At 42.4% G+C, this 288,358-nt stretch overlaps 2 protein-coding genes across 11 annotated transcripts in view; one reads left to right on the top strand and one right to left on the bottom strand.

Moving 5' to 3' along the window:
* Positions 1-94,379: 94,379 nt before the first annotated feature.
* Positions 94,380-220,165, top strand: LOC138753742 (regulator of G-protein signaling 6). 8 transcript variants are annotated; one of them, XM_069917097.1, is made up of 16 exons: positions 94,400-94,499; positions 159,925-159,975; positions 164,652-164,758; positions 167,611-167,662; positions 179,178-179,242; positions 179,399-179,475; positions 183,159-183,240; positions 183,925-183,999; positions 194,195-194,293; positions 202,792-202,853; positions 204,628-204,738; positions 205,010-205,135; positions 208,970-209,156; positions 212,896-212,985; positions 214,168-214,221; positions 219,396-220,165. In XM_069917097.1, the coding sequence occupies exons 1-16, from the start codon at positions 94,421-94,423 to the stop codon at positions 219,444-219,446; spliced, it is 1,368 nt and encodes a 455-aa protein (XP_069773198.1). In that variant the 5' UTR covers positions 94,400-94,420; the 3' UTR covers positions 219,447-220,165. The 8 variants fall into 8 exon arrangements, with proteins under 8 accessions (XP_069773197.1, XP_069773198.1, XP_069773199.1 ...); XM_069917096.1 differs by lacking the exon at positions 214,168-214,221 and having other exon boundaries at positions 94,380-94,499; XM_069917098.1 differs by lacking the exon at positions 204,628-204,738 and having other exon boundaries at positions 94,403-94,499.
* Positions 220,166-282,433: 62,268 nt separating this feature from the next.
* Positions 282,434-288,358, bottom strand: part of LOC138752381 (fibulin-7-like) — a 78,650-nt gene continuing 72,725 nt past the window's right edge. For 2 of the 3 annotated variants that reach the window (XM_069915265.1, XM_069915264.1), the window contains one exon: positions 282,434-284,564. In XM_069915265.1, coding sequence (XP_069771366.1) covers positions 284,204-284,564 — 361 coding nt within the window. In that variant the 3' untranslated portion in view covers positions 282,434-284,203. Of the gene's footprint in view, positions 284,565-287,840; positions 288,275-288,358 lie in introns of those variants that run through there. The other variant, XM_069915266.1, reaches the window with a different exon arrangement.

A 288,358-nucleotide genomic window follows, 5' to 3' on the forward strand; every position in this document is an offset into this window, starting at 1 on the left:
ATGGTTTGAGTTCAAATGGTCCTGGATCATGGTGCCTGGTGCACAACAATTGTTCCTGATCCCATGTACACCCTGTGACTGTGGGTTTCAACTGGGTGATGTGTTTTTTATGCTGCATCCAAAACGTGCTGGCAGCAGGTTAATTGGCGTGCATAAATTTCACCTAGATGGAGGCAAGTGGATAAAAATAGAATTTAAGGAGTGTTGATGGCCACGTGCGAGAGAGAATGGATACAAGGAAATCGAGAGGAATGATGAGATTGCTCTGCTAGGAGCCAGCATGGTTTAAGCAAGCTGAATAGCCTCCTTCTGCCCCATAAGAAGTAAGTCAATAAAATTCATTCCATGGTTTCGAATTAATGCATCTGTATGAAGCTTGAGAACTACATTCACTTCTTTGCCACACATTTCAAGATCAAAAGCAGATATTTTAAATGTAATTTACCACACTGAGTTGGCACAGGTGATTTTCATTCAAATACTTATCCCTTTATTGCTTCTCATCATTTCAACTAATTCCACTGATGCACCATCAATCACTCAGGAGACTATTGTGCAGAAAACAGTAGCTTTAATTCAAGAGAACATGGCATAGCCCAACCGTTCAGTTGTCCTGCACTAATGTGAACCTCACTTGGATTAAGAGGCCGGAGAATTGTGTGTATTAAGATGACAGCTTTATTGAAGTGGGGCTGTGGAGGGACAATGAAGGCAAGGGGGTTCCGGTCAGTTCAGGTCATCAGTGCATGGAACAATATATGTGTGTTGATACATAGTGTTTCTTTAGATTGAGCCACAAGAATTGAAATTAGAGATGATAAATATTAATGAGTGAGAAGGATGATTTTAATAAGTGTATGTTTCTTCCAGAAACAGGAGGGCACGGTAAGCTCAATACTCTTGCAGTGCCAGTGACCTGGGTCGATTAGACACTGCCTGTTAAGGAGTTGATACATTTTCCCCATGTCTGTGTGGGTTTCCACCGGGTGCTCCAGTTTCCTCCCACCCTTCAAAATACATGAAGATTGTAGGTTTGGGCGGCATGAGCACGTGGTCTATGTAAGTCAAAATGTTTAGAAGATTTAAGATCCTATTGCCCAGTCATAATGCCGATTGTTCCATACTAGAAATAGCTTTACCTCTCCTCCCCTAAATTCCACTAAGTACAAGCCAAAAGTTGTCAAACTCCTCAGATAATGAACCTTCCATTCCTTCTGAACCTCCTCTGAACCCTCTCCAACATCAGCTCATCTTTTCTTAAATGAGGAGCCCACAACTCCTCATGATACTCACCACTGCCTCTTGAAATTAATCCCATCATTGCGTTTTCCTTCTTCACCAGAGGCTCAACCTACAAGTTTACCTTCAGACTATCCTGCACAAGGACTCCCAGGTCCCTTCAATAAGAAAATAGACGGCCCTTTATTTATTTAACTAAAGTCCATGTCCATACAACTTTCGACACTGTACTTCATTTGCCACTTTTCTGCCCATTCTACTAATCTGTATAATCCATTCTGCAGCCTCCCTGTTCCCTCTACACTACCTGCTCATCCATCCACTTTCATATCATCTATTCTGCTGCCTCCCTGTTCCCTCCACACTACCTGCTCATCCATCCACTTTCATATCATCTATTCTGCAGCCTCCCTGTTCCCTCCACACTACCTGCTCATCCATCCACTTTCATATCACCTGCAAGATTGACCACAAAGCTATTCAGTCCATAATTTAAATAATTGATATGCAATATCAAAAAAGTAGCCCCAACACCGACCCCTGTGGAACACCGTGAGCAACTCACAGCCAACCAGAATATGATCCCTGTATTCTGACTCTCTCCATCTATGCTGCTCTGCCGACTTCCCTTCTAGAACCCCCTACCCATCAACTTTGGCCAATTTCCTCTCTCAGTCCACTAAAAACTGACATATCTGACTTTAATTTCTCCTTGTTAAATCTTAAATTCAAACTCAATCATATTGTTATCATTTCGCCCTTATGGTTGCTTTACTCAAAGTTCTCTTATCAACACTGGTGCATTATACAATACCCAGTCTGGTAGAACTGATCCTCTAGTGGGCTCATCAACAAGCTGCTTTAAAAAGCTATCTCGTATGCATTCTACAAATTGTCTCTCTTGAGATCCAGTCCCAACCTAGTTTTCCCAATCTACTTGCATATTTAAATCACCCATGACTACCATAACATTCCCCTTCTGACATGTTTTCTCTTTGCTGTTGTAATTTGTTGTCCATCTTTTGCCCAATGTTTGGAGGGTTGTATATAACTGTCAATAGGGTCTTTTTATCCTTGCCATTTCTTAACTCAGTCCACAATGATTCCATATATTCTGAACCTATGTACCTCTTTCCAATGATTCTGTTATTCCTTACCAAAAGGGCCACACCACCTCCTCTGCTTACATGCCTATTCTTTCGAATCACCGTGTATCCTTAGTCATTCAGCTCCCAATGACATCCATCCTTAGCCACGACTCTGACGGCCACAACATCATACCTGCTAATCTGTATCCGAACTACAAGGTCATCTACTTTATTTCTTATGCTATAAGTATTTAAATGCATTTAGCCCTGTATTTGTAACTTTTTTTTTTGACTAGGTATCCCTATTGCATTGCAACACATCCCAATGGCTGCAATTTTTCCCTATCTGCCTGTCGTTCCGCACAAACTCCTTAACAGCTGTCCCTACAGTGCACTGACCTCCTCCCCCCACCTCCCTTCTTCTGTCTCTTCACTTTGGTTCCTAACCCGCCCCTGCGATCATATCAGAGGTTTGGAAGTGGAGTCTCTGTGGCTGCGGGGGGCTGCAACACCACTAATCATGGACTGTGTCTCTGAAGGGACTCTCTTTTGCTTCTCTTTCTCCTATTGTTTGGGGTACTGGGCAATGCTCATAGTGTTTCGTTGATTCCTTTCTCAGACAAAAGTTGAAGTGTATCATCTATATAGCATTTTTAATGTTGCGAGATCATAAAATGATCTTTTAAAACTCTGAACCTTTGAAGGTATTGAGGCAGAGAGATTTTCTACTTTAATCGCCTAGTCAGTCAGCAGATGGGCAACTAATTTTTACAGCATGATGGGAAGAAACGGCCAATGGCTCTTCGTACATTCCTATAAAGGTCTTAACCATATAACATAACCATATAACATATAACAGTTTACAGCACGGCAATAGGCCATTTCGGCCTCTTATTAATGTTTTATTGCGATAAAATGAAAACCTAGCAGCCACTAATTAGCATTTGCTTCTACCTGAGCAGCCTGCAGCCATAAATATATCCTCTAAAGCAGGGGTGTCAAACTCAAATTCAGAGGGCCAAAATTAAAAACTTGGACTAAGTCGTGGGCCAAACTAAATATTTATTGAAAATTTTTAACAACATCTGCATGTTTTCTCTTCTTTCAACATATGTAATGTTAAACTTTTTCTTATTAAAATAAATGTTTAATAATAGTTTTGGTTAAATTCTTTCCAGAAGAAGCATTAACAAATGAGAAATAAAATATTCAATAAATAATATTTCTCTATAGCCTTTAAGCTCCTTTTAAATGTATTTTTTTTCACAAGCCAACAAGTTAAAAAAAATAACAACTTGCTTCATTGAAAATCCAATCTTTCAACTATGAACAGTCCAAAGTTAACCAAAGAAAATATGAATCCAAGCTTACACTGTGATTTACTCTGATGCACCTGGGTCTAAATCAGATACTTGGAATCTCTTCTTAGATGCAAGTTCATCAAACTCTGGGGTCAGAGTCTGCCTCCCACCTGTGTTGAAAGGTCCTGTTTTCTGTCTTTCGTTTGGCCATTTTTTGTAAGGGGTTTATTACATGTGAGTTGGGCGACAGGTCACAGATACTAATGAAAGTAAAGAGAGGAGGTGGGGGCGATTAGCGGGCTGACGGGCCAATGCATTTGCAAAGCATTCTGGGATTTGTAGTATTAGCTGTGCATGCGCTCTACTGGCGCGGCGGCCAGCGGGCCAGCTCTAATACATATTTGATATGATCTTGTGTGCCAAATATAATTATATCACGGGCCAAATTTGGCCCGCGGGCCTGAGTTTGACATGTGTGCTCTAAAGCATCGAAGCATTCAAAATAGATTACAGTCAGACTATTTGGGAAGTGCTTACGATGTTGTTGCATTGCATCTGTGACGCATTCCAAAGTGTGACAAAGCTGTGCTCGCTTTGAATGGTACACAAGAGAAAGTTTTTCACTGTATCTCAGTACATGTGACAATTTTAATTCCTTAAAAAATCAGTGAGATCAAAATTTGTTGTTGATTATGTGCAATGTAGGGAAGGAACAAAATTTTGGAAGCTGAGATCAACATGCCAATGTTACTGAGTAAGAACTTGTTGGCTATGCTGATGCAACCACTACACTGGCCGCACTCCTACCACCTTGATGCAGGGGGCAACCACTGGGAGGCTGGCCCCACCTGCTGGTTGTCAATCACCGGCCCGTATAAACACTCGAGCTGGCCCCTTTGGGAGCAGTCAGATACATGGAGCCAGGAGTAAACCCTCTCAACCTGTGGAGGGAACAGGGTGCCCCTATGTGTGAATGCTAGGCAGCGCCATTACTCTGCTGTCACTTCCCCCCACACCGACGATGTCACTTCTGGCCCGGCTGTTGAATCACACCACTTCCGTGTATTCATCATGGGTGCTGCCATCTTTCACCGCCAAATGTCCGCCCACACTGATGACGCCACTCTGGCTAGATCGCCAGACCGCGCCGACTCCATGTCCGTCTCTTGGGCACCGCCATCATGGGCCAGCCGACCCCTATCCACCCTGAATCCAACTCGTCTGGCTCACCAACCAGATGATGTGGTCAACACGTTTGCGTACAAAACCGTCGCACCCCACCCTCCTGAAGACACCCACTGGCCGCTACTCGCCATAACCGCTGGAGAATAGCAACTTGGACCCTGAGACGGTACTAGCGTCCACCACGCTGCCAGAGAATATTCCCACAAACTCACACGCTCAATGATGGATATCACTGTCAAGGGAAAGGTAACAAAATGCCTGTTTGATACCGGTAGTCCTGAGAGCTTTGTGCACCTGTTTGTGGTCCATACACAGAAACTCAAAGTATACCCAGTGAACTTCGCTATCGCTTTCACATCCCAGGACCACTCCATCACGACACTAGGGTGCTGCTCTGTGAACTTGACAGTGGGAGGGGAGACATACCAAGGGTTTAAGCTACTGGTCATTCCCAAGCTTTCTGCCCTGGTTATCCTGGGACTAGATTTCCAGTGTCACCTCCACAGCCTCATTCTTACCTTTGGTGGCCCACTCCCCCGACTCACTATCCACATCGACTGCCCCAAGTTCATCTGCGGGCTCTCCACCCTATGGGTACCCCTTCCATTCCTCTTCAACTACCTGACGCTGGACTGCAAGCCTATAGCTGCCAAGAGTAGGCACTACTGTGCAGCTGACTGGACCTTGATCAAGGCCGAGGTGAGATGGCTTCTGGCGAAAGAAGTTATAGAGCACAGCACCAGCCCCTGGAGAGCCCAGGTTCTTGACATAAATGGGGACAGCAATCTGAGGATGGTCATCAACTATAGTCAGACCATCAACCAGTACGCCCATCTGGATGCCTACCCACTGCCACGCATCACCGACATGGTTAACAAGATAGCCCAGTACTGGGTTTTCTCCACGACTGACCTGAAGTTGGCCTACCATCAGCTCCCTATCCATGCTTGGGATAAACCTTATACTGCCTTTGAGGCAGACACATGCTTCCACCAATTCCGCTGGGTCCCATTTGGGGTCCCAAATGGAGTCTCCGTGTTTCATTGGAAGATGGACCTTATGGTAGACTGGCACAACATAAGAGTGACCTTCCCGTTCCTGGACAATGTCACCATCTTCTGCCATGACCAGCAGGACCATGATGCCAACCTGAAGAGATTTCTCCGGACGGCAGAGGCACTAAACCTCACCTATAACAAGGAGAAGTGTGTAGTACCACATGCCTCGCCATCCTGGGGTGCATTGTGGAACATGGTGTCATTGGTCCCGACTCCAAACGCATGTGTCCCCTGCTTCTCAGACAAGTTCTGCCCATTGGCCCAAGCCACTACCTTTCCTCGCTCTGCTGAGGTGCAAGTGGCCTCCGCCCTCATCAGACAGGCCATCGCCAATGCCAAGATGCATGCCGTGGATGAGGCCACCCCATTTCAGGTGGAGTGCGATGCCTCTGACATTGCCATTGCTGTCACCCTCAACAAAGGTGGCAGACCCTGGTCTTTTTCTCCAGAACCCTCCATGGTTCAGAGCCCAAGCACTCCGCCATCAAAAAGGAGGCCCAGGCAATCATGGAAGGAGTCTGCCACTAGCATCACTACCTGGCAAGCAGGAAGTTTATCCTTCTCACCAACCAGTGCACAGTGGCATTCATGTTCAGCACCACCCATAAGGGCAAGATCAAGAACGACAAGATCTTGCACTGGAGAGTCGAGTTGGCCATATTCAGCTTCGACATCCAGTATAGGCCGGAGAAGCTCAATGACTCCCCCAATTCTCTGTCCCGGAGCTGTGCCACTGAGCAGTTCAAACAGCTTCAAGCGCTGCATGACATCCTTTACACCCAGGCATCACGCGCTTGTACACTTTATAAAGTCCTGGAACCTCCCTTTCACCAACCAAGAAGTCCGAACCATGACTTGGGCAGGCGACAGGGAGGGGGAAAGACAGCAGCGTGACTCTGGCAGGTGAGGGGGGGAAGATGGCAGCACGGCTCGGGCAGGTGGGCTTAAAGGGACCGAAATCAAAATTATTCTGAAATCCAGAAGATTCTGAAAAACGGCAGGTGTCCAGATAAAAGGTTAGGCACCTGTACTGTTACATCCAATATCCTGGAAAATCTGTTGGTCTAGCAACCTGCAAATGTCAGATTTTTGCAAATTTTTAACAGTACTTTCCTTCATAAGTTTTTATTTATTGCCATTCTTGGTAATGTGTTAAATTTCTCTGATATTGTTTTGATTTCTAGTTTGAAAGATCACATTTTGTTTTTGGCCATAGTGTTTCATGTGGACTCAGTTAGCCACAGATTGACTTTGATGTTTGCTGCCGACTTTTGCTGTGCTGTAGAATTTCTATCAGCTGGAACATGATAATTAACAGCAACAAAGATGCACTGTATAATATTTACGGTCTCCCTATCACAGGAAACTACAAGCACTTCTCCCTAAAACTCTCACCAGCAAGGCAAGTGATAAATGTTCTCTTTCATCCATGATATTTTTTCTCTCTCAGATTGTAATGAATGTTTAGAACTCTTTTGTTCACAGGGCAGTGGAGTCAGGGACTTTAAGTTTATTTAAGTCTAAGTTTGATTGGTTCTTGATAAAGTAAGGAGGTACTGGTTGGCCCGCCCCTGATACTGTAACTCGTCCCTCTCCAGGATTCCTAATAAAGGTGGTATCACCCAATCTCCCTCCCTCACTACTGCATGTAAGATGTGGCTGTATGTTTATAGTGATTAAAGCCTATTAATCTCGACTTCTGGTCTGTCAGGTTTAATTTATTGCGCTACAGAATGGTTACTGGGGAAGATGGTAATGTGGAGGGTTAATGTTATAGCCATGACATTGAATGGCAGAGCAAGTTTGAAGTAAAAGTGGCCTCGTCCTGCTTCTAATTATGTCCTTCATATCAGCAAGGGAGTGTAAAAGCTCTTGGGAGCTGAGATTACTGGAGAGTGGGTGCTTAAAATGAATGAAAATAATTTTTAAAAGGAAAACAATGTAAATTGTGATGTTTCAAAAGTTTTTTTTCCTTCCTTAGTTAATGCGTTTAATGGCATAGGCTCATACCAGATATGTAATTGACATGAATGAACCACTTACTAGATGCTTCGGCACCAAAGAATAATTGTTGCACCCCTGTTCAGGAATACATCAGGTGGCAGGGAGGTCTAGAGCTATTTTTCATGCCACTGGTACTGCTTGTAAATCGTGTTTTGCTCTTACACTTGAGACCGAGAAATTGGTCAGTCCACTCCTCAGACTATTGAAGAACCACGTTGGCAAGTCGGAAGGACATTCAAACCCAATAATCACTTGATCTTTAATTGCATATATTTAAATAAAAAGAGTCAAAGGCCTTTTGTCCATTTGCTAATTTTGATCCTCAACATAAACAGATTGCTGTAGTGGCTCTGATATTGGCTTCAGCTCTGATGCCTGGTTCTGGTCTGAGTCCCTAAACCCAACTTTACCTCAGAACATCCCTTTGTGTCTGTCTGCTGATTTTCCATTTTTATAAATTCAAACAGTTGAATTGAATTTCAAATGATATGGGGCAGAAAATGACCAAGGACAGTGAAAGCCAGTGAAAACAGCCAAGAGGCTCATCAGTGGAAGTGAGGAGAGAATGCAGTGATGCCTGAAGGAAGTGTAGACATAGAAAAATAAGTTTCTTGTCTCCTTCTGTTACAGTTTTATTTACCATATTTTGTTCTGCAAGGGATTCTTTGTCAATTCAAAACAATTTGTTTCCAACAGCTATCAAGCTCTTGAACGTCCCCTTGTTGCACTAACCACTCTGACACCATAAAAGGCCTGTCTGCACTATTGTAAAGACACTTTTTTGCACGAGAACAACTGTAAATATTTATCACCCATCTATTTTTTGTACATATTGTCTCTTTTTAATTCAATTATGTATGCTATTGTGGTTGTAATAAAGTGCTTGTTCATTTGCAGCAAGTAAGAATCTCTGTGCATGTTTGTGCTGCTTTGAGGCAGGTTGGGTTCCTGTCATCTTCAGTCCATTTCACCTCCCCCTACTATCCCTACAACAATATGCCTATTGCCGGCCTCATTGACAGGGTGAGGTGAAATGTTAACTTGAGAAACAACACATCATATCCCTCCAGGGGAGCCTTAAACCTACAACCTATGAATATAGTTTTTTCAAGCTTTAGATAACCTGCCCTCCCTCCCCCTACTACCCCCCCCCCCCTACTGAGCCTACCAATATCTGGTCCCACCAGTTTCATATCTTCTTTACCTATAACTAGATTTTTATCCTTTTTCTTTTCTTTCACTCTTAACTTTTCTTCCATTGCCTCTTCCTAGAGGCCCCTTGCCCCTCTCCCTTTTCATTAATCTCGATAAAGGCAAGAAATGTTAACCAACCGCTTCCCCATTTGTGTGCTTTCTCACCCACTGAGTTCCTCCAGCAATTCTGTTTGCCCAAGATTCCAGCATCTGCAGTCTTTCTAAAATCCACCTGTTTTTTTCAAGGTTAAAATGATCTCTCATCCTCATTAGTGGTAGAGAACGTTGAGTTGGTTGTAACTATTGAAATGATTTGCTTCAATCAAGCAAACTCAAGTTACACTTTCTGTTTTCCTTCCATTCATTTTACTCCAACAACTGTAAAGGCAATTTTAGTGGATGTTTGATTCTAATCAGTCCAAATTGCACCGCTGGCTGGTTTATGTTCAGTTGTCACAGCGAGATGGGACAAAGTTGTCATTTAAGAGAACTCCTCGGTTGTACTTATTCCTTTCTTCTGTTCTTTGGGTTTAATTCTGTGCGGATGAGCTAAGGAGCCTTTTGTTTCCACTGTTTCATTTAAACAAATCCACACTGATCATCTCCAACAGGTAGCATAAATTGCAAGTACAATATTTGCTCTCAGACCATTTTGTATCTGTATCAATGTTGAGATTGCTTTTTAAAGGATTTGAAATGCATATCTGACTGTGACAAAAACCGGAGATGTCAAATTATTTCTGGAGTCAATGCATTTTGATGAGAGATTACTGCTACGAGCTGAACTCAAGGATCTTGTCTGGGAAAGTTGAGTCCAATTTCAAAAATTGGTGCACCTGTCTGAAAAGGTTTGAGTGGAAAAACTCGTATCAACTTGTATCAGAAAAATGACAAACATCTCTAGCAAATTTCACTGTGGTACTGTTTAAAATACAGGGTTTTGAACATGTCCATTCTTGTTGGTTTATTGTATTCATTTTGACAACTAGCCCTTTGGCCCACAGAATATGTGCCAATAATCTATCACCTATTTACACTAACCCCGTTCTGTTCCCACTGTTATTCTCTTGACATTCACTGAACTCCCCCTCGCTCCTCCCCCTTCCATCCGACATGTAATTTACACTGCCTGACTAACCTACCAACCTGTCTGCCATTGGGATATGGGAGTAAAGCAGAACATCTGAGGGGGGAAGCAGGAGCAAGTGCAGAATCCACGCAGACAACACCAGGGGTCAGGGCTGCATCCGAATCATTGAAGCTGTGAGGGAGAACTCCACTAGCTGTCCTGCTCTGCTGCCCCAGTGGCACAGAGTCAGAGTATGACAGCATGGAAACAGACCCTCCTGCCAAACTTGTCCACGCTGATCAAGTTATCGCCTTGAAGCAACTCTAGGCTGCCAAAAAGTCGGTGGCCTCTTGAGTGATTGTTGTGTTCAGAATAGGTTTGACGTGCTCGAAGAGAATCAAGGCAGGATGCATGTTATCAACAAACAGTGGTCTTTATTTATGCTCAGGGGAATTCACAAAAAGGCACACACTCACACAGACTAATCCAGAATAATACACAAATAACTCCACATCAGGTGCAAATAAATTGCTGCTAAGTATTCCCAACTCCCAATTGGGAACGCAAGGGTTAATGCACAATACCCACCACCCTTCTCGAACTCTAGCAATCTCAGCACACAAATTAATTACAACTAACAAGTTATTCAAATGAACCTGGTCTCCAGCATTGCCCACAGTCAAGATCCAGGACAGGCCCATTGCATTTGGTCCTCTGGAGCTGCCTGTAGCCCGCAGCCTGGCTTTCAATGATGGTCTCCAAGCAACAGCAAAAACGGAGAAACCAGAGAAACTCTACATGCTACTTTTTCAATGCAGGGTCTGGCCACATGACCTGTGAGGGCCAAATGTGTGTCAGCCTTATCTGTGGGCAGATTGGCACCTGGAGGAACAAATCACATGTCAACTGCAAGGGCCAATCACACATCACAGGTGGGTAAGGTGATTTCAAACTAGGTTCCAGCCAGAGGGGCTACATGACCCTCTGCAATCCACATTAGAGTGATGCATTGTGGGTATCTGGCTGTGTAAGCTGCAGCAAGAGTACTGGTGACAACTCCTCTGATGGTACCTTGTCAAGCTGGTAACAAGGACAATATGTCTGTATTCCACTTCCATTTCCTCCTTCCAGGACAGTGCTTCAACAATGCTAGTTGTTCTTGGAAGGAGGGTTGCTCATCTGCGGCAACATTTGCAAATCTGTCAGCAGGCTTTTTTTTCTTGCCTAAATTGCATGAAAGCATTCTGTACTTCTGCCAGACCACCTAGAAACTGACGACCACCTGTACAATAGGAAATAGGTGCTGAGCTCTTTGCTAAGTTGGTGATGGATGCCTTTGTGCTTGATTTTACCTGCAGGCTTTCTGACTGGTTTCCAAAATGCTGTCCATTTCATTTCATTTCCTCCCTGGCAGAGTTCACACACAGCCTGACCTTCTATTGAACTGGCACCAGTATGCTTGTTGAAGGCTACCCTGGTTGTAAATGCACACATGACCAGTCTAACTGCCTCACTGGTCGTCGTCGTGGCTATCCCTCGAGGTCCAGGATGATATACTTCGTTCCATTTTCCACAGAGTGAAGATAACCTGTGCGGGTAATTGTTTAACGAGTACTTGATGTGAAGCACAATACTTCACAATTCAACCTACTAATTCCACGACAATTGGAGATGATGGATTTGTTGCAGCCTTCATCTGCCTTTGCAGCCGTTGAGTTTGAAGTAACTTTGTCCGCCTGTTCTACTGTTGGTGTCTTGGTTGGATTGTTCTTTGTCACGGACCTCACCCTCATCATGGGTGACCCTACCAGGAGCATAGCTCCAGACGGCATCACTCTCGAGATCTTAGGACCACACAAGCTTCTCCACCACGACAAGGTGACAATTCATGGAGAAGTGTCCAAAGTGTAACTAGCACATACATGAGTCCAAGGTCTGGTTTACCCAAGAATGGAGTTTTTAACAGATGCTAGTGAGTCCAAACTTCATTATTTTCTTATAAATTGGCCATACAAATGCATATGAAAAATTATGTTCTCTACGTGATGTTGGAAATCAGCCACAATGCTGTCTCCGCACCTGCTTCACAGCACCTGTTTGACAGCGAGTTTTGCATCAATAAAGCAATATTTCCCATGGACAATCACAGTAACTTTTCGGTTTTGTGTTTCATCTTGAGATTGCAATAATGATGATGTGTGAGTATATGCAACTCAGCTTCATTACAAAATGTTTTAGTAAGTTTTTAGTAAGAATTTTGATTGTGTCAAAGGCTGCAGGAATTCTGAATGTTGTACATCATTTTGAATCATTATGAATCATTTTTGCATACAACTGAGAACAATAGGGTTTGCATTCAAGTTTTGATGTACTTTGCAAAGCTGCAATTGTGGATCCAGTTTTCAAATATTGCAGTTTAATATAAATAAGGACCTTGAACAATCAAATGACAATTTCACTGATTGCTGTTATTCCCACTGCTTTCCAATTGTTTTCCAATTAAGACTTTGATTTTTGGGATTTGTCTGAAGGCCCCAATCATCTCACTGCCACTAGATCACTGTCAGTGATCTCTGACAGAACTAATACAGGTACAGCACCTCATATCTGGAGTTCCAAAAACCAAAAAGATCCAAAACTGAACATTTTTTTAGTGCCAACATGGTGTCACAAGTGGGGGAAAAAAATTCAACACCTGACTTGCCCATGTGGGGCTCTGACACTCTCTTGGCATTGGTTTGATTACAAAAACAGTTAAAAAAAAACCCCCGAAATCTTTGCTTCTGGCTGGGAAGATGCCAAACGGAGCTGGGCCTAAGTCTTCAGCATCGGCTGTGGCCAGAGTCGGTGATGGCTACTCTATCTTCAACTTCAGTTGCAGTTCTGTCTGCATCAAAGAAGTCACCCGGGATCCCAGGGAATTGTAGTCAGGGACTGGCTGCGGTGGCTGGGAGGTGTCGGGGACCAGCAGCGGAGATCAAGTTCTTTTTTGGTACGTAATAAACATTATTTCATGTGAATTTTCCACTTGTGCCATCATGTCATCATTGTTGTTGTTTAACCGCTGATACAAATATCCTGCTGATGATCTCGGAGGATCTTTCCTCGACCCAACACACCAATGGCATCGTGAAGACAGCATGACAGTGCCTCTACTTCCTCAGGAGTTTGTGGAGGTTTGTTATGACACCAGAAACCCTGGCAAATTTCTACAAATGGGTGTTGGAAAGTGCATTGACTGGCTGCATTGTGGTCTGCATTGGGAACACCAATACCCCTGAGTGTAAATCCCTCCAAGAGGTGATGGACACAGTCCACGGCATCACAGGCAAAATGCTCCCCACTACTGAGAATGCTGCAGTCAGAGGGCAGCAGCAATCATCAAGGATCCACGCCACCCAGCACATTCTCTGTTCTCGCTGTTGCCATCAGAAAAGAGGTCGAGGTGCCACAAGACTCACACCACCAGGTTCAGGAACAGCTGCTACCCCTCCATCATCAGACTCCTCAACAACTAACTCAATCAGGGACTCATTTAAGGACTCTTACTTGTGCACTTAATTGATTTTCTTTTATTCTCTCTGTATTGCACAGATTGTTGGTTTACATTCATTATCTGTTTACAGTTCTTTTATTTATTTACATGTTCACAATTTTTTGCATTACCAATTAGTGGTAATTCTGCCGCACCTGCAGGAAAAAGGAATCTCAGGGTTGTATGTGATGTCAGGTATCTACTCTGACAATAAATCTGAAATCTGCTGCTACTGTGCTGTTTTTGGGGGTTTTTTCTTCCAAAAACTGAAATAAAAACTAAAAAACTGAACAACGTTATGGTCCCAAGCATTTCAGATATGGGGTGCTTGTTGGTGATTTGTATAATATATTTGTGGTTCATTGGCACACAAATAATCATTCACAAACTTGGTCTTTGCTATCAGATTGAGTGATTAATTGACATTGCAGTGAGCTATTTCCAGAATAATTTTAGCGCATAATATCATAAACAGGGAAATTGTTCTGTTGAGGTTGCACAAGTAGAAGGGATCCCCATTAGTAATGGTTCTCAGGTAAATTGATAATATTTTTAACCAACATAAGAGGGTGAGAACTTACAAGATACAAGACGATGAGAAACTCCTTTACACAGAGCATCATTAAAATCTGGAATTTGCTGGTGGAAAATCAGTCAGTGCGTTCAGAAGAGAATACGAGAGAGAATGACTTGCAGAGTTGCAGGAGGGTGGGACTGATGGAACTGTTCTCTTCAGGGTTAGTATGCAATTGTTGGGATGAATAACTGCTTTCTGTGCTTTTCCAATTGTAGATTCTCAAAGCAGTCAGATTTAACTTGTATAGGATAACATCATTAGTATAGCGATTAGTGCAACATTATTCCAGCGCCAGTGACATGGGTTTGAATCTTGCGCTTCTGTAGGGAGATTGTATTTTCTCCCGATGGTTTTTTTCCAGGTTGTTCTGATTTCCTCCCACTGTTCAAAATGCATGAGGTTGGTAGAATAATTGGGCTGCACGAGAATCAATGGGGGGGAATGGGCTGTTAAAATTTATATGTACGTATAGATAAATATGCATAACTAATATTGCTAAAGTAACAATTGAAAGAGATCTGATTTGGTTCAGTTGTGGTCTTTTATTTTGATGACTGTGAGTCTGATTTTTAAAATAAGACTTTCTGCAATAAATCGATATATGATTTCAGATTAATCACTGCATTATTTGTACAATAAATTTATTTTACATTTCAAATTGAAACAAGATCTGATATAAGGTTCAGTGACTCTCAAGGCTAAGTTAAATGTGGAACCATCAGATAACCCAGTAGCTCTATGACCACGACATAAAAGCCACTGACTTGTTTCTACCCTTTATTCTATGCATATACATTATTAAATCATTAATAGTGTTAACTTTGCTCATACAGTGTTCCCCAATTTCACATAATGAAATATTATAGCATGTTCTGCTTTGCTCAATTGGAACCACTTGATTGCCTTTAAAGGTCGAAGATGGAAAACAACTACAATGAAGTATGTGCCACTTCTGCCAATACCATCGTACGGTAAAATGGCTGAGAATGTCAGAGAGATGAGTCAAGGGAGAAAACTTGCATATAAAGAAATCTTTCATAAACCCAGATTGCATGCAACTGTTTTACTTTGTAAAGGTTTTGAAAATAATGAGAAAGGGTAAATTAATCCTGAAACTGCCTTGATTTGATAATCTCTTCAATTCCACTTTCCATTCCATTTCGCTAAATTTTTTTAATATTCCAATTGTGAGTGAATTCTGGTTCCAGCTTACTTTTTACAATTGCTTTTCTTAAAAGGAAGTTCCAAATATTTGAGTTTTAAAATCATATTACAAGCTGTAAGACATTTATTGTTAGTTAATTCTTTTATTAATATTTAAAATTAAAATAGAGCTATATAAAACTCAGTATGCGTGGCATGTGCACCCTACATGTTTCCAAACATGATGTGGCCTATTGCACAGATCTTTCACAATGGTTCCTCTTCCTTTCAACTTATCCTCAAGAAATCTACCCAAATAACAATTAATTGCCTCATCTCCTAAAGGTTGTCACAGATGCAAGTTTACAAGAGAGATGTATTTTTTATGAGGCAGAAATAGATGCTGATGCTCCAAACATGATTTTACTCTGGCTACGCTGTTCTGAAGACTTAGTGACACGGACGTTGTTAACACAGACGAGGACAGACTGAAACTCCTTTTCTCACGCGTCGGTCCTCTGGTCTTCCCAATTATCCACGATGCAGAATCGTATGTGGAGGCCATGAGTATCGTAAAGGCCTAGTACCGCAGAAAGGTAAATGATGTCTACGCAAGGCACTGCCTGCTCACTTGAGGCAGTGACCTGGCGAATCAAGCGTTGAGTACCTACAGGCCCTCCAGGTCCTTTGCAGGGTGTGCAATTGCAAAGCCGTGTCGGCCACCTAGAATGCAGAGGATCTCATTCCGGGACGCAGCATCTGCTCTGGATACATAAGGCAGAGACTCCTAGAGCATCAGGTATTTGACCTGGTTGAACTAACAGAGACGTGGAGGTGGCCCTTCAAAACTCGGACAACTACTCAGCTGCTTCGTGGGCACCACCATCTTGGGATGGGTGATCAAGCGACTGGTCGCAGGCATCATCGCACTCCTCTAGTGACCTGACCTAGGCCACTGTGACAGATATTCGCCCCAAATGCTACTTCTTTGGGCAGGGCAAGCTCCCGAGGAAATGCTGCCCTGTCAAGGAGATGGTATGCTCTAGGTGCAGGAAAAGAGGATATTACACAAAGGGCTGCCAGTCTAAACAGCCCGCGAAACCTAGTAGTGCTGCATGTGGACAGTCACGACCCCGGACAGCACAATTAGCACCATTTTAGTGGGCCAGCGACTCCATGGAGGCTGCCATCCTGGACCGTGCAGTCAGCACCATCTTCTCGAGCTTGCAGCACTGTGGGGAAACAATGAAGGCAGCCAGTTGGGGCTAAGCACCCGAGCAACTTGGGCCCTCCTCAGATTTGGACAGAGAGTCTACACTGTCCTTCATCACCCTGGACCAAGGCAGACCACACGAACTCGCCAAATCTATGATGGACGTCCAGGTGAATGGGCATGTAATGAACTGTTTATTTGAGAGAGGGACTACAGTAAGTTTCAATTCACCCCAATCCACTAAGTGCCTATACCTTGAAGTATGGCCAGTCAGCCATAAGATCTCATTCGTGTCCGATCCCATACGACACACGTCCACAAGTCCTGTGTAGTAACTTTGACCATTAAAGGCAGAGTCTCCAAACACTTCAGGCTCCTCATCATGCCGCAGCTCTGTGTCCCCTTGCTGCTAGGGCTGGACTTCCAGCGCCAACTTAAGAGCATTACATTGGAGTTCGACGGGCCCCATCCCCCTCTTCACCGTCTGCAAAGAACAGTTCCTAGACTGCCCTCTACAGATGACCTGCGGGCTCTTGACCCTCAGGGTCACCCCTCCACTGCTGTTTGCGAGCCTCACACCTGACTGCAAGCCTGCAGCCACCAGAAGCAGGCGATACTGCACCACAGACAAAGCTTTTATCAAGTCAGGTTCAGCAGTTGTTGGGCAAGGGCATCATTGAGGCCAGGAATAGCCCCTGGAGGCCCCAAGTGGTTGTAGTGAAAAATGGGAAAAGGCACAGAATGGTCATAGATTATAACCAGACCTTCAACCACTACGCACAACTTGATGTGTACCCCCTTCCCTGCATATCTGATATCTAATGACACCCTTCGCCAACATCATTGGGTTGTGTTTTTCCCAGCAGCAGATGAACTGCATGGTGAACCATTATAGACTGCAGGCCACTTTTCCTTACCGCATGCACCCTCTACTGGAGCTGCCCCTCCCCCACACCCTCAGAGCCTCAAAGAGATGCCTAAATTTCTTGTCATGCTATGCTCAATGGGTCCCCAAATGTGCGGACAAGGCTCACCCATTGTTCAAAGCCACCTCTTTTCCCCTGTCGGCAGAGGTCCCCGCAGCTTTTGGCCGTTTCAAGGACAACATCGCCAAGGCGGCAATGCATACTATAGATGAGTCCACGCTATTCCATGCGGAGAGCAATGCATCTGACTTTACCCTGGCTGCCACGCTCAACCAAGCGGGCAGACCTGTTGCCACCTTTTCACGTACCCTCCAAGGCCCTGAAATCTGCCATTTCTCAGTCGAAAAAGAGGCCAAAGCTATCATGGAGGCAGTATTCTACTGGAAGCACTACCTCGCTGGCAAACAATTCGCCCTCCTCACAGACCAGCGGGTAGTTGCCTTCATGTTCAACAACAAGCAGAGGGGCAACATCAAGAATGATAAAATCCTCAGGTGAAGAATCAAACTGTCCACCAATAAATATGACATCCTATATCGGCCTGGCAAACCTAACGATCTCAGACACCCCTATACCATGGGATTTGTGCCAATGTCCAAATGGACAGACCTTCCATAACAACCTCTGCCACCCTGGAGTGACTGTGCTTTCATTTTGTTAAAGCCCGGAACCTACCGTGCTCCACTGAGGAAGTCAGGACAATGACTAAAAACTGCCAGATCTGCACTGAGTGCAAACTACACTTCTACCACCCTGACAAGGTGCACCTGATCAAAGCTACTTGCCCCTTCGAGCGCCTGAGCATCAACTTCAAGGGGCCTCTCCCTTTCTTGCATCAGAACATGTACTTCCTCACCATCATTGATGAATTTTCACGCTTCCCTTTCGCCGTCCCCTGACCGAACATGACCATAATCTACAGTCATCAAGGCCCTCTGCAATGTCTTCACAGCGACCGGGAGACCTCATTTATGAATGATGAGCTGCAGCAGTACCTGCTGGCCAAGGGCATCGCCATGAGCAGGACCACCGGCTACAACCCCAGGGGGAATGGGCAGGTAGAAAGGGAGAATGCCATAGTCTGGAAAACCATCCTCCTGGCACTGAGTTCACGGGGCCTCCCTGTCTCCCACTGGCAAGAGGTCCTCCCAGATACACTCCACTCGATATGGTTGTTTTGATGTAAGGCCACTAACAATACGCCTCACCAACGCATGTTTCCCTTCCCTAGGAGGTCTGCGTCAGAGACAGTGCTGCCCATCTGGTTGACCTCCCCAGGACCAGTTCTGCTCCAGAAACATGCCAGGCAATCTTAGTCTGATCTGCTGGTCAAGAGGGTCCACCTCCTTCACACAAGCCCCCAGTACGTCTATGTGGCCTTCCCTGATGGGCGCAAGAATACAGTCTCAATCCGAGATTTGGTAACCAGTCTGACCACTATCAGCTACCAACAGACACTCTCCCCCACTATGACCTTGAGGGTCCCAGAACCTGCTGCTGACCACATCCTTCCCCTGAAAACTGTTGTTACCCATAATGCACCAGCACCACACTCCTTTATCCCTTCACCTGTCCTTTCCCCCTGATAAACTGTATCCGGTGACAATAGAATGATTCCACCCCCCCCCCCCCCCGCCCCCCACCTAGGCTATTCAGGGCACCCCAGCCATTACTATGTTGTTCGCAGTGGCAGAGGAGACCCCTCCCTGACTGACTTAACCTGTAAATATGTCTATATATTTGCTTTGTCTTTTTTTTTTACCCCGCAGGACTCTTCATAAAAAGGAGGGGTGAATGTGGTAAACCACAGTAATGCTGTGTTTGGCTACTACTGGCTGGACATGCCTCCCGAGATCGATCCTACCCACAACTCCTTGCTTGCTCTCCATTCATTCTGCCATGATCAGTCGATGAGGCTGGCTTCTGCTCCAGTCCATAATCAATAAAAGCCTATGTGTTTTACAACCTCAGTCTTTTGTGGTAATTAATGGTGCATCAGTTACCCTGTTGAGAGGTGTTGGATAATGGATAGCCTGCGTGCAACGGTTATTTATTCAGAGAAGATTTTGTAATCCTGAATTTTATATTTCATTTAATATTAACTCTTCTCTTTCCTCCCAAAACAGAAGCAACCAAACAAACAGATGGCTCTGTGATTAATAAATTTTTTTGGAGGATACAGCTGCAGAACTGATATTTTTATTTGAACATTTGAGGTGCTGATGAGAATGACTGTACAAGCATCCATTACCTTAAAATACACTTTGTTTAGAATCCATGAAAGGAGATGGATGGGTGAATTTTTTTTCCAAAAATATATGTTATTCATAACACTTGCAATTATACAATGCAAGATGGTCTGTTATTAACTTGCATCTCCGAATTAATGAGAGGACACTGGAGGATGAGGTATTCTAACCTGAAATACACATAGAATTCTGTTAAGTGATGTTCTTCATTGCTGATCCTGTCTTGGCTTGGGCAAACATGTTAAAGTGTAAGGGTACAGAGGGCTTTGAGAAGACGATTATTTTCTTCTGTCCGCCTGAAATTCAAAAGCAATTTTCTGATCTGAATAAAATCCTGAGTGTCCCCTACTGATATTCTTAATGTACACCGAGAAGCATGTGAAATAAAGCCCCTGATCATGGAAACTGCCGATAACCTAAACCCTAATCCTGCTGTTCAAGTGCTGAAGAGTCCTGCAGCACAGAGAAAAGGCCCTTCACCCCAGCCTGGCAATGCTGGCTCAGCTATTCTCATTTGCCTGCATTTTGCGGCTCCTATCTACCTTCTACCCTTTTTCCGAAGTTTCAACAAAAACAGGAGCCCATGCGAGTGGAAAGAAGTTCAGAAATCAGTAGCTGGTGAGCTAGATGCAAAGTCATCCTGATTCTTGACTAGTCACACAATGAAGTTGCAATGTTTGGTATATGCATGGATATTTATGATCACTCATTAACTACTGGATCAGGTTCAATGGCCAGGTGAATTGCTGTCTCTTGATGCTTGCTTATTTGTTGATTTGATTTTGATGTTTTGTTTTCAATTCAGACAATTTAAATGTGGATGCCAGGGAGTGCTGGGCATGTTGGATTTTACAAATTTAAAAAATACTTGAAACCGTGGTGTGTAAATATGTGGACACTTCTGCAAATCCTCCTTGTGCTGAATTTTTAAAAATGGGCCAATAGCTGAAGAATTAAATGACTCAAATGTAATATCATCACTCCCCTCAATCATACCTGGGCCCTCTGCGATCATTTCCAAGCTAAAAGCAATTGACAGATGTTAAGATATTTGAGGTTCTTGCCTCTTTAGCCCCACTTGGAATTCCTCCCTTTAGCCAAGCATCCAGATTGAGGGCTGAAAATTGCACTAACAGCCACTTCCTTCCAGCTGATATTTGCCAAAGGGATCTTCTAATGGCTGGGATGTGAGTTTTCAGGTCTGCATCCACTTCCAGTTCTCGCAGTGTTAGAATTTAACACAGGTAACATAAACAAGCATATTGTTCTCGCTGCTTTCGAATCCAGACTCTCAATCTGTACTAGAGTGACATTGAACACCTCTGCTCAAAACATGACAAGTGGCAGGTTGAGAGTCACACTCCAGTCTATGCTGCAAGACAGGAAGAGAGAAAATTAGTGGTCGGGGGGGGGGGGGGGGGGGAGATTCCCCTTGCTAAACAATTCATATCAAGCTGAAGAGCAAGCGGGTGTTTCCTGGCTGGCAAAAGACATGAAATAGAACATCTTTTAAAACTGTGTGGAAAACATATTGGTGATGCATAAAACATTGATGATGTAATTTAAAATATGGATTCTTTTTGGTAGAACTGAATGCTAGATAATTCAGAAATTTGAGTGTCCTAAAATCTGTGATTGAATTTGCTGAGAAATGGGTTTTGTGTTGGCCTTCTGGTGAAAGTGTGTACCTTGAGAATAAATCTGAAATCTAAATTGAAAGATATGAGATTGGTGAGATGGTGGGGAGGGAGATCAGACTTGGTGGCAGAAGATTGGCTCTCAACGTTGGTATAACTGTGGGGGGATGAAGGAGTTTGAGATGGTAAGTGGGAGATTGCCACTTAGCGTTGATATAGAGAAGTGAGGAATTAGGATTGGAGATGGGAGATTAAGTTAGAATTTTTGACTGTGTGGATGGGAGATCAAGGTCAGATGTGAAAGATGACAACCGTTGGTATGGTTAGAGGGGTGAGAAAGAGATTGTGACCAAGGTTTGGAAACTGGCATAGCGTTGATAGGGAGGAAATTAGTTCAGGAGAGGCATGGCTTCAGGAGCAGGGCCAACACTGTTGCGGTCACATACTTCATCGGGAGCGGTGCTGGCTGCCGCTGATGACGTGAGCGATGTGAACATGTATTTGTGAAAATAGATCTAGTACATGCTTACTATTAGATTCAAGCTGAGCCTTCATATGTGGTGAAGCCGGTAGGAATTACCCCTTTTGGCAGGATTGAGTTACTGCGAATGCCATTCAGTCTACAGAATGCAGCTCAGACATCCCAGTCTCGATTTTGTGATGGTTTGCATTGACAATATTTTGGTTACAAGTGTGGGTGAAGAGGAGCACAAGCGCCACCTTATCTCATAGTTTCAGAGGCTCGATGAGCTTGGCACTGTGGTCAATCCCTCTAAATGTGTTTTTGATGCTGTTGATGCAACATGGATTTTTGCCCAATTAATCGAAAGTGCAAGAGATTTGAAAATTTCCTACACCTGTTACATTTTGCCAGTTGTGACATTTTTTTAGGCATGATGAATTTTTATCGCCAATTCCTGCCAAATGCTGCAGCATCTCTTTTACCCCTTACCGAACTACTAAAAGGATCCGATGTCTGTGTCCAAAAGACCATTAGCATTTGGAGATGATGCTGTGCATGTGCTTTCAACGGTGTGAAAACTGCTCATGAGAATGCCACAATACTTGTACATCAAAAGCCTAAAGCCTTGCTCTCCCTTAGCACAGTTGCATCTGTCAGTGCTGTGGGAACAGAGTTAGAACGAGTCCGTGGGCAATTGGAACCTCTGGCGTTTTTTTCAGCCAAGCTGTCACCAGATAAGGCAAAGTGTAGTACGTTTGGTCAAGAACTCTTGGCTGTCTATCTCGCAGTGAAACATTTCTGCTTTTTGTTGGAAGGTCGTCCTTTCACCATTTATACACACCACCAGCCTCTTGTGCATGCTGCAAGTACCAGCACACATATCTTCTCACCCAGGGAGATTCGACTCTTGGACTTCATCCTAAAATTTTCATTGGACATATGACACATTAGAGGAAAAGTGAATGACGTGACTGACTCACTGTCTAGGCACGACATTGATGCCTTATATATAACTACTGCCGTCGATTTCACTGCCATAGCTCATGCACAGGACACCGATTCTGATCTCATCCAGTATCGCTGGATCAACTCTGGTCTCCATCTTCAAGGTATGACCCTGGATGAATTGGGTGAAGAGTTAGTCTGCGATTTTTCCATAGGAAGTCCTAGGCCTTTTGTCCTGGTGGCTCTGAGGCAGGAGATTTTTGTATCTCTTCACCATCTATCACATCCTGGTAGAAGAGCATCAATCAAACTAGTTACAGAACGTTTTACCTAGCTTCATGTTAAATGGGATGTTGGATTATGGGCAAGGATCTGCTTGCCGTATCATCGCTTTAAAGTATCCAGATGTATGAAATCCAACCTGGGCGATTTTGTTGTTCAGGATTCCTATTTCTAGCACTTGCGCCTAGACTTGGTAGGCTCGCTTCTGCTATCCTGGGCATTAACATATCTGCTCACATGTGAAGACCAGACTACCATTCCTATCATTGATATCTCTGTGGAGATGGTTGCTAGGGCTTTTGTGGATCACTGGTGTTCCAGTTACTATTACAATTGATCGAACATCTCAGTTCAAGTCGGCATTTTTCTGAGCTCTCACTGATCTTCTGGGCAATACCTATATTTGCATTATGGCTTACCCTCCACAGGCCACTGGCCTCATTGAGCATTTCCATCAGCAGTAGAGAGCAGCATTAATGGCAGGTGATGATGCATTTACATGGAGTGAACATTTTCCCATGGTTCTCCTTGGATTGTGTACTGCTGTTAAGGCAGATCTTGGATGTTGAGCGGCAGAGCTAGTATATGGCACGACGTTAACCTTGCCATGCGAGTTTATGAATCCGAGTCCAAGCACAACTCTCTATGATCTGTTGTGTAAAATTGATTATCTTCAGGAAAACATGACATTACTCCAACCTTCTCGGTGCCACTCACCCTCCTCTCCACTGCATAGGAACATAGGAAGTAGGAACAGGAGTAGGCCAAAAATGGCCCATCAAGCCTGCTCCGCCATTCAATACGATCATGGCTGATCTAATTTATGACCTAACTCCACCTACCTGCCTTCTCCCCATATCCCCTAATTCCTCTATCATGTAAAAATTTATCTAACCGAATTTTAAATATGTTTAATGAGGCAGCCTCAACCACTTCCCTAGTTAGAGAATTCCAAACATTCACTACTCTCTGGGAAAAACTATTTTTCCTCATCTCTGTCCTAAATCTACTCCCCCGAATCTTGAGTCCTACATCTATCCTATCCACACCCTTCATAATCCTATATGTTTCTATAAGATCTCCTCTCATTCTTCTGAACTCGAGCGAATACAACCTAGACGATTTAATCTTTCATCATAAGTCAACCCCTTCATCCCAGGGATCAACCTAGTAAACCTCCTCTGGACCGTCTCCAAAGCCAGAATATCCTTCCTCAAATATGGAGACCAGAACTGGACACAGTACTCCAGGTGCAGTCTCACCAGTACCTTATACAGTTGCAACATTACCTCCCTAATCCTGAATTCAATTCCTCTAGCGATGAAGGCCAACATTCCATTTGCCTTCTTAATAACCTGCTGCACCTGCAACCTAACTTTTTGCAATTCATGCACAAGCCCTCCCAAGTCCCTCTGCACAACAGCATGCTGTAGTTTTTCACCCTTTAAATAATATTCAGCTCTTTAATTTTTCTTGCCAAAGTGGATAACCTCACACTTACTAACATTGTACTCCATCTGCCAGACCTTTGTCCACTCATCCAGCTTAACTATATCCCTCTGCAGACTCTCCACATCCTCATTACAATTTGATCTTCCACTCAATTTGGTGTCATCCGCAAACTTGGCTACACCACATTTTGTCCCCTCCTCTAAGTCATCAATCTAAATGATGAACAGTTGTGGGCCTAACACTGACTCCTGCGGCACCCCACTTACCACTCTCTGCCAACCTGAAAAACTCCCATTTATCCTGACTCTCTGCCTCCTGTCAGACAACCAATTTTCAATCAAGGCCAATATACTTCCCCGGACTCCACTCTCCTGTAACTTACTGAGCAGTCTCTTGTGCAGCACCTTATCAAACGCTTTCTGGAAATCCAAATATACAACATCAACCTGTTCTCCTCTATCCACCGCATCCATTATATCCTCAAAGAATCCTAACAAGTTTGTCAAACAAGATCTTCCCTTTCTAAAACCATGCTGCGTCTGCCTGATTGAACTCTTACGTTCCAAAAGTTTCACTATTTCATCTTTAATGACGGCTTCAAGCATTTTTCCAACTACAGACGTCAAGCGAATTGGCCGATAATTTCCAGTCTTCTGCCTACATCCCTTCTTAAAAAGTGGCATGACATTTGCTGTCTTCCAGTCTGCTGGGACCTGCCCAGAATCCAAGGAATTTTGGTATATGACCACCAATGCATGAACTATAACTTCTACCATTTCCTTCAGAACCCTTGGATGCATATCATCAGGACCAGGTGATTTGTCTGGCTTTCGTCCCATTAGTTTCTTCATCACTACTTCCTTTGTAACAACTATTTTATCAATGCCCTCCCCAACTTTCGTATCCTTAACTCCGCACTTGGGCATGCTGGACGGGTCTTCTACTGTGAAGACTGACACAAAATATTTGTTTAATGCCTCGGCCATTTCCTCATTTTTTGCTACCAGTTTTCTTTTCTCATCCTCCAAGGGTCCTATGTTAACTCTGGCCACTCTCTTCCGTTTTAAATATTTATAACATTTTTTGCTTTCTGTTTTTATATTTTGTGCCAATTTACTTTCATAATCCTTTTTCCCATTTCTTATTACCCGCTTTGTAACCCCTTGTTGTCTCTTAAAGTTTTCCCAATCTTCCAGTTTCCCACTGCTCTTTGCAGCTTTGTACACCTGGGCCTTCAATTTTATACTCTCCTTTATTTCCTTTGTTAACCATGGTTGATTTTTCCCTCCCTTGCTGCCCTTTTTCCTGACCAGAATATATTTTTGTTGAGCATTACAAAATATTTCTTTGAAAATCTTCCACTGTTCCTCAACTGTTTCATCAATTAGCCTGTGCTCCCAGTCCACTCTGCCCAATTCCTCCCTCATCCTATGGTAGTTACCCCTGTTTAAGCATAATATATTAGTTTTAAATCTAACTATTTCCCCTTCCATCTGAATGAGATATTCAATCATACTATGATCGTTATTTCCCAGATGGTGTCTGACTATTACATCATTTACTCTACCTATCTCATTGCACAACACTAGATCCAGGAGAGCATTTTCTCTTGTGGGTTCCTTAACATGCTGCTCAAGAAAGCTAGAGCGGATGCATTCTATGAAGTCCTCTTCCAGACTCCCGCGACCAACTTGATTTTCCCAATCTATGTGCAAGTTAAAGTCCCCCATGACTACTGCTGTATCATTATTACATGCCTCAATTATCTCTCTATTTATTTCCTATGCCACTAAACTATTGTTATTTGGTAGGCGATAGATAACACCCACCAATAATTTTTTCACCTTGTTATTCTTTATCTTAACCCAAATGAACTCAACATTATGCTCTTTAGATCTTATATCATTCCTCACTACTGCCTGGAGCTCATCTCTGATTAAGAGTGCAACTCCACCTCCCTTACCATCCTGTCTATCTCTTTGCACCACCTGATACCCTTGAAAGTTTAATTCCCATTTAGGGTCACTGTGTAGCCAAGTTTCCGTGATGGCTACCAAATCATAGGCATGGGTACCGATTTGCGCCTCAAGTTCACTAACCTTATTTCTAATACTGCGGGCATTCAGATAAAGTGCCCTTATGCTCTTTGTCCTTTTAATATCTAGTGACTTCTGTAACCTTTTCTTTTGATTTTTCTGGCCACTATTTTTCTTTGTAATTTTCTTAAGACTATCATTGACCCGAAAACTCACTGCACCATCTGATTTTTTACTTTCTCCTCCAAACATTACTTTTCCTATTTTACTTTTCCTGGCCATTACTTTATCTTCCCTACCCTTTTCCCTATCACTCTGCTTCCCATACCCCTGCCAAATTAGTTTAAACCTTGCCCCACTGCTGTACCAAATATTCTTTCTTTGGCTTGGCTTCGCGGACGAAGATTTATGGAGGGGGTAAAAGTCCACGTCAGCTGCAGGCTCGTTTGTGGCTGACAAGTCCGATGCGGGACAGGCAGACACGGTTGCAGCGGCTGCAGGGGAAAATTGGTTGGTTGGGGTTGGGTGTTGGGTTTTTCCTCCTTTGCCTTTTGTCAGTGAGGTGGGCTCTGCGGTCTTCTTCAAAGGAGGTTGCTGCCCGCCAAACTGTGAGGCGCCAAGATGCACGGTTTGAGGCGTTATCAGCCCACTGGCGGTGGTCAATGTGGCAGGCACCAAGAGATTTCTTTAGGCAGTCCTTGTACCTTTTCTTTGGTGCACCTCTGTCACGGTGGCCAGTGGAGAGCTCGCCATATAACACGATCTTGGGAAGGCGATGGTCCTCCATTCTGGAGACGTGACCCATCCAGCGCAGCTGGATCTTCAGCAGCGTGGACTCGATGCTGTCGACCTCTGCCATCTCGAGTACTTCGACGTTAGGGATGAAAGCGCTCCAATGGATGTTGAGGATGGAGCGGAGACAACACTGGTGGAAGCGTTCTAGGAGCCGTAGGTGATGCCGGTAGAGGACCCATGATTCGGAGCCGAACAGGAGTGTGGGTATGACAACGGCTCTGTATACGCTTATCTTTGTGAGGTTTTTCAGTTGGTTGTTTTTCCAGACTCTTTTGTGTAGTCTTCCAAAGGCGCTATTTGCCTTGGCGAGTCTGTTGTCTATCTCATTGTCGATCCTTGCATCTGATGAAATGGTGCAGCCGAGATAGGTAAACTGGTTGACCGTTTTGAGTTTTGTGTGCCCGATGGAGATGTGGGGAGGCTGGTAGTCATGGTGGGGAGCTGGCTGATGGAGGACCTCAGTTTTCTTCAGGCTGACAAGCGTCGCATCACCCTCATCAGTGTCTATGCTCCAACCCTCCAGGCGGAACCAGCAGAAAAGGACAAGTTCTACACCGACCTGTACCAAATATACTTGCCAAAATATTGACACCTTTTGGATTTAGGTTCAACCCGTCCCTCTTGTAAAGATCATGCCTTCCCCAAAAGAGATCCCAATGATCCAAGAAGCCAAATCCTTGCCTTGTACACCAGCACCTCAGCCACACGTTCATTTTCCTTATCCTTACATTCTTTTCATCACTTGCATTTGGAACAGATAGTAATCCCGAGATCACCACCCTAGCGTTCCTCCTCCCTTTTCTTGTCAATGTTGTTTGTACCCACATGTACCAAGACATCAGGCTGCTCTCCCTCTCCTCTCAGAATATTTTGGACCTGATTTGTGATATCTCGTACCCTTGCACCAGGGAGGCAGCACACCATGCGGGTATACTTATCTGGCTCACAGAACCTCCTGTCTGTACCCCTGACAATGGAGTCCCCAATAACTACTGCATTGCTCCTTATCCTTTTGCACCACTCTGCCAGGCTCATTGCCATTGACCTGGTGCCCGTGGCCATCTTCTGTCAGGTCATCTCCCTCAACAGAATCCAACACAACATAACTGTTGCTGAGTGGGATAGTCACTGGTGTGCTCTCCATTTTTCTCGCTTTTTTCTTTCCCCCCTGACAGTTTCCCACTTACCTGACACGGGTTCTGGAGTATTTATCGCCCTGAAAGTTGAGTCGATTAACTCCTCACTCTCCCTTACAAGCCGCAGGTCATCAATCTGCAACTCCATATCCCTAATTCACTCCCTTAGCAACTGCATCTCGGTACACCTGGCGCAGATGTGGCCATTTGGGAGGGTGGAGGCCACCCATTGTTCCCACATCTGACACCCAGTACAGAGCACTAATCCTATTGGCATGACTCTTAATACAAAGGCAAATAACTCAGCTTACCTTTTCTCCTTGCCTGCTTTCGCTGAAGCCTGATAAGCCAAAGCCAGGAAGTCTCACTCCTTCACTGCTCCACTCACTCACTGAGCCACTCCTCGCTGGCCGCTCACTCCCCTTTCACTTCTTTTATTGGCCCCTTGACCAATTAACCCTGTCACTTTCAGCAAGCTGATTCACAGCCCGACTCTCTCCAAGCTCCTCCTCTGACTCCCAGCCGAACCAATTAGGTTGGAGTAATCTCATGTTTTCCTGAAGATGATCAACTTTACAAAATGGATCATAGAGAGTTGTGCTTGGACTCGGTGAGGTCCCCACAGTCAGGCCGGTGAGGAGAGGGGCGGGGAGGTGGGGTGAGTGCAGGGTCCAGGCTGGGCAAGACCAGCAGGGAGGGAGGCAAACAGAAGGGAAATTTGGGGAATGCCAAGCAAGTGCAAAGAGTGTACAAACTCGACCACTGGGGGATGGAGATCGGGGCCTCTGTGAACTTTGGCACCAGAGTTGATGTTGCCTGTTGCTGGGGGTCATGGTGCAGTCAGAGGAGGTGACCCGAGGTGCCCGGAGGGGCAGAGTTGTGGCCCGGTTCGGAGGACCTGGGGATGCATGTCCAGGATTACTGGGGCCTCGATAGGGAGATGCTGTGGCTTCGACCTCGAGAGACGGTGAACTGTGAGGTAGTTTCCCTTTTTTAAAAAAACCTGGTGAATAAATTTAACGTCCAGAGTCTAGCAGATGCCAGGAAACTTGGCCTTGATGGCGCTGCGGTAGTGGCCTGCTTCAGCCTCTTTGGATCGGGTGAACGGTCTCTAGTGGACATTTTAACACCTAAAAACATATTTCAACCTATCTATCTCTTCTGTAACCATGGCTCAGCCTCTGAGAATCAATGTATTGTGGCACTGTTTTTTTTAATATACATTTTTAAGTAGTAATTGGAAATGTATGATATTTTGTGATATTTCACTGACCTGTGGGTAGTCTGACTATAAGAAATATAAAAGGCGCTTAAGCAATTTTGGCCCGTGGCGAATCAGTCTGCCTTGCAGCAGGCAAAAAGGGATTTCATGTAATAGGACACTGTTTTATTACTATGACGGTAAATTGAATCTTGAATCTTGATCTTGAATGATTTATCATGGTATACTCATGTGGCTGTTCACAAACCACTTCAGCCCATTTACAATGGCCCTTTTTGTGATGCCACCCAAAGACTTTTGTGATTGACAGGAATGGAAAACCTGATATGGTTTCCATTGACAGGTTGAAGCTGGCCAATATCGACGGTCTGCATCAGAGTCGGAGGACCAGTCGTACCCTTGCCAGCTGGACCATGCATTGTCTGTCTTACTCTATCGTACAAGGTCGGGCCGAACTGTCAGCCCTCTGGACTGCTACATAGTGGAACAGTTCCAATTAGTTGCCTCCTTATATGGCTTGGAGGCTGAGTGAGGTGGGGGGGAGAGGATGCTGTCGTGATCGCGTACTTACCTTTATTGGGAGCAGTGCTGGCCGCCGCTGATGATGTAGATGATGTGATGAGTGGGAGTAGTAGCGCGCATGCACGGGTGTGTTAAGCGTCAGTGTGCGGGTGATGCATCTCAGGTGCAGGAGGAGAGTGAAAGTGGCAGGATCATGCGTTTGGCAGTAAGCCAATGAGGAGGTCAGAGGAGTTTGGTTGGGTGGTGGTTGGGGAGTTGAATGTTGTATCGAGTGAATAATAAAAAGAAAGTCGACTTCATGGTGTGCTGAGAAAAACGAGTGAGTGTATTCTTTATTTGCTTGTAAGCTGTGGTAAATTTGTACCATTACAATACTCTGTCAAGTTGGACAATGACATTTACAACAGGGGTGGGAGACATTACAGTTTTCTGGAGGTGGCCTGGTGATTGAGGATAATTCTCTTACGTGGCACGTGTTCTCATCCTGTTGGAACAGAGTCAGTCTAGCCCCCAGGTTCTTCTGATCACTTCACTGATCCTGTCTTTAAAGGCAGCTCGGGTCATTCACACTGAACCAAGAAATGCCAGGTCAGTGCAACCTTTTTACATAAGCAAGCCAACTTCCTGGAGCAAAAGGAGGTGGGACCTGTAGCATTACAATATCGGTGTCCTGCGTAATGTAGCATTACAGCACCGGCAACCTGCGTAAACCCTTTTAGACAGAAGCTGTTGTGAAACACATCGGCTCTGATACTACCTACCTTGGTAGTATCAGACATGGAATGAAAATGACACCCCCCCCCTGCCAATCCCACCTTCCCACCTTCATTGTGTTTATACAGGTAGGTGAAGTGGTTAAAAGGCAGTTAATTCCTGTCTTTTAACGACTGTGTAAAAAGAGCTACAGAGATGTGGGAAGACACTGCAGCATCCAGTGGAAACCCACGTGATCACCCGAAGAACATGCAAACTCCGCACAGATGGCACCGAGGCCCAAGTTGAACCTGGGCCACCGGAGCTGCGTGGCACTCAATTTTTCAGCAACATGATGCCATCCTTCCCAGGCTGGGACAACGGGGTACGTCCTTCTCCAGAGCTGCAAAACATCTATTGTATCAGGAGTGACATCATGTATGCTTGCAAAAAAAATTGACCTGCTGGAGGAACGCAGCATGTTGTGCAGCATCAAAGGGACAAAATGAGTGTTGATGTTTCAGGTAGGTACCTTCATCACGATGGAGCTTCCCCATATATAAATAAAAATCCCATGAACATCATGAGGGGGAATCAATGTAAGGAACTTTCAAATTAAAGTTTCCCAGTGACATAAAATGATGCAGTTGTTATCAAATTTCATTCAGAAGGAACCTTTCTTTTGTCCACATTATTAGGCAAAGCCTTTCCAAGGTTTAAGGCTGTTCAGTAGTATTAGAATCCCATATGACTGGGAAGTTAAACCGGTCGAGGGAAAAAGATTCTGGCCCTGATGCAATAGAGGAACTGAGGTAGTTTTTTTTATGGTTGATTATTTGTGCAGGCAAGGCCTTATATGATCTGAGTAAACAGCCCACAGTGACTGCAGTGGTGAGTCAGCCCAGTTAACTGAAGCAGTGAGACACGTCCTGTCACTTACATGGCAACACTGATGTCATAGAAATTGTGCCCACCTATTGAAATTGAGGGGATGTGGTTGATTGGAGAAGCAATGAACGCAAGTAAAAACCTTCCTAAATATAAAGGGCTCATGAGATGCACCTGAGCCACAGCAGGATCTTTATCCCTTTCCTGTTCAGTATCAGGGGAGTCAGTCAAATTTTAACGCCCTCTCTTTGTTCCATTTATTCAGGTATCACCGTGACTCATTCGTACTTCAAAATATCACACTGTAGTCGGTTATCCTATCAAAGGAAAGGAGCTATGGCAATATAAAAAAATAAATTAAAATATAATATGGACTGTCCCTGTTGCCCTGAGGTTATATTTGTTGACCTGGTATTTGCTAAATAGCTTTGACTTTAATCACTGGGTTAATTCCTGCAGTATCACGGTGAATTGCTTCTTGACCATCTGCGGTCTGATTTAAAGAATGAGTTTCCACCCCCTTAGCAGAGAAACTGACAGGTGAGGAAGATCATTCCAGCTCTTCCCTCCCATACACAAATGCCAGATAAGAGAACATAGCCAGCAGGCAGGGTCAGGAGGAGGCCTGCACCGATCTTCAAGGTTGGTGCTGAACTTGAACTTAGCCCACTTCAACTCCAGTACCTTGGAATCCAAAGTTCTATGGTTAACCTTGAATATACTCCAGAACTGAGCATCCATAGCACCATGTGAGGGAAAAATCCAGATCCACTGGCTACTGTGCTACTGTTAAGGACATAGTGTTAGGACAATATCAGCTGATACATCCATGGCTCCATGTTCACTGACTTCTTCCTATTAAATATTTGTATTGAGTTTAACATTTAAACTTGCATACAAAATTTTAAGGAAAACGCTTAACAAATCACCAATATGTATATAAGTACAAAAATTAAAAAATGGATGGAGCTATATTAGACAGTTCCTTAATCTACACGAGAAACAAGTTATTGAATTAATCTATGATAATCACGTTAAACCCATATTTGCCAAATTAATCCAAATAAAAAATTGATAACTATATAACAATTACAGCACAGAAACAGGCATCTCGGCCCTTCTAGTCCACCCCAAACCAAGAACTCTCCTCTAGTCCCACCCTGCCCATAACCGTCAATTCCCCTCACATCCATATACCTCTCCAATTTTTCCTTAAATGACAAAATTGACCCCGCTGCCATGACTTCTCCCGGAGGCTTATTCCACACAGCCATGAGTGAAGAAGTTCCCCTCATGTTACTTCTAAACTTTTGCCTCTTAACTCATGACCTCTTGTTTCAATCCCTCCTACCCTCAGGGGTAAAAGCCTATCTGCATCAACTCTATCTATCCCCCTCAAAATACCTCTATCAAACCCCCCCCTCAACCTTATACGCTCTAAGGAATAAAGACCTAATCTGTTTAATCTTTCTTTGTAATCTAGATTCTGAAACCCAGGTAAGATTTTTGTAAATCTTCTCTGCACTCTCTCTCCCTTGTTGATATCCTTCCTATAATTCGGTGACCAGAACTGCACATAGTACTCTAAATTTGGCCTCACCAATGCCTTGAACAGTCTCAACATCACTTCTCAACTCCTGTATTCTATGCATTAATTGATAAAGGCCAGCATGCTAAAAGCCTTCTTCACCACCCTATCCATATGAGATTCTACTTTCAGGGAACGATGAACCATTATTCCTAGGTCTTTCTGCTCCACTGCATTCCTCAATGCCATCCCATATGTCCTGTTTTGAAAAAAATTTTAAAAGCTGAAAAAAAACTAAATCTAATCGATCCACTCCCTCTAATCAAGGTAACATTTGCAAAGAAAATGGAAATTATGGATTGGATAGTGACCTCTAGACATTGGACAGAGAATCTCCGGAACATTCAAAATTCTTACTCTTTTCGATCATGTTGGTATTCTATGATTGGGCTCCACAACTTTTCAAATTGAAATTTTCCATCTTTCATGTTGTACCTCATTTTCTCCAAGCTTAAATAGGACATTACATCATGGAACCACTGCGTATGTGTAGGTGAAGAGTCATCTTTCCATTTCAATAAAATTGTTCATCTGGCTATCAGCATGGTAAAGGCTAAAACATTCTCCTGAATTGCAGACTTCTTTTACGATATGACATGCATTGTCTCTGGTGCATGCCAATGTTCTACAAGCATTGGTGCCTCTTACTGTCATCATTAACAGGAAGGGTATAAATTATTCAAAGTTTAGTTGATCGTGTATACTTACTGAGAAATGTAAATTGACTGTGAATCAGGAAGGCTATGAATTGAGCTCAGTGTGAATCAAGAAGGATGCTAATTACGTTGCAAGTTAATTAGATGGGGTGCAATTCAGGAAGGGTATATATTAGGCTGCATGTGAATCGGAGAGGTGTGAACCAGAAGAGATGTGAATAGGCTTTGATGTAGTTTTAGTGTAACTTAGGAGAGGCCAGAATCAGGATGGGCATGAATTGGGCTGGGTTTTAATTGGGTGTGAAAGTGGTTGTGTGGGATTTCACCTGGACTTCTATGAGGATGTGTGTGAATCTAGAAGGCTGTGAAATAGATGAAGTGTAAATCAGGTAGATAGGTCCTGTAGTGGATTTAACATTACATCCAAAATTATAAGTTTCTTGGCTTTGCTTTTTTTTTTGTTGGTTTCCTCACAACCTCCAAATCTGACTGGTGAAGAAGGTACACTGTTGGGACCCAGGTTCGCCATAGAATGCAATAGGCCATATCTGTCTTCTGATCCTAGTACTTTTCTGTTTGGGTTTTCATGTAAATAATCAGATGTAGCGGATCACCCTCACAATTAGCAAACCGGTGCCAGCAGCTACAGGTATGTCCGCAGCCACTGGCAGCTAGGGAGATGCTCAGAGCAGGCCAAAGCTGCAGCCCGGAAGTTGACGTCACTTCCGCCCCGCTGGGGTGCTGAGGACTTTGGGGCCGGGTGGGCCTTTTAAGAAAGTGATTTGAAGCCAGTAAAGTAGTTACTCTGGAGCTCTGCAGTCTCAGCATGTCTCTTTCGGTTTAGCGGTTTACCAGCCACACAGGCATGACAAGTCTGACTGAGAGAAAGTACAGTTTGTTGACAGGCTAAAGGATTACATTGGCTATTAATTCTAAAGTGTGCTCAGGAATGGATGCTTCAGCCGAGACTTTGACAGTGATTTAAACGCCCTGTCTCGATTTGTAAATCCTGGAACCCCTGCCATTTTAACAAATCAACTAGTCCTGTCACCTTTAGAATTGTGAATCTTCCAGTTTCTCAGAATTATGTAACCCGAAAAGTACAGACCAGAAATCATTCATTCTCTACCCAAGCCTTTGTGTTTGTTCCTTTGTGCTCCTCAGCATTGGGTTTCCTGAGAATGGAAACTTCTTCGTTTGTTGGCCACCTTCAAAAATGTGTCACTTGACAGACCCTCTTGTAGTAAAAAGGCCCCAGTTAGTTTAGAAGAGTTACGGAGCAAACAATGAGAGGATGGAAGGAGTCAGGTTGCATCATGGAGAGGAATGATCAGTCAGTGTTTCGGGTCCTGACTAGCATCTGCAATTCTTGTGTTTCTTTCGAAAGGTTACGTAGTTATCAACCTTCTCTTGTGCTGTTGCATCTTTGTTTGTAATATGGAAACCAGAACTGTTCACTGTATGGCGAATGGTTTAAAGTTCTATATGTTAGATGCAACTTATCTTTATTTGGATACTGTCTGTAGAAATGTCCACCACTGATCTGTTGCATTATTTTATTGTTTTGTTCACTGCGTTGCTTCTGCCAATATATATCCTGAGGCACCTTTGTACTGTTTTCCAATAAACTGTTTTTTTCCAAGGAGTCCTTCACCTTCCTCATCCTCCTACCATGAAATGTCATATTTAATACTTCTGCAGTTTACAAGACCAGTCTGAAAGTCTGATAGCATATGGGTTAAGGTCCTCGGGTATCTTTGCATGAGGACCTGATTGTTGCCTTCATGAAGGGAAAACCAGAGGTATGCAATCCAGTGACCACTGAGGGATCAGAGGAGGAGAGAGAGTGATTAAATTTAAGATCTTGGCAGTCACTATCCTGGATGATCTTTCCTGGCCCCAACACACTAATGATATTGTGAAGAAAGCACGTCAGTGTCTCTGCTTCCTCTGGAGTTTGTTGAGGTGTGTATGATATCAGAAACCCTGGCAAATTTCTACAGAGTATGGTAGAAACTGTGCATCACGGACTGGTATGGGGACTGTGATGGAGATATTTTTGGGAGATAAATTGATAAAATTAGAGTAGGCTACACACTTTAAAACAGATCTTATTTTAAATACTGAAGAATTCATATTCGGTGACTTTATAGAAACTATGGAGAATACTATGCACATATCACAAGTAGGTGCTAATTGAAATGATGTCATGAAATGAATGGATGGAGTCAGGTTGTCTGTGTTGGACATTTTTGCAAGGCTTCTGATCTCTCTGCAAAGTGTTCACTCATTGAGAGGTTTGTTTACCATTGTTTGCTGGAGAAGGAGGGGGTTTTTGCAAGTGAGAGAGAGAAGGACATGTGGCTGGCAGTTGGAATCTCAGAGAGAGGGAGAGAATGAACAGTGTCAGCCAGAAGAAGCTGGTTGAAACTGAAACAGAAGCTCCAGAGTGGCAGATGGCTGGAAGTGCTATCTGTCTGATGTTTCTCTTGAAATAAGTGGAACAGGAAAAAACTCTGTGGTAGCCTGAAAGAAAGAGGTTATCATCTGGAGAACCCTGATGGGGCAAGTTTCATCAGCAAGACATTGAGGTGACTAATGGTTGTACCTCAGTTGTGGAAATCCTGGAACAACACATCTCTCTATGCAAACCCTACAAGAACCTTCCTGAGCAGTAACATTTACCTTTTGAACACCAAAGCCTGGTGAACTTTATACATGTTAAATTCTGTGCACAGTATAAGAATTGCCTGCAACCAGAGGACTTGGAAGAATGAGAAATGAGATTGAACTGTGAACCAAAGAACTTTTCTTAAATTTACATACACATCACATACACGTCCACTTAGAATTAGAAGGGGGTTAAGTTGGGTAGTTAAGTTAATAGAGATAAGTTAAGGTATGATTCTGATTTTATGTTTAAAGATAATTAAAAACAACTTTTGTTTAAGTAACCATTTGTCATGGTGAATATCTATTGCTGCTGGGTTTTGGGGTCCTTTAGGCTCGTACAGAACATAAAGCCCTCCAAAAAACTAGTGGACACAGCCCAGGACATCAGATTCAGATTTCAAATTTATTGTCAGAGTCCATACATGATATCACATACAACCCTGAGATTCTTTTTTTCCTGCAGATGCGGCAGAATTACCACTAATTGGTTGTGCAAACAAAAACTGTAAATGGTGTAAACATGTAAACAAAGAACTATAAACAGATAACAATGTAAAAAAATGTGCAATACAAAGAGAACAATAAGACAATGAATAAAGTTCACAAGTAAGAGTCCTTAAATGAGTCCCTGATTGAGTTTGTCATTGGGGAGACTGATGGTGGAGGGGTAGCAGCTGTTCCTGAACCTGGTGGTGTGTGTCTTGTGGCACCTATACCTCTTTCCTGATGGCAGCAGCGAGAACAGAGCGTGTGCTAGATGGTGCGGGTCCTTGATTATTCCTGCCACCCTCCGACAGCAGCATTCCCTGTAGATGCTCTCAATAGAGGGGAGAGTTTTGCAACTTAATTGGATAAAATCCAAGTTTTTTTTAAATTAGATTTCACCTTCTAATTTATGATATCTAATAAATGATAAATGGTTTAATGTTAACTAATAATTGATGTGATTGTGATAATGGGCTTATTTTCAAATACATTGTACAATTTACATATACATCAATTCTTACTTGCTTCAGCTGAATAGGTACTTCGTAAAGAAATAAAATACAGTGGCCTACATTAAATTAAAAATAGATAATAGAGAAAAGATTGTTAGAAAATAAGTACCGGTAAGTATTTGACACTAATACTCAAGTGAACACTTTCTCAAAAATCATGAAAATGGATAAAATTCTTGGGAGAATGATGTTGTTTAGACAGGAAATTATAGTTGTAGAATCAGACAGCCAAGGAACAGACCTTTTGGCCCATCGAGTCTGAGCTCACTGATGACATTTTATTCATCTCATATTCCCATCAACATCCTCCAGAGTAAACAAAGTGGAGCTTGTGGGGCTTAATGGGTTAGGCAACACCCGTGGCAAGAAATGAGCAGTCAACATTTCAGAACAGGATACTTGATATGTTTCTCCAATGTGGACATCCTTGGCTTTTATGACGTTGAAGGCAGAATGTGTTGTTAGTCATTCCTGTCTCAATTTTGCTTCTGTCCTGATATATTTAAATATTAATTTATTTTTGACAATCCATCTATCATTGTTTACAGAACCCTCCTCTGTAAGGGTTATCAATTTTGTCATGTTTATAGAAAGTGGAGCACAAATGCATCAGAGGCATGCACGTAATTCAAACAAAAAATCCCAATTGTGAAAGAACTGAATGGCATTTTACTTTTCCTTTTCAAGGCTTGAACTGTAGAATAAGGTTAATTGCTTTGCTTGGAGTATCATCCAAATTGTTGCCGTGGAGACAGCAATTTCTAATTCAAGACACTAAACATTTACAAAATCTAATACTGTCAAATTTTAATGCATACATTTTTCAGCCCAGTTTTAAGTCACATTATATGAAGTTCAAAGTTCATTATTTTTAATGACCAGAATTTAACTCTAGCTGTAGTCAGATTTTAAAAATTTAATGATTTCAATAATTCCAAATTAATTCTGACCAAAATTTCATTTAAAATGGTCAATTTACTAACCCATGTAATCTTTAAAGCATTAATTTGTGACTACTTTAGAAAAGCTAATGCAGTAAAATCCTTGTTTCCAGAATTCAAGCCACTGGCAGCCTCAAGTAACCAGCAAAGATTTTGCGGAAAATAAGTAGGGAACAAATACAAAAGTTTAAAATTGGCTCTCCCAGTAGTCAGTTCACCAATCCACGCAACACACAATCTCAAGCAACTGACAAATGCACTTATCCGGCACCCCCTAGGTGCTGGATCCAGTGGTTTTAATGTATTAGAGGATTTCTTAAATCATAAACAGTTAAAATAGTCAATGTTGCACGTTATTATAAAACTTCTGAAAGTTATGGCAGTGTTATCTTCAGTTGCCTTTGCATATATTTGAAACCCATGTTGAAAATATTTAAGGAAAGTGAGTGAGCCTAAACAAGCCAAGACAAAATTCTTTGGAAAGCTCCAACATCAGAATTAAATATTATAATTTTTGACCATTGTGTTTCTGCCATTCCAGCTGTTTCAGTCACAATAAATCCCACCAGCATGTTTAACAGAAATACAAATCATTATATGTTCCATACATTTTAAAACAAAATCCTAAATCCCCAAATAATCATTACTAAATATCATGATCGCTTCAATCAACTTAGAAACAATGAACGCCATAATGATTATGAACTAAGGAAATGCCAAATCTTTGTGGTATTTACAACCCCGTGGAATAGTCGGTTTAAATCTGTGCGGAACTGCAACAGGAATTAAAACCATTTCAGAAATCATTTGTATTTGTAATAAAGAAATGATTAACAATTTTTTGTCGAAAATACATTTATCAAAGAGTCAAAATATTATAAAAGTGAAAAAGAGTTTCACTCCGACATCTTTCATTCATCAATTTGTATACCTCCTCAGTCATTGTCCCATAATGCTCCTCTGTGTCTGGTGTTTCACTTCAGACAGTGTTTACTTGTGACTCAAGTGCCAGTATTTATTGCCCTTCAGAAGGTGGTGGTGAACTGATGTCCTTAACTTCAGTCATTCTGATAAAGTTCCTAGGATTGTTGGGTGACTTCCAAGATTTCGAGCCTGTGACAGTTTCCTTCCAAGTCACGATGGAATATACCTAGAAATAAATAGCGGTCTGTCTTACCTTTCTTGAAGGTGGAGCTTGTGGATTTGGGAATGCTTTTGGAATATCTTTGGCTAGTAAAGGCAGTACATTACATATATATCATTGATACAACGCCTAGGGTGCACTGGTGGTGCGGGGAGTTCACGTAAAGTGCTTTGGATGGAGAGCTGATCAAGTGGGCTTTGTGATCTTGAATGGTGTCAAGCTTCATCCTGGCAAATGGCTTCTGGTTTGTCCCTTCAAGATTGTTATAAATAATACACAACATGTAATAACACATAAAATTCATCAACTTTTCCATGCCATATAGGCATACAAAGAGGTGTCACTGGCATGGTTCCCTGCAACAATGTGAGAAAGAGAAGCAAATGAGAATCCCTTCAGAGATGCCCCAGTAGTTGTGGAAAGATTTGGGGTATTATATAAATCACTTGCCACAAGGTAGTTAGCCTTTGATCTGACACCCACTTACAGAATGATTCCCTTGCAGAGGATCATGAAGTCAGCGGAAAAGATCATTGGTGGGAGGGGGGAGGGCTCTCTTCCTACCACAAGAGACATCAACAACACTCAATGCAGGCAAAAGGAAATAAACATTGTGAAGGACTTTACACACCCATCATGTAAACTGTTCTCCCTTCTGCCATCTCATGGGAGGTACCATAGCACTTGGGTCCTTAAGTCCAGATTGGGCAACAGTTCCCCCCCCCCCCCCCAGCTCATCAGACTCCTGAATTCCCAGAAAGATATGTGAATAGAGGACTGTGGTACTGGGAACTTTATACGTCTTAATATTTAATATTTTCTTTGTTTAACTTCTATTTATGTAAATATCTTTTGTTGTCTCATCTTTAGCGTGCATGCATGTATGAATGATAAATAAAGGTGACTTGACAATACCTTCTGGCTCTACACACAGATTTCCCCCAATGTTTCTCTTTCCTGCTGTTATCAGACTCTTGAATGAACCTCTTGGTCAAAGATGTTCACCTACACCGTTTCACACTACTTTCTCCTGTATCCTGCACCTTGTTCCAGCAAGACTATACTCTGCACTTTTTGATTTATGGTGGCACTATAAGCTGCCCTCTTATTATTGTTGTACCTAAGTTTGGGTTGACTTGCCTGCAAAACAATTCTCCTACTGTATTATTTCTGCTTGCCCTCCCTTTCCCCTCCAGTTTTGTCCCCTTTCCCATCCACCCCAATCCAGTCCACTCCACTACCCATTCTCATCCTCCTCCTCTTTGTTTCTATCTCCCTCCAACCCCATCTCCCCACTATAATCTCCTGCTCTCTCTCTCCTTGCCTCCCCTCTCATGATACCACCTTTCTCTTCTTATCAGATTCCAGTACTGATGTCCTTTGTCTTCGAATCACCCCCTCCACCCTGTATGACTCATTTTTCTCCACCTGACCCATTTTGTCTCTTCTCTCTCCCTTTGTCTGGCATCTAACAACCTACTGACTCTTGCTGACATGTTTCACCAATACCACATGGGCCTTTGTCCCACCTCCAACCTGTCCTCTTTATACATCTCCAGCATCGCTAAAGGGTTTCAGCCAAAAACATCAACAATTCTTTGTATCCTATTGATGCAGCTTGAAGAGTTGAGTTCTTCCAGAAAATTGTGTGAAACTTCTCATTCTATTTTGGTAAATACGACAATTGAATTTATATTGTCCCTAATGCACCTTATTCTTCTTAAGTTATTCTTTTACCCTTAAATCTACTGATAAATGGCCTGAAGATTAACTTTACTTCTGTTCTCTAGCAATATTTTATGACCCATTTTTATCTTCCTAATTTCCTTTTAAAGTATCTGCCTTAATTTTTTTATACTCTTGAGACCATTTCAATCTCTTTGCCCTCCAACTCTGTACAACAAGTTGTGTTTAATGTACTGCAGCTGAATGGGCAAATCTTTATCTCTGACTATAAAATTTGATGACTTATAAACGAATCTCTTATTCAAAGTCTGTTTTACTCAATACAGATGTTGAGTCTTTCCAAACTCCCCCTTGAACAAATAAAAAATAGAGATTCAAAATTTGCCTTTTATTTTTAAGTAACACTGAAAATGTTAAGAGATTCATAGTTAATTTCATTATTGTAACACCAAGGTGAGAATGAAATAATCTGAGCAGGCCTGATTAAACTTATGAGCCCATTAAACCATTTTGTGTGTGTGTGTGTGTGTGTGTGTGTGTGTGTGTGTGTGTGTGTGTGTGTGTGTGTGTGTGTGTGTGTGTGTGTGTGTGTGTGTGTGTGTGATTAGTTTTGTCCTTTTGTCAAAATTAAGAAAGCAAATGTACTCTTTCAAAGTTATGTTTTGGAAATAATAACTGGTTTGGAGTTGCTAAATAAATATCTGCTTCATAAGATCATGCAAAAGGGGCCAACCTCAACTCAGCCAGTGGGTTTGCTCTAAACTTTTAATCACATTGTCTTTCTAGTCTGTTTGACTAGCTTTTAGATGTTCAAAGACATTGAAATAGAGTTCTGGTCAAGAGCTACAGCTTCACTTTAAAGTGGAGCATGAAATGCAGGAATATGCATTTATTTTTAATTTAAAATATTTTAAAATTTAGACATACAACACGGTAACAGGCCATTATGGGCCACAAGCTCGTGATGTCCAATTACACCCAATTAACCTACAACCCGCGGTATGCTTCGAACGGTGGGAGGAAACTGGAGCCCCCTTGGGGAAACCCATGCAGACACGGGGAGAACATACAAACTCCTTACCGACAGTGCCAGATTTGAACCCCACTCCCGATCGCTGGCTCTGTAACAGTGTTGCGCTGACCACTGTGTCGCCCTTAATATTATCAGAACTTCCTCAGAACAAACAAAAATGTATTTGCCCTGTGCTGAACAAAGTCAGCAAGGACTAGACCAGTGGTCAGTTCTGTGGAATGTTGATTCTCCTTCCTTTATTTGAGCATCCATTTGATATCATTTCTATCGGGATTGGTCTTCTACTTCAAAGCTTCATAGATTCCTTTTATTGTCATTTAATAATAGAAAAAAAAAATACATGATATACTTCAATTTTTCAAGGGGCTGGAGTATAAAAATGGGTCCCCTTATTTAAGGAAAAATACGTTATCATGAGAAGGATGGTCCCGGCTGTTTTACGTTTGCTTCTTTGCTTCATTGGGGTTGAGGAGATTGAGAGATTCAGGATTCCTTTTATTATCATGAAATAATATAAAAATCCTTTTGCCTGCTGTAAGGCAAACAAAGAGTCTCCATTAGCATTGCCCAGTGCCCCTTACAGTGAAGAGAAATCTGCTCTTATATGGTGCATTTATTGATTTGTGGACCCACGCAACAGCTTAACGTTCTCAGAATGCTCTCCTGAATGCAAAAGGCTCAACGTCAATGAGGTTATTCGGGTTAAGAGTTAATTCTATCTGGAGCCTGATTTTGGCTCCTAGATTTCAGTGCAGAATTATGTACCTTTATTTTTAAGCAGTCCTTCCATGAAGCTCCACAATTGAATAATTTATCACGATCAAACAGTGAATTGTCACAAGAAATTAGAATGCACATAGGGAATGAAGATTAATAATAAATTTTCCAGAAGATATATAATTAATTTAATTTAAGAGATCTAAGCAGGCACTGCCATGCTGGTAATAAGAGAGTGCTAGACCAGGGGTGTCAAACTCAAATTCACAGAGGGCCAAAATTAAAAACTTGGACTAAGTCGTGGACCAAACTAAATATTTATTGAAAATTTTCAACAACATCTGCATGTTTTCTCTTCTTTCAAGATATGTAATGTTAAACTTTTTCTTATTAAAATAAATGTTTAATAATAGTTTTGGTTAAACTCTTTGCAGAAGAAGCATTAACAAATGAGAAATAAAATATTCAATAAATAATATTTCTCTATAGCCTTTAAGCTCCTTTTAAATATATTTTTTTCCACAAGCCAACAAGTAAAAAAAATAACAACCTGCTTCAATGACAAACAGGTTTGTCTTTTAAAATGATGAACATATAGTCTCCCTCCCACCTGTGTTGAAAGGTCCTGTTTTCTGTCTTTGGTTTGGCCATTTTTCGTAAGGGGTTTATTACACATGAGTTCGTCGACAGGTCACAGATGCTAATGAAAGTAAAGAGAGGAGGTGGGGGCAATTAACGGGCTGACGGGCCGGCGCCAATGCATTTGCAAAGCATTCTGGGATTTGTAGTATTAGCTGTGCATGCGCTATACTGGCGCGGCGGCCAGCGGGCCAGCTCTAATACATATTTGATATGATCTTGCGGGCCAAATATAATTATATCACGGGCCAAATTTGTGTGTGCTAGACTTGCTAGACTTGTTGCAAGTGCTGCTGTTTGGAAGTTATATTAAATTAAGACTCCAACTGCTCTCCAAGGCAAATGTAAGTGAATACAGCAGTGGTTCAAAGAAAGTGGGCATATCTTGTCAAGTAGGATTACTGCAAAGGTTGAAGAGCTTTATGCTCTACCAGTCCATGAATCTATGAATAAAGTTGATGTATATCCCTTAACGAATACCAATCAAATCTGTTATGTAATTGTTACTTTTGAGGGTCCTGTCTGTGCGCAAATTAGTGATGAAGTTTTCTGAATTACAACAGTGATAGCTTAACTGCAGAGCAATGGGTGACAAAAATATCAAGGTTGTGAGAGGTGCCATATAGAAGAAAGTCTTTCTCTTTTAATAAAACAAAAAATAACTGGATCAGATTGAATAATTCTACCAGGTGTACTACATATTTAAAGGCATCATGGGAGGACACAGGAAAGTGGTAGATCAGGTGTGATTATATCAAATGGAAGAGTAGCTTCGGAGAACTGAATGGCCTCTTCTTGCTCCTATTTACCCAAAAAGATAAATCTTTTGAATGAAGGCTGCAAATTGGCTGCTTAGGGTCCAAAGGATTGTTAACCCTCCATAAAAGTCATGGACCTCTGATCCACATCATATACCATTTATTGTTAGTGCCATCGGGTAAGTCTGGGTAGTTTTGAAAGCTTTTCCATACACTTTGACTCCTCGTGTTTGTATGGTGTCATATCACAAGGGTCAGCGGAATTATTCTATCTGCAGACTGAGTGGTTTGTTTTACATCCTGTTTTAACTTTTCTCTTAATATTTATTGGAAAAGTTCAGTTAAAGAGTGCTTGTCCTTTTCCTTGAACCTGCAACTCTGCCTTGCAGCCCCAAAGTTTAGATCAGTTAAAAGGTATATTTTTACACTTTAACCAACTTCTGTTTAGTTGAGTTAAGGTTTTCTAAGGCTTTCTGCTAACCTGCTCGCTTTTTCGTTCCCCTCCCCTTTCCTGTCTTTCTTCTCCATCCCTTTCCCCTTCTACCCACCCAGCCGTCCCTCCTCCTCCTTATTGCTGCAGTCCCCTTCCTCCCTTCTCCACCTATCATCTCCTGCCTTTGGCACTCCACCTTCCCCCATCCACCCCTCCCCCCTTTCTGTTCCGCCACCTTCTGACATTCTCTTATACCTTGATGAAGGGCTCAAGCCCGAACATCGGTTCTGCATTCTTACCTTAGCTACATAAAGGACACTGTTTGACCTGCCGAACTTCTCCAGCATTTGTGTTGGTTATTGACTCAGTTCTTTGGGTCTCATACGTCAACCTCTTTATATTGCTTTAAGTAACATTGTTCAGCCACATTATAATTAGCCTTAATTAATTTGGATACAACAGTTTTTTGTTGGTGTAAGATCAGGTTCACCCTTGCTCAATGTGCAGCCACACTTGCTTGGCTGTTGTGTGACATCACCATTTGAAGGCAGAATGTTCTGTGTGAGTTCTGGCTGACATCACCAATCGCAGGTAATAAAGCATGTCGTAAAGTGGAGGAGGCCATGTTATGAGAGGTTGACAGTTGTGAATATTATTTATCCCTTGCTGTTGGAATTTTCAGTTGGTTTTTTCATTGTTTAACAGGTTTGAAAATGCTCAAATGGGGGCACTTTAGATCCATGTGTAAACACTGCCATCAACATACAGTACCACTCCGATTATCCGAAGTGGTCAGGACCGGGCCTATTTCGGATAAATGTTTTTTTTTTCCAGGGAACCGGTCTTTTTAAAAAAAACAGCTTAGTAGCAATTGCAAATCACTTGTAATGGTGTTTTAAACAATGACAAATAACAATGGAAGGCTTTTAAAGCATTAAAATAATGTTTTATTCTCACTAAAAAAAAACTGCTGGTCACTGTCGATCACCGACACCTCCCCACCGAGGCCCCGCTCCTGCCCTGGAGCTTGAGGTCTTCTGTGCTACTGATGAGAGCCCGAGGTCCTCTACCGCTGCCGTCGGGAGCCCAGCATTGCCGGTCAGTTTGGCTCCAAAAAAGTGTCAGATAGATGAGGATTTCAGAGAATCCGATTTCAGATCATTGGAGTTGGACTGTATGTGATGCACTGTCAATAACTCCAAAAGGCAAGAAGTTATGTGAAACTGAGAGACTTTTATTCACAATAGAATAGAGGCACGTCCATGCTAGTCGACTGTCCTGAACTGGGGATGGTGCTGTGGAACAGTCACCTTTATTCAGGAGTATGTGGGAGGAGCTACAGGTACCAGTCAGCCAATGGGTGTTCCCAGACAGTTAAATATACACACACATTCGCCCCTTGTTTTTAAAAAGAGACTGGCGGGGTGAAGTAATTAGGGGTATCACAAATTAAGTTGTTTGAGTGGTCTGATCTGCTGCTGTGACCATCGTAGTACTGGCTGCAGCTGCGGTGCAGCTCTTGGGTCCTGGACAGTCTGTATGTAGTTGCCGGCATCTATTTGTAGATGCGTGGTGATGAATCTGGAATGCCAACTGTTGGGGCTGGGGTAACACACCATGGCCCTAGTGCATCATGGGTGACAATAAGTGAAGAGGATGCGGAATGATCGGTAATAGTTTTAGGGACCAAGGAGGGTGCCAGGTCCCTAACAGAGACTGTGTCCTTGTGCCGTCAGGATACCCCACATAGGTGTATTGGGGGTTGGCATGGAGGAGATGACCCTTTCACCCAGTGGGTCAGACTTATGGCTCATCATGTGCTTCCGGAGTAGGACCGGCCCTGGGGACATCAGCCAGGCTGGTATCATGGTCCCTGTTGCAGGCTTCCGAGGGAAGGAAAACATTCATGTGGAGTAGCATTGGTAGTGATCTGATTGAGTGGAATGCCTCAGGGAGGACATCTTGCCAGTGGGAAACTAGAAGGCCCCTAGACCTCAGGGCTAGGAAGATGGCTTTCTAGACAGATGGCATTCTCCCTTTCCACCTGCCCGTTCCCTCAGTGGTTGTAGCTGGTGGTTCTGCTCGTGACGACGTCTCTGGCCAGCAGGTATTGGCGCAGCTCATCACTCATATGTCAGGGGAACCCAAACAGGGTGAAAAGACTGTGTAGGGCCTTGATGGCTGTGTCAGCAGTCATGTCTGGGCAGGGGATGGCAAACAGAAAATGTGAGTACTCGTCAATGATGTTGAGGAACTCCACGTTGCAGTCAGAGGAGGGGAGGGGTCCTTTGAAATCGATGCTCAGGTGTTCAAAGAGGCAGGTAGCCTTTACCAGCTGATCGATAGAAGTGCACTCCGCGCAAACCTGGCAGTTTCTAGTCATAGTCCTGATCTCCTCAATGGAGTAAGGTAGGTTTCGGACTTTGATAAAGTTGAAGAACCTGGTGACTCCAGGGTGGCAGAGGTCATTGTGGAAGGTGTGCAATTGGTCTATTTGTGAGCTGGCACATGGTCCATGGGATAGATCATCTGGGGACTCATTGAATTTCCCGGGCCAGTACAAGATATCATAATTGTGGGTGGAAAGTTCAATTCTCAACCTCAGTATCTTATCGTTTTTGATTTTACTTCACTGCTGGTCAGTCAGCAAGGCAAATTTTTTGCTGGCTTGGTAGTGTCTCCAGTGCCATCCCACCTTGACAATGGCTTGGGCCTCCTTCTCAACAGAGGAGTGTCGAATTTCAGGGCCTTTGAGGGTTGGAGTAAATGGGTCTTTTTCAGAATGGCAGGATGTGACGAGTGGAGTGCCTCAGGGATCGGTGTTGGGTCCTCAGTTGTTTGTAATTTATGTTAATGATTTGGATGAGGGGATTATAAATAACATGAGCAAATTTGCAGATGACGCTAAACTGGGTGGCGGTGTGGGGTGTGAGGAGGATGTAAGGAAAATGCAGAGGGACTTGGACAGGCTGGAGGAGTGGGCGGCTAAATGGAAAATGAATTTCAATGTGAACAAATGTGAGGTTATTCATTTTGGGGGAAGTAATAGGAAAGCTGAGTATTATTTAAATGGAGACAAGCTAGGGAGTGGGGAAGTGCAAATGGATCTGGGTGTACTTGTTCACCGGTCACTGATCACATTGTGATTTATCACAAGGGAGTAGCACTGTACCTTGTGAGGGTGGATGAAAGTCTCCATGCTCCCACTATCGAACAGGCATGCAGGTTCAGAAAGCTGTGAAGAAGGCAAATGGAATGTTGGCTTTCATAAAGAGGGGATTGGAGTATAGGAACAGAGACGCCCTTCTGCAGTTATACAGGGCCCTGGTGAGACCCCACCTGGAGTATTGCGTCCAGTTCTGGTCTCCAAACTTGAGGAAGGACATACTAGTTATAGAGGGTGTGCAGCGCAGATTTACAAGGTTAGTTCCAGGGATGGCAGGGTTGTCATATTCAGCAAGGCTAGAAAAACTGGACTTGTATCCATTGGAGTTTAGAAGGATGAGGGGGGACATGATTGAGGTATACAAAATCATCAGGGGGATAGACAAGGTGAAGTCTGATTACTTGTTCCCAATGATGGGGGAGACGAGGACTAGAGGGCATAGTTTAAGAATACAGGGTAGGCCCTTTAGGACAGAGATGAGAAAGCATTTTTTTACCCAGAGAAGTGTGAATCTGTCGAATGCTCTGCCACAGAGGGTGGTAGAGGTGGATTCGCTGACTATGTTCAAAAGAGAGTTAGATAAGACTCTTGTGGGTAACGGAGTTAAGGGTTATGGGGATAAGGCTGGAAAGGGGTACTGATGGTAATGATCAGCCATGATCTAAAATGGCGGTGCTGGCCCGATGGGCCAAATGGCCTACTCCAGCTCCTATTGTCTATTGTCTATTGTCTATTGTCTATTGAAAAGAAGGTGACAGGTCTGCCTGCCTGGTTAAGTGTGGCAGCCAGGGTGAAGTCAGATGCAACACTCTCCACCTGGAATGGGGTGGATTCATCCACGGTACGCATCTTGGCCTTGGCAATGTCTACCTTGATGCAGCTGAAAGCTGCATGAACCTCTGATGTCAGGGGAAAGGAGGTAGATTTGATGAGGGGGCAGGCCTTGTCCACTTAATTGGGGACCCGCTGGGCATAGTAGGAGAAGAAGCCCAGGCACCTTTCAAGGTTTTGTGGCTGTGGGTGAGTGGGGTTCCAAAAGCGGACACATGAGATCGTGGTCAGGGCCAATGACTCTGTTCTCCATGACGCAGCCAAGGATGCCAAGGCGGGTTGTGTGAAATATGCATTTATCCTTATTTTATGTGAGGTTAAGGAGTTTGGGGGTCTGGAGAAATTTTTGGAGATTGGCATCATGATCCTGCAAGTCATGGCCACAAATGGTGATGTTGTCTAGATATGGGAATGTGGCCTGCAGCTCATACTGGTCTACCATTCAGTCTATCTCCTGCTGGAAGACCAAGACCCCATTGGTGATGCTGAAGGGAACCCTCAAGACATGGTAGGGGTGGCCATCCTCCTCGAAACCAGTATATAGGAAGACCTCCAGGCGGATGGGGAGCTGGTGATATGATGAATTTAGGTTGATGGTGGAGAAAACCCAATATTGCACAATTTGGCTTACCATATTGGATATGCGTGGAAGAGATTATGCACCCAGCTGCATGTATCTGTAAATAATATGACTGAGGTCAATGACTATTCTGTTTCTCCCTATTCTTCACCGCCACCATTTGGGCTTTACAAGGGCTGGTGCTGGCTTCAGTGATCCACTTATTGAGTAGCCACTGCATCCGGACCTAATAAAGGCCCTGTACCCGGCACTTTACTGCCAACTTTTGGTGGCAATGGGTTTGCAGTCAGGGGTGAGGTTAGCAAACAGCGGTGGAGTGGTGATTTTGAGAGTTGAGCACAGATCGTGCACAGTGGACGATAGTTGGATTATTGCCTGGGAACAGTGGAGGAAGAGGCCAGGGGGTAGTTGCTGGTGGAGTGCAGTGGGTGGTTTAAAAATTGCTGGTTACAGATAGTGATGGGGGGGTGGTGGGGCCCATCGTATTCCATCGTCACACTTTTAAGGTGGCATTGAAAGTACACCCCAGTAACATGGCAGCGCATATAACCATATAACCGTTTACAGCACGGAAACAGGCCATGTCGGCCCTTCAAGTCTGTACCGGTTCACTTGAACAACTCCACTTATTTATAACTGAAGGAGTTCTGAGGGTTTTCAGACTGAGGTGGGTTAGGAAGGAGCAAGATCATGGAAGTATTTATACTAAAAACAAAATCAAGATGTTGAATTTCCACTCGTTCTTAAGATTGGGATCATGGGTGAGCAGGACTTCAATGAGTGAAGCATAGTTTGCTTGAACTTCAGGCACGGAGAAGGCAGAATATGGGAGATGGCTGATATTCATTACCTGCTGCCAGAGGAGGAAGTGAAATCAGATACAATCATTACATTTAAGACTTCTCAAATATGAATTCACCATTTACTTTGGTTATAGCTGAGACATCACCAAAAGTTTAAAGTCTTTGTAGTCTATGCCCCACAAGGTCAGGGTCACTACACAGTAGCTGCGAACATCAGCCATATGGGACTTCAAGGCCAAGGAAACTTACTGGCCTTATCACAAGGGAGTAGCACTGTACCTTGTGAGGGTGGATGAAAGTCTCCATGCTCCCACTATCGAACAGGCAGCTCATCACATGGCTGTTTGCCTGGATGTCCGTCATTGATATGGTGAGTTACCTTGATCCAGCATGATGGAGGCCAATGTCAGGATGCTGTCTGTAGATACAATGGAGTGTTTGTGTGTTCTGTTGCAAGATGGCGCCACCCAAGCTTGTGGCCCACACAAGACGCTGCTGGGTTGGGGTTACTTTGACTTATACACCTTCACATAATGCCCTTTTTTCCCATAGTTAGAGCAAACTGTGTCTTTTGCTAGTCAGCATTTTCTTGCGTGCTTGTTTAGGCTGCAGAAGTAGCACATTGGGTGCTCGCAAAGTACAGCGGCCATGGTCGGATCGCTGGTGGCACGTGGCGGTGGTAGCACATCCCATGATGGCAGCACCCATGGAAACCATGAGGCAGCCATGTTGTCAGCCGAGCAGGCTTCCATATTCTGGAGGGCCACCTCTAGCATGCCTGCCAGTTCCACCGACCTCCGGTAGCTGAGCTCACCTTGCTCCAGCAGTCTCTGATGGATGTCATTGTTCCTGATGCCTGCGACATACGTGTCTCTGATCAGGTCCTCCTTGTTCTCCATGGCCGTCGCAGCTTTGCAGTCACAGGCCCATCCGAGTGCTCACAGGGGCCAACGCTTGATTCCTTGGGTAGCTGTTTTCTGGTGACCAGGAAGTGTCTCTTGTCGACCTTGTTTACCTTTCTCAGGTACTGATCTTTCAGTACCTCCGGGTACGACGTGGCATCCCTGATCACTGAGTATACCAGGGCCCGTACCAGGAGTGCAGTCGCTGCAGCTTGCCATTCTCTGATCGAACGATGGCAGATGATGCCTGCAGAAACGCTTTGAAGTAGCTCGGCTAGAGTTCGAAGTTGGTGGAAGCTTCAGGCGATTCAGGGTCAATTTCCAACTTCTCTAGTTTAGGATCTGCTCCACTGTCAAAATTTATTGTGAATAAAATCAATGCACCATCAATAACTCCAAAAGACTGAAAGTTATGTAAAACTGATAGGCTTTTATTCACACAAGAATGGAGGCACGTCCATGCTGGTTGACTGTCCTGAACTGGGGAGGGGGCTGTGGAACAGTCACCTTTATTCAGGAGTCTGTGGGAGGAGCCACAGGTACAGTCGGCCAATGGGGGTGCCCAGACAGTGAAACATACAGACAGTGGTTTACCACAAAATGTATTCACTGCCCCCTTTCTCGGGAGTCTTGCAGTGGTGTAATTGTGAGTGCCTGAAATAAAAACACGCTGCACCATTATTTTTACTCCCAATCCTGAAATGGCAAGCCTGATTGACAGAATGCAATTTGGATATTATAATGTTATCGCTTAATCTGTAAATTGGTTTCCGACACGTGAGGTTAGAATGATGAGATGGACCATTTTGAATGTCACTTTAAATGCACCTCGACTTTGCAGAAATATGCTTGTGTTTTGATTTCAAATGTCATGACACTAATAAATATTCAGACAGAGCTATCAAAGGTTTACGAATAACGTTTTATGACACTTCATCTGCTCATCAGACATTGCCTCCCTAATTCAGTTGAATCCTGGTATACTATAGACATAACCTTGAATTGCTTTGGATTTTTATTAGAACTTAAATGGTTGACTTTGCTCTTTTGCTTGCAATGAAGGCAGAAGGTACAGGAAATGATAAGGAGTTTATTGTCATATATATTGTAAATGTACATATACATGTAATTTCTTATTTGCTGCAGCCAAACAGATGCATGGAACAAAACTATAATAGTCAATTTAATTGAGTTCAAAAGATAAATAAATACATAGGATAGACTGCTGTCGGAGCAGTCCATGGTGAGTGTGCAAAGGGGAGGTTCAAGAGTCTGATGGGTGTTGGAAAGAAACTATTCTTGAACATAGAGGTGCTGGTATCTGCCATCTGAAGGTAGCAGTGAGAAGAGGTTGGCACCAGGGTGATGGGGTGGGGTCCTTTATGATGTTATCTACCTTCTTGAGACAATGCCTCACACAGAATAATTGTGTTGCTTGCACCATCAAGGAAGCAGAACCACAATAAGTATATTTAAGACATTTTTGCATAGTAGAGGTACTAATAGTTATTGGGAAAAGGCATGAAAGTAGAACCCACACTCATATCAGCCATGATCATATTAATGAGCAGAACAGGCTCATTGGTCCAACTGGCCGACTCCTATTTCATATGTTCTAACACCCGATAGGAGAAGAAGGAGTGGTGCTTTGCCATAATGGGATAAAGGGAGATGCAACTTAGAACAGGACACATACTTAAAGGTAAAGATAAAGGTTTCATTATTATCATGTAATACTACATTTAGAATATAACATACATGAAATTATTTAACTTTGTCTACCGTAAGGCAGAGAGAGAGAGAGAGAGAGAGAGAGAGAGAGAGAGAGTCAAGACTTTGTCCAGTGCCCCTCACAGAAACCTACAGCAGTCTCCCCCCCCCACCCCCCTGTCAAGTACTGATCAATTTTGAGCCTGCTTAGCTTGCAAGATCAGACCACCTAGAAACACAAGGTTCAGCAGTAGTGCTGTCTTATCCTAAAAGTTGAGGGCCATATATGGCCACCTTATAGTGCAGGGGTCACCAAAACGGTGCCCGCGAGCACCTGGTCGCCCGCAGGGACCACATGAGTACCTGTTCTAAAAATGGCACTAGTTACCAATGAGCTCTGTCTAAAATTTTATTTAATTGTGTTGCTATTCCTTCTGAGAGACCGGCAGTGCGTCGGGCGTGCAGGAGACCGGCAGTGCGAGTCGGGCCAGCAAGGGGACGGGGGGGGGGGGGTAGATCGGCAGTGTGAGTCGGGCCAATAAGGGGAGGGGTGGGGGAGATCGGCAGCACGAGTCGGACCACGAAGGGGGGAGACCAGCAGAGCAAGTTGGGCCACGAGGGGGGGGGAACCGGCAACACGAGTCAGCCCAGGGGGTGGGGGGAGATGGCAGCGCAGCTGGAAGGGGGTGTGGGTGGATACGGCAGCACAATTCGGGTGGGTTTAAATCTGGCTTTCCGAAATCCAGAAAATCCAAAATTCGCAACACACTGTCCCCCAAGGGTTCCGGATAAAGGATTGTGTACATGTATATTCAAAAAAATTAAAAATAAAAATGTTTAATATACACGAACTCTGATTTAGTCTGGTTCAAAGGTCAGAATTGTGCGCATGACAACCCTCAGCGTTTGCTGAATAAGCTAGCGGGCGCTGCAAAGATGACGAGCTAAATGCAGTTTCTACTCCCAAAAACATGGCAGAAAAAAAGAAAGAAAACTTATCATTTTCACAGTGAATGGGAGGAAGAGTTCTTTTTTACTACTGTGAAAGAAAACTGTGCTTGTCTCATTTGCGGGGCGATTGTGGTGACGGCAAAGCGGCACAATGTGGAGAGACACTTCAGTACGTGTCACAAAAGCTACCATGCTAACTACCGACCGGGCAGCGCACTACAGGCAGAAAAAGCCCGCGACTTAAAGGCAGCTCTGGGCAAACAGCAGTTTTTCTTCATGAGGCCGGTGAAAAACTCCTGAAAAACAACCGAAGCCTCATTCAGAGTGACACATTTTTTGATAAAGAAGAAGAAGACATTTTCAGACGGGGAGGTTTTCAAAGAAGCAATGATGAAAATTGCAAACACTGTGTTTAAAGACGAGAAGAATGAAGCCGATGTCATATCCACTCTCTCTGATGTCCAACTGGGGACAAGTACGATGGTTAGAAGAGTTTTGGCTATGTCCGGAAACTTGGTACATGCTCAGCAGCTATGAAGGTTGCCAGCCTGTTTGGTTCAACCTATCTCTGTGAATCAGCCTTTTCTGACATGAACTTCAAGAACAAACACAGAACACACCTCACTGATGCACATCTACAAGACTCACTCGAGAGTTGCAGTGTCAAGTTACATCCCAGATTACAGTGCACTGGCGAGCAGCATTCAATGCCAGGCTTCCCACTCACGGATACAAAAAAACAGATACCAGATGTTGTCAGTGGCCACATGGCAATGCCATATTAAAGTTAAATTCTGTTGGAGTTGATAAATTACCCATCTTTTAATGTTTATTTTTACTGACTCCAACAAATTCAAATATTGAAAAATTGTGACAAATGTGTTTGTAAAGTGTGACAGATATGATGATTTTGTTAAAAATGCTGCAGATTTGGTGATTAGTACAAAATGTGATAAGATTTATTTAAAAATCTGAAAGATTTGATTTTTGTTAGATCTTACATAATTGATAACTTGTACAAACATGGTACATAGTTCATGATTTATTAAAAATTGTTAGAGTTAGTGGCTAGTGAAATGGGACATGACAATTTCCTATGAAGTGTTGCAAAAGTGATCATTTAAAAATGAAACAATTGCAGAGATTAATAGAAATAAAATGTTGCATTTTGAAAGGTATCGGTTTCTTACCTTATATAATCATATAACCATTTACAGCTCAGAAACAGGCCAGTTCAGCCCAACGAATCCATGCCAAACATCTTCTTCCACCCAGTCCCACTGACCTGCATTTGGCCCATAACCCTCCACACCTCTCCCGTCCATATACCTATCCAACCTTTCCTAGAATATTGACATCGATCTTGCTTCTACCACCACTGCCGGAAGTTCATTCCACACCCCCACCACCCTCTGTATGAAGGAATTCCCCCTTATGTTTCCCTTAAACTTTTACTCCCCCACTCTCAGTGGGCAAAGCCTGTCCACATTGACTCCAATCATCCCCCTTAAAACTTTGAATACCTCTATCAAATCACCCCTCAACCTTCTACGCTCCAGGGAATAAAGTCCCAGCCTGCTCAACCGTTCCCTGTAACTCAAACTCTGAAATCCCGGCAACATTCTCGTAAACCTCCTCTGCACTCTCTCTCTATACTGTTTATATCCTTTCTGTTATTCAGCCACCATAACTGCACACAATATTCTAAATTTGGCCTCACCAGTGCCTTATTCAATATCAACATGACATCCCAACTCCTGTACTCAATACTCTAATCAATGCAGGCCAATGTACCAAAATCTTTCTTCACCACCCTATCTACATGTGACTCCACTTTCAGGGAATTATGTACCATGACTCCTAAATCCCTTTGTTCCACTGCACTCCTCAATTGTCTACCATTTAACGTGTATGTCCTATTTTGATTAGTCCGACCAAAATATAGCATTTATCAGGATTAAATTCCATCTGCCATCATTCAGCCCACTCTTCTAACTGTCCTAAATCACCCTGTAAGCTTTGATAATCTTCCTCACTGTCCACACCGCCAAGCTTTGTATCATCTGCAAATTTACTCATCCACTTTGCCAACCTAACATCCAGATTGTTAATATCTACCTTGTTAAATCATTGTTAATAATTATTGTGAGGAATCATTAACATGATCAGTGTCTTCACATAGATGAATATTATTAATCATTAATAATAATATATAATTAAAGGTAAAATGTGCAACTTTGTTATTTCAGAAGTCTGTACTAAACTGATCGCCCTTCATATTACTCAGTACCCTTGAAGTAGCTCACAGTTTCAAAAAGGTTGGTGACCCCTGTTATAGTGAATTATCCAAGATTAAATACTTTTCTGGACTAAAAACATTATTTGTAAGTATTGCCAGTAACTATTTCAGAAACACTAGAAAAAACAATTCACAGCAGGTCAGGAAACATTTGTCATGAGAAATAGAATTAATGTTTCAGCTTAGTTATCTTTCATCTGATGTTGGAAAAATTGGAGAAAAACATGCTTCAACTTTTATATTTTCTTTCTGAAAGATGTTTAATCTGAAAAATTTCTCTCTTTCTCTCTCTCTCTCTCTCTCTCTCTCTCTCTCTCTCTCTCTCTCTCTTCCCCCCCACCCCCTCCAGTTTCATTCACAGTTATATTTTTTTACATAGAACTTGTGTGATTTTTTTCCATTCTGAAGTGTCTCCCTCTCTCCGGGAATGGCCAAATACACAAGAACAAACAAACAAACCTCCAAATGTCTGTATCACTCCATGTGTTTAGACAGAATTCCAGGAGTGTGGTAATTAAGGAGGTGGGACTTGCAACACCGCTGTGGCGACGTTGACCTTAATGTCTGACAACATGTACAGCCCCACTGTGGTGATGTCAAATGTGACGTGAATCGCGTGCCATCGATACATGTTATTCATTAGCCTATTGTTCACAGAATGCCTGCAGTTCAATTTAGGCTGCAGGCATTCTGCGAAATTTACTAGGGACCAAGGAGGTAAAATATCGGAATGGGAGTGAGTCTTTATTCCCATTCTGATCTTTTTACACAGACTGCATTCCAGGAAAATTGCAATAATTTCCTGGAACGCAGCAGTTGTATATTAAAAAAATTAATGTCTCCCACCTCCTTAATTGTCCATGAAGCCCATGTTCTCTTCCTTTGTTCCTTTGTCAATAAATTGGTGACCCAAAGACCCTTCTTTGTTAACACCATGAACAGCTTCAGTTAGCCAAACCTTTGCTCTTTTTGGAAACTACTGCCAGATCTTCATGCTTACTTCTCTTAAGTACGTGTTTCCAAAATCCATCATCCATCAGGATAAGGCACCCAATTAGCTCCAATATGGATCATAAATTATGTCCTTTGTGAGTTTGACAGTGGAAAATTGTTCCTCTTCATTCCTTCCATCCTTTGACATAGAGCCTCTCCAACCTGGCATTGTGCAAAGATAGCCCAGCTATCTTTAAAAATGACTTGTTGTCCATCTTGCTGTTTGTCTTTGGAGTTGTATCCTTGGCTTTTACTTGATCTACATAGCCATTTCTGAACCTTATTCATAGACAAGCAATCGATACTAACATGCACTTCAATATTGCTTTACCCCACCCACCAATAGCTGACTGTGATATTGAACATTAAAGAGCATGAGTGGGCCCAGAAGGTTAGCTGACCCTGCCATTATGGCTACTCTGAACTTAGCCTTAGCACTACTTTCCTGTCTATTCTTCACATTGGTGAGACAAATTTGGAGTACTGTGTACGGTTTTGGTCACCAAATTATAGGAAAGATATAAACAAAATAAAGAGAGTGCAGAGAAGGTTCATGAGAATGTTGACAGGATTTCAACGTTTGAGTTACAGGGAAAGGTTTTTCTCTGGAGCGTAGAAGATTGAGAGGGGACTTGATAGAGGTGTTTAAGATTTTAAAAGGGACAGACAGAGTAAATGTGGATAGGCTTTATCAATTAAGAGTGGGGGAGATTCTAACTAGAGGGCATGGTTTAAGATTGAAGGGGGAAAATTATAAGGGGTACATGAGGGGAAATTTCTTTATGCAAAGGGTGGTAGGGATGTGGAATGAGCTTCCAGAAGACGTGGTCGAGGTGGGATCATTGGTTACATTTAAGGAAAGACTGGATAGTTACATGGAGAGGAGAGGACTGGAGGGCTATGGACCGGGTGCTGGTCAGTGGGACTAGGAGGGTGGGGATTTGTTACAGCATGGACTAGTAGGGCCGAACTGGCCTGTTCTGTGCTGTAAGTGGTTATATGGTTATATGGTTAAACCTACACCCCCAAGTAAAGTCTATCTGCTTCAGACTTGAAAATATATGGTCACAGCCTCCTCAGCTTTTTGTTTACATGTGTATGTTGTGTACAGTTTTGTTTTGCACAACCAAGAAGTGGTAATTCTGCCTGGCCCGCAGGGAAAAAGAATCTTAGGGTTATATGTGATATCGTGTATGTACTCTGACAATAAATCTGAAATCTTTGGGTAGAAAATTTCACTGAGAGAAGAAATTCTACTTCATTCTTTTCTGAAATAGATGACCCCTTTTCCTGAAGCTATGCCCACTAGTTTTACGTCCCACCACAATGGGAAACATCCTTGCAATTCTTCTTTGCATTTTGCATAAAATGTTTCGATGAAGGCCCCAGGTTTATAATATTAGTTACCCTTTACTTCCTATATATTGTATGACCTACTGAATTTCTCCAGCACATTTATGCATATCATTTTGTATGTTTCAAAGAGGTCATGGCTCATTCTCATTAAACCCTGGTCTAACCTATTCAACCTGGGAATGCCTCATCTCAGAAATTGATTGTCTGAACCTTTTCTGAAATGCATTCAATGCAAGTAGGCTGCCAGTCCAAACACCACTAAGTCCTACAGGTATCCTTTATAGTTGTAGAAAGATATCCCAACATTTGCACATCATTTGAGCAAGAGGATAGATACCACGGTAATCAATACAGGTGAATGGCCCTCATTCATTGAGGAGGGTCCTTGTATATCTTATAAAAAAAGACAAAGCCGATCTATCTAATTACCACCCTATCATCAACAAACCCATGTCATGATTGCACTTACTCATCCATAACCCATTCACCCATGCCCATTTGGGTTTAATCAAGACTAATTGGCTTCTGGTCATATTCCAGATGGTGCAAACTTGGATTAACTGAATTTCAGAGGTGACAAGGTGGGGGTGATTACCTTTACATTAAGGCACCATTGGACCAATGTGGCATCAAGGGTCTCTGATAAAATTGAAATCAGTGGATATCACCCAGTGGTTGAGGACATACCTCACACAAAGGAAGATGGTTGTGATCATTGGAAGCCATCACCTCAGACCCAGGATATCTACATGGGAGTTCCTGAGGCCATTGTTCTGGCCCTACCTTCAGCAGCTGATTTATCACTGATCTGGGAAACAGTGAACTACTCATTTGTAGCATCCTGTGTCCATAATACCATCTTGCTATTCATGTCATGACCCAATAAGTGCTGTGTGCCACCTGTCCTTTGTAGAGAAGAGCATGTAGCTTCTGGAATGAAGGTTGTGTTGAACTGGGTCTACACAATCTTCTGGAAGAGATTGAAGATGGTCTGTCATGCTTCTGTTCTCCTGTATTTGACCAGGCAGCTGTATAGCCACCTTGCTGTGGGGCCATATCAACTTTAGCAGAACAGTTTCCCAGTCATGGAATTTATTTGAGTTGTCATGGATCATGGACCTTCCATCCAGCATGTTCCCACATCAGGTTTCTGCCACCTCCTTACAGACCTGACGTATCTCCTTGGGACACACAGCTGCAGGCTGGAGTCCAAAAAGGATTGGGTGACTGCATCTGTCCGCAGGGTGATCCTGAGCTATCACTTTAACTCTCCATTCTCCAGCCACTCTGATGTCTTTCTCATTCGCCTCCTATCTTGTCAGTAAATTCCAATGTTACAAAAGTCTGGAAGGGCCCTTCATCCTCCGTCTGGACATGTTGAAGTCCTCTGTGCTTAAAGTTAAAGTTAACATTTCCAGGTGAACACATCTTTCCATCCCAATAAGGTTGTCTTTTACATTTTCTGTCTCTGGCAATTTATAAAGCAATTGTTAATTTGACAACTTTGCACCCAATCATAGACATTCTGTCCGTTCGCTGCACTGTTTCCATTTCTAGTTCTAATGATGGGCATAAGACCTAAAATATTGACTTTTTTTTAATTTTTGAGATGCTGCCTGGCATAGATGGGGACATTTCTTCTATTCTACAATAGTTCAAAGTTCATATTTATCACCACTAACACTGAGATTCTTTTTCCTTAAGGCCAGGCAGAATTTCTATTTGTTATTATGCAAAAAACTGTACTCGAGAAAAGATGCATGTACAAAAGAGAAAAATGTAAACTGTGCAATATAGAGAAAAATAAATATTTCAGTAATAAATAATCCATAATGTAAGAGTCCTTAAATGAGTGAGTTTGTTGTTGAGTCTGATAGCGGAGGGGTAGCAACTATTCCTGAACCTAGTGGTACGAGTCTTGTGACACCTGTACCTTTTTCCCAAAGGCAACAGCGAGAACTGAGCATGTACTGGGTGGTGTGGATCCTTGATGATTGCTTGCTCTCTGATCGCTGCTTTCCATGTTGCTTTTCAAAGTAGTGGGGAGAGAGGTTTGCCTGTGATGTACTGGGCTGTGTCCATGGCTTTTTGCAGGTCTTTCCACTCAGAGGTATTGATGCCCCGCAGCCGGTCAGCACACATCTCATCTGTAGAAGCTTTCGATTCAGATTTATTGTCGGAGTACCTACATGACATCGCATATAACTCTGACACCTTTTCCCTGTGGGTGAGGCAGAATTGCCACTTATTGGTAGTGCAAAATAAACTGTACATGATGTATGCATGTAAACAAACTGCAATGCAGAGAAGAGAGAAAAAAACAATAAAGGACAGAAGTAAGAGTCCCTGATTGAATTTATTGTTGAGAAGTCTGATGGTGGAGGGATAGTAGCTGTTCCTGAACCTAGTGTTACAAGTGTTGTGGCACCTAGACATCTTTCCTGATGATAGCAGAGAGAACAGAGCATGTGCTGGATGATGTGGATCCTTGATGATTGCTGCTGCTCTCTGATGGCAGCGTTCCTTGTAGATATTTTCGATGGTGGTGAAGGTTTTGCCTGTGATATCATAGCCTGTGTGCACTACTACCTTTTTGCAGGGCTTTGCATTCGGTGTATTGGTGTCCCCATACCAGACAATGTTGCAGCACACATCTGTAGAAATTTGCCATGGTTTCTGATACCAAACCTCCACAAACTCCTGAGGAAATAGAGGTGCTGATGTGCTTTCTTCATGATGCCATTAGTGTGTTGGGTCCAGGAAAGTTCCTCACTGAAGGTGAGGAAATTCAGGATCCAATTATTAAGTGGGATGTTGAATCCCAGGTCTAGGAGTTTGCTGATCAGTTTGAGGGGATGATGGTGTTAAAAGCCGAACTGTAGTTGATAAAGAGCATCCTGGTGTATGCATCTTTGCTGCCCTTGTGTTCCATGGCTTCGTATAGAGCTAGTGTGATGACCTCTGCTGTAGAAGTGTTGCTACAATAGGTGAGTTGGAATGGATCAATGTCGCCACTCAGACAGGAGCTGATGTGCTTCAACACTAGACTTTACAAAACACTGGCACTGGTTGATAGTCTGTCCAGGAAAGATCATCTGAGATAGTGACTTCCAAGAACTTAAATTTGCTCAGCCTCTCCTCCTCTGATCCCCCAATGATCACTGGATCGTATACCTCTGGTTTTCCCTTCCTGAATTAACAATCAGCTCCTTAGTTTTGGTGACATTGAGTGCACCATTCATCCAAGTTTTCAATCTCCCTCCTGTATGCTGATTCTTCGCCTTCCTACTGTGGTATCATTGGAAAATTTGTAGTTGGTGTTATTGTTGAACTGAACCATACAATTGTAGGTGTAAAGTGAGTAGGCCAGAGGGCTAAGATGGAGATTGTTGAGGAGATGCTTTTACCAATCCTCACAGATTGAGGTCCAGAAGTGAGGAAATTACACAGTGGGCATTGAGTCCCAGGAGTTTGCTTATCAGTTTTGAGGGGATGGTGGTGTCAAATGCTGAAGTGTAGTCGCTAAAGAGCATCCTGATGAATGCATCTTTGCTGTCCAGGTGTTCTTGGGCTTTGTGTAGAGCCAGTGAGATGGCATCCATTGAACACTTGTTGTTAGGATAGGCAAACTGGAACATATCCATGACGCCGCTCAGACAGGAATTGATATGCTTCAACACCAGCCTTTAGAGACACTTCATTAGTGTTGATGTGAGTGCTATTGGTTGATAATCATTAAGGCAGGTTAGTAAGCTCTTTTTGGGCACTAGTATGATTGACACTGGTTTGAAACAGGTGGGTACCACACCCTGCCAGAGTGAGATGATGAAGATAATGAATACATTGGCAAATTGGTCAGCATAGATTTTCAGTACTTGGCCACATACTGTGTCTGGACTGGATGCTTTTCATGTTTCAACTCTTTTAAAATATTATTCATTCTGTTTACATGCTAATTTTTTGCCTCAATCATATATGTTGTAGAATCTGCTTCTTCCTTTTTTATTATGCATTTTAACATACTGAGTTACATCCTTCTCATCACTACAGAAAATTTTTGCTAATTACCTTAAATGCACATTCTCTGGTCAAAGGAATCACTTTCTCTGAATTTATTCCTTCAAGCCCTTTCTAAATTATATACACTTCCATTAACATCCCCCTAGATTCTTGTTTCTCTTGTAACTTCTCCCTGCAGTCTTAACAAGGCCTTCGTGGAACAGACAATATACCTGCTGCCTCACTGCTCCAGTAACATGGATTCAATCCTGACCTCTGGAGCTGACTGCCTGAACATTACACCATCTCCCTTTGACCTTTTGATCTTTTTTCCTGGTTGTTCAGGTTTCCCCCCTGTAGTGTGCGTCCAAAGAACCAAAGACTTGTTGATCCAAACCAATGCTTTTATTAACTAAAAGTCTGGAGCATATCACAAGTAGGTCGACCAGTCCAGAATGACCTGGTCTGGCTAGGAGCAATCCTTTAAGACCAGCTAGTAGGTGTGGCTACACGCTCAGCCAATCACAGTCATCCTATACTACATTCTGTACATATGTACATATATATCTGTACTTTCACACCCCCACATCCTAAAGACACGTGGATTGTTAGGCAAATCGGCCATTATAAATTGGCCCAAACATGAATGTGATGTGGAATCTCAAGATATATCAGGAGGCTTAAAATTGGATAAGTCTAACTGGGTGCTTGATATCAATGCAGACTTGTTGGGCTGAAGGGCTTGTTTCCATGCTGTATAACTCCATGGCATAATTCTAGATTTGCACTGATTTTATAAAGGATATAAAGTATTTACAAAACAAAGATCGCTCATCATTTTTAAAACTGCTTTATTGATTGATCTTATCATCTTCAAATGTGTGTTCATGGAGATCTACAGGTCTCCAACCATCTTTTTGAAATCACTGAATAAATTAACACTGTCTCTCCTCATTCTAACACACTTCACACTTCTCTGCTTTAAAATTTCCCCTCCCATAAGCTTGCCATTGTAGCAGTCTGAGTGTTTCATTCTTGCATCTGTAACTATGGTTATCCTGTTTTTAAGCTTGTTTAACATGCCCAGGTTTAGGTCATTGATCTACAGCCAGAAGAGGTCCGATCAGATTACTATTTGAATGGCAATAGATTAAGAGATGGAGAAGTGCAGAGAGACCTAGGGGTACTTGTACACCAGTCTCTGAAGGCGAGCATGCAGGTACAGCAGGCGGTTAAAAAGGCAAATGGTATGTTGGCCTTCATATCAAGAGGGTTTGAGTATAGGAACAAGGATACCTTACTGCAGCTGTACAGGGCCTTGGTGAGACCCCACCTGGAGTATTGTGTGCAGTTTTGGTCACCTTATCTAAGGAAGGATGTTCTTGCAATGGAGGGAGTGCAGAGGCGATTCACCAGGCTGATACCTGGAATGGCAGGAATGACTTATGAGGAAAGATTGCGCAAATTGGGATTGTACTCGCTGGAGTTTAGAAGATTGAGAGGGGATCTCATAGAGATCTATAAAATTCTGGCAGGACTGGACAGAATGGATGCAGATGGGATGTTTCCAATGATGGTAAAATCCAGAACCCGGGGCCATGGTTTGAGGATAATAGGCAAACCATTTAGGACCGAGATGAGGAGGAATTTCTTTACCCAGAGGGTGGTGAATCTGTGGAATTCATTGCCACAGAAGGCAGTAGAGGCAAGTTCATTAAATATATTTAAGAGGGAATTAGATATATTTCTTCAGTATAAGGGTATTAAAGGTTACGGAGAGAAGGTGGGGACGGGGTACTGAACTTTAAGATCAGCCATGATCTCGTTGAATGGCGGAGCAGGCTCGAAGGGTCGAATGGCCTACTCCTGCTCCTATCTTCTATGTTTCTATGTTTCTATGATCTTAGCACTAATGCCTAGAGACCACTGTGTGCCGATCCCTGTTCCTTGTTACACCTCGTCAGCCGACAGAAGAGATTAAACCATGATGTAAATGAGCAGTCAATGCTTTTGCCAGTCTGCTGAACGTGTTCCAGTTACATGTGTTTACTCATTAAAAATTCAATGATTAGGCTTGAAAAATAATGGGAGGAGGGAGAAGAGAGTGTGTCCAGGGTGTGTTGGTTCCTTGGGTATGTTGGCTGCCTTTCCTAGGCAGTGGGAGGTGTAGATGGGATCCATGGAGGGGTGGGCATTCACTACCAATCTTGAGCAAAGCAGCTGTGATTCACCCAATAAGTATGCTTTCAATGGTGCACCTGTAGAAGTTGTTGAGAAACAATGGGGTCTTTGGATATAATTTTCCATTTCATTTTTGTTGAACTTGCTCTGCATCTACTGCAGGGCCAACAAGTATTAATGAAAGGTGAAGCCCAAAACCAGTGTATAATGATAGTGATCATGGTTGCATGGCCACTAGCAATGCTTTACTGTTTGATTAGACTTGGCTGCCAGCAGGGGGATGACACATACAGAGCAAGACATACAGTATGCTGGATCTGTAATGGAGACTTGCAGCCTCATGGTATGCCTCATGTGCTGTTTACAACAACTTTAAAGTAAATAAAATTTTCCTTCATCCATGTGTTGTCTTAAGAACTCACATGTACAAATACAAGATGAAACATGGTGTCAGCTGTGGGATGAAGGAAATTAAAAGGAAATACTTTAAAAGGTAAAAATTTAAAGTCAGCAACTGATGAGTGAAGAGAAACTAACAAAGTGAAAAATGGAAGGATTACATCCACCAGCGAAACTTCAGCTGACAGGTAATGTGGCTGAAAATTGAAACAGATTTAAACAGCACTTTGGATTGTATTTAATGGCAGTCGGAGCTGACGAGAAAAGTGATAAAGTGAAAGCATCAGTTTTCTTACATGCCATGGGTGATGAAGCTCTGGAGGTGTATAATAACTTTACATTTGCTGCTGAAGGAGACAAAATGAAACTGGAAAAAAAAATAATGGAACAATTTGAGGCAAACTGCATACTTAAATGTAACATGATATTTGAGAGGCATAGATTTTTCACGTGTACAAAAAATGGAAGAAAGTATTGATCAGTATGTGACTGAATTGAGAAGCAGCAGTAAAACATGTGAATTTGGTGGACTGACATAGGTTCATGCAGTTGATGAAAGGGAGATAAAGTAATTCTATGTAGATGTTGTGACTGAAAACAAGAAATAAAACAGAGACTGGATGTTGAGATTAAAAGTCAATGACATATACATTTCAGTTAAATTGGATACTGGAGCACAAATTAATGTGATATTAGAAATTGATTTTAAGAAGATTAGACTGAGACCAAAGATGTATGGAACAAAAATGAAGGAGACAGGATATTCAGGTACCGATATACCAGTGCAAGGAGAATGTATATCAAAGTGAAACACAAGGACAAAGAGCATATGCTAGCATTCATCATGGTACCAAAGGATGTTCAGGCCATATGAGGTTTAACAGCCTGTGAGAAACTGAACCTGATAAAAAGAGTCCTCGTTATGGAAAGCGAAGGAGAGACAGTCTATGATGAACTCATGAAGGAGTACAATGACCTATTTCAGGGTCTAGGCTGCCTTCCAGGAGAACACACGATCAGAGTGGATAAATGTGTGCCACCGATAATACAACCATGCAGAAAAGTTCCATTTGCACATCAAAAGAAATTAAAGGGAGAGTTGGACAGGATGGAAAGCCTGAACATGATTCAGAAGATAGATGAGCCAACAGAATGGGTGAGTTCACTTGTCGTTGTGGACAAAAAGAATGAAAAGCTTAGAATTTGTCTGGATCCAAGTAGTCTAAACAGAGCATTAAAGAGAGAACACTTTAAGCTTCTGATGCATGAAGAAATCATGTCACAGTTTGCAAATGCAAAGTTTTTCAGCAAGTTAGATGCATCATCAGGACTTTAGCTGTTGAAGTTGGATGAAGCATGTTCAAGAATGTACACATTCAAACATGGTGTGGCAAGCGAGATCTTCACAGACAATGGACCCCAGTTTTGCAATTTAAAGTTCCGACAGTTTGTCAAAGATTGGTACTTTGTACACTTCACATCAAGTACTCATTTTCCAGTCCAATGGTCTAGTGGAAAAATCAGTATAGACAGTGGAAAGACTGATGAACAAGGCAAAAGACAATGGAACAATCTTCTACCAGAGCAAGTTAGTATACCACACAACACTTATGGGATATAGGCTAAGATCAAACCTACCCATTCAGGAGAACCTCCTAAAAACAAAAGATGGGGAGAAAGTGAGGAAATTCAAAGAAGAACGGAAAGAAAAGCAAAAGTATTACTTTGACAGAAGAACAAAAAAGCTACCGGAGCTCTACACTGGTGACCAAGTAAGGCTAAAAGACAAAACAAACTTATGGACTCAAAAGAAAACTATCCTTGGTGAAATCCAACCAAGATCATACACCATTCAGACAAATGAAGATGCTGTTCTGTGAAAAAATCATCGAGACCGTCAAATGGGATCAGCCACAGTAGATGGAAAGACAGATACTGTTGAATAACCTGAATACACAGCTGAGAAGGCATCGTCTGAGGCAACAACTCAGATTCAAGGACAATCAATCAGGGGATCATCAAGACCCGTGAATCCTCCTAAGAGTCTCATTGAGCAAATTTAAAGACTCCTGTTATAGAATGAATTAGTGCTATCTTATTCGCTCTTCATGTTTTAGTGTATGTAAATGTGAACACACAAAATTTTTTTAAATGTTAATAACGTTGATAATAATGTAAATATAAGTTCTTGGTGTTAAAGTTAAAATTGCAGAGTTATACAAAGAAAACGTGTTAGTTAAAAGTAAGCTACTTTTGTTTTAAGAAAGGGAGAAGTAATTATAGTGATCATGGTTGTAAGGCATCTACCAATGCCTTACTGTTTGATTAGACTGGCTGCAAGCAGGGGGCTGATACACAATATGCAGATCTGTAATGGAGGCTTGCAGCCTCAAGGCCTGCCTCATGTGCTGTTTACAACAATTTTAAAGTAAATAACCTTTTCCTTCATGCATGTTATCTTAAGAACTCACACATACGAATACAAGATGAAACACAGTGGTTCTCAACCTTTTCTCTCCACTCGCATACCACCTCACATAATTCCTTACTTTGGTATGTGAGAAGTGGTGGGGGGTGGGGGGGGGGGGGAGTTGAGAATCATTGCCCAAAACTGAGGACAGTATTTGAATAGGATTCGATCAGAGATTTGTAAGATTACAACACAAATGTTCATTTTTATTTCCTTTTTCCAGCATTCATAATATTTTATGCCATATAGAATGAGTTAGTTTTCTTCTGACTGCCGGCACATTGTCATATAATTTCTCCTTCTCTGCTCTGTGCGGTAATTTTTCAGGTTGTTTTGTGAAACAGGACCAATTAGAATGTTTCCTCATGCATGGAACACAATTGTATTGTGAGGAAAAAGTGTTGCATTTATTTTGCAGACTGTTAATGGGAAAACCCAATCAACAGTCCTCATACACTTATTCAACCAGCACAAACCAAGGGAAATAAAAAGGCTAATCCATGCCCAGTTAACAATTATTTATCTTCAGCAAACCAGTTTAAAAGGCTCCTGCAATCATTCAAAACAGCCCAGAAAGAGTGAAAATCAAATACAGGTCATTGCTCGTGAAACTGCTAAAAGTCATGGAGACTTAAATCATGAAAATAGGCCCTTCCGCTCCCCGATTCCACACCAAGCATCATCCTCACAGTTACACTTACATTAATCCCATTTTTTATTCTTCCCACATACCCATCAACTCCAACAGATTCTACTCACATTTGGGGAAATTTGCAGCAACTAAAATTATCCTCCAACCTCTTTGAGGTCTAGGAAGAAATTGGAGCACCCAGAGGAAGCACCTGTCATCACAGAGAGAGCATGCAAACTCCACCCAGACAGCACTGGAAATCAAAGTTAAACCTGGATGATTGGCACTGTGAGGCAAGTGTGTGCCCCATCCCACTGTTATTATTGAAGGGGCTAGAATTATTCTGTTCCCTTGCTCTGTACCAACTAATCTCTCTTTGCAACTCTGTATAATTATACTGTGTCTGACTTCTTGTACAATGTATGAGATGTCTACTGGTCTGTTCTCAAAAAAACTTCTATTTCCTCATCCTCATTCTCCCATTTCTACACATGCCACAGGGGTGGTGAGTATTAAAGTAGCAACATTAAACATGAAATGGACATCGATGACACAATGTAAAATCTTCTGAACAGTTTTCATGTACTTTAACTTGCTGGATATGAGATGAATGAACCTATGGAAAAGTTTTTAGCAGGCTTTATAAATGACTTAATAGGATTGAAACTATGAATATAAAGTCTCAAACAGTTTTTTTTTGTCTTGTATATAATTTACTGTGAATTAAGTTTATTTTTGGGAAAAAAAAATCTACCCATTGATGCTGCCTGACTTGTTGACTTTCTCCAGTAATCCTTTGTTTTTTATGCAGCTGCTGTTCTCCGGGAAATCATCCCCAATTATCGGAACGCGGACTACGTAAAAAGATCGGAACAGAAATGAGGGACTCGTTCCTGTTCCAAAATTTTACATCCTAGACCCCTGGTAAATTTTCCAGAGTGCCTGCAGTCTATAATTAGCTGCAGACATTCCGGAAACAATGAGCTAATGAATGGGACATATTTGCAAGTCCCGCCTCTTTAATTACTGAACCTTGGTATGCTGTCTAAACTTGCGTAAGGAAACAGAGATTTCAAGTTTTGGTCATTCATGTGTGAGCAGCCACTCTGGAAGGTTGGAAGACATTTTTGAATGAAAAAAAATGTAAATTCTATGTAAACAAAACCCCATAATTGTCCACTCAAGATTCCAGCATCGGCAGCCTTTGAGTTTCTCCACTCATCACCTTCCATTCTCATCAAATTCCATGATCTGTTGCACTTTGTTATCTCTCAGCCTCTGCTACAGTCTCCACCCTTCCTTTCCCCTCCAGGCCCTGCCAGTCTATGAACCCCTCCTTCCTTTCCCCTCTTTGCATTGGCTATCTGATCTTAACATGCTCAATACTGAGGCTGGACATTTGACCGGAAATGTCGGTGACCATCTCTCTCCCTCCGCACATGCTGCCCGACACGCTGAGTTCCTCCAGCAGTTTGTTCTTTGCAAAAGCAAAGAATGGTTCCATGTAAATATTTAGATTAACAAAGGCTTTCAAGTAGCTACCATTTCTGGTTTCATCAGTTGTCAACAAGGGTTTTTAGACTGCAGGCATGTAACAGCACAATCAATGACATCTGCCGATACATGGCATCTAAACAAGGAAAGTGCAGAAGTCTTTAGTCAATTCCAGCATCGCGATTTATCCTGCAGAACTTTTCAGTCTAAATCGCACCGCAAAACTCATCTCATGAATTCGACGTCCAGCTGATGGATGACTCACGCCACATTGCTCCACATAAAAGCACTGGGACTAACGGACACAGGAACTTAAAGGGTACAGTGTAAACAACCACAAGATGAGTAATTATGTTGTTAGTTAAACTTTTCACAGATATTTCCAACATTGCTGTCTAAATATCGCTAATGCTGGCTTTTTCAGCCTCATTATGATGACGGAAGATCGTTCATATTCCTGTCAGCATGTTGACAGGGCTGAGGATGAAATACCACAGTGACACACACCTATCAGCAAGATGGTCAAGGAGCTTGACAGTCAGTGGGAACTCTTGAATTGGAACCCTGTAGCTCCTTTGAAAGCCTCCAGCATTCAGAGAGCTGATCTCTAAATGTTTCCTGCTTTGGTAGCCTCCAGCTACAATCGGATGACATGACGATCCGCTTCCTTTTATTTGTTGGATGCAACTTCAAGTCCAGCTCAAGCACGTGGCCCTGAAAGAAATGGATTTCAACCAATATTCGGCAGGTGTGAATTGGTGGCTCAAAACACCCATCAAGGCACAAACAGGGAATAAATATGGTTGGCAGTGGCAGATGTAAATGTTACATTGGGTTGAAATGCGTTATTGCACTGAAGAATAAATGCTTTGAAAGGTTCTGCAACATCACCAACTCGTGTGAATCCTTGGGTGTCACCACTCAACATGGAGGAGTATCCAGGATGGCGCTGAGCACCGTAAGGCTCACAGGGGCCATGCATAAGCAACAAAGGGACTGTGCCACATTCCAATCCACCCACCCCCTCAGGATCTATCCTTGGCATCCATTGAGAATCAACTACCTAGCAACCAACAGACCAGAGTTGAAGCAAGTTGCGCTCCTCCACAGAATTCAGCCTGAGGAGAGGGTGGCGGTGGAAACTTCAGTTTACATTTTGACCATTTTTCCTACTTTGGGACTTTTCCTCACCTTTAATTCTCTAAGTAAAGACCCTTTCTGTTCAGTGCCGTCATGTTTGCTGATCATTCCAAGTATAATTATCTGAGCTGCAACCAGAATCCTGTGGTATCAGCAGATACTGTGAGTGAATATTTGCACAAATTATCGTGAGTGCTGCAATTGTTTTTTTAGAGACATAGCATGGTAACAGGCCCTTCTGGCACACACGCCCATGCTGCCCAAATGCACCAATTAACCTGTGCATTTATTTGTATAAGTGAATGCTGTCCTGCAATGTTTGTATGTGTGTTATGTCTGTGTTTTGCGCTGAGGACCGAAGCATCATTGGGTTGTACTTGTGCAATCAGATGACAATAAACTTGATTTGATCTGAAGGGGTGACCTTTTATTCTCTAGCTAGGTTCTCTCATCCTAGATTCTGGCACTACCAGAAACATCTTCTCCACGTCCACTCGATAAACTCGTTTCAATATTCATAATGTTTCAATGGGGTTCTCCTCTCATCGTAAACTCCAGCGAGTATAGCCCAAGACCCGTCAAACGCTTCTCATACGTTAACCGTCTCATCCCTGGGATCATTGTCATAAATATCCTCTGAACTCACTCCAATGCCAGCACAATTTTCCTAGTTATGAGGCCCAAAACTGCTCACAACTGTGGTCTAACCAATGTCTTGAACAGCTTCAGCATTACATTCTTCCAATTATATTTTATTACTCCTGAACTGAATGCTAACATTGTATTTGTCTATTAACTCAACATACAAGTTAATCTTTATGGTATCCTGCAAAGGGAATCCCAAGTTCCTTTGGACCTCTGCTTTCTGAATTCTCTCCCCATTTAAAAATAGTCGACTTCTTTATTCTTTCTGCCTAAGTGTATGACCATATGCAGTATTAAACCTGTTACTCTTTTGCCCATTCTCCTGACCTATCCAAGTCCCTCTGCAGACTCCTTGCTTCCTCAACACTCCCACCCCTCCACCTATCTTCATATTAGCCACAAACCTGGCCACAAAGCTATCAACTCTATCTAAATCATTAATACACAGCATAAATATCATGAATCACTAACAGCCAGCAGAAAAAAAGCCTCCATTATTCCCACCCTTTGGCCTCTGCCAGTCAGCCAATCTTTGAACCATGCAAGTACCTTTCTTATAATACTATGGGTTCCTATCTTGTTTGCCAGGTTCTTATGCAGCACCTTGTCAAAGGCCTTTTTAAAATCCAAGTAAACACTATCCATTGACTCTCCTTCCTCAGTCCTGCTAGTTACTTCCTCAAAGCACTCCAACAGATTTGTCGGGCAGGATCTCCAATGAAGGAAATCATGCTAAATTCACCCTACTCTATCTTGTGCTTTCAATGACCCAAAACTTCATCCCTGAAAATGGACTCTCGAAACTTGCCAACCTTCTGAAGTTAGGCTAAATGTGTGTGATTTCAAACCCACCAATATCACTGGCTCTCAACCTCCCTCTGACGCTGCCTCGGGACGTTTAGGGAAAATGAAAACAGAACGTGATGGAAACAGTCAGCAGGGTAAGGCAACAAATGAGTCAAGAGAAGCAGAGTTAATACTTCAGGTTAAAGACTCTTGGAAAGAATTAATGTTGAGACATTCTTCCCTCATGTAAACTGAAGAGTGTTCTGAGATTAATAATTAATTACTCAGGCCACTGCATCTTTTATTGAACTGTGACTGATGCCATGAATATTTTCCCTTGTCCTTGTCATTCCTTCCCCACTCCCTCTGCAATTTTAAATTGTTGCTATTTTGCTTCTCAATTCTGATACCAGGACTTCCGTCTGAAGCATTAACTCTGTTTCTGATCCTATGAATGTTCCCTTACCTGCTGAGTGCTTCCAGTATGTTCTCATTTGTTTTTCAGCATCTGCAGTTTTTGTCTTTCACTTTGGGAGTTTGGAATGCATATTAAGTGCTGGCTTTGTCATAACCAAGGATGAAAATCATTGAAGAGAAATGCAAATGGGCAGAAGAATATGGATGCATTTCCCATGAGCAAGTTTTAGCTTACTTAACACGTTATACCTGGTACAGTGAGAAGGACAGTGGTCGAACAGATTTCCACTGATGTTCAAACAGTGATTTAAAGAGCAGTTTTAATTAAAATAAAAATCAATTAGTCCCAAGCAAGGGCAACATGATAGCAGTGTTGTGGGATTCATTCAGGAGCCTGACAGCTCAGGGGAAAACTGTCATTAAGCCTACTGGTGTGCACCAATTAATCGTCAATTCTGCTTTATGCCCTAAAATTGTGTTCAGACCACAAATTAGGAGTTTGAGTGCCTGGATGGGTACAATGGAAAGTGGAAGACCAAGGTGCCCTTGGTAAATAGAACAGGGCAACAAGCTAGTGCGTAAACCATGGAAAGGTGGTCCGAGACGGATTCAATTTGTTCTGAGTTCAATCACTCAGCAGTGGAGGATATGTCCCATACATTTGGAATGTTTATCATTTTTGTTCTGTTCCAGAATTTTGTTGTTACCGATCTGTAGTCATGTAATTATTCTCATTCAGAGTTTTTGCTCAAAGCTGTCAGTAGTAGGCTGTTATCAAACAATATAGTATCAAAATCAAAAAAAAACCCTCCAACTGCCTGAAATCTGAAACAAAATCAGGAATTGCTGGACATGCTCAGCTGCTTGTCAGAATATTGGCTTGGCCTGAACCTGTTTCTCTTTGCACAGATGCCACTAGTGAGTGTTTGCAGCATTCCCTGCTTCTGTTAAGCATTAAACATTTAAACCTCAGTTGCTACCTCTTCAGCTTCGGGATTAGAGATTCTGGTGATATATCACTGCATTCTGTGCTCTACCACCATTTCATTATGTCTGCTTTTTCTTTCATTCAATATTTCTAAAGACTTGCTTTTCATTTAATGAAACTCAAGTGTACAGAACAGATTGGAAACCCTTATCATGATGTTTTAAGTTTCTTTTCAGAGCCCCAGTTCTGCACCATATATTTTCCTTCAAACTGTTTTCAGCTCCTCTGTGTGAAATGTAACCATCAGATGGAAAATTGAATAGGCGGGGAAATCCTGGAGATGCTAAAAGTGTTGGCTTGAGGGCTGACAAAAATTGGGCCTTGGAATTCAGTTCTCAAACTAGCCTGTTGTGGACACAAGGCTGCTGACCTGATACAGCTCCCAATAGGGCAGGCAAAATCCATGGAAGGCAATAGATGGTCAATGTTCCAGAAGTAGAAAAAACCATGAGAGGTTGGAGGAAGAATCAGGCAGAATCCAGAAATGGTGTGAAATAGTCAATGTTTTGTTTCAGGTCCTTGTGTTTCCCTGGAAGTCAGGGCACAAAATGTTTCCTAATGAAGTGTTCTGGCCTGAATTGTCAGCTACCTATTGTCTTCCATAGATGCTGCCTGACCTGCTGAGTTCCTCCAGCTTCTTGTATGGTGTTTTGGAGCATCTGCAGTCTCTCACCTACCTAAGAAACAACGATACTTGCTTTCTGACTACAATGAATACTCCCAACTGATTACCAAAGACCTGGCCTTCATCTGGGATGGGGATCGCAGCATGGACTTTCTCTCATTGCTCTTTCATTTGAGAGCTTTTGTTTTTGAAATGCAGATAGATAAGCTTGATCCACTGTTAATTGTCAACTGACTCTAAATGACCCAAATTAAGCATAAAGAAAGAAACAGAAGGTTCACAAAGAAAGAAATAGGGTCACATTAGAATCAAATTAGAATCAGGAAGAGGGGGAAGGAAGATTGAATTGAGACATAGTTATTACAAAAAGGTAAAAAAGACAAACAATTATTACTAAATGTATGCCAGTTTTTTTAAAAATCCCCACAGTTTCTGAAAACCTTGACTGTCACTCAAGGCAGATAAATTGCATAATTAAAAAAAAGATCCATGCATGAATACGTGGCACAGAAAATTTTCCAGCGCGTTTAATTGGCAATTAATGGACAAATGCTACAAGTTTGTGTAAGTTGCAAAGGTTAAGAGGAAGACATTAGAATTGGAAATAGATGAAAAAGATGTGTGTTTTGGAGCCACAGGAAGTTGACTCTAATTGGAGAACTCATTTAGAGAGGTAGTGGGGCCACTATGAGATGAAAGAATCTTTTCTATATGATCCTATGATTGTAGGCCTGCTGGTGTATGGTTGAAGTACAGCACTCTATAATGAATTGAGTGGAGAGAGACTTGGCTATGATCATTAAGGTTGTTGCTCCATTAACCAGGATGGAGTTAAACGTCCGGTTTCCTTGTGATAACGTTGATTTGAGATTCTCCACAGAACAAGATAAAGCCACAGCAGTCTGTCATCTTGTAGGAGTTTATGCAAGTTTAACAGTGATATTACAGATATCCTGTCTTTCTTGTAAAGAGGACTCGGCTGAATGATTAACATTAAGCTAGATGTCTTGTTGCTCCAAGTTAATCTCATGTAAGGTAAAGAAGTGTGGGTTTCATGCTTTAACAAAAAGTTGGTAGCTCTCTACGATGGCCCATATTTGGCAACAGTATTTTGAACCCTCCTGTTTCCTCTGTGCATTTTATTTCCTTGGTCTCCATGTTATTTTTTAAAAACAATCATTCATGCATAATTCTTTGGGATTTATTGTCCATCCCTAAATGCCCAGAACCGAAGAACCCATTGAGTCACCCACATAAGTGGGTCTGGAGTCACTTCTGACCTGGACAGGGTAAGGATAGCAATTTCATTCCCTATAGGATAAATGTCGAGAGAATCCAGCAGTTTCTCAGTTACTGCGATGGAATTACAGATTTATCTAAATGCTTGAATTTAAATTCCCCTCCCACCATGCTGGAACTTAGATCAGTATTCCAGGCTGCTGGATGCAAAGCCGACAACAACCACCATGTTAACCTATCCAATCCCTTTAGGTGATGCAAAACCATATGAGATGGAGAAGATGAGATAAGCACCAGAAATTCTATTAAAATGTTTACAAATATCCATGTGTCTTGGAATGGCGTGAGGTGGACCTGTGTTTGCTGCATCTCACATTATTTGAATTCCTTCTCCTTCAGTGTCTCACTGTTGAAGGAGGGAGAAGATGCAGTAACTGAAAGAATACCAGTTCCCCTTACAGAAGAAAAGGAAATCACCCAGTATGCGAGATGCGCCCATTTTGAGGATGTGGAATAGCAACAACACATCAACCAGAATTGCTGCAGTAAAGGGCTAAAGTGGGGCAATCAAATATAAAAAAGGAAATGGGAAAAGGATCTTTGAAATCTGCAGAATTGACGATGGGATTCTATGTAGAAATTTCTTTCTATGATGGTTGTGTTTTACAGAGCTCAAGTCACTATGTGTGTGGCATTTTTGCTGCAAGTTTTGAGTCACACATTAAAATGTGTCAGGTGCAGGTTGTAAAATTAAGTCAGAAATGAGGGTATTAATCACCATGTTATGTGCTCAGTTGATGATTGTCTGGACTGTGCAACTTCATTGTCTGACCCATACACAGCACATCACGTTTGAAGAGCAGGAGGAAGCCTACTCTATTTATGTCCTCTCATCAAGCTGATGCATAATAATTTAAACTAGTAAGCAGAAACAGGAAGAAGAGAGTATCTGGTGGCTAGTTTGTGTTTCCCTGGAAGTCAGGGCACAAAATGTTTCCTAATGAAGTGTTCTGGCCTGAATTGTCAGCTACCTATTGTCAAGGGAGAGGCAGGTTTCAAGGCTATGATGAGGAGAGCTTGCCTCCAAAGGTTTCTGGGAACAGCATTGCCGTTTCCACAGATTCAAGTAACAGTGTATCCACCAAGCTTGCATTCAGTTCAATTTGTCACTTAGCGTCAGGCAGAGCTCCAGCCACAGGTCCACATCTGGTGCATTTGGCACCCGGTTAAAAGTTTTGCGGTGATTCCCGAGTTTTTAAGTCTCTGGTTTGCCCAGTCAGTGCTTGTGAAAGATCTAAACTATAAACAGAACATGCTGAGCAGTTCAGGCCACATAGGTGAAGAGAGGAACACTATGGCTCAGTTCCATGAAGACTGGGAAAAATTTGAAAATAAAGTGTGTTTTACGATGCATAAAAAGAGGATGGTTGAAGGAAACATCAAGGACAAAGAGAAGGTTTATGATAGGATGGAGACTGAATAGAAATAGAAGTATTATTGGTGCTGACTGAGAGATTGATGAAGGCCAGAGCTTCCATCACTTTCACCATTCAGCACCCCTCATGATGAAAGTAAGATCATAGATGACATGGAAGGTGACTGCAGACAAGACGAAGTTGGATAGCGGGGTTGGCTGTGTTGTGGACACTAGGATGTTACAGAGTGATTTGGACAAGTTAGATGAGTGGGCCAAGACGTGGCAGATGCAATATAATGTGGATAAATGCGAGGCTAGCCACTTTGGAGGTAAGAACAGGAAAGAGGACTATTATCTAAATGGTATCTGTTTAGGAAAAGGGGAGATGCAGAGAGACTTGGGTGTTGCTGTGCATCAGTCATTGCAGGTGCAGCAGGCGGAGAGGAAGGCAAATGCTATGTTGCCATTCATAGTGAGAGGATTTGAATACAGGAGTACAAAGATCCTGCTACAGCTGTACAGGCCTTGATGAGACCACACCTGGAGTACTGCATGCAGTTTTAGTCTTCTTATCTGAGGAAGGACACCCTCGCCATGGAGGGGGTGCAGAGAGGATTTACTAGACTGATACAGGGATGGAAGGTTGGATAGACTAGGCTTGTATTCTCTGGAATTTAGAAGATTGAGGGGGGATCTTATAGAAGCATATAAAATTCTTAATGGATTAGACAGACTAGATGCAGGTAGGCTGTTTCCAATGCTAGGAAAAACCAGAACCAGGGGTCACAGTTTAAGCCAGTGAAGAGGAAGAGGGTCTTGGCATATTTTTAAACAATTAAAGGTGGATATAATCTTTTTGCAGAAAACACATCTTACCAAATTGGAACATGATAAATTACACAGAGGATGGTTGGGACAAATAATAACAATCTCCTTTGGTTCAAAGTTAAGGGGGTGGCTAATTAATAAATATACACCAGTGTTAATAGAAGATACCTTGATTGATTAATCCGGAAGGTATGTAATGGCACACTATAAATTTTGGAGAAGCATGGCCATATATGAATATTTATGCCCCGAATTACAATGATGAAGCCTTTATGAAGGACATCTTAAAAACAGCAAAGAGAAGATAAAATGTATTAGTTGGAGGAGATTTTAATTTTTGCTTGGACCCAATACTAGGTAAATTGGCAAGAACAATAATGAGGGTAAAAGCCACAATTTAATATATGAAAGATCTAAATTTTATCGATGTGAGGATGAAATTAATTCCACAGAGAAAGACTACTCTCTTTACTCAAGGGTGCATGATTCACATACAAGGATTGACTTATTTTTAAAGTTTTCCCAGTTAAAAAGTAGAGTGATAAAAGCAATACATAATGAGAGGCTTCTATCAGACCACGCACCATTAATATTAAACATAATAATAATGGAAAAGCAAGACAATGCATACAGATGGCATCTCAATACTTCTACAAATTTATAAAGAGATAGACAGAAATATTTTGTGAAACAAATCTGCCATCTACTAATAATAGTTTTCTGATATGGGACGCACTTAAAGCGTATTTAACGGAACAAATTATATCCTATACGAAGACTCTTAAGAGGGAACATGGCAGAAGTTAACAGTTTGGAAAAGGATATTAATGAATTAGAAAAAAAAAATCAAAGAGCAGGACTACAAGAAGAATACAGATTACTGGAGAATAAAAAGCTTAAGATATAATAAAATACAAACATATAGGACAGAAAAAGGTATATTAATAACTAAACAACAAAACACTGTTGGTGAATGGGCGCACAAAGTTTTAGCTTGGCAGATTAAAACAGAGAAATCATCAAGAATGATAAATGCTATAAAAACAAACAGACACTCTAGTATATAAGTAAAAAGAAATTAATGACACTTTTAGACAATATTACATGAAATTATACAAATTAGAATTACTAGGAGATGAGAACAAAATGGAAGAATTTTTGCTGAATGTCGAACTTCCAAGGCTGGATGTCCTGGACTAAGTTGTGGAAACACAGACCTTCCCAGAGTCATTCTCAACTGAAATTATTACAGTAGCCACTTTCAGGTGCATTTGCAGAAGCAGATGCAGAGCTTTGGAATTGTCGTTCAGGTGGCAGCCCTGAAAGCGCTGTCCTGTTCACCTGAAAGGGACAGCTGCACGGGAGGTGCCTTGGAGCACTCTCTGGCTCCTGTCCACTGTAGCTGTGCTCCTGCTTACTGACATGACATAATTTGAAGTGCAATGAAGGAGAAGCAGAAGGAACACAGGATTATAAAGAGGACTCGGAGCAGGCAAGAGAAAGACTGATGATGGTTTCAGCCTTTCTCAGTGTTCAGAACGAGATACGTCAAATCCTTGCCAATACCCTAACTGCACACTGTATTTCCAAATTCGCACCAAGTGTCTCAGATTGACAACATCACTTGGACGTTATCAGCCAACCTCTTAGCAGCCTCTTTCAGGCAGCTGCATTCAGGTGCCTAGGGGGACTTCAGTGCTCTGGCGATTATCCCTCCCGGAGGAGGGATAGAAAGTGCACCTCGGAGGTGCCTCCTACTCTTTCAGGTGGGTACCCCAAGAGCTGCATAGGGATGGAATATGCGACTCTACATCAGGGTATTCTAGCCACCTGAAAGAGCCTAGTGTTACCAAAAAAGAATAGGGACCCACAAAAAACTGTCATATGCACCAATATCCCGTTAAATGCTGATTATAAGCATTGGCAATACTTGCCAAAACTGATAAATACAAATCACACAGGATTTGTTAAAGCAAGACATTCCTCAAATAGTCTAGGAAGATTATTTAATATTAAGTTCATAGTATGACAAAGGTATAAGATATATTAAGGACTATTACACAAAATGAACTCATGTCCTTTTAACAATTAAAACACAAATGGGACCTTCTGTTTTTTCCAGCTTAAGTTATTCTTAGAGAAAGACGGGGACTAACGTTGACCCCACCTGAAAGTAGTGAAACTGAACAAATGGTCTGGAAGGGGAATACACCCAAATTTATAATTATTATACTCTCCAGAGCAAAAGTGCAAAACCAGGGTTGCAGAGGTCAAGAGAAAGATGGGTGTGGTGATTTCAGAAAGAAGCTGGTCAAATTGGTGTAAGGACAGCATGACATCAATTATAAATGCAAGATGTGGACTGGTTCAGTATAATTTTTTACACCATATATATCTTACCCCATGAAAATTACACAGATCAAAAACCAAAATTTCAGAGATGTATTTCAGATGTGGGACTGAGACAGGAACTTTTCTACATGCTATGTGGTCATGTGTGCAAGTGAAGCCATTTTGGCAAGAACTCACAGAAAAATTAACCAGGATAACAGGAATGGCCTTCATGGGTGACCCGGGGCCATATCTATTAGGTAATTTCATGGAAATAAGTGACAAATTGACCAAATATCAAATCTCATTTATAAAAATAACACTGGCTGTAGCGAAAAAATGTATCACAATCACTTAGAAGTCCAATTCCCCTCTACTCTTAGCACGACGGACTGTGTAAATGAACAGCATATGGAAAAAAAATCACATGTAACTTAAGGAATAAATATGACACTTTTGTAAACGTCTGGCAGCCATACCTGGACCACATAGGTGCCCAGATTCAGTAATAAAAAGGAACAAAAAAGGGTGTAAAAGTGACTATTATATAAATAAAAACATAGTTTCCCCAACTATATATACTTAAAGTATATATAAACTTTAGTTGCCCATTCAGAGCCAGCTCTTCAGCGCTTGACGTCCTGCTTTGCGGAAACTGCCAAAATGTTTGGCCTGGAAGTCAGCCTGAAGAAAACTGAGGTTCTCCATCAGCCAGCTCCCCACCATGACTACCAGCCCCCCCCACATCTCCATCGGGCACACAAAACTCAAAACGGTCAACCAGTTTACCTATCTCGGCTGCACCATTTCATCAGATGCAAGGATCGACAATGAGATAGACAACAGACTCGCCAAGGCAAATAGCGCCTTTGGAAGACTACACAAAAGAGTCTGGAAAAACAACCAACTGAAAAACCTCACAAAGATAAGCGTATACAGAGCCGTTGTCATACCCACACTCCTGTTCGGCTCCGAATCATGGGTCCTCTACCGGCACCACCTACGGCTCCTAGAACGCTTCCACCAGCGTTGTCTCCGCTCCATCCTCAACATCGATTGGAGCGCTTTAATCCCTAACGTCGAAGTACTCGAGATGGCAGAGGTCGATAGCATCGAGTCCACGCTGCTGAAGATCCAGCTGCGCTGGATGGGTCACGTCTCCAGAATGGAGGACCATCGCCTTCCCAAGATCGTGTTATATGGCGAGCTCTCCACTGGCCACCGTGACAGAGGTGCACCAAAGAAAAGGTACAAGGACTGCCTAAAGAAATCTCTTGGTGCCTGCCACATTGACCACCGCCAATGGGCTGATAACGCCTCAAACCGTGCATCTTGGCGCCTCACAGTTTGGCGGGCAGCAACCTCCTTTGAAGAAGACCGCAGAGCCCACCTCTCTGTCAAAAGACAAAGGAGGAAAAACCCAACATCCAACCCCAACCAACCAATTTTCCCTTGCAACCGTGTCTGCCTGTCCCGCATCGGACTTGTCAGCCACAAACGAGCCTGCAGCTGACGTGGACTTTTTACCCCCTCCATAAATCTTCGTCCGCGAAGCCAAGCCAAAGAAAAAAAATATAAACTCTGACGGTGAATGGATCTGTATGAATGAAGTGGGGGGGGGGGAGGGAGGGACTGTTTCTTTTTGTTTGTTGTGTTTGTGAGAAAAAGTTTAATATATTGTATATTTAAAATGTCACTATGTATAATATTTGAAAAAAAAATTAAAAAAAAAAAGGATTATCTATTTAAGACAGTGATGACGGGTAGGCAATGTTATTTCTCAGAATCATGTCTTTTAACTCTCTTCTTCAAAAGACAGAACATGCAGAGTCTTTAGATATTTTAAAGGTTGAGAATGATCAAACTGTGATGAGAAAATAAGCAAAAGCTTATTATGGTTAGACGGGATGTGGAGCTGAGGTTACAGTCAGAGTAAATGAGATCTTATGATACAGGTGGGTCAGGCATGAGTGGTTGAATGGCTTGCTCTTGCCTCTAATTTGTTGGTTCATATGTTTGTAGAACAAAATAATGAACGAGCAGTGAATCCCCAAGGCAGCAAGTTACTGGCTTTATTTAGTAAGATCACTTCTAATTTGCCTCTCCTCCACTCCATTCCCTTGTGGCCCGGCTGACAGCAATCTGTGTCAAATAAACTGACTGACTGAAGGTTCTGGACATCTTTAGATCTCTTTCCCAGTAATCCATGTGAAAGTAAAGGTTTGGAATTTCAATTGTCCTGATTAACAGCTCCACAAAATATTGTGTTTATCAAGTACCTACACAAGATGACAAATTCTTTACATACTGGCTGTTTCTTGAGTATCTTATGTTTTCTACATGGAACTTGCATTTTTTTTTCCATTCTGAAGTGTCTCCCTACCTTCCGGGAGGGGCTGTTCACACAGGATCGACCAAAACTCCAAATGTCTATATCACACCGTTCATTTAGACAGAATACCGGAAGTACAGTAATTAAGGAGGCGGGACTTGCAACACCGCTGCGGCGATGTCAGATGAACATAGGACGCACAGCGCTACTGTGGCGACATCGAGTGAGATCTGAATCGCATATCATCGATATATATAATATTCATTAGCCTGTTGTTCATGGAGTGCCAGCAGTTAACTTGAGACAGCAGGCTTTCCGGGAAATTTACTAGGGGTTGAGGAGGTAAAATATTGGAAGGGGAATGACTCCTTATTCCCTTTCCAATCTTTTTACACAGACTACAATTTGGGAAAATGGCAATAATTTCCTGGAATGCAGCAGTGGTGTAAAAAGCATATTTTTAATTATTGGATGCTTCAGTTTGTTTTATTTTACAAATGCACTTGAAGTTGATTGTGAATATTTTCTCCAGCAAATTGTCAAAGGTATTCCCAAATATAACTCTATTGATTAAAAATACTGATTTTCGAAGCCGAGTTGATCGAAGGAAGAAAGGCTTTCACTTTTGCAGAACCTTTTGCGATTCTAGGTCATCCTGAAGTGCTTTTACAATGATAATTCGATCATTTGTATTTTATGACATTGCACCTTGACCAGAATATCAGGATGACATTTCAATTCAATTTCAGAATAGTCCCATGGTTCCTTTCACATCCTCAGTTTAATGTCTAATTTTAAAAAAAACGCAGTACAGTAATCCCTATGCCCTATACTGAAGGTTAGACGAATGCATTCAAAACCTTAGAGGGATTTGAACCTCTAACCTGCTTGCACTAAAGTGAAGGTGTTATCCACTAAGCCATGAAATAGTTGGGAATAAAAGCATCAGAATAACAAAGATCATAACCTAAAATTATACATTGAGCAAAATATATGGCTTATCAATATTCATGCACCACAGAACGGGTCCTTTTGGCCCATCTAATCCATGCCAATCTCATGATTGTCTACAATGTCTTTTAAATGTCTTTTAATAATTGTATTAATATATGCCCTTGCTACCTCTTCAAGTAGCTCATTCCAAATATTCATCATCCTCTGCCTTACCTCTGAGATCTCCTTTAAATTTCTTCTATCTCAACTTAATTCTGCGCCGTCTCTGGCCTGCCTGCCCTGTGTAAAAAAAAATCTTATTTTCTATCTTATCTATGTCCTTCATAATTTTATAAAGCATTATAATGTCACCACTCACCTTCCTATACTCCAGTGAGAGCAAACCCAGCCTATCCAATCTCTACATCCCTCCATTCTAGACAACGTCCTGACTGAATCTCTTCTGCCCTCTCCCTATTGCAGCCACATCCTTCCTGTAGTGTGGTGCATACAATTCTCTGACTGCAGTGCAATCAACTGCAACATGATGTTCCAACTCTTGTACTCAGTGCCTCAACCAATGAAGGCAACATACCAAAAGCCTTTTTCTCTACCCTATTCACCTGTGTCAGAGTGAGCTATGGATTTGCACTCCATTCATTACTTTTCTTAGGTCCCTGCTATTTACTCTATAAGTCCCAATAGAAATTGACCTGCCAAAGGAGATAAGAATAGGAGTCTGCAAGATTGCCTACCTCATAATTGTCTGTAAAAAAAATCTGCCCAACTTCCCAGCTGATCTATAGCCTGTTGCTTCTTTAAAAATCTCTTGTCAAGAGATAAAGACAGCCATAGAAAGAGGGAGAAAGAGGTAAAGGCAGATGGAGAAAAAGAGGGAGAAAGACAGACAAGCAGAGAGAAGGGGGAGAAAGGCAGGAAGCGAGAGAGGGGAAGATAGAGGCAGGCAGGGAACGGGAGATAGAGGCAGATTGGCACTGAGGGAGGGATGGAGAAGCAGGGTAAGGTAGAGAGGGGAGATTAGAGAGGGGCAGATATGGAGAGAAAGGGGAAGAGAGGAAGCTAAGGAGAGGGAAAGGTTGATTAGGCAGCAACAGAGGGAAAAAAATATAGAGACAGGAGAAAGGCAGAGAGAGTTTGAGGGAAACGAGAGCAAGACAGGCAGACAGAGGGTATGTAGGTGGAGAGAGAGGGATAGAGAAAGAGGCAAGCAGAGAAAGGAAGGAGATAAAAATCAGAGAAAGGAGGGAGATAAAGGGGGCATAGAGAGAAGATGCATAGTGAAAGAGAGAATGATTTAGAGAACAAGAAAGAATGAGGCAGACAGGGAAAGAGGCACACAGAAATAGAGAGAAAGAGAGACAGGCAAGAAAGAGGATAGTAAGAGATAGAAGCAGATATAGAGGGAGGTTAGAGGCAGGCAGACAGAATCAAGGGGAGAGAGATGCAACTGGAGGAAAGAGACAGGCAGGCAGATGTAGAGAAGGGTGTGAAAGAACAAGAAAAACAGGCAGAGAGAGAGAGAGAGATATGATTGAAAGGCAACAGAAATTATTTTTCTCCGTTTATGAGGTCTTGTTTCCAGGCTACTAAATGGATGAATCAGGGATTAGTGTGGAAGATATTGTGAGTTCATTAATTATAATCATTTGTAGACAAGCATCTAAGAAAAGTCCCATGGAAGGTGGATTGCCAGAAAAACAAAACTTGTTGATAATCTATTTCAGCACTCCTCTGTGGGGTCCAACTGCCCAGTCCAAGTCCCGTTGGCTCTGTACAGGCTTTAAGCAGCATGTTAAAGGAGCTGACAGTGGTTCTATTTAAAATCCTGCAACCTCGGAGTCTAGACCCAAGATGATGTCACCTATGTTTGGTAGACTGCAGGCAAGCAGGGCACCAAAAAATGGGGAGACCACCTCACTCCCTCCCCCCCCCTGCCCCTCACCACTCATTTGAGAAGGAGAAGCAGATGACCCACGGGACGGTGACCACGGCGGTGGACTAGTGAGCGGGGGTCTATGTCTGAGAAACACACATGCAGTGGGCTGTTAGCGACTCGAGGTGAGGAACCCACACTGGCTGCTGGAGATTGCGGTCAAAGGATTGACACCAGGCTGTGGATTGCTGGAGACTGGCTTGAGAGTGGTTGAAGAGGTACCAGGTATCAGAACTGGGATGAGAAAGGGTGCCAAGGGTTCATAATCGGAGGTTTGGATCTAGAGTTCGGGTTGTCTGTGGTTTTGACTGGAGTCTGTGTGGCTGCAGAGGCTGTGGGAGCGCTAGAGGTGAATCCACGGACACGGTGACTCTAAGGGTCTTTTGCTTCTCTTTTTCTGACTTTAAGAGACACCCAGCACTTTCTGCTGGTGGTGAATCTATCTATTAAAGGGCATTTTGTGTAATATTACCCTGATTTTATCACATGACAATAAAGGAATCTTAAATCTTGGAAAGAAATACAACCTCCGCCTAGCTTAGATGTCACTCCAGCCCACAGAATCTTGTGACACTTAGCACCTCCTGAAGTAACCAAGTAAGCCACTTGGTTCGAAGCAGTTCACAGGTTTCAGAAATAAGAATATCAGAAGAATCAAGGCTCAAGATACTCTGGGATTGAAAGAGTTGCCCAACTATCACATCCAAATTCCCCTCTGCTTGGTAAAACACTTCAGAGGAGAGTTTTGCTTGGATTACCTACTGAGTTTAGTTTTACAAACACTCTGCAGTTTCACACTCCATAAAAATTCCTTTGATATCAAGACCAGTCATTTACAATTGGTCCTTGAATTAATGATTCAAGCCCTGGTAGGACTCAAAATGGGATAAATTGAGATTATGATGAGTGAGGTAGCCCGGTCGACTCCTTTCATCACTCGCAGATGATTGGTTGTGGGCTGGTTGGTTGGTGATTGGACAATTGCTGCATCACGGTGTCTTTTTATTGTTGTTTCATCTCTGTAAATGGTAGTGGTTTGCAAAACCAATGACCACATTTTGATGCCCACGATTGATCTTGAACTTCATGGCTTGCACATCTGTTGCTTGGCCAGCTACAAATCAACTATGTTGTTGTTGGTCTGGAGACACACTTAGAGTAGCAGATGTAATGAAGGTGGATTTCCTTCCCCAAAGGGGATTAGTAAACTAGTTGGTGTTTTCATGGCTGCAGTGAAGTTACTCCACAAGGCCTTGACTGACAATCGGGAGAAGTGAAATCAAATTCTATCATGGTAGCTGCAGAGTTTAAATTTAGTTCACATCAGTGACTGTATTATCTTTGAAACCCATCTTGTTCCCAAATGTCCTTTAGAAGAGAAAATCTGCAATGCTTACCAAGTCTGGCCTGCTTATAACTCTTTATGTTTCACCCTACTCCATATGATTGATGCAATGTGTCTTTTGGACTTGGTACAAGCAAGCCACTTGGCTTTACCATTAGCACTGCATCCGAAGAGAGAGACCAGAAGGTCCTGATGATAGCTCATCACCATTTTGTCAAGGGCAATTAGGGATGAGCAATAAATGCTGGCCTTGCTGGTGACATCCAGGTCCAATAAAACTGATGGTTTCATGACCACTGATGCTGCTATTATCTATTTCAATGTAATGAATTCAAATATTGATAGCCCAGTTTCTGTGCTGTAATGAACTATTACCTCTGGGTAATAGTGCAGGTCAATGGATTGCTATGGGGCTTTTGACCATATTTTGGACTTCATGTGTTTTTTTAAATATTTTTTTATTTTTCACACTGTGAACTATATCAACCAAAATATATACAAACATTTATTAAATATACACAGTGGCATTTTCTCCCTTTTTCCCACCCCCCCTACCCTCCCACCCTCCTCCAAAACCAATAAACATTCAACATATACAATACAATAAAACCATTAAACAATGTCTTCACACAATGAAAATAAACAAGAAAAATGTGTCATCTACTTTTACACACTGGATCAAGTCGTTTTGTCTTCTTATCATTTTAGGGGGTGGAGGTCTGCGGTAGGCCCTCTCTGTTGTGTTCCATGTATGGTTCCCAAATTTGTTCAAATAATGTGACTTTATTTTTTTAATTATATGTTATTTTTCCAATGGAATACATTTATTCATTTCCATGTACCATTGCTGTACTCTCAGGCTCTCTTCCATTTTCCAAGTTGACGCTTCGTGTGTTTGATGATTGTTGCTCCTCGGCCGTAATGAAAAGCAGCGTGCGCTAACGTGGTTGAAAATCATGCGAAAGAGCAGTGGAATGTCTGCTAGGTGATTTGACCAAGCCAAAAGTGTACAAGAAGACAAATTCATAGCAGGAGTTTAAGATCATGGGCATCTGATTGCAACCTCAAATCCCTATTCATATTCCCATCAGTCACGCTTGGGGTTGAGAGGAGAAATGCACCAGCAATGGCAGCCTCCAGTATATCCCCCAGCAATTTGCTTTTAGAAACTTTCACTTCATTGTCCTTTGGGAATAAAAGGGGAGAAAAGTGCAGAGGGTGTAATAAAACTGCAGTGATATAAATGCTGCAAAAAAATGCTACACGAGTCCAGGTATCAGTGACGTACCCAGGACTTCCAAAAGCAGTGATGCTCTTGAATATTAATAGTTCAGGACAGCAGTACTGATCTATATCGCCTTTGAAAGCAGGAAATGGAGCTTAGCCCACAGTGTACCTGGTCCTTCTGTTTCCTGAGAACTATCACTCTCTTCATAGACTGCAACATCTGTACTGCAATGTTGAAAATGAAGAGCCAAGTATGAACAGTTCACCGTATTCAAAAATGAATGGAAAGCCAAAGGAGTGAAAATCATACCTGGCCTGGTATTAAAAATCTGTGCTGACTAGCCTACCAACATCTTCACAGATATCTTGAACATCTTACTCTGGCAGGGCATGATACTCACCAATTTCAAAAAGGCGTCAATCGTACCGGTGCCCAAGAAGAGTGTGATAACTTGCCTTAATGACCAGTACCATTCAGAGTAATCATTTGCATATGTCACGAAGTTCATTAACTCCATCAACAACAACAAACAGTCACGCTACAGAGGTGGAAAATCTTATGATCTGGTGCGAGAGTAACAACCTGAGTCTCAACGTGGACAAGATGAAGGAGATGATCGTGGACTTCAGCAGAAAAACCACCCTCCACTACACATCAACAATTCGGTAGTGGAAAGAGTAGAGAGCACCAAGTTCCTCGGAGTCCATTTAAGGAGTGACTTATCCTGGATATAAAACATCTCCTCACTTGTGAGAAAGACACAACAGCTACTGCATTTCCTGAGAAGACTAAGGCGTCAAGACTACTGACCACCATCTTGTCAACCTTCTACAGGAGCTCTACTGAGAGTGTCCTAGTCATCTGCATCACAGTGTGGTAAGATTGTTGTAGAGCATTGGATCAGAGGTCAATCTACAGGACCATAAGAGCAGCAGAGAGGATCACTGGGTCACCCTGCCCCCTATCGACATGATCTACTGTGATGTCTGAAGAGGACATGCATTTGAATGGCAAAGAACGCTGGATGGGTTAAAAGCCGTAATTCTACAGCTGTGTCTTATAGTCTAAAACAAAGATTTTTTTCTCAGAACTTCCACATATATTACAAAAAAAGGTTAACTTGAAACTTGAAAACATTGAACTCATGACTGCTGGTCCCTCAGAGCTATGCTCCAACCTGGGAGGTCACTCATAACTCAATGAAACCACAAAGGATGGCCAAGGTAAACACATTTGAGCTACCTCGTAAGGACCAATGGAGACAGGGGTTAAAGATTGCTCAGGGCATCGAATGGCACAAAGAGCATAAAGAGAACCTTTTTCAGAAACCTCATTGGGTGACAGACTCCTCTGAGTAGACCCACTCCACCCAGATCTTCCTAGTATGGATTCTCCCAGCCAGTGCTTGGGACCAAAAAGATCATTTGCGCTTATATTTATGAGGGGGAGGGGTGAATTTCAAAAGGACTCCTGCTGAACACCTCTCCTGTCCTCTTGTCAAGCCAAGCCTTGCTGATGGGAAACTGCTGGGTAGTTATCGAATTCTTCACGATGAGGTGCCAAACGGACACCTGAAATTTGTTGCGACATCCTCCAGTATCTCCAGAAAAGTGTGAAATGGTCATTAAGTGAGAAATTCAAGGTAGAAAATTACAAGTCTGCTGTAAGTTTAACAACAGATCTTCCAGCAGAGAGAAGATGATAAATGCTCTGTAATAACTATGCCAGTAAGCAGACTTTCAGATCTGACTATCAGAAGGTGCAGTGAAATTCTTGGTTGAGCAGTAAATGACACCAGGCCTGGACATAGGAGCTCAAGTAGGCTTTTCAGCCATTACTCAAAAATTCTGGAGAAAAACACCATGTCACCCAGTATTCATAGGAAGGAAAAGGTAACCAATATTTTGGGCCTGAGCTCTTCAGCCTCCCAGTAGTGTGGGCAAGAATATCTATGCAAAAGTTCTATTTTTTTCATGGTGTGATCAGAGTTCATGGGATATTTTCATCTCAATAATATTCACCCACCTTAGCTCTATATCCCTATAATCCTGCTCAACTGAAATTATTTAGCGGTTGCTATCCAGATATGTGGTTAAGATACAGATAGCCAGCAGGTTAGCCTCTCTAAAATGTGAAGCAATTGAATGTTTTGGGCATGGACAACTCTGCAGTCCAACCATCAGCAATAACCATGCATTTATTCTATAACAAGCCAGATGCTCTCATTTATTAGAACAGCTTTTGCTGAAGTAGCTACCTGTTTAGAAAATGGAAGGATTGTCATTATGCAGTGAAAAAAAAACAATGGAAGGATATTTGGAACACTGTTTAACTATGACTTTTTGCTGAATGACTAAGTGAACTGCTCTCATAGACCATCTGAGACTTTACTACTTATTAAATAATATATTTATTTTCATATTTGTATATTTGTCCTGCATATATATTGCTTGTCTGCATGTGTGTAATGTCTGGTTGTGTGTTTGCTTGTTTTGTATCAAGGACTGGAGATCACTTTCATCAGGTTGAACTTGTGTAATCAGATAATAAATGAACTTGAAGCCTTGCATTGTTGTTCAAAAGATGATCTGACCAAACTGCCAAAATCTAATCAATCATACATATTGTATAATGTTTACACATGACAGGATCATAGTGAGGTGGCATTGCACCCTTAATATTGCATGAACATGATTCACCTTGTCCACCACTAAGCAACACTTCACTGAGGCAATCATATACATGCATTCACTATGCTATCTTCTCAGCTGATAGGAACTGAACTGGTACTCCCCTAGTTATTTGTTTTGTAGTTGTATGGCTGCTTCCAAGGAGAGTTTTCTCAGTTTACAATGTATGTTTTACTAAATATTTCTCTACCTCTCTCAGTCTTTCTCACAAGGAGGTTAGTTCTGCCACTGCAAAAGACTTAGCTGCAGCAACTAGTCATCCATGATTATAACCACCACTGTAGCTCAATCTAAAGTAAAGAAGACACAGAGTATGGTGATGCTAGGATGGGAATTTTCAATGGTTTTTTTTGGAGTTTAACTCTCTGAGTTCAAATAAGCATTTGGCAAAAAGCAGGATGAAACATCTCATCTTATTTTGTCCTTATTGGGAATGATGCCACAGGTTGTTGGTGTCCCCTTTACTCAGCCAACCAATCCTCCATAACCCGCACATCTGTCCTGGCACCCTCCATCCCCACACACATCAAATGGCAAGATTCCCCTTGTTCTCAGCATCCATCCCACCAGCCTCCACATCCAATGTATCATCCTTCATCATTTTTGCCACCTACTATGTGATCCCACCACCAGACACATCTTCCCTGCTCCTGCCCTAGCCACCTTCTGCAGGGACCACTCCCCCCATGACTCCCTCATCCACTCCTCCCTTTTCACCAGTCGTCCCCTTGGCACCTACCCCTTATGACCATTGGAGGTGCTGAACTTGCACCCACACCTCCCCCCTTACCACCATTCAGGGCCCCAAATAGTTTTTACAAGTGAAGCAACACTTCACTTGTGAATCTGCAAGGCTCATCTATTGCATCTGAGGTGGTCTACTCTACATCGGAGAGACTGGATGCAGACTAAGGGATCGTTTCAGGGAGCACCTCGGCTCTGTCTGCTGCAATAGTGGGTACCTCCCAGTGGCCACCCATTTCAATTCCCCACCTCCATGGTCTCATGCACTGCCAGACTGAGACCATGCGCAAATTGAAGGAGCAACAACCAGATGGCATTAACATCGACCTCTGTGGTTTCCATTAGCCCACCTTCCCACCCCCTATCTATTTCTGTCTCCTTTCCTCTAGCTCCAGCTCTCTTTCTGCCCATTCCTCTATGTCTCCTTTTCCTCAGCTCTGCATTCACAGTGCCAATCCCCCCACCCACCTCTCCCAATCAATTTTCACCTTTCCTCTCTCCTGTCCTTGAATCCCTATCCATTTAACACCTGTGGCTGTTGGTCTGCACTTGTCCCATTGCCCTTTCTTTCCTTCTCCACAGCTTTTTAATTCAGGTCCTTTCTTCTCCTCAGCTTTTTAATTCAGGTGCCTGCCTCCTTTTTACCCATACCTTGAAAATGGCTCAGACCCAAAATGCCAGTTATATATCTTTCCCTCCTCTTGATGTTGCAGACCTGCTGAATTCCTCCAGCATTTATGCACTTCTAGTATCTCAGACTCCGATGTGTTTTTGTGCTCCACTACACAAAACTCAAAACGGTCAACCAGTTTACCTATCTCGGCTGCACCATTTCATCAGATGCAAGGATCGACAATGAGATAGACAACAGACTCGCCAAGGCAAATAGCGCCTTTGGAAGACTACACAAAAGAGTCTGGAAAAACAACCAACTGAAAAACCTCACAAAGATAAGCGTATACAGAGCCGTTGTCATACCCACACTCCTGTTCGGCTCCGAATCATGGGTCCTCTACCGGCACCACCTACGGCTCCTAGAACGCTTCCACCAGCGTTGTCTCCACTCCATCCTCAACATCGATTGGAGCGCTTACACCCCTAACGTCGAAGTACTCGAGATGGCAGAGGTCGACAGCATCGAGTCCACGCTGCTGAAGATCCAGCTGCGCTGGATGGGTCATGTCTCCAGAATGGAGGACCATCGCCTTCCCAAGATCGTGTTATATGGCGAGCTCTCCACTGGCCACCGTGACAGAGGTGCACCAAAGAAAAGGTACAAGGACTGCCTAAAGAAATCTCTTGGTGCCTGCCACATTGACCACCGCCAGTGGGCTGATAACGCCTCAAACCGTGCATCTTGGCGCCTCACAGTTTGGCGGGCAGCAACCTCCTTTGAAGAAGACCGCAGAGCCCACCTCACTGACAAAAGGCAAAGGAGGAAAAACCCAACACCCAACCCCAACCAACCAATTTTCCCTTGCAACCGCTGCAATCGTGTCTGCCTGTCCCGCATCGGACTTGTCAGCCACAAACGAGCCTGCAGCTGACGTGGACTTTTTACCCCCTCCATAAATCTTCATCCGCGAAGCCAAGCCAAAGAAGGAGAAGACATGGAGTCATAATGCCTGAAGGTGAATTTTACTTCCCCAGGAATCTAAAGGGTCTTGAAATCATCATAAACTGTTATATATGGTTATATGGTTATGTGACACACCTTGTCTCATAATCATAGCCAGCCAAGGTGGAGGATGAGTGAAGGGATGGAACTGTTTAGAAGTTGAGAGAGAGAGAATAAAAGAGAAAGTCATGGGAAGTAGTAGTGAAGGAAAGAGGGGAATTGGAGGGGAGAGGATGTGAGAACAATGATGTGATCAAGAGGAGCTGTATTTGTGCATGCGTATATATATATTTAATGAAACACGAAGTCTGCCATGGTTGTAGTAAAAACACAAGCATGCTGAATGAACACTAGATCTCACAGCATCCATAGGGGATAAAATATATAAACAATGTTTCAGGCTTGAGGCCTTCATCAATGTGTGTGCAAAAATTGGAAACAAATAGAAAATGTTTGTAAGTGTGGGTGTGTGTGTATGAGTGCGTGTGGTTGTATGGGTGTGTATGTGAGTGTGTGTGTGTAGTTTGTGTGTGTATGTGTGTATGGGTGTGTGTATGGGTGCGAGTGGTTGTATGTGGGTGGGTGTGTGTGTGTATGGGTGTGTATGTGTGTGTGTGTAGTTGTATGTGTGTGTGAGTGTACACATGTGCACGCATGGGGGGTTTTGCATATTTCCCCCTGGGGGCTCTAGTTTCTCCCCATATTTCAAGCAGATGCAGATTGCTCAGACAATTGGCCACTGTAAATGGCTACTGCTGTGCAGGTGATTGATGGAATTTGGGGGTAGTTGATTCAAATAGGATTCAAATAAAATGGCATAAGGTCAGTGTCATAGGGTACTTGATGGTAGCCATTGATTTGATGGGGTAAATGTCTACAGACACTGTGATCGTAGTAAAAACACACAGAAACACTTGAGGAACTCAGCAGGTCTCACAGTGTCCATAAGAGATAAAGATATATAACTGACGTTTCAGGCCTGAGCCCTTCTTCGAGGTAGAAGTAAAAAGCAAGCAGATGTCTGAATATATTTAGTGGGCATTGTCCTGCTCCTTGATTCAACTACCTCCCTCAGTCTCCTTCCCAGCTAGAGTGAGAAGCTCAAAGTACCAAAGTAAGCTTGACAGCAGCAGGCAGAGTGATCTTTGGTAACAGCTGATATCGATGTTCGCATGTCCTGCTTGTATGGCTTATGTCCTCCTGGCATCAATTAACTGAAAGAGAATTAACCAGCAATCTTTCTCTTTCTCCAACAGATAGAAACTATTATCACACAGATGCAGGATGACAAAGCAGGTGGTGTTCCTATTCGAACAGTGAAGAGCTTTCTGTCAAAGATTCCCAGTGTCATCACAGGTAAGTTGACTTTCCCAGATTTCCATAAAGCTGATGCAGCTGTTCCCTCACTGCAAACACACAATTTGATGAGATAACATGAAAGTTTATTTTCATACACCAGAGTACAATGAACAGATGCACTGATATCCTACCTTCCTGCAGCCACACGGGGGCATAAAATGCATCAGTTACAATAGTATAAATCACCACAATATGGAATAACATGCAAATGGAAATTTTTAAAAACTGTTGATTCTGGACATGGGAAGTAAAAGCTGAAAATGCTGGAAACATTCAGCAGGACAGACAGCATCTGAGAGCAAGTAGTCGTTCTGTTTCAGGCAGAAGACTTGTCCTCAGAACTGGAAAAGGGGTGAAACAAGTTTGTGAGAACTTGAAGAGAAGCTCGGGGATAGAATGCCGCTGATCTTCGTAAGAGGGAGCAGCAAGGGTTGGAATCTTCTCTGTAACTTAAAAGTAACTCTCCCTGAGAGATCGCTGGCGCTGTAAAGGCATTGCGCTAGCCACTACGCCAACTGGCGGCATGGCTGGCATAGCAGTTAGCGCAATGCCTTTACTGCGCCAGCGATCGGGACCAGGGTTCGAATTTTGTACTGTCTGTAACGAGTTTGTACATTCTCCCCATGTCTGCGTGGGTTTTCTCCAGGGGCTCTGGTTTCCTCCCACCCTTCAAAACGTAGCAGGGGGTGGAGGTCAATTAGGTGTAATTGGACATCATTGGCTCGTGGGCTGAAATGGTCTATTACTGCTCTGTATGTCTAAATTTAAAATGTAAAATTTATCTCCACAGATGGCATCTGACCTGCTGAATATTCTAGCATTTTTAACTTTTATTAACATGTTAAACCTGGATATATTTCCTTTCAAGTTATGCAGTATCTTTCTAACTATATACAAACTATAAATATTTATATTTAAACTAAGATGTTCAGAATACTATTCAACCGGCATCCTAGAATTATTACATATACATGCAGGAATATGACATCCATTGTCTTATCAATGTTCCAACAGTGTTGACGGTCTGCACTGTATAACTAAACTCTTTCCACCTATTGGACTGTCACTTATCATTAACAAATACCTGATTAAAGCTGATTGGTTCTCTGATATCCAGTGCTGTTGCCAGGAATTCACCCCTAATACAGGAGTCAACATTTACTCTATTATCCTATCTGTGCATTCAAAATGACTGGCACTTTCACCCAAATGAAACATCAGTAACAGCACTTCATTTTATGAGATACTAATGAGGGAGATGACAGGCATTTTGAAAATTTGAACACGATAACATGTAAAACACACACAGCTCTGATATAATGAATCAGAAGGTAAGACAATATCAGTGCTTTCAATCGGATTGTAAATATAATTATCTAGATTCATAGCATTGTTCCTTGATGCTGCTTACATTAAACTGAATCTGAAAATCTTTCAATTTGTGTGGTTCCATTTACTTTTTGGCAGGCCATTTGAGAAACATTTGTTTCTTTCATCCAGGTACTTAAATATTTAAGGGTAATTTTGTTAAATAATACATAAGTAGTGGTCAGCTTTAGGCTAGAACCAGGTTCACACCTTGTCCAATATTACTTATGTTGAAGATGGATGGAAGAATTAATTGTACCTCCAAATGTTTACCCTTGAGGTTCTTACATCAAAGTGCAGCAAGTTTGATTGTTCTACATGGAATAAATGAAATACTAATTTTTCAATTCTGGAATCTGGGTTAAATATAATGTACGGCAGTGGTTTTCAAACTTTTTCTTTCCACTCACATACCACTTTAAGTATTCTTTATGCCATAGGTTCTCTGTGATTAGTCAGGGATTGCTTAAGGTCGTATGTGAGTGGCAAAAAGTTGGAAAAACCACTGTTTTAATCGTGCCTAATTGACTTGTTATGTGCACGGTTTCATAACCCCAAAGGAAATGGGCCAATGACAACTTTTCTCAAGCAAAATATTTCCGTTACAATTGGATTTAGAGCAGTGATTCTCAACTTTCCCTTCCCACTCACATACCACCTTAAGTAATCCCTTACTAATCACAGAGGACCGATGGCATAGGGATTACTTAAAGTGGGATATGAGTGGAAAGAAAAAAATTGAAAACCACTGATTTTGAGTTTTAAATTATAAAGATGGTTCTGTCTGCTCTCTTGAAATATCATCTATTTTGCACCAACTGCAACTGTGAACTCTTAATGAAACATCCTTTTATATTTATTATCTCTTCTGTCCGATGGCATATTGTGGTAATTTAAGTCACACTATTCTCAATGATGTATTGTACATACCTGAGTTTCTGCAACAAATAAGTATGTTGGTACATCTGTAAATTCAAGTGCATGAAAATAAACTCTCATATTCAGTAAAGCAGAAGCCAAAGCACAACGTGTCCAAGTACTCCAGCCAGTGTGGAACTGGTGCAATTGGGAACTGTTGTCTGCTCTGGGCGAACTGCACTAGACTGCATCAATAGACCAGAATATTTTACATTCCACCATTGACATCAATCAAGTGAATATGTAAAATAAAATATTTATTTATCAAGGATATTTATTTATCAAAGATATGCATTCAATATTCATATGGGAAATAAAAGGAGAATTAGATGGGCTCTGTGACAAATTAGAATTTCCTGATAATGTTCAGAAAGTAGTCAAAGCAACACATACATATTTCTTGGTTTTATGTGTGCTTTAACGAGATTTACTGAATCCATCATGTGCAGCAATGGTAAAAGGCCAATTTGTCAGCTTTAAGGCTGACTACAACTTTATCATATGCACCCTTTTAAATCAACTCTTTGTGGAAATATTGATGTATCTTTTCTTTCATTCAAATCATGGACGATTGGGTCAAAAATAGAAGGCAGTAATTGAAACATATTGTTTAGGTGATGGATTGTAAAATTATGCAGAAGAATTGTTGTTTGCAAGATCACATTAATAATTTAAGAATATATAAAGTGCATTTGAATGGCTTTTTAGATTAGAAAATTGTGACGTTATTCAAAAAAGTCTACGCTGTGGAAAAAATACACTATTTATGATTTGGACTGATTGCATTTTTCACGTATAATGCACATGATGCGCTGATTAAATGTTACATTTTCAGCTTTCTCATTGAGCTATTGGGCTGTTCATTGTTAAGTACACGTTGAATTCTGCATTAGGATTATTAAATACTTCTCATGTACAAGGTTCAGTTGAACTGCAGGTTTTCTATCTTTCTCAGTTAATCAAATATTATTTATTTATTTATCTTTATACAATTTATGTACCTGTAAATAAAATATATGTGTATTTATATAATATATATTGTATAAAATAAAATATTAAAATAATATTATCAATTCTATCTCAGCGACCATTGAGAAACATAATTGGACAACTAAGCGTGCTGTACATTTCTGCGAAACCCAGTACGGCTTATCTGTGCCTGTGGTTTGTGAAGACTGTTTGCCTTCAATTTGTAGAGTCATATAGCATGGAAACAGGCCCTTCAGCCCAATTTGTCAATGCTAGCTAAGTTGCTCATCTGAGCCAATTACATTTGATTGTATTTGGCCCATACCTTTCCAATCCATGGGCCTGTCCATATGTCTTTTTGTATCCTCCTCTACCACTTTCTCTGGCTGCTCTTTCTATATACAGTATACAACACTGAGTGAAAAAGTTGTCACACAGGTTGCTTTTAAATCTCTTACCTTTCACTTTAAGCCTACGGCCTTTAGGTTTGGACTTTCCAACCCTAAGGAAAATACTACAACTATTCACTTTATCTATAATTTTGTATATTCCTGTGGTCACACCTGAATCTCCTACACTCCAGGGAAAACAGTCCCAGCTAAGCCTGCCTCTCCTTATAGCTCATACCCTCCTGCCCCAGAAACATCCTCATGAATCTTTTTTGCACTCTTTTCCAGTTTGATGACATCCTTAAACAAGAGTGACCAGAGCTACGTACGGTATTCCAAATATGGTCTTACCACGATCTTGTACAGTTCTAACAAGACCTCAGCTCCTGTACTCAGCGCCCTTACTGATGGAGTTAAGAATGCCAATAACCTTCTTCACTGTCCTTACTGTCTATGTCATTACTTTTGGGAAACTATGTTCCACTACCCCTAGGTCCCTTTGTTGTATAACACTCAGAAAATCCTTATCATTCACTGTTTATGTCTTTCCCTGGTTAAAGTCCCAAAATATAACACTTCAAACTTATCTCAATAAAAATCCATCCTCCATTCTTCAGCTCTCTGACTCACTAGATCAAGATCCCATTATGATCTTAGATAACCATCTTCATTGACCACTACTCCACCAATAACAACACCAGAATCAGTTCTGGCTTGAGACTGCTGGCACCTTTAATGCTGTCAGACATCTCTTCAGCTGATTACTTCTCCTGTCAAAAGTGAACTCTTCTCATCTATTGTGATTGGATACAAACCAGAGAAGTCTTCCCTGCACATATCATTTTTTTTGTTCTTAAGATGGAACAACATTGGTAGTGGCATAGTGGATGACTTAGGCCATTTCAGGGAGGGTTAAAAGTCAGAGAAGATGTGGAAAAGGTGTCACATGTGGGCAAGACAAGGGATGACAAGGTCCTTCCCCCTGCCCCCTGATTCTTTAGTGAAGCTGAGGAATCTTTACAGCAGTATTTCAGTGTTCATGTTTGTTTCTCTGGTGTTAGCCTATAGTTCACTGAATGTATTGAATTCCTTTTTACGACTCAGTGATTTGATTAGATCTGACGTAAAAGCTGTGACCTGGTTACAAGGTGAGGAGGCCACCAGAGTACATTGCTATCATTTCCATAAAAACTCTGGCGTGCACATAGTACTGGTTGTGAGTTTGCTAATGTAGGATTCAAAATGCAACTCACTTATTTCCTTCTGTTCCATTCCTGAGGCATAGTTCCAAAGACTATTTCCATGAGCAACACTTGCTCCTGTCCAAGCTCATCACCTCAAAGTCTTTGAGTATGAATTGAAGAAAACATGTCAGCGCCTCTACCTCCTCGGGAGTTTGCCGAGGTTTGCATATATGGGGGTTGGAGGGTTATGGGCGAAGAGTGGGAGGGGGGAACTAGTGGAGTTGTCCAAGTGAACCGGTGCGGACTCAAAGGGCCGATATGGCCTGTTTCTGCGCTGTAAACTGTTATATGATTATATGGTTATAGCTGGCAAAAGAGGGTTGTCAATAATAATTGCTGTTGTAAATGTCAAAGAACTGAAGGTGGCCATAACTTGAAACAAAAGCAATATTGGAAACGCTCAGCAGGCCAGGCAGCATCTGTAAAAAGAGAAACTGAGTTATTGTTTTGAAGGTTGGAGATTCTATCAGAAATGGGAAAGAGAGAAAAGAAGTTAGTTTTAAGTTGCAGAGAAGGACGTTAGGCACTGTTCCATCTAAGCTGCGCAAGTCCGTGTGCACACGCGCTTTGCAACCACCGCACAAAGGAAATTAATGTGCGCTCAAAAGGTTAGTTACCTAAAATAATGTCGTAATTAATAATTATACTTATTGAAAAGAATTCCTTGGCTAACTGTTTCTGTTAACTAGTTAGTTGGTTAAACAAGTAATTAATCATTCTTGTATAATATTAAAACATGCCAAAACTTTTCAATCAGCTATGAGAGATAGGCTGTGCCAAAATTATCTTTAAACAGTTTCAAGCTTACATTTGCACGAGAATTCAGTGCGCACATGCTTTTGTCACAGGAAAAAAAATTGCAGACCATAAGATTTCTGCGCACACTGACTACTAAAAATTAGAGGGAACATTAACATTAGGGTGGGGAAGGGGTTGGGAAATAGATGAGACAAAAGGAATGCCTTGATGGGATAGGCCAGGATTGCAGTAGGGATAAGCTGTTGATGAAGTCATCTGCTGCATTGGTAACTGAGTGAAGTGAAAGAGACTAGAAAAAATGTAAAGGCACTAATATTGCTGGGCATCTCTGACCTCATTGGCCTTTATTATCAGGGACTTGTGCTAGCTGAAGCAAGAGAACAGTCTGTCAGGCAACACCCTGTATTCTCCATTAATATCCTCATGCAGGGTTTTGACCCAAACATCGACAATTCCTTTCCCTCCACAGATGCTGCCTGACTCACATCTTCCCCTCTCTCCCCTCTTTACCTTTCAAAGGCAACCCCTCCCTCTATGATTCCCTTGCCCACTCATCGCCCTTCCCACTAATCGCCCCCTTGGTACCTTCCTCTGTGACCACAGGACGTGCCACACTTGCTCCCACACCTCCTCCTTCACCATCATTTGGGGCCCCAAACAGTCCTTTTAAGTGAAGCAACACTTCACTTGTGAATCTGATGGGGTCATCTACTACATCAGGAGCTCCCGTTGTGGCCTTCTCTACTTTGGAGAGACTGGGAGATTGCTACCTTCACTCTGTCCACAACAAGGTCAGGGATCTCCCAATGGCACAGCAATATCAATGTTGTGCCCCACTCTCACTCTGATGCATCTGTCCATGGCCTCATGCACTGCCAAACCAAAACCAGCCATAAATTGGAGGAGCAGAACCTAATATTCCATCTGGGTTCTCTCCAGCATCGACTTTTTTGGTTTCTGTAAGACCATTCCCCATTTTCCCTCTCTTCCCTATCCCTCTATCTCATTCTCTAACCCTTTCCCTTTCCATTCACAGACCTATCCCCACCTCTCCATGTCTGCTGTCATGCCCCCTCTCCCTTATGCACCTCCTGACTGGGGGCCTGTGCTCCTCTTCTGCCCCTCCCCTCGACCGTTTTATTCAGGCATCTGTCCACATTTACTCATACCTTGATGAAGAGCTCAGGCCCGAAACTTTGGTTATGTATCCTTATCTTTGCTATATAAAGTACTGTTTGACCTGCTGAGTTTCTCCAGCATTTGTATTTTTACTTGACTTACAGCAGTTTGTTGCTTTTGCTTTTGCCATAATATACCTGGTGTATAGTGTGGCCATTCCAAAGGAGGACACGGTCATAGGTTACAATATATATTAATATATGTACACGCACATACACATACATACATATGACAGTGTGTTTGCCTTTGTTGATTTTGCAATACCATTTCATTTAAAGATTTTATATTTATACCGGTATATAGTAACCAATGACTATGTCCTCCTTTGGAATGGCCACCAGTTTATCAAAATGAATTGGGCCTTTGACTTAATGTATCAAGAAAGTGCAATATATTTGGGTGGCATGGTTCACATATTGGAATTTTCCAAATCAAGTCTCTTGGGTGGGACTTGACACTACAATCTTCTGACTCAAAGGAAAAGAATTGCAATCTACTGAGATAGCTCTATACATCCATTATGTTGTCATTTGAAAGCAAAGTTAACTGGAGCAGGAATGTAAATTTGATTCATGGATTATGCCATAATATAGATGGTTATTTTCCTTTGGTTCGTGTATTTTATTGTCTAATGTTGAAGACAATTGCATGTGTTATTTCATTCGGCCTGAGAAATAGTTAACTGTAAAAATAAGCTGGCAAAACAACTGCGTGGGGATTTAAGGCTGAAAAAAAAAATCTTTGGATACCAGAGGGCTCATATTTGTTACATATCAGCAGTTGGGATTGAACAGTAGAAATGTGAGAATGTTATATCGAAAAAGAAAGAGAGGGAGATGAAGATTTAAAGGACTTCTGCTAATTAGAGCTTTTCTCCTGAAAACTGATAAACCTTGAAGTTCTTGAATTATAGCCAGATTAAATGGAATTGCAGTGCCCTTGAGCAAAAACCTTTGTTATTTAGTTTCTGAGAAAAGGGCAAAGGGTCATCAATACAAATGGAAGAAAGCATCTTTTCCAGCCAATTAATTTAAGCTGTGTACTTATGATGGTACAAGAGAGCGCAAAGGTGAAAAAAGAGACATTTATCCATTGTAGGGTCTAAATGCCACCAATCTTTCAATCAAGTTAAAATTTCAAACCTGTTAATGATATTGACTGCCAAAGTTCGTTCATTAATTAATTCATCCTCTCTCTGTCTGTCTCTCTCTTAAACACACTCATTCAGTCACACATTAAAAGTGGCACCACTGACAGTGGAAAGCATAAATAGCGTGGTGAGAGGGAACTGGACTTTTCAGAATCAGGTTTATTGTCACAAACGTGTCACAAAATTGGTTGTTTTGCAGAAGCAGTATTGTGCATTACAGGTTCAAAATTTCTTTCAATTATGGTTCTGTAAATACAATATTTAAAAATAAATAATTTATGCAAAATAGAGAAAAATGTGAGGTGGTGTCTACGGATTCATTGTCCACTCAGAAATCTGATGTCAGATGGAAATAATCTGTGTGCATCTTCAGGCTCCTATACCTCTTTCCTGATGGTAGCAGTGAGAAGAGGGCGTGACCTGAGTGGTGAGGGTCCTTGAGGACTCAAGCTGCTTTATTGAGGAACCATGTCTTGAAGATGTCCTTAATGGAGTGAAGACTAATACCCATTTACAGCCCTCTGTAGTCTTTTCCTGTTCTGTGCATTGGCACCTCCATTCCAGACAATGATGCAACCAGTCAGAATGCTCTCCACGGTACACCTGTAGAAATTTGAAAGTCTTTCATGACGTACCAAATCTCAAGCGCCTAACAAAATAAAGCCGTTGGTGAGCCTTCTTCATGATTGCATCGACATGATGGCACCAGGATAAATCAGTGAGGAGGAGATGTTGTTACCGATCCACTTGGACTGTGGTCTTCTGACGAGGAAGACCAAATGCAGAGGGAGGTGCAGAGGCCCAGGTTTTTGAACCTTGCTGACCAGTACTGAGGTGATGATGGTATTAAAAGCTGAGGTGTAGTCTGTAAGTACTGCTGTTGTCCAGGTGATCCAAGGCAGAGTGGAGAGCCAGTGAGATGGCATCTGCTGTGGACCAATTGAGATGATAGGCAAATTGCAGTGAGTCCAGATCTTTACTTAGCTACAAATTAATTCTGGCCATCAACAACCTCTCAAACCATTTCATCCCAGTAGATGTGAGAGCTACTGGGCAATAGTCATTGATGTAGCTCACTCTGCTCTGCTTGGGCACCAGAATGATTGATGCCCTTTTGAAGCAGGTGGGAACATCTGACTGCAGCAGTGAGAGAGTGAAAAATGTCCATGAACATTCCCTTCCCTTCCCACAGCTTTTGATTGGGGTACTCACAGTGTGTGCACTTAGGCACACACTCATCCATGCAGGTCCTGACGAAGTCGATGACAGCCGTGGCATATTCATTGAAGTTTGAATATGTCCAGTCCATATTCCAGGCTAGGAGAGCAGAACTGGGACATAACTCTTACGTTTATGCATCATGGTAAATTGATGATGACACAAACGCTGCCACCTCTGCCTTTACCTGATGCCGGTGTCTGGTCCACACGGTGGAAGGTAAAGCCCTCAGACTGTAGCGCTGTGTTCGCACTACTCTTGTTCAACCACATCTCTGAAAAAAACATATCGCACAGCGATCCCTGATGTCCTTCTGCTGCTGTAATCTGGCTCAGAGTTTGTCTAGTTTATTTATTAAAGGCTATGCGATAGCCAGGAAGATGGTAGGGAGTGGAGGCCCCAGGGCCTGATGTTTTAGTTTAACCTGCTGCCCTCCTCTGTATCCGTGTAATCAGATCTGAAAGAGATTCTTTGCTTTTGACCTCTGTGCCCTCCACAGAAGATTCACTGGCTATCTATTCATAGGTGCTAACCTTTAAAGAACAACATAAAGAGGACACGAGGAAGGATGAAAATAAAGCAGGGAAGTATGAAAGCTTGCAAGCTGAGGTGATGAGGATAAGATTTTTAGAAAGAAAGATGCAGAGAGAACCATAGAGTTTTAGAAACATGAAGATAAAGAGGGGGAAGAATACCAAAAAAAAAACTGATACGAAGCCATTGGAAGAAAACGATTTCAATTCTATCTGAAAAACTGCACAAGAAACAATTGCCACCTCTTCCTCCGCTGAAGAGTTGTTTACTGCTGCCGAGGAAATAAACATATCAGTTGAAGTGTTTGATGTGCCTTAATCTCCATCGCAATTTTTATTGCTTTTAAATTTAGATTCTCTAATCATAATAGAACTGTAATATTCAGCCTAAGTGACATGCTGATGTATGATAATAACTTGATGCCCCATTAAAACGTGGCAGTTCATCTCACAATCGAACACCATGCTTCAAAGTCATGACCTTGGACGATTATATCAATTTTATCATAAGCTCCCTCTGTTGCATTGAAAGGCTGTTCCACAGAAGAGTGTTTTGTTGAGTGTTACCATGGGAATTGTGCAGCCTACCATGCTGTTATCGAATCGGGGACATATACTCCCATCCAAACAACTTTAATGAACATAGTTTGCATTAGTGTGATTTGTGGAAGAGATTCTTTCTTTCTTCTTCTTTCTTTCTTTGGCTTGGCTTCGGGGACGAAGATTTACGGAGGGGGTAAAAAGTCCACGTCAGCTGCAGGCTCGTTTGTGGCTGACAAGTCCGATGCGGGACAGGCAGACACGATTGCAGCGGTTGCAGGGGAAAATTGGAAGAGATAACCTAATAACAAATCACACACAGAGTGTACTTTTGTCAAATATCTTAGAAAGTTGAATATTCCCGCACCTGGAGGTAGCAGATAGCATCTCTAAGTGTGTGTGTGATGAATCTGCACCCTTTCATACTGTAACTGTCGTTAGCTTACAAGGTATTGTAGGCATAAAAGGCTACAGTCCAAGAGCTGATAAATGGGATTAGTAGAGATGGGTACTGGATGGTTGACATGAACATTGTGGGCTGAAGAGCCTGTTTTCTGTACTGTTTGCCAGGGCAGGGTATCAAAAGGATGGGGTATTTTCCACTAGGCAGCAGAATGGCTGCTTGAACATGTCACAGATCTTCTCTGTCAGTCTGTGTGAGGAATCACAGCATTCATTGTTCACAGCAAGTTGGCCATGGGCCTAAGAACATAAGAAAGTAGGCCATTCTGAGCCTTGAGCCCACTCAGCCATTAAACAAGAGCATCCCTGATCTTCAACCTCAAACACTCTTCCGATCGATTCCTTTAACATCCAGAAGCCTATCGTTCTCAGTTCTCACTCCAATCAAATTCTGAGTTTTCTTCCAGGGTAGAGAATTCCATAGATTCAATACCTTTTCAATGAATGGCCTATCCCTAGTTTTGAAGCTATTGTCACTTGGACCCCTTAACCAGGGGAAACATCCTTCTACATTGTGGTGATACAACCACTGATCATTTCCACAGCAGCGCTCACATGCATCTCACTGACGAGCTTTCTAAATATTGCTATCCATTTCAATTCGGCCAAATTTAATCCTTCTAAACTCAGGAAAATAGAGTCCTCGGCTTCTCAACCTCCCATCTAGTGACAGACTGCAACCAGCCCAGAAGCTGGCCTGATCAATCTTCACTGAGCTCCCTCAGTAGTATTCCAAAATTCTTCACCATGGACCAGGTGTGTTCACATCAGTTTATAAATATGATGCAACATCTTTACCCTTGGCTCATATCCTCTTGCAATTAAATCCTTCATGCTTACTTTGCACCTGAATAATAGTTTTTAATAACTTGTATATATGCATGAGTTGCGCACTAGAGACCAAGTAGTTAGTGTACAGCAAGTTTCACGCTTTTGCCACCTGTCATTTGTTCTGTGAGATCAACTACAGGTGACACTGCTGGAGATAGGACTGAACATTGAACTGCATAATTAGTCACACACATCTGAATACTGAGGGAGCAAAATCTTTTCTGCTTCTGGTATCTGTTTGAGCTGATAGGTGAGTGCAGTAATTGGCCACTTGGGCCACAGTACTCACCAAGCTGGCTCCTCGTTCTGCCTGCTCTCAGGCAAGGTGGGTGGGGGCTGGTGATATATTTGTGGCTTTCTTTACGCAATGCTGGGCATCGCACTGGGACATGCAGCAGAAATCTCCAAATTGCAAAGCATAGAAATACATGGCCACGGAGACCTCAGTGAACACTAGCAAGGTGCTCTTTGTGTGGCTCTACAAATGGTTACTGTCTGAAATGTATCTTTATCTTTGCTATACTGTATAGATAACGCCTCAAACCGTGCATCTTGGCGCCTCACAGTTTGGCGGGCAGCAACCTCCTTTGAAGAAGACCGCAGAGCCCACCTCACTGACAAAAGGCAAAGGAGGAAAAACCCAACACCCAACCCCAACCAACCAATTTTCCCCTGCAACCGCTGCAACCGTGTCTGCCTGTCCCGCATCGGACTTGTCAGCCACAAACGAGCCTGCAGCTGACGTGGACATTACCCCTCCATAAATCTTCATCCGCGAAGCCAAGCCAAAGAAAAAGAACTGTATAGTGCACTGTTTGACCTGATGAGTTTCTCCAGTTTTGTACAGTATTTTTACTTCAATCCCATTGTCTGCAGACTTTGGTGTTTTATGCAATCGTTTCTGTCGCTCAGTGTGCCACATGTTACTGATGCTCCACAAAATAATTGAGATTGAGATCTGCATTAGAGCCCCGTAAACTATTTACTCAAAGGTTGCTTGTGAATGCGTAATATAAGTCTCAAGGTATCATGATAATAATGTTGACTTAAATATTTTGTACTTGGTACAAATATCGTACAGTGCAACACAAAAAAACAGGCCCATGGCCCATGCTGTATGCGCCAAGCACAATGCCAATTAAGCTAAATCTCTGCTGCTTGCACGTAATCCAAATCCCTCCATTCCCTCCATCTTCATGTGTCTACCTAACAGCCTCATAAAAGCTACAATCGATCCTGTTTCTGCCCCTATTCCTGGCAGCCTGTTCCAGCCACCTACCATGTTCTATGTAAAAAAGCTTTTCCACACAATTCCTTTAAACTTTCCCCTCTTCACCCTCATCACATTCCTTCCTGCACATGACATTTTCGCCCTGCAAGAAAGATTCTATCAGGTCACCCCTCGTCTTCGACACTCCAAACAAAAGAATACAATGTTGTCCAACCTCTCCTTAATGCTCCTACCCTTAAATCCAAGCAGCATCCTAGTAAATCTCCACTGTACCCTTTCCAAAGCCTCCACATGTTGCTTGTAATGGAGCATAGATTTGAATTTTTATGAATAAACAATATTTTAAAACCTGTTTTGGTCTGATGTATCAGACTTTGTCCTTGCTGAGATTTGATAAGGAGAATCTCTGTTGTATTCCCAAGTAGTTATAGACTCCTGCTGGGAAGCTTTCTTTTCTGTTTCATTCATCCCCTTTTGAGGAACCTGTGCCCTCTTCCAAGGGCCCTTGCTAATTAATTATCTGGTTACAGCCAAAAATATTGCTGTTTATTCTTTCTGACACCATTTCTCTTTCTCTTTTCCTTCTCTTTCCCCTGCTCTCCCCTCGCTATGCCTGTCAGCCACGTCTTCCTTCCTCTAGCTCCCCATCCCTTCTCTTCCTTTCTCTTATTGGACCACATTTTCCTTGGCCTTCTCCTCTTCCTCCTCTCACCTCCTAGCTTCTTTCTTTTTTCCCCACTTCTTCCCCCTCCTACCTATATTCACCTATCACCTGCACCTCCCCTCCCTCCAGGATTCTGCCCCTTTCTTGCTATTCCTGATGAAGGGATGTGGCCTAAAAATGTCAACTATCTATCTCCATCCATGGATGCTGCCTGACCTGCTGAGTTCCTCCAGCATTCTGTGTGTTGCCCATAATAATTGTAGAGGTGTAGAAGTCAAGACAAGGTCCTTCTGCAGGTGGCTCACTTGGAAATTTTAAAAAAGGGGGCCAACGCCAGGCATTGGTTAAAAGAAAACAATGCTCAGCAAATCACACTGAGCACAGTGAAAGTTGCTACCTTTCCTTTGGTGTGCATGCTTCATGAGATGGCTTCATGTTGTATCTCTGTCTCTGATTTCCAATCTGGCAGCACTGACTATATATTTGAACATATAATTCTTTTTGAATACAGAATTTTATTCTTGATTTTGAAAGACTCACACAAATCCAATCAAACAGCATAATCTCTCTCAACAATGGAATACAAGATTCAGAGTCTGTTTATTCTCTCCCCCCCCCCCCCACCAATGCCCTAATACCACAAGAAAAAGACTATAAAACCACACAAAAAAACAATTATCGATAAAATCACAAACCCTTAAAATAACTTGAGAAAAACCTAAATGATCTGAAATTAAAAAAGGAACAGAATACAAGAGCACGACATCTGCACCACGACCCACTTCATTGATCTTAATCATTTCACGACTGGCACAGATTTATTTCCTTTCTTTATTAAAGGGGTATAGTTATATCTGTGCACCAATGTGTTGCAGATAGGGTTGCCGCACCCTAACGAATGTGCCATATTTCCTCCCTCAATTGTACATGATTTTCTCCAGGGGAATACAACTCTACATTTCCGTATTCCATTGTGTAATATTTAGTTGGGAGTCGGACTTCCATGTGACCGCTCTACACTTCCTGGCTACCAACAGGGCGACCTTCACAAACTGAATTTGGTATGTCCATAATGTTTCCCAGATCCTGTGGAAAATCCACCTTTGTAATTTTTTTTCAGAATGTTCCCCAGATCCTCCCAGAAGGATTTCACCTTTGTACACAGCCAGGTTCAATGTAGAAAGGTTACAATCTCCATTCCACATCTAAAACACATTTCCAAAATTTTTGATTTAGATTTATGTAATTTCTGTGGTGTGAGATATAGTTAATGAAGGAAATTGTATTGAATTGTTTTGCACAACCTGTACCTGGCATTAATAACTGCTGTCATGCTGTCCAGACACAGGTCTGACCAGCACCGTTCATAGATTGTTGTGTCCAAGTCCATCTCCTACCTTTCCCTCGACCTGTGTAAGCCCGGCTTCGGGCCTTCATTTTGGAATAGGAGATACATCATAGAAATAAACTTAAGTATATTCCCCTTTCGAATTAGAATCTCCATGCCAGTACACGCGGGTAGGGCTGTAGAAAGTCCCAAATTATCCCTTAAGAAAGATCTTAGCTGAAGATAGCAGATAAAAATTTTATTCCACAAATCATACTTATTCCTCAGCTATTCGAATGACATGAGTTGCCCCCGTCCATAACAATCCTCGATACACCTGTTCCCCTTCTGGCACCAGGTGTCCAGGATCTTATTATCCAGTCAGAGGCATTAATTTGTTCTGGAACAAAGGTATTTTAGGAGATAACCCCAGCTTTTTTCCCATTCTTCTTTCACTTTTTCTTGTTTTTTTCTTGTCTTCTTGTTTTCTGGGTGTTTTTTCTTGGGGTATCTTCCTTTTTCTGTCTTCTATTTTCTGTGATCTGGGGAGCTCTAAATTCCTCTTACTGCCCTTCCGCCACCATCTTGCTCTCTTGCATGCACATATAGTTGATGAAGATTGTTTACTCCAGATAAGTATTCTTGGCTAGTTACTTGGAAATTCGTGTAACTAATTTATGTTGTATGCCACATTCAGATTAAATATATACCTATACAAAATAGGTACCACATGGTTAAATTTTGCAGGCATAAATTCTTTGGGAGAAACTCAAATGAAAATGCAATTCTCCTGCACAAATATCTGTTGGATGTGTGACAAGATGACAAATGTATTGAGAGGCAAAAGGATTAATACTTCAACCAGCTGTTTTTATGTACAATCTTATAGGGTAAGGGCTTCAAAACTCTAATATGCTGGATTTTATATCACTTGAGGGGGTAACTTTAGTGCCAGTAGAGAGTTTCTGCCAACAATAAATTATAGTGTATTTAAGCAGACAATTTGCTCCAAGAAGAATCAAATTTTCAGACTGCCAGCTTGTCTGGGATTCTGGCAACATTACCAGCCAACAGGTATCCTCCCTTCAAACACCCATACTTGAAGATCGTTCCACTGGAATGTGAAAGCAAGAGCAGTATTTTACACCCTTCAGTCGCGTTCCTTTAGAAGGTTTAAGACTGTCCTGTGACCATTGTTCAGACAGACCCTCTGCTCCTATTCCTTGATATCTTTGGTAATAGAAATGTAGGTCTTATGTGAAAATTTAAGTGTAATTTTGTGGAAGAGGGTATCAAATGTTCAGTTACTTTGTTGTGAACAAATGTTTCCCACCATTCCTGAAAGGCTGTGTCCTGTAATGCTAGACTCCCCAATCAGGGGAAGTAGCTTGTATTCCCATTAGGTCTATCTTTCTTCTCATTTGAGTTGCTACAATTCATATTTCAAATTGACATTTTAGAAGGCCGTAGAGTCTATATGGTTCACAAAGAAAATTTAGGCCCTCACTAATTTTCTCTATAAGACATTCTCCCTGTATTCCCATTAAATAATTCCCTCCCCCCCCCCCCAAAAGGTTCCATCACTTGCTGACCACAGGCACTATTTGCAGCGGTCAATTAACTTGCACATCTCTGAGATGGTTGGGATGGACAAGTAAACTAGAACACCTTGTGGAATCCCATATGGTCACAGGGAGAATGTGCAAACTCCACACAAACAGCACCAGAGGTCAAGATTGAACAGGTCACTGGAGCTGCTCTGCCAGTTGCACCACCATATCTTGTACCAACAGGAAATGCAAGGTAGAAGTTACTTCTTTCCTCATTGGAGTTTATGGAGGAGAGGTAGGGCTCTGGAAAGTTGGAGTGAGTTGAGAAATGAATAAATTAATATATTCTATCCAATTACACTTCCCAATGAAGAGGACTGAGAGGTTCTGAGAAAAGGTTGTTTTCCTGTTCCTATACAATGCAAATGAGAAAGGAATTAGAAAAAGTCTATTCAAGTTGGCTTTGGCAGGTACAGTTTCGTATGTCTCATTCATAAATGTAAGATGGTAATTTTTAAATCAGGAGATTTAAACGTGACAGCTGGAGTAAAACAATTTTGATGCCAGATAGATGGACCTTGTGAAAAATTACAGCTTGCAAAAAATATAGCATGAATTGAAATGATCGAGTATTAAGGGTTTTACAGCATGGAAACACATCTTTCACTTCAACTTGTCCGTGCTGACCAAGGTGTCTTTCTAAGCTAGTCCCATATGAATGCCCACGTCCCTCTAAGACTTTCCGACCCGTGTACCTATCTAAATGTCTTTTAAATGCTACAATTATCACCACCTCTACTATTTCCTCTGGCTGCGCATTCCCTGTATCTTCCATCATCAAATTGCCTCTCGGCTCCCTTTTAAGTCTTTCCCCTCACTTTAAAATTCAGTGTTTAACTCCACTACCCTGGGACAAGGTCTTTTACTATTTACCTGATCTATTAACCCCCTTCATGATTTTATAAATCTCCATAAGGCCCCTCCTCACCCTTTTTCGCCACAAGGAGAAAAATCCCAGTCTTCTCCACACAATTCAAAGTCGATATTCTTCTGAATCTTTTTCTAGCTTTAGAATTGGTCATATAGGGCAGCCATTAATAAATAGAAATATAAATTGTTGAAATTCTGAATGATTTAACAGTATCAGAAAATAGTTAAGGTTAAGTAACTTCACGGTGCAGATAATTTGTCAAGAAAGGGTAAGAATGCCTACAAAAACTGGGCCAAAAAATGACGTGTAAGGGTTAAAGATTGCATTTAAAGTAATCACTTCATAAATGCAAGAAAAGTAAATTCTCTAATCTGCATTTTAATTTTCGGGCTGACGCTGTATTAAAGTACAAGTTACAGACAACTCGCCCTTGCTTCTTGTGTACAAGGTTAATGTATCCATAATTACAAGCATCTCATTGACTCTAGGACATTGGAAATTGGGATTTTCAATCATTTGGTTGATGGCGCCTAATTCATGGATCCCAAACTCTTAAAAATAGCAGAGTCATAAAGGCTTGCTTATTATAGAAGGTTCTAAATGCTGTTGGTCATTGAGATAACGTTTATGGAAAGCTCATTTACTTAAGGCTGCAGCGTTTAAATGTGCTATTGCTTAAATAAATTGATACGAGGAGCAAAGCACCTGGTGCACTGCAGATTAAAAGAACCAACGTTGCCCACTGCAAATTTTTTGCTGAGAGAGATTTTCAAAATTTATTTTGAGATTTTTCATATTCCAAATAAGATCAGATTTGATTTTACCAATGCTATTTTGGAGATTTGAATTACTTTACTCTGTGCAGAGCTGATGTAATAATCTAAGCATGAGGAGTTGTGATGGTTTATTCAGCAGTTCCTCCTGAACACAGAAATGGACAGGGGCATGCTTGTGAATGCCACCATTTTTTAGTTCCCCCCTCTATCCCCCACCAACTGAACTTGAAAATTGAATTCCCCGCCTAATTGTGTTGTGGGAACATCTCCATCAGAAGGATTGCACTAGCTCAAGAAAGTTGCTCACCGACACCTTCTCAAGGCCATTGTAGAATGGCCTTGCAAGTGATGCATACAACTTCAAAATGGATTGGGAAAAAAAGGAACTCTGAGTTTTAAAAAGATGGGAATGAATCATTTTCCTTGTTGAGTTGACTGTCTTGCTTCAGTTGTAAGATGATACTTATCTCTGGTACTCCACAGACTAATATTGTTAGGATGGTATATAACTTACTCTTACACCAGCTTCCACCAGCGTTGTCTCCGCTCCATCCTCAACATTCATTGGAGTGACTTCATCACCAACATCGAAGTTCTCGAGATGGCAGAGGCCGACAGCATCGAATCCACGCTGATGAAGCTCCAACTGCGCTGGGGTAGGTCATGTCTCCAGAATGAAGGACCATCGCCTTCCCAAGATCGTGTTATATGGCGAGCTCTCCACTGGCTACTGAGACAGAGGTGCACCAAAGAAGAGGTACAAGGACTGCCTAAAGAAATCTCTTGGTGCCTGCCACATTGACCACCGCCAGTGGGCTGATATCGCCTCAAACCGTGCACCTTGGCGCCTCACAGTTCGGCAGGCAGCAACCTCCTTTGAAGAAGACCGCAGAGCCCACCTCACTGACAAAAGGCAAAGAAGGAAAAACCCAACACCCAACCCCAACCAACCAATTTTCCCCTGCAACCGCTGCAACCGTGTCTGCCTGTCCCGCATCGGACTTGTCAGCCACAAACACGCCTGCAGCTGACGTGGACATTACCCCTCCATTAATCTTCGTCCACGAAGCCAAGCCAAAGAAAATATTTAATGTGTATCTCTTTCCCTGTGGAAGCTTACTCTGTCCACTGACTTCAAAACTGTTCGAGGAGAGAGCCTTTCAAATTAGAAGAGAATTAGTCATCAACTGGCCAATGCTGGAAATGTGGAAGGTGATTAATACCCCTGTGGACTGTCCAGAACTCAAACCTAGGGAGGGATTCTGACTTTGGAATGAGTAATGTGCTCATTAGGACTTCAGATGCTCATTGTGAGGAGGTTTCCAGGGCTGTCTTCATTCCTTCCCCATCATTTCCTGGTGCAGTTGCTCTTGAACCTTTACATCCACCTGTGGTGCTTGCATTGACAAAGTGGTATGATTGTAAACTCAGAGCCCTATTCCTTCTCGTAACATATAACATAAAACTATATAACAGTTTGCAGCACGGAAACAGGCCATATCGGCCCTTCAAGTCCACACCGGTTCACTTGAACAACTCCACTAGTTCCCCCCTCCCACTCTTCGCCCATAACCCTCCAACCCCGTGATTGTTTATCCCCAGGGGTTTTTGTCATGATCTCCCGTTTGTTACATATGATTATTTTTGTCTCTTCAACCTTCTAAAAATTCTCAGACTCAGGACCACGCGTCACCAAAACCAATAATTCAACCTGTCACTCATTCAAGGACCACGTAAACAGAGCATATCTTCTTTCTTCTTTTGCCATCTGTGGTAAACCACTGTTATGCTATGATTGGATGACGGCTGGACACGCCTCCCGAGATTGATCCTACCCGTAGCCCTTTGCATACTCCCCATGAATGAAATCAAGAACCACGTAGTTATGCAAATATTGGTGGAAACTGTCATTTTTTCACCCCCAAAAAGGAAAGGATCCAAGTCTCAGTGGCATTAAAATACTTCGCACATTTTCAAAACATATTAGTGGAACTTCTTTTCAGGAGAATATTAACTACAGGAGTCAAACTTTACTTGTAACAACTTCAAACAGCACAGATTTCCCCCAAGGGATTTAAATGATGAGGATAAATTTTCTGTTGCTGTCACCTGGAGTGTTAAATCACTGCAGTCGTCATTGCCTCGTCCCAATGGTGATCATTCTGAGGCAATAAAATGAGAATGATTTATTTAATAGAAACATGTCACTTCTACTGTGCTGTCCTGTCCGTCCCCATGGCTGTTATAAATGTCACGTAACAACTATAATTTACATTCAGGTGGCTGAAATGGCTGAGAATCAGCAGAGATTTATCTCTGTAACACTTCCTTTGGGAATCAGGCACTGGCTCATTAAAGGATCTGTCCTGGGTGATGACCTGCTTATCATTGAAATATCCCCTTTCTTTCTCCATACTCCACCCATTGAGCCATCTGTCCTATCATGGTGGGAGTATGGCTCCATTTACCAAATCACATCTCGTTCTGTTGTCTTGCCCCTTTGGCCCACATCGCCTAATACCCCCCAGGTATCAAATATATATTAATGATTGATCTAAATTCAATTGCCAGTTTTTAAATTAAAGTTTCAACTGTGTGCACATACAGACAAGGTCCTGCATAATACACTGGTCCAGAGATTCAATGCAAGCCGACTAATTGGATCCAAAACTGGCATGGTGATTGGAGGACAACAAAGTTTTCTGATTTGTGACCTGTGGTGTACCACGGGATCTGTGCTGGGACCTTAGCTCGTTATGAAATGTATTCACATTTTGGATGTTAACGTGAGAGGTATGATAAGTTAGTTTGTGGATGGGAAGAGACGTAGTGGTTTTCGTGGAAAGCGAGGAAGGCGACATTAGGACAGAGATCAGATGGAAAGTTGAGAGGATCATGGGCAGATCGTATTTAATCCCCAAAACTGCAAAGTGATGCATGTTGGGAAGTTAGAGGGTTAGGTCCTATGCAGTAAATGGTAGCGCACTAAGGAATGTTGATGAACAGAAGCATAGCAGTGGTCAAGACCATTGTTTCCTGAACACAGGTCAATGAGGTGATGAAGAAGGCATATGGTGTGTTTGCATTCTTAGATTAGGACATAGAACATAGAGTTTGAGACGTTCTATTGTAACTTCACAAAACACTAATAAAGCTGCATGTGGAATATTTTGTGTGCAGTTCAAAACGTTGACAGGAAGGATGTGATTGCACTGAAGAGGATGGGAGGAAATTTGGCAGGACAATGCCTGGAGGGGAGGACTTAAGTTATAAGGAGAAAGTATAAAAGATGACTGGAGACAGAGATCATCAAAGTCTTTTTCCCATGGTTTAAGGTGAGTGAGTGGAAAGCGTTTTAAGGTGCTCTGAGGGTTAAGTTCTTTGTGGTTGATATCAGGAATGTACTAGAGAGTAGGTGGTGGAATCACATACAATTACAATGTGTAAGAACATTTAGACACTTAAATAGGCAAGGCATTAAAGGATACAGGCTTCTGCAGGTAAATGGGATCAGTGTGAATAACCAACAATGGCAGTATGAGCTATGACTCAAGGATCACTTCTCTCCAGTGCATAAGGTTCATTCTTCCTGTTAGCTTTCAAAATACATTAAAAGTGGAAAGAGCCCAGAGTCACACCCCCCCCCCCCCCCCACCTCTGCCCAGCATCCTCCTGCGGCTTGAAGTGTGATGTCAGAGTACCAACCTTATGTTGTGCCTTCTATTTAATGTGCTTTTTCCAGAGGTAGCCAAACAGTAAGGCTAAGCAGCTGGAACAGAGTACAATGCCTTGCTTACTGAAACCTCGGAGTCTGTGCCAAAGATAGAGGTGCCTCTGCTTGGCAGTGACCCTGAGGGATTGCAGACTCTGGGGGAGCAGTGGACTGCTGCAGGACCATCTGAAACAGAACAGATATTGGCCATTGGTATGTGATGGTTGGTGTTCAACTGTAATATTTGTAACAGTTACTTCTCTTAAGCAACATTAAATCAATTGCAGAATTAACAATGGTTTAAAAAAAAGACATGAGTTAGTAAGGTAGAGGTGGATTTGATGTGGCTTGGTTAATGAAAAATGTTCTTTAACAAGCACACTTCGATAAAAGGCCTCAAGGTTTAACACATAGCGCTTCAAAATTGTCACTTTATTTTGTTGGAGCTATTAACAATACTTTGTAATTATGCTATTAATAAACAATGCCATCTACTTGAATAATTAGCTTGCATAAAGGAGGTTTAAATTGGGTGGCTTTCATACGCAATCACCCTGAAGAGATTAAAATGTGCCTAAAACAAAAATATCAAGGTATACTCCACAAAAGTTGGGCAGTTGAACCTGGAGCTCCCTGGATAACTAAAGGGACAAGGAGTAAAATAAATCAGAATAAAAAATGGACACATAACAGAGGTCAGGTGGGAAAATGGTCACTGGATGGTAGGTGAAATAAAGATGGGTATAAGAGGGGACAGAGAGAGCATAGGATGGGCTGCATTCAAACGTCTTCACCAGACAGGTACATGAGAAATAAGACCAGAGACCAACAGAGATCTATTCATGGAGACAGTACTATTTGAGTACTGTACAGTGGTCTTTACCAAGGAATAAGATGTTGCTGGAGTCTCAGCAAAGGATAATGCATCTGAAATACTGGATGGCTTGAAAAGTGATAAAGGAGAGATGCTGGAAAGGTGAGGGATACTTGAGGTGAGCGATACTTCCATTACCTGGTTCAGATGGAATGCACCCCAGTGTGCTGAGGGATGTAGTGTGGAACTTGCAGAAATATTGCCTTTAAGCTTACAAATATCTATTTCTATGCGGTCGGTGCCTGAGGACTAGGGAGCTGCAAGCGTACAAAACTGGCCATATAATAAACAGAGCAGCTGCAGGCCAGTCAGTATAATCTGAGCAAGCACCAGGGACAGAATTATCAGCAGTAAATGAATTGATTAGGGGTCAACTAGCCTGAAATTGTTGAAGGTAGAATGTGTTTAATTAATAGTTTTTGATGAGACGACCGAAAAAGCCAATGCAAGAAAGGGGGCTTGATGTGGTGAACATGGACTTTCCAAAGGCATTTGATCAGGTTCCACACAACTTGTGGCTTGTCATCAGTATCAAACCACATGAGTCCTCAGTAGCGTGGATAGGGGCTTGGCTCAACGACATTTCCCATGCTCCCTTTGAGCTCACTGGTGCCATGGTTCCTCTGCTCCCTTTAAATATGCCTGATTCTGTTTCCCACGCTGCCTTGAAAATTACTGGGTCCTTGTTTCCCCAGGATACTTTGTAAACCAATTTGAAATATATCATTCTATGAGTAACATCTAAAAATGGTGGATTGTATACAGTATATTAAAATGTAAAGAGGAATTACAATCAATTGTTTGGAAAATCTGCATTTCCAGCACTGCCAAAGTTGAGAGCATTCCAGATTAGTGGAGTTTTATCATATAAACCGAGGCTCCTCTTGTAAAAGGGATACAAGGACAGAAACATTCATTTAATTCATTGGACTCAAGGTTGAGAAAGAGGTTAAATATGATATTCTGGGCCTTATAAATAGAGGAACAGTGCAAGGGCATTCTGATGAAGGATTATGAAAGATTGATTCTCCCACAGTTGGAGTATTGTGCCATGTCCCAGGCACTAAACTTTATGGCAGATGAAAAAGTCATAGAGCGATGTGGAAGAGATTTTCTAGAACGATTTCAGGGATGCAGGGCTTTAGTTAGTGCAAGGAGTGCAGATGTTGTTCTTAGATAGAACAGATTGACAGGAGAATGAGTAATTGTATTTAACATCATAAAGGATCTGGTCAAAGTAGATAAAAGAAAATTGTTCTCTTGCAACATGGAAAGAAGTGAATTAGCTAGAGACAAAAGCCGAGATGAAATTGTTTCTTTAATGCAGCCACCAATTAAGATCTGGAAAGCAATGCAGTGGACACAGATTCAAAGAACTGTGTAAGTCCATGCAAATCTTGCTAACCTATTGCCTGGAGTGTTATTTTACATTGTTGACATTCTCTCCTGCTTGGGAAGGAACTTTTGATTCCACTTGTCTGGTGACTGTGCATCCTGGAATTGACATTGTGCTGTGTTTAATGTAGCTCATGTTTAATATAGCTCAAACCCTCATTCGCACAGCTACTTTTCCTTCATCTGCACCATGCATATGATCTTTTCATATTTATTTATGAAAACATTATTATTCTCATAAATAAACTTGAGAACTCCACCACCTTATATTCTAAAACTAAATACAAATAAGCACCAATGCCTGGATATCCCTCAGCCTGACGTGTGGATACAGTACTGCCCTGGTGTCAAATGAGACTGGAACCACAGTGAGAATGCAGATGTGCATTTCTGTCAGGGAAGAGTTCCATTTATGAAAAGCAGCCAAAGTCACATTAATGTTTATATGAATCTCAAGCATCAGCCAGCACCCCAATCAAAGGGAGCAGTCTCTCCGCAACATGGCAGCAGCACCCATAGTTACGATGCCAGCTAAAGGAGAGAGGGAGGCAGCAGAAGCTGAATCCTTACCTCGAAACCTTTCTTACTAGTACTGGAGCAGTTGTTGATGAACCAAGGACTGCGGTGGAGGTGGTGGGAAAGAAGAAGAGGAGTCCACACTGCTATTCTTTTTTTCATTTTTAATTGAAACTCAAGTCACATTTTCACAGTTGAAGTGCACGATGATCTTGCTGGGATTCAGACTTTGAAGAGCATTCCTTCAGTCAACAGCAGTGTAAAGCACACGGAAGAGCTCATTTCACATGGCAGGTTCTGGGCTTATATGGGAGGCTGAAACGCAGCCAAACACATCAGAATCAAAATAAGAATTTATTCTCTTAAACAGATGATGAAATTCATTGTTTAGCACCAGCATCAATGCAAGAATTTGAATAGACCACCTTGCAAAATAAATAAAAAGTGTAAAGGAAAGGAAAAGACAAAGTGAGGCAGTGTCTGTGGTTCATTATTCATTCAGGCATCTGATGCCAGAGGGAAAGAAGCTATCCTTGTGCCGTTGAGTCCTCATCTTCAGGCTCCTGTACCTTTTTTTGCGATGGTAACTGAGTGTAGAGCTCGTCGAAAGAATCAAAGACTTGTTGATCCAAACGAAGGCTTTTATTAGCAAAATACAGGAGCTCTTCACAGGTGGCCGACCAGTCCAGAATGATCCGACCTGGCTAGGGACACAACCCTTTAAGGCCCAGACAATAGGCGTGGCTTAGCTCTCAGCCAATCGCAGTTTAGATACAGTAACCATATACACTATGTACATTGGTGATAGATCTGTACTATCACACTGAGTTAAAAGGGCATGGCCAGGTTTGGGGGGTGGGGGGGTCCCCTTAAGGATAGAGGCTGTTTCCTTGAGACACCATCTCAGGCAGATGTCCTCGATGCAGTGAAGACTGGTAGCAAAGCTGCTCATGGTGCCACTTCTCATCACTGAGGGGAATGAGTGGAAAACCCTTATTCTGGGTAAAGTGTTTCTGTGGCTTCTCTTACCCCATGGAACGTGGGGTACATTAGAGATCAACAACACCAGCCCATCTGAGCCTGGGCAATTGCTGGGACCCCTCCAATTTAGTTGTAGCACACTTTGTAGACACTGAGCAGCTGAGCAGATCTGAAGGTGTCCAGTCACATCACCACATGTCGGTAAAGTGAACATGAAGCACAGGAGCATGAGTAGGCCATTTAACCCATCAAGCATGCTCTTCCATTTAATAGATTGCGGCAAATCTGGCTGCAGACTTAGCAACACTGACTCACCCGTTACCTATAACCTTCAATTTCCCCTCTTAATCAAAAATCTAAGTCCATCTTAAATATATTTAATGAGGCAGCCTCGACTGCTTCCTTGTGCTGAGAAACAGTTCCCCCTTATCGTTGTCTTAAACTCGCTCTCCTAAATTTTGGGGCAATGTCCCCTAGTTCTAGTCTTATCTGCCAGTTGAAGCAGCCTCCCTGCTTCTATTTTATATATACCTTTCATAATTTGTTTTGATGAAACCCCTCCCCCCCCCCATCGACCCCGGCTCTGTCCTTAGTCCAAGGCAACTCAATCTTTCCTCATGGGCTAACCTCATCTCAGGAATCAACCTGGTAAACCTCTTCTGCCCTGCTTCCAAAGCCAGTATCATCTTTCTTAAGTAAAGAAAACAGATACAACAGAGTCATACACTCCATGAATAACAACTTATGGTGGTATGGATGGAAATAAAGATTATACAAACTCGGTAAGTGCCTGCCTGATGCAAGGAAAGGTTCAATATGAATTTCAGCCCCTGGTCTAATGTCACATCTGGCACCATTTGAACGAAAAATGACCTCCAGTGCAATCTGTTCATTGTAAATTTGAAATTTCCTGTGTAATGCTTGAAGTACAAGACGTGCTCAATCCAATTTCTTGGCTTTAACTATTCATTAAAATATTTGCTGCATTTATGAGGAAGATCTCCACCTCTTCTGAAGCTGGTTAGTGCAGGAAATGGCTTAAAAGTAACAGATCAGCTCTGGTCTTGTTGAATGTGAAGCAAATGGGAGAAGTTGAACACCCTGCACCGACTTCTGTTCCTCATGCCCCACCAATCTGCAAACCGTAGCTATTAATTGCCTTAACGTTCTCCCTATCCAAGCCGACGGTTGGACACAATCCCACGCTTTCTCTTTACATGCAGGAATGGCCGAACTATATCTTCCCTTCTCTTTACTTAACTAGGATGCCCACCTCAGTCACATCCTTGACGTTCATTCCTCCACTTCCCACCTCTACCCCTCACCAATATCAATGCCTGGCTAACTCAACGCAAATCTAGGATGCAGACTCTCTTGATCTGTATGCTGTCCAGTAAAATTAATTCACTGTGCTGTTCTAGTCAGTAGAAGATCGTAACCGGGACGTAAATAACTGGAGGATCTTGTGCGCTGAGATGCTGGGGGCCCTCTCTGGGTCAGGGAGGATGCTGCCCAACCTGCTGTTCCTCCAGCAGTTCAGTGCGATGAATAAGATCTGCATCAAACATGCCTGTGTGTTTATGTCACCGTTTGATCTGGGGTCAGTGACACCGCTGCCTTCTCTGAGCTAGTTATTCCTTTCCATAAGATGGATTATTAGGCAGAATATTACCTTATTTTCTTCCATCAGAAATACTGACAGTGAGATGGCACACCTGTATGTAAATGACACCAAATTGTTCAAAACAATGCTACAGTGAGCTTATTTCACATTTCATATTTAAAGTTCAAGTTTATTAACATCTGATTATACAAGTAGAATTTGATGAAATGGCCTTTACCGGCCATCGGTGGAGAAACATGCAACCCTATATCCACACATAACACACATAGAAATGACACATATGCAGAATGTATATACATATAAATAAATAAATAAACATTGTTCAATAAATAGTAGAGTCTTGGAGGGTTTGTATGAGCTGTTCATTCAGTTGTTCAGAAGCGTCACTTCCCCTGGGAAGAAGTTGTTTCTCAGCCTGGTGATTCTGGCTCTGATTCTCCTGAACATCTTTCTCGACAGGAGTAGCTGTAAGATGCTGTCTGTGGGGTCCTCAACAAATTTAAATGTAATGGTTCATGGTAACTGGCTCACCTCCTTGCTTGGCCAGAGGGAGCCATCGCGCTCTTTTGCCAGAGATACCCACGTCATATTGCGCTCTTCTGAGAGATCCTCTAACCCACGTGACGGTACAGGATGGAGCACCCCAAACTCACTCAAGCTAGTGACACTGTTCACTGGGCACAAAGCCAAGCCAGCAGGCTGTATCTGGAGCACCAATTGAAGTGAACATCCCCAGTTAACATGTCTCATTAACTTTCGGTAAATAGCACGCTTTTGTCAGGTTGATCCGATCGAGTTCTGTGGATGGAGGTAGATTGCTGTTGGAACTTAATCATTTCAGGCTTTGTAAATCAGAATGTTTTTGCTGTGATGACATACTGAGAGGCTCCATCTTCTGGGTTATTGGCAGTCTTGAGGCAATTGCAAAAAGGAATCATTTAATTACAGGGTCTAAATACTACGAAGCAAGCAAATGGTGAGAAATAGCTTTCTGTTGCATGTATGAATTGTAATACTCTTGGAATATGCTTACAATCTGTAACCCCAGAGTAGGTTTCAGAGGTAATTGCAAACTTCAAAGCAATTAACATACAATCTCCGCACTTACTTCCTGATTAACTTTGGTGAGCTCTTCAGCAATGTGAAAAGAGACATGTATTTCTATTGTGCTTCGCTGATCTCAAAACATCCCAAAGTGTTTTACAGGCAATGAGGAACCTTCGAAGTGTAATCACTGCTGAACCATCGCTACAAATTTAAATCCTATTTCAGCAGTAATAAAAACAACTTGTTGAATTATGCCTGTCCTGCACTTGAAACCATCGTCAAGTGGGTTGCCTTTCATTTGTCCAATTACATTCAATTCAGGTTTCCTTTAGGTCCCCTAATTATGGATGCCACATGCCCTCAACACTGACTTTCCTTGAGCCGGGCCCATCGGCCTGCTTTGCAAAGGTCACAACCCCACTTGGTGCACCAACTACATGATCAACCCAGCAACTGGCTGCAAGCCACCTGTGTCATGATTTGCAAAACCCGAACATGCTGGGGAAACTCAGCAGGTCACTCCGTATCCTGATCCCAGAAAACCAAATTCCTGACAAAGGGCTCAGATCCGAAACGTTGACTGCTCTTTGCTTCCTGTGGATGCTGCATGACCTGCTGAGTTTCTCCAGCATTTCTGTGTATTGCACTTGACCCCAACGTCTGCAAATTTTCTTGTTCCTGTCCTGACTTGGCCTAATGCTCCCTACTGAAGCACTTGACACATCTAATTTCAGAGTCTTTTCCCACTTGCACCCACATTCTGGCTTTCTGAGGTAAAAAAAAGTCTCCTGCACACTCCATGTGCAGGTCCCATTCTATTGGAAGTAACAACTTGGGCTTTATGCGCAATAGACTTTTGATGTGGGGATGAAATGGTACTTGTCCAAATATGTCTTTTCCAGCAGAAGAACATTGCATTTTCAGAATAAATGAGCATTTGAGGCTGTTCTGAAGACATTCTTTGGATTAATTCTTGGGAAGAAGGGTTGCACTATCACATGATTAGATTAAGCCTATCTTCTTTGGAGTTTGGAAGAATGAGAATTGATTTGATTGAAACAGGTAATGATTATGATTTAATTATCATATACATAAGTACAAGGTGCATATGCACCAAAACATTTACTTGTTGCAGCTAAACAGGTGCTTCCGTAAAAAAAAAAATCTCAATAGTGTACATTCATCATTCAGGTGCCTTGCCGTTCGGCGTAGGCAATCATGTGTCTCCATCCGTTACGATCTCTGGCCCTCTGAATTGTAATTGTTACCTCCTTTGTTGTCCTTCGTTGAAGCCTCCATCTTTGTGCAGAGACTGTAGTTGACGTTGAGTTCACGATTATACAAAGGAAAAATATTGAAGTGGTTTCACATCACCTTGTTCAGTTGCAGTGTCCATACTGGACAGGTCACCCTGGGCATTGATCCACAGATTCATCTGCCCAGCATTTTTAGTTTTAGTGTACATTAGTCTACATTAAATTACCCTCAAACAGAAAGAAAGAGAAAATATTAAAGATAGATAATAAATATTCACAGTTACAGTTAATGGAAACAAATTATATTCCAATACTGCAAACAGGTCTTTTTATGGTTTATAATTAGGGTAGTAAAGGGAGGTTCAGGAGCCTGATAACCATTGGGAGAAAAGATTCTTAGACTTGGAGGTGCTGGACTTCAGTCTTCTGTGTCTTTTTAATGCAAGAACAGGAGAAAGATTATTACCTAAATGGTGTCTGATTAGGAAAAGGAGAGATGCAACGAGATCTGGGTGTCGCTGTGCACCAGTCATTGAAAGTGGGCATGCAGGTGCAGCAGTCAGAGAGGAAAGTGTCATGTATGTTGGCATTCATAGCAAGAGGATTCGAGTACAGGAGCAGAGAGATTCTACTGCAGCTGTTCAGAGCCTTGGTGAGACCACACTCTATTGTGTACAGTTTTGGTCTCCTTATCAGAAGAAAGACATCCTCGCCATGGAGGGAATTCAAAGACAGTTCACTAGATTGATACCAGGGATGGCAGGACTTGCATATGAAGAAAGACTGGATCAACTAGCTTTATACTCGCTGAAATTTAGAAGATTGAGAGGGGATCAGATAGAAACGTATAAAATTCTTAAGGGATTGGACAGGCTCGATGCAGGATGGTTGTTCCTGATGTTGGGGAAAACCAGAACCAGGGGACACAGTTTAAGGATAAAGGGGATGTCTTTTAGGACTGAGATGAGAAAAAATATTCTTTCAGAGAATGGTAAATATGTGGAATTTTTGCCTCAAGAAGTAATTGAAGCCAGTTCCTTATCCATATTTAAGAAGGAGTTAGATTTGGCCCTTGTGGCTAGGGGGATCAGGGGGTATGGGGAGAAGGCAGGTACTGGGTAATGAGTAGACAATCAGCCATGATCAAAATGAATGGTAGTATAGGCTTGAAGGGCCAAATGGCCTACTCCTGCAACTATTTTCTATGTTTCTATGTATCTGAATGAGCGAACGCCTTACAAACACAGTATTGTGTTGTCTTTTGCCAAAATAAAATGAACACTCTGTGGTTAAACGTGGTACAGGTATATTCTACTTTGGTCCCAAAATTTAATTCTATTAAAGTATAATCAAATGAATTTTGGAAGCTAAGAGCAAGGTGTGCCAATATCGTCTTATTAGCGCTGCTGACTGAGGTTACCACTTATTCTTTTTTTGGCCATCTGCACCAACATTTTACCACATAACTGGGCTTTAGTACATTTTGATTGCCCCTCTGTGAAATGCTTTCAGGTACTTTGATTTTATTTTGAAGGCACTATACCAATAAAATTGGAGTTGTTGTTCAGATCAAACATTGGCTGCCAATGGGCAAGGATGTGAACTTAATTTTGCTATGAATTGTACTGTCAGGAAATAAAATAGTCATGATTTTCCTAAAAGGAAAGTAATGATTTACAATACTTATTTAGAATTAGTCCGGCCTTTCCATCATTGTGAAACTGTACACTGAGAATGTCCTCCAGCATAAGAGAGTGCTCCATTGTTAAAGGTGCCTTATATCCATTAGGCATTAAAGTAAGGTACATAAGCAGAAACTGTCTGAAGAACTCCCCTGGGCAAGCAACATCCATGGAAAGAGAAACCAGCCAACGTTTTGGTTTCATCAAGTAAATGTTAACTAGGTACCTAATAATAAAGTATTAACAAATCATATATAATAATAAAAAATGGCATTAGGACCTATGTTACATTGAGAATAAGTAAAGTAAAAAAAAGTCCTAAAAACCACTGTTAATTATCAACCTCCTCTCTTCGGAGTCTACTGGCTAAACAGAAGCACTTCGCTACTGGTCATCAGTGGGGTCTTAACCCAAAAGTTAACTCATCATTACAAATTTTGTAAATGATTAAGAACCCCATAAAGAAACAAAGTTAAGGTTCATTTCAGTAGTGGAGCATCTAATTTTTTTCCAAAATCAGACATGCCATCGTATCGGACAACCATTGAGTGTGAGTGGGAGAGACAGCATCTTTCCATCTCATTATATATGGTCTTTCTAGCGATAAGAGAGGCGAGGGCAACTACCTGGGGTTGTGAAGCAGTCAGAATTAAACCTGATGGCCGACTTATTCCAAGGAGAGCCATAAAAGGATTTGGAGTCAAAGTAATGTTAAGAACTAAAGACAAGGTACAAAATACCCCTTCTCAAAAATTGGAAAGAGGGGGGCATAACTTTCTTTATTTATCTCATTTAAAAGAGAGATCAGAATCGAGTTTAGCCAATTGAACGTTGGAATAGTGGGCTGGTGTACGACTTTAAACTGTAATAATGAATGTCTGGCACAAAGAGAGGATGAATGCATTCATTTCAGAATAGAATTCCATGTAGTTTCAGAAAATGGCTGTTGAAAATCTTGTTCCCATCGATTTTTTAAAATTCTGTCCAGGGAACTATCCCTCAATCTTAAGAGAAGTTCATAAGGGACTGATAACATCAGTTTATGATCAGGTTTGAAATTATAAATCTTCCCTGTCAAATTAGGTTCCAGGTCAATAAGACATCTTAAAGCATAAGGGGGTGAATGACTGGCTCTTTGGACAATTAATGAGGCTGGAAATTGGAGACAAACAGGAAGTAATTAGAAGGTGTGAGTTCAGGACAGCAGAAATATTTACTAAAGGGGTACAAAGACAATATTTTGATGCTCAACCTAAAAACGTAATCTGACGAGAGAAAAAGAATGGTCGATGTCTCAAACAAAAACCCTCATTGAGAGAGCCTCAGCTTGAAATGGTAGCCATTCTTTTTCACCCACTGATGCCGCTCAACCCGCTAAGTCCCTCAAGCAGATTAGGGTGCTTCGGCTTGGCTGCGCACTTGGATCGGATGCATTTACTTGCCAACAGGGACACTCGGTGGTCAGAGCGTGCAGCTGCATGCGAAAGCTTTCATTGACTTCAAACTTTCAATCTGGGAACTCTTTTGAAGCGCCGATTATTGCTCTAGTGGGTAGTGCAATTAAATCTCGACAGTTCTTTTCTTGTATATTCATGGATAGAGAATTCAATCCATTTTGAAATGTGATTAGCTGAGCAGTAAGAAAACTATCTTCTCTTTGAAGCTTGGTATCCAAAGGTCTTTGTGTGTATGATTGGAAGGTTTTAGCATAACTGTGGTTCACCCCTTTCTTCATGCAGACAGTATAGAAGCACCGTTCTGGTTTATTACAATGGAGCTAGTGTATGCTTGTCCGTGTAATCTGAAACTTCACTTATCTCATGCTAACACGCCCAGTGACAACTGCAGAGTCATCAAAGAAGAAGACTGTTTCACCCTGCTCTATAGATCAAAAGCTTTGAAACCATTTGAAAGAACAGAAATCCTTGGTAAATGAAAATGAAAGGTACAAGTATTGGACATCCAAAATAAAAACAGAAAATGCTGGAAACACTCAGCATGTTGGCCATCATCTGGGGAGATGCTGCCTGGGCCTGCTGAACCTTTCCGGCCTTTTCTGTTTCGATGTTACAAATCCTTTGCCATTGTGTTGTCTGATAGCAGCTGAGGTCTTGTTCAAATTCAAAACAGTCCATTTCCTCTTCCACTCATTCCCCACCAACTCAGCAATTTACTTCAGGGCCAATACACATTCTCCACATTGAGAAATACCGTCATGGAGGAATGATCACAGAAGTGCTGGCAGACACAGTACAGCCCACCTTGTCCATGCTACCTTTGCGTCCATTTACCAACATTGGGGCCATAGTCCTGCATGGAATGGCGTATCAAGTGCTTGACTCCATGCTTTTTAAATGTCACGAGGGTTCTGCCTCCCTGAATTCCACCCACTCTCCACGTGAAATCATTTTCTCTCAGATCCCCTTGGAATCTTAAACCAGTGCCAAATTGATCGAATGAAGGGAAGTTTATTTGCCAGTGCACTCAGCAAAGAAGAATCAGATTTTAAAAAGAATTAGAATTTATTGTCATGAAGATGTCACAAAATTTGTTGTTTTGTGGCATTATTACAATGTAAATATTGCTATAAATTACATTTCAAAAATAAATAAATGGTGCAAGAAAATAGGAGAAAGTGAGATAGTGTCTGTAGTTCATTGTCCATTCTGATGGCAGAGGGGAATAAGCTGTCTTTGTACCATTAGGTTCAGGATTCTGTACCTCCTTCCTGATGGTAGCCATATGAAGAGGGCAGGGCATGGGTAGTGGGGAACTTTAGCATAGACGCTCTTAAGACATCGCCTCTTGGAGAAATCCTCAGTGGAGTGGTTTGGTGCCCATGATGTCACTGGCTGAGTTAACAGTTCTCTGCAGCCTTTTTCTTGTCCTGTGCATTGGCATCTCTATACTAGACAGTGATGCAACCAGACAGAATGCTCTCCACAGTACACCTGTAGAAATACTCGAGAGCCTTTGGTGACGTACCAAATCTACTCAAACTCCCCACGGTATAGCCGCTGGTGAGCCTTCTTTGTGCTTGCATTGACATGGAGGCCTCAGGACAGATCCTCAGAGGTGATGACGCCCAGCAATTTGAAGTCCTTGACCCTCTCCACTGTTGACCCGTCAATGAGAGCTAGATTGTGTCCTCTTTATTTCCTTTTGAAGTCTACAATCAGCTCCTTAGCCTTGCTAGCGATGAATGGAAGGTTGTTGTTATGACACCACTCAACTCGCTGATCTATCTCAATCCTGTGCACTTCCTCATTGCTGACTGTGATACTGCCGATGACTGTAGTGTAATCGGCAAATTTGTAGATAGTACTTGAATTGAGCCTGGCCACACAGTCATAGGTGTAGAGGGAGTAGAGCAGTGGGCTAAGCACACGTCCTTGAGGTGCACCTGTGTTGATCATCACTGAGGAAGAGACATTGTTTCTAATTGTACTGACTGTGGTCTTCCAACGAGGAAGTTGCAGAGGGGTGCAGAGGCCCAGAGTTTGGAGCTTCTTGACCAGCACTGAGTGTTGAAGGCTGAGTTGTAGTTGATGAGGAGTAGTTGGGTGTACGTGTTGCTTTTGTCTAGGTGACCCAGAGTGGAGTGGGATAGCCAGTGATATCAGGTCTGTGATGGAGCGATTGTGGTGGTAGGTGAATTGCAGTGGGTCCAGATCTTTACTTATGGACAAGTTCATTCTGACCATTACTTTAACAAAACTGTAAACATTTTGGATAGTAACAATCCGGGTTTCCTCCCACCTTCCTGAGACATGGATTGATAGGTTAATTATCCACTGTAAATTGCCTTGAGTAGGAAGCTGGGTGGTGGAACTTGGGGGGAATTGATGAGAATGTTGGGAACGTGAGAGAAGCTAAAAAGATTGCTGTAAATGGACAGTTGGTGCAGACTGACGAGATAAAGGGCCTGTTTCCGGGCCTGATTCTCACCTTCTCTTTGTCATCCGTTTTCTGTTGCTAAGGTAGTCATGGTCGATAGATCAGGTACCTGCTAGGGATCTCAAGTTTTCATCTTGTATTTCTGCAATGTAGCTGCTGATGTTCCACCAGGAGCAGTAACTCTGGTTGCTGTTTCCTGTAGAACTCTCTGTGCTGGGTCGCTTTACCAGTCAGTTAGCTGATATATGACAAATGATAATGAGTTTATTGTCAAACACTGAAGTACAAGGTTCATAGGTACCAAAATTCTTACAGCCAAACAGGAACCTTTCCAAGTCTAAAAAATTATAATAATGTATATCAAATTGCACCACCATAGAAAAATAATAAATATAAAAGATAGATAGGCAATAAATATTCACTGCTAGAGTTAGTGCAATAAAAACAAGTGTGGATAGGTCTTTTTGTGGAGCCAGAGTAGTTTATTGTTAGGGTAGTCTCTCGGTCAAGGATCATGGACTTCGTTGCGTTAATCCGCAGAGCGAAAGACACCTGTGTAACGTGTATTTGTTTAACATGTACTTAATGCTGCACTCAAAGAAGCACACGATACTTCACAAATCAATCATCTAATTCCAATGGCATGGAAACCACAACGATTGGAGATGATGGATTTGTGGCACCCTTCATCTGCCTTCACAGCCATTGAATTTGAAGTAGCTTTGAGGCCTGTTCCACTGTTGAGGTCTTGGATGGATTGTTCTTTGTCAGGGTCCCCACCCATGAACTTACCGCCATGGGTGGCCCTACCAGGAGCATAACTCCAGACGGCATTGCTCTCGGGATCTCAGGACCATACAAATATCTTCACTATAACAAGGTGACAATCCATGGAGAAGTTAGGGTAGTAAGGGGAGGTTCAATAACCTCTGGACTACTACCTCATTAATGTAAATGGCTTGGGTTCACCATTGGGTTGTGTAGTTTTCAATGAAGCCATTGGGACGTAAACAAGAATATTTGTAGATTAAAAGGTAATATTATTTGTGTGACAATGTCAAGTCAAGTCTATTATCATCTGATTGCACAAGTACAACCCAATTAAAGAGCATTCTCTGGTCCTCAATGCAAAACATGCAGGCACGAGACATAACTCTAAGGAACTTGGAGGAATGAAAACTACAAGCATTTTCCCCATGCTACAAGATTCAAGATTCCATTTATTGTCATTTGTGCAAAAAATACAAAAATCATTTTCCTTTGTCCGCCCAGTAAAGGCACACAAGGAAATGGCAATAATCCAGCACCATTAACATAACAGAGAAGCAGAGTCCCTTCAGAGACATTCAGCATCCACCGATCCTACTGCCTCTAACACTGCTGCCAGCTGCAACCCCATAACTATCGCCTTACAGCCTCCTGTCCAGTCCAGTGGTGAACTTGAACTCCAAGTCACACCTCCTTGGCCCATGTCTTTGATCCCCCAAAGTGTTAAGGAAGCCGTAAGCATCCAAGTCCCTCCAGGAGCCCTGCTCGCCATCGGTACATCCATGAATCATGGTCCCGATCCAGCGAGCAGGACACACAATGTTTTTCAACTGGGACTAATCTTTGAACTCACCCATCAGTCTGAAGGAATGCAAATTTTATTTCAGTGCATCATTGAACATTGCAAGCACAAAGATCATCACCTCACTCTCATCTCCAGAATTGTAGTTATAAACAAAGAGCTTAAGTTAGCATTGATTAGGATATTCAAAGATCTTTGAACAGGTACATGGATACAGATGGGTCAATGGGATATGGCCAAGCACAGGCAAATGGGATTAGCTGAAAGGGAAATCTGGTCAGCATGGATGTTTTGGGCCAAGGGGGCTGTTTCCATGATGCACAGCTCTATGGTTCTGTGATCGAGCTGCACAAAGCTCTTCAAGCCCTCATGCCATGATATTTACAAGTGTTCTTTAGCTGACCCCTTGAGGTCCCACCACATAAACCTAAAGCTGGTTCACTGAGGGATCTTCAGAAGAAGCAAGGTGAGCATCGCCTCAAATGAAGTGCAGAATTCCAGATCATGAACACTTTACTCAAAGGATGGGTGAGAGGAGAGGTCCCAATGTTCTGGCCTGGGGTGGAGAGGATGTTGTTAGTTACAACAAGGAGCTTCACAAGAATGCCACCAAACAAACTCTGGAACTGGGCCACATGAGCAATCAGTGCAGGTAGTTTTAGGAGAACTGGAGAGACACACCTAAAGGGAGAATCCCAAAGTGGTCAGGAAATTGAAGGCATGACCACCCTGGTGAAACTAAAAATATCAGGGATCCACAAGAGGCCTGAAATGGACGTTTGGAGAGCTCAGGGTGATGAGGCTATGAAGTGATTTGAAAACAAGGGTGAAAATATTAAAATTATTGTCAGATTGGCTGCCAGCGTGGGTCAGTGAGCATGAGATTATAGGTGAGTGGGGGCTCAGTGCAGATTAGGATAGAGACAGCAGAGTTTTTGGATGTTCTCAAGTTTATTCAGAAAGGGGGAATCTGATTAGGTAAAGCATAAAATGGTTTGTCATATCATAAGGACACATCTGGATGCTCATGCATAACTGTCAAAGGGGCTGGGCACAGATGAGCATGAGGAGGAAATGGAGCGTGCACAGGAATGGAAAGTCTGTCTGGACTAGGCTAGCTTCAGTTGAAGAAGTCGGTTTAGCAGCAGCGTGCACTGTGTAAATGAAGTCGTGGAGTAAGATACCTTGTTGAACGGAACCAAAGTTTTCAGAGGCATGTGGGAGAGATGGTGTCGTAACTGGCAAATCCAAGAGAGGGGGTTCAAGCATAGAGCTGGAAAGATGGGTTGGGAATTTCGAAGTGAAAATACATTTAAATTTTAAGCCAGGGTTCAGCTTCAAGCCAATTAGAGTCACTTTACAAATACAAGTGCAGGAAATGACGAAGGTCCGTCATCATCAGGCACTTTCAAGCAGGGAAAACACCCGTCTGTAAAGGGGGGAGGGGGGGTTCTTCACCTTTACGCCTAAAGACGTACCTTTCTGAATATGCCGTGGTTAGCTCCAAGGTGTCGATTCCACCCCTTCGCGGGGAAGATAATCGGAGGAGCGCAGTGCTTTGCCGCCTGACCTGAATGTACAGCTGCTGCAAGTGGCTGGTTAGGGGGTAGGCTAATGACACTGTCAGGCTGAGACCCATCTCCCCACTCACCCCTCTCCCTCCAGGACCCCCTCAAGGCAGGGGCAGTGGGCAGGAGCCATCAGGTAGCGGGGGCCGGCCGGAGCTGGTGGGAGCAGTCAGGGACAGCTGGTGTGGGCTGTGACAGCCACACCGGGCCGCTTTGGCCTTCAGGGCCACTCTCTGTGGCTCAAAACGTGGCAGATCAATGGCTGACTTCTCCACCTATAATCCCCCTTGCGGCTGGAATGGTTCTGGGAACCACAGAGCGGCTCCAGATGAGTGAAGGATTATGGGTAGGGAACACAGCCATTGCTCTGTCGTGTATTTGTGACGGGTGATGCTACAGCACCAGTCGCCCCGCCTCCATCGGCTCAGGCAGGCTCTACGAGGTGCCTCAATATGAATGAGATGTTGTCTGAAAGGTAAGTCTTAGGTTTTTGATCCGCTCTTGTAGCCGGCCTCCAGGCGGAGGCCTGACATGTAATGGCCTATTGCTGTCAAGTGAGAATTATCTTCTGACTGAATATTATTTGAATGAGTTTCTCTTGAACTCAACTGAAATCAGACTTTTCCCGTGAATGCTAAATGCAATTACTTTAGTCCAAGATTGGAATCAATGAATGATCTGAGCAATGTTTTGTTTCATCTGATTCCTGAAGCCATTCTTACACGTAAGACGAATGTTGAATCTATTTCAGGTGCAACAGATTCCTCACCTGCCTTGAGTTTGTCGTCTAGCTGTGTTCATGACCAGGCGGAGAAGTGCAGGTTTTTGTATCTTGGTATGATTAATGATATTTTTTATATATGATGCTGTTATATCAATGCATCCTGCCTACATCTCATGAATATACAAGTTCCTTGTCTAACATATTCCCAAATACTTGTCTGTACTTAATCATGAATTACAATGCTTATTATTCCTTCTACTTGAGCACTAAATGTGTTTCTCTCTTTGTATACACCATCTGACTATTAGCTCTTTTTAATCTTTATGCTCCTAGGCCAAGATGATTTGACATCCCAACTATTAATGTGTTACTTCATGACTGATATAAGGTCCAGTCTGTTATCGGGCCTTTACATTAATCTGGCCCCATTGAATTAGTATGACAAGCATACAGATCTAAATGGCTCTACCTACATCAAGTTGACTTTATTTTCCTTCCTTTACGGGAATTTTCCCCCTTCACCTCATACTAATAAGGTGAGCCAGAGTTGGGTTGGTTAGGGTGGAGTTAAAATATTTCTTCAGGGAACTCTTTGTTTAGATGGAGGGAGATCAGAAGTTCATGTTCTATTTTCAGATGGAAGAGAATACATAGGGGGAAACTATTATAAACTTGTCACTCAGCAGTGAGCAATAAATTAATTCTAGACTGTGATATCCATAACTTTGAATAAAATAAACTTAAAGAAACTGGAGGAAAGATATGGGGAAAAAAAACCCAAGACAGAATTAAAATGAGATGCAATAGCTTTAAATCAACAAAATTGCACTTGCTCATCAAGGGAATTATCAGGAATTATTCTAAGAAATCTCCCCAGTGAAGAGGATTTATGAGGAACAAAGCAATATAATTGCAAAAGAATATTACAGAGGAGAGCTCAGATATATTTGTGTTTACTTTCCTAGTATTTGGGCTGCAGCCAAAATCAATTTTTGGGTACGTCATGTAGAGGTCAATGAGGACAGGCAAAGTAGAATGAAAAGTGATTCAATTAAAGCAACACAATTCCTGCAGCTAAATGCAGCAGATTTTGAAAGAGTGATTGATAGCACAAGCAGAGTGAATGATGCAAGTCTGCAGGAAGTGTTGATTTATTTGTAAAAGGTGCGCAATTAATACAAATGGAGGTTGCTGTCTCCCAGCTTCTGAACAGTGATGCGGTGAGAAGGATTTGCAAGCAGGATCAATGGAAGACACCAAATGGAGTTCAACTGCTGTAGTGCAAACAGAGAGAAACACTGGCTCATCGCTCCGGACATCAGATGTACCTAATCAGCAATGCTTGATGCAAACTAGAGAGTGACATGCTGTTCAGCCTGTAAAGCCAAGAAGGCAGCGGTGCAGCTCCAGTGCAATGTGATGGAATTATTATGATTTTAGTGAGAAAGCATTGAACACTTGACTGTCCTACATATAATTAACAGGTATGTAAAAACAATACTTTTCCTGCCTAAGGCATGCTAAAAAAAGCATCTTCAATGAGCTGAATTGCCACGTGACACCATCTATTGCCTGCTTCTTGTCAGGTCCATTGCTCTGTGAGGGAATTCATTATTTCCTCTACATCCTATTCATTGGGAATCCAGACTGGGGTGGGGGGGGGGGTGGGGGGGAGATCACTTCGTTGAGTACCTTTGCCCCTATGCTGCCACAGCAAGGGCCTCCCAGTGGCCAACCCCCTTAATTCCACACCCCATGACCCATTGATATCCATGTCCATGGCCTGATGTACTGGCAAATTGAGGCCACCTACTAATTGGATTAACACCTCGCATTCCATCTCAAGTGTCTCCAACCAGATGACATCAATATCACCCTCTGCAATTTCCATAAACCCCCTTCCTGATCTCTTCCTTACCCTACTTGTCTCTCTTCTTCCAGCTTCCTACCCTTTCCCTTCTTCTCCTATCAGTGAGCTCCCCTTCTTAATCCTCTGTCCCCTTCCCCATCACTTCTCAGCTTCTTTCTCTTCTACCCTCCCACTTGTATCCACCTATTACCCCTCACCTGTCAGCCTGTGATCCACCATTTCCTCTCTCCCCCTTCCACCTGTTTTATTCAGGTATCTGCCATGGTTTTTGAAATTCCTGAAGAAGGGCTCAGGCCTGAAACATCAAGTGCCTTTTACTTTCTACAGATGCTACATGACCTGTTGAGTTTTTCCAGCATCTGCAGATTTTCTAAGTTTCAAGACATGTGGTCTGCTCGTCTTTTTAAATCGTATTTTGTGGATGCAGCCAAGCTGGTTGCTGGGTTACTTCAGATGGCAGAGAGACTGTCGCATTCCATATTTCCCATACCATTTTGGTAAATCAGATATATTTTATGACATTGAACAGAAAATGGTGCAAACACCAAGAAGGACAAGCAGCAGGTGTGAAGAGAGACACATTTAATATATTTGTGTTATTATTTGCCCCAAGGATAGACCAATTAAAGTTGACAATAGAATGGATATGGAGTGTGGGTATGACAACGGCTCTGTATACGCTTATCTTTGTGAGGTTTTTCAGTTGGTTGTTTTTCCAGACTCTTTTGTGTAGTCTTCCAAAGGCGCTATTTGCCTTGGCGAGTCTGTTGTCTATCTCATTGTCGATCCTTGCATCTGATGAAATGGTGCAGCCGAGATAGGTAAACTGGTTGACCGTTTTGAGTTTTGTGTGCCCGATGGAGATGTTGGGGGGCTGGTAGTCATGGTGGGGAGCTGGCTGATGGAGGACCTCAGTTTTCTTCAGGCTGACTTCCAGGCCAAACATTTTGGCAGTTTCCGCAAAGCAGGACGTCAAGCGCTGAAGAGCTGGCTCTGAATGGGCAACTAAAGCGGCATCGTCTGCAAAGAGTAGTTCACGGACAAGTTTCTCTTGTGTCTTGGTGTGAGCTTGCAGGCGCCTCAGATTGAAGAGACTGCCATCCGTGCGGTACCGGAACTCCTGTTCGGCTCCGAATCATGGGTCCTCTACCGGCATCACCTACGGCTCCTAGAACGCTTCCACCAGCGTTGTCTCCGCTCCATCCTCAACATTCATTGGAGCGCCTTCATTCCTAACATCGAAGTACTCGAGATGGCAGAGGCCGACAGCATCGAGTCCACGCTGCTGAAGATCCAGCTGCGCTGGGTGGGTCACGTCTCCAGAATGGAGGACCATCGCCTTCCCAAGATCGTGTTATATGGCAAGCTCTCCACTGGCCACCGTGACAGAGGTGCACCAAAGAAGAGGTACAAGGATGCCTAAAGAAATCTCTTGGTGCCTGCCACATTGACCACCGCCAGTGGGCTGATATCGCCTCAAACCGTGCATCTTGGCGCCTCACAGTTTGGCGGGCAGCAACCTCCTTTGAAGAAGACCGCAGAGCCCACCTCACTGACAAAAGACAAAGGAGGAAAAACCCAACACCCAACCCCAACCAACCAATTTTCCCCTGCAGCCGCTGCAACCGTGTCTGCCTGTCCCGCATCGGACTTGTCAGCCACAAATGAGCCTGCAGCTGACGTGGACTTTTACCCCCTCCATAAATTTTCGTCCGCGAAGCCAAGACAAAGAAAAGAAGAATGGATATATTTGGGAAGATATGGCATTGGGACTTCGAACACTGACACCTTTTCCCATGAAGCCTTACGTTCTGATGTCACAATTATTTGGACCCCCACACCTCCTTAGCTGATAAATTTTCAACATTTTCTCTTTTATTTGAATGTTATTTCTGCAGCAGTTTTAATTCATATCTTCAGAATTATACTGTAACTCTCTGGGTTATTATCCAACAATATGGCAGCTGCTGCCTCTCCAAGCCCCAAAGGAGATTTCATAGGCATCGACAAGCATTACAGTTGAGCTGTGGATTAAGGGAGCATGGTTCCAGATTCAGAAGGAAGTCCTATTTGATGTCAATCAGAAGGAATTGCTCCTCCCAGTGAGTTGTGAAACTTTGGCATTCAGCTAAGGCTGCTGAGCCATTGAATAGTTTCAAGACTGAGACTCCCCAAACTCAGTGTCAGAGTCATCACCTGATCGAGAGGAGCAGCACAAAAATAGACCCATCTTTTCAACACCAACCTTCAACCACCCATCTACCTTAACCCTGTATTAATCCTCTAGCCATTCAACTTTAAGTTTATTGTCATGTGAGAAACTTTGTTTTGCATGCATTCTATTGAGTCAACCATGCTTTATGGTCACTTTATTAATTTTTTTTTAATTTAAATTTAAATTTAGACATAGAGCATGGTAACAGGCCATTTCAGCCCACGGGCCTACGCCCAATTTAACCCAATTAACCTACACCCCTGGTACAATTTGAATAGTGGGAGGAAACCAGAAACCCTGGGGAAAACCCACGCAGACATGGGGAAAATGTACAAACTCCTTACAGACAGTGTGGGATTCGAATCACGGTCCCAATCGGTGGTGCTGTAAAGGCGTTGCACTAACCCACAGTGCCCATCACCCAACCTTCCCTTCCAGGCTTCACCACTGAGGGCAATTTGTAGCGGCCAAGAAACAATAAAAATCATGCAGATCTGAAGCGAAGAAGCATAAATTGCCTGGAAAAATAGGCTAATTAGGATTTGATGCAACCACATTTAAATGTTGAAGCACTGTTCCCTTTCGCCAATGCGATGGAGACATGTATATTAAAGTATTTTCGCAAGACAAAGGAACAGAAGCAGGCCACTAGGCCCATCCAGTCCATTCCGTAAATCTACACTAAGCTACTCTACACTAGTTCCAATTTCCGGCCTTTTCCCCATATCCCTTGATGCCCTCACTAATGAGATGCTTGTCTATTTCTTGTTTAAATATTCCCAGTGATCTGGCTTCCACTGCTGTATGCGGCAGTGAGTTCCACAGACCCACGACCTTCTGGCTAAAGAAGTTCTTCCTAATCTCTGTTTCTAATGGATAACCTCTAATTTTCAGACTACGATCCCTTGTCCTCGATTCACCCACCAAGGGAAACATCTTACCCGCATCCACCCTATCTAAACCTTTCAAAATACAAAATGTCTCTATGAGATCTCCTCTCATTCTCCTATACTCCAATGAATACAGCCCAAGAGCTGCCAAACGCTCCTTGTTCGTTAGCCCTTGCATTCTGGGAATCATCCTAGTAAATTTCTTATGCACCCTCTCCAGCAACATCACATCCTTTCTAAGATAGGAGGCCCAAAACTGCACACAGTACTCCAAATGAGGCTTCACCAGTGCCCCATAGAGCCTCATCAACACCTCTTTACTCTTATACACTATTCCTCTTGAAATGAATGCCAACATAGCATTCACTTTTTTCACTTCCAATTTCACCTGGTCATTAACTTTCTGATTTCCTTGCACGAGGACACCCAGGTCCCTTTGCACATCCGAAGTCTGAATTTTCACCCCATCCAAAGATAATTCTGCCTGTTTGTTTCCACTGCCAAAATGTACAACTGTACATTTCTCTATGTTAAATCTCATCTTCCATAATTTTGCCCAGTCTCCTAATCTATCTATTTCCTTCTGCAACTTTACAGTTTCTACTACACTTCCTACTCTGCCATCTATCTTGGTGTCATCTGCAAATTTGGCCTCAAAACCATTCATACCACAATCCAAATCATTAATATAAATTGTAGACAGCACCAGCCCCAATACTGACCCCTGCAGAACACCACTAGTTACAGGCAGCCTCTTTGCTTCCTGCCTATCAGCCACTTTTCTATCAAGTTTAATAATTTCCCTGTAATTCCATGGGCCTTCATCTTATTTAGCAGCCTAATATATGGCACCTTATCGAAAGCCTCTTGAAAATCTAAATAGATAACATCCACATCCTTTCCTTTGTCTATCCTACTTAAGATTTCTTCAAAAAACTTTAATAGGTTGGTCAGGTAGGATCTACCCTTTAAAAAACCAAGCTGACTTGGACCTATCCTGTCATGGATCTCCAGGTATTTCATCACCTTATCCTTGAGGATCGACTCTAATATCTTCCCAACCACTGACGTCAGACTAATCGGCCTATAGTTTTCTTTTTTCTGTCTCCCACCTTTCTTAAACAGCGGAACCACGTTTGCGACCTTCCAATCCTCTGGAATCTCTTCAGAGTCTATCAATTTCAGGAAGATCATTGCCAATGGATCTACAATCTCCAAAGTCACCCCTTTCAAAACCTGTGGATGCACCTCATCCGGCCTGGGAAATTTATCAATCTTTAATCCATTTAGTTTGCCTAGCACAATTTCTCTAGTAACCCTAACTGAATTTAACTCTACTCCCTGAAGCCTCTGTCTGTCCGGGATATTATTAATGTCTTCCATGGTAAAGACAGATGCAAAATGTTGATTAAGTTCCTCTGCCATCTCTTTATAACCCATTACAATTTCCCCAGCATCATTTTCTATCGGTCCTATGTCAACACGTGTCTCTCTTTTATTTCTTATATATTTGAAAAAACTCTTAGTATCGTTTTTAATATTGTTAGCTGATTTCCTTTCATAGCTCATCTTTTCTTTACAAATGACTTTTTTTGTCTCTTTCTGTAATTGTCGAAAGGAATCCCAGTCCTCTGATTTCCCATTAATTTTAGCTTCCTTGTATGCCCTCTCCTTCGCTTTTATCTTAGCCTTCACCTCTTTTATTAGCCACAATGGTACCATCTTTCCTTGGACAAATTTCTTTTTCCTTGGAATATATCTATCTTGCATGCCTTTTATTACTTGCAAAAATATCTTACAGTCCTGATCTGATCCTCCAATTAGTTTGCTTTCCCAGTTTACTTGAGCCAGTTCCTTTCTCATACCACTGTAATTTCCTTTATTCCACTGAAAAATTGATACATCTGATAATTTTTTTTCCTTTTCAAATTTTAAATTAAATTCAACCATGTTATGATTGCTGGTTCCTAGAGGTTCCATGACCTTTAACTCCCTAACAACCTTGGGTTCATTGCTTATGACCCAATCCAGAACTGCAGATCCCCTGGTGGGCTTTTCAATAAGCTGTTCTAAAAAGCTATCTCTTAGGTTTTCTACAAACTCTCTCTCCTGGCTTCTAGAATTGTCTTCTCTTTCCCAATCCCCTGCCATGTTAAAATCTCCCATAATTATTTTGATATTAGCCTTGTGGCTAATATTTCCTGCTGTATCTCATTATCCACTTCCCGGCTGGTGTTTGGGTGCCTGTATATAACTGCTAATATGGTCTTTTTACCCTTGACATTTCTTAATTCAACCGATAATGATTCTATCTCTTTAGACCCTATGTCCCTTCTTTCTATTGATTGAATGTCATTAATTATCATCAGAGGGTGGACTCGGGAGAGCCAGTGGATGTGGTGAATTTGGACTTCCAGAAGGCCTTTGATAAGGTACCGCACGGGAGTCTAGTGGGCAAGATCAGGGAGCATGGTATTGGAGGTAAGGTGCTGACATGGATAGGAAATTGGTTAAGAGATAGGAAACAAAGGGTTGGAGTAAATGGGTCTTTTTCAGAATGGCAGGATGTGACGAGTGGAGTGCCTCAGGGATCGGTGTTGGGTCCTCAGTTGTTTGTAATTTATGTTAATGATTAGGATGAGGGGATTATAAATAACATGAGCAAATTTGCAGATGACACTAAACTGGGTGGCGGTGTGGGGTGTGAGGAGGATGTAAGGAAAATGCAGAGGGACTTGGACAGGCTGGAGGAGTGGGCGGCTAAATGGAAGATGAATTTCAATGTGAACAAATGTGAGGTTATTCATTTTGGGGGAAGTAATAGGAAAGCTGAGTATTATTTAAATGGAGACAAGCTAGGGAGTGGGGAAGTGCAAATGGATCTGGGTGTACTTGTTCACCGGTCACTGAAGGCTAGCATGCAGGTTCAGAAAGCTGTGAAGAAGGCAAATGGAATGTTGGCTTTCATAAAGAGGGGATTGGAGTATAGGAACAGAGACGCCCTTCTGCAGTTATACAGGGCCCTGGTGAGACCCCAACTGGAGTATTGCGTCTAGTTCTGGTCTCCAAACTTGAGGAAGGACATACTAGCTATAGAGGGTGTGCAGCGCAGATTTACAAGGTTAGTTCCAGGGATGGCAGGGTTGTCATATGCAGCAAGGCTAGAAAAACTGGACTTGTATCCATTGGAGTTTAGAAGGATGAGGGGGGACATGATTGAGGTATACAAAATCATCAGGTGAAGTCTGATTACTTGTTCCCAATGATGGGGGAGACGAGGACTAGAGGGCATAGTTTAAGAATACAGGGTAGGCCCTTTAGGACGGAGATGAGAAAGCATTTTTTTACCCAGAGAAGTGTGAATCTGTGGAATGCTCTGCCACAGAGGGTGGTAGAGGCGGATTCGCTGACTATGTTCAAAAGAGAGTTAGATAAGACTCTTGTGGGTAACGGAGTTAAGGGTTATGGGGATAAGGCTGGAAAGGGGTACTGATGGTAATGATCAGCCATGATCTAAAATGGCGGTGCTGGCCCGACGGGCCAAATGGCCTACTCCAGCTCCTATTGTCTATTGTCTATTGTCTATTGTCCTCCTCTACCCACCAGCCTATCTTTCCTATAGACTGTGTAACCTTGCTCCCAATCACACCCCTCATTGAGCCATGTCTCAGTAACGGCTATAAGGTCACACTTTTTCAGTGATCTCTGTTTCCAGTGAGATAATGCATTCAATCTCTTGGAGCACTAAAGATTAAAAACAAGTCTTTAATGTTTCCAAATAGTCAACTAGCACCAATGGGTCCTTTAGATTTTCCTAAAGTATTTACATGTCCTTTCACAGAGCCATAAGCTGCTGTATTATTTATATTCTATCGCTTTGATTTGTCATTAGAGGGTTGGAAACCAAAAAGATTTTACCTGATGTGATAGTACAGATCTATCACCAATGTATATAGTGTATATAGTTACAGTATCTAGACTGTGCTTACAGCGATTGGCTGAGAGCTAAGCCACGCCTATTGTCTGGGCCTTAAAGGGTTGTGTCCCTAGCCAGGTCGGATCATTCCGGACTGGTCGGCCACCTGTGAAGAGCTCCTGTCTTTTGCTAATAAAAGCCTTGGTTTGGATCAACAAGTCTTTGGTTCTTTCAACGAGCTCTACACCTGAAAAAGGAGAAGTGTAACAAGTGTGACAATTATTCCCAAAAGAGTTTAATGCAATTGATTCATCGCCTGCAATGGAGCACTTGAGTAAGACACCCCTGTTTAATTTTTCCATTGGCAAAATGCCTGTTAAGTCCTAGAGCTAGTAACTCAAACTTCTGCGGATGTTAAACACTATATCTTCCTATTTGAGCTATATCAGAGGAAGTATCAGGTCATTTTGTGATTCAGGGTTAAGTTGCATATGAGAATGGATGCTAAACCAATTAAAATTTATTTTGATGTTTGTAAAAAAATGACTGATATCCACAACCATTGATGTCAATATCAGGCACATTGTCAAAATGGTGATTAATGTTTATGCCTCATATTTCCATCTCATATTCATCCCCATCTTCTCAGAGCTAATCCGTCCCAATTTATGCAAAAAGAAAAACATTCTGTAGTAACTTATCCCACTGCTTAGAATCTTGCACATAGAAAAATTAGACCTCAGTGCCTCAAATTGAACAAGTTTCCCACCCAATTTCAGTTAGTTTGTTTTTACCTTATTGTCTGCTGAATGGATGCCTTTAAGAATGCCATCTCTCTCACCGAGTAATTCTTCTTCAGCACAATGAAAATATTTCCATCACCCTCAGCTCCCAAACTCGACTTCCAGTTCTCAAGGCAAAATGTGCACCTCCAACCCTGGCCTTCAATCATGTGAGCATTCACTTCATCAGGACCAATACCATCTTACTAGACTTTCGCACGTTACAATTCCGGGGCCCAATTAATTTTGAACTTGACAAATCATGTCAATGGGAATGTTCCTGGAAGTCACTCGATAATCTGGGAAATTCGCAAGCAGCCTTCACCTTCTCTGTTCCTTTGAGCAACTACTTGAACTATTCTTGTAATTGCACCATTTTATAAAAACTCTCATCCATGATGAAAAGCACATTTATCACTGATCTGTGCAACTCTGGCCAAGCACTAGGCCCAGGGAGGAGGCTAATGAGTTTGAACAGATGGGAAGAAATTAAGCTTGATCCAATGGAGAATGATGCAGAATCTTTAATATAGAGGCTTCAAAGGAGTCTTATTGTTGAACATTGTCGGGTAATTGATAGCGAAGTTCCATTTTTTGCCTCAGAGAAAATCAGTAAAGATCCCCACAGCAGATTAGTCTGGTTCAGCAGTGAGGAAGGTAGGAAGGTAACAGAGGCATCTAGTTGCTGTGCATTAGTAGCCCTGCAGAAAATTGTCATCCTGTTGGACCTTAAAGAGCAAATTTTAAAAAAAACATGATGGGTAAAACAAAAAAATGTGGGTTGGAATGAATTAAAGGCTAAATTTACAGCCGCATGAACACAGTTGTTGCTGATAGACTGCATCTTGCTGGGAAGTGAGGGGGAGGAGATACTGAATACTGTTGGCACATTGGCGCTAAAGATCTGCTTTTTTTTTATGGTCTCTGCTTTGACTGGTCCCACCTGGGAGGCATCATGAGTTGTGGTAAAAATACAAAAATGCTGGAGGAGCTCAGCAATTCTTGCAATATCCATAGGAGGTAAAGAAATATAACCAATGTTTTTGGCCTGAGATCTTGACAAAGAGCTCAGGCCTGAAACATTGGTGATATATCTTTACTTTTTATGAACACTGCAAAACCTGCTGAATCTCTCCAACAATTTCGCATTTTTGCTGCGATCATTGCTAAGCTGCTGGCCAAAAAAGGCAGTCAGTCAGTCTGGATATTTCTAGGTTTCTTTATTGTCATGTACTAATACACAAAATTCTTCAATGTTCACCTGCCATAAAGACACACAAAACTAGCGTTGCCTGACACCCCCAACTGTAACAGTGATAGGATCTATCAATAACTCCAAAGCCGTAGAGTGAGGAACAATAGCCTTTATTTTATTTTAGACTTGTAGCTGGCCCGATTCCAAGTGCTCGACTGAGGATAGGAAGAGGGAGGTCAACCTTTATTCCAGGGTCACAAGGGGAGGAGTTACTAGGGAGCGAGTCACCAGTGGGGGACGGGCCAGCTCCCCATTGACAGTCACATATGCACATATTTGTATCATCACATTCACCCCCTCTTTCAAAACAAAAACCCTGCCAGGTTAAAAGTCCTAGAGGTTCAGCTGGTCCAGTGGTCTCCTTCGCCTCTGTGACTGGTGCAGTTCCGCCGGTGGTATAATGGTCGGCTCCATTGCCAGTTGTGTATCCTGAGGCTGGGGAGGGAGGGCTGGCTCCATCAGAGGTGGGGCCTGGTTGTATGTGGGGGAAGTCATGGTGGTCAGAGCAGCTGGAGCAGGGTCCAGGGTGTATGGCATGGTGGGGGGGAGGTTGGGTCCTGCACTGAGTCCCTGATAGTAGGACCTAGGTTGAAGGGGGTGGGGAGTGGGCAGGGGTCTCCGGCATCCGCCAGGTCCCGGACAGGGCCCATGTCCTCATAGCCATCCGGGTACACCATCTAGGCATACTGATGGTTGCCGTGCAGGAGTTGCACCTCTTCAATCAATGGGCACATGTTTCCGCAGCAGGTGGGTCCTCCTCTCCTCTGCCATTCTTTATCTTTATTCAGATGCCTTCCTGTTTCTTACTTTTACCTTGAAGAAAGGCTAGGGCCCGAAACGTTGGTAATATACCTTTACCTCCAGTGGACACTGCGAGACCAGCTGAGGTCCTCCAGGATTTCTGCGTGTTTTTATGGACAATCACAGCGTCTGCAGACTTTCATGTTACTCCCACTTAAGTTATATTGATCCTGGATGATCAGGAAAAAATACAATTTCAGCAGGAAATAAATTCTGTCAGCATTTTTGTTAACTATTTTCTAATGGTCTTTATCTACAGTAGCTCATCGAGTAGCAGTCATACCTCTGAGCCAAAAGTTTGTGGGTTCTGGTCCCATTGCGGAAACTTGAGCTCAAAAATCTATCTTGAGAACCCAGTGTAATACCCAAGAGTGTATTGGTGATTCTGTTATTTGACTGATGCATTCAACTGAAACTTTTCTGCATTATCGGGTAAATGGCCTTAAAGTCCAAGCTGCTATTTTGAATATCAGAGGACATTTCCCAGGGTCCCAAGCAATATTTGTTACCAAACTGGAATATCTGGTCGTCATCGTTTTCGGCATTTAAGGGAGGTTGCTGTGTGCAAATTGGTTGCTGTGTTTTCCTACAACAGCTGCTACATTTATATAGTGCAATATTACTTCATTGGCTATAAAAAAAACTCAGGGCCTTCTGAGTGGGATGTGATTAATGCCAATTATTTTTTTTATCTCTTTCACAGCAGCTGGGAGTGAAGTAACAATCCCAAAATTAATTTTACATGAGGCTATATATTTTAAGACAATATTACCAGTAAGAACTGCTTGACCTGTTGAATTCCTCAAGAGATTTTTTTTTCACCGGATTCCAGTGTCCACAGTCTCTCATGTGTGTAAGAGCCTGTGTAAATATAAATTAGGCCCAGAAAATAGGAATAGTGCAGGCTCAGTGGGCCAAAGTATCCACACTTTGAGTACAAATATCTGAACTAAGCACTGAGTCAGAAGTTTGTACGTTCTAGTCTTATTCCAGTTGTTAAGCAGGAGCCAAACTCCAGAGTCTAGTTTGTCACTGGAAAGAATGTATCGGCCCCTTGTTGCTTAAGTGTAGCTACACATGAACTGGATCTTGCTGATAATATCACAGTTCTAGTAATGGCCAAAGAAACATGCGAATATCATCTTATAAAATCATGATAAAAATATGTTGTTATATTTTATAGCTCACAGAACCTTTACAAGGAGACACTATTGATCCAGACTAATAAAACCAATAAAATCCTCAGCAAAAGCCAAATTTGTCCAATCAAAAAACAAAGCCCAAAATTTTGCTTTTCTTCCCCCTATCCCTCAACCCTCCCCCAAAATAGAAAAAGAAAGAAAGAAGAAAAGAAAGCAAAGAAAGAAAACACCTGGATATATTTGTGTATATAGATAGATAGATAGATAGATAACTATTCATATTATTTTAATATAATTATTTTATCTTCTAAATATCAAATGGGAGGAACAAGAAATGTGGACGATGTAGATGGACTTTTACCAATGAAATCCATATACAGTTGCCCAATCATATAAAAATTCCCAAGTTGATTCCTTAAACTATAGGTAATCTTTTCCAAAGGTATACAGTTTTGTATTTCAGTCTGCCACCTGTCCAATCATATAAAATTGTCTGATTTCCATGTTATTGCCACACATTTCCTTGCTACCGCTGTTGCTACACGCAAAATTTTCTTTTGATAGTTGTCGAACTTCAATTCAATATCTGTTTCATATACATTGCCAAGTAAAAATATTCTCGAATCCTTTGGTATTTGTATCTTCATAATTTGTCCTAATAATATATTCAAATCTTTCCAAAATGTTTCCATTTTCACACAAGGCCAAACAGAATGTGCTAAAGTCCCTATCTCTTTATTACATCTAAAACATTTGTCAGAACAATTTTGTGTATCATTTTGTATTAATCTTTATTGTATTGTTTTCTTTGATGAATGATTAATTATTTGTATTTTATGCCAATGAAACAATAAAAAATTTTAAAAAGGCAATGGCAATGATAATGAGTTTATTGTCAAGTACATATGTACCACGCACAGATGCACCAAAATTCTTGCTTGCTGCAGCCAAATAGGTACATAAAATCCACCAACTATAGGACACCAGAAGAAGACAGGAAAAAACTGTCAGTCAGAAAAGAAATGAGATCATTTATAAACTAATTGTGTTCAGAGTAAATCCACCACTCCTGAAAGGAATTATAGGGGATTGGCATTTAGTCCACTACTCTCCACCGTTTACACGAATAATTTTGAGAATGTGTGAGTATCAATAAAATATGATGTCAATATATGTAGATGAGTAAATAAAAGAAAGTAATTAATTCTGAGGGAATTCAACAAAATGCAAGGAGAGATTCACAGGTATTCAACATCACAGAGCAGATGACAAGTGAATATCAACAAATCTCAGTGCAAGTGGATTGATTGAAGATGGAGAAATGAAGAGAGCAGTTATTTTTGGAAAATGTCTGTAGATAGTAGGGGAAAAGAATGGACGCAGAAAGAACTTACACCCATGACACAAAACCTTCGGAAGGCAATCAAGGCATTAGGGTTAGTTCTAGATGCATAGACTTCAAAAACAGAGGCGTTATGCTGGGCTTGTATTGAGCCACATGGCACAGTTACAGTCTCTTGCTTACTTAAATAACGAATAAAAAGCAAAAACAAATCAAAAAGTTATAGAAAGCCTGAGAAGAATTCATTGAATGTGAATGAATATATTCTTTTTGAATCAGGATTTTTCCCTTTGCTGAAATATGCAAACTGGCTTACAGAGGAAGTGTGAAGCAGGCTCATTTGTAGCTTTCATGCTATTCTCAGTTCTGCATTGATTTCATTGAAGATTATTGTTTTATGTCTGAAATACCCACGTGCATCAGCCTCTAATCTTTCAGCACTTACTCATCTACTGAATTAATTGGCAGAAACTATCACAAATTCTGGTAAATATTTCAAATATAATGGCTCCTACTGATTCCTGATAATTCAGGGTAATGACAAACACAATAGATGATCATAGCAACTGTATCTTATTTCTAGAAAGACTGATTAAAATGAGGCTCTTTTCTCTGGAAGGAAGACTGAGAAGTGGCCTGATAATATCTAATATTTTGAAGGCATGCGCTGAGACAGCTTAGAGATGTTTTCTTTGCAGGGGAGAGCTGTGAAAACAAATAAAAATAAATCCAGAAAGAAAATGCAAGAGAAACTTCTTTACTTAGAGATTGTTGGAACATGGACTCATTCATCCGTGGAGTGGTTAATTAAATAGCTACATGACGATAAAGGTATAAGGTTGAATGAAGTAACCTGGAAAGAGGCAGCATAAACCCTGGTGTGAACTAATCGTGCCACACGTCAAGGTTCATTGCTGGTTCAGATAAAGGAAGAGAAGAGAGTGAGAGCAGCTGCTAGAATGGGGGCAGAGGAAGAAGTCGTTGTGTGCTCTGCTAGAGGGTATGTTTGTCTCAGACTGCCTTTTCTGAGGAGCCGTTGTCTTGCCAGAGATTGTGACTCTGAGCAATCATACCTTCTCCAGCCAAAATGCAAGCTTCAAACCTGGACATTGTCCCGAGTGGGCAACAGTAGTACATCCTCACATCTTGCGCTTCACCACAACGCAGAAGCAGTTCATTCAGCCCATCGAGTCAATGTCACCTCTCGCAGCAATCCAATTAACCCCACCCCCTCACAACTTCCTAATATCACCTGCCCAACAATTCTCTAATCAGTCATCTGGCACAAGATGGCCTACCACTCAGCAGACCTTTGGAATGTGGGAAGAAATCAGGACATCGGGGGATGTCCGCACAATCACAGCAAGAACGCAAGAACATACAATCTCAAGAGGCAATCCATGGTCGGGATTGTCTGGTCTCACCTTAGCCAGTTTAATTACTGAAAAGCATCTGTATTTTTGATTGGAAATGCTTTTGCAATAAAGGCTAATATACCAATTCACTTACTAATTGGGTTCTTTGCCTCCAGATCAACTTGCAGTGATTTCTGTACACGGACACCCAGACTCCTTTGAACATTTGTGTAACTAAATCTTGTGCAATTTAGATCTTTTTTTTCTTTTAAAATTATTTTTATTGAGTTTTATCAGAAAAACAAAAAAAGCAGTAAATCAATTGCAATGAAACCTTTGAAGATTTACAAATAATAAGATATTGTACAATAGTAACACTACTTAATTCTAAATCCAATAAATGATAATGCATACAATATTGTAAGTAAGAAAAAATGAAAAGAAAAAAAATTCAAACCCACAACAGTCAAGGTTAACATTCATATTGTGTGTCATGTTAAATCAAACAAACAGCCTCAGGGGATCCAAAGAAGTACACCCAGGGACGTTCATCTTCACACCGAATTAGTTAAATGATGGAAGTGAGCTAGAAATGGGCCCCAAGTCTTAATAAAAATAAATCTTGATTTTCTCCAGATTTAAAAAGGACATAATATCTAATCGCCATTGATTATGTGTAGATGGGAACTCATCTTTCTATTTTAACAGAATTGCTCTTCTTGCTAATAAAGTGGATTGATTAGAAGATAAAATAATATTTATATCTTTAGACAAACCAAATAGATCAATTACCGGATCTGAAGTGATCCTAAATAGGGCTGAAACGTTCTAAAAATGTTGGTACAATATTTTTGCAAATTAGGGCAAGTCCAAAACAGATGTAACGAACATTGAATAATTTACATTTGTTTCAAAGTGAAATAATAGCAGAATAAATTTGAGCAAGTTTGACTTTGGAGAAATATACATGATGTAGTACTTTGAATTGAATAAGACTATGCCCAGCACATAATGATGAATCGTAAATCATCCCGAAAATTGAAGTCCATTCTTCTTCTGAGGAAGAGAAATTCAGATAATTTTCCCATTCAGTTTTAATCCCATTTAAAGAAATTGCTTTTATATTCAATAGTTTATAATATAAAGCAGATATCATGCTTTTATGAGTAAATTGTAACTTGAAGAGTTTATCGATAAAATTTGGGTCAGGAAGAGTACAAAATGTTAAAAGCTAAGAACAAACAAAATGTCAAATTTGATAGTATCTGAAATAATGTCTATTTGATATGTTAAATGTTGTCCCCAGTTGTTGAAGAGATATAAAATGTTGTTGTATAAAAAGATCTTTAAAACTATTAATACTTAAAAATTCCATTCTTGGAAACCAACATCTAAAATAGCTGATTGAAATAAATAAGTAGATATCATAAGACTTGTGACTATAAATCCCGTAAGTCCAAAAAAATTTCTGAATTGATTTGAGATCTTCAATCTGTGTGTCATTACTTCTGAGAGATCTCAACTCCATCTCAATCCAATTAGGATATTAATCTGTTTTTTTCATATTACAATAGTAACATATTTCTTATGTTTATAACCCGAGAGTAAAAATGGAAATTAGGTCGGGCTCATCCCCCATTATTTCTAGTGTTCTGAAGACACCTTTTATTCAATCTAGGTTTCTTGTTTTGCCATATATATGACATAATAATTGATTTGAAATTGTCAAAAAAGGACATAGGCAGTGATTGAAAGAGGTGTAAATTTTTAGTAGAATATTTATTTTAACTGAATTAATGCAGCTAATTATATTCAATGAGAGTGGTGACCATACTTTAAGAATTGATTTGGTTTGGTTGACTAAAAGTTGAAAGTTTACTTTAAAAAAATTAATTCTTAGTTATGATCATTCCTATGCATTTAAATTGTTCATTCACTATTTTGAATGAATATTTAGTAAAGTTTGGTGCACCCTTCAGTGGCAGTAATTTGGACTGATGAAGATTGATCTTCTAACTAGCAAATCTGCTAAAACGAGAAAGTAACGACAGTACATTTGGTATGGATAGCTCGGGGTTGGAAATGAACAATAAAAGTCAACCACATAAAGAGATATCCTTGGTTCAGTAGTTCTTCTAAACAAACCAGTAAAATCAGGATTTGCTGGCAGAGTAATAGCAAATGGTTCCAGTACTAATTCAAAAAGCAATGGGCTCAAAGGACAGCCTTGACTTGTGCCTCGATTAGTTAAAAAAGTTTGGATTGCAGATATTTGGTATGAATTGAGGCCATTGGAGATGTATATAAAAGTCTTATCCAATGTATAAAAGCTGGACCAAAATTAAATTTTGACTTGAGTGGCAAATAACTATTCCCTTTCTACTCAGTTGAATGCTTTTTCATAACATAACATAACATAACATAACAATTACAACACGGAAACAGGCCATTAGGCCCTTCTAGTCCACACCGAACCAAACACCCCTTTCTAGTCCCACCTCCCTGCACAATGCCCATAACCCTCCATCTTCTTCTCATCCATATACCTGTCCAACCTTTTCTTAAATAATACAATTGACTCCGCCACCACTATTTCTCCCGGAAGATCATTCCACACGGCTACCACTCTCTGAGTAAAGAAGTTCCCCCTCATGTTACCTCTAAACCTCTGCCCCTTAATTCTTAACTCATGTCCTCTTGTTTTAATCTTTCCTCCTCTTAACGGAAATAGTCTATCCACATCCACTCTGTCTATCCCTTTCATAATCTTAAATACTTCTATCAAATCCCCTCTCAACCTTCTACGCTCCAAAGAATAAAGACCTAATCTGTCCAATCTCTCCCTATACTCTAGATGCTTAAACCCAGGTAACATTCTGGTAAACCTTCTCTGCACTCTCTCCACTCTGTTTATATCCTTCCTATAATTAGGCGACCAGAACTGCACACAGAACTCCAAATTAGGCCGCACCAACGTCTTATACAATCTCAACATCACCTCCCAACTCCTATATTCCATGCAATGATTGATAAAGGCCAGCATACTAAAAGCCTTCTTCACCACCCTATTCACGTGAGTTTCTACCTTCAGGGAACGATGTACCGTTACTCCTAAATCTTTCTGCTCTTCTGTATTCCTCAATGCTCTCCCATTTACCACGTATGTCCTATTCTGATTCTTCTTACCAAAATGAAGCACCTCACACTTATCAGCATTAAATTCCATCTGCCATTTTTCAGCCCACTTTTCTAAGCAGCCCAAATCCCTCTGCAATCCTTGAAAACCTTCTTCATTATCCACTATTCCACCTATCTTAGTATCGTCTGCATATTTTCTAATCCAATTCACCACCCCATCATCTAGATCATTAATGTATATAACGAACAACAATGGGCCCAATACAGATCCTTGAGGCACACCACTGGTCACCGACCTCCAACCTGACAGACAATTATCCACTACCACTCTCTGGCCTCTCCCTTTCAGCCAATCTTCAATCCATTTGACTATCTTAAAATTTATACCTAAAGACTGCACCTTCCTAACTAACCTTCCATGTGGTACCTTATCGAAGGCCTTACTGAAGTCCATATAGACAACATCCACTGCACTACCCTCATCCACATTTCTAGTCACCTCTTCAAAAAATTCAATCAGATTGGTCAAACATGACCTTCCTCCCACAAATCCATGTTGAGTGCTCCTGATCAGACCCTGTCTATCCAGATGTTTATAAGTACTATCTCTAAGAATTTTCTCCACTAATTTACCTACCACAGACGTCAAACTTACAGGCCGATAGTTGCCAGGCTTCCTCCTTGAACCCTTTTTAAATAACGGAACCACATGCGCAATGCGCCAATCCTCCGGCACTATCCCCATATCTAATGACATTTGGAAAATTACCGCCAGAGCCTCTGCTATTTCCTCCTTCACTTCACTTTCATCGAAGGATAAAATACGTTCATTGTTATGAGTAGAAGGTGTGTATATGATATTCAGTAATCTATGGATATAATAATAAGGATGTATTTTTTTAATGAAACTTGTTTGATCTGAGTTTATTATACCTGATAAGACATACTCCAATTGATATGTGAAAACTTTAAATAAAATCTTAACATCTGCATTTAGTCAGGAGATCGGTCTGTAAAATGCACAATCCGCTGATTCTTTTCTTTTTTTTAAAATGAAGCATCGAAATATCTGCTTCATTAAAAGAAGGAGGTAAGTTTCCTTCTCAGAAAGAGTCATTTATTACCTAGTTTAAATGTGGGACAAGTTATTCAGAAAAGGTTTTGTAAAACTCAACTGGATAACCATCCGGCCCTGGAGCTTTACTTGATTGTAATGAAAATACTGCTTTATGCAATTCTTCTTGTGAAATTGGAGCTTCCAGATGTGTTTTTTTTTCATTTTCCTGAGAAATTATCAATATATTTAAATGGTCTAAAAATTCATTTATTAAATCATGATCATTATTAAATTCAGTGGAATATAAATTAATATAGAAATCTTTAAAAAATATTACTTATTTTGGATTGATCGGTAGTAGTATTACCATTAGGGAGACATATCTTATTAATTTGCTTCTTAGCCAATGCAGCTTTCATTTGGATATTCAACAGTTTACAGGACTTATGTCCATAAATATAAAATTGGCCTTTAGTTTTTAAAATCCATTGTTCAATCAGATGTGTAGAAAGAGGGACAAATTTAGATTTTAGATCAGTTCTGAATAGTTCTAAGCCTCTATCTTGGGCAAGGTTTAAATCAATTTGCTTAATCTGATTAATCAAATCTCATCTTTTTGTTTTTATTGGCTGTATAAAAAATGATTTGGCCATGTAGGTAGTAGGCTTTCATACTATCCCAGACCACTAAATTTGTATCATCTGGGGTTGAGTTAACATCAAAGAAAAATTGAATTTGGTTCTCTAAAAAAGTCAAAAACTCTTTATTATTAAATAATAGGGTTTTAAAGTCGACCTTGTTTTTTAATGTTCAGAGTATTTGGGAATTCCAAACTTAAAGAGACTGAAGCTTGAGGTGAAATGACCATACTTTGATACTCACAAGCTTTAACCAAGTTAATTAGCTGGTTGTCTATTTAAAAAATAATCAACCCTGGTATTGGCTTTACGAATGGTTGAGAAAAAAGAGTAATCCCTAGAGATAGGATTCAAAAATCTCCATATCTCAGAAACTCCCACATTAGATAAGAAGGGGTGTATTGTTAAAGCCAATTTCAAGAGATTAGTCTTTTTTTCCCAAAACAGTCTAAAATTGTCTTCAAACAACAATTAAAATCTATACCTAAAATTAGTGAGTATTGGGACACGTCTGGTAAAAGATCAAAAATCTTTTCAAAAAATGTTGGATCATCCACATTTGGAGCATAAATATTGGCTAAAACCACTGATTTATTCTGTAGTGTCCCAGTAAGAATAATATAGGCTCCATTTTATCCATTGTACTATTATGCAGTATAAATGGTACATTTGGTTATATTAAAATTGAGATGCCTCTAATTTTTGCTTCAGAGGTTGAGTGATAATATTGACCCTTCCATTTAAACATTGGTATGTCTTTATCTGTCTTTTAGATACATGTTCTCTCCTTGTCTATTCCTGGTACAAAAGTTGATGACTTCACACTTTTTCACATTATGCTGATTACAATGAACAACAATTTTTTTTCAAAAGGTTTGCTTCCTGAAAAACAATTGGAGATTATGATAGACAACCTCAGGCTGAACACAAAGATAATTTCAGATTTGCTGTATCACGTGGGAAGTGGGAGAAACATTAAATTAACTTTTATTGAATTTAACTTGTTTAATCGCATTATGATGCTGTCACATTGTGTTAGATCAACTGACCTAAAAATATTTCACTTCTGAATTTCAGTACTCAGCATCTAATGTCTCTTGTGTCAGTGTCCAACAAATAGTTGGCCAACATTGATCGATTCCAGTTGCCCTAATACCACTTTTCCATGGTCGCAATGTCCTGGTGAAACCTTTCACAATGTTTGTCACTGACTGCACCAAGATCAGCAGGGAAGAAGTCTAAATGTGAAGGCAGAACATGAATTTTTAATGACTTGTTGGACTTCATGGTTTTGAATGCTCGAAGCAGACTTAAAATATGACAGTAAATCAGAAAAATAGGTCATATCTAAAAAATTGTATGTGATAGGAAATTTTAAGGTGATTTTCAGGATCATCAGTTCAAAATCCATGAAATACACCCACAAATGTTCAGAAAGGAAAATCTTCATTGTCCAGTGATATTTGACTCTTCCTCGCAACTCCAAGGATATGAGTTTGATCGTGAACTCAGGTGCTGTTCAAAAAAATGAACATCTAGAAATGATCAGCTTTAAATAACTTTAGTGCTAGTAGAGAAAGTGTACTGTTACTATGTGTGACTTGATTGGAAAATAAACATAATGAAAGACATATAATGTGGTGACTATTTCAAGAGCCAGCACCTTTTTCCCAGCATGGCAGCGGCCAACATCAGAGGTCATCTGGTGAAGATGAATGGTGGGAAGTTGAGGCAACATGTCAAAAGTGTGATTTTTTTTACACAAAGAGTGGTGTGCATTCCAGGAGTGGTGGTAAAGGTTGGTATATCAGGGACATTTAAAATACTCAGATAGGCACATGGATGTTGCCAAAATAGTGGGGTTTGGACTGTGAGGTCAGGCAGGATGAGCTTAATGTGGAATAAGTTTATATGGGTAGGTGCAGCATTGTGACCTTACAGTACAGTACTGATCTGTTCCATGTTTGAGCGTTTCAGTTCCTGCTGACCATGCCAATTTTATAAATTTACATTAGGATGGTACAATGGTGCAGCTAGTAAAGCCTCACAGCTCCTGCAACTCAGATTCCAGTATGAAATCTGGTGCTGTCTGCATGAAATTTGCATGTTCTTCCCATGGCCACATGGGATTCCTCTGGATGTTCCTCTTTCTTCTCACAACTGGTGGGTCAGTAGGTTGGTTGTTCGGTGTGTAAATTGCTTCTGGGGTGTAGGTGATTGGTAAAGCATCAGGGGAAGTTATTGAGAATGTGGGTAGAATAAAATTTAGAGTTTGTATAGGTGGATCATTGACTGTTGATATCAAACAGCCTATTTCTGTGTTGTGCGACTCTGACTATACAGGGATACCCTGCATAACACAGTTTTGAAAGGATGGATTTTGATATAACGCGGTTTGACATTTCTGACCCGCAGTTTTAAATTTGCAATGTTAAATTTTTATTGTTGTTGCTATTTAAACCTCTTCATAATACTTTGCAACACTCGAGTTTAAAATATTTGAAATATAGTCGCTGAGCTGTGGAATAGAGAGAGTTAAGTGGCTGCGTTGAAAGTTATTGCTGTCCCCGCTGTGATCGGGCTTCCTGCGCTATCCTGCAGCACGCTGCCTTATGCTGATGGGAATCATTTTCATCTCTGCTCTGATGGAATAGACCGGCGAGTTTTGAACCACTAGACAAAGCCAGTTTGTATGGAGGGGAACTCTTGGAATTTGCTGTGGAATAGAGAGTATTAAGTGGCTGGGTTGAAAGTTATTGCTGTCCCTGCTGTCATCGTACTCCCTGCACTATGCCGCCGAGGTACCGATCTAACTTTGGTGAAAGTCTCATGTGGGCGATTTGACACAAATCTACATCAGACAAATATTTTCTTAAATAAACAATGTTCACTTATTGTTCAATGTAGATCTATTGCCAATAAAGATTAGTTTTATAGATCCATTTATAGGATTGGATGAATGACATTACAGTGCATTGTTAAAATGCTTTGAACAGTGCGGTTTTCCATAGCACTGACTTGCTTGGAACGTATTAACTGTGTACAGGGTATGCCTGTAAAGATAAACCTGATCCTCCCTTTTATGAATGTCTGATCCATGCTTCAACTCCAACATTATTAACATAATTGGGCTGCTCTTCTACCTTTAATACAAGCATTAGTACAACATTGAGCTTCAATGTTATTAAGCTATTAATTATCTCCTCTCAGCTGGTGCACAGAACACTGAAATGAAACACACAGGAAACATTAAAATGTTGATGAAAATATCATCCCACTGAATTTTAATCCAGTGTTTGTTGATAGATCAGAATTTGATGAATCAACCAACAGCTTCTCATTAATGTACAAAATAGATGACATTTGTAAAGATTATATGTGTTTGAAATTGGGCTGTTAGAATGGAAATGAATTTCCAAGTGTAAGGTATATTAATTGGAAGTTCAAATCAGCTAAGTAAGCTCCAGTCCTGTCTGGACACTTTATCTGAAATCTTACAGTTTGGAACTTCAATATGGAAAATGGTAGATGCCAGATAAGTGAATTTGCTGGTTGGTTGAGATTGCGTGTTGCATGGATTGGCGAATTGACTGCTGGGGCATCAATATTAAACTTTCGTATGTTTTACCTATTTATTTTCCGCGATTTTTTTTGCAACTCGTTGCTTGAGTTCCGGATAAAGGGGATTTTACTGTATTGAATTTGGAAAGACACAGATTCTGGAGTATCAGATACTTGTTTTGTAAAAATTAATTGACAATTTGTGAGATTTGTATTGGTCCATGTGCACATGGGTTCACAATGTTCTCTTTACACAGTTGATTTTATGGGGAGGGGAGTTGGTTGGAAAGGGACGGTGGTGGAAGGAAGAGGCAGGGCATGTTACTTCCACCAAACAACTGTCAATTGAAAATATTGAAGCCAGATTCTCAGAGCTCAGTGACTGACCTGATCCATGTTTTTGCGGAATCAGATTTAGAAAAAGGAAAATGTGTTGAATGGTAAGATGGCATGTTGAGGAAAACAATGATAAATGGAGTGATAATGGTTTTGTAATCTGAAGTGATATTTCAACATGTCACCATTTGTAAGTAGGAGAGAACACTGGATAGCTAACAAAGATTTGAGGAACTCAGCAAGTCCCACAGCCTTGAAGAAGGCTCAGATCCGAAATGTCAGTTATATACATTTATCTCTTACGGATACTGTAAGACCTGCTCAGTTCCTCCAGAATTTCTGTGTTTTTAACCTCCGAACAATACTCCTGGATTAATTCTTCCATTCTGTCCTTTTCCTTCTGACACCACTTCATATCAAGGAATGGTCCTTTCTCTTTACCACAAATGACCCTACTATATTTTATGTTATTATCCACCTTTTTTTTCAGTTTGTGGGATGGCACTGTGTACTGGATAGAGTTGTAGTCATTGTGTTCAAGATGTGAATGGATTGGGGTGTGTTGGACTTGAGGGAGAGCATTAGAAAAGTGCCAGTGTGGTGATAGATGAAGGTAGTTCACAGGGTTTTGGAGTGGGGTGAGGATTATATACTGAGTGTGAGCTGACGTGTTTCATTTCAAGTTTGCCCTGGACTTTAGGAGCATCAGGACTGACTTTTCTCCACTACACATCAACAGTTCTGTAGTGGATAGGACCAAGTTCTTTGGAGTTCACTTAACTGGTGACCTGTCGAGGACATACAACATCTCCTCTCTTGTCAGGAAAGTGCAACAGTGACTGAACTTCCTGAAAAAACTGAAGTGGGCAAGGCTCCCAGCCACATTTATGTCAGCCTTCGATAGGAACTCTATTGAGAGCATCCTGGTTGGCTGTGTCACAGTGTGGTATGGTTACTGAAGAAAAATAGATTGGAGGTCAAAGCACAGGACCATAAGAGTGGCAGGGAAGATCGCTGGGGTCTCCCTCTCCCCCCCCCCCCCCCGCCCCCCACCATTGTCCCTCCATTGATGAGATCTATTTAGATCATTGTCTGAAGAGATGTTTGAAATCATTGAGGACCCCTTCCATCCTGTACACAGCATCTTTCAGCTGCTCCCTTCAGGGAAGAGATAAAGGAGTATAAGAGCCAGCACCACCTGGCTGAAGAATAGCTTCTTCCTACAGTGAGATGCTCAACAGCCAAATTAACTGCTCACATTAACTATCTGAGATTCTCATATTCATGAAACAATATTTATTTATTTGAATATATGAATACTTGTTGTGCATATGTATTGTTTGTCTGTGTATGTGTTATGTCTAGTTGTGTGCCTATTTGTTTTGCACTGAGGAAGGAGAACCTTGTTTCATCAGGTTGTACTCGTGCAATCAGATGACAATAAGTTTGACTTGACTTGACATAATAGGGACAGGATAGTAATATTGAGACCATTGTCTCTCCAGCCATTCTGCTAGGATCTACACATATTGCAGAAGAAGGACTATGTAGGACCTATTCAATCCACTTTAAAGCTAAATTTTAATTGAGCACAATCCCTTAATAAAAAGGAAAATGATTACCTACAGTTCATGTAGTCAAAATTACCTAATTTTAGTGTGGTGCAAACATGCATTGCCAAAGGCTTTTACCTAATTTTAGTGTGGTGCAGACATGCATTGCCAAAGGCTTTTACCTAATTTTAGTGTGGTGCAGACATGCATTGCCAAAGGCTTTTACCTAATTTTAGTGTGGTGCACACATGTACTGCCAAAGGCTTTTACCTAATTTTAGTGTGGTGCAGACATGCACTGCCAAAGGCTTTTACCTGATTTTCTTCAACTAGGTTAATATCTTTTTGCATCAAAATGAGAATAAGGTCCCACAAATTCTTCTTTGAATTTTTGCCATCCTTTCCAGAGTGACTTAATGTTCAGCATGGATGTTGATTCAAAGCAAATTTCCAAGGCAGGAATGCTGGATTGTTTGTTTCTCTTTTGGATTACAATGGTACTATAATAATTATAGGTATAATGGGACAGATTTTTTGGCATTGATTTAAATTACATCAGTTTTACCTTCTGACGTAGCTTGATCTATTCTTAACCTCTCTGTAAATATAATTTTGCAGATAATCCTAGTGACAGCAATGTACTTGCCACCTGTTCAATCACTCATTTCCATCTCCTTTCCACTCTAGGTGCAGACATTGTACAGTGGCTGATGAAGACCCTGAACATTGAAGACCCAGGTAAAGAAGTTTAATTATGTGATTTGAAGAAGCAAAAATTCTGAAGGCATAATCTACTCTTGAAAAAGAGCTCCGACCCCAAACTGTCTATTTCTGTCCATGGAGGCTGCCTGCCCTGTCGAATCCTTCCAGCATCACATTGTTTGCTCAAGATCCCATTGTCTTCAGTTCTTGCATTGAGCAAATTAAATCTGTGCAATAAGTGCAGATTTTCACTCCCTCAGTCCTGACATACAATTAGAGAGGAAAGCAGATTGGATGATGTCATGAAGAAGAGTTGAGCCAACCAAGTAAATCATACATAGAAATATTTCTGAGATCATCTTAGTTAACAACAGAGGGATTTTCAAATATATTTGCAGCATTGTATTTCCTCTTATCATATCCAATTAAGATCTTTTGGTCTGGACTCCTTCTCCTTCCATTTTTCCCCCTTCCATTCTCCAGTCTTCATTCTGATGTTTTCCTGCTTTTTACTTATACCTTGAAGAAGAGCTCAGACCTGAATCATCAGTAATATATCTTTACTTCCTTCAGCCAATGCGAGACTGGCTGAGTTCCTCCAGCATTTCTGTGTCTTTACTGGAATCACAGTGTCTGCTGACACTCCTTGTAGCAATAAGGAATTCAAGAAATGATTAGTCCATTAAAAAAATGATAATAGGAAGCTTAAATCTGGATTAATAACTATTAAGTAAGTGGTTGCTTAACATATAGAAGGTATCTAAAAGTTTGGGAAGTTATTTTTTTTAAGACAGAAATATTTGAAAGGTTGGTAAAATGAAGACTTAGTGAACAAGATCAGAAATTGTTGGCACACTCATCAGGTCAGGCAGCTTCTGTTGGGAAGAGAAACAGAGTTAATGTTTCAGGTTAAAGACCTGAATGAACCCTAATCACTTTAATTTGTTCACTGCAACAAAACAGTGGAAACACTCGGCAAATCAGGTAGCTGTGCAGAAGGAGAGAGTGAGTTAAAATTTCAGGTCAATATCCCGATGTCAGAATTCCTTCCCTTCAAAAGTTAGAATTGAAAAGTGGAAAAGGTAAGCTTAACCATATCCCATCCGGAATTGTGCTCCAGTTTTTGGTAGCACAATAGCACTGCTGGAAGAACCATTGCCTTACAGTGCCGGTTCAATCCTGACTTCGGGTGCTGAGTTGCGTGGAGTTTGCATGTTCTCCCTGCGACCCCTTGAATTTCCTCCGGGTGTTCTGGTTCCCCCCTCCCCTCCCCACCAATTAACAAGGAAATGCAGGTTAGCAGGTTAATTGGCCACTGTGGGTAAGGGGCAGAATCTTGGTAGAGGATGTGGGAAGAATTTTTAAAAATGAGATTGATGCATGATGTGTGGAAATGGGCTGTTGGCGATGGGCGGAGGGGCTTCTTTTTGTGTTTTGTTTCTTTTGGACTCAACGATTGTTGGAACATCAAACTAACACTTTGAAGGTGTGAAATGATACTAGGATTTATTGGGTTAAATTATGGAGACATAAATTGATACTGACTAAGGTTCAAATGTATTAGATCAAACTTATTAGATGTCAAATGCTCTGGGAAAGGTGACAGGTTACATTTTTGTGCAAACTTCATTGTGAGTTCAGAAGATTGAGGGATGTGCCTCAATGAAGACCCTGATGTTTAAAATTCTAACAGGATTTGATGCAATAAAAGCTACCTCCTTTCATGCAAGAGCTCAAAACAAAAGAGTAAATAGAAACATTTGAGTCAGCTCATTCAAGGGTGAAATGAGTGAGTGTGACACGCGAACCAGCTCCCAAAATGGCGGTCGCACATCGGCAAAAAGGCTGGCTCCCAAGATGGTGCGGGGCTTCCTTCATCGAGGGGAGAAAGCCTGTGCACGGGAAGAGCCTTTTGCATTCGCCAGTGACATCATATCTGCTGGCAGCAGCGGAAACAGAAGTGCATATAAAGTCAGGCCTGGAGGCCCAAATAAAGTATTCTTGAGTACAACTCCGAATGTGCACATTGTCATTATTGTAGCACATCGCTTTTTCTCCATAAAACAAGAACTGGATCTTCTATCTCAAAAGCTTGTGAATGATGGCGCCTCGTTTTACCCTTACCAATGAGAAGAAATCTTTTCATTATGCTTACCCTATCAATCTTATAGGAATCTGTTAAGTCACCTTCAATCTTTAATTTCTGTGAAAAAGAAAAGCAATAGCCTATTTACCTTGATGATTGTCCTTCTATCTGGTACTTGTAAATTTGTAAATCTTCTCTTCTTAACATCCACCTCTGTAAGTGTATTCTGGACTTCCTAACGGAAAGACCACAGTCTGGCCGGGTCATCGGCATAACGTCGAGCAATGTCACGCTGAGCACTGGCGCAATTCAGGGCTATGTTCTCAGTCCACTCCTGTTCACGCTACTGACCCACAGCTGCAACTCCAGATCCTTCTCCAAAAGAGTCATCAAGTTTGCAGATGTCATGACAGTAACTGGCCTCATCAGCAACAACGATGAGTCAAAATGCAGGGAAGAGGTGGAAACTCTCGTGATATGGTGCAAGAGTAACAATCAGTATCTCAATGTGGACAAGACAAAGGAGATGATTGTGGGCTTTAAAAGGACCAGGAATGACACCACCACCCCCCCCCCCCCACTACACATTAATAGTTCAGAAGTGGAGAGAGTGGACTGCACTAAGTTCTTCAGAGTCCATTTAAGAAGTGGATATAACATCTCTTCACTCGTCAGGAAGGCACAGCAGTGGTTGCATTACCTGAGAAGACTGAGGTGGGCGAGACTACTGGCCACCTTTCTACAGTAGCTCTACCAAGAGCATCCTGGCTGGCTGCATCACAGTTGTGGTATGGTTGCTGTAGAGCATTTAATTGGAGGTCAATCCATAGGACCATAAGAGCCGCAGACAGGATCATTGGGGTCTCCCTCCTGCCATCAACGTGATTCTCTGGGATTGTCATTTGAAGAGGGCTCGCAAAATCTTTGAGGACCCCTATCACCTTGCGCCCAGCCTCTTTCAGCTACTCCCATAGGGTAAGAGATTCAGGAGTATCAGACCCAGAACCACCAGGCTGAAAAACAGCACCTTCCCACAGGCAGTGAGACCGTTGAACAATTACCAGGCAAACCCTCCACGACAATAAGGTATTGTTCTCCCAATTTGCAGGTGGCATCAACTTGGCAGTATATGAAGTCATGGCCAGGCATGCCAGTGTGGCAGTGGTGTGTGGAATTGGCCACTGAGATGTTCTCAGCATAGTGAGTTCAAAATGTGCACATAATACAAAGGAGATGGGAGCTGAATTTTTTTTTTGGTTTGTTTGCCAAGTATTTAATCATTTCCTAAATGGGAAGCCTGGAAACAGTATTCCCAAAACATTACTTAGAGAGTGGGCTCAGAGAAATGCTGCCATCATCATTTACTTTGATATTCTAATAATCTTGATAAGGTTTAAAATTTTAAAAAACAGAAAGGTAAACAGTTGTGGATGTCTTTGAAATTCATTTTTGCTGAAGAACGCAATGTCTCTAAAATAAAAATGTAATCACAAAAGGGAGGGTTGAAAATGAAAACAGATGGTCTTCCACGAGTCGGACGTGTAATACCTGCCGCCGCTGCTTCCTTTCCTGCAGGTCTGCCCTGGTGGTACTTACAATGAATGGCCAAACCACAGATGCACATTGTAACTCCCCAGCCATGGTGTGCCAAATTGTTTCCATTCACTGGAGGGTGCCATCTGCAATGGCGATAGAAGAGGGGATTTTTTTTAAAATTTGGTCATTTGTTTTGCAAATTGTTTAATTATTTATGTGCCCAATTCATTGCACATTTTATCTTCCGGGTATACATTTTGTTGGATGCAGAGTGTGCAAGGCACTGATACCAATATATGATCAGCATTCAAGTTACGCTAGGTTCCCTCTGACGTGAAAGTTGCTGGAGAAATATATCCTCTCACTTCCGGACAAAAATCAAGGAGAGCTCTGTGTTGTTTATAGGCAATAACTGGAGGGTGTAAGGTAAGTAAGTGACACGCCTGACAGGACTCCCAGACCTGACCAGGAGTGTCCAACAAGGAAACACTGCAGTAGGAGTGACATCATTCCGAGCATCTCTGCAACAGAGATCCCGTCGGCAGACAAGGATGGCGCACATCCAGTCATGCCCACATGAATCCCCAAAGTGACACTAAATCACCCGAAATAATTCATTAGAGAAACACAAGGACTATAGATGCTGGGATCTATGAAGCTTGAAGAACTCAGTGGGTTAGGCAACATCCATGGTAAGGTCTTCATGAAGGATCCTGACCCGAAATATTGACTGACTGTTTCTCTACAAGGATATTGGTTAGTCCTTTCAACTTCTCATTGTTTACTCAGAAAAAAGCATCAGATTCACACAAAGAAAAAATAAAATGGGAATAAATAGTGATATGCACCTTATTTTCTAGTTATATATTTTCATTTGGAATGATGCTCTGAGATCGAACAGATGTTCTAAAATGGGATTGGTGATAGACAATAGTCAAAGTGTTCCTTGTTGGACAAAGAAGCATAACAGTGGGATACAGCAATAAGGAGACATAAGATGGGAAGGGTGCTCAGGAGGAATGCTGTTTAAATCACATCAGTGGCTGTAGCAAATGGATTCAAAATATATTTTCCTTTTGCTTATTCATAGGTGAGGCAATACACTTAGGGAGTCTCATTGCAGCTCAAGGATATCTCTTTCCTATTTCTGATCACGTTCTGACACTGAAAGATGACGGGACATTTTACAGATTTCAGGTGAGCAGACATGCCTTGTTCTCCAGAATTAGTGATCGTTCTGTCTAAGGTTGTATCCCAATCCCATACAGGAGAGCTTGAGTTAGAAGGAGAGGCAGGATAGGGCTGGGACTTATTTCTTCCCTGGAACATAGAAGACTTATAGAGATGTTCAAAATCTTGATGGGCATAGATAAGGTGAAAAGTTGGTCTTTTTTTCCCAAGGTGGGGGAGTTTAAAACTAGAGAGTTTAGGTTTAAGGAGAAGGATCTGGGGGGGGGTGGGACAATTTCTTTTCTCGCAGAGGGTGATAGGCTTCTGAAACAAGCTGCCAAAGGAAGTGGTGGAGGTCAGTAGAATTTTAAATTTAAATTTAAATTAAATGTAAGTTTTCAATTGAGACGTGCGGCAAGGTAACAGGCCCTTGCGGCTCATGAGTCCGTGCCGCCCAATTACACCCAATTAACCTACACCCCCACTACATTTTGAATGGAGGGAGGAAACTGGACACCCCCGCCCCCCCCCCCGGGGAAAACCCACACAGACACAGGGAGAAAGTACAAACTCTAGGATTCAAACCCTGGTCCCGATCGCTGGCTCTATAACAGCATGGTGCTAACCACTACGTTAGCCATGCCATCCACGGCCATAAAATTATGACATTTGGAAAATATTTGGATTGGTGCATTGATAGGAACAGTTAAGAAGAATAAGGGTCAAGCACAGGCAAAAGGGACTAGCTCAGATGGATAACTTGGATGGCACAGATGAATTAAGTCAAGGGGCCTTTATCAGGGCTGCATTGCTCTACACCAAGTTCTTTAAGTAGAAAGGCTCATTTGCCAATGCTTGCTTAATACCGTGGCACAAAAATTCAGCAGCTAATTAATGTTCTTCCTCCACATCTTAGGCAGGAAACCATCAAGATAGCAGGGAAATAGTGTTTTCTTTCACCAAAGGGTGAAGGAGTTATCAAATTAAAATAACAAAATTTATTTCCAACACAGTTGATGCAAATTCCAGATATTTAAACCCATACTGCCCATTTAACCCTCCAATCCTTTATGTTTTGGTATTTGGGAGGAAACTGGAGCACGTAGGGAAAATCCATGTAGTCACGGCGAGAACATACACAGTCCTTACTGGCAGATTCGAACCTGGGTCACTTCACTGTAATAGCATTGTGCTAACCATTATATGGTTGAGGAAAGGTATGGGGTTGTGGAAGGGTGTGGGGTTTGGGTTGAGGGGTGGTATAGAGGAAGGGTGTGGCATTGAGGAAGGGTGCAGGGTTGAGAGTGGGATTGTGGAAAGGTGTGGGGTTGGGGTTGAGGGTGCCATTGTGGAAGGGTGTGGAGTTGAAGATGGGTTTGAGTTTTGGAAAGGTGTGGGTTTTGAATGTGGAATTGAGACAGATGTGGAGTTGTGGAAGGGTGTGGGGTTAGGAAGGTGTGATGTTGTGGAAGGGAGTGGGGTTGTGGAAGGGTATGGGGTTGGGGTTTGGGTTGAGGCAGGTTGTGGGTTTGTGGAAGGCTGTGTGGTGTTGTTGAAGGGTGTGGGGTTGAGACAGGTGTGGGTTGTGGAAGGGTGTGGGATTGAGGCAGGGTTTGGATTTGTGGAAGGGTGTGGGGTTGTGGAAGGGTGTGGAGTTGAGATGGGTGTGGGGTTGTGGAGGGGAGTGGGTTTGTAGAAGGGTGTGGAGTTGAGGCAGGTGTGGGGTTATGGAAGGTGTGGATTTGAGACAGGTGTGGGGTTGTGGAAGGGTGTGGGTTTGAGACAGGTGTGGAGTTGTGGAAGGATGTAGAATTGAGACGGGTGTGGGGTTAGTTCAGGTGTGGGTTGTGGAAGGTGTGGGGTTGAGACAGGGTTTGGATTTGTGGAAGGGTGTGGGTTTGTGGAAGGGTACAGGGTTATGGAAGGGTATTGCATTGAGGACAGGAGTGGGGTTGTGGAAGGGTGTGGAGTTGGAGTTAAGCAGTAGGTAGGCATCTCCTCATGACATCACAGACTTTTGAAGGGTCAGTGGCTGAGCATACCTTGGAACTGACACTGGAAGGTGATAATTTCCAAGATCCATGTACCTGAAACACCATTTAAAAAAAAAAGGGTTCTATCCAGCAGATAGGGATATCAGAATGTTTCTCTTTCTTCCAGGTGAATAATTTCTGTTCTCCAAGGTAGTAGACTAGAATCACTGAACCAAATCATCAAAGTGGAAAATCTCCATAAAATATGCATTTCAGAGAAATTTTATTGTTTGGAGACTTGCAGTTGCACAATTAATATTGACCTGAAACCCTGTAGCATGGTAAATTGCTCTTTGCTCCTTAGTAATACGGGTGGAAAGCATTGGCAAATGCAGTTAATTAAAAGCTGCTTTGACAGTTCATATGTGGTGCTGGGTTATGTGGAAGATAGGACTGTTGCAGGTTGGTAATTTCAATCTTTTCTTTCAGTTTTGAAGATGGAAATTGTCTTGCAGCATAAAATCAAACTCATCAAATTGTATTGATGTGGCCAATAATCAAAATGTACCTTGTGGACAAAGAACCCTAACATTGGGGTTTTGCAAAATAAGGGTCATAAAGTGAGAAGGATGCTCAGGAGGAAGATTAAAATGGCATCATGGATTCAAAGTATATTTTATCTTCACTTATTCACAGCTCACAGCAGGAGAATATTTATTGGTATATCCTCATATTTTCTTCTGTGGGTAGCAGGGTTATGTAAATGGTCAATTGAAATAAAAATAAACTGAAGTTATTCTCCAATCTTCTGTAGGCTGGGTTTCATTAGTAAACATGTACCTAGGCTCCTTGATCTCTTCAGGCGTTGTCAGCTTCAGTGCAGTAACAAATAAATCTTCATTATAGGCTCCATACTTCTGGCCATCAAACTGCTGGGAGCCAGAAAACACAGATTATGGTAAGTGTATCGTTTATTGTCTTCTATAATTAACTAAGGTCCGTGAAGGTTGGGCAGCATCAACACAAAGTGAATGTTTCCTGTCAATGACATTTTATCGCAAGGGAGGAGAACTGGAGCAGGTTGAAAGCCGTCCCTATCCTCAAGGACGCTCTTCACACAGCTACCATTGAGACTAAGGAACAGGAGCCTGAAAACAAACACCCAGCGGCACAAGGACAGCTTCTTCCCTTCTGCCATCAAATTTCTGAATAGACAATGAAGCACAGTCATCAACTTGCTTTATGTTGCTGCACAATTTTGTGACGTGTTTATGACAATAAATTCTCCATTAGATTCTGAGAAGGGATTAGCACAGTGAAATAGCTGGTGGAGCTACTCCCTCAAAAGCTCCAGAGACCTATATTTAATACTCACCTCTGGTGCTACATGTGTGAAGTTTGCATGTTATCCCTATGGGTTTCTTCCAGGCTTTTTCCACATTCCAAAAGAGTGTGAGGTTAATTGCCCACTTAAATTAGCCCCTAGTATGAAGTTGAGGGAAAAATATGATGTTGGGGGGGGTTAGCAGGGAATGGGATTGTTCTTTCATCTATCAGTGACACAACGGACCAAAAAGGCTTCCTACGGCATTAGGAAACATGGAAATAAAATATACTGGAAGGCAGAGGAGATTAAATGTCAGTTGTTAATCTAATGTAAAGTTAAAATGGCTGGAAACAGCACAATGAAGAAACAAAATAAGAGTTCGTGAAGTTTGCGTGAAACTCTCAGGATCAGTACCCACAGCTGGCAACCGAGAAAGAAGCGAAAACTGAATATGTCAAGCACAAGTTGAGTCCAGAAGGCATTAATGTGCTCAGAGAATGAGATGCTGGGCTCCACCTTCACGAGAAAGTCGAGGGATAGAAAGCAGTAGCTAAAAAGCCCTCCAACTCTTCCTTAAGGTTTGGACCTGGCGTGACTGCTCGTCCCAGCACTTGGTTCAGCTTGAATGGTGAATACATCCAAACCATGGCCTTCACAATCTACCCCTTGATGCCATTTTCTTTCTCCTTTCTTCTTCAAATACAATGCAATCAATGCATGTGCCCTTCACTTCTGGAAGCTCTAAATCTTTTTAAATTGTGTTTGATGTTTTGATTAATTTTTGGTTTGGAATTTCCTGAACCGTTCACATCCTGCTTGCAAGATGTCGTCCACACTTACAGAGAACTGCAGTCAATTTGCTGGCAGTAGTTTGGTGCTAAGAGGGTTCATGTCAACTCATCATCAAGGCTCTTCACAACACAACTTCTGAGTGTAAATCTAATCATCTTGCTGTATCTCACGAGCCCCACCTACTGAAAAGGTTCAATGGGCAATTAAGCCATGCGCCTACGCTGAACCCACTGTCAGAGCTGTAGTTTCTTTTTGTTTCTAACATTCACAAATATGCAAAAGCTATTAAAAGATAAAATAAAGTAATCAAAACACATTTTAAATAAGAAAATTAAAGCACAAAAATAATTAAAAAACCTCAATTAACCAAAAAAAAGACAGTAATTCCAGAAATAACTCTTTCGCCCTCAAAACTATCCCTCTCCATTGTAAGGATCAGCCATTGCACTGATACCAGGTTAATCTTGATGCATCTTAAATGATCATTACTCCCAAAAGTAAGAAAACTGCAGACAGCTTCCCCTCCACCAGTGGAACTTAGAAAATTTACCGATTTGGACTCCACAGGATATTGATAACTTCCAGTTACATGTGTAAAAGTCCCAAGCATCTTGATAATTGTCTGGGGAAATGAGAACAATTACACACAGAATTGCTGGCATTCATTCCAAAACCTGCTGAGCCAATAATTAACTCATTTCTATTTGGTACAAAATATTCAAAAGGACAAACTTTAGGAGATTACTTTCTCAGGGTGGGAAATCATTCGACTAGATCACAAAGTCTGGGAAACAACATCAGATTTTTTCCACTTCAGTATGTTTCCAAATGGTTATGAAAACAGGTAGAACATAAGGAATGTCACTGATTGGGAATATTAACCTGATCCCAATTCTTCCATCCCCAGCCTAATTAGTGAAATGTGAAGGTTATCCTCAAAAGGCAATACTAAAGATTATTGAAGGTAGAATTTTTAATGAACAGGAATAAATATTGTAGATGTAGAAATAATTGCTTAAATTATTACATTTTCTTTGGCTTGGCTTCGCGGACGAAGATTTATGGAGGGGTAATGTCCACATCAGTTGCAGGCTCGTTTGTGGCTGACAAGTCCGATGCGGGACAGGCAGACATGGTTGCAGTGGTTGCAGGGGAAAATTGGTGGGTTGGGGTTGGGTGTTGGGTTTTTCCTCCTTTGTCTTTTGTCAGTGAGGTGGGCTCTGCGGTCTTTTTCAAAGGAGGTTGCTGCCTGCCGAACTGTGAGGCACCAAGATGGACGATTTGAGGCGAGGTCAGCCCACTGGCGGTGGTCAATGTGGCAGGCACCAAGAGATTTGTTTAGGCAGTCCTTGTACCTCTTCTTTGGTGCACCTCTGTCACGGTGGCCAGTGGAGAGCTCGCCATATAACACAATCTTGGGAAGGCGATGGTCCTCCATTCTGGAGACGTGACCTACCCAGCGCAGTTGGATCTTCAGCAGCGTGGATTCGATGCTGTCGGCCTCTGCCATCTCGAGTACTTCGATGTTAGGGATGAAGTCACTCCAATGATTGTTGAGGATGGAGCGGAGACAATGCTGGTGGAAGCGTTCTAGGAGCATATTTCTGCAATGAGTCAGTTGATCATGGTTGTAACTCTCAACCCTCAGAAATAACACCCCAATTTTAACATTCTCCAAACCTTCACTGACCTGCTCAACCCTGACTTCTGATGCTATCTGTGTGGAGTTTACATCTCCCCAAGGTCCATTCTGAGACTGTGTGAGTTTACCTTATGTACTCCAGTCCCCACCATAACTTGTCCCAAGTGGTAGTGTCTCACAAATTTGATTGAGATTTTTGAAGTGTGACAAAGAAGATCGATGAAGAGCTTGGTACTGGATACTGGATATTTTCTATGTGGATTTTAGCAAGGCCTTTGATTAGATCTCATATGGTAATCAAATCCAGCAAGTCTGATCACATGGATCAATAGTGATTGGCCATTGGATTCAGAATTGGCTTGATGGAAGGAGTGAGAGTGTAGTAGTGGAGTATTGTTATTCAAATTGGAGGCCTGTGACCAGTGGTGTTCCACAAAAATTGTACTAGGTCCACTGTCACAACAACTTTGGTGACAGTATAGTTAGCTTGATGACAGTATAGTATGCTTGTGGATGACACCAAAATTAGTGAAGAATGTTATTTGAGATTAAATAAGGATCGAGATCAGTGGTTTTCAACCTTTTTCTTTCCACCCACATACCATCTTAGGCAATCCCTTACTAATCACAGAGCACCGATGGCATAGGGATTACAGAATGAGTGGAAAGAAAAAGGTTGAAAACCACTGATCTCGACTCACTGAGGAAGTTGACCAGGGTAAATGGAATTTAACTCAGATAAGTGTGAAGTTTTGCATTTTTATAAATTAAACAAGGGCAGGAATTACACAGTAAATTGTAGCACCCGAATAGTGTGGTAGAACAGAGAGAGAAAGAGAGAGAGAGAGAGAGAGAGAGAGAGAGAGAGAGAGAGAGAGATACATAAGAATACATTGATCCTTGAAGGTGGCAAAACAGGGTAGATATATAAGTAAAGAAGGTGCCTGGCATGCTTGCCTTCATCAGACAGGCCATTGAGTTCAGGAGTTGGGATGCCATGTTGGTGAGACCAGCTATAATTGGAAAGTGTGCAAAAAATATTCATGAGAATATGATAGGGACTGGTGGGGTTAAGTTATATGGAGAGGCTGGATAGATTGGGACTTTTTCCCTGGAGTATAGAAGGCTGAGGAGTGGTATTGTAGAGGTGTACAAAATAATGAAGGGCATAGATAAGATCATTAGTCATGGTCTTTGTTTCCAGGATAGAGAAGTATAAAATTAGAGGGCATAAATTTAAGGTGAAAGAGAAAAATTTTAAAGGGACTTGAGGCGACTCTTTCCTTCCCCACAGAATGGTGGGTAAAGACACAAACTCTCAGAGGACATTGTAGAGGCTACAACTGTCATGTTTAAAGGGCATTCAGGCAGGTATGTGGATAGGAAAGGTTTAAAGGATATATGCCAAATACAGGCATATGGGACCAACCTAGGGAGACAACTTGGTTGGCATCGACAAACTATGGTGAAGGGCTTGTTTCAGTGCTCCATGACTCCTAATCTGCAAAGAGTTGATGAAATTGTGGTGAGAATAAAATGGGTAATGAGTAATGAGAGTTTATTTTCATATACCTAAGTACAGTGTGCAGACACACCAAATTTCTAGCTTACTACAGCCAGTCAAATATGTAAGATACACCAACTCCAATAGTAGGCATTAAAGGAAGAATTGATAATAAACATAAAAAGATATTCACAGCGGCAGGTAAGATTAGGTAAGAGTTAAGATATGATTGCTGTGAAAGTGGATGCATGGTGGTCAGTATATATTCTGAAGGGCCTGTTTCCATGCTGCATCCCTCTATGACCTTTTAAATCAAACTTTGCTCTCAATAATGATGAGAGATATAGAAATGGAGGAGTTAATTATTTCCATATTTTGCAGGCATTTTCAGTTCTAAGCTCTTCTAACCCACTCATACAATCATCTAATGCCAAATATGATTTCATTCACACCAACACGATGTAATTTTTCATCATATTGGCATTTAAATACTTCATTGTAAATCCGTTAGCTCTTGGACTAAGTCCAAGATGGAACTTCCTTTTCCCAATTGCTAACACTGCTTCTCGCTAGAGTTAGATTGGATTCCAAATCAACAGGAGATGCAAGAGCGCAAAGTAAATAAAACCTAAAAATCCTAGCTTTTCCAACAATCATATCGCTTAACCTCAAGGGCAAAACATGTTTAAAATTATTTTCAATTGAAAATATGGCATTCGAATTCCCTGTGAAGTATCTTAAAAACTAAGAATTGAAAGGTCCTGTCTCTTAAATTAGTCCTGGGCCTGTAGACCATATTACACTGGAAAACTAGCAAAGTCATGTTGGCCAATACAAGTAGAGGCAGCAAATAATATTTTTACTGCCTATTAATCACCTGCGCCAAGACCACTTACTGCTATACACTCTGTATTGCTTGGGGTTGTGGACTTTGAGAACCCATGAAACTCCGTTAGCATCTTTTGAAGGTATATGGATAGAGAATACACAAGAAGAATTTGAACATCAGAAATGTCCCACAAAATAACTGAAAAATGAGCATGGTGCATTCAGACCTATAACCTTGTGATTACATTTTTTATTTAATTGTTAAATTTAATAATTTTTAAATGTAATTTATTTTAAAAATTTAATTGAATTTCATTTAGATATACAGCATGGTAACATTTGTGTCTCTTCTGCCCATTTCCTACAACCCATTGTCCTGCAACACAGTAGTTTTTGAAGGGTGGGAGGAAACCAGAGCATCCAGACTCGGAGAGAGCATACAATCTCCTGAGAGAATGCTGCATTTGAACCTGTCGCTGGCGCTGTAATAATGTTGCACTAACCACTATGATAATTGTGCCGCCCTTCTTGAAGAACCCTCTCTACATGTGGTTGAAGAGCTGAAAAGGGATTGTTGATCAGAGAATCTTGAAGCCAATATAATAAAAATGTCAGAGACCACAGTGACTGCATAAAAATCATGAGTTACAGACTGTTTCTAGTCGATTAAATTGAGGGCATTGTTGTTCATCTCGTTTTGATCAAACATATAAGATGACCAGTTGAAGTGTTTCATCAATTCTCTCATTGACACAACAGCAAATCTAACAATATAACATATCATTATCATACATTGCTAAATCAATTAAGCAATAACTATTTATGAAATATTTACCTAGGTTACTTTACCAAACTAAGGAAATAATTTGAAATGTTCATGGTAGGAGAATCTAAAACGAAGGGAGGGGAGTACAAAACTAGAGGTCTTGGGTTTAAGGTGAGAAGGGATACAATTACAAGGGTCTTGAAGGGCATCTTTTTTCACACAGGGGCGGGGTGAATGGAATGAGCTACAGGAGGAAGTAGTAGAGGCGAGTACAATTGTAATGCTTAGACAGGTACGTGAAAAGGGAAGTGTTGGAGAGATATGGACTGATCACAGGAAAATGGGCCTAACTTAGGTAGACAACTTGAATGGCACGACAATTTAGGCCGAAAGGCCTGTTTCCATGCTGTAAAACGATTTTCAGCAGTATGTTTTAAGCTATATCCATTGGTGAGAATATGCAATATTCCAACTCTAAACTTTAAGCTTCATTCATTTTTTTTATTGAAAGAAACAAGCTATTCAGTGCAAATGCAGTTTTTTTTCAAAGCATGACAAATTAAACAACTTTAATTGCTTTTAATGTGATGAATTTCTATCTCCTATTCAACATCTCTACCCACAAATTGTAGAAGTATATAAAAGTAAGTTTCCTCCCCTTAAATTTCAAATTTTACCTTGCCAACTTTAAAAGTGACACTGCACTCATGAGGAATAAATAATACATGGACTCTGTGCATGAAAATTTGTGAAAGTGGAGCTAATCAAGCACACAGTTTATTATCAAATAGCTATAAATCAAGACACTAATTCCACTCACAGCTATATAACTCATTCTTTTTTTTAAATAACTTTTTTATTTAACAGTTCACCATGAACCACGTCAGCAACAATATATACAGATATTCAGTATTACTATGTACACAGTGAGATCAATAAAAAGGTAGCACAGGATGAAGCATTTAACAAACAACTTCTCACATCCACGAGATTATCACTCCATCTTCAGAAGAGACAGACTAATACAGCAAAACCTCGTCAGAAAGCGCTAGTTCATACAGCCGAGTCGCGGAACAAATGCATATATTTCAGAGTGCCCACGGATAATCAAACCCAAATATTACCAGTTTTTGAAGGATCCACTATCTATAACTAACAATTTCAATGAAAGAATTGCGGTGATTTTAATATCGGTATTCTGAATTTTAATCAACTTATTTGCAAAGTTTGGGGTCCACAGACACCCACGCTATAAGCGATTCCACGGATTAATGAATCACGTTCTAACGAGGTTTCAGTGTATTGCATTTAGTTTTTTGAGCTGCCAAGTCTCCAATACAATCTTATAAATTCAATTGCACCCCCATGTTTTGAGGCTGTGACTGCAGGATGCAGGCATCCCAGCATTATTTCTTTATATATTCTGTGAACCCCTGTGAAGTTATTATATAACTCTCCTCTCAAATATCTACTTAATCTTTCCTCATAGGACAACCCTCCATCCCAGGAAACAATGTGGAGAATCTCTGTTGCACTCTCTTCCTCTGGTAGGGAGAACTGAAGTACATTATATTCCAGGTGCAGACTCACCATGTCCCTGGGTAATTGCCGTAAAGTATTTATTTACTCTTGTATAATATCGGGTTAAGATAATGGTGCTGCTGCTGCTATGGACCTGGGAGGAGCGGGGGGGCGGAGGCAGATCATCCGTCCTCTGAGGGGTCACACTGTCTGCCCGTCCCAGTGATGAATATGTACATGTTTAAACTGCCAGTGGAATGGGCCTGTTGTCATTTTTTTTACATCAAAGCTGATGGAAGTCCATGCCCAAGGTGACAGCACCCATACCAGCAGCCCTAATTTTGAGAGTTGCAGACTCAAGGGGAGCAGCAGATCAGGGCAGGGAAACAGAGTGTGTATATACTCCCACCCCCTCCCACCCAACTTGGAAGGAGGGGGTGTGAGATAACCTTACACCAGCAGACCAGTGAAGGGCTTAGGAGCTGAAGGACTCATACCAGGCCATGAGTTCCGGCTACTGGCTTCCAGGAAGGACAGGATTCATAAAGATGCTGACAGGCGGCAGAGGAACTGAAGAGCTTTGGGTGCTGACAGTTTCTTCATCACATCAGGGCTTCAGAACCAGAAGCCAGGGAGGGAGATGGATGCCTGGACCATAGATTTACTGCTGGAACTGATAGAAGGCCACACAGTTACACAGGGCACAGCGGCATTAGAGGAAGCAGTGGGATCTGCGAATAGTCAATTTTTATGAAGGGACTCTCTTTTTATTCTTTCTCATCTTGACAGGCACTAGATGTGTGGCACCTCTTTGTGCCTTTAAAACAGAAACAATATATTGTATTATGACAATAAAGGAATCTCCTTCAATACATCCACCTGCAATCAAGGACATTATATCATTTGCCTTCCTCATAACATCCCATATCTGTGTGTCAACTTTCAGTGATTCCTCCGCATTGACAGCCTGGTTCTTCAGGCACTGGTATGTTCAGTGAGGAAAGAGGCACCTGTTCCACTGGGATGGGCTTCATCTGAATCAAGCTGGGATTTCCAAGCTAGATGAGGACCAAATTTACTGCAACCTGTTTTGCTGATGCAACAAAGCTGGGTTCCAGTGTGAATTTTGAGGAAGATGGAGAGTCACTTCAGTGAGGCTTAAACACTTACACCTTTCAGTTCCTTGGCTTATAAAATATCTTTTCTTTTTGCAATAGAATATGATATTCTATTAAGCTTTTTTGTGTCCCATTCACTGAGTCAGATTACTGATTTATTGTCAGAGTACATACCTTACATCACATAAAACCCCGAAATTCTTTTCAGAGACAGAATTACCACAAAGTATTAGTGCAAAAAAATTGTACTCCACATGCACATGTAAACAAATAGAGAAATAAACAAACTGACAAGACAGAGAGAAAAAAAACTAATAAAGTCTAAAAGCAAGAATCCTTAAATGAGTCCCTGATTGAGTTTGTTATTGAGGAGTCTGATGGTGGAGAGGTAGCAGCTGTTCCTGAATGTGATGAGGTAAGTCTTGTGGCACTTATGCCTCTTTCCTGATGCAAGCAATGAGAACAGAGCATGTGCTGGGTGGTGTGGATCCTTGATGATTGCTGCTGCTCTCCGACGGCCGTGTTCCCTGCAGATGTTCTTGATGGTGGGAAGAGATTTGCCTGTGAGGTCCTGGGCTGTGTCCACTATTTTTTATCGGGCTTTATGCTCGGGGCCAATAGTGTCCTCATACCAGACCATGGTGCACCCAGTCAGCACACTTCTTGTAGAAATTTGCTGGGCTCTCTGACGTCATAACAAATCACCGCAAACTCCTGAGGAAGTTGAGGTGCTAACGTGGCATCTTTGTGATTCAATTAGTGTGTTGAGTCCAGGAAAGATCCTCCAAGATAGCGAACTTAAGTTTGCTCTCTATATCTAATCCTATTTAAGCCTCACTGAAGTGACTCTCCATCTTCCTCAAAATTCATACTGGAACCCAGCTTTGTTGCATCAGCAAAACAGGTTGCAGTAAATTTGGTCCTCATCTAGCTTGGAAATCCCAGCTTGATTCAAATGAAGCCCATCCCAGTGGAACAGGTGCCTCTTTCCTCACTGAACATACCAGTGCCTGAAGAAATAAAGCCAACTTCTCCTATATCAATGTTGAGCCACACATTCAGCTTTCTGATTTTATTGACCCAATCCCAATCTATAATGGGCCATGGTCATTATACTTGCTTGATTTCTTATTCAAGATCTAGGGAACAATGACAAAAATAACATTCAGTGTCCATCCCTGGTTGCCCTTGAAAAGGTGGAGGTGCACCATCTTCTTGATCTGCTGCTGTCCTTCTGGTGAAGGGACTCCTACACCATTGTTGGATGAGGGATTTGAGGATTTTGACCCAGAAATTAAGGTAGACTGCCAACATATTTCCAAGTCAGGATGATGTGTAACTTGACAAGGAATGTTCAGGTAATGGTGTCCCTATGTGCCTATGCCCTTGGTAGTAAATATTATGCGTGTGGAACCTATTGGCTTGTATTTCTTCAAGAGAATTGCCTTCCAACCCATCTTGTAGGTTTTCACCATAACAACTGGATCTTTTTCTTTCCACCCCAACTGCAAAAAGACAAATTTAAACCTGGCACTAGGCAGCCAACACTCCCTTTGCGATTCATTCTCATTGATGCAGAAAGTAATATTTATCCTTCCAACTAGCGAGTTCTCAAACATTTCTGCATTTTGCTTTCATGCCTCCAGTTTGATTAGCCCACAATGCCGGTTTGCTCATCTATCCAGCTGTCTCGTTTTTTTTCCACACTGGCTCAAGAACAAAGACTAAGGCTCTGCCTGAGAAAACTCCGAGATTGCCATACCTGCTTCGCTTGTAATTGACCAATTCTGCAGTAGAGAAACCATGGGGCGCGACCAGCCCCAGGAAGAAAATAAATTTCCTCCCAACTGCGACATACGAGTGTTCCTATCCTGGATTCTGGCTCATAACTCGAAACCAATGTCCTTTAAACTGCAAGCACTTCCTGTCACTGAGGATCTCAATGGTTTCCAGCAGTTCTCACATTCAGTAGATTAGTGATGTATCCTACCCTACATATGATAATAATTAATTTAATAATTTTAAAATATAGCTGCACCGTGGATCTTCCTCACCAAAGCTGATTTCTGAAAATCCACAACCAGTAAACTGAGTACTGCACCTGTGCTGCAAACCACTCTGCTTTGGCAGAAGCTACTGTCTTTTATTCCTAGGTGTCACTAATTTTACATCACAGCTTCCCTTAGTTAACCAATCTCAACTGATTACCTCAAGTTCAAGTTTATTATCACCTGACTGTACACGTACAACCAGTTGGAACAGCTTTTCTCTGAACCACACATTACACACACACACACACACACACACACCCACACACACACACACACACACACACACACACACACACACACACACACAGCATATCATAATCACATATATACATAAATATATAATCTAAAATAAATATACATAAATATTTAGGAAGAATTTACTCAGTTGCAAGACACTTTATCAATCTCACAGACAGCAGAAAGAAGCCATTTCCTAGCCTGGCTGTCCTGATTTTGATGCTCCTGTACCCATTTGGCTAAAGGAGCTGTTCATACCGCTTCTTTAGCACAGTGAATGAAAGTTACGAGACTAACAGAATCTAGCAGTAAAACTAAATGAAATAAGTGCATTTTTAAAAATAAATCGCACCCAGCCCTTACTTAACGCTTCATAGACATTGAACTGAGTGGACAATGCCCATTCCCTCAATCCTTTAACCACTGAGGAGTCCCTTTTGCTTTCACTCACATCTTCAACTAGAAATCAGGCAAATTAATGCATATTTTTTCAGGCCCGGCCTTTGTATGAGGATCAGATGTATTAGAAAACTTAAACACCCTATCTTCTTGGTAGAAGTGAATGGCAGGAAGACAATGTGCCATTGATGTAACTCAAATAAAAATCAAATTAAGTGAAATTATTTTGGAAAGGGTTTAAATATTTAAAGAGGGTAAATAATTGTTTCATTTTTTTCACCATCACAGCCATCTACCTGTGCAAGCGGACAATGCAGAATAAAGCAAGATTGGAACTTGCAGATTATGAAGCCGTAGGTATACTAATTTTATAATGGGCAATGTTCTATACTAATCAGTTATTTTGAAAACTGCAGCATGGATTCCAGTTCGAACTTACACTAACATAAATCAGTCATAAAAAGCAGAAACCTGTTTTCTGTAATAACACAAAGCTGTTCGTTCTGCAGGAAAATTTGGCCAGGTTGCAAAGAGCATTTGCAAGAAAGTGGGAGTTCATCTTTATGCAAGCAGAGGCCCAAGTTAAGTACGTAATTCTCAAATTAATGAATGTATAAAGTGAAAAAATAAAGAAGAAAATAACAGGGCTTTTCTCCACGTGTGTGATCTCCAGAAGCATTACCCAAATATGATCCAAGCCTGGAACATGGTTTTAATTGTTAATAACCAGGCTGTGATCCAAAACTGCTCCAGATATGCCCTGACCCAACTGGAGCTTTGCCAGTTGATTTTTAGAAAGTATTTGTAGTTTGGCTGGCCCTCCCTGTTGAGCTAAAGGGGGACAAAAAGCAAAAAAAAATCACTGGGAACCTCACATTCATGTGTACAGTTTAAGACATCATTAACGTAATTTGATACAAAGTCTGGAAAATGATGGACACTTTCAGAACTTCATCTTTTCAGCAATCCAAATAAGATATTTTACCAACAGCATTCAGCTGAGCTTGTCCCGAGTATATTAGCTTTATCCAACCATTAACTACAGCTTATATTTCCTTGCATTATATTGTATTGATAGGAAACCAATAGCAGATATGCAAATCAATCTCCCTTCTCTCCCGGACCAATTTTTAAGGACAGTATTATAAGCTGACAATTCTTAATGGTAAGTGATATCAATGGACATTCCCTTGCAATTATTTGCTAAGAGTTACATTTATTTCCATGCAATGGTCCTATTGCTAATGGCTGCTGCTCCACAAGAATTTTGGGAGCCTGTTTCATTGGGTGTACCCTCACCACTAGGTCAGTAGACCTTTCATATGAGGCCCACGCCATAATTCTTAAGGAAGAAGTGAATTTACCTTGCGCGAACTTGGTTGAACACAAGTGATTAAAAAAATTATCTGCATTTGCCTTTTTAAAATATTTTAATTGATTTTTGATTATAATGCAGTCGAAACAAAGCAACTATGGAGTATTAAGTCTAAATAATGGATTTAATCATTAAAAAAATACAAAAATCATGAAGAGATCCACAATTCACAAACGTATTAATAGTTTTAACCTGATTAAATAGAAATCCAAACTCCATCTTTATCAATGTTGTCTGATAATAAGCATGCTTAATACTTAAAATGAAAACAGAGAGAAAAAGAGGTCAACTATTACATTAAAGACTAAAAAAATGACTCATAAATGCCCCTCACAACATTTGAAATCTTATACCTGAATTATCAATTGAATAATGAATCTTTTCAAAGTTTAAATATGACATAATGTCTCTCAGCCACTGAGCATGAGTGGGCGAGGCAGCATTCTTCAATCTATGTAATATCGCATGTCCAGCTAAAAGAGAAGCAAAGGATAGAGTTCGACATTTAGTTGAAGTCAAAAGAACGTCATCCCGTGCCATTGTTCCAAAAAGGGTAACCAAAGGGTTTGGTTCTAAATTTATGTCAAGAATTAAAGATAAAGTATGGAAGACATCTCTCAAGTATTTTTACAGACAAGGGCAAGTCCAGAACATATGAATTAAAGAAGCTTCTCCTCTCTTACATCTATCACAGCAAGAATTTATATCTGGATAAAAATGAGATAATTTAGCTTTAAATTGTAGTAAGCATTGATGAGCACGTAACAATTAAATCCCAAAGTTTATCTGACATTGAAAGGTTGAAATCCCATTCCCAAGCATTTTTAATTTTAAATCACGGGGCCTGTCTTAAATAATAGATATTAAACCTTTACGAGAAAGCTTCAAACCAAAAAAAAACTAATCTACAAAATTCACATCAGGAACTCCAGAGAGACCAGAAATCTGAGATTGAAAAAAATGCCTAATTTTCAAATATCTGAAGAAATGAGTATTGGGTAAGAAACTTTTCAGCAAGTTGTTTTGATGATACCAAGCTATTGTCAATAAAAAAAATCTTTAAAACATTGAATACCACTCTATGCCATTCCTGAAAGACAAAGTCATGTAAAGAAGGTTGAAAAAAAGATGAGATGAAATAGGACTTGAAAGAGAAAACCTGTGAAATCCAAAATGTTTTCTAAACTGTACCCATATTCTTACAGAATGCTTAACAATAGGATTATCCGTGAACTTAGTTGAAAGAAGTGGAAGTGAAGATCAAAGAAGTGCCAAATTGGAAATATTTTTAGCAGAATTCAACTCCATTGCTACCTATAACAGACGCATTTTAAATTATTTATTCATATAAAGTTCTGAATGTGTACTTTGCTTTTTGCAGACTTTTTGCATGAAAACATCAATGAATCACAACTTCCTATGCCCATTCAACCTCTCTGAATTTGACCTCCTACACAAATAACTTCAAGTGAGCTGGATGAACATCACCTCATCTCCCCACATGGCATGTTTCTTTCAGATAATCAATATTCCAAGATTCATGGTCGGATTTTCTTGAGACAGGCCTAGTTAAATTCACCGACTATGATTTGAAGTGCTTCGGGGTGGGCCGACTCTTGTTTATTGACCACATCATGCAGCTCCACAAGTGCCTGATTGTAATCAGCATCAGGGGAGATCTAAACTTTGATGAGAATCACAGATGAGAACTCTCAGGGTAGATAGAAGGGTCTTCATTTAATTGAGATTTGCTCTAAGACAGGAGATCGACATAGCCCCAACGTCCGTGTACCAGCCATCATGAACTAAAAAGAATACACTGCCCCCTCTCTACAACCTCTCTGCCTGAACATGATCCATATCCCTCCTTTCCCTGCTTATTCGTGTGCCTATCTGAAAGTCTTTCTTCATGCTCGTAGTGAATGAGAAATTCTATTGGGTTATTTTTCAACTGCTGCTTGCTCTCTGATGCACAACCTCCCCACCCTCAGATTCCACCCATGCTCACCTCTCAATTCCCAACACCTCCTCCTCGGATGCCACAATGGTACTTAGGATATTCTATATTTTATTTATTTAAATTTGGATATACAGCATGGTAACAGACCATTTCGGCCTATGAGTCCATGCTGCCCAATTTGCACTCGATTAACCTGCTCCCCGGTACGTTTTAAATGGCGGAAGGAAACCCGAGTCCCCAGGGAAAACCCATGCAGACACATAAAATCTCCTTACAGACAGTGCCGGATTCAAACCCCAGTCCCAACTGCTGGCGCTGTAAAGCCATTGAGCTAACCACTAACACTAACCATGACACCCCAATATTGGATTCATTAGCGATTACATTCTCTTCTGGAAGAACTCAAGTTATTTTGTATTAGGAATAGTAAGGAAGGATTATTCTTGCTTAAAGGGTGAGTCAAGTTTGCTGTCCGTGTTGGCGTACACTATCCATGTCATTCTCAATGTAGCGCTATCAGCTAGGTTTTTCAAGAGCAACAATGAACAGAAATGATGAAAATACTCTCTGAATAGAGAAACAATATTATCATTTCAGCCTTAGGTCAGCACCCAAGCTTTCACCCATCTTTTTCTGCACAATTCATTTTGACTGGACTGGCATAACTCTTCGAATGGTCAAATGAACTCATATGTGCTACCTTGGGTAATGGAGAACGTAGTCATGATGTAATTGGTGTTGAAGATAAAGGGGGAGTGGTTAACAAGGTATATGAACAATTTCATTACTCATCACAAAGAGGAATTTCCTTTGAGAAGAAGAAACACAATTGAACTTCAGAATCTGTTATTTCTGCAAGGCTTAAGTGCAACCAAGCAACAACAGTCATGTAATTGCAGAGTTTCCTTTGGAAGTTGATATCATCTTCTTTTAGAATTGACAGGAAGAAGGATAAAACAGAACGCAAGATCCTAGACAGTCAAGAAAGAGCCTTCTGGGATGTCCATCGACCTGTTGTGAGTATATCTGAATTTTACCATAACTGATTTGACTATATGGTGTCGTCGTAAGGATTTCAATCCAAACTCTGTTTCAGAAACGTAGATGTGTGGCTTTCAAACTACGAATAAAATGTAAGCATGAGCAGTTTGGATCTACAGCAATGATCATGTGAATTCAGGGCAGGAGGAGACTACTTGGCCCTTCAAGCCTTCTCCACCTCTTAATAAGATTTATAATTTAATGATACAGCATGATAGAAAGCCCTTCCAGCCAATGAAACCTGTGTAGCCCAGTAACACTTAATTAACTTACCAATCCTGATCATTTTGGAGAGAGGGGAAAAAAACCAGCATTGTAATTATCCATTAACAGAAGTTTTCACTGGAATGCTCTTGGTAGTTTCCACACATTTGGTTAAGATAAAATAAAATAAACCAATTAACATCTGCATTTTTGTTTCTATTTCAAAATTTCAGTGTCAACAGTTTTTTTTTATATCAATGTTGGCCATGGGGGTGGGGGGGGGGGGGGCGGGGTAATGATCTGTTGCAGAGATATGTCCTCACAGTTTGCAGAGGTGAGGAAATTGGCAAAGATAATAACAGAAAATTGAAATGCAATGTGCAATGGGAAGTCCAATAGTCATTTACTCTCGTGAATTCTTTTAATAAAATCCTCCTTTATTGCTCCTCCTGTAGCCTGGCTGTGTGAACACCACAGAAATGGATATCAGGAAATGTCGAAGGATGAAAAACCCTAACAATGTAAAGAAGGTGCGTACAAGCAGGTGGCTCACAATCTATTCTCTACGTTTCCTGCCATTCATATTATCATCGTGCTAATTTGAAACAGAAATTTTGAATAAAAGCCATCAAAAGCCCTATTGTTCCATAACGAGAATTAGAATTGGGTAATCAATGGATAAATAGGTTCTAAAATGGTGCAATAAATTTAACCCAGCAAATTTGTTTTCAATATTTTATTGAAGTTTAGAACTTAAGTTAATAAATGTATTACTTTAATGCAGCAGCTGTTAAATAATGGTGAGAGGAAATCATTCCATCAAGTGATGGTTGCAGAGTTTTTCAGTTTTTAGCTCTTCAGAATGGATCAAAGTGAAGATTTACCTTTCTAGTGACAAGAGCAGAGAGATGTGCTGTAACATGAAGCCCTCAATAAGATCAGAGGGAATGCATTAAATTATTTATAACCACAATCCAACCCATCTGGGAATGAAAAGATAATGGCTGTTTCTTTGCTTTATCTCCCAGTAACAAGCAGGATGAATCTTTGCTGCCATATACAATTAAATCCAAACATATAGTAGTTTATGAAATAAGTATCATATATTTTGGAAAATATGCTGCTCATATTTGCACAATGTGGATTCGAATGTTTAATAGACTCTCTGAAGTCCTTACTTCTTGGTACCCTTCAATATGAGATTTTATGAAATATATATAGTTTATTCCCTTGACATTCTCCAGTCCTTCCTTTTCTATTTTCATTCTTTGTTCTTCTTTTTCTGGGGCTATGGTGTGGGTAGGGTGGATGGTGGTGGGGGTGTTTAATGTATAATGTGTGAAAGTTTTTTTTATTGAATGAAATTTATTTACTCTTGTGGATTAAAATTTGGAAATAAAATATTCAAAACAAAATCTAAACATATAGAAATCTCTGGAAAGAATGGAAATAAGAAAGCTCATTGAATATGTTATATAGTCAAGATAAGGTGAACTATTTTGTAACTGCATAAGACTGCACCCTGTAGTAACTGTAGTCCACCACTATGGGTCATATATATGTATATGTGTAGGAGTGTGTCTGTGAACAGTTTCATGAGATGGTGGAAGGGATCAATAAGTAAAGACTCTTTTGTTATTTGAATCTTGCATCTCTAAGTTATTTAAGAAGCCTCCCAAGTAACACAGACATAACATGGTGGCAGTGGTATAAGAGAACAAGAATAAAGCAAGTCACTGAAATACAAAGGGGAAGAAGAGAAAAAACATTACTGGAGAAAATGGTTGGAGCAACAGCAGTTCACCCAGTGATGGATGGGGAGGCTGAAGACATTGTTGAATGTTTCAGCAAAAGTGCAATTTAACATTCAAAACCTATTTTAAAAATTGCAACAGCAGAGGAGATGGTCAGTTCTATACTTCTCTGGACAGGGGAGCAGGGCCTTGACTTATTTAATAGCTGGGAGCTTACAGAGGTGGAGAAAAATTATCCAGAGCAGATATTTGCAAAGTTTGCTTCTCACCTTGAACCCAGGTCTAATCATAGAATTAAATACTATGAATTTCAAGGCTTAATACAAGAGACTGATGAAACTGTTGATAACTTCCTCACTAGACTAAAATATGTTGCTACAAAATGCAGATTTAAGGATAAAGAGGAAAGATTAGTTGATCAACTAATATAGGGGGTGCCCATCCCGAAGTGCAAAAATCGCTTATAGGGAAGGGTAGCCTGAGGCTGGTCAAAGCTATAGACACAGCCAGAGCCTTTGAAGCCATGAGGATGAAAATGAAATCCCTAGCTATGCAGACCCACCCACAGCAAAGGGTTGATGCTGTAAAGAATACATTCAGAAAAGTGCAGGCCCCCAAGACATGCAGGAAGTGCGGCAGACAACACCCTTTCGATAACCAAAACAAATGCCCCAAATATGGTTCTGAACATAGAGCCTGTGGTAAAGCAAACCACTGGATGAAGATGTGCAAGTCTGGTATGAAGAAAAAAGTGATAGCAGTGGAGAAAAAAGACAAGAAGATCCACCACATAAAAGGAAACAACAATGAGGACTCTGACACCAAGATACTGGACAAAGAATCCATATACATTCATGAGATGTTGGATGAGATGAAAGAAGGAAGTGAGTTGCACACAAGAATCCAAATACAGAGGTCAATCCAGAACAAGCCTATGATATTTAATCTAAAGGTGAAGCTGGATGCTAGATCACAAAGCAACGTCCTTCCACTCAGATTCTACTGCCAGATGTTCCCAGAGAACATAATAAAAAGATATCCAAAAGATAGTGCATTGGAAACAGCAAATATCACATAAATGGCCAATGGTGGACTCACGATCAAGCAGCCAGGGAGAGCTAAGATCAATGGCTGCCATAAGGGAAAGGATAACCTCTGTACTTTCTACATGGTAGAAACAGACAGACCAGCAATTCTAGGTCTGGATAGCTGCTGGGTGTTGCAATTTATCTCTGTCAATTATGAGATCCAGATGAAGAACCTAACCAAAAGGATGCAAGTCATAGCCAAAGTGCCTGAGCTGACTGCTTGGGTAAATTCCACAGAAGTACCTACTAGGCCATGGCACACAGTGGGAGCAGACTTGTTCACTGAGAATCAAGAGTGGTATTTAATAGTAGCCAGCTACTACTCTAAGTTTCCATTCATCAAAGGGGTGAAAGACCTGAGAGCGTCAAATATCACCTCAGAAATGCCAGCGCTCCTTGCTGAACAAGGAATACACGAGCACAGTTCATGTCACAAGAATTCAGAAAGCTGGGTGCAGAATATGGGTTTGTGATCACTACATCATCTCCATACTATCCCAAAGGTCACAGGTTCATTGAAAGACAAGTGCAAGCTGTGAAACGCACACTAGTTAAGTGTCGCAAAACAAAAGAAGACCCACACCTAGTTCTTCTATTATTAGGGGCAAGACCTTTAAGGGCTGACATGAAGTTCCTGGCAGAACTTCTAAATGGCAGGAGATATAAAACAACTCTGCCAAGCAAAATGCACCCTCCAGAAGACCAGGAGGAAATGAGAAGAAGACTGGCTGACAAGGAAGAAGAAGGATGCCAGCATTATAACAGACATGCACAAACACTGCCAGAACTCTTCAGAGGGCAGCACGTGCATGCATATTCAAGAGCCGATGTTGAAAATATGGTCCCCAGTAAAGGTCATCAGAGAAGCTGAGACACCAAGATCATACATTGTCGAAACAGACTCTGGCAATCAGCTGAGGAGGAACAGAAAGCTTTAATCCCAACAAAGACTACAACTCCAATATCAAGTGAGATATCAAGTGAAGAGATAACAACCACTAATACCGAAACATCAACACAGCAGTTGTCAGGTGAAGCACAAGCTACATCACCTACACGTGTACCAGCAACACAGAGCCCAACAGTCACAAGATGGCAAAGGAACATACTGTCACCAGTGCAATATCAATAAGAACTATTTAAAAATAGTTGTGCAAATAAACTAGCATACAAGTTCAGTTACTCAAGTTGCACTGGAAAGAAAATGATAAAGAACACTAAATTTTTCTTTACCTTGAAAAGGAGAGATGTTATATAGTCAGGATAATGTGAAATATTTTGTAACTGTGTAAGAAATACACCCTTCTCACTGTAGTAACTGTCATGCACCACTGATGGGCATATGTATAGGAGTGTGTGCGTGAACAGTTTCATGAGATGGTGGAAGACATCAGTAAGTAAAGTCTCTTTTGTTATTTGAATCTTGCATCTCTAAATTATTCAAGAAGCCTCCCAAGTAACATAGAGACATAACAGAATACATTCAGCAACTTAAGTTCCACAGGGTAGAGAATTCCAAAGCATTATCACCTTGGTGAAGATGTTTCTTCAAGTTTGATCTGAGAAGAGCTTCTACAAAAAAAATTCTAATGGGTCTTTAAATTCTGTATGCATTTGGGCTGGTAAGACCCAATTGGTGAATATGACCAAGACAGAGTTTGACAGATTCTTCAATATGAATGGAATCAAGGGATACAGCATAGGGTTCATACAGTAAAGTAGCAGTGAGGTAAATGATTAACCCCAATCAAGTTCAAGTTCATTATCCTTTAACATTTATAATATTTTTATTGAGTTTAACATAATAATCCTACATGCATAGTCTATTAATAGAACATGTTCCGTGTGTGTGTCTCTCTCTTTGGCTTGGCTTCGCGGACGAAGATTTATGGAGGGGGTAAATGTCCACGTCAGCTGCAGGCTCGTTTGTGGCTGACAAGTCCGATGCGGGACAGGCAGACACGGTTGCAGGGGAAAATTGGTTGGTTGGGGTTGGGTGTTGGGTTTTTCCTCCTTTGCCTTTTGTCAGTGAGGTGGGCTCTGCGGTCTTCTTCAAAGGAGGTTGCTGCCCACCAAACTGTGAGGCGCCAAGATGCACGGTTTGAGGCGATATCAGCCCACTGGCGGTGGTCAATGTGGCAGGCACCAAGAGATTTCTTTAGGCAGTCCTTGTACCTTTTCTTTGGTGCACCTCTGTCACGGTGGCCAGTGGAGAGCTCGCCATATAACACGATCTTGGGAAGGCGATGGTCCTCCATTCTGGAGACGTGACCCACCCAGCGCAGCTGGATCTTCAGCAGCGTGGACTCGATGCTGTCGACCTCTGCCATCTCGAGTACTTCGACGTTAGGGATGAAAGCGCTCCAATGGATGTTGAGGATGGAGCGGAGACAACGCTGGTGGAAGCGTTCTAGGAGCCGTAGGTGATGCTGGTAGAGGACCCATGATTCGGAGCCGAACAGGAGTGTGGGTATGACAACGGCTCTGTATACGTTTATCTTTCTGAGGTTTTTCAGTTGGTTGTTTTTCCAGACTCTTTTGTGTAGTCTTCCAAAGGCGCTATTTGCCTTGGCGAGTCTGTTGTCTATCTCATTGTCAATCCTTGCATCTGATGAAATGGTGCAGCCGAGATAGGTAAACTGGTTGACCGTTTTGAGTTTTGTGTGCCCGATGGAGATGTGGGGGGGCTGGTAGTCATGGTGGGGAGCTGGCTGATGGAGGACCTCAGTTTTCTTCAGGCTGACTTCCAGGCCAAACATTTTGGCAGTTTCTGCAAAGCAGGACGTCAAGCGCTGAAGAGTTGGCTCTGAATGGGCAACTAAAGCGGCATCGTCTGCAAAGAGTAGTTCATGGACAAGTTTCTCTTGTGTCTTGGTGTGAGCTTGCAGGCGCCTCAGATTGAAGAGACTGCCATCCGTGCGGTACCGGATGTAAACAGCGTCTTCATTGTTGGGGTCTTTCATGGCTTGGTTCAGCATCATGCTGAAGAAGATTGAAAAGAGGGTTGGTGCGAGAACACAGCCTTGCTTCACGCCATTGTTAATGGAGAAGGGTTCAGAGAGCTCATTGCTGTATCTGACCCGACCTTGTTGGTTTTCGTGCAGTTGGATAATCATGTTGAGGAACTTTGGGGGACATCCGATGCGCTCTAGTATTTGCCAAAGCCCTTTCCTGCTCACGGTGTCGAAGGCTTTGGTGAGGTCAACAAAGGTGATGTAGAGTCCTTTGTTTTGTTCTCTGCACTTTTCTTGGAGCTGTCTGAGGGCAAAGACCATGTCAGTAGTTTCCGCACTGTGATTCTGGGAGAATATTCTCGGTGACACTAGGTATTATTCTATTTAGTAGAATCCTAGTAAAGATTTTGCCTGCAATGGAGAGCAGCGTGATTCCCCTGTAGTTTGAGCAGTCTGATTTCTCGCCTTTGTTTTTGTACAGGGTGATGATGGTGGCATCATGAAGGCCTGAGGCAGTTTTCCTTGGTCCCAACAAAGCTTGAAAAACTCATGCAGTTTGGCATGCAGAGTTTTGCTGCCAGCCTTCCAGACCTCTTGGGGGATTCCATCCATACCTGCTGCTTTGCCACTTTTCAGTTGTTCGATTGCCTTATATGTCTCATCCTGGGTGAGGACCTCATCCAGCTCTAGCCTTAGGGAGTTGAGGGAGCTGGAGCAGGGCGGAATCTTGGACTGAGCGGTTGGCACTGAAAAGAGATTGGAAGTGTTCTGACCATCGGTTGAGGATGGAGATCTTGTCGCTGAGGAGGACTTTGCCGTCTGAGCTGCGCAGCGGGCTTTGGACTTGGGGTGAGGGGCCGTACACAGCCTTTAGAGCCTCGTAGAAACCCCTGAAGTCGCCAATTAATATAAATGTGATCCAAAGCAAAATTCATCCATAATTGTTAATTTGACATTATTTGTTAAAATGATTATGAATATAAACCAATTGAGTTACATTATATCAACACTCACCACAACTCAGTATAATACCAAACTGATTGATAAGATCTAGGACAATCATAATTAAACCATATTTGATCAATTGATCTAAAATCAGAATAAAAGAAAAAAAGGAAAACAAAAAAAACCCCTAAAACTACCTCTAATCTACCCCTTCCCTATAATCAAGCAAAAAGGTTCAGAAATGGACTTTCAGAGAGTAGAACATCCAACTTACCTAAAACTGCCATCATGATAGTATTCAATGAATGGGCCACACGTCTTTTCAAAATTCTTTAACGTTGTATCTAATTTTCTCTAATCTTCAATATTTCATTATATCATGTACCCACTGTGCATGAATCCGTGAAAGTTCATCTTTCCATTTCATTAAAATTGCTTGTCAGGCTATCAATGTGCAAAAAGCTAAAACATTTTCTTGAGATGCAGACAGAGGTATATCCGCTTCACGAGAAAAACCAAACAAGGCAATTAAAGGGCATAGGTCTATTTTGATCTTAAAAATCACTGATAAAGATTGAAAAATATTCTCCCAAAATCTTCCTAAATTGGGATACTCCCAAAACATATGAATCAAAGAAGCTTCAAAAATTTTGCACTTACATAATGGATCAACATCTGCATTGAAACAAGATCATTTGTGTTTGGACATATGTACTGTATGTACCACCTTAAATTGTAATAAACAATGCCTTGCACAAAACGAGGAATCGTTGATCAAACTAAGAGCAGAAAACCAGTCCTCGTCTGAAAATGTTAAGTTCATTATCATTATCATCAGTAAAACACAACGAAACAACGTTCTCTGGTCCTCGGTGCAAAACATGCAGACACACAACTAGACATAACACACATGTAGAATGAAACACGAAAGTCTGCAGATGTTGCGATTGTCGTAAAATCACACCAAAATGCTGGAGGAGCTCAGCCAATCTGTTCAGCGTCAGTAAAAAAGAAAAGATATATTGCTGACATTTTTGGGCCTGAGCCCTTCTTCAACGAATAAGGAGAATAAGCCAGAAGCAGGAAATATCAGAAAGTCTCAGAATTCAGACAATGTTGGCTGGGGGAGGAATCCAGACCAATAAAAGGTGCTAAATGGATATGATAAGGAACGAGGTAAGAATTTATCATTTTTGTGTGAAAGGCAGCGAAGTGGAGAATCAGTGCTGGGGAAGGCGACAGGGGAAAGCAGTGGGGGGGGGGGTGTTTAATGAAAGCCAGAGGTCGATATTAATGCCCCATCCATTTGGAGGGTACCCAGTTGGAAGATGAGGTGTTGTTCCTCCAATTTGTGGATAGCCTCAATCTGGCAGTGCATGAGACCATGGACAGCAAAGGAATAAGATAGGGAATTGAAATTGGTGGCCACTGTGAGATCCAAGCTACTGTGGCGGACAGAGCCGAGATGCTCCAAAAAGCAATCTCCCAGTCTGCATCCAGTCTCTCCGATATAGAGGAGATCACAGCAGGAGCACCAGATGCAGTAGATGACCCTTGCAGATTCATGTGAAATATTGCTTCACCTGGAAGGACTGTTTGGGGCCATGAATGCTGGTGAAGGAGAAAGTGCGGCTGCAAGTGGGGCATCTCCTGTGGTCATGAGTAGGTCCCAAGGGGACGATTGGTGAGGAGAGAGGAGTGGACAAAGGAGTCATGGAGGGATTGGTCTCTGTGGAAGACAGAGAGGGGAGGAGGGGGTGAATGTGTGTCTAGTGGTGGGATCATCCAGTAGGTGGCAGAAATTTAAATTGTAAATTTAGAATACAGCACAATAACAGTCCATTTGGCCCACTAGTCCATACTGCCCAATTTACACCCAATTAACCTACTCCCCTGGTAAGTTTCAAATGGTGGGAGCAAACCAGAGGCCCGAGGGAAAACCCAAGCAGATACACGAAGAACATACAAACTCCTTACAGACAGCGCGGGATTCGAACCTTGGTCCCGATCGCTGGAGCTGTAATGGTGTTGTGGTAACTGTGTCACCCCAAATCGCGGAGCAGGATGTATTGGATGCAGAGGCTAATGGGGTGGTAGGTGAAGACTAGAGGAATCCCGTCTTTGTTGCGCAAAGGGGTGGAGGGGGCCAGGGTAGAATGTATGGGTAATGGAGGATATGCAGATGAATGCCGAGTTGATGGTGGTGGAGGGAAAGCAAAGTTGTCTGATGAAGGAGGAGATCTCTGATGATTTGTCATGACCTTTTCTTCTGAGATAGAGCCAGAGAGATCAAGGAAAGGGAGAGGGTTGCTAGAGATGGACCAAGGCTCATAACGCACATGTAGATTAGCAATGCATACGCAGGACAAATATACATATATATATAAATAAATGAATATTTGGTTAGTAGATTTTAGAGTCACAGGTGGTTAACGTGAGCAGTTCTATTAAATATGAAAGCAGGCACGATGGAGATTTTGCTATATATTGTTGATAATGTTGCCAGATAAATGATAAAATAAGTGGCTCTAAGATTTGTACCATGTGACCATCTGTTCTCCACAACTGTATTATTATATCCTGAGTATAGCATTGGCAAGAACCTGTTGCCTGGATAAGGCTTACCACACTGAGAAGAAATACCCTCTTTCCTTCTTTCTTCCTGTCAACCCTTTAGTTTAATAAAGCACGCTGTTAGTTTATTTTTCTGGACTTCCTCCATACTTCCTCAGCCAACACCTGAGTGTGGACTCAATGGATGAAAATTAAGAAAGCATATGGACATGTGCTGAGTGATAGTGAGCAGTGTGGCCCAAGTGCAATGTGCCCAAGCACTAATTTCCAAACAAAGAATCCGTCTTAGCAAAACTGGAGGAAAGAGTTTACACTCCACATTAATCGGTTTTGTGAGCCAAAGGGCCTGTGACATGTGACTCTAATTCCACGTTCAATTAAATGAACTCTTCACAATAAATCAGAATGGACCAAAGCAAAGATCCAATTTACCTTTCTGGTGACACGGTGCTGCAACATAAAGTCCTTCAATAAGACCAGAGGAAATGCATTAAATGATTTATAAGCACATTCCAACCCACCTAGGAATGAAAAATTAATGGCTGTAACTAGGCTTTTTCTCTCGGTCAAGAGAGAACCGCAGTTTTGCAGGTTTGGATGATCTTTTTATCAGAGATTGGATGATGTATGAAATCTGGGAGTCCTGATCAAAGTCATCACTGTGCATTTAATTCTGGAAACATTCATATGGAGCTGCAGAGCTGGGGAACTCGCGAAAGCCAAGTTAGGGAGGTTGGATGGCTAAAAGAAGGAAGGGCAAACCAAAAAACCTGCAAGCGAGGATGGGTAGGGAGTGGGTTTGATTGGGAGTAGAGAACAAAAGGAGTTTGCACAATCTACTATGGTTACACATGGAACAGAAGGCCACATGGTGCAATTCTTGAATTGTACCATGTGCGACACAGGCAACACATTCAAGATGATCCACTCTCAGTATCAAATCTAGTCAGGTTGTCAAAGGTTGTGGGGAGAAGGCAAGAGAATGGTGTCGAGAACAAAAAAATACATCAGCCATAATTGAAATGGTGGAGCATACTTCAAGGGCCAAATGGCCTAATTCTGCTGCTACATCTTTTGGACTAAATTCCCATCCTCCTCTTCATATTGTCTTTAGTTCTCCAATAGTGATGTGTAAATTGAGTAGAAACTTTTGACTTCCTTCACCAATATGGAAAGTTTTCAGGTATTGTTGGTAGAAGCTGACAAATAAGTAATTTGCTATAAGATTCCTTTGAAATGTTTTGACGTCTGCATTACAAATGAAGTTATCAGTTAAAAGGAGAAAGCTTTTAGGGATTCATCTGCTGATTGTTAGTTACACTTATACCTGGACAATGTAGCACTCATTTTTGGGGTCAATTGGAAGGTGAAGTATTGTTGATTTATGATGGTGTATTTTTTTTCTGTCAGTCAGTGTATGGGATTTCTGAAGATTCACAAATGCAGAGTCCTGTACATAGAGTCGCACAAACAGCTAAGAAGCCTGCAAAAGATGATCTGAAGAAACAGGTAGATAAAACAACGTGGTTGTGCATCTGTTTCCTCAGTAAATTTCATAATCTGTAGGCCTTTTTTTATCGAGGTAAAAAAGTGAATGGAGAGGTGGATATTCTCTGCCTTTACATCGATTCACCTATCTGCATAAAAACGTCGATGGCAGATGCTGGATGCAGACATCATTTCGTCTGGGGAGATGGATAGTCCCATAGGTGAAGCAAGTCGCTCCACCTCGCTCCATAAAGGCACTGCCACTAAAGCCATCTGCTTAGGGCCGGGCTGATGATGTCGCAATGACGCCATCAGACTGTGACTCAGGAGCCACCACCAGGGCTCCCACGGTGATTGGTGCTGAGGTTAGGGCTCCCTCCTGCCGCCCAGAAATATCCTCCTCCCATTCCCCCTTCACCAAGGCCGCCGAGACCAAGGAGCCGGAGAGCAGTGAGGAACGAGAGAGAGTGGGAATGGGTGTGCAAGCTGCGTGGAAGTGGAGGGAGTCCAGCCCGAAGATCGTGGAGGCCCAGCAGGGTAAAGAGAGTCAAAGCCTACTGAGCCGCTGGTGCCAGAGGGTGAAGGGACCAGGTTGCTAAGCTCCAGGGCCTGGGAGGAAGGAGGACAGATGTTGGGGAGTGGAGACAGAGAAGCAGAGCCAGGGTGTCTGATGGATGCAAGAAGGGAGCGAAGAGCCATGGTTGGCATACCAGAGGGGCAGAACTGGGCAGAAGAGCTGGAAGAAGGATCAATAGCCATCTTCATTACCCATAATCCCCCACGCAGATGGAACCACTCTGCATTTCCCAGAGTGGTTCCAGCTGTGTGGGGAATTGTGGATAGTGTTGGACTCTGGCTTTAATTTATTTACTCTTAATTTAGTCTATGTGTGAACTGAGTCCAGCGCGTTCGTTGAATGAAGTGATAGGAGAAGGTATTCGGTTCAACAGTCAGTTTATTACACCACACAGCACAGCACAGCACAAGAATAAAACTTAACAGAGCTCTGGGTCAGTCTGTTAGTTCATAGGTCACCTGCCAGTGAGCTACTCCCCGAGACTGACCCCTATTGTCCAGTTGGCACAGTTTATATAGGTCAATCTTATCACACAGAACAAAAGTTGTTTTCCCTGCTAGATCTTTTTGCATAAGGGTTATCACAAGTCATCTCCTGTTTTGCAGATTTCTGGGGTGTAGCCTTCCCATGTTAATCCTCCAGGCCAGACTATCCTGTTGTTTAGATCTGAAATTAATTCATCCCCAGATATTTCTAATCACCATTCGGTCCCTGTCTGGCCAATTTCTGCTGTTCTCTTTAACACCTCCTCGTGCCTTAATCTTCCTCCTAGACTGGTTTTCCATTCCCTTTGATTCTTGCGGGCCATTCTTTGTTCTGATCTGGCCTGTGTCTCCTGTGCTACTTCCCACCTCCTTCAGTTGAGCATTCCTCCTAAATCGTTTTATGCATATCCTCTCCCTGTATCTTGGGAGCAGCCAATTTTGTTCAGCCAACTTTGCTCCAGGCTGTGACAGCCACTTAGCCACATTCCTCTTTCCCTGACTCATGCAGTACAAATAAACTTATTGATTAATCATTTATTTCATAATGTTTTAACCCCTAGATTCCAACAGTCCCCCTTTTGGTCTCATGAAAATGAGACCAACCACCAGTTAACTTATTAGATAGAGAAATCCGGGTTACATGCCAGGGTTGGCATTTCTGATCCCTTGTAATCATTACACTCTTGAGAGGGCAGTAGGGACAAATACATGCCTTGGGGTCTGGGGATGTCTCTCTGTGACAGCGCTCGTTGAATGAGGCACTGGAGGCAGGGAAGGATGCACGGGATCAGAATCAACGCCAAAACCGCAAATCCAGCAACTAGCACTATAGTATGTATCCATCCCCAGTCTCCAGAGAACAAATTTCCCAGCCATGCGCTGCCCAAGGGTCGCCAGGTCTGAACCGGGACATGAGCTAATTTGCGAATACCTGAAGAAATCTCCTTTACTGCTTGCCCATTGTCATCGATTTTTAAACAACAATAGATTCTACCATCAACAGTCCCCGGAGTCCAATATGTTCTTTAAAGGGACCCGTTCAGAAAGTTCTTAGTCCGTAGTTGCTCACAGGTTCTCAGTCGCCGCCGTACGAATCTGTTCCAGTGTCCGTGCTGGTGGGTCCGTGGCTGCACACTGACTCCAATGATACCACGTCTCGCCTTTTCCCTGTAGTCGAACCGCGTGGGACGTCCTCTCCACCACTCGGTAGGGTCCTGTCCACCTGGGCTCCGACCACTTTCCCTTGATGACCTTTAGCAGAATCCACTCCGCGACTGAAGGTATCGGTGTTTCCCCTTCTCTGTTGGGACTTGTGACCTGTTGTGAAAAATCTGACACCAGAGCCGTTAGTTTATCATAATACAGCTTGCATCCCATTGAACTTACCTCATTCTTCGTAGTCTGACTTCCGGCTCCTGGTCCCGGGAACTGGTGCCCCGTTCGTAGTTCATATGGAGTGAATCCTGTCACAGAACTTACCGAACTCCTTATTGACATTAATGCCAGAGGCAACGCATCCACCCAATTTAGTTTGGTCCGTGCCTGTACTTTCCCGATCTTACCTTTTATTGTTTGGTTCATCCTCTCCACTATTTTCTGCCATGTTAATGGCTTCATGGGTAAACGTAACATTTGGAGCATTCAGGATCTTTTCTAGTCTCGTCTGCCTTAACGAAGTCATTGTAAATGCTGTGGAGCTCACAAATGCTACAATACTATGTGTTGTTAATACTGTCAGGCCATGTCCCATTACTATGTGTGCCACCTTTTGTAGAATCTTTGCTACTCCTGCTGCATGTCTTGTACATGGTGGGTGTCTGTCTTCCGTTGGGTCTAGTGTGATACTCCCATACATGAGCACACATCTTCCACCCCCTTTTTTCTGAAAAAGAACACCATCAATTGTGTGTGCTTTTTCAGAAACATCCAAAAAGAAAGGTAGTTATAATTTGGAATCGCCAAATCTATAGCTGTTGTAAGAGCTTGCTTCAATAGAATAAAACTCATCTCAGCCTGTGCAGTCCAATCAAGTGTAGCTCCCAGATTCCTCATCCCCTGCTCATTCACCAAAGTTCGCAGTGGATGTGTCAACTCACCATACGATGGGATAAACTGCCTACTATAACCTGACAAACCCAAAAACAAAAGCATCTCCTTTACTGTCTTTGGTTTTGGATGATGTAGTATTGCATCTGCCAAATAGGGGTGTAATCTGACAGTTCGAAGGTCATGGGATCAACCTGCTGACAAAAACCCACATCTGCTGATCCCACTGACCACAGGTTCTCAGGAAGAGAGTCTAGCATAGGGGCTGAGTCGGGGTGATCCATCTTCTCCCTACCATGAAATCGTTCAATCTGTCTATGCTCAAGGAGGACTTGATCATATGTAATGGACCAAATTCTGTATGCCTGAGCAGATGAGGAGAACTGCAATGTCGGTATTTGGGTGTCAGACCAGTCCCTTAGGGACTTCAAGTTCTGACACATCGGTCCCAAATCTTTTGCCTGATGAGTAGTGCCAATTGCAAGGGTGACATGAGGGATGGCCTCACCTGCCATCTCATACCATTCCAGCTGTTCAGATGTCAGTGCCACCGCAGCGGCCACTCCCTCCTTTCCTATCACTATGTAGTCCGAATTAATTTCCCATTGCCTGCCCTCTACCTCTTCATAAAAGGCATGCTGATACATTTCATCCCCATCCCTATCGTAAAAGAGGGTCATATGGGGAGGGTCCGAGGGAGGGGTATACGGGTGTAACGTCTGGATCCACGGCTTCCATTGATTATAAAGCTTTAGCAGCCCTACCTTCTGTGGGTCCTCTGTTTCCAGCAGCCCCCAGTAAATGTCAGCCCATTGTCCCTCAGACACGGATCCTCCAGCTGCTGCCAACAACATTTGAGAACCGGAATGAAGTGTAGTTACTGAACAGTTCATAGAAAATCCATTTGGAAAGGTGACCTCTATTCCGTCGGGTCCACAAAGGATGGATGCTCCGCACTTGAACAACAAGTCTCTGCCCAAAAGATTGGTAGGGCACCTGGCTGACAAAATGTACTGATGTGTAAAAGTCTGTCCTGCCACAGAAGTGACTAGTGGTGTAGAAAACGGCAGATTTTCTGGTGTACCCGAGAACCCTATCAGCTGGACGCTAGAGGATGATGTTTTATCTTGAAACTCAGCGCCAGTGAGTGTTGAAAACCTGGCCCCTGTATCCACTAAAAAGGATACTTTCATGTCCATGACTTTCATCTGCAGGAAAGGGTCTGCCAACCTAGCCTGCTCGTGGGTACTCGGGCTCCGTCACTGTGGGCAATATTGCTCCTCCTCTGTCCGCAAAGGGAATTGTCTCCTCGGAGCTAGAGCCGCATAGGGTGCCTGATGTACCGGGGGTGGCACTGACGATCTCTGGGGCTGGACCCAAGGCTGCTGTTGTGGTGGTCCATAGCCCCTTGCCCCCGGGTCCCGAGGCTCCCAAACTAGGGGACAGTCTCTCTTCAAGTGTCCTGGCTGACCGCATCCAAAACATACGGCTGGCTGGCTTCGTGGAGCACTCCGCACTCTCCCTCTTACTTGGAATCCCCCCATTGGACCTCCCATTCTGCCCCCATCGGTGGGACCCGGTGCCCAATATGGGGCCGGGTGCCAATTTGTATCATTCCCTTGTGGTGGCTGCGTTGGCTGCTGAATCATCTGGTTCGCACCCTTTGAGGAAATCTTTTTTTCCTCATTCGCCTTTTGCCTAGCCTCTGCTAATTGAAGCTTAAGGAGTTGCACTTGTGCCGACTCCGTAGTTTGTTTGTCCTCCTTTTGCTTAGCCCTGTAACGTTTCAGGTGATGGGTCAAATATTTTTCCCATTGCTCACTCGAGCAGCCAGGAATATTAGGGTTACTCTCTAATGCCTCCCTAACTACGGCTGGCAGTCCGCTCGTTACTGCAGCCCTAAAGAGTGTAGTCTGCAAGGGATCTGTGGCTGGGTGTACTCCTGCTTTATCCGTCCAACTCTCCTTACACTGACTCAAAAAGGTCGAGATCTCCTCATCCTCCTTTATGGAAAAGGTCAGGGACTGCATGACACCGGGGGGAACGGGAAACTTATCTCGCATTGCCCCTCCTACTGCCGTAGCATGGTTGGCAAATGGCTCAGCATCGAGGCACCTAGTGATTCCTGCGATCATTTCTACCTGCTGAATCTCCCACAGCCCAAGCTGTTTCCCCAATAATGCTCTCCAATCCCCTATGTCCCATCGTAAATTGGCAGAACTTTCCCATCCACGCTCCACCTCCCTCAGTCGGAGGTGGCATTTTGTCCAAAATACAATTCATGTCAGTGAATGAGAAGGGTTGATACCTTTCCCCAATTTGCGGACCCTCATAAATTAGCAGCATCTGTCTATATCTTTCTGGAAGCCGTACTTCCCCCCTTTCCCGCAACGCATATCCCAAAGGGAAGCGAGGGTTCTCCTGACCCTGTCTTCTGTGTGTGATCATGCTTCCCTCTCTGCTTCTCCTAAGTACAGTAACAGCCGGATTTTTCCAAACCCTCGTGGTACCTTCCCCTGACTCTGCAGCTCTTTCCAAATCTGTTCGTACCGTTCCATAGCCTGTACCTCCTCTCCCTTCGGTAATCCTCCCAGTAATTGATTCCTTGTATTTTCCCACTGTCTGTCTACAGATGGGGGAACTCCTCTGTCTTCCCCGAACTCTTGCCCTACATCCCTTATTACTCCTTCCATCTCTGTTCCGATTTTTTATCCCTTTAGACCTCGTACTCCCTGGCTCTCTCTCCTGGTAGGATTTTGACACCCTGCACTCTACTTCGCCCCTTTCCACGTTATATAACCACCAGATGACCAGCAGCTCCCTGAAAACAGGTGTTCCCCTTCAGGGATGATCAGAGAGAGAGAGCCAGCTGGGGGATTATGTGTCTCGTGGTTGTGTGAAGTGTCTATTGTTTGTTTTGCGGTTAGCTTGTTAGTTTCCCCCTTTGTGTGAAATGTACATTGTCTGTTTTGCGGTTAGTCTGTGTACACTGATGCCTCACTGTGTGACTGCCTATCCCCACTGTGTTTCCCTGATCCGTATTCTAAATACCTTGCCTCTATGCCCTCTCTACCCTGTAAAACAGTACAATCTGTAACCTCTGCTACCCCTTTTTCAGAAGTACTTAAAACATCGAGAGTAATACAGTGATATACACAGCAACAATACCAGCGTGCATGAAAAAACAGTTAAATGCCGAACACCTTATACAGATACTTATTACTATTATGGTACACGATTCTTAAACAAATACTTATTACACACTATAGAAACAAATAACTATAACACAATACACCTTATACGGATACTTATTATACACTACTATGGTACACGATTCTTAAACAAATACTTATTACACACTATAGAAACAAATAACTATCACACAATACACCTTATACGGATACTTATTATACACTACTATGGTACACGATTCTTAAACAAATACTTATTACACACTATAGAAACAAATAACTATAACACAATACACCTTATACGGATACTTATTATACACTACTATGGTACACGATTCTTAAACAAATACTTATTACACACTATAGAAACAAATAACTATCACCCCATACACCTTATACTACTTGGCCAAGTGTCTAAATCTACCTCTCGAGATTGCTACAAGGGGCTCCAACCCCGTACTACTAGAGGGACCTCAACCTCCTTAGAGGGATTCTAACCGGACCTCAACCTCCTTAGAGGGATTCCAACCTTTTCCTAGAGGGACCTCAACCTCCGTAGAGGGATTCCAACCTCCTTTTCCTCGAGGGACCTCAACCTCCGTAGAGGGATTCCAACCGGACTTCAACCTCCTTAGAGGGATTCCAACCTCCTTTTCCTAGAGGGACCTCAACCTCCGTAGAGGGATTCCAACCTCCTTTTCCTCGAGGGACCTCAACCTCCGTAGAGGGATTCCAACCTCCTTTTGTTTTATTCTTGTCTTTAACTAGGTCTTTTGCAGAGTAGTGACAACACACAATTTTATCTTTGCCAATAGCAGAACTTCGTTTGAACAGGCGTCTGCTTACCTCCCTCTGTTGAATGGTCACTTGTTGTTATCATCACACCACAATCGACCGGTGTTTCGTATCTTTTCTTCCGTCACTTCTCCATCTTCATCACGTCGGGGTCACCAAATTGTTGGACTCTGGCTTTAATTTATTTACTCTTAATTTAGTCTATGTGTGAACTGAGTCCAGCACGTTCGTTGAATGAAGTGATAGGAGAAGGTATTCGGTTCAACAGTCAGTTTATTACACCACACAGCACAGCACAGCACAAGAATAAAACTTAACAGAGCTCTGGGTCAGTCTGTTAGTTCATAGGTCACCTGCCAGTGAGCTACTCCCCGAGACTGACCCCTATTGTCCAGTTGGCACAGTTTATATAGGTCAATCTTATCACACAGAACAAAAGTTGTTTTCCCTGCTAGATCTTTTTGCATAAGGGTTATCACAAGTCATCTCCTGTTTTGCAGATTTCTGGGGTGTAGCCTTCCCATGTTAATCCTCCAGGCCAGACTATCCTGTTGTTTAGATCTGAAATTAATTCATCCCCAGATATTTCTAATCACCATTCGGTCCCTGTCTGGCCAATTTCTGCTGTTCTCTTTAACACCTCCTCGTGCCTTAATCTTCCTCCTAGACTGGTTTTCCATTCCCTTTGATTCTTGCGGGCCATTCTTTGTTCTGATCTGGCCTGTGTCTCCTGTGCTACTTCCCACCTCCTTCAGTTGAGCATTCCTCCTAAATCGTTTTATGCATATCCTCTCCCTGTATCTTGGGAGCAGCCAATTTTGTTCAGCCAACTTTGCTCCATGCTGTGACAGCCACTTAGCCACATTCCTCTTTCCCTGACTCATGCAGTACAAATAAACTTATTGATTAATCATTTATTTCATAATGTTTTAACCCCTAGATTCCAACAGTAGCGAAGACACCCATTGCTCGGCACATTTAACCTCACAGTAAAGGGCTGCATTACTGCACCACTCGCCTCGCCTCCCTCAGCCGTGGAGGATGGCTCCTGATGCCGCTTTCCATTAAAAAAAATGCTGGAGCAGCATTGTAAAAAGCTAATTCTGCTTTTTTTTTCACCCAATGGAACTGGCCTTAATGAGGCCTCGCTCCATAAAAACACTTTGTGTCAACCTGGCTCATCTGTCAGTTGAACTCTTGATTTCCCACAGCTTGAATATGCAAACATACCTATGCACTTTGCCAGAAGGTAATATGTGATCAGGCTCATTACCCCAGTGTAAAGCAATGTGAATTGTTAATTGGTGCATGTATTTTGGAGATGTATATCTGTTTATACTGTGATACATATGTATTAACTTGGATGACATATAGCTGCGTTGATGTGCTAGTACATATCTTAATCATTGTTTCTTTTAATTCCAGATAACTTTTTTAAATATCCAGCTAGACAGACATTGTTTAAAAATGTCTAAAGTAGCTGAAAGGTAAGGGTTTATTCAGTAAGGATTCTGCAGAGAAAAAAAAATTGGCTGTTGCTTCATGCCTCTTCTTGCGGAAGGATAGCAGACTGAGGATACATAACGAATATTGGCCAGGGAAACTGGAGGGGGTCATTGTGGAAGGATTGACAGAAAGACATTTTGATATGCAACTTGCAAAACCAGGGACCATTAATATTAGATAGTCATCTCCAAGTGCAGCAGAGAATTCAAAAGAAACTTCTTTATCCTGAGGATGAAGAATCTCTGGAACTCATGACCATAAAGAAAATGTTGAAGTGAATTTAAAAGAAGTTGCATAAGGGGAGTACAATGGCACAGCTGGTGGTACTGCAGCCTCGCAGTACAGGAGGCGTAGGTTCAATCAGAACCTCCAGGGGGAGCCGGGTTAATGCGTGAGCCGGGTTAACGAGTGAGTCGGGTTAATGTGTGAGCTGGGTTAATGCGTGAGTCAGGTTAATGCAGAAGTTGGGTAAATGAGTGAGCCGAGTTAACGAGTGACCCAGGTTAACGAGTGAGCTGGGTTAATAAGTGAGTGTGGTTAATGAGTGAGCCGGGATAATAAGTGAGCTGGGTTAACAAGTAAGTCGGGTTAATGAGTGAGCTGGGTTAACGAGTGAGTCGGGTTAATGAGTCAGCCGGGTCAATCAGTGAGCCGGGTTAATGAGTGAGTCAAGTTAATTAGTGAGTCTGGTTAATGAGTGAGCCAGGTTAATGAGTGAGCCGAGTTAATGACTGAGCAGGGTTAATGAATGAGTCATTAATGATTTAGTCAAGTTAATATGAGTGAGTTGGGTTAATGAGTGAGCCGGATAATGAGTGAGCTGGGTTAATGAGTGAGCCGGGTTAATGAGTGAGTCAGGTTAATAAGTGAGCCGGGTTAATGAGTGAGTCAAGTTATTGAGTGAGTTGAGTTAATGAGTGAGGCGGTTTAATGAGTGAGCTGGGTTCATAAGTGAGCTGGGTTCATAAGTGAGCTGGGTTCATGAGTGAGCTGGGTTAATTTGTGAGTTGGGTTAATGAGTGAAGCAGATGCTGAACCATCAGGATTTCCAAAACTGCAGATGCTGAAATCAGCATTTTACCACAAACGAGCCCATCATTAAATCCTTACTCTTCTCATGTTTAGAGACTGCAGTGAGGAGGGGATTGCCATGAAGGCAGAGAATTCAATGTACCCCTTAAATAGTGTAGTTTTGCTTCACCTGCTGAGTATGTCCTGTATTTATACAGTGTACTGAATTAAACAGCTCCATTCATTCGACATTCATGACCTATATTCGTCATCAGTTGCCATTCCAGTTTCCCACACATCTCCCTCTCTAATCTCTCTTCCTCAGATACTCTTCTAATGAAACCCAGTGGAAGCATCTTGAGCATTTCTGACGGGCTCAGATGGACTGTTTCGGATCTCACCATTGCTGTCTTTTTTTGGCAATATCTTTTTAAACCTCCTCTGGACAATTTTTTTTTGTTTGTTTGTTTGTTCCATTCCAACCCCTTTCTGACTCCCCACCATCCTTTGGCAGATCTTCGCTCTAGTTCTATCACCCCTTACCCCTTCCCTTGCCCATGTGTTTACAATAGGTTGCACCTTTAACTATTCCGAGTTCTGTTGGCTTTAAAATGTTAACTCTATTGCACGTCTCCATAGATGCTGCCTGACCTGCTGAGTATTTCCAACCCTTCCTGTTCTGATTTCAGATTTTAATCAGCAAATTCTCCTCTTTACCAACATTTCTGGTTCTTTGACTTTCAGTTTAGTCAGTTACACTGAGCAGTACTTGGAATATGATCCGCTTCTGACTCCACAGGATCCTCCTAACCCTTGGATCAGTGATGACAGCACTTTCTGGGACATGGAATCAAGGTAACAAATGAAGATGTGTTTATCGATTAAAAAAAAATAAATAGATCTCATGGCATAAAGGGATAAACAATTGGACATAGGTTTTGTGCAAGATGTGGAATTTTTTTGAAATGAAATTGATGGCAAATTATTGCACCTGAATGATGAGGTGTGGCACTATGCAGATGCACCTTCTTTCCTTATTTGCATTGAATGAATTCTTGGAAGTAACATGCATGAGGTTTTCTTTAATAATTATAGAATTTCTCTCCTCTTCCTCGTGTACCTTAAGCAAAGAGCCCAGCCAGCAGCGTGTGAAGAGATGGGGATTCTCCTTCAATGAAATGCTGAAGGATCCAGCCGGACGTGAACAATTTCTGAAGTTCCTAGAGTCTGAATTTAGCTCTGAGAATCTGAGGTAACGTGAACCTCCCTGCACTAAAGAAACTTTAATTGAAGATTGTCAGTAGTCCGTAGACTGGGTGTCCATAGGCATGTTGTGACAAAGGACAACCAAAAATCTTTATTTCTCTGGGTTATGAAGCACCTGGAGGAAGCACATGGTCACAGATAGAACATGCAAACTCCACACAGACAGGGCAAGAGGTTAGAACAGACCCCAGGGCACTGCAGCTATGAGGCCGCAACTCTACTACTGGATAAATTTCTAGCCTAAACTGTCTCAGATTGATCGTTTAAATATTTGAACAGTCTGAGAATAAAACACTCTCTTTAGTTTTAGCCTCTCATTCTGTTCACTATATTATATCTATAGTTTGCCTACAGTCAGAATATGAAATAAACTAGATAGAGGTGATATTATTATAATGAATACAATTGGAGAAATCAAAGCACAATCATGAAAGCATACAAATGCTGATTCCGATGTTAGCAATTTAGTCAATAAGATCCGTGAACTGTTCAATTATTTAATAATTGCAGAAGTTGCCTTAGGAGATAAAAATCTGTTTCAAGATCTTATCTGATATCAAATTTTATACCAAAGCCTTGATATAACAAAATGTCATCCATGTTGAAAGGTTGTCAGTTCTGTGTTATTTACATGTAAATGAGAACTACATTTCCCAGCATTTGCCAATACTTGGGGGTTTCAGTATGTATCTTCACCCCGAGTCGAATGGCCGAGCAGAGAGTTCTGTGAAGATGGAGACGAGACTCATGGAAAAAAGTGCATGATGGACGAGAGGATTTCCACAGAAAGTCTAATGAAGTGCGCCACTACACAATGGCCTTTCTCCAACCTAAATGCTGATGGGTCGACCCCTACGGACCACCCTTCCAATGTATGAAAATTTGTTGACACCCAAAGGAGCACACAAGGTCAAACAGGCTAAAGTGGAAGAGAAAATAAAACATAAATGGTATCATGGCAAGATTGTGAAAAGTCGACCAGTTCTGAAGCTTGGAGTTCCAGTGTGAATCTGAGATCACAATTCTGGCACATGGGTCTTGTCAGGATATGTGCAAGAGGAAATAGATCCAAATTCCTGCCAGATCCAGGCAGAGGGAAGGACCCCTCTGCGAAGGAACCGCGTGGATCTACGACCACAAACACTAACCCATTGTCACGACTCACCTGTCAGTACACAAAATGGTCCAGCTCGAGAAGAAAAGGAACATGTAGTTCAGAGTCCACAGAAAGACACTAAGTCTACGCAGCTGTGCCCCCCTCCCTGCTCCCAGTCATGTTTTGATCTCCCTGCAAACTGGCACAGTTTGTTTTTCCAGCAGTCTGTATGCTGGGGTTAGCAGGATAGATATCTGATCCAAGTATCCAAGGTAGGGGCAAGGGGCGGACTTGTTTACACCAGAGACATTAGTGTACACTGATTCCAGGGTGGTTGAAGTCACCAGATACAATAATGGCACCATCAGGGTGGGACATTTGGGCTTCGCAAATGGCACCATAAAACCCCTTCCTGGCTTCACCCTCATTAGCTGAAGGCGAAACATAAACTGGAGTACTGCATTTCACTATCTACTGTATCTCTGCAGAGCAGATCTTTACAACGGAGACATTTATGCACTAGTTCTCACTGATGTAAATGCTGAGAACCCCCTCCTTGAGTCTTGCCAAAATCATCCGTGTCTCTCTCTGCCCTGAAGGAGATAAGGCCATCAAGCTGGATTTCTGAGTCTGGAATGGTGTCCTGGAGTTACCTTTCTATAATCACCAGAGCACAGCAGCCCTGCAGTTCTCTCTGATGAAGTCTCAGGCAATCCATTTTCTTCTCCAGCAATCTTACAGTTACGAGTTAAAATGCTGAGAGTGCAGGTCTGAGGGTGGGGAGGTTAATCTCACTCTAACCCCAATGCTGGCCTACTTGCCGTGCTTCTGCCTCTATGCATAGCGCTTCTGATCACCTCCCACTCATCTCCAACGGCCTCTCTCACGTCTCCAGCGATTGATCCGTTTAAAAGAAAAAATGTTCTGCAATAGAGAATGATTGAGGTGAATATTCTTGTTGTATATTTAAAGTAACTGGCCATGCATATGACAGAAATCAAAAGGCCACAGTGAATGAGGGTGGCAGAAGGTTCAGGTAGAGAATAAATCCTTACATCGATGCTGGGCAGAAAAACCTGTTTCTGTGCTGTACAATCCATGTAAATATAGTGGATTGCTCAAGCACGCTGTGGCAAAAAAATCTGCTTCCTTTTCATTCACTTCAGTCTTGTTGAAGAGCTTTAGCTTGAAACGTCCATCATCCTTTCCCTTCCCACTGAAACTGTTTGACCTGTTGAGTTCCTCCAGCAGATTTCATGTATGTTCTTGGGTGAAGTGGCTTCCATCTATTGATGGAAACTCAAAAGACGTCCCCTCAGTAATGAACAATTTTTAAAAAGCTGCAGATGCTGAAAATATAAAAGTAGAAAATGCTGGAAAGACTCAACAGGTAAAGCTGCTTCTGGTGGAAGAGAAACAGGGTTGACATTTCAGAACTGAGAAGGAAACAAGAGAAGCTCGTGGGTAGGGAAGGAACAATGTATCTGTTAGCGTAAAACTGAGAGATGACCATGGGGATAAGGTTTTCACTATAGCCCCTTTCACACTTGCCAGTGATTCCAGGAGTCAAAACCCAATCGCCCTTTAACGTGTCTAGTGTGAAAGCAAAATCTGCTCATCTCATGCCGGGGATTGACGGCCTCGACCCCTAGTACAATCCCCGATGTCTGCAGATGCCAACGTTGAGATCAGGCAAGTGTGAAACAGGCAATCACTTCTCTCTTTTGCGTGCCATGTCATGCAGGCATTTCCGATTAAAAGTATGGACCAAACGCCGGGGATGGACCCTTGCAAGTGTGAAAGAGTTCAGTGTCCCAATTAGGAGTGGTCTTGTGTGAAAGGACCCCATTCCTATCCTGGGACACTGAACGGCCGATTTAGTGGGACACAAGTTTGAAAGGGGCTTATGTTATCTGGTCAATGAGTAAATGGGAACAGTTAGAGAGTGAAAGCATTGAGAAAATAAGGTAGGAGTTGAGAAATGCAGAGCACGAAGGGATGAGAGGCAGGTCAATGCCAAGATGAACTGTGGTATTCCAGGTACTGATTCTAATTCACATTCAGTCTGGATCATGGAGGGAATCAGCCTTGACCACAAAGATTCTTTATACTTAGGTGCAGAAAACGAAAGGCGTTACTGGCTTGACTGGTTCAAATTGGCACGCAACAGCCAATTCTCCACCACCAATCAAGTTAATCATTAGTAGAACCTCAGCATATTTCTACTCTTTGGTTCTTAACAATTTGCCTTTGATCTCCCCAAACTCAAACGAATAAGATATTTCCCTAAGACAAATACCATAATGGTGAAATGACCTGTGAAAATTCTTGTTAGCTGGCTGTTAAGATTGTTAATTCTTGGCAATTGCCTGATGAAGGAAACTATGATACTGCACCATGAGTTTCCAAACCAGTCCATGACGTAAACAGTCAGTAACATTCCACAGTACACCTCTACAATTTAGATAGAATATTACAGGTTTCATGATAAATTGTATTGTTCTTCCTTTAGACTTTTCTGGAATTATTATACCGTGAAATATTTATGAATCTGATCTGTTATTTTGGATATCATCAGGATTTTTTTGAGTATTGAGCCAAATATTAATTCCAGTGAAGATTATTTGTTGAGTGAGTTACAGTAATGATAATACTGGTCTATTGAAGCTTACAAACTTAAAATTGTATCACAGCTTCAGCTCTTATCTATTTCTTCCACTTCAGATTTTGGTTAGCTGCAGAAGACTTGAAGAAGCGTCCACTTCTGGAAGTTCCAGACAAGGTTCAAGAGACCTGGCAAGAATTTCTTGCTCCTGGGGCACCCAGTGCGATCAACCTGGATTCTCATTCTTATGAGATAACCAGCCAGAATGTCAAAGATCCAGGGAGGTACACTTTTGAAGATGCTCAGGTTTGTCGGTGCTTTAAATTTTATTGCACTAATATGAAATAAGCTGAATTGTAAAATAATTGCGCCACTGAGTGTTCGTCTTCAGACTCCTGTGCTTCCTTCCTGTTGATAGCAGTGAGAAGAGGGCAAGGCCTGGGTGATGAGGGTCTTTGATAATAGAGCTGCTTTCTTGAGACACTGCTCTGTAGATGTCCTTAATGACCCTGATGGCAGTGGTCAAGTTCACAACTCTCTGTAGCCTTTTCCATTGGCTCCTCCAACCAAACAGTAATGTACCCAGTCAGAATGTTCTCCATGGTACACCTGTGGAAATTTGCAAGAATCTTTAGTGGCATACCAAATCTCCTCAAACTCCTAATGAGCCCAGTGGAATAGCCAGGTTTTGACATTAAGAAGAGTGAGAGCATATAAAAAAGGTTTTGCAACCAGCACACAAAGTCTCTCCACACCCTCCTCCTCTCTCCACCCCTCCTTCCCCCATTCCCTGCAACTGCCCACCTCTTCCTTTCCCTCCTTCCTCTCCTGTTCCCTCCCTCCTCACCCCTTCCCTCCCTCCCTCTCCTACTCCCTCCGGTGTGTGAGCGCACGGTAGGCTGAGGGGACACATGGAGGAGGATCGGAATCAGACATCGGGAGCTCTGGTCAGTGGCGATCCCAATGCCTGAGTCCCAACTCCAGACTCTCCCCTTGGCAGTTGACTTACAGGTGCATACTGGAGCTCCTGACACCAATTCAGAACCGTCCCCTCAGCCTACTACACACATCGGACTGAGGCTGAGGGGAGTGTTCAGAGTTGGGACTCAGGCATTGGCCGCTCTGGTGTAGACCAAGGGGAGGGTTCAGAGTTGGGTGTCAGATGCTCTGGTGTAGGCCAAGGGGAGAATTCGGAGTCAGGATTTCAATCACTGGAGCTCCCAATGCTCGACTCCAAGTGATCGCTCCCCTGCTCCCTCCCTATCTATGCCCCTAGGTAAGCCTTCTTCATGATTCGCACCCTTCAGATTTTTAATCGGAATCTCATTTCAGGAAGGCTTGGGAAACAAGGTGTGTCAAACCCAATCAAGGTGTGATACCTATTTTTAACTCCATTAATTTCACTCACATTCCGCCAGACAGAAAGAGAAAATTGCTAGCCTTGTGTGAATTAATATTAGTATATCAAAATAATCGTAAGAAGCCCTGGAAAAATTGAGGTTATTTTAATCACCATGGATATCGGATCATCATCTGAGTTTTCTGTGTTTTTTGATCCAGATTTCTGGCAGCTTCAGTATTTTAAAGTTAGATTACATTAGGTCTTAAAATTATATACTTTTGGTTAGGCATCCCCCAATCACCAGGTTGCAAATGTTTACCAATTATCGTTGTAGTGTCCCAAGTATGTATTTGCCGATACTAATGTTCAGATGGGATCTCACTAAACTATAATTTCTGAGACCATTAAGTTGGAGAAAAAGAGATGCAAATGCAAAGACAATATTTGTAAATGGTCGCCATGGTGAAAGGTTGCAAGGGGCCAAAGTACTCCATGTAGTTATGGCAACATAGCCAGCATGGGATCACATATACCTGACAAAGCAAGGGAGTGGCCAGTTGTCCAAAGCCATCACTAACAGTTAGGGGAGGTTACCCTGGAGACAAAAGACATAATCCAAGTGTGTGGCAACACACCAATCTAAGTCTTAGGGTCTCTGTGGGCCTTTGTTCATTTCTAAACAAGTGTGAATGGGGCAGTGCCATCCGCCAGCCTTTTATTAGGGTCATCTGAAACAGGAGTATATCCCAGGCGTGGGATCAGATGGAACATTAATTAGATTGGCTTCAGAAACAGGTGCACGTAGTTCAAACAGAAAAGCTTGACCAGCGTGAATCAGATACCCTTCATTATCAAGCTCAGTTGATCTGGAGAGTACCTTTGAACTCCTCTTTAGGAAGTGGAGTTTGCTTGCTTTACTTGCACTGCTTTTCAGGCTTCCACTTGAACTTATTTGTGCAGCCTGAGAGAGGCCAAGTGCACGTATAAAGCTGGAGAAATGCAGCAGGTCATGCAGCATCCACGGAAAACAAAAGTCATGTGAATCTGCAGATGACCTCTGCAGATTCACATGTGAACTGTTGATTCATTTGAAGGGCAGTTTAAGCCCATGAATGGTGGTGAGGGAACATATATGGGCTCAAGTAAAGCATCTCCTGCTGTCATAGGGGTAGGTCCCAATGGGGAAATTGGTGGGGAGTGAGGCATGGTTGAGGGTCATGAAAGGAATAGTCCTTGTGGAAGGCAGAGAGGAGAATATATGTCTGCAGGTGGATCACATAGGAAATGACAAATATGTTGGATATGGAGGCTGGTGGGGTGGTAGATGAGGGCAAGGTGAATCTTGTCCTTGATGTGTGTGGGAACGGAACGGGCCAGAGCAAATATGCGGGTAACAGGGGATATGATGGTGAGGGTTGAGTTTATGATGGTAGAGGGGAAGCCACAGTGTTTGAAGATGGAGTTCAGCTCAAATGATCAGAAATGGAAGACCTCCTCCTGGGAGCAGATGTGATGGAGAGAGAGGAATTGAGAGAAAGGAATCCTTCCAGGGGACAGGGTGTGAAGGAATATTCTGAACCATTAATCTGTTTCTTTGGTATGGATGAGACAGCTTCTTGAGATAATATTCAAGAATCCGTTGTCAACACTTGCCTCTGGTTCAGAAGGTTCGTGCTGGATTCCAGAGAAGAGCACAAAGATTAAAGCAGATACTCCCATGTATCACTGAGGCACCACCAGAATGTCTTCTATTATATGAGACATTAAGATGATTTAAATGACCAATGGAACAATGTTGATGTGCATTGAAACATTATGTCCTGGACCTCTTTATTCATGACTCAATTTAGCTGCAAAATTATAGGTTGGCATTTATCAAACGCGACACTTGTAGGAAGTTATTGTGTACAATTTGATTGCTGTATTTCCTCCATCACAATTTCACTGGGTTTAAAGCATTTGGGATGTTGTGACAGATGCTGTAAATTTGAGGCCTTTTTTTGTAAATTAAACACTTTACATCATTAATAACTTTAAAATTTTAACAGAAACCATCTACTAGAAATCTAAATCAATCTGGGAGTTCTAACGTGGATAGGACGGGATCTGGGGAGCACTGTGGAGCAGAGGGATTGAGAAGTACCTGGAACGTGGTGACAGGTAGATAGGATGGTCAAAAAAGGCTTTTGGCACATTAGCCTTCATCAATCAGAGTACTGAGTATAGATGTTAGGAGGTTGTGTTGTAATTATGTAAAACATTGGTGAAACTGTGTTCAGTTTTCATCACATAGTTACAAGAAAAATGTTGTCAAGCTGGAGAGATTTATGAGGATATTGCCAGGGCTTGGGAGCCTGAGCTAGATGGAAAGGTTGGGCAGTGGATTCAAACCCAGGCCTCTTCTCTGTAATAGCATTGCATTAACCATGGCACCCAACACACTAAATATTCCACCTTTTCATGCTAACCAAGTGCCCTCTGTACTAACCGTGCTGCTTGGGTTTGTGTGTGTGTGTGTGTGTGTGTGAGTGTGAGTGTGAGTGTGAGTGTGAGTGTGAGTGTGAGTGTGAGTGTGAGTGTGTGTGTGTGTGTGTGTGTGTGTGTTTGAAGATATCTATATATAGAGTATATCTATATAAAGAGAGTGTGGTTCGGCAGTGACAAATTGGAAGCAAGATAATTAGAATTCATCTTGCCTTTTAGGAACACATCTACAAGCTGATGAAAAGTGACAGTTATGCTCGCTTTCTGCGTTCCAATGCCTATCAGGAACTCTTACAAGCAAAAAAGAAGGTACTTTCCCAGAAGTGTAGTTTCTTCCATTGGGAAATAATTTTTTTTTCTCATCTGTTAGGACATCTATTTCTTTGACGGTCTTTAGATATTCTTTCCAAGTTTAAATGTTCTGCTTACACGGAAGCCAGAGGTGCTAATAATCAATAACTGTGCATGTTGTATTATCTGGTCTCAGAGCAGGCCATGGAGGACAAAGGTTAGTCCTTGTATGCCTTTGGAATTGGGAGAAGGTAACTACAGATTGCTGGCTCAAGACAGATGTGAGGAAATATGAGGCGGTGGATCCAGTCTTACTGTCTGCTCTCGAAATGCACAGACCTGTGGGGTCTGTCGAGTGATGTGTAGGAGGAATTCAAATTGGCTCACTGGGAGTTAAAACTTTCCTTTTGATCTTTTAAGAAAGTGCACCCTCTTAAATTTGTCCCAATATTTCCTCCCTTTATGAGGGTCATTGTTTTTGGACAAACTTGGGTGGTTTTCTTGGGACTGTCAGAATCCAAAGGAAGCCTGATAGAAATTTATAAAATGATGAGAGGCATAGATAGGGTAGAAAAATCCGAATCTTTCTCCCAGGTACAAATACTAGGAGATGCGTTTAAGGTGAGATTAAGTCATTTTTTTTAATGCAGGGAGTGGTAGGTCCTGGAACCAGTTTGCTAAATGATAGTGGCGGAAGCTGATATGATAGTAGCACTTACGCTAATTTTTGGATAAAAACAGGATATGGTTCATATGTCAATAGCAGAGAAATGGTTTAATTTAGCAACATGTTTGGTGATAACATTTACAGGCTGAAGGGCCTGTTCCTGTGAGGTTGGGTTCTATGCTCTACATTGTGCCTCCTTATACCTAATTGTTCAAAGACTTCATATTGAGATAAAATCTAAAGCACATGCACATCACTCACCAGTAAGAACTTGGGAGAATGCTAAAAAGCACCCTTAACACTTAAATTTCATAATTTCTGTCAGACCAGGAGAGCTGTGGTCAATACAAACCATCCATTTCAAGGTATATCTATCTCCATGCCCTTGTGGAGCTACCTGTATATCAGGGTCAATGAATCTTCTCTCCCTAACTTTACCACAGATCATACCTCTTACACTGTTGCCAATCATTATGGATTTGATGTTTTGATTATCGCTGCCTCATTTTCCGATTTCTTCCTTTCTGCTCTAGCCTGAAAATGAACAGGGTCGTAGAACCTCACTGGAAAAATTCACTCGCAGTGTGGTGAGTTTAAGATTTTCATAGGGTTCTTGATATGAAGCAAGAACAAATGGGTTTGTGAAGTCAATCTCAACCTCTGAACCAGGAAAAATGCAAAGTCTTTTTCTTCTTGTGAATCGCCTTCTTAAAAGATTTGAGATTCCTTCCATGATGAAGTAGACCTGGGATGCTCAGCATACCAAGCAGCATCTGTGGAGAGAAAAACCGAGTTAGACCTTACTGGAATCCTTTGTGTGAAGTTTTGATTATATCAGGACTTGGATATTGAATTAATTTCTAGTCATCGTGACACCAGAATGATGTGATTGCATCAGAGATTGTGTGAGAAGATTTCTGAAAATGTGGTCTGGACCAGAAAATGTTACTTAAAATGGAAACAGAAAATATTGGAAACACTCACCAGGTTGGGCAGAATCTGTGGAAAGTGTAACTGGGTTGATATTTCATGCTGAAGAACCTTGGTCATAACTGGGAAAGAGTGAAAACTAGTTTCTATTAAGTTGCCGAGAAGGTGGGAAGAGATGAAAAGAACAATAGGAATTTCTCTGCTGCAGTGAGGTCAGGGATGGCCTTGGGGATAAGTAATAGTCATCTGGTTGATGAGGTAATGGAGGGTGTGAGAGAAGAGAAATGGAATGAAAACTTCTGAGGATTTCTCACTGTGCAGAATAATCATCAATAGTCCCCACTGATACTTCCATGACTTTCAAAGTGTGATATTCCTTAATCAATTCAACCAATTTCCTCCCCTTTATGCCAGACTATCCTATCCTATGATATATCCTATCTTTTTAAATTTCTTTAAGATCATCTTTCACTCTCCTGTATTCCAGTGAGAATAAAAGCAACCTCCCTCCTTAAGCACATTCTTTTGCTAATTCATCCTTCCTGAAATGTGGCCACTAGAATTGTCCATAATATACTAAGTGGATGGATGGTGCATCTAATATTTTGTACAATTGCAACCTGATTTCCCACCTCTTGCACTCAACACCTCAGCCTACGAAGGCAGCCATACCAAATTACTTTTTCACAACCCAATCTACCTGTGCTGCCTTCCCAGGCTTGGCTGGTATTCTCCAATCATTCCGTCCAATTGTGTCCCAATTTGTGGCACTTTGGAGATGATTTTAGATTAGGCAGCTAGTGATTTTATTTGGAATGAATTAAATAAAAAAAATACCTTATTACTATTTGAAAATTGCAACTTGAATTCCTGCTCCATTATCGTGCTAAATGGTTGTTGGGACGAAAACCACATTACCATTGCAATGTGTAGAATATGATTTAATATTTGCTGAATCACTATTTGTATGCAAAACTTGGATTGTGTGTGCGCATGTGTGTATTTATCGGTGTATGGAAAGATTAAATTTAGGCTGCAGCCAAATTGTTGAGAAGGCTAATAGAATATTAGATATGCTCCTTGTGTAATTTAATGGCAGCTTTCATGGTTTGGGAAGTCATTTGTATCACTTTATAGTGTTACACACCCAGAGGACCTATAAACCCAGTAGCAATAGATATTCACCAAGAGAAATGGTTACTTAAACAGAAGTTTCTTTTAATTATCTTTAAACATTAAAACAGAATCACACTTTAACTTATCACTATTGACTTAACTAACCTAACTTAACCCCCTTCTAATTCTAAGCACACATGTATGTAATGTGTGTGTAAGTTCAGAAAAGTTATTTAATTCCCAGTCCAATCTTACTTCTCATTCCTCCAAGTTCACTGGTTGCAGGCAATTCTTATACTGTGCACATTTATAAAGTTCATCAGACTTTGGTGATTGAAAGGTAAATGGCTGCTCCTCAGGAAGGTTCTTGTCCGTTTTCAGAGAGAGATTTGTTGTTCGCTGGATTCCTTTTAATCAGTGTCTTGCCAAAGAAACTCACCCCATCAGGGTTCTCCAGATGGGAACCTCTTTTTCATTTTTGTTTCCCTTATTTCAAGCGAAACATTAGGCAGCCAGTCCTCTCCTCTTGTATGAACCACAAGGACTTTGACCAGGCTGAACTAAGCACTAACAACCCACCTTCCAAATGGGGATTTCCACAAGTTTGTTTTGTTCCAGTCCCAGCTGTGGCTGCTGACTGTAATACTGCAGAACTGAATTCTCTCTCTCTCTCTCTCTCTTGATCTCTCTCTCTCTCTGAGAGAAAACCTGTTTGACTCTCTCTGCTTGCAAAACCACATTACCTCTTAGAACAGCAAGTTCCACTCCAGACAGTCTGCAGCTTTGACAAGTTCTTTCATCTGTTGCCTTTTTGTAAACAATAATCCATTAGTGAAGTCTCTTGGGCACTCTCCAAAGCTTTGGAAAGGCTCTTGGCGCCAATATGTCTAGCATTAGCAAAGCTCCAGTATTTTAAATAAGATCTGGTTTAAAGTGTTTGTATGTGACCTACACTAAAAAACCTGTCCCAAAAAACATATCTATATACAAAACAAACACAACATAATCTGTATCAAAAGAAATATGGGAAGTGCAATATTGTGTTCTAGTACCACATCAGCAAAGTTTTGGCATGATTCTCTGGAATGTTCTTTCCACATAAGAAGGAGCTTTCCTGGGACTAGAAGTCTTCACGTGACAAGTGATGCACAAAGAGCCTGTACAGCCAGGAGATGAACTAATAATTAATAAGCATGTTAGGGATACACATTTGTCTCTACTTATCTTTTTAACATGCCCTTCCAAAGATTCATAAAGTTAAATTCCACTGATTGGATACTTGTGATTGTTTGGATAAGACTTAAGAGAAAGAGGAGACAGAAAGGAGCAGAAGTGGATGACCAGGAAATAAGGCGACAAGAAGATCAGTCGCCTTATTTCATACATAAAAATATGAAAATTAAATCTCAAGCTGAAGGCAGGATGAAAAGTCACACTCAAAGAATGGCTTTGATGGTGCAGTATATCTCAACTGGGTTTAAATTACATCCTGGACTACTGAAGTATGATATCAGGGGGTGGGGGGGGTGGGGGTCAGATTTAATCTCTTATTGAATGTGTTGATGAGGAAACAATGAACAAAAGGAACTGAAGAAGGCTGTGATGGGCAGAGGCAGCCATTCAGCTGAATTTTCAGGGCAGTAAAGCAATGGTTTTTCAGAATATTAGTGAAGTCCTCCCATAACTTTGAGATCCACATTTAATATAGTAGTTTTGACAAGTTTTCCATAGAGTAAATAGTCGAAAGGTGTTCTATTAGTGGATGGCTCGGGGTCACAGATTTCAAGGAAAAAGACCTAAAGGGATATATGATATCTTGATTATTCTAATCAAAGAGCACTCAGGATCTGGGACCCATTGTCTACAAGGACAGTGGAAACTTCTGGATATCTGAAGATGAAAGAATCGTAAAATGCAGGAGATACACAGCAGGGTAAAACAGCATATATGAAGAGTGAAACAGGATTAGTGCTTCAGGTAGATGGCCTTTAGACAGCACCCATTCTAATAATAGGTCATCATCAGGGAAGAGTCCTGAAAAAAGGTCTGTGCCTTTAATTCTGTTTCAAAGATGGTCTCTGATTGCTGAACACTTTCAGCATTTTCAGTTTTGTTACAAGATCAAAGCTTCCTGTAAAAATTCTATTTTGGGGATGGGTTGTTTTTTTTTGTTCCCTCTCACAGATCCTCGCCCATTTCATTTATAGTTTAAGAGTAAACCTTTCCACTTTGATTGAATGTTGTGCATTAACGATAATAACACCAGAAGTACATTTATTTGAGACTTTATTGTATTTGCAGTGGCAGATTGGGAGATGAAATCCTTATCATGGGTTCATGCTTCAGTAATCATGGTTGAAATGTTTACCCAAATGTTTACCCACCGACAAACCCACCAGCCACTGCATCCAACACATTATCCTCTGGAATTTGCAGCTCTTACAACATCATTCCACTACCAGACACATCTTCCCATCTCCTCCCCTCTCTGCCTCCATAGGGACCACTCCCTCCATGAGTCCCTCATGCATTCATCCCTCCCCATCAATCACATCCCCCCCCCCCCCCCCATTCCCAGCACCTTCCCCTGTGGCTGCAGGGAGTGCAACATTTGTGCCCACACCTCCTCCCTCACCACAGTCCAGGGCACTAAAAGAGGCCTTTCAAATGAAGCGATACTTCACTTGTGTATCCACAGGATTAATTTACCTCATCCAGTACTCCCTTTGTGGCCTTCTCCATATTGGAGAAACTGGGCACAGACTGGGAGATTGCTTCGCAGAGTACCTTCGCTCCATCTGCACCAAGACCTAGTGGCCAACCATTTCAATGCTGCATCACATTCCCATATTCACATGTCTGTCCATGGCCTCATGTACTATCCCAGCAAGACCACCTGTAAATTGGAGGAAGAACACCTTATTTTCTGTCTAGGCTGTCTCCAACCAGATGGCATTAACATCGACTTGTCCAGTTTCTGCTAACTTGCTCTCCTTTCCCCCTCCCTTCGGTTCCCCCTGTCAGCTCTGCACCCCTTCCCTCTCTATTCACCTGGCCATCCTTCCTCCCCTTGCTTGCTGCTGTGCTCTACCTCCCTTCTCCACCTATTACCACCTTCTTTGCAACTACGCCTACCCCCTTACCCTTTTATTCCGACACCTGCCGACATTTTTCCATACCTTGTTGAAGGGCTCAAGGCTGAAACATCTGTTATGTATCTTTATCTTTGCTACATAAAGAACACTTTCACTTGCTGAGTTTCTCCAGCATTGTGTTTTTACTTCAATCCCAGTGTCTACAGACTTTCGTGTTTTATTTCTTTCATTCTTCAAGGCTGATGATTATTCGTGGCCTCATGCTCCAGTTGTCAGGTGAATGTGAAGATCCCAAGGCTTTGGCTACAGGAGATTCTGGTGTCTGACCAACACAAATAAACTAGTGGTTCTTGTATGTCTGTTTGTGAGTTTACTGAGCCGTGTGGTTCATTAAATCATCAATTTACACATCAGTGACTGCATTTTAATTTTGAAAGGCACATTTTTAAGAATCAGGATTTCTTTTGCATGAGCACAGCCCTTCCTCATTTCAGATCTTCAGCTCAAATTTGATGAACGCCACAGGGCAAATTTCAAATACCCACAATGAATTCAAGTGGTTTTATAGGTGTATCTGTGTATGTGTTAGAAGTACTTTAACATGTCTTCATGTTTTCTAGGGAAAATCCCTGACCGGCAAAAGGCTTACAGGTCTCATGCAGTCTTCCTGACAATAATCCAGACTTGCTGGTTGCAATGCAATGAGAAGAGACTTGTACCTGCACACCTGGAAGCCACCGTGTAAAGGAGCCACTGTGTGGAGTTTTACTGGCCAACTCGAAACAAAACTTTTTAATCTTTCCTCAGCGCAGAATGAATTTGAATGACCACAGATGTATCAAAAAGACACCCCCTTTTTTTTTTAATTAAGAAACACATAAAATCAGATTATTCCCAGGCACAGGAAACCAAAGATCGACTTTCTGGCTGTCAGTGAAACTAATGACTGTTTCTGACCTTCGAGCTATGGTCAAGGGGAAAAGCTTGTGCATTCATAGAATCCAATTGTACCCAAGGATTGTTTACCACAAGTGTGCAGGATATATTAGGAATAGGCTTGCAAATTGCAAGCAAGCCCAGCTGCTGGTTATTTTAAAGGTCTTTTGCTACAAGTGAGACAGATTAATGTATAGTCAATAATCTACTCAGAGCCTCAGAGGTTCACATTCACTTCAGCCAGTCATAGGTCTTCCATCTGTCTCATTTTTGCACCTTAACTTATGACCATAAGACCATAAGATATAGGAGAAGTAGGCCATTTATCCAATTGAATCTGCTCTGCAATTCCATCGTGAGCAAATCCATTCTCCCACCCAGCTGCACTCCCCTGCCTTTTCCCTGTATTCTTTGATACCCTGACTATTCATATAGCTATCAATCTCTGCCTTAAATACACCCAATGACTTGGCCTCCACAGCCATCTGTGGTAGCAAATTCCAGAGGTTCACAACTTTCTGACTCAAGAAATTTCTCTGCATCTCTGTTTTAAATGGCCACCCTTCAATCCTGAAGTGTGCTCTCTTGTCCTGGACTCCCCTAACATGGGAAACAACTTTGCCACATCTGCTCTGTCTCAGCCTTTCAACATTCAAAGTGTTTCTATGAGGTCCCCCCTCATTCTTCTGAACTCCAAGGAGTAGAGTCCTCGAACCATCAAGTGTTCCTCATATTCCCTATAATCCAGGAATCATTCTTGTGAATCTTCTTTGAATGCTATCCAATCCAGCACATCCATTCTAAATAAGGATCCCAAAACTGCGTCCCGTACTCCAATTGAGGCTTCAACGGTGCCTTATAAAGTTTCAACATCTCATCGCTGCTCTTGTTTCTTATTCCTTTAGCTATGAATGCCAACATTGTATTTGCTGCCTGCTTTTTAAATATTTTATTTATAATTTTTTCAAATTCAGACAGTTCCAATAATTCACAATACTACAATCACGTTCATCAAGTATATATACATTTCTTCTGCTGAGTCTGGTTTTATCTCTTTCCCCCCCCCCCCCCCCCACCTCAGCAGAAAACAACAAAACACATTGACAATTTAAATAAAGAAACTCACATATAAAGGGAAAAGCGCTTATTTAACACAAAAAAAAAACAAGACGCAACTACTAAAGACAAGTAACAAATTAAAAAGGAAAAAGAAAGAAAAAACACATTAACCACAGGGCGTGTCGGAGTTCAATGCCAGTCCTCCAGGTCTCTTACATTCATCTCGACTTTGTCTGATTGGAATGGACACCCCCCCCCTCCCCCGCAATCACCCTCCACTCCCAGAAGAGGAAGGACAAAAAAGAGCCCTCCACTTGGAATAGGGAATATAACACCGAAATAAACTTCTTTTGTGTTCCCTCTTCGAATCAGAGTCTCCATGTCACTACACTCTGGTCGGGCCATGGTTGGACCCAATTTGTCCCTTAAGAAAGATTTTAATTGAAAATAGCAAAAGAATGTCCTATTTGACAAATCATATTTAATTCTTAACTGCATGAATGACATAAGCTTCCTCCGCTCATAACAATCCTTGATACACCTGATCCTCTTTGTCCAGGTGTCCAGGATCTTGTTATCAATAGTATTAAATTATTCAGAGTTGGGGGCAGGGTTTTGGAGACAATCCCATACATTGGTTAATTTTGTTCCACACATATAGTGTATATTTTAATAAGAGGTTGTCTTTCTTGCCAGATAATAATTTGGCATCCAATTTATAAATACATTCTCCTGCTACCTTCTCACCTACCATGTGCAGAGCAATTTGTGCCCAGGATGGTGCAGCTCCCCCATCAAAGAGCGAGGTGTTCCACCACGACTGGGCGGCCCAATAATATTTTTTGAATTCTGGAAATCTCAATCCACCCAGACTATTATCCCATGTTAGTTTCTGCATGGAGACCCTAGGTACCTTTTTGTTCCAAAAAAATATACTTACCTGCGTGTTGAGATTTTGAAAGAATCTCTGAGCCAATGCCATGGGTAAAGTCTAGAAGAATGTATTCGCCTTCTTCATCGCTGACTCAACCTGGAGGTTAACATTGGGGTATCCTGCATGAGGACTCCCAAGTGCCTTTGCACTTCTGAATTTTGAATTTTCTCCCCATCCAAATAATTGTGTGCCCTTTTATTCCTTCTACCAAAGTGCATGATGGTATACTTTCCAACATTGTATTTCATTTGTCATTTTTTTGCCCATTTTTCTAATCTAAATCTCTCTATATAGCCTCCATTTCCTCATCACTACCTGTCCCTCCACTTATCCTTGTATCATCTGCAAACTTAGCCACAAAGCCATTTATTAAGCAATCCGAATCATTAACAGACAATGTAAAAATAAGTGGCCCTAACACTGACCCCTGCGGAACACCACAGGTAACTGGTAGCCGACTAGAATAGGATCCCTTTATTCCCACTCTATTTCTGCTAATCAGTCAGTGCTCTACCCATGCTAGAATCTTTCCTGAAATCCTCTTGTTAAACAGCCTCATGTATGACACCTTATCAAAGGCCTTTGGAAAGTCCAAATATACAACATCCAATGCACCCACTGCATCCAAACCTGCTTGTGGTTTCCTCAAAATATTGCAGTAGATATGTCAGGCAAGATTTTCCCTTAAGGAAGCCATGCTGATTTTGGACTACTTTGTCATGTACCTCTGGTAACTTAGTCACCTTGTGGAAATCACAAAGATGTTCCAGCGTTCCTGGTAATTATGAGCTATGCTAACTGACCAGAGTGAGGTGACATGATGGCACATGTATAAGTTAGATTTAAGCTTGTTTGAAGGAACCTCTCAAAATTGATAATTTAACTTTAAGAGGCCACATTCTAGGTACCTATTATCATTACTTTTTGAACTTCTTAATGCAGGCAGGGCTCGGAGTAAAAGTAGTCCGCTATGGGTTGATACAACATATGATAAGAAAGTAGCCAACATGTTAGTGATATCATCTCACAGTAAGAAATGTAATCTACTTTCATTACAAAACTTGGAAATCTCAGAGGAAGAACATCCCAGTCAAAATACACGCTGGCCAACATTAATTCTTTAATTGCCACCGCCATTACAGATTGTCATTTGTCTTAATGTTGTTTTGCTCAAATTGCCTATTATACTTGCTGTCATAATAATCTCTCCAATTCAGAAGCACTTTGTTTTGTGTGAAATGCTCTGAGGTGCAGGAACCTTTTGATTCTTGTCAAAGTTACATTTTTAACAGTCAAGAAGAAAGAAGTTGTCCTGCACAGAAAAAAAAATGGAGCACAGTAGCGGGATTAAATTTAGTTTTGTAAAATTTCAGTGCCTTTAAATTTCAAGCCATTGTTTTTGTGTTCCCCTACAGATGCAATCCTTCTCCATTTACTCCTTCCTAATTGTAAAGCTCTCTCCCAATCTACTCCTCAGCTTTCTCTTCACAAAAATGTGCCTCCGCCTCCTTGATTTTTTCTCTTAGATAAAGCTAACATCATACAAGTCAATCATTTATCACATGTTCTTCACTGGATCTGCTTTCTTTCTATGTTACACCCACTGGGAATGTTCACAGTGCTCCAAGTGTGCTGTGAGTTGAGTTCAAACACATGTAAAATAATTTCACTGCTTTTCAATTCTATCCCTTTAGAAGTTAACTCAACTGTTTTGGATTTTTGGACGTGATGTGCTGCTCACTTTGATTTGTTAATCTTTCTCCCTCAATTACTTTATCCTTTGTTTGAATTTAGACACTTAACTTCCAAGAAGAAGCAGGTAGTCTCTTATTAATGCCCATTTTGCATGTTTATTAACAACTCTTTGACCTTGGTGCAGTTTCCCTCTGCATTGATTGAACCTCCCAATTTGTGACCGTCTTCAAATTTTGAAATGGCCCTTCTGATTCCACAAACCAAATCCTAAGAATTTGTCTGTGAGATGTGCATCAGGGATGACACCGACATTTATTTCTGCTTGAGAAGGAGATGATGAGCAGTTATAAACAGCTGCAGTCCTCGTGAAAGCAATTCTTCAGTGATAATGAAGAACTGCGGAATTAGAATGACAAAACAAGGCTACTCGGCCTATTGACCATTCAGATCTGGATTAAAAAGCATGCCATCTAGTTTAGCCATCTCTGTAAAACTCTTCCTGCCCATTTCCTTAAGTCAGTGAGGTCTTCAACGAGAATCTGCAGTGCTGACGATCCTCTCTGCCTTTTGCCCTTGTCCTTCTTGGTGTTGGACGCTATGGGTTTATGATTTTGTGGTAGTCAAGTAATTTCCCTATAAAGAGCTCAAGCCCAAAATGTTGACTGACTTTCACTTCCTGTAGTTGCTGAGTGACCTGCTGAGTTTCTCCAGCACTTTTGTGTATCCGAGCACTTCTTAAAACAATATTTCTGCTTCTTTCATTCCTTTTAAGCTTTCTTTGCTAATTTAATTACTATGGCTTTGTTTTACATGTGTTCAATTTAAACTTTATTATGTTGTGATCACTATTGCCTGGATGTTCCTGCCACCATTTTACTCTTCTTTGATTCATTACTAAATTGAGCAGCAAATTCATCTGGCCAAGTAGGAAGGAATGACCTAAAGAGTGATTTTCACTTTCCTTCTTTTCATAACAAATTATATAAATTAAATGATAAATTATTTAAAATGGGTAAAACTTTCAGCATGATTATCGTGGCAAGATGGTGGAGTTTTTGCACTCACTAAATATTGAAGCATTTATTTTCAGTCCTATCATTGTTACTAAACTGCTACATTATATTCCTCGAAACATATTTAACACAATGCAAGCTTTGCTGCCTATGTTCGATATTTTCATTTCCTAGAATTTGATGATAAATTAGGTGCAATTTGAAGAAAAATGGTGGCTGTCCCAATATTGTTTACTCCTCTCATGAGTTAATAAACTAAAGGATGTTAGGTCCTGACCACACAATGCAGGGTAACACTTCACTGTTATACTGAGGGTGAGTGGCATGGTTGCAGATACATCTTTAAACTGAAGTGGCACAAAGGCACAACTAATGAGTAGAGTGACCTGGATCCATTTCTGATCTGTAGCGTTGTCTCTGCAGAGTTTGCACTTACTCTCTCTATAACATAGGTTTCCCCTCGGAGATTGGGTGTCCTTCCACGTCCAAAAAACATGGGTTGGTGGGTTAATTGGCCACTGTAAATTGTCCCTAGTATGAGGTTGAGTGGTAGAATCTGGGAGGGGTGTACGAGAATGAGGCGAGAATAAAACAAGAACAGTGCACCCATAAATGGGTGCTTCTTGGGCCAATTATTGGTTGTGTCCGAGTTGATTGATTCTACGGCACTGGCTAGAGTCTGGGTCTTCCTGTTTCTCTACCCAATTCTCATCTCTTATTTCATACATAAAATGTCGCTGAATTACAATGTATTTTGCTTCAGAAGTGTTGATGAAGTTAACATGTCAGCATGTCAAACCAAACTTTTAGTATTAGATGCACTTTCAATCTGAATAAACAATTTCTGAAATCAAAGAAATCAGTTCTTTCAAGTTTCACTGACAGCCTCAAAGAAACTATGTACGTGAAGGAGTCCTTGTAAATGAAATTACAGCATCATCCTTCAAAGTGCAAACGTAAAATGAATCCTCATGTAAGAAGTGTATTATAAAGTCAAGCATGTACATATTTATAACTCTTTAAAAATTGTATTGTCTTGCGTGTTGATGTCAGTTATTGAGGAAGGAGATAGGGTTGTAGAGTTCAAAGCATAATTAGTAATTGCAATGAAAAACATATTAAAGATTTGTCCAATGGTCAATTGTACTGAAGTATATTTTAGAGATGATGTATCATGGTTCCTCTGGCACCTTTATATTCATATTATGCCATACATTCTGCACTATAGCTTTAAAATTGAGGTGCAGGGCCTGTGATTTTTTTTGTTGTTGTTGTCTTGTAACATAACATGCCTGGTGACCCTGACAATGAACCACACACAGTGAGTAAGTTTCCACTATCAAGAACTTCTTCTTTCAATGTCGATGGTTTCAAGACCTCAAAAAAATCCAATGGGTGCTGATATTTTTGTTATATTTGAAAAGCTGCAACAAAAATAAATGATGAAAAATGACAAGTAATTGAATTAAAGCCGCTTGCTATTGTAGCATTGAGATTGAACTCTGTGGTAACGTTGCACTTAGAAAGGGACTTACAGTGAGCTGGAGGAGATTGTACTTCCCTTAGAAATACTTTCTAAAAGGCAGTGGGTGTTCCCGTTCATTTCCTTTCTTTTATTTCGATGCTGCATATTTTCAGCCCTCTCTTGGAATAGAACCTGTAAAATTCGTAATTCATCAGTACAGGAGAGAAGGCACGTGGAAGTGCCTCATTCCAACCCAGTGGAGAATACCTGCAGCACACCAGTAACTGCCCAATCTATCCCCATCCACTCTGCTGTGCTCCAAATCGCTCATTCCATATGTCAGGGGTGTCCATTAGTCGGGTGCTTGTAACTTGGGGACGCCCCCTAACATGGCACAGTCTGCACACTTAGTGCCTTTATATCTTCTTCCTTGTCTCAGCGTCAAATCTTGGCAAATTATACTTCTGAAAAGAGTTTTTGGAATACTTTGCAACGTGGATATCCAAGTTGTGGATAGTGGAATGCTTGTCAAGATGGGGCTTTCAAGCACCTACGCAACTATTGGTGTTAGCATATTGGGGTTTAAGAGGGTTAAGAAATGAGATGAGGGTGATTCATACTGGAAAGTCGATGCAAACATCTTACCCTCCATGGAAAATAATTTCAAGCTCACTACACCAATAAATGCCAGGTTCCAGATATTATAGATTGGCCACAAGTAGGAACACTTCAGGCTATTTATGTATACAGAAATAAACACAAACTATTCACCCTTTGAATCTCATTCAATAAATTTATGGCTGATCTCTGAGCTAATGGTTTTCTTCATATTTTTTCCATCACTATGCTTAACAAAATCAGATTTAGAATTAACAATTAACCTAGCAACTCTTTCCTTCTGCAGAAGGGACCTGCAAATTTCAACCACCCTATATCTGTTTTGTAGCTGCTCTTAAAAAAGGCCTGGATCTATTATCTAGATCAGCCATTCTCATCCTTTTCTCAGCTATGCGCACCCCCCACCCCCCCTGGACTCAACTAAAATTTTATGGGGCTCCCTCCCCTGCGAAGCAATCATGTTCTGGTTTCTTTTGTAACTTCTGTCCTACTGACTGCATAAAAACATAAAATATATTTACGTTACATGAGGTGAAACGAAAACTAGGCTTTTATATAAATCCTCCTGGTGGGGGAGGTGGGTGGGGGAGGTGGGTGGGGGCATATGGCCCCCATTGAGAATGACTGATCTTGGACTATACTCCACTGGGAACAATTCCTTGCAGCAGTATTCTGTGTCATCTCTTCTTATAATTTAATCTTTGAAGTCCAGGCTTCATTCTGGTAAATCCATTCGGAAATCATTCCAAATCCGATCCCAAAGTTTGTGCCCAGAACCGCTTAGCAGATGGTTTTTGCATTTATTTATTTCTTTTTATTTCGGCATGGTTACAGGCCCTTCTGGCCCATGATCCTGCACTGCCCAAGTACACCCATGTCACCAATTAGCACACTAACCTCGTATGTCTTTGGAATGTGGGAGGAAACCAGGGCATCTGGAAGAAATCCACACAGACACTGCTTTCTATAATGTTAGAATAAATTCCATTCATATTCTTCATCTCCACGCATAATGCCCAACATTCTAAAAGCCTTTTTGCATATGGCTATGATTTTTTTGTTGCATTATGTACATGCATGTTTCTATCTCTTTGGAGTACCTAAAGCTTGGTCATGGAATCTGAGATGCTTCGGACAAAGGGCACAGAGATTCCATGAGCGTAGTGAATGTTCCTTATTATTACAAATTAAATATGACTGCAGCCAACATATTGAAAGTACTGATTTCTGGTATTCTAAGCATGTTGCTACACGTGGAATCTGAAATGCTCTTCTCTATAAGTTTGTGGGTGCTTATGTTTAATTGAAATTGTCTCTTCTGTTTGAAATAGGTTTTTGTCAGGGTTGCCAAGAACGCACATGAAGCAATTATGGCAGAGGGGGCAGAAGGTTGATTGCTCCTCCTGACTCCAGTCAAGGAGACCCTCACTATACTGTTCAACACACAAAAGTGTTGGAGAAACTTAGCCAGTCACCCAACGTTCTTCATGGCAAAGATAGATAACCAATGTTTCTGGCCTTGAGCGCTTCATTAAGGTACGAGCAAAAAACAGGCAGGTGGCTGCATAAGGTGGGGGTCAGGAGCAGGGAGAAGGGCACAGACCCACAGGTTAAAGGTTATAGGTGGATAGGGTGGGAGAACAGAACAAGAAAAAAATAAGCTGGGAAGTGATAGGAGGGGATAGTTCTGAATGGAGAGGGAAAGTGGTGGTGAGCTGAAGGAAAGGAGAGAGAGAAAGAGAGAGAGAGGTGAGGGGGTCTAACAGAAATTAGAGGTCAATATTAATGCCACCTGGTTGGAGAGTGCCTGGACAGAATAATGGGCGTTGTTCCCCCAATTTGCGGTTGGCCTCGGTTTGGCAGTGCATGAGGCCATGAGCAGAAGTGTCAGCATTGGAGTGGGGCGCAGAATTGAAATGGTTGGCTGTTTCAACCCTGCCCTCCCCAACCCTGCCTTCCACCTCCCTTCCCAATCCCTCACATCCTCCTACCTCCCCCACCCACACCCTACCCTACTGACCTCCACCCTAATGCCTACCGAGTCTTTGCTATCCCCTCCAATCTTCCCTTCTTGGACATGGAACTCTCTGTCCTTTGTCTAGGCCTCACCTTCATCCCCTTTCAGCCACACCTTAACGAGTTCCATGCATGCTATGATACTGAACTCTTCTTCCATCGTCTCTGTCTCCATGCCCACTCCTTCCAACAGGATTTTCCACCCACTACTGAAGATCCCTTTTCCTGCTTTAAGTTTTCTTCCAACTCTTGGACCACTATTCCTGGCCTTCAACCACTCTGGATCGTTATATTTCTAGACTTCAACCATCTCAATTTCACCCCTCCCCTCAGATTCTAGTCTCACCCCCTCAAAATGCTATGGCTTCTACTCTCTCCATACCAATCCCAACCTCACTATCAAACCTGCAGACAATTATAGTGCTGTCACAATCTAGCATGCTGACCTATACCTTGTTGAGCCCAGACGACAGCTCTCAAAAACCTCCTCTTGCCCCTTGAACAGGACCCACCAAAAAACATCAAGCCACTGTCTCTCGCACCATCTCTGACCTCGTCAGTTGCAGTCATTCCCCTCCCTCGACATCCAACCTCATTGTTTCCCAATCCTGCACTTCCCAGATTTACTTCCTACCCAAGATCCACAAACCCAATTGTCCCGGTTTCCACAATCAGAATCAGAATTTATTGTCATGAACAAGTCACAGAATTTGTTGTTTTGCAGTAGACTCATAGTGAAAACATTCATATAAACCATCTGACAACAATAAATAAAAACAGGGCACAAAAAGTCAAAGTGAGGCAGTGTCTTTGGTTTATTGATCATTCAGAAATCTATTGGCAGTGGTTAAGAGCTGGCCTTGTGCCGTTGAGTGCTCATCTTTAGGCTCCTGTACCTTTTTCCCGACAGTAGCAGAGTAAAGAGGGCATGGCCTGGGTGGTGAAGGTCTTTAAGGATAGAGGCTGCTTTCTTAAAACACCGCCTCTTGTAGATGTCATCAATGGAGTGAAGTCTGGTGCCTGTAACGTCGCAGGCTGAGTTCACAACCCTCTGGAGTTTTTTCATGTCCTGACCTTTGACACCTCCCTGCCCCATCCTGCTCCTGCCCCATTGAACAGGTACCATCTGACCTCAACTCCATTTTCCCCTGGTCCAGTCCCTCCCTACCTACATCCGCAATACCTTATATGCCCTCCATCACTTCAACCACTTCCAATTCCCTGAACTTGACAGCCTCAATTTCACCATGGACATCCAACCTCTATAAACCTCAATACTGAAAGTGTCAAAGCCCTTCATTTCCTTCTCATCAACAGTTCCAACCAGTCCCCCTCCACTACCACCCTCCTCCACCTGGCAGAACTTGTCATCACCCTCAATAACTTCTCCTCTGACTCATTCCATATTCTCCAAGTTCAAGGGCAACCATGAGTACCTGCATGGGTCCCAGTCATGCTTGCTTTTTCTTTTGGCTATGTGGAGCAATCCATGCTGCAAGGCTAAATAGGCAAGGCTCCTCATCTGCTGCACTGGTGACTACACTGGTGCTGCCCTCATGCATCCATGAAAAGCTCATCGTTTATTCACTTTGCTACTAATTTTCACCCCGACCTCAAATTCACTTGGTCCATCCCTGGCGACACACTCCCCTCGTTACCTCAACTATACCTCTTCACAGCCTGTCTGCTATAGGATTCTATCCCTTTCTCTCAATTCCTCTATCTCCATCGCATCTGCTCCTAGCATTATGTCTTCTCTCCCAGATCATCTGAAATGCTCTCCTTCAAAACAATATGGCTTCCCTTCTATCACCAACAATTCAGCTTTTACCAGTGTCTAGTCTATTTCCTGGCTCCCTCCGACCCAAAACACAACAAGGACAGGGTATCCCAGGTCCTCACCTACCATCCCACCAGCCTCCACATCCAACATATTATCCTCCGCAATTTCCTCCAAATACAATGTGATCCCACCTCGGGACACATCTCCGCTTTCCACAGGGACTACTCCTTCCATGATTTCCTTGTCCACTCATCCCTTTTCCCTAATTGCCCCCTTGACACCTACCCTGTGACTTCAGGAAATACTACACTTGCGCCCACAACTCCTCCCTCACTACCATTCAGGGCCCCAAAGTGTCCTTACAAGTGAAGCACCACTTTACTTGTGAATCTGCAATGGTCATCTACTGAATCCGGTGCTCCCATTGTGACGTCCTCTATATTGGAGAGACTGCACGCAGACTGGGAGAGCATTTCATTGAGCATCTTTGCCCTGTCCACTACAATAGCGTGGACCTGCCAGTTGCCAACCATTTCAACCATTTATGTCTGTCCATATTTCCATGCACCGCCAAGCTTAGGCCACCCATATATTGGAGGAACAACACCTTATATTCCGCCTGGGCACTCTCCAACCATTAACATCATCTTCTCCAGTTTCTGTTAGGCCCCTACTCTGTCTCTCTCACTCTCTTTCCCTAACCCCCTGTATCCTTTCTTCCAGCTCCCCACTCCATTCCCTCTCCCTTCAGAGAGCTATCCCCTCACTATCACTTCCTAGCTTTATTCTCTTGTGCCCTCCCATCCCTATCCACCTATGACCTCTCACCCCACCATTTTATTCAGGGGTACCTGCCTGCTTTTTACTCAAATATTAGTCACATATCTTTGCCATGAAGATTGTGACCTACTCAGTTTATCCAGCACTTTTGTGTATTAAACTACAATCACAGCATCTGCAGGCTTTCTTGTTTAACTCCTCACAATATAATGTCATGGGTTTTATTTTAACTAAGTGTTCTTTGAATCTCAAGAAGATGATGAGGGTCAAGATGCCATTCCAGAAGAGAACCTCAATGGTACTCAAGGGGACCTTGTGAACCACAGAGCAGTTACAATCCCCAAGTGCTCTAAGTCATTCCTGAATGATTGCTTGGGTGTTCATTAGGAACTATAGCACACACTCGTGACATTATTCGTGGGCACTTTCATTCCATTTGAAAGTACAAAATTGCTAACACAAAACTATGCATGTAAGATATGTACAGCATCTCTTCCTATTCTCTGGAGTGCCAGGTGGATGGAATGAGGAAAAGACAAGCGTTCAAAGTTTTCTGATTGTTTGTTACTTTAAAGCTTGAGCAATTGCTGTATCGCTCTCTGATCTTTCTTAAAAATAAAAAAATCCTAAAATGTGACATATTGATGATTTTTTTTAACCATGCCTAGCCCTGAGTCAGAGGATTTAAAAAAAATTATTCCCCTGACAGTAGGTAAAATTTGGAGAGAAGACGTAATCCTTCAGTGTGACCCACAACAGTTCAGTGGGGACGTTCAACCAGCCACCATTGCACTGAGTCAAAAGGGACAAGCCACAAGGGGTTAGCTGCTGCCATTGCAAGTCATGGAACAGGCTTTTTGGCCTAATTGGTCCATGCTGACCTCCACTGGTATTTCTGGACTTGTCCCATTTGCCTGCATTTGGTCCGTATCCTTCTAAAGCCTTGCTATCCATTTCTACAGCTTCATCTGGCAGCTCTTTCCAGATATAGACTCAATCAAGATTATTTTATTATCATGTAATAAAACAGAAAATGTAGTACAGTGTATTACAAGAGATCTCCATAGCACAGACAAAAATTTTCTATCTGTAAAAATTGCCGGGCACCCCTTGCAGTCAGAGAAAGAGAAGCAAGAGAGAGTCCCTCCAGGATCACCAAATATCCATGGCTTCACCTCCAGCGCTCCCACAGCCTCTAAAGCAACACAACCATCAGTCTGAACCAGATGCACACCTCTGGCATAATCAGGAAGCCTCCAGCATCCTCTCGCATCCCAGTTCTGATACCTGGTATCCAGCACTCCCCAGCCTGGTGTGCCTTTTGATTGCAGTTGCCAGCAGACCACATCCTAATGTGGATAGCTCACCTGGAGTCACCAACAGTCCTCCTGTGTGTTCTTCAGCCTCAGAGCCAATCACTGCTCCACTGCCAAGGTCATCGTCCCGTCGGTCATCTCCTTTGCTTTTCTTTCTAAAATGGGGGTGGGGAAGGAGAGAGGGTATCTCTGTTTTCTAGTGCCCTGCACCCATCGTCCGCTATCCCGGTATTTGCAACACCTTAAAGGCGCTGCCAATCATAGGTGCCGCCATCTTTAGCCCAGACACTGTGGTTGCAGGATTTTAAAATAAGCTACCATTGGCTTTTAACAGACCATTTAAAGCCTGTACAGGGCAATTAGCACTCAGACTAGGTGCTTGGACCCTGTGGTGTTGTTCCTCCAATATATAGGATTCTATCCCTTTCTCTCAATGTTAATGGTTGGAGAGTGCCCAGGCGGAATATGAGGTGTTGTTCCTCCAATATATGGGATTCCACACCAGCGAACGTGCTGTCATTACAACAATTCTGGCAACACCACCATTTTCTCAGAGGTGACCCTCTGGGTGAAAAATATGCTTCTCAGGTCCCTCTTAAATCCTTCTCTCACCTTATATCAATACCCTCTGTCCGTGGAGTCATATCCCCTGCGGAAAACTTAGTGAGCATTCATTTTATCTTGATTTTATAAGCATCTATAAAGTCACTCCTCAGCCTTCTACACTCAAGGGAATAAAGACCTAGAACATTGAACCTTTCTCTACAGCACAAGCCCTTCAGTCCTGGTAACCACCTGATTAATCCCCTCTGCTCCCCTTCCAACTTATTGATGTCCTTCCTTTCACTGGGCGACCAGAGCGTCCCACAGTTCTCCAAGTGTTGTTTCACCAAAGCCTTGTATAGCTGGTCTGAGCCTTTGCACTCAAAGCCTCACCCAATGGTGGCAAGTGCACCAATTGTCTTCTATCCTTTCCACCTGAATTTCCACCTCAGGTTGCCCAAGATGGTCTACCAATGAGTAGACCATTGGTAGAGCTGGGCTTTGGAGCATCACTGGTCTCCTGAATGTGGAAGGCTCACCAGGCTGCATCAGGTGAGTACAGGGCTGAGTTTGGTTATTGTGGATCCCAAAGTAAAATCTTACCCCATTGGGGTCCTTACCGTTGTCTTGGGTAAACTTATACCTCTCATTTTGTTCGTTTTAGATTGGTCACAGTGTTTGAGCTACCGAAAGAAAATAGACACACACACCGAGAGCAGTTCAGTTTATACAAATGTTTATTACAAATTCAAAAGCTGATTTCAAACTACAATATGCAAGCCCTTCCCAACTATACTTATCAACACCTGGACTGGTCCCAACTGCCGAAGCGAGGCAACGACTGCACACTTATAGTAGGTTGTCAGGGCGCCGGTAGCAGCTTCTCCACCTCCCCCGACTGGGACGTTGGCTGGACTCTAGAAGTTCTTCTTCTTGCTGAGAGATGTTGCCACCTCTCGGAGAGTCTCTCACTTCAGCAGCGGGACCATGGCTTATATTACCCAAAATTTGCTTACTCATAGCTTATCACTTTGAATAAATGGTGTATTTTGCGTCAAGGCTAGGCCTCTGACAGTCTGTGACCAAAACATTGCATCAAGGCTAGGCCTCTGACAGTCTGTGACCAAAATATTACGTCAAGGCTAGGCCTCTGACAGTCTGTGACCAAAACATTGCATCAAGGCTAGGCCTCTGACAGTCTGTGACCAAATTCCTCGGTGGAATTTAGCTTATGTCTGCTGATTCTAAAACACAAGCAGGTTCTCAGCCTTGCAGAAGCAAAGGTTGCAAAAGTAAAAAACATGGTTTAAAGCTGAAGCAAAAAGCATGGTTTAAATCCTCCAATACAACCGTCAACTTGGAATGGCCACTAAGGTTCACCACAGTGTATAAGCCATGAGATGAATAAGGGCAATTTTCCCTAACATGCAATTAAAAAGAGTTCCCTGCAAAGTGACAATGTTTGGACAATATTTGTACAGGTCACTTCATTCCCAAAAAAAGACAGTTATCTTTAAAGCATGTATTCACATGAAGAAAATCCTCAAGCCTCTCACCTCCAAAGGCCTGGTTTGATTCTAACTTCAGATACTAACTGTTTCCTTCTTAGCCACTGATGTCACTAGCGGGGTGCAGACCATATCTGGTGACACCATTAGAGGAGGGCGACACCAAAATGACTATCTATAAAATGTCTGTGAAGTGTTCCAGCAGAAATTTATCTTTTTAAATAAAACTATCCCTGTAGTTAGTTATATCAAAAACATTATTCATAAGCCCAGCTTACATGTATCAATATACCTACGTTCAGTTACTCAATTATGGAGCAGGTCCATGGGAGGGGGGGGGGGGGGTGAACTACGTTACCACACTGAGTGACACCAATCCCTAGTGATGCCACTACTCTTAACCATGTGAGTTTCCCGAGCCCTGGTTTCCTCCCACATCCAAAAGGCTTGCTAAGAGTTTGTCTGTTCGTTATATGAGGTCCTCCATCAGCCAGCTCCCCACCATGACTACCAGCCCCCCCACATCTCCATCGGGCACACAAAACTCAAAACGGTCAACCAGTTTACCTATCTCGGCTGCACCATTTCATCAGATGCAAGGATCGACAATGAGATAGACAACAGACTCGCCAAGGCAAATAGCGCCTTTGGAAGACTACACAAAAGAGTCTGGAAAAACAACCAACTGAAAAACCTCACAAAGATAAGCGTATACAGAGCCGTTGTCATACCCACACTCCTGTTCGGCTCCGAATCATGGGTCCTCTACCGGCACCACCTACGGCTCCTAGAACGCTTCCACCAGCATTGTCTCCGCTCCATCCTCAACATCCATTGGAGCGCTCACACCCCTAACGTCGAGGTACTCGAGATGGCAGAGGTCGACAGCATCGAGTCCACGCTGCTGAAGATCCAGCTGCGCTGGATGGGTCACGTCTCCAGAATGGAGGACCATCGCCTTCCCAAGATCGTATTATATGGCGAGCTCTCCACTGGCCACCGTGACAGAGGTGCACCAAAGAAAAGGTACAAGGACTGCCTAAAGAAATCTCTTGGTGCCTGCCACATTGACCACCGCCAGTGGGCTGATAACGCCTCAAACCGTGCATCTTGGCGCCTCACAGTTTGGCGGGCAGCAGCCTCCTTTGAAGAAGACCGCAGAGCCCACCTCACTGACAAAAGGCAAAGGAGGAAAAACCCAACACCCAACCCCAACCAACCAATTTTCCCTTGCAACCGCTGCAATCGTGTCTGCCTGTCCCGCATCGGACTGGTCAGCCACAAACGAGCCTGCAGCTGACGTGGACTTTTTTACCCCCTCCATAAATCTTCGTACGCGAAGCCAAGCCAAAGAAGAAAAAAAAAATATAGTACATGGATAGCAAAAGAACACAAGGACACTGTTGATGGCTGTGTAAGAAGGAGAATATGCGGCAACAGTGCAAGAAATTAAATGGTCGGGGAATAATTCAAGGGATTGTTCCCCTGGGAGCAAGCATATTTCCAATGGGCCAAATGGTTTCCCTTGGTGTGATTATAATTATAGGAAATGTTTTTTCTTCTGTATTCTGCTTGACGAATCAACAAATTTAAGTGTTTTTGTCACAAAATAGTTAAAACAGTGAGAAGAAGGGTTCTTCTGCAAACAGACAAACAGGTAACATCCATTCAGATGTGTTAAGAGCACAATTTACAAAGTGTAGGATTACAATGAAAAGGAAGGCAAGGGCATCATGGTAACTTGATCGTGGGGTTCATACAGGAGCCTGATGGCTGTGGGGAAGAAAGACTCTATCAACTCGTACAAAGTGCAAGTAAGTCACGGTAACAACGCACAGAGTTACTGAGAGAGATCAGTTCATTCAGAGCAAAAGGAACACAATTTCCACATCAAAGATCAGGGTGGGTTTAAACACATGTGGAACAGCATCAGGAAAACTGTCCAAGCACTTGAGTTGGGCACGGCCAAGAAATTCACCTTTGAATCCTATTGTTCAAATGACTGCATCCACAATTGGGGAAAACAGTTTCAAACAAATATACTTTAACCAATGTCCTCAGCAGTGCCGGCAAGGGGACTGAATTTGAATGATCAGCCGTGGTTATATTGATTGGTAATGCATCTCGAAGGATTGAATGGTGTACTCCTACAGCCATTTTCTTTGATTCCATTATTGTCATGTAATAGTACAGAAAATGTCATATTACATGAAATTGCCTTCTGCCTGCCATAGGGCAGACCAAGTGTCACCATTAGTTTCACCCAGTGTCTCTTACAGTTAGAGAGAGAGAGAGAGAGAAGCAAAAAGAGAATCCCTTCAGAATCATAGCATTCACCTCTGGCACTGCCGCAGCCGCACAAACTCCTGTTCAATTAATTGGCAATCTGAGTTCAAGAACTAAACTTCCGACACGATCAGGAAGGCGTCAGTGTGGCTTCCTCAGTTACTGAGCTTCTCACTGCTTAGCTGCAATGGTCACTATCCTCTTCTTCTCCTTCTCAACGTGGGGTGTTCTCCCCACTTCTGGTTCCCTGCACCGACCGGTCTGCCACTCCTCCAGAGTCTGCAAAGCTCCGCAGTTGCAGAATTTTATGTACAAACTCAGTGGCTCCTTTAAAGATCATTTAAAGCCTGTAAGGAGCTGCCAGCATTTGGACCGGGCGGTTGAGCACTTTAAAGCAGTGCGATATCTCCGCACTCTGCTCTCTGGGTCCACACCAGTGGCCGCGCTGCCATTACAGCAGCTCTGGCAGTGCCGCATGTCATAGTCTCAATGCTATGACTTGGAGAAATCCCATTGCCCAACTATTTTCCCTGTACCCATAAATTCCACCAATGATACTCCCACTACCCTCAAGAAAGGGAGTATCATTGGTGGAGTTTATGGGTAAATTGCCATTCAGGTGCAATGCTGGCCACCTGAAGGACACAGCTGCACAAATGCAGCTCTGAGCACACTCCGGCTCCTGCCCAGTGTCAGCTGTGATCAGCAGGCTGACCCTTTAACATCTGCTTTCAGCCAGCTGCATGTGTGGCAATCTGAGTAAGTTATGAGTTTATTGTCATGTACATTGAACCAACTAAATATGAATAGAAATTCTTGCTGAAGCCAAATGAGTACCGTACTCCACAAAAATAAGTATACATTAAATTTCATTAAAAGGAGATAAATACAAAATATAGATCATAAATATTTAGTTACCATTGTGAAAGAAAAGGTTGCATTACAATTAGGGCAGTGGCCCAGAGTAGTTTAGGATTAATTTAGTAAGGGGTTGTTGGAAAGCGTCTGATAGCTATTGGGGAAAAAAAAGCTATTCTTGAACTTAGAGAGGCTTATCTTCTTCAGACTTCTGTAGCTCCTGCCTGAAGGTAGTAATGAGAAGAAGTTGTGTCCAGAGTGATGAGGGCCCTTTATGATGTTGGCTACCTTCTGGAGGTAACGACTCACATGGATGTCTTTGGTGGAGGGGAAATCGGAGCACTTTTGCTAGGTTGGCACTTCATTTTGATGTTGCTCTCAGCATCTCCTTCTGCCCAATTCACCAAATACTGCTTGATTCCTTGGCATGAGGATTGTGCAAAAATGAGGAACAGGAAATTGTGGCAGATGAATGTGTGCCTGAAGAGTTGATGCAGGCGGGCAGGGGTTCAGATTTATGGATCATTGGGATCTCTTCTGGGGAAAGTCTGACCTGGACAAAATGAATGGGCTGGAACTGAAGTAGAGAGGGGCCAATATCCTAATGTGAAGGTTTGCTGGAGCTGTTGGGGATAGTTTAAACTAGTTTGGCAGGGGGGTGGGAACTAGAATGATCTATTCTGAAACCCCTGTTTTTTTGTGATTTTTTTATGAATAACCTGGGTCAAGATGTAGAGGGATGGGTCAGAAGTTAGTGGATGATATGACGTTTGGAGTAGCTGTGGATAGTGTCATTGTATGTTATAACAGGATGCAAAGTTGTGCCAAGAAGTGGCCGATGATGTTCAATCTGGATAAGTGTGAGGTGATGCATTTTGGAAGGTCAAACATGAAAGCAGAGTCCATGGTTAATGGCAGGATTCTTAAGAGTGTGTAAGAACAGAGGGAGGGACCTTCGGGTCCAAATCCATAGATCTCTCAAGTTTGCAGCACATGCTGATAGGATTGATAAGATGGCTTCATAAGTTGGGGATTGAGTTCAGGAGTTGTGAGATGATGCTGCAGATCTATGAATCTCTGGTGAGACCAGATTTAGAATATTGTGTTCAGTCTGGTCACCTGATTACAGCAAGGATGTAAACGCTATGGAGAGGGGCAGAGGAGATTTACCACGATGTTGCCTGGATTGGAAAATGTGTCTTATGAGGCAAGGTTAGCAGAAGAATGGCTTTTCTCTTTGGAGCAAAAAAGGATAATAGGTGACTTACTAGAGATCTACAGGATTATGAGAGGCATCAGTGAGCTAGACAGTCAGCACCTTTTTCCCAGAGCAGGATAGCAAACACCAGCAGACATCTGTGCAAAGTGAAGGGAGGAAGGTTTATGGGAGACATCCGGGGTAAGATTTTTACACAGAAAGTTGTGGGTGCCGGGAATTCATTGCCAGGGGTGACAGTGGAGGCTGGAACAATAGGAGCATCTAAGCAATTTCTAGACAGCCACGTGGGCGAAAGAAAAATAGAGGTTACGAGGTAGGGAGGATTTTGTTTTTTTAAGGTATATGTAGGATAGTACTACATCATGGGCTGAAGGGCCTGTACTGTGTGTAATGTTCTGAATTCTATGATTGCAATGGTAGAGTCAGGGAGTGTTGTGGGGCCTTGATGAGTCACAGTACAGAGAAGAGGTAGAAAATCTCGTGAAATGGTGTGAGAGGAACAACTTGAATCTCGACGTAGACAAGACGAAGGAGATGATCGTGGACTTCAAGAGGACCAGGAATGACCACCCTCCACTACATATCAGCAACTCTGTAGAGGTGAGAATGGAGGGCTCCAAGTTCCTTGGAATTCACTTAATTAGTGACCTATCATGGATACACAGCGTCTCCTCACTTGTCAGGAAGGTGCAACTGCACTTACTGAGAAGATTGAAGTGGGCAAGGCTACCGGCTACCATTAGCCAATCTTCTCCAGCTGCTCTATCGAGAGCGTCCTGGCTGGCTGCATCACAGTGTGGTACAGTTGCTGCAAAGAAATGGATCGGAGGTCAATCCACAGGACCCGAAGAGTGGCAGAGAGGATCACTAGAGTTAACCACTCCCCCCCCCCCCCGCCACAATTGACATGATCTACTGGGATCGTTGTCTGTAGAGAATGCGTAAAATGATTGAGGACCCCTTCCACCCTGGGTACAGCATCCTTTGTTGAGGACCCTTTCCACTTTGCACACATCATTTTTCAACTGCTCCCATCAGGAGAAAGATACGGGAGTATCAGAGTAAGTACCTGCAGGAACAGTTTCTTCCCACAGGCAGTGAGAATGCTGACCGGTCAAAGGAACTGCTCACACTAATTATCCAAGACTCTCATATTTATATATTTATTTGTATATATGAATACTTGTCAGGCAGATGTATTTTCTGTCTGTAGGTGCGTTATGTTTGGTTGTGTGTCTGGAGTGAGTATGCTGTTTCGTCAAATTAGATGACAGTAAACTAGACTACACCCTTCTGAAGGTGCCATGGTTTTAACATCTCACCCCACAAGAGGGCGCCATCACCATGGACAAAGTGTGTTCATTTCGACAATCTTCAATGTAACCTCCTCAGGACTTTCCCTCAAGCCTTCGGTGATTACGCAGCAGAACGATATGGGTTTAAGTCGCTCTCCCAGGAATTGACTATCATTGTCTGGCAGGACTGAAAAGGTGACCTGCTGAAGCCGTTGGTTTCCACAAGATTGACCTCCGATCCACTTCTCTGCAGCAATTGTATCGCGATGCCCAGTGAGAACATGGACAGACCTGTCGATAAGATAATGGGGCGGGGGAGTCAAAACGGCTGGCCACTGGGAGATCCTCACTATTGCAGCAGGCAGAGCCAAGGTTCTCATTGAAGGGGCGGCACGGTTGGCGTAGTAGTTAGTGCAATGCCTTTACAGCACCAGCGATCGGGACTGGGCCTGGGTTTGAATCCCGCGAGTTTGTACATTCTCCCCATGTCTGCGTGGGTTTTCTCCAGGGGCTCCAGTTTCTTCCCACCATTCAAAACGTACTTGGGGTTTAGGTTAATCGGGTGTAAATTGGACAATGTGGACTTGTGGGTTGAAATGGCCTGTTATTGTGCTGTAGATCTAAATATAAAAAGTGTTAAAATGAGATATAAAACTGAGGTCTCAGTGTGAAGGATTGCATGGTATTTTGAAGCATAGTGAAAATATACCCAGAATCCTGTTGATACTTATCCAGATGCTATTATTTCAGCAGATGCTAATGTGTTCAAATTGGCTGATAAATGTCCTCCCATCCAAATGCAGCTGCTGCTTTGGACAGTGTCTGCTGCCACAGAGGCTGTTCTTGCCTGGACTGTGACTGCCAGCATGAGGTGAATGATTGTGCCCAATTCGCATCCACCTGCCGATGATTGAGCAGCTCCAGGAACGGATTGAATCGGATTTGCCTGTCATGTTAAATTGTTGGAATGTCAGCTTTACGATAGAGCTTGTCACAATTAATCTTGTTACTTTGCTTTTATCGTGTTTTGCATGAATTTTAAATCCAAAGTAGCGTCAGAGTGATACACCATAAATAATACCAAAAGACTGGAGTTGCTGGATGACAGGCTTTTAATATCAGAAGACTTGGACCATGCTCCTGTTCTGGCCCGATCCCTGCACTCGTACTGAGGGAGGGACTTGACTTAACTGCTTTTAGTAGGGGATTCCACGGGATGGAGACACCGAGGGAAGGCGGGCCAGCCATACATATGAACCAAACATATACACAGTGCCAGTAACCAAGTAACAGTACACCGTGGTGTATCACCACATTCACCCCCTCTTTTAAAAGAAAAGTCCTGGTGGCGGGGAGGGAAGTCCAGTATCCATCACAAGTTCAGCCGATCCTGTGGTCTTCTGTTCCTTGTGGACCATTGTGTCGCAGCTGCTGGTTCCTGGTCAGGGGGCGTATGTCGGGAGTTGGTGTACCCAGGGGGAGAAGGCGGGTTGGGCAGTGCGGGAGTCAGGGTGGGGTGATGGGGATCAGCCATGGTGGTCGTAGCAGCTGGTGTCTGGTTTGGGGTAGGGTGCCCAGGTGTGGGGGGTGGCGGTCAGTGGGTGTGTGAAGTGGTGGTTTTGGTATCTCCTATCCAGGCCAGCTTCCGGACAGAGACCGTGTCCTTGCGACCATCCGGGTACACCATGTGGATGTACTGGGGGCTGGCGTGGAGAAGGTGAACCTTCTCGACCAGTGGGTTGGTCTTGTGGCCCTATACATGCCTCCTGAGCAGGACCAGGCTCAGGGATGTCAGCTAGTATAGTAGTGTTATCCCCGACACTGATATCCTGGGGAAGAAAATCAGCCTTTCGTAAGGCATGACATTGATGGCGGTACACAGGAGGGATCTGATTACGTGGAGGCCATCGGGGAGGACTTCCTGCCACTGGGAGATGGGAAGACCCCTGGACTTTAATGCTAGAAGGACTGCCTCCAGTGATGCACTGCCTCAACGATTGTCTGGGCCTCCTTTTCAATGGAGGACTGTCAGACCTCGGGGCCATGGAGTGTGCGGGAGGAAAATGCTACCAGTCTGCCCACTTTATTGAGAGTGGCCGCTAGGGCGAAATCAGAGGCCTTGCTCTCCACCAGGACTCATCCATGGCAAGCATCCTGGCCTTGATGATGTCCCCTTTGATGTGGTGAAGGTCTCCTGAGCTTCCGCCAGGAGTATGAAGAATGCGGCTTTCACCAGGGTCAGGCCTTGTCGGTGTAATTGGGAACCCATGCACGAAACGAGAAAAACCCAAGGCACCTCTTCGGGGCCTTGAGGCACCAAGGCAGAGGGAATTCCATCAGGGGGTGCATACGGTTGAGGTCTGGTCCAATGACAAAGTGTTCCACAACGCGACCAAAAATGGCCAGGTGTGATGTGCGGAACACACACTTTGGTTTGTTGTAAGTGAGATTGAGTGCCTTGGCCATCTGGAGGAATTTCTCCAGGTTTGTGACATGGTCCTGCATGTTATGGCCGCAAATGTTCACCTCATCCATGTATGGGAATGTGGTCATGAGCCCGTGCTGGTCCACCATCTGGTCTATTTCCCATAGGAAAACAGAGACCCTATTGATAACCCTGAAAGGGACCCTTAGGTAGAGGCGACCGTCTGCCTCAAATGCAGTATATTGACAGTCCTCCGGGCGGAAGGGGAGTTGGTGATGCGCCAATTTTAAATCAATGGTAGAGAACACCCGGTATTGGGCGATCCGAACTACCATATCGACGATGCAGGGAAGGGAAAGTGGGTATGCATCTAGTTGCTTGAACCGGTTTATGGTTTGACTGTAGTCAACAACCATGCAGAGTTTCTCCCTGTTCTTTACCACCATGACCCTGGTTGTGTTCGGTTCTATGGTCTCTTTGGCCAGCAGCTGTTTTACCTCTGACTTGATGAATGTCTTGTATCTTCTGTTTTTGGTGGTGATCAGCTTGCATTCGGGGGTGAGGTTAATGAATAGGGGCAGGGGGTTTCTCAGAGGGTGGATAGCCCACAGGTCAGACATTGTGGCTGGGTTGTGGTGCACCAATTGGTCATGCGTGGAGGGGAGGGCAGGTAGTTTAAAAATTTGTGGTTGCGGACAGTGAGAGGAGGATGGGGCCAGTCAAATTCCAAATTTACACTCTTGAGGTGGAACTGTAAGTCCAATCCCAGGATTACCACTCTGCAGAGCTGGGGCATGAAACATTTTAAAGTTGTCATAAGTAGCGCCCTGTACCGTTAGTTATACCGTGCAGTAGCCCAGAGCCTCGGCCGACTGCAACCTGGATGCCATGGATATCTTGCAACTGGATGGACTCACTACACGCAAACAGTCAGGGTGCACAAAACCTTTGGTGCTGCCACTGTGAAGCAGACAGGTAACGGTGTCCATTTCGACCTCCATCAGCGAGCGAGTGAGCTGTGAAGCAGACAGGTAACGATGTCCATTTTGACCTCCATCAGCGAGCGAGTGAGTTGGTGAGAGCTGTGCCGATTGAGGTTAATGGAAGTCAGAACCCTATCATAGTCAGAGCTGCTCTTGGATCCAGACTGGTGAGATGCTTCCACGGTGAGCATGCGGTGCTGTTGTTCGGTGACAGAAGTGGCATTGGCCAAGATGGCTGCCCCCACTGTCCACATGCAGTTCTGCTTGGGATAGAAGGTCTGGACTTGCATACTTTAGTGTGGTGTCCTTTCTTCCCATACCCTGAGCACACTGCTTTTTTGGACAGACATTTCTTCCAACGGGTACTTTGGTTGACCACAGTAGTAGAACTTCGGGGGCTTGGTGGTGGTAGCGGTGGTGAAGTCAGGACACCCCTGTGCTGCAGCAGAGTGGAGCCCTGCATCCCAAGATGATGGCGCCCGTATTCCCCACGAGGCGGCCACGTTGCCAGATGCCAAAAAATCCGAGTTACAGAGGGATTCATCCAGTGTTTTGGCGATCTCGACGGCCCTTTCCAAGATTTGTTCATCAAGTTCCAGATATAGTCTGAGTGGATGCCCACTACGCATGCATCCCGGACAAGCTCATCAGTATAGACTTATGCAGTCGCGTCTTTACAGTCGCATGCATGCCCAAGTTACCACTCCTCAAGGGGCTCACTGGGTCATTGCTTGCACATAGTGAGGAGATACCTGGTGTAGACCACATTAGTCTTGGGATTGTACCTGATTTGGAGTTTACTCATGGCCTCGTTGAACTTTGTACAGCCTCTGATGGAGGTGTAGGCCCCATAGCTGACCCTCGCTCGCAGCAAACGTAGTTTGTCATTGTCGATATTCATGACTGAGTGCTGATGTGCAAGAAGCTGTTGAAGCAGATAAACCAGAGCTCGAATTGGTCTGGGGCATTGGGCATTTGTGGAGTAATATCTAGTTTGTCCAGCTTTAGCAGCGTCCATTGCCAAAATTTTATGGTATTAATACACTATCAATAATTCCAAAAGGCAGGAGTTGCAACACGAGTGGTTTTTAATTCCATGAGGCTTGGACCACGCTCCTGATGTGGCCCAATCCCAGGACTTGTACTGAGGGAGGGACTTGGCTTAACTGCCTTTAAAAGGGGATTCCAGGGGGTGGAGTCACCGAGGGAAGGCAAGACAGCCGTACATATGAACCAAACATATACACAGTGCCAGTAACCAAGTAACAGTACACCGTGGTGTATCACCACACAGAGAATGGTGACCTTTGCAATGCCTTGATAGCACTCGGGACCAAGATCTTTGCTTCATCTTGGTGCATGTGAGGACAAGCTAGATGCTAACTCAGTATTAATTCTGATGTCCCAAGAGGCAGCTTTGAAGGCACAGGGCCCTCTCAACCTGTTTGTTTTACCCTGTGACATGAAGTGCCATGTTCTTTCTTTGCCACACTTTGAGGTTCACCCTAGGTTTCCAGCCATCTTCTGAACTTTGCTGAAACTTACAACTGCTTTTCAAAGACAAGCTTTGTGATGCGTGAACAGATTTTATGACTTGGGCGCCGTTGCTGTACATTTAGTCCTAAAGAAAACTGCTTTGAATTCTATAAACCAAGGTAAAAACCATTCCAATTCATTGAAAGCTGGTCAGTGTTTCTGTTGCCATTCCATTTAAGCTCCCTCACCACTGATTACGATGACACAAGTGAGTGATTCAGGCTCAGCAGAAGCTGGTGTTGAAAATTCCATTGAGGTAGGTTGTGGCTTAGTGGATAACACTCTTGCCTTTGAATTATGAGGTCATGGGTTCAAGCCTTAATTCCACACCCTTGGAGAACAAAATTCATGTTGAATGGTGTTTTGTCAGGAAGATCTTCAAATTAGACTTGGCTGCCCTCAGATAGTTAAAGAGTGGTCCTGGGGTTTAATCAAATATCACTCAACTTGAAGACAGGGTACATGGTTAATGGCAGGATTGTTTGCAGCGTGGAAAATCAGAGGGCTCTTCGATCCAAAGTCCATAGATCCTTCAAGGTTGCTCCACAATGTGATACCATGGATAAGAAGGCATATGATGTGCTTATCTTTATTAGTTCAAGATAGAGTTCAAGAGCTGCGAGGTAATGTTGCAGTCTGGTTATCCCACACTCAGTTCTTGTCACCTCATTATAGGAAGGAAGGAAGTCTTAGAGAGGGTGAAGAGGAAATTTATCAGGATGTTTTATGAAGAAAGGTTGACCGAGTTAGATGGATGAGAGGCAATTTAATAGAGGTGTATAAGGTTATGAGAGGCAGCCAGCAAGGTGGGGGAGGGGGGAGGGAAAGTGGGAATCAAAATGTGAGTGCAGAGATTAGGGTAGAAGGGAACCAGGGTGTTAGGGTCGAGTAAGAGGAAAATAAAAATAATGTGCAGCAAAGAAAACAAAAATGACAAGCAGGTGAAAAGACAAGTTAATTTGCTATACAACAGAAATACACTAAAATTGTACAGATACTGGTCTAAGGGTGCAGTACTTAAATGCACAGAGCATTAGGAATAAAATAGATAACCTTGTTGTTCAGCTACAGATTGAAAGATATGACATTGTGGCCATCACCGAGACATGGGTTAAATGATGTTTGTGATTTGGAGTTGAATGTCCAAGGGTACACAGTGTATAGGAAAAATAGGCAGGTAGGCACTCCTGATGGTAAGCAATTGTTACTAAATCATTCAAAAGAAGGGATGTAGGGTCAGAAGAGGTAGAAACTTTATGGGTTGAATTAAGAAATGGCAGGTGTAAAAGGACCCCATTAGCAGTTATATATAGGCCCCTGAACAGCAGCCGGGAGGTGGGCCACATGTTACACCTGGAAATAGAAAAAAAAACGTGTCAGAAGGAAAATGTCAAAACAATTATGGGGGATTTTAACATGGAAGGGGATTGGGGAAGTCAGGAAGGTACGGGATCTCAAGGGAGAGAGAGTTTGTAGAATGGCTTTTTGGAGCAGCTTGTTGAAAAGCCCACCAGGGGATCAGCGGTTTTGGATTGGGTGATGTGTAATGATCCTGAGGTGATTAGGGAACTAAAGGTAATAGAACCCTTAGGAAGTAGTGATCATTATATGATTGAGTTCATTTCAAATTTGAAAAGGAAAAGCTGATATCAGGTGTGTCAAATTTTTAGTGGAACAAAAAAATTACAGTGGTTGGAGAGAGGAAGTGGTCCAAGTTGACTGGAAAATTAAGTTAGATGGAGGGACGGCAGAGCAGAATAGTACGATATTTCTACAAGAAATAAGGAAAGTGCAGGATAGATAGATTTCAAGATAAAATAAAGTTAAGAATGGAAAAATAGCACAAATGTGGCTACAAGAGAGATTAAGGCTAAATTAAAAGCAAAAGGGAGGGCATACAAGGAAACCAAAATTAGTGTGTAAGCAGAAGACTGGGAAACTTTTAAAAACTTACAGAAAGAGATTAAGAAAGTCATTAGGAAGGAAAAGATGAATTATGAAAGGAAGTTGGCAAATAACATACAAAAGGATACAAAGAGTTTTTTTAAATATATAAAGAGTAAAAGAGAGACACGGGTAGATATAGAACCGATTGAACATGATGCTGGAGAAATTATAATGGGTAACAAAGAGATGGCAGAGGAACTAAGAGTATTTTGCATCAGTCTTCATTGTGGAAGACAAAAGGAATATACCTGATAGAGGTCTCAGGGAATAGAATTCAGGATTACTAGAGAGATGGACTAAAGATCGATAAGTCTCCAGACTGGATGAGGTGCCATCTGAAGGAGATGGCTTTGGAGATTGTGAAGGCATTGGAATTGTTTTTCCAGAAATCAATAGACTCTGGCATGGTTCCAGAGGTTTAGAAGGTCTCAAATGTAGTTCTGTTGTTTTAGAAGAGGTAGAAAAAAGGAAATTCTAGGCCTATTAGTCTGATGTCAGTAGTTGGAAAGTTATTGGAGTCGATCCTCAAGGATGAAATTACGAAATACCTCGAAGTATGTGACATGATAGGTCCAAGCCAGCATGGTTTCATGAAGGGAAGATCTTGCCTGACCAACTTATTGGAATTTTTTGAAGAAATCTCAAGGAGGATGGGCGGGAGAGGCTGTGGATATTGTGTGTTTGGATTTTCAAAAGGCTTTCAATAAAGGGCCACATCAGAGGCTGCTTAATAAGTTGAGAGCCCATGGAATTACAGGAAAGATATTGGATTGGGTGGAGCATTGGCTGATAGGCAGAAAGCAAAGGGTGAGAATAAAGGGATCCTGTTCTGGTTGGTTGCCTGATACTAGTGGTGTTCCGCAGGAGTCGGTGCTGGGGCATCTTCTTTTTACAATGTATATTGATGATTTAGATTATGGAGTGAATGGTTTTGTGGCGAAGTTTGCAAATGACACCAAGATAGGTGGTGAAGTAGGAAGTGTTGAAGAAACCGAAAGGTTACAGAGAGACTTGGACAGTTTAGGAGAGAGGGCAAAGAAATAACAGATGAGACATAATGTTGTGAAATGTATGGTTGTACATTTTGGAAGAAGAAATAAACAGGCAGATTATCATTTGGATGGGGAGAAAATTCAAAATTCAGAGTGCAAAGGGACTTGGGGAGTCTTCATGTAAGATAACCTAAAGGTTAATCACCGGGTTGCATCAGCAGTAAAGAAATTGAATATTATGTTAGCATTCATTTAAAGAGGTATAGTGTGTAAGAGTAAAGAGTTGATGAGGCTCTATGGGGCACTGGTGAGGCCTCATTTGGAGTACTGTGTACAGTTTTGGGCTGCTTATCTTAGAAGGGATGTAATGATATTGGAGAGAGTACAGAGAAAATTTACCAAGATGATTCCTGAAGGGGTATTTAGTGGCTCTTGGACTGTATTTGTTGGAGTATTGAAGAATGAGAGGAGAACTCATAGAAACATTTTGAATACTGAAAGGATTAGACAGAGTAGATATGAATAAGATGTTTCCCTTGGTGGGTGAATCCAGGACAAGAGGGCACAGTCTTGGAATTAGATGGTGCCCATTTAAAACAGATGAGGAGACATTTCTTTAGCCAGAGGGTCGTGGATTTGTGGAATTCATTACCACATAGAACTGTAGAGGCCGGATCACTGGGGGAGTTTAAGGGAGAGATTGCTAGTCAGGATATCAAGGGATATGGGGAAAAGGCCAGAATTTGGAACTAGATGTGGGAGAATTTTAGCTCAGGGTGAAGTTGCGGAGCATACACAGTGGGCCAAATGACCTACTTGTGTTCCTTTATCTTGTGACCCAGGGTGGCTGTTGGCCCATACCAGTGGATATCTGGTTGAGTAGGGGAAAGTTGAGGGGAGACATCAGAGATGGGTTTATTCTCAGAGACCAGTGGGTGTATGAAATGCATTGCTGGGGGAAGTGGTGGAGGCTGGTACAATGGGAACATTTAAAAGGCTCTCAGATAGATGCAAGAAAAATAGAGGATAATGTGTGTGAGGGAGGGAGGGATTAGATTGATCGTGGAATAGGTTTATATGGGTCAGCACAACCTTGAGGGCTAAAGGGCCCATTCAGTGGTGTACACTTCCACTGTATATTTATCTTGCAGGTTAACAGCACATTACTGTCTATGGGAGCTTGTATTGCACCAATTGTCTTCTCTGTTTTCTGAATTGTAACATTTTTCATGTTTAAAATAAAAAGTGAGCAACACATAACAGAAGGAATAGCAAAAACAAAAGAGATCAGGGCAGATGACCAAAGCCAAAAAGTTGGTGAAAAGAAGTAACAAAGGAGAGGGTTTTGGAAAGAAAATTCTATGGCTTAGAGCCAAGGCTAGCAGAATGATTAAAATTGGCAGATCCTCAAGTGGTGGTTCTTGTAGAATTGTGTGCTCAAGGTTGGATGGATGGATGTAATGGAACATGGGCCTGAAACATTTGGCAGACTGAGAATTTGAAAGTATATTTGAGAAAGAATTTAGAAATTTTTCTTTAATATTCAGGGAATGGATAACTGAAATATACTTTTGTTGAAAAATCTCTTTGAAACTCTTCCACTGTTCTTCAATTGTCCCGCCATATAGTTTGCATTCCCGGTCTACCCTGGCCAATTCCTCCTCATCCTCTTATAATTTCCCTTGTTTAGGCACAATACTCTGGTTTTAGACCAAATTATTCCTCCCTTCATTTGTATGTGGTCACTTTTTCCAAGAGGATCCCTGACTCCAAGATCACTAATTTTATCTGTCTCATTGCACGGGGCCAGATCCAAGATAGCTTGTTCCCTTGTAGGTTCAGTAACATGATGTTCAAGAAATCTATCATAAATGCATTCTATGAAGTCCTCCTCAAGGATGCTCTGATCAACCTGATTCACCCAGTCTTTGTCCATATTAAAGTCCCCCCACAATAACTGCTGTTCCATCCTTTCATGCTTCTGATATTTCTTGGTTGATTGCCTGTGCCACTGTAATGTTATTATTGGGTGGTCTAAGACCATTCCCACCAGAGATTTTTTCTCCCTTTACTATCCCTTATCTCGACCCAGATGGATTCAACATTTTGCTTCTTAAATCTCTCATTATCGCCCTGTTCTCATCCTTAAGGAAGAGTGCCACCCCTGCCTAATACCTAATATCATTCTTCTCCATCCTGCAACCACATTTCTGTAATGACCACTAAATCATGCCCATTTCTATTGATTTGTGCCACTAGTTCATTGACCTTGTTTTGAATACTTCTGGCCCTCATACTCATTAAGCTTTTAAAATCTCATAATCTTTCCTTCTTTTGCACTTGACATTTATCCACTCTGCTCTTACTTTGCTCTTTTGTTTTACTTCTGTTTTAACTTTCCCACACACCTCCCTTTTACTTTAATCATTGTTCTCCAATCTGTTGAACTCACCATTTCCACCCCCCCCCCCCATTTCATTTAAAGCTCTGTCCACTGTCCCAGTTATGCAATTAACCAGGAATCAGATCCCATCATGGAGCAGATGGAACTCATCCTCTTTGAACCGCTCCTTCCTTCCCCATTACTGGTGCTAATTTCCCATGCATTGGAACCCACTTCTCCAACACCAATCCTTGAGTCACTCATTTATCTCTCTAATCTTCTCGACCCTGCACCAATTTGCACATAGCTCAAGTAGTAATCTAGAGATTACCACATTTTTAGGTTCCATTTTTTAATTTAGTCCTTAGCTCTACAAACTCCCTCAACAGAACCTCTTTTCTGGTTTTACCTGTTCCTGTGAGATGGACATGATCCACGACAACAGCAAATTTCATTGCAGGTCAAATGTCCTGAACCCAGGCGCCAGGCAGGCCGCACAGCCTTTGGGATGTTCTATCCCAATGACAGAGACAGTTGTCTGTTCCCCTAACTGTACTATCTCTGATTACAACTGCATCTCTCCTCTTTCCCCCCTTTTGAATGGCTTCCTGAACCACAGCGCCACAATTAGGTTGCTCATCCTTCCTACAGCCCCCACTGTCATCCACATAGGGAGTTATAATCTCCGTCCTGTTGGATAAGATCAAGGGTTAAGGCTCTCCAGTACTATCTCTTGGGTCCACTACCTGCCTCAGTTACATCACATCCTCTTGTCTATGACCATAGACTGAATTTGAGGCAGCAATTCTTGTGGGTGTGACTACCTCCTGAAACAACGTGTCCATGTACCCCTCCCATTCCTTCATGTGTCACAGTGTTTGAAGTTCAGATTCCAGATCATCAATTTTGAGCCTGAGCTCCTCAAGCAACCAATATTTGCTGCAGATGTGGTCACCAGGAACCACAAAGGGGTCCACTAGCTCCCGCCTCATGCAGCTACAATATATCACCCGATCCTGCATGCCTTTAGTCCCTGAAACAGCACCTTTCTCTCTTACTGGTTTTTTGTGATCTTCATCTTTCAGTCCTGCTCTTGCAGTCCCTGTCCTCAGCCTCTGTTCGCTGAAGCCTATCGAGCCAAAGCCTCTAATTCTCCTCTCCTACATTGGGCCACTTGGCTTGACCTTCCTTCCCTTCATTTTATTTGTTACTATCCCTTATCTGTACTACTGTCCAACCAATCACCACTCTGTTTAACATTTAAATTGCCCTCCAACCAAAGCAAAGGCCCAACACTTGCCAGTGGTTGAGTCCTCATTCCACCTCTCTCCCAAACTGCCCTCCAAGCAAAGCAATGATCCTGATGCTTACCAGTGGCCGAATCCTCACAAATGGTCAGCTTATCGGCTGGGAGGTTCACACGGGGGAAAATACTTCAACTGAATGAAGAAGCAGTGTCAGGGAGAACATCTTCGCAGAACTCAGGAATACTTTCTCCAAGGCCAAAAGTGAATTGGGCCTTCCAAAAGGCATGTGGGAGTTGACAGATTGAAGTTGCAAAATACAAATAAATGGAAAGGAACTTGGGGACTGAATAGTCTTCCCACATTTCTATCTTTCGGCATTCGAAGTTAATATCTCTGTTATCTGAAAGTCAGTCCAAACAATTCAACTTTGACATCAAGTATTGACTCCGTCTCACTCTCCAGACTCTAGAGTTTCTCAGCTTCTAGAGTTGTAGAGTTTCACGCACAGAAACGATCCCTTTGGCCCAACTGGTCAATGCTGACCAAGATATCTACCCAAACTGGAACCATTTGCCTGCATTTGGCCCAAATCCATCTCAACCTTTTCTATTCATGTGCCTGTCCAAATGTATTTTAAATGTTATCATTGAATAAACATCTCCCACTTCCTCTGGCAGCTCTTTCCATGTAACCCACCACCTTCTGCACAGAAAAAAAAATGCCACTTGGATTTATTTTAATTCTTTCCCTTCTCACTTTAAATCTATGTCCCTGGTTTTAGATTCACCTTCCCTGGGAAAAGGTCTGTGACTATTTACCTTGTCTATTCACCTCATTTCCTTCTATTTCCAATCTCCTGCAGTACTTTGGTTGTGCTACTGCACCCTACGTTCGGGGTTTTTAAACAGAAAAGCCATGATTTCCCTCAGTGAAAGAGAGAAGGCAAGACCTGGGTAGGATTTTTACTTTGACACTGCCGCTGAACATAACTAACATTTTTGCAACATTTGATCATACCAGGGTGTGCCAATTCTTCTCAATGGCACAGTTATGTGTGTGTAGCTTCAGGGTCTGGTGGTATTCAAAAATGTCAGATGCACTCAGAGCTGCCTCTGTTCAACTGTGAATTAATCTGTAATCATTTAAAAGCAAAAAAAAAACATTAAGCAGGCCAAAGGTTTAAGAGCAAATACTTCAGAAACGCAACACAATATTTTTTTTTTGCCTGTTAGTTTTGAAATTATTTCCATTTGAAATATCTAATTACCAGTCTAGTTTGTTCCTGATCCTGCTTCAGGCTGTCCCAGGATGGCCAGATGCTCTACTTGAATACTCGGGCAAGCAGACTAGAAATTCAACAGCGATTCGGCTGAAAAATATTTTTCCATGGAAAGTTCCGCAACAATTAATTAATTCTTTCACAGTAGTCAAAAGTTGATTCTGGAGAAGAAATCATTAAAAGGGAAGGGAGGTTGAGTTCTTGGCTAGAATCTAGTCGAGAGTGTCAAAAAGTGTAAATACACAGCAAAATAAGTTCCAAAGCGCAATCTAATCAAAGGGGTTCAGATGGCTTCTGGACAGAATGATGAATATCTGGAAGTACTTCCCGAGTGGAATTTATCAAGGGATTCAGACAGTTTATGCATGGAAGAATGGATCTCCAGGAAGGAGTCAGGGGCTGAGATTTACTGGAAGGATTCAAACAGAATAAATTTATTTTTAAAAAAATTTTTACCCACACCCCTCCCCCTCCCTCTCTGATCAAGGTTACTTTTTGTGTATATAAAAGACATCGTGAATCTGGTGACCTCCAGACATCAGACAGGGAGTCTGTGGAGCATTCAAAACTTCTTAATTCTTCCACATCTTTATAAATTGAAACCTTGTATCTTTAATATTGTATTTAAATGGAAGTTTGGAAGTTTTGATGGAAAGGAATGCAGTTTTATGATCTGCTTGCAATTCTTTATTTCAATAACAACCAAGTTGACATATCAACCATATATGTGTGTTGATTTATTCTTAGTACCACATTGTTTGATACATTACAACTTGATATATTACAATACCTCGAAAGTAACAATTTAAAGGCATTGCATAAATGGAGTGTGATGACTTGTAGACAATGCAATTTGGAACCCCAGGTTTATTCATGCTTGAATTGTGAGTGTGATGAGCATGGCAAAAGTTCATTGCTTATCCATGCTGAGTGCTGATGGTGGGAGCCACACAAATACATCAGATAGAATTAGTCCATCATCAAATTGAGCATTTCAGAACTTTGATATATTGTCTATTTAAATATGCATTCTGCTTCCACGTTTATGAAATTAAAACTCCCATATTTTAGTTTCCAACTTTGCAATGAACTCGTAAATCACTCTGTTCCGCCCATCTTTTACTCATCATCAAGGCATCATGGTTCACAGTCCACTGAGTTCATTTTCATCTGACGTACCTACCCAATCAAAGCAGCATGTTCTCGAAGTCTCTTGCATCCCTTTGAATGGCTAGACATGCTTCTGCTAATTGGCACCATTAAGGACACTGGTTGGACCCCATCAGTGGCCATGTCTCGTTGTGCCACATGCTGGGTAGTTTTGGAAAAGCTCCCGAGAAGAATCATTATTCTTAGAATTTAAAAAAAAAACTTTGGTTCTCAAAGAAGCTTGGGGAACTTACATTAGAGTACTTTATAGTTGGATGGTGCATGTTATATCTGAGAATAATAATCAATGAATGGGACAGTGATAACATTCCAGTTTAACATATTTGTAGGAGTTTAGAAACAGTTACTTTTTGATTATTGTAGGAGTTTAGAAACAGTTACTATTTTAATGGAACTTAGAAACAATTATAGAAGGTAGAAAAAGCAAGGAAATAGCTAAAATGTTCTTTGTGTAAAATGGCGCATGAAAAAGTAGAGACAAGATAACAGAGGAATTTAAGCAGATATAGAAATATGCACGTACACACAAAGGGCTTGTTTAATAGGGGGTGAGGAAAGGAGGTGTGAGTATGGGATAGGAGAAAGTCGGAGTCAGTCAAGAGTCAGGCGAATAGGGAAAAGTGCCAAACCAATCCAAGAAGGATAAATGTAAGAAAAATGTAAGGGGAGGTGAAATGAAAAATGTATAAAAACAAAGAAGCTTCCCGCCTTTGGTGTACTTTCCCGAGGTAGGGGGAGAGTACCCAACCTTGCAATTTTGTAAATGTAAATAAATGTTGTTTGTTCTCAACTTTTGTCTCGAGCATATTTTGTGAACGTGAAGGTACTTCTCACAACTTGGGGGCTCGTCCAGGATCACAATCCTTCCACTGACTGGTGCTTGTCTGAAAGGGGGTTGGTGCACCCCGGCTGATTTAGCCAGACTCCTGGTCATCGAGCATCCAGCCAGTGGACGTAGCGAGTGATATCCGAGAAGAGACGTTGAGAACAAAGGACGGGACAGCCGTGCGAGTGATGTGCTAGGAAGGCTCGACAGCCGGGTAAGACTGATTTATCCACCATGGGTGGGGGAGGGAGCAAAAAGACAGGTCCGAGTATAGGACCGATTGATAGAATTCCCCCAGGAAACCCATTGGGGAGGCAACTTTATCCACCATGCGTGGGGGAGGGAGCAAAAAGAAAGGTCTGAGAATAGGACCGATTGATAGAATTCCCCCAGGAAGCCCATTGGGGAGGAAATTGATGAATTGGGGTGTGGGAAAGACCCATGGGAAAGATAAAAAGAAAATGATCCAGTACTGTTGCCATGAGTGGCCTGAGAATCCAATTAAGGCGTCTTCAGTATTTTGGCCAAAATACAGTTCGGATGAGGATTGGGTATGCCAGGCGTTGATTAGCTGGCTTTATGAGTATGGACCCGAGGACTCCGAAAGTAGAGATTATGCTGCCTGCTGGTTGTTTGTAGAATTTGACCAGATAGTGATGAATACAAGGGATCTGGCGAAATCTAAGGAACAGGAGCCTTTGGCTCCTCTTCCTGAATATTGGGACCCCTTGCAGGCATTACCTCCACCATATCCTGAGCCGGCTCCTCCCTTGCCCTCTCCTCCCCGCCCGCTTTATCCTCCCCTTCCTATGTCTGTCACTCCAACCCCTCCGAGACTCATCAATGAAATTGAACGAGAAAACACGATAAGGACTAGGTTACAAGCTAAGGGTCCTCCACCGCCTCTTAATCCCCCCCCCCCCCCAAGGTATATAACCCAGACTGTATGGGATTATTAGAAGAGCAGTGTGAAAAACTTCATGAAGAGAAGGCTGGGGAATTTGCTTTGGGTCCCAGACATCATAAGGAAGATCCAGTTCCATCAGGAGCCTGGGGACTGGACCCTTCTCAGGTGCAAATGTTTCCCCTTTGCGAGGTACCCTTGGGAGGTCCAGGGGGTGGGATAGGCTTTGTAAATGTCCCCTTGACTAGCACAGAAGTGAGAAATTTTAAACGGGAAATGAAGTCTTTAACTGAAGATCCTCAAGCCTGTATGGAGCAAATGGATCAGTTTCTGGGACCTAACATTTACACCTGGAATGAGTTAATGTCTATATTCAAAGCTTTATTTTCTTTAGATGAGAGAGGAATGATTCGACAAGCTGGAATTAGGGTGTGCGATCGGGAACACCAGGGAGGTCCAGGAGCAGTTGCTGGAGAGGACAAATTCCCTCTGGTTAATCCACACTGGGATAAGGGGACGGTAGATGGTCGCACCCGGATGGAAGAATACAGGGTGAACCTGATAAAGGGAGTGAGGGAGTCAGTACCAAAAGGACAGAATTTTAAGAAAGCATTCAAGGTTTCCCAGGGCCCAGAGGAAACCCCCTCAGCCTTTTTGACTAGACTGCGGGCAGCAATACAACAATATGGAGGATTGGATATAGAGTCACCAGTTGGGGAACAATTAGTTTTGACAGGATTTGTTACAAACTCAGCCCCAGATATACGAAATAAACTTCAAAAGACTGAAAATTGGCATGAACAGGGATTATTCCAGCTCCTACAAATAGCCCAAAGGGCATATGTCCAAAGGAGTGAGGATAAGCAGAAAGGAAAGGCGAAGATATTAATGCAGGCGGTAAAGGAAGTTGTAAATGGACAGCAGGGAAGTCAAAGACGCCGGACCAACGGTCCAGGCGGATAGATGGGAATGAGAGAAAGAGGAGGGCCAGGATTTGAAGGATGGGATGAACCCCAGGGTCCCCGACCACGAGAGGGGGCTCCAAGAGGTGGTCCCAACAAAGGATGGCAGACAGGGCCCAAGGTTTGTTACTATTGTAAAAGAGAGGGACACTTCAAGAGGGAATGCCCCCAGAGGGCCAGGGACACATGATCCTATGTCGTGATGGAGGAGGAAGATTAGGGGAGTCAGGGTTCTTTCGTAAAGAGTGCCGTGGGGCAGCATGGAGAACCATTGGTAAACTTAAGCATAGGACCCCACAATGAAGATATGATTTTTATGGTAGACTCGGGAGCTGCTCGTTCTAGTATTTTAACCAAACCCAAGGGAACAGTTTTTAACGGGAGGGTGATTATTTCAGGGGTCGGGGGATCTAACTTTGAGGTTCCTGAATTAAGGGGCCTTAGGATACAAATGGGGAGAAAGGTGATAAGGGGAGATATTCTACTAGTCCCTCAGGTGGGAGTTTGCCTATTGGGTTGAGATTTGCAGGATTCATTAGGCATTGGGACTCGGCCCCAGGGGAAGGGGATCGGAGTCCAGTTCTATACATTGGCACAAGAAGATCACGAGTTGATTGACCCTAAAGTGTGGGCGAAGAAGGGAAATAGAGGGGGGTTGGATGGTTCCCCACTTCGGGTCACGTTAAAGGATCCCAATCAGACAGTTAGGCGTAAACAGTACCCGATTTCTATGGATGGAAGGAAAAGATTGCAACCCGTAATCGATCAACTACTACTGGATGGTTTGCTTGAACCCTGTTTTTCTTTGGCTTGGCTTCGCGGACGAAGATTTATGGAGGGGGTAAAAAGTCCACGTCAGCTGCAGGCTCGTTTGTGGCTGACCAGTCCGATGCGGGACAGGCAGACACGATTGCAGCGGTTGCAAGGGAAAATTGGTTGGTTGGGGTTGGGTGTTGGGTTTTTCCTCCTTTGCCTTTTGTCAGTGAGGTGGGCTCTGCGGTCTTCTTCAAAGGAGGTTGCTGCCCGCCAAACTGTGAGGCGCCAAGATGCACGGTTTGAGGCGTTATCAGCCCACTGGCGGTGGTCAATGTGGCAGGCACCAAGAGATTTCTTTAGGCAGTCCTTGTACCTTTTCTTTGGTGCACCTCTGTCACGGTGGCCAGTGGAGAGCTCGCCATATAATACGATCTTGGGAAGGCGATGGTCCTCCATTCTGGAGACGTGACCCATCCAGCGCAGCTGGATCTTCAGCAGCGTGGACTCGATGCTGTCGACCTCTGCCATCTCGAGTACCTCGACGTTAGGGGTGTGAGCGCTCCAATGGATGTTGAGGATGGAGCGGAGACAACGCTGGTGGAAGCGTTCTAGGAGCCGTAGGTGGTGCCGGTAGAGGACCCATGATTCGGAGCCGAACAGGAGTGTGGGTATGACAACGGCTCTGTATACGCTTATCTTTGTGAGGTTTTTCAGTTGGTTGTTTTTCCAGACTCTTTTGTGTAGTCTTCCAAAGGCGCTATTTGCCTTGGCGAGTCTGTTGTCTATCTCATTGTCGATCCTTGCATCTGATGAAATGGTGCAGCCGAGATAGGTAAACTGGTTGACTGTATGTCCTCCTTTAACACCCCAATACTGCCAGTCCGAAAACCAGATGGTACTTATCGGCTGGTACAAGACCTACGAGAGTTAAACAAGGTAATTTTGGCCCGATACCCCGTTGTACCTAATCCATATACTATTATGGGAAAAATAGATCCAATTAGTAAATGGTTTAGTGTGATAGACCTGAAAGACGCCTTTTGGGCTTGCCCTCTGGATGAGGGCAGTAGGGACATGTTTGCCTTTGAATGTGAGAACCTGTATACTGGATGAAAGAACCAGTATCGCTGGACAGTTCTTCTGCAAGGCTTCACAGAGTCCCCTAATCTGTTTGGCCAGGTATTAGAACAAGTGTTGGAAGAAGCTCCAAAAAGACCGGATTGTCAGCTTATACAATATGTGGATGACTTAGTGATTACGGGGGAAGGACAAGAGTCTGTTAAACAATATACGGTGGATATGTTAAACTTTCTGGGAGAAAAGGGGTTGAGAGTAAGTGAGGCAAAATTGCAATTTGTGCAGCCAGAGGTAAAATACCTGAGCCATCTAATTAATCAGGGGTGTCGGCGAATAAGCCCGGAGAGAATATGTGGCATTTTGCAGGTCCCACCTCCCAAGGATGCCCAAGAGCTCAGGAAGTTCCTTGGTCTGGTGGGATATTGCCAAATTTGGATAGAAAATTATTCTAGTTTGGTAAAATTTTTGTATGATAAGTTAGCTGGCCTAGATAATTCTCTTGTTGTCTGGACAGAGGAAGAAATGGAGGGATTTAAGAGGATAAAGAGTTGTCTTGCCAAGGCTCCAGTGTTGGCATTACTTGATTTGAATAAACCATTTGACTTATTTACTAATGCAAAGCTTGGGGCAGCTACGGGTGTATTGACCCAGGAGCGAATGGGACTCCGGCAACCAGTGGCATTTTTGTCCAAAGTATTGGACCCAGTTTGTCGCGGATGGCAGGAGTGTGTCCAGGCTATTGCTGCCACCTCTGTCCTGGTAGAAGAGGGTCGAAAGATTACCTTTGGTGCACCCATGACTGTCCATACCCCGCACACCGTCCGAACTATTCTGTTACAGCGTGCGGGGAGGTGGTTGACTGATTCGAGAATTCTAAAATATGAGGCAATTTTGATGGACTGAGATGACTTGACGCTGGCTACTAATCGGGACCAGAATCCAGCAGCATTCTTGGTATCTCCGTCAAGTGAGACAACTTCTAACCAGTTAGAACACGAATGTTTGGAAATAATAGATTTGCAGACTAAGATCCAGAGTGATCTTGGAGATGAGCCTCTATGTGAGGGAGAAAGATGGTTTATAGATGTTCTTCTCGTTGTATAGAAGGAACCCATTAAAGTGGATATGGCTTATTGGATGGCAAAAATGGTTCCGTGATCGAAGCTGGTCGCCTCCCCGGTCCCTGGTCGGCTCAGACATGCAAGTTATATGCGCTGTATCGAGCCCTCCAGGGACTACAAGGAAAAGTGGGAACAATTTACACAGATTCTAAATATGCTTATGGGGTTGTACATACCTTTGGAAAAATTTGGAAGGAACGGGGGCTGATTACAGGAAAAGGCCAAAAATTGGTTCATGAAAATTTAATAATTAAATGCTTGGATGCCTTAATGCTGCCTATGGAGGTTGCTGTGATCCATATGCGGGGACACCAAATAGGGGAAAGCCCCGAAGCCCGAGGTAATAGACAGGCAGATGAGGTCGCAAAGGAAGCCTCTATGGGAGAGACTATACAAATGCATGTGTTGTTACCTGTACCCCAGGAGTTACAGAAAAATCCTATTTTTACCGAGACAGAGCAGAGACAGATGGAGACACAGGGGATGTATAAAACCCGAGATGGATTGTGGTGGACAACAGACGGGTTACAAGTATTAAATCAGGCCGTAGCAAGACAGGTTATAACCGGACTCCATCAGCAATCGCACTGGGGAACGCAGGCATTGGTTGATGCCTTTAGTAGCCGGTACTATTGCTTTGGTATTTATACCCTCGCTAAGCAAAGTGTTCAGGGGTGCCCCCTATGTCAACGAGTTAATAAAGCCTCTATGTGTAAGTCCATGAGTGAAGGTCGGGACCTGACTGTGCGCCCTTTTCAGCACATGCAGGTTGACTTCACCGAATTACCCAGGTCCGGTAGTTATAAGTACCTGTTAGTAATGATTGATCATTTTACCTGTTGGGTTGAAGCCTTTCCTACTTCAAATGACCGAGCCGGAACAGTAGTTCGATTAATTCTAGAACAGATAATCCCGCGATATGGCATTTTCGAGACTATTGATTCGGTTAGAGGACCCCATTTTATGTCCCGTGTGTTGCAGGAGGTCTGTAGATATTTGGGTGTAGATTGGCAATTGCATACCCCATGGCACCCTCAGAGTTCAGGATGAGTTGAGCGTATGAACCAAACGCTTAAACTTCAGCTTACCCGCCTGTGTGCTGAGACAGGTCTCCCCTGGCTTAAATGCTTACCTTTGGCTTTGATCCGTATTCGTACTGCTCCCCGCTGGGATATTGCCGTCTCCCCGTATGAAATGCTGTGGGGACTCCCTTATTTGGGCTCACATGCAGTCCTCCCAATACCGGAGACAAATGATCAATTTATATCCAAGTACTTGCAGGAGCTTTCCACCACATTGGCTGATTTGAGAAGGAGGGGAATTCTAGCGCAGACACCACCTTTAGAATTCCCCATATATACCATTCAACCCGGTGACTGGGTATTGATAAAGTGTTGGAAAGATGTTAAGCTGATGCCAACCTGGGATGGACCTTATTGTGTCCTTTTAGTTACAGACACTGCTGTTCGGACCCGAAAGAGAGGTTGGACACATGTACAATGAGTAAAACGTTTTTGTCCTCACCCTGAAAATTGCAAGGACTCCAAAGGCTCAGAGTGGCAATCTGAACGACATACCGATGGACTTAAACTGACTTTGCGGAAGAAGAATCTAAGAAAATGATGAATATGTATCTTTTATTTTGTGTTATTGTAATGGGATGTTTCTTGGTTAATGTTACGTCACCAAATCTTACTCACTGTATTAAGAAAAAGAGGGAGAAGGAATGTAAAAAATCTGCCATACCTCCCTGTTCTCAGTTTGGTTGTATGAAGTCCTATTGGAGAAGGGGCCGCACTGGGAAAAGATAAAGGGGAAGTTTGGAAAGTTAAGTATTTTGAGGAGTGGTCAGGTACAGAGGCAGGATGCTTAATTCAACAGGAAAGTCTGAACTGTTTGTTCCCTGAATGTTCCTGGTGCGGGAACGAGAATAAAATCTATACTGTCCACCGGAGTACAGGGGAGGGCTCTAAACGGAGTAGGTCTCCATCTTGCCCACCTATTGGGCCAATATGCTTAGCTCAATTGGGAAAACAGGGGGAACCCCTTGTCAGGTCATCATGGTACCTTGGTCGGGATCTCTCTAAAGTGGAGCGCCAGAATACAACAGAGAGGCCTCAAGATATGCCTGCTCTGCCACAAGGGGATCCAAAGGATTTATACAAAAGGGCAAGAAAACAAGCCAACAAACATAGGCTCGGGAATAACCTATGGGTCGATTTGCATCAACTTACAATCCAAGAGCTTGGTGTTCGCAACTGTTGGATTTGTAGCAGACCAACCCGGGATGGAACTTGGCCATGGAGAGGTGAGCCATTAGATGATCGTACACTCCTTGCCTCCAATATTTCTACTAGCGCTTCTGGTCGATCCCGTGAGTTTTGGAAGTTGGAAAATCATCCACAAGGCTTTGAGTGCTTGGTAAAAGAATACGGCAGGTACCCAAAAGGCGATTTGGCTTGCCGGCGCTGGAAAAATATCACTAGTGGAAATTGGGTTCCTGCCCTGCCTACCGGATTCCTGTCCCTTTCTAATCGATCAGATGTTCCCTGTGTACCCCTGGTTCCCATTAATGACACATCTGACCTTGCCGACGTTGGGTTTTGGAATTGCACTGGTTTCAACCCTTATCAGGCAATTCCTGTGCTGAGATCCTTCTGGGAAAATTCTAGTCCTTCCAGCTATGCACCCGACGGGTTATATTGGATTTGTGGTAATATGGCTTATACATAACTTGAACCCGACTGGAGTGGAACTTGTTGTATTGGAATGATACAACCACACTTCCATCTTCTTCCTCCAGATTCTGATAAACATATTTCCACTCGACTACATTCCCCCATACAACGCCGTTCGGTTGAGATTGGCAGATGGGGGGATGACTGGCCCCCTGAACGCATAATTTCATACTATGGACCAGCTACGTGGGCACAGGATGGTTCATGGGGATACCGAACTCCAATCTACGTGCTGTTAGGTCTGCTTTGTTCGAGAATGAGTGAGTCAGACACCAGACTGAGTCGAAATCAAGGTTCTTTATTACCGGATTGTAACACTTGCAACTAACAGTGTTAGTTGGAGAAGGCGCATTCTAACGATATCAGCAAGTGGTGTTTTTTTTATACCCCAGGACACGCACTTAGTAAATTATCATACCATTACACTGTCCAATGAATAAGCTGTTGCTACCCTTCACTGTTAGTCTGCTGCTCATCAGCTTGTTAGTGCCAAGCTTATCTTGAGTGTACAAGGTCACATCTGCATTCTGTTACTCCTTAGTACTGGGTGACTCCTTCTCCAGTCCCATCTCATGATGTTTTTACCTTACAGTGCTCAATTGTTTAATCCGTTTGCAGGCTGTCCTAGAAAAAATTACTAACCAGACAGCTACTGCTTTAGATTAATTGGCAGAGGAACAGCAACAGATACGAGCAACAGTTTATCAAAACCACCCGGTCCTGGACTATTTATTGGCTGCCGAAGGTGATGTGTGTGGCAAGCTGAATCTTTCTAATTGTTTCCTTAAAATTAATGATAATGGACAAGCTGTTAAAGACATCTCTTCAGGTATACGGAAATTCTCTCATGTTCCGGTGCAGACATGGCACCCTGCCATTGACTCATGGTTTTCTAAATGGTTTAGTGGTTCCTGGTCATGGATACATTCAGCACTTGTCTTCGTTGCCTTTATACTTCTTGTCTTAATTCTAATCTCTTGTATTCTTCCTTGCCTCCAGTGTTTAGTTAAACGAGGCGTCCAACAAATCAGCCCCATTATGGTTCTGCAATAACAGAATTATGCTGAAGCAGCAGAGAACCTTCTGAAACTATGGGAGATAGATACCTCTATTATTTAGACAGGTTTGAAAGCGTAGCTCTTTTTAAGGGGTGGATTGTAGGAGTTTAGAAACAGTTACTTTTTGATTATTGTAGGAGTTTAGAAACAGTTACTAATTTAATGGAACTTGGAAACAATTATAGAAGGTAGAAAAAGCAAGGAAATAGCTAAAATGTTCTTTGTGTAAAATGGCGCATGAAAAAGTAGAGACAAGATAACAGAGGAATTTAAGCAGATATAGAAATATGCACGTACACACAAAGGGCTTGTTTAATAAGGGGTGGGGAAAGGAGGTGTGAGTACGGGATAGGAGAAAGTCGGAGTCAGTCAAGAGTCAGGCGAATAGGGAAAAGTGCCAAACCAATCCAAGAAGGATAAATGTAAGAAAAATGTAAGGGGAGGTGAATTGAAAAATGTATAAAAACAAAGAAGCTTCCCGCCCTCGGTGCACCCAACCTTGCAATGTTGTAAATGTAAATAAATGTTCTTTGTTCTCAACTTTTGTCTCGAGCATATTTTGTGAACGTGAAGGCACTTCTCACATATTGGTGAGCACGAGTAAAAATAATTTGGATGCTCAGTATATAAGAGTGAGGATGTCGGGTTACATGTCCCAAAATGTTGATTAGACTGTACTTGTAGTTTTGGTAACTACATTATGTGTAGGATGTGGTTAAGCTAGGGAGGTTGCAGTAATGATGTACCTATATTAGAGAGTTTGATTTTAACTGCAGAAATTGGAAAGGATGGGTCTGTTTCCCTGAACTGGAGGCTGAGAGATAACATACAACTGTGCGGAAATGCACAAACTAGCCTTAGTGTTTACGTTTGAATGGGCTCACCGACCTTCATTAAAAATGACAAGGGGTTTGCTTTTCACTTTATTTTAGTTAATATTGATGAACGTGCATCATTTAATTTTAAATCATCAGTCATTTTATTTTTATAGCAGTTCCTAAATGGTTCCTTGATCATCAGAAAAACATGGGAAAGAGCTGAGAGGCCTTCTAACAGCTAGAGCTATTGGAAGACCATCCGATGATACATGGATGGGGGCTTTAGTATTTGCTGATGACACCTTATTGCCGGTCTTGCCAATTCACCTTGCAGTATGACTGGAGTGCCAAGACCACAATTGTTCTGGGACCTACACAGCCACAGAAGGCGAGTGCTGCAGGGGGTGGGGGCAGGGGGGGGGTGGTCAGCAGAGGGAACAATTTGAGCCAATTCCACAAAGATCCAGCTCAATGCATTCCCTGACAATCCAGCCTGCTTTCCAGTTCCAAGTTCCAATCTTGCAGTGCTTTGCAACACACAGTGGGTTCATTTTGAAATGAACCCACTACTCCAGCTTCGCAATTCCTGTAATTCTGCTTCAACTCTGACCTCTGCTGCTGTCTGTGGGGAGTGTGCACATTCTGCATGTGGCCATGTGGGTTTTGCAGTTCCCTCCCACATCCCAAACAGGTTACTTGGGAGAGTGGGCAGCATTAACAAATGGGCTGAATATACTCCCCCTCTGTTGCGAGAATATATTCCTCCTATGTTCCAAGAATATATGGAACATCGTTTTTCAATGTACTGAATGTTTTGGTTCCCAGTTTAGTTATTACAATATTTTTTTATCGTGTTCCCATGATGAAGCATCATTTTGTTGAGGGGCATTCTCACCTTCACCGTCAACTTTCAACATTCGTGCTCGAACAAACATTTCTCTGTGTGCTGTGCTCATTATATATGCTGGCTTCCAATGTATCCAGCCTGAGATAGTGCAGCCATCTTGTTACCTGATGCTGTTCCCACCTACACTGCTGCTGTCATACCAAAACATGCCATGATTTCCTGACTTTGCTTTACTCCCCGACTACACTCCACAACTGATCGACTTTGCTGGTGTATGTCATTAGAGTTGTACTATTGTTACTCTCCCAGGTGTATGCCATCTGTCCTTCTGCTCCACAGTTTGGTATTCTCTCCTGTGCCCATACCTGCCTACACTTGCCCAGGATGGTTAGCTGCCACTATGCTTTGTAAAGTGGCCAGCACTCAAAATATGGTCAGCTAACAGAGAAGGTTTTCTGCTGCAAACTGTAGCTCCCTTATACCTTTGTAATCAGCTTGAAATGTGTCTATGTATTACTTGTTCAAACTGCAGGAAGAGATTTTAAGAACAATTTGTTTATCTAGTTCTTTAACTACCTTGTCTGCCTCGACATGCATTATATGTTTGCTCAGTTGATACAGTATTATCCGAGATTTTTGTTCCCATGTCAGGAGTGAGCCTCCAAAATGGAGTTAGATTCAACAAAGCCAAGGATGCTATCAACTGGGTCAATTCTAGCACTTAAAAGAGCAAACTGTTTCATTAATCAACTATTACGATATCCATAACTTGACTCCACGTACAATAATTTGATCGTTTTGTTGGTCGTAAAGGAAACCAAAACCGTGAGCTGGAGTGATCCAAGAACGGAAGAAGCAGAGAAACCATGTCTAGCCTAGAGTAACTTCAAACGAGTGTTTGAAGTGGTCAGACTCTGGGCCAGAGCAAAGGAAAATGCTCAGGCTGCCACAAGGGTAATAAAGAAATAAAATAATTAAGTCTTGCAGCTAATGAAATCAAACCACAACAGCTGAGTTGATGCGGAGCCTAAAAATGCAGAATTCAGCAGAAGGAGCAGCGAAAACTCTGGAGATGACCCATCAAGGAAATGATTTTCCCTATGTCAGAAATGTGGAGAATTCATCGGGTTCCAGAGAAGTGCCTGAGCAGCGAAGACTCCTATCCCCTGGGCAGTACCTTTTCTGGGGAAAGTCAGAGAAATCTTAGTGGCTGTGCAAACTGGTACTTAGTTTTATGTGATTTGCATGCCTGCTGTCGTTGTTCACGGGTCAATAAAGGTATTTGTTAGATTAGTACAGGTTCTCTCCATGATCAACCAATCATTGAGGGTAAAAAAAACAGTTTAATAGTTCAACATTATGGTTTACATTCAATGTGTACAGTTCATTGTGTAATTTACTGACACATAATACAGCAACAATTAAAAATTTGAAAAGTACATCGCTTATAAAAATAGCTCTATTAAAAACTTTAATTTTGTTGTAAAAGCTATGTTTCTGCTTCCAATTTCAGTCAACTATCCACTGGGATGCCTGTGTTTACATTAATTACCAGCACAACCCATGGTATGCCATGAAATATTACAGGGAAATGTGTAAAGCAATAGAATATATGGAATAGAGTTTCAGGCCCTGATAATTCTTTCCTTTCTATTCCTTATTTAACCATATCATTGAAGCATTCACTAATTCTATGCAGGATTACCATGGCCGAGAACCTTGATCTTGGCAACCTCCTCCCCCACCCCCTCCCCCAATCATTTCCCACCACCAATTGCCTTCAAATGAAGGTGACTGACCTCCACCTATCAGTGGCCAACAGATAAAGATCTTGTAACATGATGGCCGTTACCCAAGCTTCAATAAAGTTAGCTCCAAGCTACCTCAATCATTATGGCTTTCACACAGGACTGAATGAAACTGAAGTAAGATTAATTAATGGAATTTCCTGTGTCACCCAAAGTGTTAACGTTCTGGTGCTTCAATCAAGGGTCAAGAGGCATAGGGATAGCGTTCATTCATCAGGATCTTCTGCTGAAATTGGATAGTAGAAAAGCAGGGAAGGTCATGGAAATAGTATTACAGGATCCAAAAAAGAACTTAAGCTCAGCTTAGGTATGTCGAAATGAACAATAGCTGGAGGCACTTCAGCTCGTTTGGTATCTTGATGATGGTGAAGACGGAGGAGAAGAACACATCAAGCTATGAATGATATAATGTTGAATGAGGTGTTAAGAAATCACTGTTTAGATAGTGACGCCAAGGGAAATGAAGTGTTGGCATGAATATAATATATGGTGGGATATAGACATTATAGATCCAAAATGAAATAATAATGAAGATCCACTCAATACGCACTAGTTTTGCATGGATTGGTAGATTATGGGGAAATCACATGTTAAATAGGCACTGGAAAATATCATGTTCCACATAAAGCCCCCAGGCCCTGCCACATTGAATCAACCCATCTTAATGATTGAATAGCAGCATGTTTCCAACTTCTCTACTAAAATGCTAAGACTATCTTCTGACCGATTATTTAAGCAAGAGTAATGTCGTAAGCCACGGCTCTCAGGGAACTTAATTCTTTACCTGACTTTGCACATTTCTCTGGGTGTGCAGTAACACATGTAATATGGTAAAGAAAATAACATTGAAATCCATGACCTGCATGACAGTGGCAACTCAATATTCGGAGTAATGGTGATATTGGGACCTATGATACATCAATGTAATAATAATAAATTTGCAAATGAGTTAACACTGAGCAAAAGGCAATTATCAAGATTACATTGAACAGAGGGCGATGATAGATCTGAAGATGATGTTATTAACAGGTGAGCTGGCAGTGGCAATGAAAACACAAACGAGATACAGATTAAAATGGTGGTGATGGAGTAGTGAGGAGTTGGAGGGGATACCAAGTGGGATATGATGGAGATGAGAGTGAAGGTAAGATGAGAATAATGATATCAGGATGATGTTGAGTTGGAAATTATGGCCATGAGGTGCAAATGGTATTGATAATGAAGTCAATGGCGTGGTGGAGGTGAGGTGGGAATGATGGAGATTATGGAGAAAAGAGAGGAAGTGATGTCAATAATGTAATAAAATTAATGGAAACAGTATTGCCATGATGAGACATAAGATGATGATGAATAGAATGGGATACGAGAGACGGCAATAAGGTGCCAATGAAGGCAATGGGAGTGACCATGACAATGATGTGATGGGAATATCGGTGACATGACGGGATTGACAGTGACAACAACAGTGTCGGCGACGGTGACGGAAACGTCGGTAAAGAGATGGGAGCGGTGGTGACAATGAAGAGATGGGAGCGGCGGAGAAAACAGAGATGGGAGCGATGGCGACTACGATGAACATGACAATGAAGAGATGGGAGCAAAGGTGACAATGAAGAGACGGAAGTGATGGCAACAACGATGAAGCTGGCAGTGAAGAGATCGAAGGGATGGTGACAACGATGAAGATGACGATGAAGAGATGGGAGCAGAGGGAATAATGAAGAGATCAAAGTGATGACAATGGTGAAATGGGGAATGGTGGCAACAGTGATGAAATGGGAATGATGGCGACAACAATAAAGGTGACAACAATGGGATGGGAGCAATGGCGGCCACGAAGGGATGGGAGCAATGCAAGATGGGAGCAATGGTGACTATGATGAATATGACAATGAAGAGATGGGAGCAAAGGTGACAATGAAGAGACTAAAGTAATGGCAATAATAATGAAGCTGGTAGTGAAGAGATCGAAGTGATGGTGATAACAATGAAGATGACGATGAAGAAATAGGAGCAAAGGTGTCAATGGAGAGACTGAAGTAATGGCAACAACGATGAAGCTGGCAGTGAAGAGATCGAAGTGATGGTGACATCGACAAAGTTGACGATGAAAAAATGGGAGCAAAGGTGACAATGAAGAAATCGAAATGATGGTGACATCGACAAAGATGACGATGAAGAAATGGGAGGAAAGGTGTCAATGAAGAGATCGAAGTGATGGCGACAACGATGAAGATGACCACAAAGCGATGGGAGCAATGGTGACAACGGTGAAGGTGACAATGAAGAGATTGAGGCAAATGTGACAATGAAGAGATCGAAGTGATGGCGACAACGATGAAGATGACCACAAAGCGATGGGGGCAATGGTGACAACAGTGAAGGTGACAATGAAGAGATTGAGGCAAATGTGACAATGAAGAGATCGAAGTGATGGCGACAATGATGAAGATGACCACAAAGCGATGGGGGCAATGGTGACAGCGGTGAAGGTGACAATGAAGAGATTGAGGCAAATATGACAATGAAGAGATCGAAGTGATGGCAACATCAACAAAGATGATGATGAAGAAATGGAAACAAAGGAGTCAATGAAGAGATGGGAGTGATGGCGACAATGATGAAGGCGACCACGAAACGATGGGAGCAATAGAGACGATGATGAAGGTGACAATGAAGAGATTGGGGAAAATGTGACAATGAAGAGATCAAAGTGATGGCAACAATGATGAAGAGATCGAAGTGATGATGACAACGATTAAGATGACGATGAAGAGATGGGAGCAGAGGGGATAATGAAGAGATCAAAGTGATGATGACAATGGTGAAATGGGAATGATGACGACAACAATAAAGGTGACAACCAAGGGATGGGAGCAATGGCTGCCACGAAGGGATGGGAGCAAAGCAAGATGGGAGCGATGGTGACTACGATGAATATGACAATGAAGAGATGGGAGCAAAGGTGACAATGAAGAGACTAAAGTAATGGCAATAATAATGAAGCTGGTAGTGAAGAGATTGAAGTGATGGCGATAACAATGAAGATGACGATGAAGAAATGGGAGCAAAGGTGTCAATGGAGAGACTGAAGTAATGGCAACAACGACGAAGCTGGCAGTGAAGAGATCGAAGTGATGGCGACATCGACAAAGTTGACGATGAAAAAATGGGAGCAAAGGTGACAATGAAGAAATCGAAATGATGGTGACATCAACAAAGATGACGATGAAGAAATGGGAGGAAAGGTGTCAATGAAGTGATCGAAGTGATGGCGACAATGATGAAGATGACCACAAAGCAGTGGGAGCAATGGTGACAACAGTGAAGGTGACAATGAAGAGATTGAGGCAAATGTGACAATGAAGAGATCGAAGTGATGGCGACAACGATGAAGATGACCACAAAGCGATGGGGGCAATGGTGACAATGGTGAAGGTGACAATGAAGAGATTGAGGCAAATGTGACAATGAAGAGATCGAAGTGATGGTGACAACGATGAAGATGACCACAAAGCAGTGGGAGCAATGGTGACAACAGTGAAGGTGACAATGAAGAGATTGAGGCAAATGTGACAATGAAGAGATCGAAGTGATGGCGACAACGATGAAGATGACCACAAAGCGATGGGGGCAATGGTGACAATGGTGAAGGTGACAATGAAGAGATTGAGGCAAATGTGACAATGAAGAGATCGAAGTGATGGTGACAACGATGAAGATGACCACAAAGCGATGGGAGCAATGGTGACAATGGTGAAGGTGACAATGAAGAGATTGAGGCAAATGTGACAATGAAGAGATGGAAGTGATGGTGACAACGATGAAGATGACCACAAAGCGATGGGGGAAATGGTGACAACGGTGAAGGTGACAATGAAGAGATTGAGGCAAATGTGACAATAAAGAGATCGAAGTGATGGCGACAACGATGAAGATGACCACAAAGCGATGGGGGCAATGGTGACAAAGGGGAAGGTGACAATGAAGAGATTGAGGCAAATATGACAATGAAGAGATCGAAGTGATGGCAACATCAACAAAGATGATGATGAAGAAATGGGAACAAATGTGTCAATGAAGAGATGGGAGTGATGGCGATAATGATGAAGGCGACCACGATGCGATGGGAGCAATAGAGACGATGATGAAGGTGACAATGAAGAGATTGGGGAAAATGTGACAATGAAGAGATCAAAGTGATGGCAACAATGACGAAGAGATCGAAGTGATGATGACAACAGTGAAGATGACGATGAAGAGATGGGAGCAAATGTGACAATGAAGAGATCGAAGTGATGGCGACAACGTTGAAGATGACCACAAAGCGATGGGGGCAATGGTGACAAAGGTGAAGGTGACAATGAAGAGATTGAGGCAAATATGACAATGAAGAGATCGAAGTGATGGCAACATCAACAAAGATGATGATGAAGAAATGGGAACAAATGTGTCAATGAAGAGATGGGAGTGATGGCGATAATGATGAAGGCGACCACGATGCGATGGGAGCAATAGAGACGATGATGAAGGTGACAATGAAGAGATTGGGGCAAATGTGACAATGAAGAGATCAAAGTGATGGGAACAATGACGAAGAGATCGAAGTGATGATGACAACAGTGAAGATGACGATGAAGAGATGGGAGCAAATGTGACAATGAAGAGATCGAAGTGATAGTGACAACGATGAAGATGACGATGAAGTGATGGGAGCAGAGAGGATAATGAAGAGATCAAAGTGATGATGACAATGATGAAATGGGAATGATGGCGACAACAATAAAGGTGACAATGAAGGGATAGGAGCAATGGCGGCCATGAAGGGATGGGAGCAATGCAAGATGGGAGCGATGGTGACTATGATGAATATGACAATGAAGAGATGGGAGCAAAGGTGACAATAAAGAGACTAAAGTAATGGCAATAATAATGAAGCTGGTAGTGAAGAGATCGAAGTGATGGCGACAACGATGAAGATGACCACAAAGCGATGGGGGAAATGGTGACAACGGTGAAGGTGACAATGAAGAGATTGAGGCAAATGTGACAATAAAGAGATCGAAGTGATGGCGACAACGATGAAGATGACCACAAAGCGATGGGGGCAATGGTGACAAAGGGGAAGGTGACAATGAAGAGATTGAGGCAAATATGACAATGAAGAGATCGAAGTGATGGTAACATCAACAAAGATGATGATGAAGAAATGGGAACAAATGTGTCAATGAAGAGATGGGAGTGATGGCGATAATGATGAAGGCGACCACGATGCGATGGGAGCAATAGAGACGATGATGAAGGTGACAATGAAGAGATTGGGGAAAATGTGACAATGAAGAGATCAAAGTGATGGCAACAATGACGAAGAGATCGAAGTGATGATGACAAAGGTGAAGGTGACAATGAAGAGATTGAGGCAAATATGACAATGAAGAGATCGAAGTGATGGCAACATCAACAAAGATGATGATGAAGAAATGGGAACAAATGTGTCAATGAAGAGATGGGAGTGATGGCGATAATGATGAAGGCGACCACGATGCGATGGGAGCAATAGAGACGATGATGAAGGTGACAATGAAGAGATTGGGGCAAATGTGACAATGAAGAGATCAAAGTGATGGGAACAATGACGAAGAGATCGAAGTGATGATGACAACAGTGAAGATGACGATGAAGAGATGGGAGCAAATGTGACAATGAAGAGATCGAAGTGATAGTGACAACGATGAAGATGACGATGAAGTGATGGGAGCAGAGAGGATAATGAAGAGATCAAAGTGATGATGACAATGATGAAATGGGAATGATGGCGACAACAATAAAGGTGACAATGAAGGGATAGGAGCAATGGCGGCCATGAAGGGATGGGAGCAATGCAAGATGGGAGCGATGGTGACTATGATGAATATGACAATGAAGAGATGGGAGCAAAGGTGACAATAAAGAGACTAAAGTAATGGCAATAATAATGAAGCTGGTAGTGAAGAGATTGAAGTGATGGCGATAACAATGATGATGATGATGAAGAAATGGGAGCAAAGGTGTCAATGGAGAGACTGAAGTAATGGCAACAACAATGAAGCTGGCAGTGAAGAGATCGAAGTGATGGCGACATCGACAAAGTTGACGATGAAAAAATGGGAGCAAAGGTGACAATGAAGAAATCGAAATGATGGTGACATCGACAAAGATGACGATGAAGAAATGGGAGGAAATGTGTCAATGAAGTGATCGAAGTGATGGCGACAATGATGAAGATGACCACAAAGCGGTGGGAGCAATGGTGACAACGGTGAAGGTGACAATGAAGAGATTGAGGCAAATGTGACAATGAAGAGATCGAAGTGATGGCGACAACGATGAAGATGACCACAAAGCGATGGGGGCAATGGTGACAATGGTGAAGGTGACAATGAAGAGATTGAGGCAAATGTGACAATGAAGAGATCGAAGTGATGGTGACAACGATGAAGATGACCACAAAGCGATGGGAGCAATGGTGAGAATGGTGAAGGTGACAATGAAGAGATTGAGGCAAATGTGACAATGAAGAGATCGAAGTGATGGCGACAACGATGAAGATGACCACAAAGCGATGGGGGAAATGGTGACAATGGTGAAGGTGACAATGAAGAGATTGAGGCAAATATGACAATGAAGAGATCGAAGTGATGGCGACAACGATGAAGATGACCACAAAGCGATGGGGGAAATGGTGACAATGGTGAAGGTGACAATGAAGAGATTGAGGCAAATGTGACAATAAAGAGATCGAAGTGATGGCGACAACGATGAAGATGACCACAAAGCGATGGGGGCAATGGTGACAACGGTGAAGGTGACAATGAAGAGATTGAGGCAAATATGACAATGAAGAGATCGAAGTGATGGCAACATCAACAAAGATGATGATGAAGAAATGGGAACAAATGTGTCAATGAAGAGATGGGAGTGATGGCGATAATGATGAAGGCGACCACGATGCGATGGGAGCAATAGAGACGATGATGAAGGTGACAATGAAGAGATTGGGGCAAATGTGACAATGAAGAGATCAAAGTGATGGCAACAATGATGAAGAGATTGAAGTGATGATGACAACAGTGAAGATGACGATGAAGAGATGGGAGCAAATGTGACAATGAAGAGATCGAAGTGATAGTGACAACGATGAAGATGACGATGAAGTGATGGGAGCAGAGAGGATAATGAAGAGATCAAAGTGATGATGACAATGATGAAATGGGAATGATTGCGACAACAATAAAGGTGACAAAGAAGGGATAGGAGCAATGGCGGCCATGAAGGGATGGGAGCAATGCAAGATGGGAGCGATGGTGACTACGATGAATATGACAATGAAGAGATGTTAGCAAAGGTGGCAATGAAGAGACTAAAGTAATGGCAATAATAATGAAGCTGGTAGTGAAGAGATTGAAGTGATGGCGATAACAATGAAGATGATGATGAAGAAATGGGAGCAAAGGTGTCAATGGAGAGACTGAAGTAATGGCAACAACAATGAAGCTGGCAGTGAAGAGATCGAAGTGATGGCAACATCGACAAAGTTGACGATGAAAAAATGGGAGCAAAGGTGGCAATGAAGAAATCAAAATGATGGTGACATCGACAAAGATGACGATGAAGAAATGGGAGGAAAGGTGTCAATGAAGTGATCGAAGTGATGGCGACAATGATGAAGATGACCACAAAGCGATGGGAGCAATGGTGACAACGGAGAAGGTGACAATGAAGAGATTGAGGCAAATGTGACAATGAAGAGATCGAAGTGATGGCGACAACGATGAAGATGACCACAAAGCGATGGGGGCAATGGTGACAATGGTGAAGGTGACAATGAAGAGATTGAGGCAAATGTGACAATGAAGAGATGAAGTGATGGCAACAATGACAAAGAGATCGAAGTGATGATGACAACAGTGAAGATGATGATGAAGAGATTGGAGCAAATGTGACAATGAAGAGGTTGAAGTGATAGTGACAACGATAAAGATGATGATGAACAGATGGGAGCAAAGGTGACAACGATGAAATGGGATTGATGGAGACTATGAAGAGATGGAAGTGATGGAGAAAATGGTGAAATGGGTATGATGGCGACAACAATAAAGGTGACAACAAAGGGATGGGATTCTTGGCAGCCACGAAGGGATGGGAGCAATGCAAAATGGGAGCGATGGCGGCTACAATGAATATGACAATGAAGAGATGGGAGCAAAGGTGATAATAAAGAGATTTAAGTAGTGGCAACAACAATGAAGATGATGATGAAGAGATGGGAGCAAACATGATGATGAAGAGATTGGAGCAAACAGGACGATGAAGAGATGGGAGCAATGGTGACAATGATGATGGCGATAATGAAGAGATAGGAGTGATGGTGAAAACAATGAAGGTGTCAATGAAGAGATGGGGATGAAGGTGACAATGATAATGCTGAAAATGATGAGATGGGAGCAATGGCGAAAGCAATGAAGGCGACAATGGAGAGATGGAGATGAAGGCGACATTGACGATGGCGACAATCAAGAGATGAGAGTGATGGCGACATGGTAAAGGCGACATCGATAAAGGCAACAATGAAGAGATGGGAGCAATGGCTACAATAATGATGGCGACAATGAAGAGATTGGGATGAAGATGACAATGAAGAGAGGGAGCGATGGTGAAAAGGTGGGAAAGATGCTGAGTTATATAATGAAGATATGCTGTAAGTAATTGTCAGGAGAGACCAGTAATGGTGATGTGATTGGATGAATGTGAACATTTACAATAATGCAATGAGAGTTGGGTTGATGCAATGAGATGCAACAGAAAAGATGATGCCAAACAAGATATGGAAATGATGATGATGAGATGTGATTGATGGGTTATGATCTTCATGCACATGACATTGATGATGTGCAAGAAACATTGAAGTGGTCGAGTGATGGGCGTTGTTTGTGACATGACGATGTCCACATGCAGCAAAATCAGTAAAAGTGCTGAAACACAAGTGATGATGATGTAAGTGGCGATGATGTTGTGCAAATAATGGCACTAAGGTCTCGATAATGGTGCTGTAGGTAAGGATGATAATGATTATTAAAGATGGGGATGGGATGGGAGTGACCGTGATCACTTGGTTCGGCTGGGAGTCGGAGGAGGAGCTTGGAGAGAGTCGGGCTGTGAATCAGAGGAGGAGGAGCTTGCTGAAAGTGAGTCAGAGGAGGAGGAGCTTGCTGAAAGTGAGTCAGAGGAGGAGGAGTTTGCTGAAAGTGAGTCAGAGGAGGAGGAGCTTGCTGAAAGTGAGTCAGAGGAGGAGGAGCTTGCTGAAAGTGAGTCAGAGGAGGAGGAGCTGGTTGAAAGTGAGTCAGAGGAGGAGGAGCTTGCTGAAAGTCAGTCAGAGGAGGAGGAGCAGGCTGATAGTGAGTCCGAGGAGGAGGAGCTTGCTGAAAGTGAGTCCGAGGAGGAGGAGCTTGCTGAGAGTCAGAGGAGGAGGAGCTTGCTGAAAGTGAGTCAGAGGAGGAGGAGTTTGCTGAAAGTGAGTCAGAGGAGGAGGAGCTTGCTGAAAGTGAGTCAGAGGAGGAGGAGCTTGCTGAAAGTGAGTCAGAGGAGGAGGAGCTTGCTGAAAGTGAGTCAGAGGAGGAGGAGCTTGCTGAGAGTCAGAGGAGGAGGAGCTTGCTGAAAGTGAGTCAGAGGAGGAGGAGCTTGCTGAAAGTGAGTCAGAGGAGGAGGAGCTTGCTGAAAGTGAGTCAGAGGAGGAGGAGCTTGGTGAAAGTGAGTCAGAGGAGGAGGAGCTTGCTGAAAATGAGTCAGAGGAGGAGGAGCTTGCTGAAAGTGAGTCAGAGGAGGAGGAGCTTGGTGAAAGTGAGTCAGAGGAGGAGGAGCTTGCTCAAAGTGAGTCAGAGGAGGAGGAGCTTGCTGAAAGTGACAGGGTTAATTGGTCAAGGGGCCAATAAAAGGAGTGAAAGGGAGGGAGCGGCCAGTGAGGAGTGAAGGAGGCTTCAGTGAAAGCAGGCAAGGAGAAAAGGTAAGCTGAGTTATTTGCCTTCGTATTCAGAGTCATGCCAATAGGGTTCGTGCTCTGTACTTGGTGTCAGATGTGGGAACAATGGGTGGCCTCCACCCTCCCAAATGGCCACATCTGCACCAGGTGTACCGAGATGCAGTTACTAAGGGAGCGAATTAGGGATATGGAGTTGCAGATTGATGACCTGCAGCTTGTAAGGGAGAGTGAGGAGTTAATCGACTCAACTTTCAGGGTGATAAATACTCCAGAACCCGTGTCAGGTAAGTGGGAAACTGTCAGGGGGGGGGAAAGAAAAAAGTGAGAAAAATGGAGAGCACACCAGTGACTATCGCACTCAGCAACAGTTATGTTGTGTTGGATTCTATTGAGGGAGATGACCGGACAGAAGATGGCCACGGGCACCCGGTCAATGGCAATGAGCCTGGCAGAGTGGTGCAAAAGAAAAAGAAAAGGAGAAATGCAGTAGTTATTGGGGACTCCATTGTCAGGGGTACAGACAGGAGGTTCTGTGAGCCAGATAAGTATACCCGCATGGTGTGCTGCCTCCCTGGTGCAAGGGTACGAGATATCACAAATCGGGTCCATAATATTCTGAGAGGAGAGGGAGAGCAGCCTGATGTCTTGGTACATGTGGGTACAAATGACATTGACAAGAAAAGGGAGGAGGTAATGAAAAGGAATTACAGTGAGCTGGGATGAAAGCTGAAAGACAGGAACGCTAGGGTGGTGATCTCGGGATTACTACCTGTTCCAAATGCAAGTGATGAAAAGAGTTTAAGGATAAGGAAAATGAACGTGTGGCTGAGGTGCTGGTGTACAAGGCAAGGATTTGGCTTCTTGGATCATTGGGATCTCTTTTGGGGAAGGCATGATATTTACAAGAGGGGCAGGTTGCACCTAAATCCAAAAGGTGTCAACATTTTGGCAAGTATGTTTGGTACAGCAGTGGGGGAAGGTTTAAACTAATTTGGCAGGGGTATGGGAAGCAGAGTGATAGGGAATAGGGTAGGGAAGATAAAGTAATGGCCAGGAAAAGTAAAATAGGAAAAGTAATGTTGGGAGGAGAAAGTAAAAAATCAGATGGTGCAGTGAGTTTTCGGGTCAATGATAGTCTTATGAAAATTACAAAGAAAAATAGTGGGCAGAAAAATCAAAAGAAAAGGTTACAGAAGTCACTAGATATTAAAAGGACAAAGAGCATAAGGGCACTTTATCTGAATGCCCGCAGTATTAGAAATAAGGTTAGTGAACTTGAGGCGCAAATCGGTACCCATGCCTATGATTTTGTAGCCATCACGGAAATATGGCTACACAGTGACCCTAAATGGGAATTAAACTTTCAAGGGTATCAGGTGGTGCAAATAGATAGACAGGATGGTAAGGGAGGTGGAGTTGCACTCTTAATCAGAGATGAGCTCCAGGCAGTAGTGAGGGATGATATAAGATCTAAAGAGCATAATGTTGAGTCCATTTGGGTGGAGATAAAGAATAACAAAGGGAAAAAATTATTGGTGGGTATTATCTATCGCCCACCAAATAACAATAGTTTAATGGCACAGGAAATAAATAGAGAGATAAGTGAGGCATCTAATAATGATACGGCAGTAGTCATGGGGGACTAACTTCCACATAGATTGGGAAAATCAAGTTGGTTGTGGGAGTCTAGAAGAGGACTTCATAGAATGCATCCGCGATAGCTTTCTTGAGCAGCATGTTAAGGAACCCACAAGAGAAAATTCTCTCCTGGATCTAGTGTTGTGCAATGAGATAGGTAGAGTAAATGATGTAATAGTCAGACACCATCTGGGAAATAACGATCATAGTATGATTGAATATCTCATTCAGATGGAAGGGGAAATAGTTAGATCTAAAACTAATATATTATGCTTAAACAGGGGTGACTACCATAGGATGAGGGAGGAATTAGGCAGAGTGGATTGGGAGCACAGGCTAATTGATGAAACAGTTGAGGAACAGAGGAAGATTTTCAAAGAAATATTTTGTAATGCTCAACAAAAATATATTCCGGTCAGGAAAAAGGGCAGCAAGAGAGGGAAAAATCAACCATGGTTATCAAAGGAAATAAAGGAGAGTATAAAATTGAAGGTGCAGGTGTACAAAGCTGCAAAGAGCAGTGGGAAACTGGAAGATTGGGAAAACTTTAAGAGACAACAAGGGGTTACAAAGCGGGTAATAAGAAATGGGAAAAAGGATTTTGAAAGTAAATTGGCACAAAATATAAAAACAGAAAGCAAAAAATTTTATAAATATATAAAATGGAAGAGGGTGGCCAGAGTTAACATAGGACCCTTGGAGGATGAGAAAGGAAAACTGGTAGCAAAAAATGAGGAAATGGCCGAGGCATTAAACAAATATTTTGTGTCAGTGTTCACGGTGGAAGACACGTTCAGCATGCCCAAGTGTGGAGTTAAGGATGTGAATGTTGGGGAGGGCCTTGATAAAATAGTTGTCACAAAGGAAGTAGTGATGGAGAAACTAATGGGACGAAAGCCAGACAAATCACCTGGTCCAGATGATATGCATCCAAGGGTTCTGAAGGAAATGGTAGAAGTTATAGTTGATGCATTGGTGGTCATATACCAAAATTCCTTGGATTCTGGGCAGATCCCAGCAGACTGGAAGACAGCAAATGTCACGCCACTTTTTAAGAAGGGATGTAGGCAGAAGACTGGAAATTATCAGCCAATTAGCTTGACGTCTGTAGTTGGAAAAATGCTTGAAGCCGTCATTAAAGATGAAATAGTGAAACTTTTGGAATGTAAGGGTTCAATCAGGCAGATGCAGCATGGTTTTAGAAAGGGAAGATCTTGTTTGACAAACTTGTTAGGATTCTTTGAGGATATAAATTATCGGCCAATTAGCTTGACGTCTGTAGTTGGAAAAATGCTTGAAGCCGTCATTAAAGATGAAATAATGAAACTTTTGGAACGTAAAGGTTCAATCAGGCAGACGTAGCATGGTTTTAGAAAGGGAAGATCTTGTTTGACAAACTTGTTAGGATTCTTTGAGGATATAAAGGGTGCGGTGGATAGAGGGGAACAGGTTGATGTTGTATATTTGGATTTCCGGAAAGCGTTTGATAAGGTGCCGCACAAGAGACTTATCTGTAAGTTACAGGAAAGTGGAGTCCGGGGAAGTATATTGGCCTGGATTGAAAATTGGTTGTCTGACAGGAGGCAGAGAGTTGGGATAAATGGGAGTTTTTCAGGTTGGCAGAGAGTGGTAAGTGGGGTACCGCAGGGGTCAGTGTTAGGCCCACAACTGTTCATCATTTACATTGATGACTTGGAGGAGAGGACAAAATGTGGTGTAGCCAAGTTTGCGGATGACACCAAATTGAGTGGAAGAGCAAATTGTAATGAGGATGTGGAGAGTCTGCAGAGGGATATAGTTAAGCTGGATGAGTGGGCAAAGGTCTGGCAGATGGAGTACAATGTTAGTAAGTGTGAGGTTATCCACTTTGGCAAGAAAAATAAAAGAGCTGAATATTATTTAAAGGGTGAAAAACTACAGCATGCTGTAGTGCAGAGGGACTTGGGAGTGCTTGTGCATGAATCGCAAAAAGTTAGGTTGCAGGTGCAGCAGGTCATTAAGAAGGCAAATAGAATGTTGGCCTTCATCACTAGAGGAATTGAATTCAGGAGTAGGGAGGTAATGTTGCAACTGTATAAAGTATTGGTGAGACCGCACCTGGAGTACTGTGTCCAGTTCTGGTCTCCATATTTGAGGAAGGATATACTGGCTTTGGAGACGGTCCAGAGGAGGTTTACTAGGTTGATCCCTGGGATGAAGGGGTTGACTTATGATGAAAGATTAAATCATCTAGGCTTGTTTTCGCTCGAGTTCAGAAGAATGAGAGGAGACCTTATAGAAACAAATAGGATTATGAAGGGTATGGATAGGATAGATGTAGGAAGGTTTTTTGAGCTGGCCAGGGAAACTTAAACGAGAGGACACAGTCTCAAGATTCGGGGGAGTAGATTTAGGACAGATGAAGAAAAATAGTTTTTCCCAGAGAGTAGTGAATGTTTGGAATTCTCTAACCAGGGAAGTGGTTGATGCTACTTCATTAAACATATTTAAAATTCGGTTAGATAAATTTTTACATGATAGAGGAATTAGGGGATATGGGGAGAAGGCAGGTAGGTGGAGTTAGGTCATAAATTAGATCAGCCATGATCGTATTGAATGGCGGAGCAAGCTCGATGGGCCATTTTTGGCCTACTCCTGTTCCTACTTCCTATGTTCCTATGTGATGTGTAGAAGAAGATGAAGACAATGAAGTGGAAGGGATGATGAAACTGTATGTAATGATTAATGACGTGGTTCTGATGTGCTGAGGAGATGGTGATGGAATGGAATAGGAGTAATAATAAATATGAGATAGGGTTGATGGCAAGTGAGTTCTCAGGACAATGGTTGTGATGGGCATGACGACCATGCAATGGGCGTGATGGAAATAATGATGTGATGGAACGTTGTTTCTGATGAGATTGTGCACCCTACTGATGTTCGTCAGTTTTGAACTCCTTTTTAGAGGAACGATATATTTAAAAGTGCAATAAAGATTCTCTGGGCTGATTGCTCTGTGGCAATTATTACCAAAGGAGGCGACATCTATATTGCTAAGAAGTTAAAGCAATGAGAGTTGATGCATATTCTTTCAGGGAACTTGTTGGAAAGTAACTGAGAGTGCCATTTAAGAACTTGGTCACTGACTGAGGTAAACTAAAAATCTTGGTGGGGCGGGGGGGAGTGAATGGTCATTTATTTTTAAATATTTAATTAGTGAACATTTTCAAGGCACAAATCAATAGGGAGATCAACAGTGGGGGGGGGGCGGAGGGAGAAGGTTGAGGATGAAGACTGAGCTAAGGAGCATAAAGTTACTAAATAGAAGAGGGGCTTGAAGAGCCAACTTGCCTAAACACTGCTGCTTTCTCTCACATTGTGCTGATTGAAGAGGAATAATGATCATAGTGAGATGGGCAAGAGGGGAACGATGAGATGCTGGTGAGATTGTAGTTAGTGATGGTAGTAAGATCATTATGGGGAGCAGGTAGTGGTGAACCTATTAAAATGGAAATCTAACAAAAATGATGGTGAGATGCTATTGATGTTCATAATAAAAGTAAAAATGCCAGAGTTGAAGGCAGCGATGGGAATGACTGAGATGCAGATCGAAGCAACACCTGGGATGGAGAGGTCCACACAGAATAGGATGAGAGTAAAGGACTGCCCAGTAATAAAGATGAAGCATTCATCAGCTGTGTAATTCAATGAATACACACACATGTACAGATGGAAGCAAGCACTTGAACAGTAAGGTAGCAGTCTAAATATTTTAGCAAAACATTGTTCACTTTTGCAATTCCTTACTAGTGAACTTTGCAATCTAATATTTGTGAAAAATATTCCAGTCACAAATTTGAATGCAGATGATGGGAACATTTAAATGATGCCTGAAAGCTGTAAAGTGCCTTGAGTAATTAAATCCAGAAAACAAACATGTTAGAATTACAATTATTTATCTATTATTGCAACTGCATCTCACCACTGCAGCTCCTCCAGATATTATCCTTGCCTAAATTAAGCTGGTGAAATAAAACTCCCAGTTCTTATAGATAGAAACAGGAGTCCTTTAAACTTGCTCCACCATGTAATCCTTTTATTGACAAGATAATCCAATTCATCTTTTCCATCCCCTTTAATCTTTGATCTTTTTCAGTTCAAGTTAAGTCACATTTCTCTCCAAGACAGTGAAAGGTCCTGCCTTTCCTGGCTGTTCTTTTCAAAGGACAAGGAATAGATCTCATAAAAACAGCATACTTTGGTACCTACTATATCACCTGCTTAAAAAAAATGCTGTGATGCCTCCCATAACCTGAACTTAAAGTTATTCCATCTTCTGCAGTTGCTCCACACCTCCTCATAGTACAGGGATATAATGGGGGGGTGGGGGGAAGGATGGAGGTTCAACAATAAATCTTTCCATTGTTACTACAGATATATCACACAATTGGTGTAGCAGTTAGCACAGCACTCGAGATCAGGACTGTGGTTCCAATCCCATGCTGTCTCGAAGGAGTTGTTACATTCTCCCCATGTCGGCATGGGTTTTCCCCGTGCACTCTTGTTTCTGCCCACCAGTTGAAACATACCACGGGTGCAAGTTAATTGGGTGGCACAGACTCGTGGGCCGAAATGGCCTGTTACCATGCTGCATGTCTAAATAAAATTTTAAAAATTAGCACGATCCACTATTCTGGTACCCACGGCACCATACAAAACTCTACTAATTAATGGTGGGGAGGGTCTTTGCTCTAAAGAACTTGTTCCTCCAAGCATATTCAAGGCCTTAAGATGTTGTTGGTCTCCTGTCCCATTATTCAGCTCTTCAGCCATGTCCCTCAGAGAGGTTCTCCTTTATTCTGGCATGGCAGCAGCACGTATGCCCATTATTGTGTAGCTTGATATTATTCTTAATACTTTAATTTAGCACTTTAAATCACTATTGGTTATTCACTTAGTGTATATACTCATGTAATCATCAAATTTTGGGGGACAATATTTTGGATCAAATTTGGGTGAGGGGGTGGTGTTGACTTTTACACAGGTCATGTACAGATGGTAGTGTTGGCTGACTGTGATTGGCTGAGAGTAGCCACACCTACTGGCATGTCTTAAAGGATTGCTCCTAGCCAGACCAGGTCATTCTGGACTGGTAAGTGACCTGCGCCATTCAATGTGTTGGGAGTTTAGATGGGTGAGACCAGGTGGTAAGTCTGCATTCGGGGTGTCTGAGGCTCGGATGGACAGGGGCCTTAGAGAGAGTCTGCGGCTGGGGGATCAGGAGCTTAGATGGGTGGGCGAAAGGGAGAGGGTCCACAGTTGGGGCGCCAGGACCTCCACTGGGCAGGTCACCGGAGTGACAATCTGCTGTCGGGGCATCGGAAGCTCAGATGGGTGGGCAGTTGGGGTGTTGGGAGCTCAGATGGGCAAGCGGTCAGGGCATTGGGAGCACAGATGGGTGGGCAATGGGGCAAAAAAAAGGTGGGGGGGTCAACTTTTACATGGTATTGAAGATTACATGAGTATATACAATACTTTATTTTGTCTATCTTCTAAGAAACAGAAGCAGGACTCGTATCAGAAAGTGAAGTTCACCTAAAAGTTGTACTGAGAGACTAAAACAATGACCTTGGAGATATGTTTGGTCAAGATAGTTTTCCCGTAGAGTTCCGTCATCTCCATTTCAACCTCCAAAGTCGCAGGACCTTGAATAGGACGCACCAGCACCAGCTCTCCTGTCTGCCTATCTGACCGCTGGATGGAGAAGTGGTTCTGCCCAGCTCCTCCTACGATGCTGAAGCGCATGGTGTCACCTGTGAAGCGGCTGCTTGTCATCCGGAACAGAGTCCTGGGGGTTCGTAGGTTCGAGGTCATGGTGAGATAATGGAAGGTAATAGAGTATGCAGCTTTTGCACACAACTTGCTGTTCATCGGACATGGGTTTCTCTCACATTTACTGGGATTAAAAGAGAAAAGAGCAAGATTTAGGTTCAAAGAGAATGTATTGAATGTGCATTTTTTACCCTATGAAATAGGACTGGACAAAAGGGTTATGGCAACAAACTCCAGGTTTGGGAGGAGAAATGGGACTAAAGTTAGAACTAGGCTGTGCACTGTTCACTCGAATGAACGTAAGATCAACCTACTTAGCAATAGAATTCGGCCTAATCCACCATTTGAATCATAGCTGATGTATTTATTTTTCAACTCCATTCCCCTGCCTTCACTCACTACCTTTAACTCTCTTTCTAGTTAAGAACCCTATCAATCTCTGCTTTAAATGAAGCCAGTGACGTCCTACATTCTATGGCAACAAATTCAATAGATTCACCATGCTCTGGATAAAAATAATTCTCCTCTTTTCTGTTCTCAAAGGAGGTCCTTGTGATAATACAGATTCTATCACCAATGTGTATATGTACATATGTACAGATGGTAGTGTTGGCTGACTGTGATTGGCTGAGAGTGTAGCCACACCTACTGGCATGTCTTAAAGGATTGCTCCTAGCCAGAACAGGTCATTCTGGACTGGTCAACCTTCTTGTGATATGCTCTGGCCTTCTAGTTAATAAAATTGTAATGCACTTCAAAATAACCAAAGACTTGTTGATCCAAACCAAGGCTTTTATCGACTGCACTTGACCTAAAATTTCGACAAATGTGTCTTCCGGACCATTCGGCTTGCAATTCTGGGCTGTGTGGTGGAGAACGGGGTTATCATGCCAGACCCTGACCACATGCGTCCCCTCATGGACTTGCGCCCCCCCCACCCCCCCCCCCAACTCAAACGCTGCCTGGGTTTTTTCTCTTACTAAGCCCAATGGGTTCCACACTATGCCGACAAGGCACGGTCACTCATCAAGACCACCTCCTTCCCCCTGTCAACCGAAGCCATAGCGGCCTTCGACTGCATCAAATCGGACATCGCTGCTGCAATGCTGCACGCCATCGACAAGTCTATTCCATTCCAAGTCGAAAGCGATGCATCTGATTTTGCACTGACTGCCACTTTGAACCAGGCTGGCTGGCCAGTAGCCTTCTTCTCCAGAACCCTCCAGGGTCCTGAGAGCTGACACTCCTCTGTCAAGAAGGAGGCCCAGGCCATAGTCGAGGCAGTATATCGTTGAAGACACTACCTCACTGTCAGGTGCTTTATACTGCTGACTGACCAACACGCAGTCTCCTTCATGTTTAGCAATACCCAGCGAGGTCAGATCAAGAATGACAAAATCACCAGGTGGAGAATCGAGCTCTCCACCTTTAATTATGACATACTGTATCAGCCAGGTAAACTCAACGACTCACCAGATGCACTATCCAGGGGGACTTGCACCAACATGCAACTGGACAGGCTACAGAAACTCCACGAGGAGCTCTGTCATCCAGGTGTCACTAGTTCGTGCACTTCGTCAAATCTCGCAACCGGCCCTACATGGTCAAGGAGATTAGCTCCATGACCCGGGCCTGCCCAGTGTGTGCTGAGTGCAAGCCACACTTCTTCGGTCCGGAGAACACCCACATCATCAAAGCCACCTGCCCCTTTGAGCATCTCAGCGTAGACTTCAAGGGGCCCCTATCGTCGACCAACCATAACACCTACATCCTTACGGCCATTGACGAGTACTCCCGCTTCCCGTTCGCTGTGTCCTGCTCGGACATGACTGTCTCCTCAGTTATAGAGGCCCTGCACAGCATCTTCACCATCTTCGGGTACCCCAGTTACACCCACAGTGACAGGGGGTCCTCGTTTATGAGTGCGGAGCTGCGGCAGTACCTTCTGGAACATGGTATTGCTTCAAGCAGGACTACCAGCTATAACCCACGCGGTAATGGGCGTTGAAAGAGAGAATGCAGTTACGCTTGCCCTCTGGTCCAAAGGTCTCCCCACCTCTCGCTGGCAGGATGTGCTCACTAGTGCCCTACACTCCTTCCACTCCCTCCTATGCACCGCGACCAATGCCACCCCCCATGAAAGGATGTTCTCTTTCCCGAGGAAATCTGAGTTGGGTATGACCATACCGGCATGGCTCACGGTTACCAGTCCAGTCCTTTTACGACAGCACGTCCGGTACTCTAAGAAAAACCCCTTGGTTGACTGAGTGACTCTGCTCCATGTGAACCCACATTATGCCTACATTGAGTACCCAGACGAACAGGAGGACACAGTCTCGGTTAGGGACCTAGCCCAAGCCGGATCAGACGCAGCAGTGCCTTTAACCCAACCCCCCCCTATTCCTTCTCCCCCAGGTCATGTGCCTGAACAGAGGGACCAGCAACACCCCACCAGCTCAGGCCAGACTGTCGACAACGGTGTTGGGGAATTGAGTGAAGCAGTGGCCGCACCCTACAGGACTGCCGGCGACACAACTCCGGCGACCCCAATCCCAGCGCCACGGTGGTCACGCCGGATGGTCAAACCTCCTGACTGGTACAGCCCCTAACCTCCATTCACCCTGGGGTTGGTTCTCAAAGAAGGGGTGAATGTGATAGTACAGATACTATCACCAATGTGTATATGTACATATGTACAGATGGTAGTGTAGGATGAGTGTGATGGGCTGAGAGTGTAGCCCCACCTACTGGCAGGTCTTAAAGGATTGCTCCTAGCCAGACCAGGTCATTCTGGACTAGTCGACCTACTTGTGTTATACTCCAGTCTTTTAGATAATAAAAGCCTTGGTTTGGATCAACAAGTCTTTGGTTCTTTCAACGTGCATTACAGTCCTTTTATTCTGAGGTTGTTCCTTCTGGTCCTAGACTCTCCCACTACTGGAAACATCATCTCCTGTCCTCTCTATCCAGCTCTATCATTGAAGTTGAGGCATTTTAGTATTTCTAAAGAGGCTTCAGATTAACAAATAAATATGTTGTTGCTGGAAAAATCAAGCAATAGGTTGAGGCAAAACAGTTGGTGGCTGGCACAGTTAGTGCAGTGGTTATCACAATGCTATTCCTGTCCCAGCGACCCGGGTTAGAATTCAGCACTGTCCTGTAAGGAGTTGGTGCGTTCTCCCCGTGTTTGAGTGGGTTTCCTCCAAGTTCGTAGTTAGTTGGTCATGTGAATGTATTTGGTTGGCGTGGGATCATGGGCCAGCAGAACATGCTATATCTCAGGGCAAACATTTATCACGTGGTGACCATTTAAATGTATAAATAATTGAAGCCATTTCTTTCAGTCACAACCTTTTATACTTGTGTTCAGTTTTCACATAGAGTAAATAAAAGTGGAGCGATCCTGATCATGATGTCTTTCAGAATATAGTGCTATATTTGTAGAAGTTCTCGTTAGAAAGATGCTGAAGCATTCACACGATGACCGGCCACTTGGTTCAGCTCAGTCTCTCTAGTGTAGCATCCCATAATGCCTCAGGTTATTCTCGGGATTTCTCCTTCACACCTCACTCAGGGATTGCTCTTTTGACACTCTTCATGTGTTGAATACTCTTTTGACACTCTTCATGTGTTGAATACTCTTTTGACACTCTTCATGTGTTGAATACTCTTTTGACACTCTTCATGTGTTGAATACTCTTTTGACACTCTTCTTGGGTTGAATGCTGTTTTGACACTCTTCATGGGTTGAATACTCTTTTCATGTGTTGAATGCTCTTTTGACACTCTTCATGGGTTGAATGTTTTTTTGAGGCACATTTTGACCTTGGATGTCTGTACCAAATACATGATGGCAGTTCTTTTACATTTATCCAACTTTGATATCAATAACCTTGCATCATAAAAACTTGGAATATG

The sequence above is a fragment of the Narcine bancroftii genome, chromosome 2 (assembly GCF_036971445.1).
Source record: "Narcine bancroftii isolate sNarBan1 chromosome 2, sNarBan1.hap1, whole genome shotgun sequence".
Lineage (NCBI taxonomy): Eukaryota > Metazoa > Chordata > Chondrichthyes > Torpediniformes > Narcinidae > Narcine > Narcine bancroftii.

Bases quoted from the DNA above. Each gene is read 5' to 3' on its own strand.
- LOC138753742 (XM_069917097.1), top strand. From the start codon at position 94,421: ATGCAGGATGACAAAGCAGGTGGTGTTCCTATTCGAACAGTGAAGAGC. The intron at 164,759-167,610 runs GTGAGCAGACAT...TCTTCATTATAG, and splicing joins GGACATTTTACAGATTTCAG to GCTCCATACTTCTGGCCATC. The intron at 179,243-179,398 runs GTAGGTATACTA...TTCGTTCTGCAG, and splicing joins AACTTGCAGATTATGAAGCC to GAAAATTTGGCCAGGTTGCA.